This window comes from Petromyzon marinus, chromosome 62, assembly GCF_048934315.1.
Source record: "Petromyzon marinus isolate PM22_M1 ecotype Great Lakes invasive population chromosome 62, UKy_Petmar_22M1.pri1.0, whole genome shotgun sequence".
In the NCBI taxonomy this organism is placed as follows: Eukaryota; Metazoa; Chordata; class Hyperoartia; order Petromyzontiformes; family Petromyzontidae; genus Petromyzon; species Petromyzon marinus.
In genome coordinates, this window is record NC_133728.1 from 843,851 (window position 1) to 1,132,208 (window position 288,358).

Here is a 288,358-nt window from a genome sequence, read left to right on the forward strand (position 1 = left end):
GAACAGGGAACGACTCGCAGGAGGAGCAGGTGGAGGAAATGGTAGAGAGAGGGAGGGAAGAGCAGAGGCACAACGCCAAAGACAAAGGTCCCCCGTGTAGCCTTGCGCAGGCTGTCAGGGCAAGCGCAGAAGCACCTCGGAAGGCCGGCACCGAGGCACACGACGGTGTTGGGGGTTGTCAGCACCAACGACCCGCCCGGCCGCCTTTGTATCCCCAGTGCCGATGTTTACCGCAGGGGGAACTCTTTTGAGGCCGAGTCGACCTAGGGGAGGCTCGGGTGGCGGAGCGGTGCGATCACTGCTCCGCACGACCGCACCCCAACTCCACCGCTACCACCACCACCGCAGCCGACAACCACAACAACCGGAGCAACAACTCAAGTCGTTCGTTTGTGCCAGGCTAGGTGCACCTCGAGCAGCTTGCCACCGCCGCTATCACAAAAGCCAGCACCGCCAAACCGACAGGGGCCGAACGCGGGGTCACCGCTGTCAGCAGGATCACCGGGGTCAATGGGGTCACCGGGGTCAATGGGGTCACCGGGGTCACCGGGGTTCACAGCGCAGCGCCAACCACTGCGCCACCGCTCCCCACGTGGGTTCACGCAGAGGTGGTGACACGCAGGTAACACGTGTGTCACAACATGTACACCAGTGTAACAAACACGCACCACGCATGTAACACACGTGTCACAAATATAACACACATCTACCACACATGTAACGTACAAGTAACACATGTACCACACGTGTGTTACACGGGGCATTGTGGCATTGGCCATCAGTTGACCAGGGCTCAGTCCAAGTCTCTCTCTAGCCAGTCCAAGTCTCTCTAGCCAGTCCACGTCTCTCTAGCCAGTCCACGTCTCTCTAGCCAGTCCACGTCTCTCTCTAGCCAGGCCAAGTCTCTCTAGCCAGTCCACGTCTCTCTAGCCAGTCCACGTCTCTCTAGCCAGTCCAAGTCTCTCTAGCCAGTCCACGTCTCTTTAGCCAGTCCAAGTCTCTCTCTAGCCAGTCCAAGTCTCTCTAGCCAGTCCACGTCTCTCTAGCCAGTCCACGTCTCTCTAGCCAGTCCAAGTCTCTCTAGCCAGTCCAAGTCTCTTTAGCCAGTCCAAGTCTCTCTCTAGCCAGTCCAAGTCTCTCTAGCCAGTCCACGTCTCTTTAGCCAGTCCACGTCTCTCTAGCCAGTCCACGTCTCTCTAGCCAGTCCACGTCTCTCCAGCCAGTCCAAGTCTCTCTAGCCAGTCCACGTCTCTCTAGCCAGTCCACGTCTCTCTAGTCAGTCCAAGTCTCTCTAGACAGTCCACGTCTCTCTCTAGCCAGTCCACGTCTCTCTAGCCAGTCCACGTCTCTCTAGTCAGTCCAAGTCTCTCTAGCCAGTCCACGTCTCTCTAGCCAGTCCAAGTCTCTCTAGCCAGTCCAAGTCTCTCTAGCCAGTCCAAGTCTCTCTAGCCAGTCCAAGTCTCTCTAGCCAGTCCAAGTCTCTCTAGCTAGTCCACGTCTCTCTCCAGCCAGTCCACGTCTCTCTAGCCAGTCCACATCTCTCTAGCCTGTCCAAGTCTCTCTCTAGCCAGTCCACGTCTCTCTAGCCAGTCCACGTCTCTCTAGCCAGTCCAAGTCTCTCTAGCCAGTCCACGTCTCTCTAGCCAGTCCAAGTCTCTCTAGCCAGTCCACGTCTCTCTAGCCAGTCCAAGTCTCTCTAGCCAGTCCACGTCTCTCTCCAGCCAGTCCACGTCTCTCTAGCCAGTCCACATCTCTCTAGCCTGTCCAAGTCTCTCTCTAGCCAGTCCACGTCTCTCTAGCCAGTCCACGTCTCTCTAGCCAGTCCAAGTCTCTCTAGCCAGTCCACGTCTCTCTAGCCAGTCCACGTCTCTCTAGCCAGTCCAAGTCTCTCTAGCCAGTCCACGTCTCTCTAGCCAGTCCAAGTCTCTCTCTAGCCAGTCCACGTCTTTCTCTAGCCAGTCCACGTCTCTCTAACCAGTCCACGTCTCTCTCCAGCCAGTCCACGTCTCTCTAGCCAGTCCACGTCTCTCTCCAGCCAGTCCACGTCTCTCTAGCCAGTCCACGTCTCTCTAGCCAGTCCACGTCTCTCTCTAGCCAGTCCATGTCTCTCTAGCCAGTCCACGTCTCTCTCTAGCCAGTCCACGTCTCTCTAGCCAGTCCACGTCTCTCTAGCCAGTCCAGGTCTCTCTCTAGCCAGTCCACGTCTCTCTAGCCAGTCCACGTCTCTCTCTAGCCAGTCCACGTCTCTCTAGCCAGTCCACGTCTCTCTCTAGCCAGTCCAAGTCTCTCTAGCCAGTCCACGTCTCTCTCTAGCCAGTCCACGTCTCTCTAGCCAGTCCACGTCTCTCTCCAGCCAGTCCACGTCTCTCTAGCCAGTCCACGTCTCTCTAGCCAGTCCACGTCTCTCTAGCCAGTCCACGTCTCTCTAGCCAGTCCAGGTCTCTCTCTAGCCAGTCCACGTCTCTCTAGCCAGTTCACGTCTCTCTCTAGCCAGTCCACGTCTCTCTAGCCAGTCCACGTCTCTCTAGCCAGTCCACGTCTCTCTAGCCAGTCCAAGTCTCTCTAGCCAATCCAAGTCTCTCTAGCCAGTCCAAGTCTCTCTCTAGCCAATCCACGTCTCTCTAGCCAGTCCACGTCTATCTAGCCAGTCCACGTCTCTCTCTAGCCAGTCCACGTCTCTCTCTAGCCAGTCCACGTCTCTCTCCAGCCAGTCCACGTCTTTCTAGCCAGTCCACGTCTCTCTAGCCAGTCCAAGTCTCTCTAGCCAGTCCACGTCTTTCTAGCCAGTCCACGTCTCTCTCTAGCCAGTCCAAGTCTCTCTAGCCAGTCCACGTCTCTCTAGCCTGTCCAAGTCTCTCTCTAGCCAGTCCACGTCTCTCTAGCCAGTCCACGTCTCTCTCCAACCAGTCCACGTCTCTCTAGCCAGTCCACGTCTCTCTAGCCAGTCCACGTCTCTCTCCAGCCAGTCCACGTCTCTCTCTAGCCAGTCCACGTCTCTCTAGCCAGTCCACGTCTCTCTAACCAGTCCAAGTCTCTCTAGCCAGTCCACGTCTCTCTAGCCAGTCCACGTCTTTCTAGCCAGTCCACGTCTCTCTAGCCAGTCCACGTCTCTCTCTAGCCAGTCCACGTCTCTCTAGCCAGTCCAAGTCTCTCTCTAGCCAGTCCAAGTCTTTCTAGCCAGTCCACGTCTCTCTCTAGCCAGTCCACGTCTCTCTAGCCAGTCCACGTCTCTCTAGCCAGTCCAAGTCTTTCTAGCCAGTCCACGTCTCTCTAGCCAGTCCACGTCTCTCTAGCCAGTCCACGTCTCTCTCTAGCCAGTCCACGTCTCTCTAGCCAGTCCACGTCTCTCTAGCCAGTCCACGTCTCTCTCTAGCCAGTCCACGTCTCTCTAGCCAGCCCACGTCTCTCTCCAGCCAGTCCACGTCTCTCTAGCCAGTCCACATCTCTCTAGCCAGTCCACGTCTCTCTAGCCAGTCCACGTCTCTCTCCGGCCAGTCCACGTCTCTCTAGCCAGTCCACGTCTCTCTAGCCAGTCCACGTCTCTCTCTAGCCAGTCCACGTCTCTCTAGCCAGTCCACGTCTCTCTCCAGCCAGTCTACGTCTCTCTAGCCAGTCCACGTCTCTCTAGCCAGTCCACGTCTCTCTAGCCAGTCCACGTCTCTCTAGCCAGTCCAGGTCTCTCTCTAGCCAGTCCATGTCTCTCTAGCCAGTTCACGTCTCTCTCTAGCCAGTCCACGTCTCTCTAGCCAGTCCACGTCTCTCTAGCCAGTCCACGTCTCTCTAGCCAGTCCAAGTCTCTCTAGCCAGTCCAAGTCTCTCTCTAGCCAGTCCACGTCTCTCTAGCCAGTCCACGTCTATCTAGCCAGTCCACGTCTCTCTCTAGCCAGTCCACGTCTCTCTAGCCAATCCACGTCTCTCTAGCCAGTCCACGTCTCTCTCTAGCCAGTCCACGTCTCTCTCCAGCCAGTCCACGTCTTTCTAGCCAGTCCACGTCTCTCTAACCAGTCCAAGTCTCTCTAGCCAGTCCACGTCTTTCTAGCCAGTCCACGTCTCTCTCTAGCCAGTCCACGTCTCTCTCTAGCCAGTCCAAGTCTCTCTAGCCAGTCCACGTCTCTCTAGCCTGTCCAAGTCTCTCTCTAGCCAGTCCACGTCTCTCTAGCCAGTCCACGTCTCTCTCCAGCCAGTCCACGTCTCTCTAGCCAGTCCACGTCTCTCTAGCCAGTCCACGTCTCTCTCCAGCCAGTCCACGTCTCTCTCTAGCCAGTCCACGTCTCTCTAGCCAGTCCACGTCTCTCTAGCCAGTCCAAGTCTCTCTAGCCAGTCCACGTCTCTCTAGCCAGTCCACGTCTTTCTAGCCAGTCCACGTCTCTCTAGCCAGTCCACGTCTCTCTCTAGCCAGTCCACGTCTCTCTAGCCAGTCCAAGTCTCTCTCTAGCCAGTCCAAGTCTTTCTAGCCAGTCCACGTCTCTCTCTAGCCAGCCCACGTCTCTCTAGCCAGTCCACGTCTCTCTAGCCAGTCCAAGTCTTTCTAGCCAGTCCACTTCTCTCTAGCCAGTCCACGTCTCTCTAGCCAGTCCACGTCTCTCTCTAGCCAGTCCACGTCTCTCTAGCCAGTCCACGTCTCTCTAGCCAGTCCACGTCTCTCTCTAGCCAGTCCACGTCTCTCTAGCCAGCCCACGTCTCTCTCCAGCCAGTCCACGTCTCTCTAGCCAGTCCACATCTCTCTAGCCAGTCCACGTCTCTCTAGCCAGTCCACGTCTCTCTCCAGCCAGTCCACGTCTCTCTAGCCAGTCCACGTCTCTCTAGCCAGTCCACGTCTCTCTCTAGCCAGTCCACGTCTCTCTAGCCAGTCCACGTCTCTCTCCAGCCAGTCCACGTCTCTCTAGCCAGTCCACGTCTCTCTCTAGCCAATCCACGTCTCTCTAGCCAGTCCAAGTCTCTCTCTAGCCAGTCCACGTCTCTCTAGCCAGTCCACGTCTCTCTCCAGCCAGTCCACGTCTCTCTAGCCAGTCCACGTCTCTCTCTAGCCAGTCCACGTCTCTCTAGCCAGTCCACGTCTCTCTAGCCAGTCCACGTCTCTCTCTAGCCAGTCCACGTCTCTCCAGCCAGTCCACGTCTCTCCAGCCAGTCCATGTCTCTCTCTAGCCAGTCCAAGTCTCTCTAGCCAGTCCACGTCTCTCTCTAGCCAGTCCACGTCTCTCTCCAGCCAGTCCACGTCTCTCTAGCCAGTCCACGTCTCTCTCCAGCCAGTCCACGTCTCTCTAGCCAGTCCACGTCTCTCTCTAGCCAGTCCACGTCTCTCTAGCCAGTCCACGTCTCTCTCTAGCCAGCCCACGTCTCTCTAGCCAGTCCACGTCTCTCTCCAGCCAGTCCACGTCTCTCTAGCCAGTCCACGTCTCTCTCTAGCCAGTCCACGTCTCTCTCCAGCCAGTCCACGTCTCTCTAGCCAGTCCAAGTCTCTCTCTAGCCAGTCCACGTCTCTCTAGCCAGTCCAAGTCTCTCTCTAGCCAGTCCACGTCTCTCTAGCCAGTCCACGTCTCTCTCTAGCCAGTCCACGTCTCTCTAGCCAGTCCACGTCTCTCTAGCCAGTCCACGTCTCTCTAGCCAGTCCAAGTCTCTCTCTAGCCAGTCCACGTCTCTCTAGCCAGTCCACGTCTCTCTCTAGCCAGTCCACGTCTCTCTAGCCAGTCCACGTCTCTCTAGCCAGTCCACGTCTCTCTAGCCAGTCCATGTCTCTCTCTAGCCAGTCCACGTCTCTCCAGCCAGTCCACGTCTTTCTAGCCAGTCCAAGTCTTCTTGGTTCTTTCGGTAAAGTCACGTAGAATGTAAATAAAATAATAAAAATAAAACATAACAAAACAAGATTCTCACGACGTTTCGGCCACAACACAAGTAGCCTTCTTCAGGTGAATAAACAGGACTGTCCAGAAGACAGCGCTTGAGTGAACATTGCTCCTACAGACTCTCCACTCCTATAGACTCTCCACTCCTACAGACTCCTACAGACTCTCCACTCCTACAGACTCTCCGCTCCTACAGACTCCTACAGACTCTCCACTCCTACAGACTCCTACAGACTCTCCACTCCTACAAACTCTCCACTCCGTACTACAGACTCTCCACTCCTACAGACTCTCCACTCCTACAGACTCTCCACTCCTACACACTCTCCACTCATACAGACTCTCCACTCCTACAGACTCTCCACTCCTACAGACTCTCCACTACTACAGACTCATACAGACTCTCCACTCCTATAGACTCTCCACTCCTACAGACTCTCCACTCCTGCAGACTCTCCACTCCTATAGACTCTCCACTCCTACAGACTCTCCACTCCTTCAGACTCTCCACTCCTACAGACTCTCCACTCCTACAGACTCTCCACTCCTACAGACTCCTACAGACTCTCCACTCCTATAGACTCTCCACTCCTACAGACTCTCCACTCCTGCAGACTCTCCACTCCTACAGACTCTCCACTCCTACAGACTCTCCACTCCTAGACTCTCCACTCCTACAGACTCCTACAGACTATCCACTCCTACAGACTCTCCACTCCTACAGACTCTCCACTCCTACAGACTCTCCACTCCTACAGACTCCTACAGACTCTCCACTCCCACAGACTCTCCACTCCTACAGACTCTCCACTCCTATAGACACTCCACTCCTACAGACTCTCCACTCCTATAAACTCTCCACTCCTACAGACTCTCCACTCCCACAGACTCTCCACTCCTACAGACTCTCCACTCCTACAGACTCTCCACACCTACAGACTCCTACAGACTCTCCACTCCTACAGACTCTCCGCTCCTACAGACTCCTACAGACTCTCCACTCCTACAGACTCCTACAGACTCTCCACTCCTACAAACTCTCCACTCCGTACTACAGACTCTCCACTCCTACAGACTCTCCACTCCTACACACTCTCCACTCATACAGACTCTCCACTCCTACAGACTCTCCACTCCTACAGACTCTCCACTACTACAGACTCCTACAGACTCTCCACTCCTATAGACTCTCCACTCCTACAGACTCTCCACTCCTGCAGACTCTCCACTCCTATAGACTCTCCACTCCTACAGACTCTCCACTCCTTCAGACTCTCCACTCCTACAGACTCTCCACTCCTACAGTGGAGAGTCTCCACTCCTACAGACTCTCCACTTCTACAGACTCCTACAGACTCTCCACTCCTACAGACTCTCCACTCCTGCAGACTCTCCACTCCTATAGACTCTCCACTCCTACAGACTCTCCACTCCTACAGACTCTCCACTCCTACAGACTCCTACAGACTCTCCACTCATACAGACTCTCCACTCTTACAGACTCTCCACTCCTACAGACTCCTACAGACTGTCCACTCCTACAGACTCTCTGCTCCTACAGACTTCTACAGACTCTCCACTCCTACAGACTCTCCACTCCTACAAACTCTCCACTCCTACAGACTCTCCACTCCTATAGACTCTCGACTCCTACAGACTCTCCACTCCTACAGACTGTCCACTCCTACAGACTGTCCACTCCTACACACTCTCCACTCCTACAGACTCTGCACTCCTACAGACTCCTACAGACTCTCCACTCCTATAGAATCTCCACTCCTACAGACTCTCCACTCCTGCAGACTCTCCACTCCTACAGACTCTCCACTCCTACAGACTCTCCACTCCCACAGGCTCTCCACTCCCACAGACTCTCCACTCCTACAGACTCTCCACTCCTACAGACTCCTACAGACTCTCCACTCCTATAGACTCTCCACTCCTACAGACTCTCCACTCCTGCAGACTCTCCACTCCTACAGACTCTCCACTCCTACAGACTCTCCACTCCTACAGACTCTCCACTCCTAGACTCTCCACTCCTACAGACTCCTACAGACTATCCACTCCTACAGACCCTCCACTCCTACAGACTCTCCACTCCTACAGACTCTCCACTCTTACAGACTCCTACAGACTCTCCACTCCCACAGACTCTCCACTCCTACAGACTCTCCACTCCTATAGACACTCCACTCCTACAGACTCTCCACTCCTATAAACTCTCCACTCCTACAGACTCTCCACTCCCACAGACTCTCCACTCCTACAGACTCTCCACTCCTACAGACTCTCCACACCTACAGACTCCTACAGACTCTCCACTCCTACAGACTCTCCAATCCTACAGACTCCTACAGACTCTCCACTCCCACAGACTCTCCACTCATACAGACTCTCCACTCCTACAGACTCTCCACTCCTACAGACTCCTACAGACTCTTAACTCCTACAGACTCTCCACTCCTACAGACTCTCCACTCCTACAGACTCCTACAGACTCTCCACTCCTACAGACTCTCCACACCTACAGACTCTCCACCCTTATAGACTCTCCACTCCTATAGACTCTCCACTCCTATAGACTCTCCACTCCTACAGACTCTCCACTCCTACAGACTCTCCACTCCCACAGACTCTCCACTCCTACAGACTCTCCACTCCTACAGACTCCTACAGACTCTCCACTCCTACAGACTCTCCACACCTACAGCCTCTCCACTCCTATAGACTCCTACAGACTCTCCACTCCTATAGACTCTCCACTCCTATAGACTCTCCACTCCTATAGACTCTCCACTCCTACAGACTCTCCACTCCTACAGACTCTCCACTCATACAAACTCTCCACTCCTACAGACTCTCCACTCCTACAGACTCTCCACACCTACAGACTCTCCACTCCTATAGACTCCTACAGACTCTCCACTCCTATAGACTCTCCACTCCTATAGACTCTCCACTCCTACAGACTCTCCACTCATACAGACTCTCCACTCCTACAGACTCTTCACTCCTACAGTCTCTCCACTCCTACAGACTCTCCACTCCCATAGACTCTCCACTCCCACAGACTCTCCACTCCCACAGACTCTCCACTCCTACAGACTCTCCACTCCTACAGACTCTCCACTCCTACAGAATCTCCACTCCTACAGACTCTCCACTCCCACAGACTCTCCACTCCCACAGACTCTCCACTCCTACAGACTCTCCACTCCCACAGACTCTCCACTCCCACAGACTCTCCACTCCTAGACTCTCCACTCCTACAGACTCCTATAGACTCTCCACTCCTATAGACTCTCCACTCCTACAGACTCCTACAGACTCTCCACTCCTACAGACTCTCCACTCCTACAGCCTCTCCACTCCCAGAGACTCTCCACTCCTACAGACTCTCCACTCCTACAGATTACTACAGACTCTCCACTCCTATAGACTCTCCACTCCTACAGACTCTCCACTCCTACAGACTCTCCACTCCTACAGACTCCTACAGACTCTCCACTCCTACAGACTCTCCACTCCTATAGACTCTCCACTCCTATAGACTCTCCACTCCTATAGACTCTCCACTCCTATAGACTCTCCACTCCTATAGACTCTTCACTCCTATAGACTCTCCACTCCTATAGACTCTCCACTCCTATAGACTCTCCACTCCTGCAGACTCTCCACTCCTGCAGACTCTCCACTCCTGCAGACTCTCCACTCCTACAGACTCCTACAGACTCTCCACTCCTACAGACTCTCCACTCCTACAGACTCTCCACTCATACAGACTCTCCATTCCTATAGACTCTTCACTCCTACAGACTCCTACAGACTCTCCACTCCTACAGACTCTCCACTCTTACAGACTCTCCACTCCTACAGACTCTCCACTCCTACAGACTCTCCACTCCTATAGACTCTCCACTCCTATAGACTCTCCACTCCTACAGACTCTCCACTCCTACAGACTCTACACTCCTATAGACTCTCCACTCCTATAGACTCTCCACTCCTATAGACTCTCCACTCCTGCAGACTCTCCACTCCTGCAGACTCTCCACTCCTATAGACTCTCCACTCCTACAGACTCTCCACTCCTACAGACTCTCCACTCCTATAGACTCCTACAGACTCTCCACTCCTACAGACTCTCCACTCCTACAGACTCTCCACTCCTACAGACTCTCCACTCCTATAGACTCTTCACTCCTACAGACTCCTACAGACTCTCCACTCCTACAGACTCTCCACTCCTACAGACTCTCCACTCCTACAGACTCTCCACTCCTATAGACTCTCCACTCCTGCAGACTCTCCACTCCTACAGACTCTCCACTCCTACAGACTCTCCACTCCTACAGACTCCTACAGACTCTCCACTCCTACAGACTCTCCACTCCTACAGACTCTCCACGCCTATAGACTCTCCACTCCTACAGACTCCTACAGACTCTCCACTCCTACAGACTCTCCACTCCTATAGACTCTCCACTCCTACAGACTCCTACAGACTCTCCACTCCTACAGACTCTCCACTCCTACAGACTCTCCACTCCTACAGACTCTCCACTCCTATAGACTCTCCACTCCTATAGACTCTTCACTCCTACAGACTCTCCACTCCTACAGGCTCTACACTCCTATAGACTCTCCACTCCTATAGACTCTCCACTCCTATAGACTCTCCACTCCTATAGACTCTCCACTCCTGCAGACTCTCCACTCCTACAGACTCTCCACTCCTATAGACTCTCCACTCCTACAGACTCTCCACTCCTACAGACTCTCCACTCCTACAGACTCCTATAGACTCTCCACTCCTATAGACTCTCCACTCCTACAGACTCTCCACTCCTATAGACTCCTATAGACTCTCCACTCCTACAGACTCTCCACTCCTACAGACTCTCCACTCCTACAGACTCTCCACTCATACAGACTCTCCACTCCTATAGACTCTTCACTCCTATAGACTCCTACAGACTCTCCACTCCTACAGACTCTCCACTCCTACAGACTCTCCACTCCTACAGACTCTCCACTCCTATAGACTCTTCACTCCTACAGACTCTCCACTCCTACAGACTCTACACTCCTATAGACTCTACACTCCTATAGACTCTCCACTCCTATAGACTCTCCACTCCTGCAGACTCTCCACTCCTACAGACTCTCCACTCCTACAGACTCTCCACTCCTACAGACTCTCCACTCCTATAGACTCTCCACTCCTACAGACTCCTATAGACTCTCCACTCCTACAGACTCTCCACTCCTACAGACTCTCCACTCTAATAGACTCTCCACTCCTACAGACTCCTACAGACTCTCCACTCCTACAGACTCTCCACTCCTATAGACTCTCCACTCCTACAGACTCCTACAGACTCTCCACTCCTACAGACTCTCCACTCCTACAGACTCTCCACTCCTACAGACTCTCCACTCCTATAGACTCTCCACTCCTACAGACTCCTATAGACTCTCCACTCCTACAGACTCTCCACTCCTACAGACTCTCCACTCCTATAGACTCTCCACTCCTACAGACTCCTACAGACTCTCCACTCCTACAGACTCTCCACTCCTACAGACTCTCCACTCCTATAGACTCTCCACTCCTACAGACTCCTACAGACTCTCCACTCCTACAGACTCTCCACTCCTATAGACTCTCCACTCCTACAGACTCCTACAGACTCTCCAATCCTACAGACTCTCCACTCCTATAAACTCTCCACTCCTACAGACTCTCCACTCCTACAGACTCTCCACTCTTACAGACTCTCCACTCCTACAGACTCTCCACTCCTACAGACTCTCCACTCCTACAGACTCTCCACCCCTACAGACTCTCCACTCCTACAGACTCTCCACTCCTACAGACTCTCCACTCCTACGGACTCTCCACTCCTACAGACTCTCCACTCACCACTCCACTGCAGCAGTCCCCCCGTCTCTCGCAGAGCAGCGCCGCGTCCCTCTCTCGGTTCCTCGTTCTGTCTCGCTACGCGTGTCGACTACTTTGTCTGTCTGTGTCTGTCTGTGTCTGTGTGTGTGTCTCTGTGTGTCTGTGTGTCTGTATGTCTGTGTGTGTCTCTGTGTGTGTGTCTGTGTGTCTGTCTGTGTGTGTGTCTGTCTGTGTGTCTGTGTGTGTGTCTGTGTGTCTGTGTGTGTGTCTGTGTGTCTGTCTGTGTGTCTGTGTGTGTGTCTGTCTGTGTCTGTCTCTGTCTGTGTGTGTGTCTGTCTGTGTGTGTCTGTGTGTGTGACTACTATGTCTAAGTGTGTGTGTGTCTAAGTGTGTGTCTGTGTGTCTAAGTGTGTGTCTGTGTGTCTAAGTGTGTGTCTGTGTGTCTAAGTGTGTGTCTAAGTGTGTGTCTGTGTGTCTAAGTGTGTGTCTAAGTGTGTGTCTGTGCACGTCTTATCTGTCTCACTCACACAGGGAACCAGGCTCGCACGCATTCCAATAGGCGGGGTCGCGCATGCGCACTGAGCCACCTGGGGGTGCGGGGGAAGGGTGCAGGGGGAGGGGCCGACACGTTGGTGGGCGTGGTCACAGCGCAGTGGGCGGGGTAACAACCGAGTGGGCGTGGTCCTAGACGGGTGGGCGTGAGGGACAATGGAAGGGAGCGGTGGTGCAGCGGTTAGCGCGCCTCCGCCAACCCCCCCCCCCCGCCAGCACCTCCGCAACCCCTGGCATCCCCTAGATCGACTCAGCCTCGAATGAGTACACAGCGCGATGACTCAACTCCAGGGAGACAAAGGCGGCCGGGCGTGGTTGCTGGCCACCACCCCCTCCGGCCTTCGAAGAGGTGGTTCAGGTTCATTTCATTTCAGTTTCATTTATTTTGTAATGCCCTGTGAGCCAATCATAGTTCATAGTTAGTTCATAGTTCATTTATTTGGTATAGCCCTGTGAGCCAATCGGCTCTTGAATCGGGTGCAACTGCAACAAACTAAAACATGAACAAGAAAAACATCTTAAAGTGACTGTGCAAACAGACAAATCCAGGAAAAAAACATCAAAATATTCCTGAAAAAAGCACCGTACACCAACGCTGTGTGCAAAAAATCCCAGTGGGATGCAAGTCAAACAACAACAACAACAAGAAAACTTAGATTAAGGCCATCAGTCTAACTCCGTACTACAACAAAACAAACACGTCCAAACCAAAAAAAACGTTTTCGAAATCACCAAAAAATAAAGCCATAATTGCAACGTAACAGTGGTCATAGGGACTGTGACCGAATTTTTACAATAAACTACATAAATAACATGTAACACCAAACCCTAGAGCCATAGCTGGCTGCATGAGTTACTCCACAACAACAGAAGCATCAGTCGGAGTATCAAATTTTTCAATGCACCTTTAAGATTAGCACGCTAAATCTGAATACAGATAATACTTTGCAGCGTCATCCGGGGCGAAACATTTTATTTTATTTTACGCCAATGAATAGCAGTGGCAGCTTGGGGTTTACAACTCCTCTAGAGCAGTTTTGAGAGAAGATCTCATTGGTAGTGATTCAAGTTGCAGTTTATTGGCAATTGCATTCCAGACCCTGGGGGCATCAATAGCAAAGGCCCTTCCTCCAGTTTTTGTACGGCAATAGGGAATGTGAAGCTGGTAAATGAGCGAAGGCCTGAGGTCAAATTTGTTCTTTGAAACAGAGAGGAGATCCAGCAGGTAGTCTGCGGATTTTTTTGTAAGTACATCGTGAATAAATAAGATCTGGTGCACAAGCCGTCGAACATAAAGAGATGTTAAGTTTGAACCAATGTAGAGATCACAGTGGTGAGTCCTATATGGGCAGTTCAATGTAAATCTTAAGGCCGAGTGATAGATGGAATCAAGCTTCTTCAGTACAGTACTTGGGGCTGATTTATACACGATATCACAGTAGTCAAGTAGAGGCGGTATGGTAGCTTTTATCAATTCCAAACGGAACAGTAGGGGGTAGCAGTGCTTGTGTCGATACAGAAAACCAATTTTAATTTTTGTCTTTTTAGCAATATAATCAATGTCATCTTCAAAATTCAGTTTTGAATGCAGGATGACCCCAAGACACTTATAGATCTTGACTTGCACTATTTGATAATTATTTAACGGAATGCAATTGAGGAAAAATAACTTCCTGCTTTAGTCCTGGTGAGAAGCATAGCACCTTGGTTTTGGAGGTATTCAGGACTAGTTTAAGAGCAACCAGCTGATGTTGTAGTTTGTTCAAATCACCCTGGAGCTTAGCAATCACGTCATCCGGAGAGCGGCCAGCAGTAATCAGTATCGTGTCATCTGCAAAAATATTTACCCTGGAATGATCCAGGTCAGTGCCCAAGTCATTGACGTGAAAAGAGAGAACAAGAGGGGGCCGAGGATGGAACCCTGTGGAAGCCATTTTGGTATCTTAACACTGTTTGACCTCCAACCATCTGTGAGTACAGTTTGGGTGCGAGAAAAGAGGTGATTTGTTTTTCTCTCCTGCGTGTTTGTAGAAACCGAGGCAACTTAGTTTACTAAGCAGGGTGTTGTGGTTGCCACTCGCCAAGCGCTCTTGCCCCACTGTCTGCCAAGGGCAACACGGGGGATCTTTGTCTAAATGAAAAAAGGCCGAGTATGGGCGTGGTCACCGACGAGCGGGCGTGGCCACTGATGAGGGGGCGTGGTCACTGGCTAGGGGGCGTGGTTAGGCTAGGCGGGGCTTTGGGCGTGGTCATCGAAGCTCATTAACATATTTGTAGGACGCTTGAATTCACGTGGTTGGGTAACGGATTCTCGCGGTCGATTCTAGTTTACACGCTAAGGGGATCGATTCACCTAAGGAAACGGTTCCAATATAATCGATCTAAAATATCGATCGAATGATACCTTCGGAGAATCAATTGAACACTGATAACCGTTGTCATGAAATGGTTTTAAAATATAAATAACAATATAGGGAATGGTATTCTTGGTTCTTTCGGTAAAGTCACCACGTAGAAGGGAAACAATAACATAATAAAAATATAAAACAATAAAATTATCACGACGTTTCGACTGCAACACAAGCAATCATCATCATGTGTGAAAACCACAGCAAGAAAATTTGAAATAAATTATTAAACATAATAAAATATTAAACATCATAAAATTATTTTTATTAGTGTTAACCCTTCACGAATTCGATTACGAAATCGATTCAAGCCATTTGACAACCAACTTAAGGAATCGGTTTTTTAAGCAATGATTACAAATAAAATCGATTCACTTCTATTGGTTCGCTACTGAACGTCAAGAAGAATCGTTTGTCCGCGACGCTGAGAATCGCTCTCGTCCATTGGTTCGCTACTGAGCGTCAAGAGGAATCGTTTTGTTAGCGAATCCGAGAATCGATTTCTCTCAATGGTTCGCTAGGGAACGTCAAGAGGAATCGTTTTGTTAGCGAATCCGAGAATCGCTTTCTCTCAATGGTTCGCTAGGGAACGTCAAGAGGAATCGTTTTGTTCGCGACTCCGAGAATCGCTCTCGCCCATTGGTAAATGTGGCGAGGAGTCGCGCGGTATCGATTCCATTCGCGTGGATCGATCCGGCGGGCCTAGGTGCCTTGTTGTACGAGGCGATTAGACGGAGTTCAAGTTTTAAAGTTTCATGTATTAGGTACAGCCCTGTGAGCCATGCGGCTCTTAAGTCGGGTGCCACCGCAACAAACACAATTTGAACACACAGAAACATCCTAAAGCGACAACGCGTAAACAGAAACATCCTGGAATAAGCCAGCAAATATTCCACGCAAAAAAAACTTGTTAAAACGCTTTGTGTTAAAATCAATGTGGTGCAAGCCAACAACAACAACAACCATAAGACAATTTGGATTAACCATGTGTTTTCGAATCACCAAAATAAAGCTAAGAAAACAATGTAACAACAGTAATCATAGGAACTGTGAATTTAAATGTAACAATAAACGATATACATAACACGTACGACAAAACACTGCAGCCATAGCTGTCAGCACGACACTCCCAGTGTGTGATGTGTGAGTGAGTCAGTGTATGATGTGTGAGTGAGTCAGTGTATGATGTGTGAGTGAGTCAGCGTATGATGTGTGAGTGAATCAGTGTGTGATGTGTGAGTGAATCAGTGTATGATGTGTGAGTGAGTCAGTGTATGATGTGTGAGTGAGTGTATGATGTGTGAGTGAGTCAGTGTATGATGTGTGAGTGAGTCAGTGTATGATGTGTGAGTGAGTCAGTGTATGATGTGTGAGTGAGTGTATGATGTGTGAGTGAGTCAGTGTATGATGTGTGAGTGAGTCAGTGTATGATGTGTGAGTGAGTCAGTGTATGATGTGTGAGTGAGTCAGTGTATGATGTGTGAGTGAGTCAGTGCATAATGTGTGAGTGCGTCAGTGCATGGTGTGAGTGAGTCAGTGTATGATGTGTGAGTGAGTCAGTGTATGATGTGTGAGTGAGTCAGTGTATGATGTGTGAGTGAGTCAGTGCATAATGTGTGAGTGCGTCAGTGCATGGTGTGAGTGAGTCAGTGTATGATGTGTGAGTGAGTCAGTGTATGATGTGTGAGTGAGTCAGTGTATGATGTGTGAGTGAGTCAGTGTATGATGTGTGAGTGAGTCAGTGTATGATGTGTGAGTGAGTCAGTGTATGATGTGTGAGTGAGTCAGTGTATGATGTGTGAGTGAGTCAGCGCATGATGTGTGAGTGAGTCAGCGTATGATGTGTGAATGAGTCAGTGCATGGTGTGAGTGAGTCAGTGTATGGTGTGTGAGTGAGTCAGTGCATGGTGTGTGAGTGAGTCAGTGTATGGTGTGTGAGTGAGTCAGTGTATGATGTGTGAGTGAGTCAGCGTATGATGTGTGAGTGAGTCAGTGCATGGTGTGAGTGAGTCAGTGTATGGTGTGTGAGTGAGTCAGTGTATGATGTGTGAGTGAGTCAGCGTATGATGTGTGAGTGAGTCAGTGTATGATGTGTGAGTGAGTCAGTGTATGATGTGTGAGTGAGTCAGTGTATGATGTGTGAGTGAGTCAGTGTATGATGTGTGAGTGAGTCAGTGTATGATGTGTGAGTGAGTCAGCGCATGATGTGTGAGTGAGTCAGCGTATGATGTGTGAGTGAGTCAGTGCATGGTGTGAGTGAGTCAGTGTATGGTGTGTGAGTGAGTCAGTGTATGGTGTGTGAGTGAGTCAGTGCATGGTGTGTGAGTGAGTCAGTGTATGATGTGTGAGTGAGTCAGTGTATGATGTGTGAGTGAGTCAGTGTATGATGAGTGAGTGAGTCAGTGTATGATGTGTGAGTGAGTCAGTGTATGATGTGTGAGTGAGTCAGTGTATGATGTGTGAGTGAGTCAGTGTATGATGTGTGAGTGAGTCAGTGTATGATGTGTGAGTGAGTCAGTGCATGGTGTGTGAGTGAGTCAGTGTATGGTGTGTGATTGAGTCAGTGCATGGTGTGAGTGAGTCAGTGTATGGTGTGTGAGTGAGTCAGTGTATGATGTGTGAGTGAGTCAGTGCATGGTGTGTGAGTGAGTCAGTGTATGATGTGTGAGTGAGTCAGTGTATGATGTGTGAGTGAGTCAGTGTATGATGTGTGAGTGAGTCAGTGTATGATGTGTGAGTGAGTCAGTGTATGATGTGTGAGTGAGTCAGCGCATGATGTGTGAGTGAGTCAGCGTATGATGTGTGAATGAGTCAGTGCATGGTGTGAGTGAGTCAGTGTATGGTGTGTGAGTGAGTCAGTGCATGGTGTGTGAGTGAGTCAGTGTATGGTGTGTGAGTGAGTCAGTGTATGATGTGTGAGTGAGTCAGCGTATGATGTGTGAGTGAGTCAGTGCATGGTGTGAGTGAGTCAGTGTATGGTGTGTGAGTGAGTCAGTGTATGATGTGTGAGTGAGTCAGCGTATGATGTGTGAGTGAGTCAGTGTATGATGTGTGAGTGAGTCAGTGTATGATGTGTGAGTGAGTCAGTGTATGATGTGTGAGTGAGTCAGTGTATGATGTGTGAGTGAGTCAGTGTATGATGTGTGAGTGAGTCAGTGCATGATGTGTGAGTGAGTCAGCGTATGATGTGTGAGTGAGTCAGTGCATGGTGTGAGTGAGTCAGTGTATGGTGTGTGAGTGAGTCAGTGTATGGTGTGTGAGTGAGTCAGTGCATGGTGTGTGAGTGAGTCAGTGTATGATGTGTGAGTGAGTCAGTGTATGATGTGTGAGTGAGTCAGTGTATGATGAGTGAGTGAGTCAGTGTATGATGTGTGAGTGAGTCAGTGTATGATGTGTGAGTGAGTCAGTGTATGATGTGTGAGTGAGTCAGTGTATGATGTGTGAGTGAGTCAGTGTATGATGTGTGAGTGAGTCAGTGCATGGTGTGTGAGTGAGTCAGTGTATGGTGTGTGATTGAGTCAGTGCATGGTGTGAGTGAGTCAGTGTATGGTGTGTGAGTGAGTCAGTGTATGATGTGTGAGTGAGTCAGTGCATGGTGTGTGAGTGAGTCAGTGTATGATGTGTGAGTGAGTCAGTGTATGATGTGTGAGTGAGTCAGTGTATGATGAGTGAGTGAGTCAGTGTATGATGTGTGAGTGAGTCAGTGTATGATGTGTGAGTGAGTCAGTGTATGATGTGTGAGTGAGTCAGTGTATGATGTGTGAGTGACTCAGCGTATGATGTGTGAGTGAGTCAGTGTATGATGTGTGAGTGAGTCAGTGTATGGTGTGTGAGTGAGTCAGTGCATGGTGTGAGTGAATCAGTGTTTGATGTGTGAGTTAGTCAGCGTATGATGTGTGAGTGAGTCAGTGCATGGTGTGAGTGAGTCAGTGTATGGTGTGTGAGTGAGTCAGTGCATGGTGTGTGAGTGAGTCAGTGCATGGTGTGTGAGTGAGTCAGTGTATGGTGTGTGAGTGAGTCAGTGTATGATGTGTGAGTGAGTAAGCGTATGATGTGTGAGTGAGTCAGTGCATGGTGTGAGTGAGTCAGTGTATGGTGTGTGAGTGAGTCAGTGTATGATGTGTGAGTGGGTCAGCGTATGATGTGTGAGTGAGTCAGTGTATGATGTGTGAGTGAGTCAGTGTATGATGTGTGAGTGAGTCAGTGCATGGTGTGAGTGAGTCAGTGTATGGTGTGTGAGTGAGTCAGTGTATGATGTGTGAGTGAGTCAGCGTATGATGTGTGAGTGAGTCAGTGTATGATGTGTGAGTGAGTCAGTGTATGATGTGTGAGTGAGTCAGTGTATGATGTGTGAGTGAGTCAGCGCATGATGTGTGAGTGAGTCAGCGTATGATGTGTGAGTGAGTCAGTGCATGGTGTGAGTGAGTCAGTGTATGGTGTGTGAGTGAGTCAGCGCATGATGTGTGAGTGAGTCAGCGTATGATGTGTGAGTGAGTCAGTGCATGGTGTGAGTGAGTCAGTGTATGGTGTGTGAGTGAGTCAGTGTATGGTGTGTGAGTGAGTCAGTGCATGGTGTGTGAGTGAGTCAGTGTATGATGTGTGAGTGAGTCAGTGTATGATGTGTGAGTGAGTCAGTGTATGATGAGTGAGTGAGTCAGTGTATGATGTGTGAGTGAGTCAGTGTATGATGTGTGAGTGAGTCAGTGTATGATGTGTGAGTGAGTCAGTGTATGATGTGTGAGTGAGTCAGTGTATGATGTGTGAGTGAGTCAGTGCATGGTGTGTGAGTGAGTCAGTGTATGGTGTGTGATTGAGTCAGTGCATGGTGTGAGTGAGTCAGTGTATGGTGTGTGAGTGAGTCAGTGTATGATGTGTGAGTGAGTCAGTGCATGGTGTGTGAGTGAGTCAGTGTATGATGTGTGAGTGAGTCAGTGTATGATGTGTGAGTGAGTCAGTGTATGATGAGTGAGTGAGTCAGTGTATGATGTGTGAGTGAGTCAGTGTATGATGTGTGAGTGAGTCAGTGTATGATGTGTGAGTGAGTCAGTGTATGATGTGTGAGTGACTCAGCGTATGATGTGTGAGTGAGTCAGTGTATGATGTGTGAGTGAGTCAGTGTATGGTGTGTGAGTGAGTCAGTGCATGGTGTGAGTGAATCAGTGTTTGATGTGTGAGTTAGTCAGCGTATGATGTGTGAGTGAGTCAGTGCATGGTGTGAGTGAGTCAGTGTATGGTGTGTGAGTGAGTCAGTGTATGGTGTGTGAGTGAGTCAGTGCATGGTGTGTGAGTGAGTCAGTGTATGGTGTGTGAGTGAGTCAGTGTATGATGTGTGAGTGAGTAAGCGTATGATGTGTGAGTGAGTCAGTGCATGGTGTGAGTGAGTCAGTGTATGGTGTGTGAGTGAGTCAGTGTATGATGTGTGAGTGGGTCAGCGTATGATGTGTGAGTGAGTCAGTGTATGATGTGTGAGTGAGTCAGTGTATGATGTGTGAGTGAGTCAGTGCATGGTGTGAGTGAGTCAGTGTATGGTGTGTGAGTGAGTCAGTGTATGATGTGTGAGTGAGTCAGCGTATGATGTGTGAGTGAGTCAGTGTATGATGTGTGAGTGAGTCAGTGTATGATGTGTGAGTGAGTCAGTGTATGATGTGTGAGTGAGTCAGCGCATGATGTGTGAGTGAGTCAGCGTATGATGTGTGAGTGAGTCAGTGCATGGTGTGAGTGAGTCAGTGTATGGTGTGTGAGTGAGTCAGTGTATGGTGTGTGAGTGAGTCAGTGCATGGTGTGTGAGTGAGTCAGTGTATGATGTGTGAGTGAGTCAGTGTATGATGTGTGAGTGAGTCAGTGTATGATGAGTGAGTGAGTCAGTGTATGATGTGTGAGTGAGTCAGTGTATGATGTGTGAGTGAGTCAGTGTATGATGTGTGAGTGAGTCAGTGTATGATGTGTGAGTGAGTCAGTGTATGATGTGTGAGTGAGTCAGTGCATGGTGTGTGAGTGAGTCAGTGTATGGTGTGTGATTGAGTCAGTGCATGGTGTGAGTGAGTCAGTGTATGGTGTGTGAGTGAGTCAGTGTATGATGTGTGAGTGAGTCAGTGCATGGTGTGTGAGTGAGTCAGTGTATGATGTGTGAGTGAGTCAGTGTATGATGTGTGAGTGAGTCAGTGTATGATGAGTGAGTGAGTCAGTGTATGATGTGTGAGTGAGTCAGTGTATGATGTGTGAGTGAGTCAGTGTATGATGTGTGAGTGAGTCAGTGTATGATGTGTGAGTGACTCAGCGTATGATGTGTGAGTGAGTCAGTGTATGATGTGTGAGTGAGTCAGTGTATGGTGTGTGAGTGAGTCAGTGCATGGTGTGAGTGAGTCAGTGTTTGATGTGTGAGTTAGTCAGCGTATGATGTGTGAGTGAGTCAGTGCATGGTGTGAGTGAGTCAGTGTATGGTGTGTGAGTGAGTCAGTGTATGATGTGTGAGTGAGTCAGTGCATGGTGTGTGAGTGAGTCAGTGTATGATGTGTGAGTGAGTCAGTGTATGATGTGTGAGTGAATCAGTGTGTGAGTGTGAGTGAATCAGTGTATGATGTGTGAGTGAGTCAGTGTATGATGTGTGAGTGAGTGTATGATGTGTGAGTGAGTCAGTGTATGATGTGTGAGTGAGTCAGTGTATGATGTGTGAGTGAGTCAGTGTATGATGTGTGAGTGAGTCAGTGTATGATGTGTGAGTGAGTCAGTGCATGATGTGTGAGTGAGTCAGTGCATAATGTGTGAGTGCGTCAGTGCATGGTGTGAGTGAGTCAGTGTATGATGTGTGAGTGAGTCAGTGCATAATGTGTGAGTGCGTCAGTGCATGGTGTGAGTGAGTCAGTGTATGATGTGTGAGTGAGTCAGTGTATGATGTGTGAGTGAGTCAGTGTATGATGTGTGAGTGAGTCAGTGTATGATGTGTGAGTGAGTCAGTGTATGATGTGTGAGTGAGTCAGTGTATGATGTGTGAGTGAGTCAGTGTATGATGTGTGAGTGAGTCAGCGCATGATGTGTGAGTGAGTCAGCGTATGATGTGTGAGTGAGTCAGTGCATGGTGTGAGTGAGTCAGTGTATGGTGTGTGAGTGAGTCAGTGTATGGTGTGTGAGTGAGTCAGTGCATGGTGTGTGAGTGAGTCAGTGTATGGTGTGTGAGTGAGTCAGTGTATGATGTGTGAGTGAGTCAGCGTATGATGTGTGAGTGAGTCAGTGCATGGTGTGAGTGAGTCAGTGTATGGTGTGTGAGTGAGTCAGTGTATGATGTGTGAGTGAGTCAGTGTATGATGTGTGAGTGAGTCAGTGTATGATGTGTGAGTGAGTCAGTGTATGATGTGTGAGTGAGTCAGTGTATGGTGTGTGAGTGAGTCAGTGTATGATGTGTGAGTGAGTCAGCGCATGATATGTGAGTGAGTCAGCGTATGATGTGTGAGTGAGTCAGTGCATGGTGTGAGTGAGTCAGTGTATGGTGTGTGAGTGAGTCAGTGTATGGTGTGTGAGTGAGTCAGTGCATGGTGTGTGAGTGAGTCAGTGTATGATGTGTGAGTGAGTCAGTGTATGATGTGTGAGTGAGTCAGTGTATGATGAGTGAGTGAGTGAGTCAGTGTATGATGTGTGAGTGAGTCAGTGTATGATGTGTGAGTGAGTCAGTGTATGATGTGTGAGTGAGTCAGTGTATGATGTGTGAGTGAGTCAGTGTATGATGTGTGAGTGAGTCAGTGCATGGTGTGTGAGTGAGTCAGTGTATGGTGTGTGATTGAGTCAGTGCATGGTGTGAGTGAGTCAGTGTATGGTGTGTGAGTGAGTCAGTGTATGATGTGTGAGTGAGTCAGTGCATGGTGTGAGTGAGTCAGTGTATGATGTGTGAGTGAGTCAGTGTATGATGTGTGAGTGAGTCAGTGTATGATGTGTGAGTGAGTCAGTGTATGATGTGTGAGTGAGTCAGTGTATGATGTGTGAGTGACTCAGCGTATGATGTGTGAGTGAGTCAGTGTATGATGTGTGAGTGAGTCAGTGTATGGTGTGTGAGTGAGTCAGTGCATGGTGTGAGTGAGTCAGTGTTTGATGTGTGAGTTAGTCAGCGTATGATGTGTGAGTGAGTCAGTGCATGGTGTGAGTGAGTCAGTGTATGGTGTGTGAGTGAGTCAGTGTATGATGTGTGAGTGAGTCAGTGCATGGTGTGTGAGTGAGTCAGTGTATGATGTGTGAGTGAGTCAGTGTATGATGTGTGAGTGAATCAGTGTGTGATGTGTGAGTGAATCAGTGTATGATGTGTGAGTGAGTCAGTGTATGATGTGTGAGTGAGTGTATGATGTGTGAGTGAGTCAGTGTATGATGTGTGAGTGAGTCAGTGTATGATGTGTGAGTGAGTCAGTGTATGATGTGTGAGTGAGTCAGTGTATGATGTGTGAGTGAGTCAGTGCATGATGTGTGAGTGCGTCAGTGCATGGTGTGAGTGCGTCAGTGCATGGTGTGAGTGAGTCAGTGTATAATGTGTGAGTGAGTCAGTGTATGATGTGTGAGTGAGTCAGTGTATGATGTGTGAGTGAGTCAGTGTATGATGTGTGAGTGAGTTAGTGTATGATGTGTGAGTGAGTCAGTGTATGATGTGTGAGTGAGTCAGTGTATGATGTGTGAGTGAGTCAGCGCATGATGTGTGAGTGAGTCAGCGTATGATGTGTGAGTGAGTCAGTGCATGGTGTGAGTGAGTCAGTGTATGGTGTGTGAGTGAGTCAGTGTATGGTGTGTGAGTGAGTCAGTGTATGATGTGTGAGTGAGTCAGCGTATGATGTGTGAGTGAGTCAGTGCATGGTGTGAGTGAGACAGTGTATGGTGTGTGAGTGAGTCAGTGTATGATGTGTGAGTGAGTCAGCATATGATGTGTGAGTGAGTCAGTGTATGATGTGTGAGTGAGTCAGTGTATGATGTGTGAGTGAGTCAGTGTATGATGTGTGAGTGAGTCAGCGCATGATGTGTGAGTGAGTCAGCGTATGATGTGTGAGTGAGTCAGTGCATGGTGTGAGTGAGTCAGTGTATGGTGTGTGAGTGAGTCAGTGTATGGTGTGTGAGTGAGTCAGTGCATGGTGTGTGAGTGAGTCAGTGTATGATGTGTGAGTGAGTCAGTGTATGATGTGTGAGTGAGTCAGTGTATGATGAGTGAGTGAGTGTATGATGTGTGAGTGAGTCAGTGTATGATGTGTGAGTGAGTCAGTGTATGATGTGTGAGTGAGTCAGTGCATGATGTGTGAGTGAGTCAGTGTATGATGTGTGAGTGAGTCAGTGCATGATGTGTGAGTGCGTCAGTGCATGGTGTGAGTGAGTCAGTGTATGATGTGTGAGTGAGTCAGTGTATGATGTGTGAGTGAGTCAGTGTATGATGTGTGAGTGAGTCAGTGCATAATGTGTGAGTGCGTCAGTGCATGGTGTGAGTGAGTCAGTGTATGATGTGTGAGTGAGTCAGTGTATGATGTGTGAGTGAGTCAGTGTATGATGTGTGAGTGAGTCAGTGTATGATGTGTGAGTGAGTCAGTGTATGATGTGTGAGTGAGTCAGTGTATGATGTGTGAGTGAGTCAGTGTATGATGTGTGAGTGAGTCAGTGCATAATGTGTGAGTGCGTCAGTGCATGGTGTGAGTGAGTCAGTGTATGATGTGTGAGTGAGTCAGTGTATGATGTGTGAGTGAGTCAGTGTATGATGTGTGAGTGAGTCAGTGTATGATGTGTGAGTGAGTCAGTGTATGATGTGTGAGTGAGTCAGTGTATGATGTGTGAGTGAGTCAGTGTATGATGTGTGAGTGAGTCAGCGCATGATGTGTGAGTGAGTCAGCGTATGATGTGTGAGTGAGTCAGTGCATGGTGTGAGTGAGTCAGTGTATGGTGTGTGAGTGAGTCAGTGTATGGTGTGTGAGTGAGTCAGTGTATGATGTGTGAGTGAGTCAGCGTATGATGTGTGAGTGAGTCAGTGCATGGTGTGAGTGAGACAGTGTATGGTGTGTGAGTGAGTCAGTGTATGGTGTGTGAGTGAGTCAGCGTATGATGTGTGAGTGAGTCAGTGTATGATGTGTGAGTGAGTCAGCGTATGATGTGTGAGTGAGTCAGTGCATGGTGTGAGTGAGTCAGTGTATGGTGTGTGAGTGAGTCAGTGTATGGTGTGTGAGTGAGTCAGTGCATGGTGTGTGAGTGAGTCAGTGTATGATGTGTGAGTGAGTCAGTGCATAATGTGTGAGTGCGTCAGTGCATGGTGTGAGTGAGTCAGTGTATGATGTGTGAGTGAGTCAGTGTATGATGTGTGAGTGAGTCAGTGTATGATGTGTGAGTGAGTCAGTGTATGATGTGTGAGTGAGTCAGTGTATGATGTGTGAGTGAGTCAGTGTATGATGTGTGAGTGAGTCAGTGTATGATGTGTGAGTGAGTCAGTGCATAATGTGTGAGTGCGTCAGTGCATGGTGTGAGTGAGTCAGTGTATGATGTGTGAGTGAGTCAGTGTATGATGTGTGAGTGAGTCAGTGTATGATGTGTGAGTGAGTCAGTGTATGATGTGTGAGTGAGTCAGTGTATGATGTGTGAGTGAGTCAGTGTATGATGTGTGAGTGAGTCAGTGTATGATGTGTGAGTGAGTCAGCGCATGATGTGTGAGTGAGTCAGCGTATGATGTGTGAGTGAGTCAGTGCATGGTGTGAGTGAGTCAGTGTATGGTGTGTGAGTGAGTCAGTGTATGGTGTGTGAGTGAGTCAGTGTATGATGTGTGAGTGAGTCAGCGTATGATGTGTGAGTGAGTCAGTGCATGGTGTGAGTGAGACAGTGTATGGTGTGTGAGTGAGTCAGTGTATGGTGTGTGAGTGAGTCAGCGTATGATGTGTGAGTGAGTCAGTGTATGATGTGTGAGTGAGTCAGCGTATGATGTGTGAGTGAGTCAGTGCATGGTGTGAGTGAGTCAGTGTATGGTGTGTGAGTGAGTCAGTGTATGGTGTGTGAGTGAGTCAGTGCATGGTGTGTGAGTGAGTCAGTGTATGATGTGTGAGTGAGTCAGTGTATGATGTGTGAGTGAGTCAGTGTATGATGAGTGAGTGAGTCAGTGTATGATGTGTGAGTGAGTCAGTGTATGATGTGTGAGTGAGTCAGTGTATGATGTGTGAGTGAGTCAGTGTATGATGTGTGAGTGAGTCAGTGTATGATGTGTGAGTGAGTCAGTGCATGGTGTGTGATTGAGTCAGTGTATGGTGTGTGAGTGAGTCAGTGCATGGTGTGAATGAGTCAGTGTATGGTGTGTGAGTGAGTCAGTGTATGATGTGTGAGTGAGTCAGTGCATGGTGTGTGAGTGAGTCAGTGTATGATGTGTGAGTGAGTCAGTGTATGATGTGTGAGTGAGTCAGTGTATGATGAGTGAGTGAGTCAGTGTATGATGTGTGAGTGAGTCAGTGTATGATGTGTGAGTGAGTCAGTGTATGATGTGTGAGTGAGTCAGTGTATGATGTGTGAGTGACTCAGCGTATGATGTGTGAGTGAGTCAGTGTATGATGTGTGAGTGAGTCAGTGTATGGTGTGTGAGTGAGTCAGTGCATGGTGTGAGTGAGTCAGTGTTTGATGTGTGAGTGAGTCAGCGTATGATGTGTGAGTGTGTCAGTGCATGGTGTGAGTGAGTCAGTGTATGGTGTGTGAGTGAGTCAGTGTATGATGTGTGAGTGAGTCAGTGCATGGTGTGTGAGTGAGTCAGTGTATGATGTGTGAGTGAGTCAGTGTATGATGTGTGAGTGAGTCAGTGTATGATGAGTGAGTGAGTCAGTGTATGATGTGTGAGTGAGTCAGTGTATGATGTGTGAGTGAGTCAGTGTATGATGTGTGAGTGAGTCAGTGTATGATGTGTGAGTGACTCAGCGTATGCTGTGTGAGTGAGTCAGTGTATGACGTGTGAGTGAGTCAGTGTATGGTGTGTGAGTGAGTCAGTGCATGGTGTGAGTGAGTCAGTGTATGGTGTGTGAGTGAGTCAGTGTATGATGTGTGAGTGAGTCAGTGTATGATGTGTGAGTGAGTCAGTGTATGATGTGTGAGTTCTTGCTCTTGCTTGCTTGCTAGAGCAAGAACATCTGCTGGACTACATAGTGACGGACCAGCGAATGCGAGCCCATGTCCTTGACACCAGGACCTACCGTGGAGCTGATCTGCCCTCTGACCATCGACTAGTCATCTGTAAGATGCGCCTGCCATTCTTCCACTCCGGTGGTGGGTGTACACCCAGGACCCCATTCCAATCTAAAGTGGCCTGGTCTCAGTTATCTGATGAAAATTGCAAGCGAGAATTTCATCATCGCTTGCGGCTGGGATTGGCATCGTCCCCGACTCCTCCTGATGTCGAGGGTAAATGGGCGAGGTTTAGGACTGTGACTCATGCAGCTGCAATGGCTGCTTTGGGTACGCGGTCCAGACCTCCCCAGACACCCTGGATGACAGAGGAGTTGTTCAGGATGGTTGAGAAAAAGCGACAGGCCCACTGTCATTGGCTACAGAATCCCACGTCAGAGAATGAGGAGGCTTACCGCAGCCTTCGCTCGGAGGTTTGGAGAGCCATGAGGCGCTGCAAGGATGGGTGGTGGTCGCGGGTTGCTGAGGAGATGGAGTCTGCCTCAGTGGCCCGTGATCACAAATCTCTATTTAACTCCATCAAAAAAGTAACCTGCAGCGCCACACCTATTACCATCATTAGGGGAAAAAACGGCGATCCAATTTCCGACCCCCAGGAACAAGTTCGCAGATTTGCTGAGCATTGCTGTGAGGTCCTGGGGGAGGGAAAATCCCTCAGCCAGGAAAACATCGTGGCACAAAGTGAGGATGACCCTGCTGAGGCTGCGGTGCCTCAAATATTGGATGAAGTCACCCCCTGTGAGTGGCTGGCTGAGGTGCCATCTGCTGAGGAAGTATTGAAGGCGATCCGGAGTCTGAGACCAGGAAAGGCAGCGGGCAGAGATGATCTCCCAAGCGAAATGCTGAGGGAGGGTGGCGTTTGTGCACAGACTGCCCTATATGACATCATAACAACAGTCTGGACCACTGGACGGGTTCCGCAGGATTGGAAGGATGCCCTGGTGGTGCCCCTTTTTAAGAAGGGGGACCGCACAGACTGTAACAACTACAGGGGCATCTCACTCCTCAGTGTGCCGGGAAAGGTCCTGGCAAGGATTATTCAGCATCGCCTTGCCAGGCACGCTGAGGAGAGGCTTGCGGAGCCCCAATGCGGTTTGAGGAAAGGGCAGTCCTGCACAGATGCCATATTTTCTGTCCGTCTGCTACAGCAGAGGTGTAGGGAATTCCAACAAGACCTACATCTCTGCTTTATTGACCTGGTCAAGGCCTATGATACCATCAGTAGGCCTGGGCTCTGGGTCGTTCTTCGTGCTTTTGGAGTACCTGACCCTCTGCTCACGATCATTAAGGACCTTCATGATGGTGAGCGGGCCCGGGTAAAACTACGTGGCCGGGAGTCAGAGTCATTCCCTGTACACCTTGGGGTGCGACAGGGATGTCCTCTGGCTCCCACATTATTTAACATCTATTTTGACCACGTAGTTCGTGAAGCCTTCAATAGCTGTACCGGGGGAATCTCCATATGGTACAGATATAATGGGAGGCTAATCGATGCCCGGGTGCGGTCAAGGGATGGCTCCCTATTGCTCAACCATGTTATGTCTGCTGATGATTTGGTAATAGCTGCTCAGTCAGAGGAGGAGTTGGAGACGCTGCTGCTGAGACTGGAGCGTGCCACTAAGAGGTGGGGCCTTACCATCAGCCCCACCAAAACTAAGCACCTGCCTGGGTATTTTGTACCATCGGACACTCCACCCCCACAACTCCCAATCGGTGATGGGGCAGTTGTGGAGAGAGTGGAGAGTTTCCCATACCCGGGCAGTGTGCGTATGACTGGCTCCAGTTTAACAGCAGAGGTCTCACTCCGAATCAGTCGAGCGGCAATATCTTTTCATTGGTTGCGTAACGCTGTGTGGAAGCTACCTGGTCTGTCGCTCCGCACTAAGCTTCAGGTCTTCTCGGCCACGGTCATTCCCTCCCTTCTCTACGCTTGCGAAACGTGGACCCCCCTAATGGAACATCTTCGCCGGTTAGAAACATTTAGGCTGGCCTGCCTACGATCCATCCTGGGTTTAACCAGACTGGATTGTGTGAGGAGCTCACAAATTCTTGAAAGATCTGGGCAAGGTCCCATCGGTGAGCTCCTCCGGCAGGCAAGGCTGCGATGGCTGGGTCATGTAGCCCGCATGCCCAGCCACCGCATGCCGAAACAGCTTTTGTTTGGCCGGATTGAGGGGGCTAAGCGGGCGCGGCACGGGCTAGAGAAGAGATGGAGTGATGTGGTACAGGAGGACGTGGAGCTGAGTGGACTTGCCGATGACTGGTACCAGCGGTGTCAAGATCGGCCTCTGTGGAGGAGGCTCGTGAAGGATGCTACTGGGCAGTTGGAGGCAGTCGCCCTCCAACAACAACGGAGGGCGGAGGAGCGACGCTCACAACAGCGAGCGGAGCGCCGGGTGGCTAAAGCACAGCAGGTTGGCACAGTAGGGGGCACAGGTGGTGCATCAGCCAGTCATCTCAGTCAGTCGACCCGTGGCACCTGGGTCTGCCCCGTGACCTCCTGCCAGCGGGCGTTCGACACTTCACGTGGCCTCAGGGTGCACATAGCCTGGCACAAGCGTCGTGGTGACGTCACCGTCACTTAGTGGCGAATGGCGGTTGTTGTTGATGTGTGAGTGAGTCAGTGTATGATGTGTGAGTGAGTCAGTGTATGATGTGTGAGTGACTCAGCGTATGATGTGTGAGTGAGTCAGTGTATGATGTGTGAGTGAGTCAGTGTATGGTGTGTGAGTGAGTCAGTGCATGGTGTGAATGAGTCAGTGTATGGAGTGTGAGTGAGTCAGTGTATGATGTGTGAGTGAGTCAGTGCATGGTGTGTGAGTGAGTCAGTGTATGATGAGTGAGTTAGTCAGTGTATGATGTGTGAGTGAGTCAGTGTATGATGTGTGAGTGAGTCAGTGTATGATGTGTGAGTGAGTCAGTGTATGATGTGTGAGTGACTCAGCGTATGATGTGTGAGTGAGTCAGTGTATGATGTGTGAGTGAGTCAGTGTATGGTGTGTGAGTGAGTCAGTGTATGATGTGTGAGTGAGTCAGTGCATGGTGTGATTGAGTCAGTGTATGATGTGTGAGTCAATGTATGATGTGTGAGTGAGTCAGTGTATGATGTGTGAGTGAGTCAGTGTATGATGTGTGAGTGAGTCAGTGTATGATGTGTGAGTGAGTCAGTGTATGATGTGTGAGTGAGTCAGTGTATGATGTGTGAGTGAGTCAGTGTATGATGTGTGAGTGAGTCAGTGCATGGTGTGTGAGTGAGTCAGTGTATGATGTGTGAGTCAGTGTATGATGTGTGAGTGAGTCAGTGTATGATGTGTGAGTAAGTCAGTGTATGATGTGTGAGTGAGTCAGTGTATGGTGTGTGAGTTAGTCAGTGTATGGTGTGTGAGTGAGTCAGTGTATGATGTGTGAGTGAGTCAGTGTATGATGTGTGAGTGAGTCAGTGTATGATGTGTGAGTGAGTCAGTGTATGATGTGCGAGTGAGGCAGTGTATGATGTGTGAGTGAGTCAGTGTATGATGTGTGAGTGAGTCAGTGTATGATGTGTGAGTGAGTCAGTGTATGATGTGCGAGTGAATCAGTGTATGATGTGTGAGTGAGTCAGTTTATGATGTGCGAGTGAGGCAGTGTATGATGTGTGAGTGAGTCAGTGTATGATGTGTGAGTGAGTCAGTGTATGATGTGTGAGTGAGTCAGTGCATCGTGTGTGAGTGAGTCAGTATATGATGTGTGAGTCAGTGTATGATGTGTGAGTGAGTCAGTGTATGATGTGTGAGTGAGTCAGTGTATGATGTGCGAGTGAGTCAGTGTATGATGTGCGAGTGAGTCAGTGTATGATGTGTGAGTGAGTCAGTGTATGATGTGCGAGTGAGGCAGTGTATGATGTGTGAGTGAGTCAGTGTATGATGTGTGAGTGAGTCAGTGTATGATGTGTGAGTGAGTCAGTGCATGGTGTGTGAGTGAGTCAGTGTATGATGTGTTAGTCAGTGTATGATGTGTGAGTGAGTCAGTGTATGATGTGTGAGTGAGTCAGTGTATGGTGTGTGAGTGAGTCAGTGTATGGTGTGTGAGTGAGTCAGTGTATGATGTGTGAGTGAGTCAGTGTATGGTGTGTGAGTGAGTCAGTGTATGGTGTGTGAGTGAGTCAGTGTATGATGTGTGAGTGAGTCAGTGTATGATGTGTGAGTGAGTCAGTGTATGATCTGCGAGTGAGTCAGTGTATGATGTGCGAGTGAGTCAGTGTATGATGTGCGAGTGAGTCAGTGTATGATGTGTGAGTGAGTCAGTGTATGATGTGTGAGTGAGTCAGTGCATGGTGTGAGTGAGTCAGTGTATGATGTGTGAGTGAGTCAGTGTATGATGTGTGAGTGAGTCAGTGTATGATGTGTGAGTGAGTCAGTGCATGGTGTGTAAGTGAGTAAGCGCATGATGTGTGAGTGAGTAAGCGCATGATGAGTGAGTCAGTGTATGATGTGTGAGTGAGTCAGTGTATGATGTGTGAGTGAGTCAGTGTATGATGTGCGAGTGAGTCAGTGTATGATGTGCGAGTGAGTCAGTGTACGATGTGTGAGTGAGCCAGTGTATGATGTGTGAGTGAGTCAGTGTATGATGTGTGAGTGAGTCAGTGCATGGTGTGAGTGAGTCAGTGTATGATGTGTGAGTGAGTCAGTGTATGATGTGTGAGTGAGTCAGTGCATGGTGTGATTGAGTCAGTGTATGATGTGTGAGTCAGTGTATGATGTGTGAGTGAGTCAGTGTATGATGTGTGAGTGAGTCAGTGTATGATGTGTGAGTGAGTCAGTGCATGGTGTGAGTGAGTCAGTGTATGATGTGTGAGTGAGCCAGTGTATGATGTGTGAGTCAGTGTATGATGTGTGAGTGAGTCAGTGTATGATGTGTGAGTAGGCCTGGGCTCTGGGTCGTTCTTCGTGCTTTTGGAGTACCTGACCCTCTGCTTACGATCATTAAGGACCTTCATGATGGTGAGCGGGCCCGGGTAAAACTACGTGGCCGGGAGTCAGAGCCATTCCCTGTACACCTTGGGGTGCGACAGGGATGTCCTCTGGCTCCCACATTATTTAACATCTATTTTGACCACGTAGTTCGTGAAGCCTTCAATAGCTGTACCGGGGGAATCTCCATATGGTACAGATATAATGGGAGGCTAATCGATGCCCGGGTGCGGTCAAGGGATGGCTCCCTATTGCTCAACCACGTTATGTATGCTGATGATTTGGTAATAGCTGCTCAGTCAGAGGAGGAGTTGGAGACGCTGCTGCTGAGACTGGAGCGTGCCACTAAGAGGTGGGGCCTTACCATCAGCCCCACCAAAACTATGCACCTGCCTGGGTATTTTGTACCATCGGACACTCCACCCCCACAACTCCCAATCAGTGATGGGGCAGTTGTGGAGAGAGTGGAGAGTTTCCCATACCTGGGCAGTGTGCTTATGACTGGCTCCAGTTTAACAGCAGAGGTCTCACTCCGAATCAGTCGAGCGGCAATATCTTTTCATCGGTTGCGTAACGCTGTGTGGAAGCTACCTGGTCTGTCGCTCCGCACTAAGCTTCAGGTCTTCTCGGCCACGGTCATTCCCTCCCTTCTCTACGCTTGCGAAACGTGGACCCCCCTAATGGAACATCTTCGCCGGTTAGAAACATTTAGGCTGACCTGCCTACGATCCATCCTGGGTTTAACCAGACTGGATTGTGTGAGGAGCTCACAAATCCTTGAAAGATCTGGGCAAGGTCCCATCGGTGAGCTCCTCCGGCAGGCAAGGCTGCGATGGCTGGGTCATGTAGCCCGCATGCCCAGCCACCGCATGCCGAAACAGCTTTTGTTTGGCCGGATTGAGGGGGCTAAGCGGGCGCGGCACGGGCTAGAGAAGAGATGGAGTGATGTGGTACAGGAGGACGTGGAGCTGAGTGGACTTGCCGATGACTGGTACCAGCGGTGTCAAGATCGGCCTCTGTGGCGGAGGCTCGTGAAGGATGCTACTGGGCAGTTGGAGGCAGTCGCCCTCCAACAACAACGGAGGGCGGAGGAGCGACGCTCACAACAGCGAGCGGAGCGCCGGGTGGCTAAAGCACAGCAGGTTGGCACAGTAGGGGACACAGGTGGTGCATCAGCCAGTCATCTCAGTCAGTCGACCCGTGGCACCTGGGTCTGCCCCGTGACCTCCTGCCAGCGGGCGTTCGACACTTCACGTGGCCTCAGGGTGCACATAGCCTGGCACAAGCGTCGTGGTGACGTCACCGCCACTTAGTGGCGAATGGCGGTTGTTGTTGTTGTTGATGTGTGAGTGAGTCAGTGTATGATGTGTGAGTGAGTCAGTGTATGATGTGTGAGTCAGTGCATGGTGTGAGTGAGTCAGTGTATGATGTGTGAGTGAGTCAGTGTATGATGTGTGAGTGAGTCAGTGCATGATGTGTGAGTGAGTCAGTGTATGATGTGTGAGTGAGTCAGTGTATGATGTGTGAGTGAGTCAGTGCATGGCGTGAGTGAGTCAGTGTATGATGTGTGAGTTGTGATGTTGTTGTGATGTTGTTGTGTTGTGATGTTGTTGTGATGTTGTTGTGTTGGTTGTTGTGATGTTGTTGTGTTGTTGTTGTTGTGTTGTTATTGTGGTGTTGTTGTGTTGTGATGTTCTTGTGATGTTGTGATGGTGTTGTGATGTTGTTGTGTTGTTGTTGTGATGTTGTTGTGTTGTTGTGATGTTGTTGTGATGTTGTTGTGATGTTGTTGCGATGTTGTGATGGTGTTGTGATGGTTGTTGTGATGTTGTGTTGTTGTTGTGATCGTTGTTGTGGTGTTGTGATGTTGTGATGTTTGTGATGTTGTGATGTTGTGATGTGATGTTGTTTTTATGTTGTTGTGATGTTGTTGTTGTGATGTTATTGTGATGTTGTTGTGATGTTGTGATGTTGCGTTGGTTGTTGTGTTGTTGTTGTGATGTTGTTGTGATGTGATGTTGTGATGGTTGTTGTGGTGTTGTGATGGTTGCTGTGGTGTTGTGATGTTTGTTGTGGTGGTGTGATGGTTGTTGTGATGATGTTGTAAAGTGATGTTGTGATGGTTGTTGAGATGTGATGGTTGTGATGGTTGTTGTGATGTTGTGATGGGTGCTGTGGTGTTGTTGTGATGGTTGCTGTGATGGTTGTTGTGATGTGATGGTTGTTGTGATGGTTGTTGTGATGGTTGTTGTGATGGTTGTTGTGGTGTTGTGATGGATGCTGTGGTGTTGTTGTGATGGTTGTTGTGATGGTTGTTGTGATGGTTGCTGTGATGGTTGTTGTGATGGTTGTTGTGATGGTTGTTGTGATGGTTGCTGTGATGGTTGTTGTGATGGTTGTTGTGATGGTTGTTGTGATGTGGTTGTTGTGATGTGATGGTTGTTGTGATGTTGTTGTGGTGTTGTGATGGTTGTTGTGATGTTGTTGTGGTGTTGTGATGGTTGTTGTGATGGTTGTTGTTGTGATGGTTGTTGTGATGTTGTGGTGTTGTGATGGTTGTTGTGATGTTGTTGTGGTGTTGTGATGGTTGTTGTGATGGTTGTTGTGATGGTTGTTGTGATGGTTGTTGTTGTGATGGTTGTTGTGATGTTGTGATGGTTGTTGTGATGGTTGTTGTTGTGATGGTTGTTGTGATGTTGTTGTGGTGTTGTGATGGTTGTTGTGATGTTGTTGTGGGCGAGAAACGCCCACGCCATGGCACTCGGAGTGAGACTCAGTACTCACTCACTCAGTACTCACTCACTCACGTACTCACTCAGTGCTCACTCACTGGCGTACTCACTCACTCACGTACTCACTCACGTACTCGCTCACGTACTCGCTCACTAGCGTACTCACTCACGTACTCATTCACGTACTCACTAGCGTACTCACGTACTCACTCACGTACTCACTCACCTACTCACTCACGTACTCACTCACCTACTCACTCACCTACTCACTCACGTACTCACTCACTAGCGTGCTCACGTACTCACGTACTCACTCACGTACTCGCTCACTAGCGTACTCACTCACGTACTCACTAGCGTACTCACGTACTCACTCATGTAGTCACGTACTCACGTACTCACTCACTAGCGTACTCATTCACTCATGTACTCACTCACGCGTGCGTGTACACGCTCGCATGTACACGCTCGCATGTGCACGCACACACGGGCACAAATTATTATTTATCTTTTGCTTATCCTGCTTCTGATGATGATGTTGCAGCTGGGCGCTGGCTGGCTATGATGATGCTGATGATGGTGCTTGCTGATGATCATGATGCTGATGTTGATGATGTTGCAGCTGGGTGCTGGCTGGCTGTGGAGGTGCCGGATTTGGTGCAGAAGGGAGCGGTGGTTTACAAGGAGAAGCAGCCGGCACACACACGGCGCACACACACACGGCGCACACACACACGGCACACACACACACGGCACACACACACACGGCACACACACACACGGCACACACAGTACACACACAGTCAGTACACACAGCACACACACAGTCAGCACACACAGTACACACAGCACACACACAGCCAGTACACACAGCCAGTACACACAGCCAGTACACACAGCACACACAGCACGTACACATAGCCAGTACACACAGCACACGCGGCGCACACACAGCCAGTACACACAGCACACGCGGCGCACACACGCGGCGCACACACAGTCAGTACACACACAGTCAGTACACACACAGTCAGTACACACACAGTCAGTACACACAGTACACACACACAGCACACACACAGTACACACAGCACACACAGTACACACAGCACACACAGCACACACGCAGCACACACACAGCACACACAGCGTACACACAGCACACACGCAGCACACACACAGTATACACACACAGCACACACACAGCACACACACAGCCAGTCAATGGGGGCTAACAAGCCCTAATCGCCACGGATGGTCAAACACCCCAACCCGGTCGCTCCGTACTTGGCTCTTCGGGGAGAAATGTTTTACCGGAATCGTAATATTTATTTAATTAGTTATCCCCACGAGCCGTGGAGGCATTTTCGAGGTTCCACCCTTGCCTGGGAACAAAACCGCGAGTTGAGGTGCCCCAACAGCCACGTCGGAACCACTCGCGAGGGACGAAGCTCGCTCCGGTAGTGTGCGATGCGTCGCCTTTGACGCCAGGGACGGCAGCCTTCTCTCGGGCCCGGCCTCAACCGGTGTCGGACCGAACGCGCGAAGGCGGACAGCGCAAGGACAAGGCGCGCGGGAGGAGCAGCTCCACCAGGAGATATGTTCACCCATGTCAAGTAGGGGAGGCACGCGCTCCGACGAGTTACAAACAACAACAACAACGGCGCCATTTTCTATGGTTCTTTCGGTAAAGTCACGTAGAATGAGAATAAAATAATAAATTGATAAAATAAAATAACACAATAATATTCTCACGACGTTTCGGACAGCGCTCTCCTACCAGACAGTCTCGTCCCTTCACCTGATGAAGGCCGCTTGTGTTGTGGCCGAAACGTCGTGAGAATATTATTGTGTTATTTTATTTTATCAATTTAGAATTATATTCTCATTCTACGTGACTTTACCGAAAGAACCAAAGAAGATGAATCATTGCAGTCACGAAAGCTTTAAATCGAAATTTAACGGCGCCATTCATTGGCTGCGTCGCGCTAAGGGGAGGCAGAAGCCGGCCTCGTGCTGCCTCTGTGACGTCACGCACCGGCTCAGCCAATGAGCACGCGCGAGAGTTGGTGGGGGGGGCTCCGATTGGCTGGATTGTAAGACTCGCACGCCCCCCCCCCCAAAACCAGCAGGTCACGTGCTCGCTGCCAACCACTCGCGGTCGAGCACAGCACCCACCCCCTCCCCCGTTGGTAAACTCAGCCTAGCCACGAGGGGGCGCTGTGGTCACGTGACTTGTGCAGACAGCAGGCAGCAGCTCGCCATCGCTGGGTCAACAAAGCCTGACCCTGCTGATGAGACACTGAATGTCGAATCCGGCCCTTGTGTAGAAGCATCAGGCAGCTCATCACTGGGGTCAACAAAGCCTGACCCCTGCTGATGAGACACTGAATGTCGAAACCGGCCCACCTCTGCTGTTGTCGCGGTGTGTGTAGTAAACATCGCCACTGGGGAAGACAAAGGCGGCCGGGCGCGGTTGCTGGCCACCCCGCACGCCTTCGTGTGCCACCGTAGCGGCCTCCCCATCGGCGCTGCAGGGAGTGGTGGGGTGGTGGAATCCTCGTGTGAACGTTCGGAGCTTCCGCGGATTTCGATGAAAGTCGGAGCTTCCGCGGATTTCGATGAAAGTCGGAGCTTCCGCGGATTTCCATGAAGTCGGAGCTTCCGCGGATTTCGATGAAAGTCGGAGCTTCCGCGGATTTCCATGAAGTCGGAGCTTTCGCGGATTTCCATGAAGTCGGAGCTTCCGCGGATTTCGATGAAAGTCGGAGCTTCCGCGGATTTCGATGAAAGTCGGAGCTTCCGTGGATTTCCATAAAGTTGGAGCTTCCGCGGATTTCGATGAAAGTCGGAGCTTCCGCGGATTTCCATGAAGTCGGAGCTTTCGCGGATTTCGATGAAGTCGAGCTTCCGCGGATTTCTCAAATCTCTTGTCAGGAAGTCCTAATTGAGGCACGTGACGGGCCGCGCCACCTGTGACCCAACTTATTAATAACACGTGGTGGGGGTAGTGGGGAGCGGTGGTGCAGTGGTTAGCGCGCTGAGTGTGAGTGGGGAGCGGTGGTGCAGTGGTTAGCGCGCTGTGTGTGAGTGGGGAGCGGTGGTGCAGTGGTTAGCGCGCTGTGTATGAGTGGAGAGCGGTGGTGCAGTGGTTAGCGCTGTGTGTGAGTGGGGAGCGGTGGTGCAGTGGTTAGCGCGCTGAGTGTGAGTGGGGAGCGGTGGTCCAGTGGTTAACGCGCTGAGTGTGAGTGGGGAGCGGTGGTGCAGTGGTTAGCGCGCTGAGTGTGAGTGGGGGGGAGCAGTGGCGCAGTGGTTAGCGCGCTGTGTGTGTGGGGAGCGGTGGCGCAGTGGTTAGCGCGCTGTGTGTGTGTGGGGAGCGGTGGTGCAGTGGTTAGCGCGCTGTGTGAGTGGGGAGCGGTGGTGCAGTGGTTAGCGCGCTGTGTGAGTGGGGAGCGGTGATGCAGTGGTTAGCGCGCTGTGTGTGAGTGGGGAGCGGTGGTGCAGTGGTTAGCGCGCCGCGCGTGAGTGGGGAGCGGTGGTGCAGTGGTTAGCGCGCTGTGTATGAGTGGGGAGCGGTGGTGCAGTGGTTAGCGCTGTGTGTGAGTGGGGAGCGGTGGTGCAGTGGTTAGCGCGCTGAGTGTGAGTGGGGAGCGGTGGTCCAGTGGTTAGCGCGCTGAGTGTGAGTGGGGAGCGGTGGTGCAGTGGTTAGCGCGCTGAGTGTGAGTGGGGGGGAGCAGTGGCGCAGTGGTTAGCGCGCTGTGTGTGTGGGGAGCGGTGGTGCAGTGGTTAGCGCGCTGTGTATGAGTGGGGAGCGGTGGTGCAGTGGTTAGCGCTGTGTGTGAGTGGGGAGCGGTGGTGCAGTGGTTAGCGCGCTGAGTGTGAGTGGGGAGCGGTGGTGCAGTGGTTAGCGCGCTGTGTGAGTGGGGAGCGGTGGTGCAGTGGTTAGCGCGCTGTGTGAGTGGGGAGCGGTTGTGCAGTGGTTAGCGCGTGAGTGGGGAGCGGTGGTGCAGTGGTTAGCGCGCCGCGCGTGAGTGGGGAGCGGTGGTGCAGTGGGTAGCGCGCGTGGGGAGCGGTGGCGCAGTGGTTAGCGCGCTGAGTGTGAGTGGGGAGCGGTGACGTAGTGGTTAGCGCTGTGTGTGAGTGGGGAGCGGTGGTGCAGTGGTTAGCGCGCTGAGTGTGAGTGGGGAGCGGTGGTGCAGTGGTTAGCGCGCTGAGTGTGAGTGGGGAGCGGTGGTGCAGTGGTTAGCGCTGAGTGTGAGTGGAGGAGCGGTGGTGCAGTGGTTAGTGCGCTGTGTGAATGGGGGAGCGGTGGTGCAGTGGTTAGCGCGTTGCGTGTGAGTGGGGAGCGGTGGTGCAGTGGTTAGCGCGCTGTGTGAGAGTGGGGAGCGGTGATGCAGTGGTTAGCGCGCTGTGTGTGAGTGGGGAGCGGTGGTGCAGTGGTTAGCGCGCCGCGCTACGAACCCGGCCGACTCGGCCTTCAATGAGGTCTGCACCTGCTGCGGCGCTGAGATAATCACTGGGGATACAAAGGCGGCCGGGCGGAGGAGGGGGTAGTGGAGTGGGTCCTGAATCACACCCTTAATAGGTGCTCGCTGACAGCGTGTGGGCCACCTGGGACACCTTTGCCCGTGCGAGAGCGCGCGCGCGCGCGCGACTGCCAGGGCAGTTAGCGGCAATTATGCAAATGAGAGAGCTTGTTATCAGGATTAGCCCCGCCTTGATTAATTACGGCGATAATTGACTCACGTGACCCGGCCTCTGTGTGCGTGCATTAGCGTACGAGTGTGTGATTGTGTGTGTCTGTGTGCGTGTGTCTGTGTGCGTGTGTGTCTGTGTGTCTGTATGTATGTGTCTGTGTGTCTGTATGAATGTCCGTGTGAGTGTGTGAGGGTCTGTGTGCGCACGAGTGTGTGATTGTGTGTGTCTGTGTCTGTGTGCGTGTCTGCGTGTGTCTGTATGAATGTCCGTGTGTGTGTGTGAGTGTCTGTGTGTCTGTAACAACTACAGGGGCATCTCACTCCTCAGTGTGCCGGGAAAGGTCCTGGCAAGGATTATTCAACATCGCCTTGCCAGGCACACTGAGGAGAGGCTTGCGGAGCCCCAATGCGGTTTCAGGAAAGGGCGATCCTGCACAGATGCCATATATTCTGTCCGTCTGCTACAGCAGAGGTGTAGGAAATTCCAACAAGACCTACATCTCTGCTTTATTGACCTGGTCAAGGCCTATGATACCATCAGTAGGCCTGGGCTCTGGGTTGTTCTTCGTGCTTTTGGAGTCCCTGACCCTCTGCTCACGATCATTAAGGACCTTCATGATGGTGAACGGGCCCGGGTAAAACTACGTGGCCGGGAGTCACAGCCATTCCCTGTACACCTTGGGGTGCGACAGGGATGTCCTCTGGCTCCCACATTATTTAACATCTATTTTGACCACGTAGTTCGTGATGCCTTCAATAGATGTACCAGGGGAATCTCCATATGGTACAGATATAATGGGAGGCTGATCGATGCCCGGGTGCGGTCAAGGGATGGCTCCCTATGTATGCCGATGATTTGGTAATAGCTGCTCATTCAGAGGAGGAGTTGGAGACGCTGCTGCTGAACCTGGAGCGTGCCACTAAGAGATGGGGCCTTACCATCAACCCCACCAAAACTAAGCACCTGCCTGGGTATTTTGTACCATCGGACACTCCACCCCCACAACTCCCAATCGGTGATGGGGCAGTTGTGGAGATAGTGGAGGGTTTCCCATACCTGGGACGTGTGCTCATGACCGGCTCTGGTTTGACAGCAGAGGTCTCACTCCGAATCAGTTGAGCAGCAATATTTTTCATCGGTTGAGTAACGCTGTGTGGAAACTACCTGGTCTGTCGCTCCGCACGAAACTTCAGGTCTTCTCGGCCACGGTCATTCCCTCCCTTCTCTACGCTTGTGAAACGTGGACCCCCCTAATGGAACATCTTCGCCGGTTAGGAACATTTTGGCTGGCCTGCCTACGATCCATCGTGGGTTTAACCAGGCTGGATTGTGAGGAGCTCACATGCCTAAACAGCTTTTGTTCGGCCGGATCGAGGGGGCTAAACGGGCGCGGCACGGGCTAGAGAAAAGATGGAGTGATGTGGTACAGGAGGACGTGGAGCTGAGTGGACTTGCCGATGACTGGTACCAGCGGTGTCAAGATCGGCCTCTGTAGAGGAGACTCGTGAAGGACGCTGCTACTGGGCAGTTGGAGGCAGTCGCCCTCCAGTAACAACGGAGGGCAGAGGAGCGACGCTCAAAACAACGAGCGGAGCGCCGGGTGGATAAAGCACAGCAGGTTGGCACAGTAGGGGGCACAGGTGGTGCATCAGCCAGTCATCTCAGACTCGCCGGCCACCGTGGTGGCTCCTCCCCCCACCCCGTGGTGGCTCCACCCCCCCCCCCCCGTGGTGGCTCCTCCCCCCCCACGCCGTCGCTGAACCGCCACGCACGCTCCGCCCTCGCGTGGCTAGGAGATGTTGACTCCCTCGCCTGGTGTGCAGGAGGTCGTGGGCTAGGAGATGTTGACTCCCTCGCCTGGTGTGCAGGAGGTCGTGGACTCGATCCTGACCATCACAATGCCTGCTGCTGTATATTTGTTTGTGGCTAGGAGATGTTGACTCCCTCGCCTGGTGTGCAGGAGGTCGTGGACTCGATCCTGACCATCACAATGCCTGCTGCTGTATATTTGTTTGTGGCTAGGAGATGTTGACTACCTCGCCTGGTGTGCAGGAGGTCGTGGACTCAATCCTGACCATCACAATGCCTGCTGCTGTATATTTGTTTGTGGCTAGGAGATGTTGACTACTTCGCCTGGTGTGCAGGAGGTCGTGGGTTCGATCCTGACGACGCCTGCTGGATAATAACAAGTAAAACGAAACTATTCTACCAGGTGTAAAAGGCCCCAACTGAGCTTTTTTATTATTATTATTTACACGCTTGTATTTAACTCACTGTCTGTTATCCTCAAATCTTGTAACTCAATGTTAACCCACTTCCCAATGTGGTATCGACTGGAAACTTGGTATACTTATGTCATACTGATGACAATACTATATTCTATCATTAAAAAAATATATTTATTTTTAAACAATCTTTTGTATAAGTTATGTTTCGGCTTGGCTCTAATTGTCCACGCTCAACTGACGTTGGCTGTAATTGCCCACGGTCCCCTTACATCGTGGCAAGCTTCGGGGCCACTTCCTGAAGTCGTGGAGTTCTTACATTACTAGCACGGTACATTTCATTAAAGCGTGCTTTAAAAAATAAAATGTTTTATATCACTTATTCAGAAGCTATCACAAATGAAAGCTCAACGAAGTTGCCTCACAAGCATCACAATCGTATTCTTGGCTCTTTCGGTAAAGTCACCACGTAGAAGGGAAACAATAAAATAATAAAAACACAAAACAATAAAATTCTCACGACGTTTCGACTGCAGCACAAGCAATCATCATCAGGTGTGATGGAATTCGCGTCTGTCCTCTCTCGCGCGCGGACGATGATCAGCCGCCACTTTCGTTGAGCTGCCGTTTGTGATCGCCACGGTCGATTCTGAAGATAAGCTACAACATAGAAGCAGTCCCAGAATTACGTATGACGAACACCCACAGTTACCAACACCCACACTAACGAACACTTACGAACACCCACACTTACGAACACAACAACAACCGCCATTCGCCACTAAGTCGCGGTGACGTCACCACGACACTTGTGCCAGGCCATGTACACCTTGAGGCCACGTGAAGTGTCGAACGCCCGCAGGCAGGAGGTCACGGGGCAGACCCAGGTGCCACGGGTCGACTGACTGAGATGACCGAGATGACTGGCCGATGCACCACCTGTGCCCCCTACTGTGCCAACCTGCTGTGCTTTAGCCACCCGGCGCTCCGCTCGTTGTTCTGAGCGTCGCTCCTCCGCCCTCCGTTGTTGTTGGAGGGCGACTGCCTCCAACTGCCCAGTAGCATCCTTCACGAGCCTCCTCCACAGAGGCCGATCTTGACACCGCTGGTACCAGTCATCGGCAAGTCCACTCAGCTCCACGTCCTCCTGTACCACATCACTCCATCTCTTCTCTAGCCCGTGCCGCGCCCGTTAAGCCCCCTCGATCCGGCCGAACAAAAGCTGTTTCGGCATGCGGTGGCTGGGCATGCGGGCTACATGACCCAGCCAACGCAGCCTTGCCTGCCGGAGGAGCTCACCGATGGGACCTTGCCCAGATCTTTCAAAGATGTGTGAGCTCCTCACACAATCCAGCCGGTTAAACCCAGGATGGATCGTAGGCAGGCCAACCTAAATGTTTCTAACCGGCGAAGATGTTCCATTAGGGGGGTCCACATTTCGCAAGCGTAGAGAAGGGAGGGAATGACCGTGGCCGAGAAGACCTGAAGCTTAGTGCGGAGCGACAGACCAGGTAGCTTCCACACAGCGTTACGAAACCGATGAAAAGATATTGCCGCTCGACTGATTCGGAGTGAGACCTCTGCTGTTAAACTGGAGCCGGTCATAAGCACACTGTCCAGGTATGGGAAACTCTCCACTCTCTCCACAACTGCCCCATCCTCGGAATGAGCAGCTATGGCCAAATCATCGGCATACATAACGTGGTTGAGCAATAGGGAGCCATCCCTTGACCGCACGCGGGCATCGATCAGCCTCCCATTATATCTGTACCATATGGAGATTCCCCCGGTATAGCTATTGCAGGCTTCACGAACTACGTGGACCCCAAGGTGTACAGGGAATGGCTCTCACTCCCGGCCACGTAGTTTTACCCGGGCCCGCTCACCATCATGAAGGTCCTTAATGATCGTGAGCAGAGTGTCAGGTACTCCAAAAGCACGAAGAACAACCCAGAGCCCAGGCCTACTGATGGTATCATAGGCCTTGACCAGGTCAATAAAGCAGAGATGTAGGTCTTGCTGGAGTTCCCTACATCTCTGCTGTAGCAGACGGACAGAAAATATGGCATCTGTGCAGGACCGCTCTTTCCTGAAGCCGCATTGGGGCTCCGCAAGCCTCTCCTCAGCGTGCCTGGCAAGGCGATTTTGAATAATCCTTGCCAGGACCTTTCCCGGCACACTGAGGAGTGAGATGCCCCTGTAGTTGTTACAGTGTGTGCGGTCCCCCTTCTTAAGATGGAGACAACTAGGGGATCCTTCCAATCCTGAGGAACCCGTCCAGTGGTCCAGACTGTGCACAAACGCCACCCTCCCTCAGCATTTTGCGTGGGAGATCATCTCTGCCCGCTACTCTTCCTGGTCTCAGACTCCGGATCGCCTTCAGTACTTCCTGAACAGATGGCACCTCAGCCAGCCACTCAAAGGGGGTGACTTCTTCCAATATTTGAGGCACCGCAGCCTCAGTAGGTTTCATCCCCACTTTGTGCCACGATGTTTTCCTTGCTGAGGGATTTCCCCTCCCACAGGACCTCACAGAAATGCTCAGCAAATCTGCAGACCTGTTCCTGGGGGTCGGAGATTGGATCACCGTTTTTTCCCCAAATGATGGTAATAGGTGTGGCGCTGCAGGTTACTTTTTTGATGGAGTTAAATTTTGATGAAGGTACAAACACACGCACTTACCAACACCCACAGTTACCAACACCCACAGTTACGAACACTCGCACTTACGAACACTCGCACTTACGAACACTCTCACTTACGAACACTCTCACTTACGAACGCTCTCACTTACGAACACCCACACTTACAAACACCCACACTTACGAACACACGCACTTACGAACACTCGCACTTACGAACACTCTCACTTACGAACGCTCTCACTTACGAACACCCACACTTACAAACACCCACACTTACGAACACACGCACTTACGAACACTCGCACTTACGAACACTCTCACTTACGAACGCTCTCACTTACGAACACCCACACTTACAAACACCCACACTTACGAACACACGCACTTACGAACACTCTCACTTACGAACGCTCTCACTTACGAACACCCACACTTACGAACACCCACACTAACGAACACTCTCACTTATGAACACTCACACTTACGAACACCCGCACTTACGAACACTCTCACTTACGAACACTCTCACTTACGAACACTCTCACTTACGAACGCTCTCACTTACGAACACCCACACTTACGAACACCCACACTAACGAACACTCTCACTTATGAACACTCACACTTACGAACACCCGCACTTACGAACACTCTCACTTACGAACACTCTCACTTACGAACACTCTCACTTACGAACACCCACACTAACGAACACTCTCACTTACGAACACTCTCACTTACGAACACCCACACTTACGAACACCCACACTTACGAACACCCACACTAACGAACACTCTCACTTATGAACACCCGCACTTACGAACACACGCACTTACGAACACTCACACTTACGAACACCCACACTTACGAACACCCACACTTACGAACACCCACACTTACCAAAACCCCCACCTACCAACATGCACTCCTACAAACCTCCACACGATTATTAAACACTCCCACACGATTATGGAGTTGAGGGTGGAGTTGAGGGTGAAGTTGAGGGTGGAGTTGAGGTGGAGTTGAGGTGAAGTTGAGGTGGAGTTGAGGGTGGAGTTGAGGTGGAGTTGAGGTGGAGTTGAGGGTGGAGTTGAGGGTGGAGTTGAGGTGGAGTTGAGATGGAGTTGAGGTAGAGATGAGGGTGGAGTTGAGGGTTTAGTTGGGGTGGAGTTGAGGTGGAGTTGAGGGTGGCGTTGAGGTGGAGTTGAGGTGGAGTTGGGGTTGAGTTGAGGTGGAGTTGAGGGTGAGGTTGAGGTTGAGGTGGAGTTGAGGGTGGAGTTGAGGTGGAGTTGAGGTGGAATTGAGGTGGAGTTGGGGTTGAGTTGAGGTGGAGTTGAGGGTGAAGTTGAGGTGGAGTTGAGGTGGAGTTGAGGTGGAGTTGAGGGTGGAGTTGAGGTGGAGTTGAGGGTGAAGTTGAGGTGGCGTTGAGGGTGGAGTTGAGGTGGAGTTGAGGTGGAGTTGAGGTGGAGTTGGGGTTGAGTTGAGGTGGAGTTGAGGGTGAAGTTGAGGTGGAGTTGAGGGTGGAGTTGAGGGTGGAGTTGAGGTGGAGTTGGGGTTGAGTTGAGGTGGAGTTGAGGTGGAGTTGAGGGTGGAGTTGAGGTGGAGTTGAGGTGGAGTTGAGGTTGAGTTGAGGTGGAGTTGGGGTGGAGTTGAGGGTGAAGTTGAGGTGGAGTTGAGGGTGGAGTTGAGTTGAGGTGGAGTTGAGTTGAGGTGGAGTTGATGGTGGAGTTGAGTTGAGGTGGAGTTGGGGTGGAGTTGAGGTGGAGTTGAGGTGGAGTTGAGGGTGGAGTTGAGGTGGAGTTGGGGTTGAGTTGAGGTGGAGTTGAGGGTGAAGTTGAGGTGGAGTTGAGGGTGGAGTTGAGGGTGGAGTTGAGGTGGAGTTGGGGTTGAGTTGAGGTGGAGTTGAGGTGGAGTTGAGGGTGGAGTTGAGGTGGAGTTGAGGTGGAGTTGAGGGTGAAGTTGAGGTGGAGTTGAGGGTGGAGTTGAGTTGAGGTGGAGTTGAGTTGAGGTGGAGTTGATGGTGGAGTTGAGTTGAGGTGGAGTTGAGGTGGAGTTGAGAGTGGAGTTGGGGTGGAGTTGAGGTGGAGTTGAGGTGGAGTTGAGGGTGGAGTTGAGGTGGAGTTGGGGTCGAGTTGAGGGTAGAGTTGAGGTGGAGTTGAGGGTGGAGTTGAGGTGGAGTTGAGGGTGGAGTTGAGGTGGAGTTGAGGATGGAGTTGAGGTGGAGTTGAGGGTGGAGTCGACAATGAGATGCCGCTGTTTCCTCTTCTCCGTGATCTGGGGCGAGGTTTTTGTAACTTGGCGTGCTGCGTCTTATAATCCGGATTGAACCCCGCGTGGGCGACTGGCAAGACCCGGCCTGGCACAAAAGCAGATCCACGGTTTTCTGGATTCGGATCGGCACGTAGCCGTAGCTTTCAGCCTGGCAGTGGGGAGTCGGCGCCCTCCACTCCGTGCCGCACGACGACGCCGAGTCCCAGGCCCGTGAAGGACGCCGCAGTTGCTCCTCGCGGGACATCAGAAGCGGAGTTTCGTTTCGAGCGCCGTCAACGGCGACGGGAGCCCGCTCCGCTCCAGTGTCACCCGGCGCCGGGCTGCAGATCCGGCCCGGGTTTCGCGAACGACGCGGGAGCCTTTTGTGTGGAATGAGGCAGCGAGGGTGGGGGGAGCCCCTCCCCCGCGTGGGGGAGCCCCTCCCCCTCGTGGGAGAGCCCCTCCCCCGCGTGGGGGAGCCCCTCCCCCTCGTGAGGGAGCCCCTCCCCCTCGTGGGGGAGGGGCGCTGGGGGACGTGGAGCCACGCAGAGATATTTATACACAGGGAGATAATCTCACATAGAGAGTTAATCTCACATAGAGAGATAATCTCACATAGAGAGATAATCTCACATAGAGAGATAATCTCACATAGAGAGATAATCTCACATAGAGAGATAATCTCACATAGAGAGATAATCTCACATAGAGAGATAATCTCACATAGAGAGAAAATCTCACAGAGAGATTAATCTCACATAGAGAGATAATCTCACAGAGAGAGATAATCTCACATAGAGAGATAATCTCACAGAGAGAGATAATCGCACATAGAGAGATAATCTCACAGAGAGCGATAATCTCACATAGAGAGATAATCTCACAGAGAGATAATCTCACAGAGAGATAATCTCACATAGAGAGATAATCTCACAGAGAGAGATAATCGCACATAGAGAGATAATCTCACAGAGAGCGATAATCTCACATAGAGAGATAATCTCACAGAGAGATAATCTCACAGAGAGATAATCTCACGGAGAGATAATCTCACAGAGATAGATAATCTCACAGAGAGAGATAACTCGCAGAGATAATCTCACAAAGAGAGATAATCTCACAGAGAGATAATCTCACAGAGATAATCTTACAGAGAGATAATCTAACAAAGAGATAATCTCACATAGAGAGATAATCTCACAGAGAGAGATAATCTCACTTAGAGATAATCTCACAGAGAGAGATAATCTCACAGAGAGAGATAATCTTACATAGAGATAATCTCACAGAGAGATAATCTAACAGAGAGAGATAATCTCACAGAGAGATAATCTCACAGAGAGAGATCATCTCACATAGAGAGATCATCTCACACATAGAGATAATCTCACAGAGGGAGATAATCTCACAGAGGGAGATAATCTCATAGAAAGATAATCTAACAGAGAGATAATCTCACGTAGAGAGATAATCTCACAGAGAGAGATAATCTCATAGAGAGAGATAATCTCACAGAGATAATCTCACAGAGAGATAATCTCAAAGAGAGAGATAATCTCACTACACTATACACTACACTACTATACACTACACTACTATATACTACACTACTATGCACTACACTATACACTACACTACTATACAATACACTACTATACACTACACTATACACTACACTACTATACACTATTATACACTACACTAGTATACACTACACTATTATACACTACACTACTATACACTACACTACTATACACTCTAATTGTAAAAGTGTGGAGTGGGTTTACTCTCCAAACCATTACGAGTTGGCTGTGTCGGGTGGTGGCGGGTGTAACGACACATTAATAGTTACGCGAGCTCACCCTCTGTGATGGATATTTGCCGCTAAAGTCGACTACGACTCCTACGTGTTCAACTGTTCTCAAGAATTAGCTTTCAATTTAGATTTTAAAGTGCATACATTTTGATGATAGCTCATGATCGCCACAATGGATGATTGCATCATCACCACCACCATCATCACCACCACCATCATCATCACCATCATCATCACCACCATCATCACCACCACCATCATCATCATCACCACCATCATCATCATCACCACCATCATCATCATCACCATCATTACCACCACCACCACCATCATCACCACCATCATCATCACTATCATCATCATCATCATCACTATCATCATCACTATCATCATCAACACCATCATCATCACCACCATCATCATTACCACAACCACCACCATCATCACCACCACCATCACCACAACCACCATCATCACCATCACCGCCACCATCACCACCATCATCACCACCATCATCACCATCACCGCCACCATCACCATCATCACCGCCACCATCACCATCATCACCACCACCATCACCACCACCATCACCACCATCATCACCATCACCGCCACCATCACCACCACCACCACCATCACCACCATCATCACCACCACCACCATCACCACCATCATCATCACCACCACCATCACCACCACCACCACCATCATCACCATCACCGCCACCATCACCACCACCATCATCACCACCACCACCATCACCACCACCACCACCATCACCACCACCATCACCACCATCATCACCACCACCACCATCACCACCACCATCACCACCACCACCATCACCACCATCACCACCATCATCACCACCATCACCACCATCACCACCATCATCATCACCACCACCATCACCACCACCACCATCACCACCACCATCACCACCACCGCTGTGTGTGAATGCAGAGCGGCAGCGAAGTCGCCCTGGGCGCGTGTCGATGTCGATTCCTGGATGTGGAAGGGATGAAACCCCGCAGGGCCCGCAGAGAGAGAGACCCAACGCAGTGACCACGTGGGAGAGAGACGCAGCAGCAGCAGGCGTCGTCAGGGTCGGGATCGAACCCACGACCTCCTGCACACCACGCGAGATAGTCAACATCTCCTATCCACGGTGACTCACACACTCACTAACACACTCTGCAGAACATGGGGAGATTAGGAGACTGATAAATAATCTCTCACTCAAAAGACAAAGATCCCCCGTGTAGCCTTAACAGGCTGTAGGGGCAAGTGCTGTTAGCGAGCACCTATTAAAGCCGGAACGGCGCACGAGGGGGTGGGTGGCCAGCACCACGCCCGACCACCTTTGTCTCCCCAGTGGCGATGTTTACAAACCGCACCAGGTACTCATTTGAGGCCGAGTCGACCTAGGGGAGGCCCAGGACCGGTTCAGATAATAGTCACTGGTCTTGGCCATGAGCGGGAATCGAACTCGGGTCGCCAGGTTCGTAGCGCAGCGCTGACCACTACACTACCGCTCCCCACAAGGTGACACAACAACAACCGCCATTCGCCACTAAGTGGCGGTGACGTCACCACGACGCTTGTGCCAGGCCATGTGCACCTTGAAGCCACGTAAAGTGTCGAACGCCCGCTGACAGGAGGTCACGGGGCAGACCCAGGTGCCACGGGTCGACTGACTGAGATGACTGGCTGATGCACCATCTGTGCCCCCTACTGTGCCAACCTGCTGTGCTTTAGCCACTCGGCGCTCCGCTCGTTGTTGTGAGCGTCGCTCCTCCGCCCTCCGTTGTTGTTGGAGGGCGACTGCCTCCAACTGCCCAGTAGCATCCTTCACGAGCCTCCTCCACAGAGGCCGATCTTGACACCGCTGGTACCAGTCATCGGCAAGTCCACTCAGCTCCACGTCCTCCTGTACCACATCACTCCATCTCTTCTCTAGCCCGTGCCGCGCCCGTTTAGCTCTCTCGATCCGGCCGAACAAAAGCTGTTTCGGCATGCGGTGGCTGGGCATGTGGGCTACATGACCCAGCCAACGCAGCCTTGCCTGCCGGAGGAGCTCACCGATGGGTCCTTGCCCAGATATTTCAAGGATTGGTGAGCTCCTCACACAATCCAGCCTGGTTAAACCCAGGATGGATCATAGGCAGGCTAGCCTAAATGTTTCTAACCGGCGAAAATGTTCCATTAGGGGGGTCCACGTGTCGCAAGCGTAGAGAAGGGAGGGAATGACCGTGGCCGAGAAGACCTGAAGCTTAGTGCTGAGCGACAGACTAGGTAGCTTCCACACAGCGTTACGCAACCGATGAAAAGATATTGCCGCTCGACTGATACGGAGTGAGACCTCTGCTGTTAAACTGGAGCCGGTCATAAGCACACTGCCCAGGTATGGGAAACTCTCCACTCGCTCCACAACTGCCCCATCACCGATTGGGAGTTGTTGGGGGTGGAGTGTCCGATGGTACAAAATACCCAGGCAGGTGCTTAGTTTTGGTGGGGCTGATGGTAAGGCCCCATCTCTTAGTGGCACGCTCCAGTCTCAGCAGCGTCTCCAAATCCTCCTCTGAATGGGCAGCTATTACCAAATCATCAGCATGCATAACGTGGTTGAGCAATAGGGAGCCATCCCTTGACCGCACGCGGGCATCGATCAGCCTCCCATTACATCTGTACCATATGGAGATTCCCCCGGTATAGCTATTGAAGGCTTCACGAACTACGTGGACCCCAAGGTGTACAGGGAATGGCACTGACTCCCGGCCACGTAGTTTTACCCGGGCCCGCTCACCATCATGAAGGTCCTTAATGATCGTGAGCAGAGTGTCAGGTACTCCAAAAGCACGAAGAACAACCCAGAGCCCAGGCCTACTGATGGTATCATAGGCCTTCACCAGGTCAATAAAGCAGAGATGTAGGTCTTGCTGGAATTCCCTACATCTCTGCTGTAGCAGACGGACAGAAAATATGGCATCTGTGCAGGACCACCCTTTCCTGAAACCGCATTGGGGCTCCGCAAGCCTCTCCTCAGCGTGCCTGGCAAGGCGATTTTGAATAATCCTTGCCAGGACCTTTCCCGGCACACTGAGGAGTGAGATGTCCCTGTAGTTGTTACAGTGTGTGCGGTCCCCCTTCTTAAGATGGAGACAACTAGGGAATCCTTCCAATCCTGAGGAACCCGTCCAGTGGTCCAGACTGTGCACAAACGCCACCCTCCCTCAGCAATTTGCGTGGGAGATCATCTCTGCCCGCTACTCTTCCTGGTCTCAGTCTCCGGATCGCCTTCAGTACTTCCTGAACAGATGGCACCTCAGCCAGCCACTCATAGGGGGTGACTTCTTCCAATATTTGAGGCACCGCAGCATCAGTAGGGTCATCCCCACTTTGTGCCACGATGTTTTCCTTGCTGAGGGATTTTCCCTCCCTTAGGACCTCACAGAAATGCTCAGCAAATCTGCAAACCTGTTCCCGGGGGTCGGAGATTGGATCACCGTTTTTTTCCCCTAATGATGGTAATAGGTGTGGCGCTGCAGGTTACCTTTTTGATGGAGTTAAATAGAGAATTGTGATCGCGGGCCACTAAGGCAGACTCCATCTCCTCAGCAACCCGCGACCACCACCCATCCTTGCAGCGCCTCACGGCTCTCCGAACCTCCGAGCGAAGGCTGCGGTAAGCCTCCTCATTCTCTGACGTGGGATTCTGTAGCCGATGACAGTGGGCCCGTCGCTTTTTCTCAACTATCCTGAACACCTCCTCTGTCAGCCAGGGTCTCTGGAGAGGTCTGGACCGCCTACCCAAAGCAGCCATTGCAGCTACATGAGTCACAGTCCTAAACCTCACCCATTTACCCTCGACATCAGGAGTGGGGGACGATGCCAACCCCAGCCGCAACCGATGATGAAATTCTCGCTTGCAACTTTGATCAGATAACTGAGACCAGGCCACTTTAGGTTGGAATGGGGTCCTGGGTGTACACCCACCACCGGAGTGGAAGAATGGCACGCGCATCTTACAGATGACTAGTCGATGGTCAGAGGGCAGATCAGCTCCACGGTAGGTCCTGGTGTCAAGGACATGGGCTCGCATCCGCTGGTCCGTCACTATGTAGTCCAGCAGATGTTCTTGCTTGGACCCGGCATGCATCCATGATGTTGTGTGGATGCGCCGATGCCGGAACAGCGTGTTGGTAATTACAAGCCCATGGGCTGCACAAAAATCTAGCAGCCTCCTACCGTTGTTATTGAGCTAATTTGGCCCATGCCCTCCAATCACTCCAGACCAGGTGCCAGCATCATGACCAACTCGAGTCACTTTAGCCAGCACCTGTGACAGGAGGTCATAGATCCCTCCCCCGATGTTCGTCTTCGGTGGTGGCATAAGTAACCACGACCACCACTTCGCCTCAGGTTGATGGGAGTACACTATCGCTCCTCACAACAGACACACACACAGACAAACACAGACACACACAAACAGACACACACAGTCTGCTTGTTTGGCAGTCTGCTGCCCCGAGTAGAGGACTGTCCACCCCTCATGGTGGCAGGAGCCAGAACCGGTCCACCAGACCTCTTGAATGCCACAGAGATCCAGGTGGTACCGGTCCAGCTCCCGACAGAGGAGTGGCAGCCTCTCCTCCGCAGTGAGCGTTCGAACATTCCACGTGGCCATCCGTAGTGGCTTTTCGTTGTTTCTGGAGGAGCCCCGAGGGTAGAGATTCAACCTCCTGGTGCCTCCGGCACACGCTTGTGCCAGGCTATGTGCACCCTGAGACACACACACGCACAGACACAGACACGCACAGACACAGACACGCACAGACACAGACACAGACACGCACAGACACAGACACACGCACAGACACACGCACAGACAGACGCACAGACAGACGCACAGACAGACAAAGATAAAGATCCCCGTATAGCCTTAACAGACTGTAGGGGCAAGTGCTGTTAGCGAGCACCTATGAAGGCCGGAACGGTACACGAGGGGGTGGGTGGCCAGCACCACGCCCGACCGCCTTTGTCTCCCTAGTGGCAATTTTTACACACCGCACCAGGTACTCATTTGAGGCTGAGTCGACCTAGGGGAGGCCCGGGACCGGTTCAGATAATTGTCACTGGTGTTGGCCGTGAGCGGGAATCGAACCCGTGTCGCCGGGTTCATAGCTCAGCGAGCTAACCGCTACACTATCGCTCTCCACAACACACAGACAGACACACACACAGACACACACAGACAGAGACACACACACACATACGTCTACGACACTGACACCCTCATCACACAGATCCCTCTCCTCCTCCATCCCCTCCCCCCACGTCGCCCCCCCCCACCCCCCGGCAACTCCACCGCCGCCCCTCCCCCGCCACAGGCCCCGCCCTGCGCGTGGCCCCGCGCATGCGCAGTGCGAAGTCGCGCGCGCGCGTCTCGCGCCCCGCATTGTGGCTGAGCGCAGCGCGGGGAGACGACGACGACGAGGAGGAGGAGGAGGTCGTGAGGAGGTGGTGAGGAGGTGGTGAGGAGGTGAGGAAGAGGTGGTGAGGAGGTGAGGTGGGAGTGGTGAGGTGGGAGTGGTGAGGAAGAGACCGCGAGGTGGAGGAGAGGAGGAGGTGGTGAGGAGACGACGAGGAGGAAGAGACGAGGAGGTGGTGAGGAGGTGAGGAAGAGGTGGTGGTGAGGAAGAGACGAGGAGGTGGTGAGAAGGCGAGGCGGTGACAAGACAAGGAGACGAGGAGGTGAGGAGACGAGGTGGGGACGACGAGGTGTGTACAGTGAGACAGACGAGGTGTGTGTACAGTGAGAGGCGAGGTGTGTACAGTGAGGCAGACGAGGTGTGTGTACAGTGAGACAGACGAGGTGTGTGTACAGTGAGACAGACGAGGTGTGTGTACAGTGAGACAGACGAGGTGTGTACAGTGAGACAGACGAGGTGTGTACAGTGAGACAGACGAGGTGTGTACAGTGAGACAGACGAGGTGTGTGTACAGTGCGGCAGACGAGGTGTGTGTACAGTGATACAGACGAGGTGTGTGTACAGTGAGACAGACGAGGTGTGTGTACAGTGAGACAGACGAGGTGTGTACAGTGAGACAGACGAGGTGTGTGTACAGTGCGGCAGACGAGGTGTGTACAGTGAGACAGACGAGGTGTGTACAGTGAGACAGACGAGGTGTGTACAGTGAGACGGACGATGTGTGTGTACAGTGAGACAGACGAGGTGTGTGTACAGTGAGGCAGACGAGGTGTGTACAGTGAGACGGACGAGGTGTGTGTACAGTGAGACAGACGAGGTTTGTGTACAGTGAGACAGACGAGGTGTGTGTACAGTGAGAGGCGAGGTGTGTACAGTGAGACGGACGAGGTGTGTGTACAGTGAGACAGACGAGGTGTGTACAGTGAGACGGACGAGGTGTGTGTACAGTGAGGCAGACAGACGAGGTGTGTACAGTGAGACAGACGAGGTGTGTGTACAGTGAGGCAGACAGACGAGGTGTGTACAGTGAGATGGACGAGGTGTGTGTACAGTGAGGCAGACGAGGAGTGTACAGTGAGACGGACGAGGTGTGTGTACAGTGAGACAGACGAGGTGTGCGTACAGTGAGACGGACGAGGTGTGTACAGTGAGACAGACGAGGTGTGTGTACAGTGAGACAGACGAGGTGTGTGTACAGTGAGACAGACGAGGTGTGTACAGTGAGACAGACGAGGTGTGTACAGTGAGACAGAGGTGTGTACAGTGAGACAGACGAGGTGTGTGTACAGTGAGGCAGACGAGGTGTGTACAGTGAGGCAGACGAGGTGTGTACAGTGAGGCAGACGAGGTGTGTACAGTGAGACAGACGAGGTGTGTACAGTGAGACAGACGAGGTGTGTACAGTGAGACAGACGAGGTGTGTGTACAGTGAGACAGACGAGGTGTGTACAGTGAGACAGACGAGGTGTGTACAGTGAGACAGACGAGGTGTGTACAGTGAGACAGACGAGGTGTGTGTACAGTGAGACAGACGAGGTTTGTGTACAGTGAGAGGCGAGGTGTGTGTACAGTGAGACAGACGAGGTGTGTACAGTGAGACGGACGAGGTGTGTACAGTGAGACAGACGAGGTGTGTGTACAGTGAGACAGACGAGGTGTGTACAGTGAGAGGCGAGGTGTGTGTACAGTGAGACAGACGAGGTGTGTACAGTGAGACGGACGAGGTGTGTACAGTGAGAGGCGAGGTGTGTACAGTGAGACAGACGAGGTATGTGTACAGTGAGACAGAGGAGGTGTGTACAGTGAGACAGACGAGGTGTGTACAGTGAGACAGACGAGGTGTGTACAGTGAGACAGACGAGGTGTGTACAGTGAGACAGACGAGGTGTGTACAGTGAGACAGACGAGGTGTGTACAGTGAGACGGACGAGGTGTGTACAGTGAGACGGACGAGGTGTGTACAGTGAGAGGCGAGGTGTGTACAGTGAGACAGACGAGGTGTGTGTACAGTGAGACAGACGAGGTGTGTGTACAGTGAGACAGACACATACAGTAGGCATACACACAGATGTAGAGGTACACATCACAGACACAGAGACACACAGAGACACATAGAGATACACATAGAGACACAGATACACAGAGACACAGAGATACACAGAGACACACAGATATACACAGAAATACACATAGAGATACACAGAGACACACAGAGACACACAGAGACACAGAGATACACAGAGACACATAGAGACACACATAGATACACAGAGACACACAGAGATACATAGAGATACATAGAGATACACAGAGATAGACAGAGACACAGAGATAGACAGAGACACAGAGACACATAGAGATAGACAGAGACACACAGAGATACATAGAGATACATAGAGATACACAGAGATAGATAGAGATACACAGAGATACACAGAGACACACAGAGACACAGAGATAGACAGAGACACACAGAGATACATAGAGATACATAGAGATAGACAGAGATACACAGAGATAGACAGAGACACACAGCGACACATAGAGATAGACAGAGACGCACAGAGACACAGAGATACATAGAGATAGACAGAGACACACAGAGACACATAGAGATACATAGAGATAGACAGAGATACACAGAGATAGACAGAGACACACAGAGACACATAGAGATAGACAGAGACACACAGAGACACATAGAGATACATAGAGATAGACAGAGACACACAGAGACACACAGGGACACACAGGGACACACAGAGACACATAGAGACACACAGGGACACATAGAGACACACAGGGACACACAGGGACACACAGAGACACAGGGACACACAGGGACACACAGAGACACATAGAGACACACAGAGACACACAGAGACACATAGAGACACACAGGGACACACAGGGACACACAGAGACACATAGAGACACACAGGGACACACAGGGACACATAGGGACACACAGGGACACACAGAGACACATAGAGACACATAGAGATACACAGAGACACACAGAGACACATAGGGACACATAGAAATACACAGAGACACACAGGGACATACTGAGACACATAGAGACACACAGGGACACACAGAGACACACAGGGACACACAGGGACACACAGGGACACACAGAGACACATAGAGACACACAGGGACACACAGAGACACATAGAGACACATAGAGATACACAGAGACACACAGAGACACATAGGGACACATAGAAATACACTGAGACACACAGGGACACACAGAGACACATAGAGACACACAGGGACACACAGGGACACACAGAGATACATAGAGATACACAGATATACAGAGACACGTAGAAATACACAGAGACACATAGAGATACACAGAGACACAGAGACACATAGAGATACACAGATATACAGAGACACTTAGAAATACACAGAGACACATAGAGATACACAGAGACACATAGAGATACACAGAGACACATAGAGATACACAGAGACACATAGATGCACAGAGACACATAGATACACAGAGACACATAGACACACAGGGACACATAGGGACACATAGGGACACATAGAGACACACAGAGACACGTAGAGATACACAGAGACACATAGATACACAGAGACACATAGATACACAGAGACACATAGATACACAGAGACACAGAGACACATAGAGATACACAGATATACATAGAGACACGTAGAATTACACAGAGACACATAGAGATACACAGAGACACATAGAGATACACATAGATACATAGAGATACACAGAGACACATAGAGATACACAGAGACACATAGAGACACCTAGAGATACATAGAGATACACAGATATACATAGAGACACGTAGAAATACACAGAGACACATAGATATACATAGAGACACAGAGACACATAGAGATACACAGAGACACAGAGATACACAGAGACACATAGATACACCTAGAGATACATAGAGATACATAATGATACACAGAGACACATAGAGATACACAGATATACATAGAGACACGTAGAAATACACAGACACACATAGAGATACACAGAGACACAGAGACACATAGAGATACACAAAGAGATACAGCGAAATAAACAGAGATTCCTACACAGGAAGATGCCCCAAGATACACAAACATGAAGACGCATGTCGAGATGTCGACATTGAGACACATGGTACACACAAAAAGAGACAAAGGTCCCCCGTGTAGCCTTAACAGGCTGTTGGGGCAAGTGCTGTTAGCGAGCAGCAGCCCCCGTGAATGTAGGAACGGTACACGAGATGGTGTAGCGATGTCTACTACACACAGAGTAGTGATGTCTACTACACACCGTGTAGCGATGTCTACTACACACAGAGTAGCGATGTTTACTACACACAGTGTAGCGATGTCTACTACACACCGTGTAGCAATGTCTACTACACACAGTGTAGTGATGTCTACTACATACCGTGTAGCGATGTTTACTACACACAGTGTAGCGATGTTTACTACACACAGAGTAGCGATGTCTACTACACACAGTGTAGCGATGTCTACTACACACAGAGTAGCGATGTTTACTACACACAGAGTAGCGATGTTTACTACACACAGTGTAGCGATGTCTACTACACACAGTGTAGCGATGTCTACTACACACCGTGTAGCGATGTCTACTACACACAGAGTAGCGATGTCTACTACACACAGAGTAGCGATGTCTACTACACACAGAGTAGCGATGTTTACTACACACAGTGTAGTGATGTCTACTACACACAGTGTAGCGATGTCTACTACACACAGAGTAGCGATGTTTACTACACACAGAGTAGCGATGTTTACTACACACAGAGTAGCGATGTCTACTACACACAGAGTAGCGATATCTACTACACACCGTGTAGCGATGTTTACTACACACAGAGTAGCGATGTCTACTACACACAGAGTAGCGATGTCTACTACACACAGAGTAGCGATGTCTACTACACACAGAGTAGCGATGTCTACTACACACCGTGTAGCGATGTTTACTACACACAGAGTAGCGATGTCTACTACACACAGTGTAGCGATGTCTACTACACACCGTGTAGCGATGTCTACTACACACAGAGTAGCGATCTTTACTACACACAGTGTAGTGATGTCTACTACACACAGAGTAGCGATGTTTACTACACACAGTGTAGCGATGTTTACTACACACAGAGTAGCGATGTTTACTACACACAGAGTAGCGATGTTTACTACACACAGAGTAGCGATGTTTACTACACACAGAGTAGCGATGTCTACTACACACAGTGTAGCGATGTCTACTACACACAGAGTAGCGATGTTTACTACACACCGTGTAGCGATGTTTACTACACACAGAGTAGCGATGTTTACTACACACCGTGTAGCGGTGTTTACTACACACAGAGTAGCGATGTTTACTACACACAGAGTAGCGATGTCTACTACACACAGAGTAGCGATGTTTACTACACACAGAGTAGCGATGTCTACTACACACAGTGTAGCGATGTCTACTACACACAGAGTAGCGATGTTTACTACACACCGTGTAGCGATGTTTACTACACACAGAGTAGCGATGTCTACTACACACAGTGTAGCGATGTTTACTACACACAGTGTAGTGATGTCTACTACACACCATGTAGCGGTGTTTACTACACACCATGTAGCGGTGTTTACTACACACCGTGTAGCGATGTTTACTACACACAGTGTAGCGATGTCTACTACACACAGAGTAGCGGTGTTTACTACACACAGTGTAGCGATGTCTACTACACACAGAGTAGCGATGTTTACTACACACCGTGTAGCGATGTTTACTACACACAGAGTAGCGGTGTTTACTACACACCGTGTAGCGATGTTTACTACACACAGAGTAGCGATGTCTACTACACACAGAGTAGTGATGTTTACTACACACAGTGTAGCGATGTCTACTACACACAGAGTAGCGGTGTTTACTACACACAGAGTAGCGATGTCTACTACACACAGTGTAGCGATGTCTACTACACACAGAGTAGCGATGTTTACTACACACCGTGTAGCGATGTTTACTACACACAGAGTAGCGATGTTTACTACACACAGTGTAGCGATGTCTACTACACACAGAGTAGCGATGTTTACTACACACAGAGTAGCGATGTCTACTACACACAGTGTAGCGATGTCTACTACACAGAGTAGCGGTGTTTACTACACACAGAGTAGCGATGTCTACTACACACAGAGTAGCGATGTTTACTACACAGAGTAGCGATGTCTACTACACACCGTGTAGCGATGTCTACTACACACAGAGTAGCGATGTTTACTACACACAGTGTAGCGATGTTTACTACACACAGTGTAGCGATGTACTACACACAGTGTAGCGATGTTTACTACACACCGTGTAGCGATGTCTACTACACACAGAGTAGCGATGTTTACTACACACAGTGTAGCGATGTTTACTACACACAGAGTAGCGATGTTTACTACACACAGTGTAGCGATGTTTACTACACACCGTGTAGCGATGTTTACTACACACAGTGTAGCGATGTCTACTACACACCGTGTAGCGATGTCTACTACACACAGAGTAGCGATGTTTACTACACACAGAGTAGCGATGTCTACTACACACAGAGTAGCGATGTCTATTACACACAGTGTAGCGATGTTTACTACACACAGAGTAGCGATGTTTACTACACACCGTGTAGCAATGTCTACTACACACAGTGTAGCGATGTTTACTACACACAGAGTAGCGATGTTTACTACACACCGTGTAGCGATGTTTACTACACACCGTGTAGCGATGTTTACTACACACAGAGTAGCGATGTCTACTACACACAGTGTAGCGATGTTTACCACACACAGTGTAGCGATGTCTACTACATACAGAGTAGCGATGTTTACTACACACAGAGTAGTGATGTTTACTACACACAGAGTAGCGATGTTTACTACACACAGTGTAGCGATGTCTACTACACACAGAGTAGCGATGTTTACTACACACAGTGTAGCGATGTTTACTACACACAGTGTAGCGATGTCTACTACACACCGTGTAGCGATGTCTACTACACACAGAGTAGCGATGTTTACTACACACCGTGTAGCGATGTCTACTACACACCGTGTAGCGATGTTTACTACACACCGTGTAGCGATGTTTACTACACACCATGTAGCGATGTTTACTACACACCATGTAGCGATGTCTACTACACACAGAGTAGCGATGTTTACTACACACCGTGTAGCGATGTTTACTACACACAGAGTAGCGATGTTTACTACACACAGAGTAGCGATGTCTACTACACACAGAGTAGCGATGTTTACTACACACAGAGTAGCGATGTCTACTACACACAGAGTAGCGATGTTTACTACACACAGAGTAGCGATGTCTACTACACACAGTGTAGCGATGTCTACTACACACCGTGTAGCGATGTCTACTACACATCGTGTAGCGATGTTTACTACACACAGTGTAGCGATGTTCACTACACACAGAGTAGCGATGTTCACTACACACAGAGTAGCGATGTTCACTACACACAGAGTAGCGATGTCTACTACACACAGAGTAGCGATGTTTACTACACACAGTGTAGCGATGTTCACTACACACAGAGTAGCGATGTCTACTACACACAGAGTAGCGATGTCTACTACACACCGTGTAGCGATGTTTACTACACACAGAGTAGCGATGTTTACTACACACCGTGTAGCGGTGTTTACTACACACAGAGTAGCGATGTTTACTACACACCATGTAGCGGTGTTTACTACACACCATGTAGCGGTGTTTACTACACACAGAGTAGCGATGTCTACTACACACAGAGTAGCGATGTCTACTACACACCATGTAGCGATGTCTACTACACACCGTGTAGCGATGTCTACTACACACCATGTAGCGATGTTTACTACACACAGAGTAGCGATGTTTACTACACACAGAGTAGCGATGTCTACTACACACAGTGTAGCGATGTCTACTACACACAGAGTAGCGGTGTTTACTACACACCATGTAGCGGTGTTTACTACACACAGAGTAGCGATGTTTACTACACACAGAGTAGCGATGTTTACTACACACAGAGTAGCGATGTCTACTACACACAGTGTAGTGATGTTTACTACATACCGTGTAGCGATGTTTACTACACACCATGTAGCGGTGTTTACTACACACCATGTAGCGATGTTTACTACACACCATGTAGCGGTGTTTACTACACACCATGTAGCGATGTTTACTACACACCATGTAGCGATGTTTACTACACACAGAGTAGTGATGTCTACTACACACAGTGTAGTGATGTTTACTACACACCATGTAGCGGTGTTTACTACACACCATGTAGCGATGTTTACTACACACAGTGTAGCGATGTCTACTACACACCGTGTAGCGATGTCTACTACACACAGAGTAGCGATGTTTACTACACACCGTGTAGCGATGTCTACTACACACCGTGTAGCGATGTTTACTACACACCGTGTAGCGATGTTTACTACACACCATGTAGCGATGTTTACTACACACCATGTAGCGATGTCTACTACACACAGAGTAGCGATGTTTACTACACACCGTGTAGCGATGTTTACTACACACAGAGTAGCGATGTTTACTACACACAGAGTAGCGATGTCTACTACACACAGAGTAGCGATGTTTACTACACACAGAGTAGCGATGTCTACTACACACAGAGTAGCGATGTTTACTACACACAGAGTAGCGATGTCTACTACACACAGTGTAGCGATGTCTACTACACACCGTGTAGCGATGTCTACTACACATCGTGTAGCGATGTTTACTACACACAGTGTAGCGATGTTCACTACACACAGAGTAGCGATGTTCACTACACACAGAGTAGCGATGTTCACTACACACAGAGTAGCGATGTCTACTACACACAGAGTAGCGATGTTTACTACACACAGTGTAGCGATGTTCACTACACACAGAGTAGCGATGTCTACTACACACAGAGTAGCGATGTCTACTACACACCGTGTAGCGATGTTTACTACACACAGAGTAGCGATGTTTACTACACACCGTGTAGCGGTGTTTACTACACACAGAGTAGCGATGTTTACTACACACCATGTAGCGGTGTTTACTACACACCATGTAGCGGTGTTTACTACACACAGAGTAGCGATGTCTACTACACACAGAGTAGCGATGTCTACTACACACCATGTAGCGATGTCTACTACACACCGTGTAGCGATGTCTACTACACACCATGTAGCGATGTTTACTACACACAGAGTAGCGATGTTTACTACACACAGAGTAGCGATGTCTACTACACACAGTGTAGCGATGTCTACTACACACAGAGTAGCGGTGTTTACTACACACCATGTAGCGGTGTTTACTACACACAGAGTAGCGATGTTTACTACACACAGAGTAGCGATGTTTACTACACACAGAGTAGCGATGTCTACTACACACAGTGTAGTGATGTTTACTACATACCGTGTAGCGATGTTTACTACACACCATGTAGCGGTGTTTACTACACACCATGTAGCGATGTTTACTACACACCATGTAGCGATGTTTACTACACACAGAGTAGCGATGTTTACTACACACAGAGTAGCGATGTCTACTACACACAGAGTAGCGATGTCTACTACACACCGTGTAGCGATGTTTACTACACACCATGTAGCGATGTCTACTACACACCGTGTAGCGATGTTTACTACACACAGTGTAGCGATGTTTACTACACACAGAGTAGCGATGTCTACTACACACCGTGTAGCGGTGTTTACTACACACCGTGTAGCGATGTTTACTACACACCATGTAGCGATGTTTACTACACACCATGTAGCGATGTTTACTACACACCGTGTAGCGATGTCTACTACACACAGAGTAGCGATGTCTACTACACACCGTGTAGCGGTGTTTACTACACACCATGTAGCGGTGTTTACTACACACCATGTAGCGATGTCTACTACACACAGAGTAGCGATGTCTACTACACACAGAGTAGCGATGTCTACTACACACCGTGTAGCGATGTTTACACACCGCCGCACCAGGTACCCATATGAGGCCGAGTCGACGAGCGGGGAGGAGGCCCAGGAACCGGTTCAGATAATCGTCGCTTGAAGTTGGCAGTGAGCGGGAATCGAACTCGGGTTGCCGAATTTAAGCGCAGCGTGCTAACCCTTGCTCTGCCGGCTCACCACAGATACACAAAAAGCGTGCGCGTACACACGGACGTACAATCTGAGAGAGCCCACAACAACGGAAGTTGCCATTTGGCGGTGACATCACCCCAGCACTTGTGCCAAGCGGGGTGCACTTTGAGGCCATGTGAAGTTTGGAAGGTTGGTTGCTGGCAGGAGATGAGACAGACCCACCCGGGTGTCATTGGTTGACTCACTGAGATGACTGGCAGATGCACCAACTGTGTTCTTCCCCATAGTGCCAACTTGCTGCGTTTTAGCCGCCCGGCGCTTCGCTCGTTGTTGTGAGCGTCGCTGCTCTGCCCTCGGTTGTTGCTGGAGGGCGACTGCCTCCAACTGCCCAGTAGCAGCAGCAGCAGCGTCCTTCACGAGCCTCCTCCACAGAGGCCGATCTTGACACTGCTGGTACCGGTCATCGGCAAGTCCACTCAGCTCCACATCCTCTACCACATTAGTCCATCTCTTCTCTAGCCCATTCCGTGCCTGTCTAGCCCCCTCTATGTGGCCAAATAGGATCCTCTTGGGCATGCGGTGGCTGGGCATGCGGGCTACATGACCCAGCCAACGCAGCCTCGCCTGCCAGAGGAGTTCACTGATGGGACTGTGTCCAGGTCTTTCAAGTGTCTGTGAGCTCCTCACACAATCCAGCCTGGTTAAGCCTCCTCCACAGAGGCCGATCTTGACAATGCTGGTACCGGTCATCGGCAAGTCCACTCAGCTCCACATCCTCTACCACATTAGTCCATCTCTTCTCTAGCCCATTCCGTGCCTGTCTAGCCCCCTCTATGTGGCCAAATAGGATCTTCTTGGGCATGCGGTGGCTGGGCATGCGGGCTACATGACCCAGCCAACGCAGCCTCGCCTGCCAGAGGAGTTCACTGATGGGACTGTGTCCAGGTCTTTCAAGTGTCTGTGAGCTCCTCACACAATCCAGCCTGGTTAAACTCAGGATGGATGGTAGGAAGGCCACACAGATGTGTGTCCACGTTCCGCAAGAATCGAGAAGAGAGGGCATCACTGGCCGAATACACCCGAAGCTTTGCATGGAGCGACAGGCCAGGTAGCTTCCACACAGCGTTACGCAGCTGATGAAAAACATAATGCCGCTCGACTGACTCGAAGCGAGACCTCTGCTGCCAAACCGTTGGGCACGGTTGGCTACATACGGTGTGAAAGAAATTCAACATACGTACCGTACATGCGCACACTGTCCACGAACAGGAACCCCTCCAATCTCTCCACAACTGCCCCATGACGCATGGGGAGTCGGGGGGAGGGGGTGTATATTTTGATGGCCATAAACTTCCAAGTTCAGGTCCTTTGTCTTGTTGGGGATGATGTCAAGGCCCTCTCGCTTAGTGGCACGCTCCAGGTTCAGCAGAACAGCCTCCAGCTGCTCAGAGGGAGCAGCAATTGCCAGATCGGCAGCACACGTAACATCAGAATTAGAAGCATCAGAAAATGTATTAATACTGGGGGAATCCGTTGAGCCATAAAGCTTTTTTCACAGATGTCCAGTAGGGGCGGGTAAGAATGTTACAACAACAGACGATACAGCAACATGATAGGAGTGCAACGTTTGAGAAAGGTAAGCAAATCCCCCCAAAAATACAAATTAAAGTAAACAATTTTTTTTATTTTACCAGGTCAAGCCCCCTGAGCTATTAGATTTTTTTCAGAAGCGACCTGGCCACAAACGATCGCTCAGCGAATCTCCTTATCATGTGGACATTTATAGCAGCCAAATAATTTGAATAATCAAAACATGGTTCGCCAATAGGGAGCCATCCCTTTACCGTACCCGGCCATCGATCAGCCTCCCACTGTATCTGCTGTACCAGACGGAAGTGCCTCTCCGGCACAGCCATTAAAAATCTTCTCAAAATACGTGGTGAAAAAATATGTTGAGTAGTGTCGGGGTCAGTGGAAGTCCCCGTCGCACCGCAGAGTGAAACAGGAAATACAACTAAACCAAACTTCCAGGTAAGGCCCACTGAGCTGTGTAGCTCGTTTGCAGAAGCGATCTGGCCATCGCAAGTGATAGCTCAACGAAGTTGCTCATCATGTGGAAACGTATAGCAGCAGCCGAATCACTCTAAACGTGTATTTCTAAATGTGGAGGGAATATCCGGAGGACCCGGAGAAAAATCCATGCAACCACAGGGAGGGAGAGAGACCGCAAACTCCAAATATACAGGTGCCGGGGTCAGGATTGAACCCCCCACGACCTCTTGCATACCGGGCGAGGTAGCAAACATTTGTCCACCGCAGCGCCCAAAATGGCTCTGGCCTCCAGGCCACGGATCTTTCCCCGGGGCCTGCTCACCATTGCAAAGGTCCTGAACGATGGTGAGAAGAAACTACAAAGTAAAACAAAAACCACCCTAAGCTCTGGCCTATTGATAGTATCATCAAAGTCCTTGACCAGGTCAGTGATGCAGAGATGTGGGGCCTTTTCAAATTCGATTCACCTCTGCGGAAACCGGCGTTCCTGGCGAGGCGCTGTCGAGTAGCCATTGCCGGGACTTTTCTTAGCACACCGAGGAGGAAGATGCCCCGGTAAGTTGTGGCAATCATTGCGGTTTCCTTTTTTTACAAAACGGGGGACCGCCAGGGCATCCTTCCAATGCCGCAGAACCTGTCCTGTGGTCCAAGTGGTCGTCATGATGTCAAATAGGGTGTCCTGCACACAAACGCCACCTCTTCCTCAGCACTTGCGTGTGGCGTTTTGTTTGGCTTTGGGGTCTGGATCGCCCTTCGCACTTCCTCAGGAGAGGGCTCATCACCCTGCCACTCACGGGTGATGGCCACTTCCGCCAATATTTGAGGTTCTGCAGCCCTCGCGGGGTCAACCCCACCTTGTGCCGTGATGTTATCTGGGTCTGAGGATTTCCCCTCCCCCAAGACCTCGCAGAAATGCTCAGCAAACCTGAAAACCTGTTCCTGAGGGTCACAGTTCAATAAGGATGGTCATCGGTGTGGTGCTGCAAGTCACTTTCGTGATGGAGTTGAAGAGCGATTTGTGATCGCGAGAGAGGTGGCGGGCGGGGGCTGCTATCGATGATCAAACTCTCAATCACAACTTTCAACAGTTGGCTGAAACCAGGCTACTGTGGGTTTGTGAGTGGGGGTCCAAAGTGGTCACCCACCACCACCGCAGCGGAGACATTACTTTCGCAGCTTACAGATGACAAGACAATGATGATTGGGAAGATCATCTCCGTGATAGGCTTCGGTGTCAAGGACAAGGACGTGCATTCGCTGTTCTGTCACTGCATAGACCAGCCAATGTTCCTGCTCGGATCCGGCGTGCATCCTAGATGTTGTGTGGATGCGCCGATGCGGAGAAACAGCGTGTTGGTGATTACAGGTTCATGGGCTTCACAGAAGTCTAGCAGTCTCCTCGCGTTGTTATTGAGCTCATCTGGCCCATGCCTTCCAATCGCTCCAGCCTAGATGCCTGCATCATGACCCACTTGAGCATCAAAGTCACCCAACAGGATGACTATCACCAGAGCCCACTTTAACCAGCGCTTGGGGCAGGTCATAGAAGTCATCTGCCTCATCAGCCTTGCCTGTATCCCTGCACTGATGTTCATCTTTAATGGAGGCATAAGCCACCACCGCCATTGATCGGCTGACGTTGATGGGGAGGCGAGCCTACGGTAACCAGGGCTTCACGGTGTCTCAGACCTCGCTCCCCGCACACTCACGCCCCCCTTTCATAATCCTTATATTTAGGATAAGAGCCACTATCCTCTCTGATGTTATTCTTCCCCGAGTCGAGGACTGTCCGCATCTGGTGGCGACTGGAACCGGAATAAGTCCACTGTGCCCCTTGTCTTTCCACAAAGTGTCCATGTGGTGACGGGTCCAGCTCCCGACAGAGGAATGGCAGCCTCTCCTCCCCTCTCCTTTCTTCAGCAGCTTCAATTCGGACAATCCACGTGGCCGGACTCTTGAGATTGCCCATTGTTTCTGGAGGAACTCCGAGGCAGGCCGTGTTCAGCCCGTCCCTTGAGGGCCTCTCCGGCACACGCGCTGTTATTTTCTTTCCGCGGTCCCTTGCTAATGAGGTTTTATGGTTTGAGGGGTAACCAGCTCCCTGCACCCGCTCAGCCAGCCACTGCTGAGGGTGTGAGCGCAGACTGTGAGGGTGGGCATCCAGCCTGTGGTATTGCTCACAACATACCACAAAGACGCCCCGTGTAGCCTTAGCAGACTGTAGGGGCAAGCGCTGTTAGCGAGCAGCACCTATGAAGGCCGGAAACGGTACACGAGGGGGTGGGTGGCCAGCACCCTGCTTGACCGCCTTTGTCTCCCCCAATACCGAGGTTAACGCACCGTATTTGGTACTTATTTGAGGCCGAGCCGACCTGGGGTAGGTCCAGGACAGGATCGGAATTTTCGTCACCGATATTGGCCTTGATCGGGAGTCGAACTCGGGTGACTGGGTATGCAGCGGGGCGCGCTAACCGTTGCGCCACCGCTCCCAACACGCGTACATCCGCACACCCTCACTCGTACACTCTCACATACGCACACTCGCCACGCAACGTGTATTGGCATTAATGTACACACGGAGATTCTGCATATACACACAATATTGCACACGTGTGTACAACACTTCTCGATAACATCGTGGACATACTTGACCCCCTGTCATAAGAATGTGGAATTTTTTTCCACCAGTTCAGAAGCTATTTATTTATTTATTTGAGTACCGCATACGCCTACATGGACTGTGACTATACAAACCAATCGTCGAGTATGCAGCGTACAGTATTTGCAAACGTGTGTCCGTGCACCTAGCCTGGCACAAGTCCTGTGGTGACGTCACCGTCACTAAGTGTCCAATGGCGGCGTGCGTGTGTGGCGGGGAGGTGGGGGAGCGGTGGCGCAGCGGTTAGCCCGCTTGCAACGACGGAGTCGGCCATCCGAGTTCGATTCCCGGTCACGGCCAGCAGCGGTGGGGCGAGAGCGATGGACAAAAAAAACCGGAGCTGGTTCTGGGCTTCCTCTAGGTCAACTCGGCCGTGAATGCGTACTCGCTGGAGTGTGAACAAAAAAAAAACAACAGCAGCAACAACAATGATCAGATCTGGGGAGACAAAGGTGGGTGTCAGACATGGTGCTGGCCACAAAGACAAAGACTCCCCTCCCCCCGTGTAGCCTTAACAGACTGTTGGGGCAAGTGCTGTTCGTGAGCAGCACCTATGAAGGCTACCGGCACTGTGGCACGCGAGGGGGTGGGTGGCCAGCACCACGCCCGGCCGCCTTTGTCTCCCCGGTGGCGATGTTTACACACAGCACCGGGTACTCATTTGAGGCCGAGTCGACCTAGGTGGAGGCCCAGCACCGGGTTCAGATAATCGTCGCTGGCGAGCGGGAATCGAACTTGGGTCGCCGAGTTCGTAGCGCAGCGTAGCGCTAACCGCTCCGCCACCGCTCCCCATTACAGGGATAGACACAGAGATAGTCACAGAGACACAGGAATAGATGTCACACAGACCTGGGATAGACACAGAGATAGTCACAGAGACGCAGGAATAGACGTCACACAGACCTGGGATAGTCACAGAGACACAGGAATAGACGTCACACAGACCTGGGATAGACACAGAGATAGTCACAGAGACGCAGGAATAGACGTCACACAGACCTGGGATAGACACAGAGATAGTCACAGAGACGCAGGAATAGACGTCACACAGACCTGGGATAGTCACAGAGACACAGGAATAGACGTCACACAGACCTGGGATAGACACAGAGACACAGGAATAGACGTCACACAGACCTGGGATAGACACAGAGACACAGGAATAGACGTCACACAGACCTGGGATAGTCACAGAGACACAGGAATAGACGTCACACAGACCTGGGATAGACACAGAGACACAGGAATAGATGCCACACAGACCTGGGATAGACACAGAGACACAGGAATAGATGTCACACAGACCTGGGATAGACACAGAGACACAGGAATAGACGCCACACAGACCTGGGATAGTCACAGAGACACAGGAATAGATGTCACACAGACCTGGGATAGACACAGAGACACAGGAATAGATGTCACACAGACCTGGGATAGACACAGAGATAGTCACAGAGACGCAGGAATAGACGTCACACAGACCTGGGATAGTCACAGAGACACAGGAATAGACGTCACACAGACCTGGGATAGACACAGAGATAGTCACAGAGACGCAGGAATAGACGTCACACAGACCTGGGATAGACACAGAGATAGTCACAGAGACGCAGGAATAGACGTCACACAGACCTGGGATAGTCACAGAGACACAGGAATAGACGTCACACAGACCTGGGATAGACACAGAGACACAGGAATAGACGTCACACAGACCTGGGATAGACACAGAGACACAGGAATAGACGTCACACAGACCTGGGATAGTCACAGAGACACAGGAATAGACGTCACACAGACCTGGGATAGACACAGAGACACAGGAATAGATGTCACACAGACCTGGGATAGTCACAGAGACACAGGAATAGATGTCACACAGACCTGGGATAGTCACAGAGACACAGGAATAGACGTCATACAGACCTGGGATAGTCACAGAGACACAGGAATAGACGTCACACAGACCTGGGATAGTCACAGAGACACAGGAATAGATGTCACACAGACCTGGATAGTCACAGAGACACAGGAATAGACGTCACACAGACCTGGGATAGACACAGAGACACAGGAATAGACGTCACACAGACCTGGGATAGTCACAGAGACAGGAATAGACGTCACACAGACCTGGGATAGTCACAGAGACACAGGAATAGATGTCACACAGACCTGGGATAGTCACAGAGACACAGGAATAGACGTCGCACAGACCTGGGATAGTCACAGAGACACAGGAATAGACGTCACACAGACCTGGGATAGACACAGAGATAGTCACAGAGACGCAGGAATAGACGTCACACAGACCTGGGATAGTCACAGAGACACAGGAATAGACGTCACACAGACCTGGGATAGACACAGAGATAGTCACAGAGACGCAGGAATAGACGTCACACAGACCTGGGATAGACACAGAGATAGTCACAGAGACGCAGGAATAGACGTCACACAGACCTGGGATAGTCACAGAGACACAGGAATAGACGTCACACAGACCTGGGATAGACACAGAGACACAGGAATAGACGTCACACAGACCTGGGATAGACACAGAGACACAGGAATAGACGTCACACAGACCTGGGATAGTCACAGAGACACAGGAATAGACGTCACACAGACCTGGGATAGACACAGAGACACAGGAATAGATGCCACACAGACCTGGGATAGACACAGAGACACAGGAATAGATGTCACACAGACCTGGGATAGACACAGAGACACAGGAATAGACGCCACACAGACCTGGGATAGTCACAGAGACACAGGAATAGATGTCACACAGACCTGGGATAGACACAGAGACACAGGAATAGATGTCACACAGACCTGGGATAGACACAGAGATAGTCACAGAGACGCAGGAATAGACGTCACACAGACCTGGGATAGTCACAGAGACACAGGAATAGACGTCACACAGACCTGGGATAGACACAGAGATAGTCACAGAGACGCAGGAATAGACGTCACACAGACCTGGGATAGACACAGAGATAGTCACAGAGACGCAGGAATAGACGTCACACAGACCTGGGATAGTCACAGAGACACAGGAATAGACGTCACACAGACCTGGGATAGACACAGAGACACAGGAATAGACGTCACACAGACCTGGGATAGACACAGAGACACAGGAATAGACGTCACACAGACCTGGGATAGTCACAGAGACACAGGAATAGACGTCACACAGACCTGGGATAGACACAGAGACACAGGAATAGATGTCACACAGACCTGGGATAGTCACAGAGACACAGGAATAGATGTCACACAGACCTGGGATAGTCACAGAGACACAGGAATAGACGTCACACAGACCTGGGATAGTCACAGAGACACAGGAATAGACGTCACACAGACCTGGGATAGTCACAGAGACACAGGAATAGATGTCACACAGACCTGGATAGTCACAGAGACACAGGAATAGACGTCACACAGACCTGGGATAGACACAGAGACACAGGAATAGACGTCACACAGACCTGGGATAGTCACAGAGACAGGAATAGACGTCACACAGACCTGGGATAGTCACAGAGACACAGGAATAGATGTCACACAGACCTGGGATAGTCACAGAGACACAGGAATAGACGTCGCACAGACCTGGGATAGTCACAGAGACACAGGAATAGACGTCACACAGACCTGGGATAGACACAGAGACACAGGAATAGATGTCACACAGACCTGGGATAGTCACAGAGACACAGGAATAGATGTCACACAGACCTGGGATAGACACAGAGACGCAGGAATAGATGTCACACAGACCTGGGATAGACACAGAGACACAGGAATAGATGTCACACAGACCTGGGATAGTCACAGAGACACAGGAATAGATGCCACACAGACCTGGGATAGTCACGGAGACACAGGAATAGACGTCACACAGACCTGGGATAGTCACAGAGACACAGGAATAGATGCCACACAGACCTGGGATAGTCACAGAGACACAGGAATAGACGTCACACAGACCTGGGATAGACACAGAGACACAGGAATAGACGTCACACAGACCTGGGATAGACACAGGAATAGATGTCACACAGACCTGGGATAGACACAGAGACACAGGAATATATGTCACACAGACCTGGGATAGACACAGAGACAGGAATAGACGTCACACAGACCTGGGATAGACACAGAGACACAGGAATAGACGCCACACAGACCTGGGATAGTCACAGAGACACAGGAATAGATGTCACACAGACCTGGGATAGTCACAGAGACACAGGAATAGACGTCACACAGACCTGGGATAGACACAGAGACAGGAATAGACGTCACACAGACCTGGGATAGTCACAGAGACACAGGAATAGATGTCACACAGACCTGGGATAGTCACAGAGACACAGGAATAGATGTCACACAGACCTGGGATAGACACAGGAATAGACGTCACACAGACCTGGGATAGACACAGAGACACAGGAATAGATGTCACACAGACCTGGGATAGTCACAGAGACACAGGAATAGACGCCACACAGACCTGGGATAGTCACAGAGACACAGGAATAGACGCCACACAGACCTGGGATAGTCACAGAGACACAGGAATAGACGCCACACAGACCTGGGATAGTCACAGAGACACAGGAATAGACGTCACACAGACCTGGGATAGACACAGAGACACAGGAATAGATGCCACACAGACCTGGGATAGTCACAGAGACACAGGAATAGACGTCACACAGACCTGGGATAGACACAGAGACACAGGAATAGATGCCGCACAGACCTGGGATAGTCACAGAGACACAGGAATAGATGTCACACAGACCTGGGATAGTCACAGAGACACAGGAATAGACGTCGCACAGACCTGGGATAGTCACAGAGACACAGGAATAGATGCCACACAGACCGGGGATAGTCACAGAGACACAGGAATAGACGCCACACAGACCTGGGATAGACGCAGAGACACAGGAATAGATGCCACACAGACCTGGGATAGACACAGAGACACAGGAATAGACGTCGCACAGACCTGGGATAGACACAGAGACACAGGAATAGACGCCACACAGACCTGGGATAGACACAGAGACACAGGAATAGACGTCGCACAGACCTGGGATAGACACAGAGACACAGGAATAGACGTCGCACAGACCTGGGATAGACACAGAGACACAGGAATAGACGTCGCACAGACCTGGGATAGACACAGAGACACAGGAATAGACGTCACACAGACCTGGGATAGTCACAGAGACACAGGAATAGACGTCGCACAGACCTGGGATAGACACAGAGACAGGAATAGATGCCACACAGACCTGGGATAGACACAGAGACACAGGAATAGACGCCACACAGACCTGGGATAGACACAGAGACACAGGAATAGACGTCACACAGACCTGGGATAGACACAGAGACACAGGAATAGACGCCACACAGACCTGGGATAGACACAGAGACACAGGAATAGACGTCACACAGACCTGGGATAGACACAGGAATAGACGCCACACAGACCTGGGATAGACACAGAGACCTGGGATAGACGCCGCACAGACCTGGGATAGATACAGAGACACAGGAATAGACGCCACACAGACCTGGGATAGTCACAGAGACAGGAATAGACGCCACACAGACCTGGGATAGACACAGAGACACAGGAATAGACGCCACACAGACCTGGGATAGTCACAGAGACACAGGAATAGATGTCACACAGACCTGGGATAGACACAGAGACAGGAATAGACGTCACACAGACCTGGGATAGTCACAGAGACACAGGAATAGACGTCACACAGACCTGGGATAGACACAGAGACACAGGAATAGACGTCACACAGACCTGGGATAGACACAGAGACACAGGAATAGACGCCACACAGACCTGGGATAGACACAGAGACACAGGAATAGACGTCACAGAGACCTGGGATAGTCACAGAGACACAGGAATAGATGTCACACAGACCTGGGATAGACACAGAGACAGGAATAGACGTCACACAGACCTGGGATAGTCACAGAGACACAGGAATAGACGTCACACAGACCTGGGATAGACACAGAGACACAGGAATAGACGTCACACAGACCTGGGATAGACACAGAGACACAGGAATAGACGCCACACAGACCTGGGATAGACACAGAGACACAGGAATAGACGTCACACAGACCTGGGATAGACACAGAGACCTGGGATAGACACAGAGACACAGGAATAGACGTCGCACAGACAGACACACACGCACCACCGCCAACATGCTTGCCTGTTTGCCCGTCCTCGGACGGAAGCTGTAATATTTGCGAAAAAATTGTATCTGTTGTCAATTTAATGGCAGTGAATCTTGCACGAAATTTTGCCTGCATGTCACTGTAGCACTGTATATAACCGACCTTCAATTTGTTCAAATTCACTGCTCCGATACTTTATTCTCTTCGGCTTTCGGTCGCTGGGGTCGAAATAAATTGGAATTCGATACAATATCTGGAAAATCACCGAGAAATGTCTATTTTACCATAATGTAGCAGCGTAAATTAGACTGACCTTTCGTCTCAAGCGCTGAAGAAATAAATAAAGACACCAAATCCACTTTGTAGCTGCGTAGATTTATGAGATTCACTTTCAATAAAGAAACGTCAAACTTGAAGAGAATTTGTGAAACAAATTTCCGCTCAACCCTAATTCTGCGCGAGTGTAAAAATCCACCCGCTCATGAATATTAATGACGGGGTGGGGGGGGTGTGGCATGTGGCGTGACGTCACGCACGGGACACACGGACATTCTTGGCTAATTATAGTCGTGACGATTGCTACGAAGTGAGGATTCGACTTGCGGGGATAGCGCCGGTCCGTTAAGGGAGCCTCGGCATGCACAGGCACGAGTATCGGAGTGTTCGGCTCGAGCGATTCGTGCTCCAGGGGAGCCGAATTCCATTCCCGGTGGCGGCTGCTGCTGTGAGTGATGTCTGACCAGCATGGTGAAGTATGGTTAAACCACCCCCCGCCCCCCTCCCCACACGGCGTGGGGAAAGAAGTACGTTGACTGTACAGAAATAGTTGTACCGTACATGCGCATCCTGCGGATATAAAGCACCCGTGTTTATCTTGTGAAGAGAGGCAGTCGGCGATAGGCCTCTGTGTGAGAAGCTTGAACTCCGTGTGGGAGTCTGTGGGTCTCTATGCAAGTCTGTAGGTCACTGCGAGTCTGTGGGTCTCTATGCGAGTCTGTGGGTCTCTATGTGAGTCTGTGGGTCTCTGTGTGAGTCTGTGGGTCTCTATGTGAGTCTGTGGGTCTCTATGTGAGTCTGTGGGTCTCTATGTGAGTCTATGAGTCTCTGTGTGAGTCTGTGGGTCTCTATGCGAGTCTGTAGGTCACTGCGAGTCTGTGGGTCTCTATGCGAGTCTGTGGGTCTCTATGTGAGTCTGTGGGCCTCTGTGTGAGTCTGTGGGTCTCTATGTGAGTCTGTGGGTTTCTATGTGAGTCTGTGGGTCTCTATGTGAGTCTATGAGTCTCTATGTGAGTCTATGGGTCTCTATGTGAGTCTGTGAGTCTCTGTGTGAGTCTGTGGGTCTCTATGCGAGTCTGTGAGTCTCTGTGTGAGTCTGTGGGTCTCTATGGGAGTCTGTGGGTCTCTGTGTGAGTCTATGGGTCTCTGTGTGAGTCTGTGGGTCTCTGTGTGAGTCTGTAGGTCACTGCGAGTCTGTGGGTCTCTGTGAGTCGGTGGGTCTGTATGTGAGTCTCTGGGTCTGTATGTGAGTCTCTGGGTCTCTGTGTGAGTCTGTGGGTCTCTATGTGAGTCTCTGGGTCTCTATGTGAGTCTGTGGGTCTCTATGCGAGTCTCTGGGTCTCTATGTGAGTCCGTGGGTCTCTATGTGAGTCTGTGGGTCTCTATGTGAGTCTGTGGGTCTCTATGTGAGTCTGTGGGTCTCTATGTGAGTCTGTGGGTCTCTATGTGAGTCTGTGGGTCGCTATGTGAGTCTGTGGGTCTCTATGTGAGTCTCTGGGTCTCTATGCGAGTCTCTGGGTCTCTATGCGAGTCCGTGGGTCTCTATGTGAGTCTGTGGGTCTCTATGTGAGTCTGTGGCTCTCTATGTGAGTCTGTGGCTCTCTATGTGAGTCTGTGGCTCTCTATGTGAGTCTGTGGGGCTCTATGTGAGTCTGTGGGTCTCTGTGAGTCTGTGGGTCGCTGTGAGTCTGTGGGTCTCAATGTGAGTCTGTGGGTCTCTATGTGAGTCTGTGGGTTTCTATGTGAGTCTGTGGGTCTCTATGTGAGTCTGTGGGTCTCTATGTGAGTCTGTGGGTCTCTATGTGAGTCTGTGGGTCTCTATGTGAGTCTGTGGGTCTCTTTGTGAGTCTGTGGGTCTCTATGTGAGTCTGTGGGTCTCTATGTGAGTCTGTGGGTTTCTATGTGAGTCTGTGGGTCTCTATGTGAGTCTGTGGGTCTCTATGTGAGTCTGTGGGTCTCTTTGTGAGTCTGTGGGTTTCTATGTGAGTCTGTGGGTCTCTATGTGAGTCTGTGGGTCTCTATGTGAGTCTCTGGGTCTCTATGTGAGTCTGTGGGTCTCTATGTGAGTCTCTGGGTCTCTATGCAAGGGGGTGATATTTGGTCCACTCTTCCACGGTGGCCGGACGGCTGGAGTACCAACACTTTACTCCACCAGCACCACCAACAGACAATCACCGCCATTCGCCATTAAGTGGCGATGACGTCACCACGGCGCTTGTGCCAGGCCATGTGCACCTTGAGGCTTCGCGAAGTGTCGAACGCCCGCTGGCAGGAGGTCACGGGACAGACCCAGGTGCCACGGGTCGACTGACTGAGATGACTGAGATGACTGGCTGATGCACCACCACCACGCGCGACTGCAGAGTGTGGGTGTGCCGTGGTGAACTCGGCACCCTGTGGTGAACTCGGCACGCCGTGGTGAACTCGGCACCGCACCCTGTGGTGAACGTGGTGAACTCGGCACGCCATGGTGAACGTAGTGAACTCGGCACGCCATGGTGAACCCGGCACGCCGTGGTGAACTCGGCACGCCGTGGTGAACGTAGTGAACTCGGCACGCCATGGTGAACCCGGCACCCTGTGGTGAACCCGGCACGCCGTGGTGAACCCGGCACCCTGTGGTGAACTCGGCACGCCGTGGTGAACTCGGCACGCCGTGGTGAACCCGGCACCCTGTGGTGAACCCGGCACGCCGTGGTGAACCCGGCACCCTGTGGTGAACTCGGCACCCTGTGGTGAACCCGGCACGCCGTGGTGAACGTGGTGAACTCGGCACGCCGTGGTGAACCCGGCACGCTGTTGGATGGACAGATCACTCTCGGAGACGCAGTCCCCCATTGCTTGGACTCCATTTCCAGTTTGCTCACCGTCGCAGCCTGGCAGTCCATTTCTGGCCGAGTAAACCTAGGGGTAGGTCCTAGCCTCATCTACAAAACGTCACTGGGCAACACGCGGGCGCTGGCTTAGGGCAAGTGGAAATTGTGCTGGTTACAAATTATCGTTCTTATTATTAATAATTATTATTCTGTGGGTCTTTCGGTAAAGTCACGTAGATAGGCTCAAAAATAATAAAATAAACGAAAAAACTACGCCAGTAATGAGCATTCTTATGATTGATAATCAATCCTGTAATAATGTTATAGCCCTCTTGTTAATCCACTGCTGGGTGGTGATGAGTGATGATTTTGATGGTGGTGGTGGTAATGATGGTGGTGGTGGAAGTGGTGGTGATGATGCAGATAATAATTTTATTTGGTGATACTGGTGGTGGTGGTGCTGTTGATAGTGATTGTGGTGATGACAATGATAGTGATTGTGGTGATGATGATGATCGTGGTGATTGATGCTGATGACAGTGATAATGATGGTGGTGGTGATGATCATTGGTAAATCTTGTGATGGTGCTGTCACTGATGAAGGTGGTGGTGGTGGCGACTGTTGATGAACTGATGTTGGTTATGATCGTGTTTAGTGGTAAGGTTCGTGCTGATTCTGCTGCCGGTAGTGGTGGTGATGATGATGATGGCCATAGCGGGCAGTGATGTCTGTGGTGAGGTCGATGACGCTCCACTCTCGCCATCGTGGTCGGGAGGGGTTATCTGACCATACTTCACCACACTGGTCAGTGCAGCTTCGCCGAAGGTAACGTTGAGGTTGCCTCTCCGCCGATGTTTGCCGTGAGCGGGATCCGAACCCGTGCCGCCGGGCTGTCGTAGCGCAGGCTTCTACGAGTGATTGTTACTACTGCCGTGACGATGATGATCATCATCATCATCGTCATCATTGTTATTGTTAAGTGAGAATTATGCAACAAGCCGAAACACCGGGCCATTAAGGGAGTCTTAATGGACATACAGGGGCGGTGGGCAGGAGTGGTGGGTCCAGCGGTTAGCACGCTGTGGGTTCGTGGGAGCATGGGGCGGGGGTGGAGGAGGGGTGGGGGTGGAGGAGGGGGTGGAGGTGGTGGAGGGGGAGGGGTGGGGGAGGGGTGGGGGAGGGGGTGGGGAGGGGGAGGGGAGGGGGAGGGGGTGGGGAGGGGTGGGGTGGGGGACACCACAGGACCGGTTCAGCCACTGATGTTCGCCGTGGCCTGGAATTGAACTCGGGCCGCCCGCCAATTTTGCCTCGCGGTGGGCTAACCACTGCGCCACCGCTCACTACGCCGCTTCAAGAGGATTGCATTGATTAAGGTGTAGGGTCGTTACAATGGGTTGTGTTACTGTGTGACTGTGTTACTGTGTGGTTGTGTTACTGTGTGGTTGTGTTGCCGTGTGACTGTGTTACTGTGTGGTTGTGTTGCTGTGTGACTGTGTTGCTGTGTGACTGTGTTGCCGTGTGACTGTGTTACTGTGTGACTGTGTTGCTGTGTGGTTGTGTTGCTGTGTTGCTGTGTGACTGTGTTGCTGTGTGGTTGTGTTACTGTGTGGTTGTGTTGCTGTGTGACTGTGTTGCTGTGTGGTTGTGTTACTGTGTGGTTGTGTTGCTGTGTGACTGTGTTGCTGTGTGGTTGTGTTGCTGTGTGGTTGTGTTACTGTGTGGTTGTGTTGCTGTGTGACTGTGTTGCTGTGTGGTTGTGTTACTGTGTGGTTGTGTTGCTGTGTGACTGTGTTGCTGTGTGGTTGTGTTGCCGTGTGACTGTGTTACTGTGTTGCTGTGTTACTGTGTGGTTGTGTTGCTGTGTGACTGTGTTACTGTGTTGCTGTGTGACTGTGTTGCTGTGTGGTTGTGTTGCTGTGTGACTGTGTTGCTGTGTGACTGTGTTGCTGTGTGGCTGTGTTGCTGTGTGGTTGTGTGGTTGTGTGACTGTGTTGCTGTGTGACTGTGTTGCTGTGTGACTGTGTTGCTGTGTGACTGTGTTACTGTGTGGTTGTGTTGCTGTGTGGTTGTGTTGCTGTGTGACTGTGTTGCTGTGTGACTGTGTTACTGTGTGGCTGTGTTGCTGTGTGACTGTGTTGCTGTGTGGTTGTGTTACTGTGTGGTTGTGTTACTGTGTGACTGTGTTGCTGTGTGGTTGTGTTGCTGTGTGACTGTGTTACTGTGTGGTTGTGTTGCCGTGTGACTGTGTTGCTGTGTGGTTGTGTTGCTGTGTGGCTGTGTTGACATGTGACTGTGTTGCTGTGTGACTGTGTTGCTGTGTGGTTGTGTTGCTGTGTGACTGTTGCTGTGTTGCTGTGTGACTGTGTTGCTGTGTGGCTGTGTTGACGTGTGACTGTGTTGCTGTGTGGCTGTGTTGACGTGTGGCTGTGTTGCTGTGTGACTGTGTTGCTGTGTGGTTGTGTTGCTGTGTGACTGTGTTGCTGTGTGGTTGTGTTACTGTGTGGCTGTGTTGCTGTGTGACTGTGTTACTGTGTGACTGTGTTGCTGTGTGACTGTGTGACTGTGTTGCTGTGTGACTGTGTTGTTGTGTTGCTGTGTGACTGTGTTGTTGTGTTGCTGTGTGGTTGTGTTACTGTGTGGTTGTGTTGCTGTGTGACTGTGTTGCTGTGTGACTGTGTTGTTGTGTTGCTGTGTGACTGTGTTGCTGTGTGGCTGTGCTGTGTGGTTGTGTTGCTGTGTGGTTGTGTTGCTGTGTGACTGTGTTGCTGTGTGACTAGGTTGTGTGACTGTTTCTGTGTGGTTGTGTTGCTGTGTGACTGTGTTGCTGTGTGGTTGTGTTGCTGTGTGACTGTGTTGCTGTGTTACTGTGTTGCTGTGTGACTGTGTTGCTGTGTGGTTGTGTTGCTGTGTGACTGTGTTGCTGTGTGACTGTGTTACTGTGTGACTGTGTTACTGTGTGGTTGTGTTGCTGTGTGACTGTGTTGCTGTGTGACTGTGTTGCTGTGTGACTGTGTTACTGTGTGACTGTGTTGCTGTGTGGTTGTGTTACTGTGTGACTGTGTTGCTGTGTGGTTGTGTTACTGTGTGACTGTGTTACTGTGTGACTGTGTTGCTGTGTGACTGTGTTACTGTGTGGCTGTGTTGCTGTGTGGTTGTGTTGCTGTGTGACTGTGTGACTGTGTTGCTGTGTGGTTGTGTTACTGTGTGGCTGTGTTGCTGTGTGACTGTGTTGCTGTGTGACTGTGTTACTGTGTGGTTGTGTTGCTGTGTGACTGTTGCTGTGTGGTTGTGTTGCTGTGTGACTGTGTTGCTGTGTGACTGTGTTGCTGTGTGACTGTGTTGCTGTGTGGTTGTGTTGCTGTGTGACTGTGTTGCTGTGTGACTGTTTCTGTGTGGTTGTGTTGCTGTGTGACTGTGTTGTTGTGTTGCTGTGTGACTGTGTTGTTGTGTTACTGTGTGACTGTGTTGCTGTGTGGTTGTGTTGCTGTGTGGTTGTGTTGCTGTGTGGCTGTGTGACTGTGTGGTTGTGTTGCTGTGTGGCTGTGTGACTGTGTTGCTGTGTTGCTGTGTGGCTGTGTGACTGTGTTGCTGTGTGGTTGTGTTGCTGTGTGACTGTGTGGCTGTGTGACTGTGTTGCTGTGTGGCTGTGTGGTTGTGTTGCTGTGTGACTGTGTTGCTGTGTGACTGTTTCTGTGTGGTTGTGTTGCTGTGTGACTGTGTTGTTGTGTGGTTGTGTTGCTGTGTGACTGTTTCTGTGTGGTTGTGTTGCTGTGTGACTAGGTTGTTGTGTGACTGTGTTGCTGTGTGGTTGTGTTGCTGTGTGACTGTGTTGCTGTGTTCTGGTGCTGTGTGGCTGTGTGACTGTGTTGCTGTGTTGTGTTGCTGTGTGGCTGTGTGACTGTGTTGCTGTGTGACTGTGTGGCTGTGTTGCTGTGTGTTAATACCGATTTGTGCCAATACAAGAACACAATGATCCCCCCGTGTCGCCTTCACAGACTGTCGGCGTAAGTGCTGTTTGGGAGCAGCAGCAGCAGCAGCTTCAGTAGCTACAGTAGCTACCACAGTGGTGGTGGTGGTGCAGCTTCAGTAGCTACCACAGTGGTGGTGGTGGTGCAGCTTTAGTAGCTACCACAGTGGTGGTGGTGCAGTAGCTTCAGTAGCTACCACAGTGGTGGTGCAGCTTCAGTAGCTACCACAGTGGTGGTGCAGCTTCAGTAGCTACCACAGTGGTGGTGGTGCAGCAGCTACAGTAACTACAGTAGCTACAGTAACTACCACAGTGGTGGTGGTGCAGCAGCTACAGTAACTACAGTAGCTACCACAGTGGTGGTGGTGCAGCAGCTACAGTAGCTACCACAGTGGTGGTGGTGCAGCTACAGTAACTACAGTAGCTACAGTAGCTACAGTAACTACCACAGTGGTTCCTGGTAGCTGCTTAGGGGCGCTCACCAAGACAGCAATCTGCAAGGGGTCGGGGGGGGGGGGTGTTGGTGGTTGGGTGTTGGGGGTGGTGTTGGTGGGGGGGTGTTGGTGGGTGGGTGTTGGGAGTGGGTGTTGGTGGTGGGGTGTTGGTGGGGGGGTGTTGGGAGTGGGTGTTGGTGGTGGGGTGTTGGTGGGGGGGTGTTGGGAGTGGGTGTTGGTGGGGTGTTGGTGGGGGGGTGTTGGGAGTGGGTGTTGGTGGGGGGGTGTTGCGAGTGGGTGTTGGTGGTTGGGTGTTGGTGGGGGGGTGTTGGTGGGGGGGTGTTGGGAGTGGGTGTTGGTGGTGGGGTGTTGGTGGGGGGGTGTTGGGAGTGGGTGTTGGTGGGGTGTTGGTGGGTGGGTGTTGGGAGTGGGTGTTGGTGGTGGGGTGTTGGTGGGTGGGTGTTGGGAGTGGGTGTTGGTGGTGGGGTGTTGGTGGGGGGGTGTTGGGAGTGGGTGTTGGTGGGGTGTTGGTGGGGGGGTGTTGGGAGTGGGTGTTGGTGGGGGGGTGTTGGGAGTGGGTGTTGGTGGTTGGGTGTTGGTGGGGGGGTGTTGGGGGGGGGTGTTGGTGGTGGGGTGTTGGGGGGGAGGGTGTTGGGAGTGGGTGTTGGTGGTTGGGTGTTGGGGGTGGTGTTGGTGGGGGGGTGTTGGGAGTGGGTGTTGGTGGTGGGGTGTTGGTGGGGGGGTGTTTTGAGTGGGTGTTGGTGGGGGGGTGTTGGGAGTGGGTGTTGGTGGTGGGGTGTTGGTGGTGGGGTGTTGGGGGTGGTGTTGGTGGGGGGGTGTTGGGAGTGGGTGTTGGTGGGGGGGTGTTGGTGGGGGGGTGTTGGGAGTGGGTGTTGGTGGGGGGGTGTTGGGAGTGGGTGTTGGTGGGGGGGTGTTGGGAGTGGGTGTTGGTGGTGGGGTGTTGGTGGTGGGGTGTTGGTGGTTGGGTGTTAGTGGGGGGGTGTTAGTGGGGGGGTGTTAGTGGGGGGGTGTTGGGAGTGGGTGTTGGTGGTGGGGTGTTGGGGGTGGGGTGTTGGTGGTGGGGTGTTGGTGATTGGGTGTTGGGGGTGGTGTTGGTGGGGGGTGTTGGGGGTGGTGTTGGTGGGGGGTGTTGGGGGTGGTGTTGGTGGGGGGGTGTTGGGAGTGGGTGTTAGTGGGGGGGTGTTGGGAGTGGGTGTTGGTGGTGGGGTGTTGGTGGGGGGGTGTTGGGGTGGGTGTTGGTGGGGGGGTGTTGGGAGTGGGTGTTGGTGGTGGGGTGTTGGTGGTGGGGTGTTGGTGGTTGCGTGTTAGTGGGGGGGTGTTGGGAGTGGGTGTTGGTGGGGGGGTGTTGGGAGTGGGTGTTGGTGGTGGGGTGTTGGTGGTGGGGTGTTGGTGGTGGGGTGTTGGTGGGGGGGTGTTGGTGGTGGGGTGTTGGTGGTGGAGTGTTGGGAGTGGGTGTTGGTGGTGGGGTGTTGGTGGTGGGGTGTTGGTGGGGGGGGGTGTTGGGAGTGGGTGTTGGTGGTGGGGTGTTGGTGGGGGGGTGTTGGGAGTGGGTGTTGGTGGTGGGGTGTTGGTGGGGGAGTGTTGGGAGTGGGTGTTGGTGGTGGGTTTGTTGGGAGGGGGTGTTGGTGGGGGGGGGGTTTTGGTGATTGGGTGTTGGGGGTGTGTAGGGGGGGGGGGTTGTGTAGAGGGGGTTGTGTAGAGGGGGTTGTGTAGAGGGGGTTGTGTAGAGGGGGTTGTGTAGAGGGGGGTGCACGTTGCTTCTGTGCCTCTGAGCAGCGAGCGAGGGCGATTGACCGACCGCCCCGCCACTTGCGTGCGCCCCACGCCGTTTGTCTTCCCGCGCGTGCCAACCCGCTCCTCGCGACCTCCCCGCCGGAACTCGGGCCCCCTGCGAACCGGTAACCGGTTCCCATAACGGTTATCGGTTTAAACCGCTTCACGCAACACCCAGCACGGAAGAGTCAAAAGTGGGGAGAGCTTCCCCAGGGATTTATAAGTTCCCCCTGCCCCTCCCCCCTGGCCCTCCCCCCTGCCCCTGCCCCCTGCCCCTCCCCCCTGCCCCCTGCCCCTCCCCCCTGCCCACTCTCCTCTCCCCCCTCTCCCTTGCCCCTCCCCCTGCCCCTCCCCCTGTGCCCCCCCCCTCCTCGTCCTCCTCCCCCCACCACATGCGGGGTATTTTTCCTCAAAAGATTTGAGAGAGAATTTGGAGCTGTTTCAAAATAAGAGTCCCCAGCCTTCTCACTGTTGTTGGAGTGGTAGTGGTGGTGTGGTGGTGGTGTGTGGTAGTGTGTGGTGGTGGTGGTAGTGTGGTGGTGTGGTGTATGGTGGTGGTGTGGTGGTGGTGTGTGGTGGTAGTGTGGTGGTAGTGTGGTGGTGTGGTGGTAGTGGTGGTGGTGTGGTGGTGGTGTGTGGTGGTGGTGGTGTGTGGTGGTGTGTGGTGGTGGTGTGTGGTGGTGGTGTATAGTGGTGGTGGTGTGTCGTGTGTAGTGGTGTGTATGGTATGTACGTGAGTGTGTGAGTGTGGGAGCGATAGTGTAGCGGTTAGCGCGCTGCGCTATGAACCCGGCGATCTGGTTTCGATTCCCGCTCACGGCCAACACTAGCGACGATTATCTGAACCGGTCCTGGGCCTCCCCTAGGTCGACTCAGTCTCAAATTAGTACCTGGTGCGGTGTGTAAACATCGCCACTGGGGAGACAAAGGCGGTCGGGCGTGGTGCTGGCCACCCACCCCCTCGTGTACCGTTACCGGCCTTCATAGGTGCTCGCTAACAGCACTTGCCCCTACAGTCTGTCAAGGTTATACGGGGAATCTTTGTGTTGATCTTTGTATGTGAGTGCGTGTGTGCGTGTGTATGTGAGAGTGCGTATGTATGTGTATGTGAGCGCTGTGTATTCTGTATGCGTGTATGTGAGTGTGCGTGTGAGTGTGCGTATGTGCGTATGCGAGGGTGTGTTAGCGTGTGTGTGCGTGTATGTGAGTGCGTGTGTGAGTGTGCGTGTATGTGAGTGTGTGTGAGCGCTGTGCACTCTTTGTGTGTGTGTGTGGTGAGTGGGGAGCGGTAGTGTGGTGGTTAGCGCCCTATGAACCTGGCGACCTGCGTTCAATTCCCACTCGTGGCCAACATCAGTGAAGGTTATCCGAACCGGTCCTGGGCCTCCCCTAGGTCGACTGAACCTTAAATGATAGTGGTGGTGATGTCAATGATGGTTTTCATAGTATTGGCAGTGATGATAGTCGTGATCGTAATGGTGGTGATGCTGATGACGGTGATCGTGGTTATGTTAGTAATAGTAGTGATGTTTGTAGTGATGACGATAGTGGTGGTGATGATAGTGGTTGTGGTGGTGATGTTAGTATTGGTGGTGGTGTTAGTATTGGTGGTGATGTTAGTATTGGTGGTGGTGTTAGTATTGGTGGTGATGTTAGTATTGGTGGTGATGTTAGTATTGGTGGTGATGTTAGTATTGGTGGTGGTGTTAGTATTAGTGGTGGTGTTAGTATTGGTGGTGATGTTAGTATTAGCGGTGGTGTTAGTATTGGTGGTGATGTTAGTATTGGTGGTGATGTTAGTATTGGTGGTGGTGTTAGTATTGGTGGTGGTGTTAGTATTGGTGGTGATGTTAGTATTAGTGGTGGTGTTAGTATTAGTGGTGGTGTTAGTATTGGTGGTGATGTTAGGATTGGTGGTGGTGTTAGTATTGGTGGTGATGTTAGTATTGGTGGTGATGTTATTATTGGTGGTGGTGTTAGTATTGGTGGTGATGTTAGTATTAGTGGTGGTGTCAGTATTGGTGGTGGTGTTAGTATTGGTGGTGATGTTAGTATTGGTGGTGATGTTAGTATTGGTGGTGGTGTTAGTATTAGTGGTGGTGTTAGTATTAGTGGTGGTGTTAGTATTAGTGGTGGTGATCTGAGTATTGGTGGTGATGTTCGTATTGGTGGTAGTGATGTTAGTACTGGTGGTGATGATGTTAGGATTGCTGGTGATGGTGTTAGTATTGGTGGTGTTAGTACTGGTGGTGATGTTAGTATTGGTGGTGGTGTTAGTATTAGTGGTGATGTTAGTATTAGTGGTGGTGTTATTATTGGTGGTGGTCATGTTAGTATTGGTGGTGGTCATGTTAGTATTGGTGGTGGTGATGTTAGTATTGGTGGTGGTGATGTTAGTATTGGTGGTGATGATGTTAGTATTGGTGATGATGGTGTTAGTATTGGTGGTGATGGTGTTAGTATTGGTGGTGGTGTTAGTATTGGTGGTGGTGTTAGTGTTGATGGTGATGTTAGTATTGGTGATGATGTTAGTATTAGTGGTGATGTTAGTATTGGTGGTGGTGTTAGTATTGGTGGTGATGTTAGTATTGGTGGTGGTGTTAGTATTGGTGGTGATGTTAGTATTGGTGGTGATGTTAGTATTGGTGGTGATGATGTTAGTATTGGTGGAGATGTTAGTATTGGTGGTGGTGTTAGTATTGGTGGTGGTGTTAGTATTGGTAGTGATGTCAGTATTGGTGGTGGTGTTAGTATTGGCGGTGGTGTTAGTATTAGTGGTGGTGTTAGTATTGGTGGTGGTGTTAGTGTTGGTGGTGATGTTAGTATTGGTGGTGGTGGTGTTAGTATTGGTGGTGGTGTTAGTATTGGTGGTGATGATGTTAGTATTGGTGGTGATGTTAGTATTGGTGGTGGTGATGTTAGTATTGGTGGAGATGTTAGTGTTGGTGGTCATGTTAGTATTGGTGGTGGTGTTAGTATTGGTGGTGGTGTTAGTATTGGTGGTGGTGTTAGTATTGGTGGTGGTGTTAGTATTGGTGGTGATGTTAGTATTGGTGCTGGTGTTAGTATTGGTGGTGATGTTAGTATTGGTGGTGATGTTAGTATTGGTGGTGATGTTAGTATTAGTGGTGATGTTAGTATTGGTGGTGATGTTAGTATTGGTGGTTGTGTTAGTATTGGTGGTGATGTTAGTATTGGTGGTGATGTTAGTATTGGTGGTGGTGTTAGTATTGGTGGTGGTGTTAGTATTGGTGGTGATGTTAGTATTGGTGGTGGTGTTAGTATTGGTGGTGATGCCAGTATTGGTGGTGGTGTTAGTATTGGTGGTGGTGTTAGTATTGGTGGTGGTGATGTTAGTATTGGTGGTGATGCCAGTATTGGTGATGATGTTAGTATTGGTGGTGGTGTTAGTATTGGTAGTGGTGTTAGTATTGGTGGTGGTGTTAGTATTAGTGGTGGTGTTAGTATTAGTGGTGATGTTAGTATTGGTGGTGGTGTTAGTATTGGTGGTGGTGATGTTAGTATTGGTGGTGATGTTAGTATTAGTGGTGGTGTTAGTATTGGTGGTGGTGATGTTAGTATTGGTGGTGATGCCAGTATTGGTGATGATGTTAGTATTGGTGCTGGTGTTAGTATTAGTGGTGGTGTTAGTATTGGTGCTGGTGTTAGTATTAGTGGTGGTGTTAGTATTGGTGGTGATGTTAGTATTGGTGGTGGTGTTAGTATTGGTGGTGATGTTAGTATTGGTGCTGGTGGCGGCGATGATCCCGGCACAGCGGAACTCCGCCAGTCCGCGCCCATAGTGGACGACCGTAACGCCGGCGGAAGTTCGTTTCGGTGATTGTCAAAGGGAAACGTTTCCCCCTCTCTCTGCGCGATGCCGCGAGGCACCAGCCGGGCCCTTGCGGGAAGAGTCGAGCGTGTGGAGGATTCCAGGGGGAAATGCCAACTCCACCCCTGTAGCTCCACCCCTGCAGCTCCACCCCTGCAGCTCCACCCCTGCAGCTCCACCCCTGCAGCTCCACCCCTGCAGCTCCACCCCTGCAGCTCCACCCCTGCAGCTCCACCCCTGTAGCTCCACCCCTGTAGCTCCACCACCCCGTGCCTGCGACACAAATTCGCGGCTTCCACTCGGCCGCGTTCCGCAGCGGATGCCGGGAAGTGGGTGGCTCGCCGCCCGTGATCCACGCCGCCGCGGGGACCACGGGCGGTCATTTTTATACTCCTGCGGTCGCTCGTGGTGGTGGTGGCGGTGGCGGTGGTGGCGGTGGTGGTGCGGAGGTGGTGTGGTGGTGGTGTGGTGGTGGTGTGGTGGTGGTGTGGTGGTGGTGTGGTGGTGGCGGCGATGTGATGGTGGTGTGGAGGTGGTGGCGGTGGTGGATGTGGTGGCGGTGGTGGTGGTGTGGAGGTGGTGGCGGTGGTGGTGTGGTGGTGGTGTGATGGTGGCGGTGGTGGTGTGGTGGTGGTGTGGTGGTGGTGTGGTGGTGGCGGCGGTGGTGGTGTGGTGGTGGTGGCGGTGTGGTGGTGGTGGTGGTGTGGTGGTGGTGGCGGTGTGGTGGTGGTGGCGGTGTGGTGGTGGTAGCGGTGTGGTGGTGGTGGCGGTGTGGTGGTGGTGGCGGTGTGGTGGTGGTGTGGTGGTGGCGATATCCGTGACGGTCGCTGTGAAGAGGGAGGATGGATCGCACCCATGACATTGACTGCGGCTCAGCTTGGCAGTGGCTGATGATAGTCGTGGTCTTGATGATGGTAGTGATGCTGATGTTGATGGTAGTGATAGTGATGTTGTATGTGATGGTAGTAATGGTGATGATGGTAGTGATGGTGATCCTGTAGGTGATGGTAGTGATGGTGATGATGGTAGTGATGGTGATGCTGTAGGTGATGGTAGTGATGATGATGATGGTAGTGATGGTGATGCTGTAGGTGATGGTAGTAATGATGATGATGGTAGTGATAGTGATGTTGTAGGTGATAGTAGTAGTGATGATGATGGTAGTGATGATGATTTTGGTCGTGATGGTGATGATGGTAGTGATGGTGATGCTGTACAGTGAGGGAGAAAAGTATTTGATCCCCTGCTGATTTTGTATGTTTGCCCACTGACAAAGAAATTATCAGTCTATAATTTTAATGGTAGGTTTATTTGAACAGTGAGAGACAGAATAACAACAAAATCCAGAAAACCGCATGTCAAAAATTGTATACATTTATTTGCTTTTTAATGAGGGAAATAAGTATTTGACCCCTCTACAAAACTTGACTTAGTACTTGGTGGCAAAACCCTTGTTGGCAATCACAGAGGTCAGACGTTTCTTGTAGTTTGCCACCAGGTTTGCACACATCTCAGGAGGGATTTTGTCCCACTCCTCTTTGCAGATCTTCTCCAAGTCATTAAGGTTTCGAGCTGACGTTTGGCAACTCGAACCTTCAGCTCCCTCCACAGACTTTCTATGGGATTAAGGTCTGGAGACTGGCTAGGCCACTCCAGGACCTTAATGTGCTTCTTCTTGAGCCACTCCTTTGTTGCCTTGGCCGTGTGTTTTGGGTCATTGTCATGCTGGAATACCCATCCACGACCCATTTTCAATGCCCTGGCTGAGGGAAGGAGGTTCTCACCCAAGATTTGACGGTACATGGCCCCGTCCATCGTCCCTTTGATACGGTGAAGTTGTCCTGTCCCCTTAGCAGAAAAACACCCCCAAAGCATAATGTTTCCAACTCCATGTTTGACGGTGGGGATGGTGTTCTTGGGGTCATAGGCAGCATTCCTCCTCCTCCAAACATGGCGAGTTGAGTTGATGCCAAAGAGCTCCATTTTGGTCTCATCTGACCACAACACTTTCACCCAGTTTTCCTCTGAATCATTCAGATGTTCATTGGCAAACTTTAGACGGGCATGTATATGTGCTTTCTTGAGCAGGGAGACCTTGTGGCGCTGCAGGATTTCAGTCCTTCACGGCGTAGTGTGTTACCAATTGTTTTCTTGGTGACTATGGTCCCAGCTGCCTTGAGATCATTGACAAGATCCTCCCGTGTACTTCTGGGCTGATTCCTCACCGTTCTCATGATCATTGCAACTCCACGAGGTGAGATCTTGCATGGAGCCCCAGGCTGAGGGAGATTGACAGTTCTTTTGTGTTTCTTCCATTTGCGAATAATCGCACCAACTGTTGTCACCTTCTCACCAAGCTGCTTGGCAATGGTCCTGTAGCCTATTCGAGCCTTGTGTAGGTCTACAATCTTGTCCCTGACATCCTTGGAGAGCTCTTTGGTCTTGGCCATGGTGGAGAGTTTGGAATCTGATTGATTGATTGCTTCTGTGGACAGGTGTCTTTTATACAGGTAACAAGCTGAGATTAGGAGCACTCCCTTGAAGAGTGTGCTCCTAATCTCAGCTCGTTACCTGTATAAAGGACACCTGGGAGCCAGAAATCTTTCTTATTGAGAGGGGGTCAAATACTTATTTCCCTCATTAAAATGCAAATCAATTTATAACGTTTTTGACATGCGTTTTTCTGGATTTCGTTGTTGTTATTCTGTCTCTCACTGTTCAAATAAACCTACCATTAAAATTATAGACTGATCATTTCTTTGTCAGTGGGCAAACGTACAAAATAAGCAGGGGATCAATTACTTTTTTCCCTCACTGTAGGTGATGGTAGTAATGATGATGATGGTAGTGATGGTGATGCTGTAGGTGATGGTAGTAATGATGATGGTAGTAATGATGATGGTAGTGATGGTGATGCTGTAGGTGATGGTAGTAGTGATGATGATGGTAGTGATGGTGATGCTGTAGGTGATGGTAGTAATGATGATGATGGTAGTGATGATGATGATGGTAGTGATAGTGATGTTGTAGGTGATGGTAGTAGTGATGATGATGGTAGTGATAGTGATGCTGTATGTGATGGTAGTAATGATGATGATGGTAGTAATGATGATGATGGTAGTGATGATGATGATGGTAGCGATAGTGATGCTGTAGGTGATGGTAGTAATGATGATGATGGTAGTGATAGTGATGCTGTAGGTGATGGTAGTAATGATGATGATGGTAGTGATGATGGTAGTTATAGTGATGTTGTAGGTGATGGTAGTAGTGATGATGATGGTAGTGATAGTGATGCTGTAGGTGATGGTAGTAATGACGATGATGGTAGTGATGATGGTAGTAATGATGATGATGGTAGTGATAGTGATGCTGTAGGTGATGGTAGTAATGATGATGATGGTAGTGATAGTGATGCTGTAGGTGATGGTAGTAATGATGATGATGGTAGTGATGATGTTGGTAGTGATAGTGATGTTGTAGGTGATGGTAGTAGTGATGATGATGGTAGTGATGATGATGGTAGTGATGATGATGATGGTAGTGATAGATATGCTGTAGGTGATGGTAGTAATGATGATGATGGTAGTGATGATGTTGGTAGTGATAGTGATGTTGTAGGTGATGGTAGTAGTGATGATGATGGTAGTGATGATGATGATGGTAGTGATAGATATGCTGTAGGTGATGGTAGTAATGATGATGATGGTAGTGATGGTGATGCTGTAGGTGATGGTATTAATGATGATGATGATGGTAGTGATGGTGATGGTAGTAATGATGATGATGGTAGTGATGGTGATGCTGTAGGTGATGGTAGTAATGATGATGATGGTAGTGATGGTGATGCTGTAGGTAATGGTAGTGATGCAGAGGCTCGCGGTTTGAATCTGGCGGGTCGCCCTGGTGAACACCGCGGTGGCTTTGCCCGTTAGCCGTACAACCACCAATCAGTACCACCGCAGCTACGCTCACCGCCTTCCGCCTCGCGCACGGCTGGACGGTTACAGTTTTGCCAAATTCGAAAGATTGCACCGCGAAATTACTCAATGGGGATCGCGCAGCAGGGGTGGCATCAGCGGTGGTATCAGCCGTAGTATCAGCAGTAGTATCAGCAGTAGCAGCAGCATCAGTAACAGCAGCAGTATCAACAGCAGCAGTAGCAGCATCAGTTGCAGCGGTAGCAGCAGTATCAGTAGCCGCAGTAGCAGCAGCAGTAGTAGCAGTAGTATCAGTAGCAGCAGTAGTATCAGTAGCAGCAGTATCATCAGCAGTAGTAGCAGCAGTATCATCAGCAGTAGTAGCAGCAGTATCATCAGCAGCAGCAGTAGTAGCAGCAGTATCATCATCATCATCAGCAGTAGTAGCAGCAGTATCATCATCAGTAGTAGTAGCAGTATCATCATCAGCAGTAGTAGCAGCAGCATCATCAGCAGTAGTAGCAGCAGCATCATCATCAGCAGTAGTAGCAGCAGCATCATCATCAGCAGTAGTAGCAGCAGCATCATCATCAGCAGTAGTAGTAGCAGTATCATCATCAGCAGTAGTAGCAGTAGTATCATAATCAGCAGTAGTAGCAGCAGTATCATCAGCAGTAGTAGCAGCAGTATCATCATCAGCAGTAGTAGCAGCAGTAGTAGCAGGAGTATTATCGGCAGTAGTAGCAGCAGCAGCAGTATCATCATCAGCAGTAGTAGCAGCAGTATCATCATCATCAGCAGTAGTAGTAGCAGCAGTATCATCAGCAGTAGTAGCAGCAGCAGTATCATCATCAGCAGTCGTAGCAGCAGCAGTATCATCATCAGCAGGAGGAGCAGCAGTATCATCATCAGCAGTAGTAGCAGCAGTATCATCAGCAGTAGTAGCAGCGGTATCATCATCAGCAGTAGTAGCAGTATCATCATCAGCAGTAGTAGCAGCAGTATCATCAGCAGTAGTAGCAGTATCATCATCATCAGTAGTAGTAGCAGTATCATCAGCAGTAGTAGCAGTATCATCATCATCAGCAGTTGTAGTAGCAGCAGCTCCGCGTGAGCAGGGAGCTGCTACTGCTGCTTCTGCTGCTACTGATACTACTGCTGCTACTACTACTGATACTCCTACTGCTGCTACTACTACTGCTGCTACTGATACTACTACTGATACTACTACTACTGCTGCTACTACTGATACTACTGCTGCTACTGATACTACTGCTGCTGCTACTACTGATACTACTGCTACTATTTCTGCTGCTACTACTACTGATACTGCTGCTACTACTGCTGCTACTACTGCTACTGCTGCTACTACTGCTGCTACTACTACTACTGATTCTACTGCTGCTACTACTACTGCTGCTACTACTACTGCTGCTACTGCTGCTACTACTACTACTGATTCTGCTACTACTGCTACTACTGCTACTGCTGCTACTACTGCTACTGCTGCTACTACTACAACTGCTACTACTGCTACTACTACTGCTGCTACTGCTGCTACTGCTACTACTGCTGCTACTACTGCTGCTACTACTACTGATACTACTGCTGCTACTACTGCTACTACTACTACTGATACTACTGCTACTACTACTACTGATACTACTGCTGCTGCTGCCTGTGTGAGGGGCACAACAGCGGTGGCGCCTTCCTTCTTCTTGACGACCGGGGGGGTTGCCCCGGCCCACACGGCCCCAGCGCCACGCGTGCCACATCAGCGTCGTGATTGTTGTTGTCGTCGTCATCACTGCCGCCACTGTGCGGAACGGCATGGACACGCGTCCGCACGTCCGTGGATGCGCGCGTGCAGTGTTAGCGGGCGGAACCGGTCCTGGGCCTCCCCTAGGTGGACTCGGCCTCAAATGTGTACCCGGTGTGGCGGTGTGCAGTAAACATCGCCACTAGGGAGACAAAGGCGGCCGGGCGTGGTGCTGGCCACCCGCCCCCTCGCGTGCCGTGCCGGCCTTCGTAGGCGCTGCTCGCTAGCAGCACTTGCCCCTACAGTCTGTTGAGGCTACGCGGGGGGGTGGGCTCTTTGTCTTTGTTTGTATTGTTCACGAGCGAGAGAGAGAGACACCCAGACCCAGGACTTGAACACAGTACAAGTATCTCAGCGTTGCTGGCACAAAGTCACTGACACGGCCATGATGAACCCCCTGAGAGTGACACGCACACACACACACACACGTGTGAGTGTGTGTGTAAGGACGTGCGCCTGCATGTGTGTATGATGGCAGAGGGTGTGTGTGTGCATGTAAACGGGTGAGAGTGTGTGCAGCATGCCTGCACATTCTGGCCGTGGGCGTGCGTGCGTGCTTGTGTGAGCGTGCGTGTTGTGCATTATTGTGTGTGCATGCGTGAGTGTGCATGTGAGTGTGCTTGTGCATGCTTGCGCGTGCATTCTCGTGCATGCGAGCGTGCGTGCGTAAGCGTGCAGGAGCGTGCGTGCTTCTGCGAGCGCGTGCGTGCGTGTTGATGCTGGCAGAGCGTGTGTCTCGTGCGTCACTGCCCTCACCCCCCAAGCCTCCTCATCCCCGGGTCTCGTTTCAGCGCTCGCTGCCGCTGCGTATGGCCCGGTTATGAATACTCTTGGCTGCGATTTCACCTCTGACGGTGTGGGGCCTGTGTCAGGCTCCGAGCCAGCGACGTCGACGGGCCTGGGTTCGATCCCCGGTTTCGGGGATCGAACCCAGGGCCGAGTGGGGTTCACGATGGCGGTGTGGAGTTCACGATGGCCGTGTAGGGTTCACGATGGCCTTGTGGGGTTCACGATGGTGGTGTAGGGTTCACGATGGCCGTGTGGAGTTCACGATGGCCGTGCGGGGTTCACGATGGCCGTGTAGGGTTCACGATGGCCTTGTGGGGTTCACGATGGCCGTGCGGGGTTCACGATGGCCGTGTAGGGTTCACGATGGCCTTGTGGGGTTCACGATGGACGTGTCAGGTTCACGATGGTGGTGTGGAGTTCACGATGACCGTGTCAGGTTCACGATGGCCGTGTAGGGTTCACGATGGCCGTGTGGGGTTCACGATGGCCGTGTGGGGTTCACGATGACCGTGTAGGGTTCACGATGGCCGTGTGGGGTTCACGATGGCCGTGTCAGGTTCACGATGGCCGTGTGGGGTTCACGATGGCCGTGTGGGGTTCACGATGGCCGTGTGGGGTTCACGATGGCCGTGTCGTACGCAACGGAGGTACAGTCTGAATTCAGTCCCTGGCTCTGGGCTGCCTCTATCTCAGGGGGATTCGGCTGTTAATCCCAGTGCTTATGTGCTGGTGAGACAAAGGTGGCCTGGGCCACACCACCCCCGCGTCGTGCGCCGTGCCTACCTTAATTGGCGCTCGCTGACAGCAATAGACCTGACTGGCATGTGACAGAGGGGGACGAAGTGGCGGGGGGGGGGGTCTTAGTGTTCTTGTGTCCAACGCCTTACCCCCCTTGTCATACACCCCCCCTAGTACACGAGGGTGGAGGCGGCATGCTGAGGAAGAGTTAATCTCAGTGGCATCTCGAGAGACCACGAATCTCAATGTCCTCTCGCGTGGCTGTATCAAGGACTTTGGTCATGAGAGAGAGAGAGATGGGGAGAGACGGCGAATCTCAGTGCGGGTGCAGGGTGGTGGTGGTGGGGGCGGTGGTTGTGTAGCGCTGCATCGAGCTCCCAACCCGGTGACCCCGGTTCGATGCCCGCTCACGAACAAATAAGCGGTCCTGAGCCTCCCCTAGGTCGACTCAACCTTAAACGAGCATCTCGTGTGGTGCGGTGTACAAACAAAAACAACGTCAGCACTGGGGAGACAAAGGCGGCCGGCCGGGCGAAGTTGCTGGGCACCCATCCCCTTCGCGTGCCGTGCCGGCCTTCATAGGTGCAACTCGCTTGCAGCACTTGCCCCAACAGCTTGCGTAGGCTACACGGGGGGACCTTTGTCTTTGTGTGTGTGTGCGTATTTATGTGTGCACACGAATGTGCATGTGTGTGTGTGCACGCTAATGTGTGTGTACACACTAATGTGTGTATGTGTGTGTACACATTAATGTGTGTCTGTGTGTGTACACACTCATGTGTGTCTGTGTGTTTGTGTACACACTAATGTGTCTGTGTGTGTGTACACACTCATGTGTGTCTGTGTGTTTGTGTACACACTAATGTGTCTGTGTGTGTGTACACACTAATGTGTCTGTGTGTGTGTACACACTCATGTGTGTGTGTACACACTAATGTGTGTCTGTGTGTGTACACACTAATATGTGTCTGTGTGTGTGTACACACTAATGTGTGTGTACACACTAATGTGTGTGTACACACTAATGTGTGTCTGTGTGTGTACACACTAATATGTGTGTGTACACACTAATGTGTGTCTGTGTGTGTGTACACACTAATATGTGTGTCTACACACTAATGTGTGTCTGTGTGTGTGTACACACTAATGTGTGTCTGTGTGTGTGTGTACACACTAATGTGTGTCTATGTGTGTGTACACACTAATGTGTGTCTGTGTGTGTACACACTAATGTGTGTCTGTGTGTGTACACACTAATATGTGTGTGTACACACTAATGTGTGTCTGTGTGTGTGTACACACCAATGTGTGTGTGTACACACTAATGTGTGTCTATGTGTGTGTACACACTAATGTGTGTCTCTGTGTGTGTTGCTTTTGTGTTTCCTACAAAGGCCGAGCTCATCTGGGATCGGCTCGTCAAGTCTGAATCCATCTCCTGGTAAGAGATCCATGAACTCGTGCTCGGCTAATCTCCCTGGCAGGGGGGGTATTGAGTTGGTGATTTGGTGGGTGGGTGAGTGGGTGGGTTAGAGGATGGGTGGGTGGGTTAGAGGATGGGTGGGTGGGTGAGTGGGTGGGTTAGAGGATGGGTGGGTGGGTGAGTGAGCGGGTGAGTCGATGGGTGATTTTGGTGAAGAGGTGGGCGATTGTGAGTCATTGGGTGAGTGAGTAGGTGAGTGAATGGGGAGATTGCACGATTGGGTGAGTGGATGGTTGAATGGGTGGGTGAGTGATTAGGTGAGTGGATGGTTGAATGGGTGGGTGAGTGAGTGCATGAGTGAGTGGGTGACTGTGAATTTGGGAGTGGGTGTGTGGCTGATTTCATGGGTGAATGTGAGTGAGCGAGTGGGTAAGTGAGTGAGCAACTAAATATGTGAGTGCATGGGTGAGTGTCTGTTAGTGAGTGAGTGGATTACACAGTGAGTGAGTGGATCACACAGTGAGTGAGTGAGTGGATCACACAGTGAGTGAGTGAGTGGATCACACAGTGAGTGAGTGAGTGGATCACACAGTGAGTGAGTGAGTGGATCACACAGTGAGTGGATCACACAGTGAGTGAGTGGATCACACAGTGAGTGAGTGGCTCACACAGTGAGTGAGTGGCTCACACAGTGAGTGAGTGGATCACACAGTGAGTGAGTGGATCACACAGTGAGTGAGTGGCTCACGCAGTGAGCGAGTGGCTCACGCAGTGAGTGAGTGAATCACTGTGAGTGGATCACTGTAAGTGGATCACAAAGTGAGTGAGTGGATCACAGAGTGGGTGAGTGGATCATAGAGTGAGTGAGTGGATCACACAGTGAGCAAGTGGCTCACACAGTGAGTGAGTGGATCACAGAGTGGGTGAGTGGATCATAGAGTGAGTGAGTGAATCACAGAGTGAGTGAGTGGATCACAGAGTGGGTGAGTGGATCATAGAGTGAGTGAGTGGATCACATAGTCAGCGAGTGGCTCACACAGTGAGCGAGTGACTCACGCAGTGAGTGAGTGAATCACAGAGTGAGTGAGTGGCTCACACAGTGAGTGAGTGGCTCACACAGTGAGTGAGTGGATCACTGTGAGTAAGTGGATCACAGAGTGAGTGAGTGGATCACAGAGTGAGTGAGTGGATCACAGAGTGGGTGAGTGGATCGTAGAGTGAGTGAGTGGATCACACAGTGAGTGAGTGGATCACACAGTGAGTGGCTCACACAGTGAGTGAGTGGATCACACAGTGAGTGAGTGGATCACAGAGTGAGTGGATCACAGAGTGAGTGAGTGGCTCACACAGTGAGTAAGTGGATCACAGAGTGAGTGAGTGGATCACAGAGTGAGTGAGTGGATCACAGAGTGAGTGAGTGGATCACAGAGTGGGTGAGTGGATCATAGAGTGAGTGAGTGGATCACACAGTGAGTGAGTGGCTCACACAGTGAGTGAGTGGATCACACAGTGAGTGAGTGGATCACACAGTGAGTGAGTGGATCACACAGTGAGTGAGTGGATCACACAGTGAGTGAGTGGCTCACGGAGTGAGTGAGTGGATCACTGAGTGAGTGAGTGGATCACACAGTGAGTGAGTGGATCACACAGTGAGTGAGTGGATCACACAGTGAGTGAGTGGCTCACACAGTGAGTGAGTGGATCACAGAGTGAGTGGCTCACAGAGTGAGTGGATCACTGAGTGAGTGGATCACTGAGTGAGTGAGTGGATCACACAGTGAGTGAGTGGATCACACAGTGAGTGAGTGGATCACACAGTGAGCGAGTGGATCACACAGTGAGCGAGTGGATCACAGAGTGAGTGAGTGGATCACAGAGTGAGTGAGTGGCTCACGCAGTGAGTGAGTGGATCACACGGTGAGTGAGTGGATCACACAGTGAGTGAGTGGCTCACACAGTGAGTGAGTGGCTCACACAGTGAGTGAGTGGCTCACACAGTGAGTGAGTGGCTCACACAGTGAGTGAGTGATTGGCTCACACAGTGAGTGAGTGGCTCACACAGTGAGTGAGTGGATCACACAGTGAGTGAGTGGCTCACACAGTGAGTGAGTGGCTCACACAGTGAGTGAGTGGCTCACACAGTGAGTGAGTGGATCACAGAGTGGGTGAGTGGATCACAGAGTGAGTGAGTGGCTCACACAGTGAGTGAGTGGCTCACACAGTGAGTGAGTGGATCACACAGTGAGTGAGTGGATCACACAGTGAGTGAGTGGATCACACAGTGAGTGAGTGGCTCACACAGTGAGTGAGTGGATCACACAGTGAGTTGATCACACAGTGAGTGAGTGGCTCACACAGTGGGTGAGTGGATCACAGAGTGAGTGAGTGGCTCACACAGTGAGTGAGTGGCTCACAGAGTGAGTGAGTGGGTCACACAGTGAGTGAGTGGCTCACACAGTGAGTGAGTGGATCACACAGTGAGTGAGTGGATCACACAGTGAGTGAGTGGATCACACAGTGAGTGAGTGGATCACACAGTGAGTGAGTGGCTCACACAGTGAGTGAGTGGATCACAGAGTGAGTGAGTGGCTCACACAGTGGGTGAGTGGATCACAGAGTGAGTGAGTGGATCACACAGTGAGTGAGTGGCTCACACAGTGAGTGAATGGCTCACAGAGTGAGTGAGTGGGTCACACAGTGAGTGAGTGGCTCACACAGTGAGTGAGTGGCTCACACAGTGAGTGAGTGGCTCACACAGTGAGTGAGGGGATCACACAGTGAGTGAGGGGATCACACAGTGAGTGAGGAGAGAAAGCAAGTCCTCTCTGCGAGTGTGGGGGAGGGGAGTGAGTGGCGAGACCACGTGGGGGGAGGGGAGTGAGTGGTGAGACCACGTGGGGGAGGGGGGGGGACTCTTATGGTGAAGCTGAGGTCCTGGCCGGGCCAGTGAGGCGAGTTCCTTCTGCAATGGCGGCTCTGCCCATCCCCCTAATGAGGCAGAGAGGGCTGGGTGGTGGTGGTGGTGGTGATGTACCCATACATAGTACTACTACACCTATTATATACTATACACCTATTATATACTATACTACACCTATTATATACATATACTATACACCTATTGTATACATATACTTTACACCTATTATATACATATACTATACACCTATTATATACTATACTACACCTATTATATACATATACTATACACCTATTATATACACATACTGTACTGCACCTATTATATACATAGTACTACTACACCTATTATATACTATACACCTATTATATACTATACACCTATTATATACATATACTATACTGCACCTATTATATACATATACTATACACCTATTATACACTATACACCTATTATACACTATACACCTATTATATACATATACTATACACCTATTATACACTATACACCTATTATATACTATACACCTATTATATACATACTATACACCTATTATATACATAGTACTATACACCTATTATATACATACTATACTGCACCTATTATATACATACAAATACGTCTACACGTATCTATACATGCATGTGCCTGTACATGTACGTATACATACATGTACATATACAGGTACCTATACATACGGCTACATATACACGTACCTATAAACACACACACGTGCCTCAACATGTGCGTGTAGATAGATGCACGTGCCTATACATACACACACGTGTGCACACACACACACGTACACACAGGAGTGTGTACGTGTGTGTGTGTGAGAGCGTGTTCCATTTCACACGCACACACACACAGGGCATTGACAAAGATCTCCCAGGTAGCCTTCGGCAGGTCGCTGGGGCAAGTGCCATTCGCGAGCTCCGATTGAAGGGCGCACGTCCAACACCGGTGACGATTATCTGAACCTGGTGCTGGGCCTCCTCCCCTAGGTAGACTCGGCATCAAATGTTTACCCGGCGTAGTGGTGTCTCGTGAACGTCGACACTGGGAAGACAAAGGCGGCCGGGCGTGGTGCTGGCCACCCATCCCGTACGGCGTGCCACCGTGCCGACAGCACTTGCCCCAACAGTTTGTTTAGGCTACACGGGGGACCTTTGTCTACGTCTGTGGGGAGGGGGGGGGGTTGTGTGTTTGGTCTTAAACCGCGTGTAAGCACTGCAAGAATCACTGTAAGAAGCACTGTAAGAATCACTGTAAGAAGCACTGTAAGAATCACTGTAATAAAGCAGTAAGAATCACTGTAATAAACACTGAGCACTGTAATAAACACTGCAGTGAGCACTGTAATAAACCAGTAAGAATCACTGTAATAAATACTGAGCACTGTAAGAATCACTGTAATAAACACTGATCACTGTAAGACTTACTGCAGTGATCACTGTAAGAATCACTGCAAGAAGCACTGTAATAAAGCAGTAAGCACTGTATTATATACACCAAGCACTGTAAGAATCACTGCAGTGTGAACTGTAAGAATCACTGTACACACCAAGCACTGTAAGAATCACTGCAGTGAGCACTGTAAAACGCACTGTAATAAACAACAAGCACTGTAAGAAACACTGCAGTGAGCACTGTAAAACGCACTGTAATAAACACCAAGCACTCTAAGAATCACTGCAGTGAGCACTAAGAATCACTGCAGTGAGCACTGTAAAACGCACTGTAATAAACAACAAGCACTGTAAGAAACACTGCAGTGAGCACTGTAAAACGCACTGTAATAAACAACAAGCACTGTAAGAAACACTGCAGTGAGCACTGTAAAACGCACTGTAATAAACACCAAGCACTGTAAGAATCACTGCAGTGAGCACTGTAAGAATCACTGCAGTGAGCACTGTAAAACGCACTGTAATAAACAACAAGCACTGTAAGAAACACTGCAGAGAGCACTGTAAGACGCACTGTAATAAACCCCAAGCACTGTAAGAAACACTGCAGTGAGCACTGTAAAACGCACTGTAATAAACACCAAGCACTGTAAGAATCACTGCAGTGAGCACTGTAAGAATCACTGCAGTGAGCACTGTAAAACGCACTGTAATAAACACCAAGCATTGTAAGAAACACTGCAGTGAGCACTGTAAAACGCACTAATACACACCAAGCACTGTAAGAATCACTGCAGTGAGCACTGTAAAACGCACTGTAATAAACACCAAGCACTGTAAGAATCACTGCAGTGAGCACTGTAAAACGCACTGTAATAAACACCAAGCACTGTAAGAATCACTGCAGTGAGCACTGTAAGAATCACTGCAGTGAGCACTGTAAAACGCACTGTAATAAACAAGCACTGTAAGAATCACTGCAGTGAGCACTGTAAAACGCACTGTAATAAACAAGCACTGTAAGAATCACTGCAGTGAGCACTGTAAAACGCACTGTAATAAACACCAAGCACTGTAAGAAACACCGCAAGCCGCGTGCAATAAAACGCCCCACTGTACTTACAGTGCCTGGCCGTGGGCATGTTACAGTGCAGTACGCGGGGAGGCCTCCATCCAGCAGTGGATAGAGACCGGGTCGTGTGGAACTGTGGCTCGTCTGAGCTCAGGGTGCATCTCACGTAGATTGTTTTCCCTCCACGTTAAGAATTAAAATGACGCGTTCAGAGGCTGCGATACATTTCCGCACGAGAAGCCGGATCGCTTCTGAAAGAAGCGATGCATGGCTCGGTGAGCCACGCTTGGTAAATTAAAAATAGTTTAGTTTATAGTTTATGGGTCAATGTTAGTCTAAAGGTCTCTGCTTGAGTGTGTGGGTCTCGATGTAGGTATGTGCATCTTTGTGTGAGTCTACGGGTCTCTGTATGAGTCTTGTGTCTACGTAAGTCTGTTGGTTTCTGTGTGTGTGGGTCTCTGTGTGAGTCAAAGGGTCTCTATCGACTTTAAGGGTTTCTGTGTAAGCCTGTGGGTCTCTATGTGAGTATGGGTATCTGTGTGAGTCTAGGGGTCTCTGTATGAGTCTATGGGGTGCTACGTGAGTCTATGGATCTCTATGCAAGTCGATGGGTTTTTATGAGTCTATGGGTCTCTTTGTGAGTCTATGGGTCTCTGTACGAGTCTGGGTCTCAGTATGAGTCTGTGGGTCTCTGTCAGTCTATGGGTCACTATGTGAGTCTCTTGGTTTCTGTATGAGTCTATGGGTCACTATGCTAGTCTATGGGTCTCTGTATGAGTCTTTGAGTTTCTGCATGAGTTTATGGGTCTCAGTATGAGTCTGTGGGTCTCTGTGTGAGTCTGTGGGTCTCTGTGTGAGTCTGTGGGTCTCTGTGTGAGTCTATGGGTCTCTGTGTGAGTCTGTGGGTCTCTGTGTGAGTCTGTGGGTCTCTGTGTGAGTGTACGAGTCTCTGTGCGAGTTTGTATGTCTCTGTGTGAGTCTGTGGGTCTCTGTGTGAGTCTATGGGTCTCTTTGTGAGTCTGTGGGTCTCTGTGTGAGTCTGTGAGTCTCTGTGTGAGTCTGTCAGCGTTTGACTGTCACGTGTCGAACGCTCCTCTCGTACGGCACGGCGGGTGGGATCGCGTACCGCTCCCCGACTCTGTGAGTGGCCCAGAGATCGCGCAGATGAGGCATCTCAGAAGTAGCTCTGTGATGTCCGCTTCCGTGGGTTCCGTTCTGAGTGGACCAGAGCGTCACTTGAAGGAGAAGGGATCTCAGCAGTAGCTCTGTGATGTCCACTTCCATGGGTTCCGTTCTGAGTGGACCAGAGCGTCACTTGAAGGAGAAGGGGTCTCAGCAGTAGCTCTGTGATGTCCACTTCCATGGGTTCCGTTCTGAGTGGACCAGAGCGTCACTTGAAGGAGAAGGGGTCTCAGCAGTAGCTCTGTGATGTCCACTTCCGTGGGTTCCGTTCTGAGTGGACCAGGGAGTCACTTGAAGGAGAAGGGGTCTCAGCAGTAGCTCTGTGATGTCCACTTCCGTGGGTTCCGTTCTGTGTGGACCAGGGAGTCACTTGAAGGAGAAGGGGTCTCAGCAGTAGCTCTGTGATGTCCACTTCCGTGGGTTCTGTTCTGTGTGGACCAGGGAGTCACTTGAAGGAGAAGGGGTCTCAGCAGTAGCTCTGTGATGTCCACTTCCGTGGGTTCCGTTCTGTGTGGACCAGGGAGTCACTTGAAGGAGAAGGGGTCTCAGCAGTAGCTCTGTGATGTCCACTTCCGCGGGCCGTCCTCTCAGCAGCGCTCTGCGAGATCTCCCCATGGATCCCACGTCCTAGTGATGGCGGCTTCGCTCTTGCTCAACGAAGCTTCACACGCAGAGCAGTCCTGACCCGGACACTTGTTCTAGAGGCCACTCGCTGCTGATGAGACTCTGAGAGGTGAAACCGGCCTCCGGGGTTGTGTTGTTGCCCGTGACAAACACATTGAGGGTGAACTGTCATGTGGTGCGTGAACGTTTGACTACGCACCAAGTGTCATTGGTTCAGATGAACTCGCCCCACTCGCCCGCTCGCTCACTCAAACCACTCGCCTACCCCCACTCATGTAACCCACCCACTCGCACACCCACTCACCTACTCATCCACTCACTCACCTACTCATCCACTCACCCACCCACTCACTCACCCACTGACACACCCACTCACCTGCTCATCCACTCACCTACTCATCCACTCACTCACCCACTTAGACACCCACTCACCTACTCATCCACTCACCTACTCATCCACTCACCTACTCATCAACTCACCCACTCACTCACCCACTTACACACCCACTCACCCACTTACACACCCACTCACCCACTTACACACCCACTCACCTACTCATCCACTCACCTACTCATCCACTCACCTACTCATCCACTCACTCACCCACCCACCCACTTACACACCCACTCACCTACTCATCCACTCACTCACCCACTCACCTACTCACTCACCCACTTACACACCCACTCACCTACTCATCCACTCACCCACCTACTCATCCACTCACCCCACTCACTCATCCCCCCACTCACCCACTTACACACCTACTCACCTACCTACTCATCCACTCATCCCACCCACTAACCTACTCATCCACTCACCCCACTCACCTACTTACACACCCACTCACCTACTTACACACCCACTCACCCACTTACACACCCACTCACTCCACTTACACACCCACTCACCCCACCCACCCACTCACCCCACCCACCCACTCACCCCACCCACCCACTCACCCCACCCACCCACTCACCCCACCCACCCACTCACCCCACCCACCCACTCACCCCACCCACCCACTCACCCCACCCACTCAATCACCCACTCTTAAATAGGTGTCATCACAGAAACGACCAATCCATTTCAAGCTAGAAATGAACTTCTTTGGTTCTTTCGGTAAAGTCACGTAGAATGAGAATAAAATAATAAAATAATAAAATAAAATAACACAATTAAATTCTCACGACGTTTCGGCCACAACACAAGTGGCCTTCTTCAGGTGAAAGGAACAGACCTGTCGGGACGACAGAGCTTCAATTAGTTGCAAATAAATGTGTTTTCAACCCTGATGTTGATGATGATGTAGAAGTGGCGTGGTGCTCCGTTGGCTTCCGAATCGAGCGGCAGGGAGAGCGTCCCAGCCCAGACGGCCGCAGGAGCGCGTCTGGAAAGCGCCGCTCGGTGGTGATGGTGGTGGTGGTGATGGTGGTGGTGATGGTGGTGGTGATGGTGGTGATGATGATAGTGATGATGGTGGTGATGGTGGTGATGATTGTGGTGGTGGTGATGGTGGTGGTGATGATGATAGTGATGATGGTGGTGATGGTGGTGATGATGGTGGTGGTGGTGATGGTGGTGGTGATGGTGATGATGGTGGTGATGGTGGTGGTGGTGATGGTGATGGTGGTGATGATGGTGATGGTGGTGATGATGGTGATGGTGGTGGTGGTGGTGATGGTGATGATGGTGGTGATGATGGTGGTGGTGGTGGTGATGATGATAGTGATGATGGTGGTGATGGTGGTGATGATGGTGGTGGTGGTGATGGTGGTGGTGATGATGGTGGTGATGATAATGGTGGTGATGATGGTGGTGATGATGATAGTGATGATGGTGATGATGATGATAGTGATGATGGTGATGTGGGGTCCACCGTCTTGGTTCGATGGTCAGCGGCCACAAGCCACCGCAGGCATGACGAGCGGAGCTTGCGTGTGGTGACGCTTTGTGCGCCTTGCGAAAGCAGTGACACGTACGTACGGCGCACCCAATTCCTGCGGTGCCGGACGAGGGCCTCGCTGAGTGCGGTGTGGGGTAAAGTGTGGGTACCCCGTCGTGCCTCTCACAAGCCGTCTGGCCAGTGTGGGCGTGTAGCAGTGGAGTGAGCAGGCAGGGCCCCGACGTCCAAGCGGGGAGTGCCCCCCGTCGGCGACTCCGATGATCGCTGTGTACGGTGGTGCGAAGGAAGTCCAGCATGCAGGGCACCTGGGTTAGAACCAGCGGCGGCGTTTGTTTTTTTGCGAACCCACGCTCTGCTGGTGATGCCCTGAACGTTGACACCGCTGTTACGGTGCTGCTCGTTGGGACAAATTGCTGCTGCGCAGGTCAGAGTGAGTCTGCCTGTCGAGGCGCGAGGCACACCACCTTTAGAGTTGTTTGGCTGCTGCCAGGAACCCCCACGCGGTGGTGATGCCCGACGACGAGAAGCCGTCGCTCGTGATGGCCAGGTCGTTTGCTGGCAGAGGGCTCCACAGCAGCGCAGTGGCGGGAACCTTTTACCTGGTGGGAATAAAAACTCAACATGGGCAATGTCGTGGATAGCCCGAGTCTGCGTGTGGCTTCCTGGACTGCGATTCTGTGTCTCCCTGGAGCTCGTTCCTCGTGACGCTTCTTGGCGCCGTTTCAAGTCGGACGACGTCGCGCCTCTTGATTGCTCGCTAAGTTTAGTTGTTGAAAAATATGTTGTTCTTTGGTAGCTCACTCGCCTGCTCGCTCACGTACTCACCCACCCATCCACTCACCACGCTGCAGGCCACAACACACCCATCAACTCACCCACCCATCCACTCACCCTCCCATCCATCCACCCACTCACCCACACATCCATCCACCCACCCTCCCATCCACTCACCCACTCACCCTCCCATCCACTCACTCACCCATCCACCCATCCACCCACTCACCCACCCATCAACCCACCCACTCACCCATCCACTCACCCACTCACCCTCCCATCCACCCACCCTCCCATCCACCCCCCCATCCACCCACCCCCCCATCCACCCACTCACCCATCCACTCACCCACCCATCCACTCACCCTCCCATCCATCCACCCACCCTCCCATCCACTCACCCACTCACCCTCCCATCCACTCACCCATCCACCCACTCACCCACCCATCAACCCACCCACTCACCCATCCACTCACCCACCCATCCACTCACCCACTCACCCTCCCATCCACCCACCCTCCCATCCACCCCCCCATCCACCCACCCCCCATCCACCCACCCCCCCATCCACCCACCCACCCATCCACTCACTCACCCATTCACCCATCCACCCACTCACCCACCCACCCATCAACCCACCCACTCACCCATCCACTCACCCACCCATCCACTCACCCACTCACCCTCCCATCCACCCACCCTCCCATCCACCCCCCCATCCACCCACCCCCCCATCCACCCACCCACCCACTCACCCACCCACTCACCCACCCATCCACCCACCCACCCATCCACTCACCCTCCCATCCATCCACCCACCCTCCCATCCACTCACCCACTCACCCTCCCATCCATCCACCCACCCTCCCATCCACTCACCCACTCACCCTCCCATCCACTCACCCATCCACCCACTCACCCACCCATCAACCCACCCACTCACCCATCCACTCACCCACCCATCCACTCACCCACTCACCCTCCCATCCACCCACCCTCCCATCCACCCCCCCATCCACCCACCCCCCCATCCACCCACCCCCCCATCCACCCACCCACCCATCCACTCACTCACCCATTCACCCATCCACCCACTCACCCACCCACCCATCAACCCACCCACTCACCCATCCACTCACCCACCCATCCACTCACCCACTCACCCTCCCATCCACCCACCCTCCCATCCACCCCCCCATCCACCCACCCCCCCATCCACCCACCCACCCACTCACCCACCCACTCACCCACCCATCCACCCACCCACCCATCCACTCACCCATCCACCCACCCACCTATCCACCCACCCACCCACTCACCCACCTATCCATCCACCCACCCACTCACCCACCTATCCATCCACCCACCCACTCACCCACTCACCCACCCACTCACCCACCCACTCGCCCACCCATCCGCCCACCCATCCGCCCACCCATCCATCCATCCACCTACTCACTCACCCACCCACCCATCCACCCAACCACCCACCCACTCACCCACTCACCCACCCACCCATCCACCCATCCACCCACCCATCCACCCACCCACCCACTCACCCACTCACCCACCCACCCATCCACCCATCCACCCACCCACCCATCCACCCACTCACCCACCTACTCACTCACCCACCCTACCCACCCACTCAGCACACTGCAGGTCACCTCACTTCTCTCTCTTCTTCTTACCTGGCACTGCTCCACTCTGGAATTAATTCCCTCATTCAATCATCACCACCACCACCATCGTTATCACCACCACCACCATCATCGCCACCACCACCACCATCATCACCACCACCACCATCATCACCACCACCACCATCGTCATCACCACCATCACCACCATCATCACCACCACCACCACCATCGTCGTCACCACCACCACCATCGTCATCACCACCACCATCACCACCACCACCATCGTCTCCCCACCCCCCGGCTCTCGTAATAAAAACACCAAATAACGTCGCTCGACTCAGGGAACGCGTCGCAGCAGCAGCAGCAGGCCAGCCTCAAACGGCGCCGTTTGTTGCTGGCCTGCTCGGCGTTTTTTGGGCTCTTTGGAGGCTTTGTGCTCGGCAACCGCGTCACCGACAAACAAACAAATAAGCAAGTAAACAAGTAAACAAACAAGTAAACAAGCAAGTTAACAAGCAAGTAACCAAACAAGTAAACAAGTCTCGTCCTGACATGGCCACGGTGAAGCCACAGGGCCCACTCGGACACGTCTGCCGAGTCCCCCAGAGTCACCACCACCACCACCAGGAGGGAGGAGGTTCACTCTCGCTGCCCCCAGTCACCACCACCAGGAGGGAGGTTCACTCTCGCTGCCCCCTGAGTCACCACCAGGAGGGAGGTTCACTCTCGCTGCCCCCAGTCACCACCACCAGGAGGGAGGTTCACTCTCGCTGCCCCCAGAGTCACCATCACCAGGGGGGAGGTTCACTCTCGCTGCCCCCAGTGTCACCACCAGGAGGGAGGTTCACTCTCGCTGCCCCCAGTCACCACCACCACCAGGAGGGAGGCTCCCTCACGCTGCCCCGTTGCCCAGCTTGCTGCTGCATTCTCTGTGCACAAGGCGAGGGATCTGTGGACTGAACCAACTGGGCTGAGAAGCGCGGGGGGGGGAGTTGCTGCTCGCGTGTTGTCGTGTGTCGGTGTGTGTGTCTGTGTGTGTGTGTGTCTCTGTTTGTGTCTCTGTGTGTGTGTCTGTGTGTGTGTCTGTGTGTGTGTGTCTGTGGGTGTGTGTCTCTGTCTGTGTGTGTCTGTGTGTGTGTCTGTGTGTGTGTGTCTCTGTGTGTGTGTCTGTGTGTGTCTCTGTCTGTGTGTGTGTCTGTGTGTCTCTGTGTGTCTGTGTGTGTGTGTGTCTCTGTGTGTGTGTCTCTGTGTGTGTGTCTCTGTGTGTGTGTCTGCGTGTGTGTCTGTGTGTGTCTGTCTGTGTGTGTGTGTGTCTGTGTGTGTGTGTCTGTCTGTGTGTGTGTCTGTGTGTGTGTGTCTGTGTGTGTCTCTGTGTCTGTGTGTCTCTGTCAGTGTGTCTCTGTGTCTGTATGTGTGTGTCTGTGTTTGTCTCTGTGTGTCTGTGTGTGTCTCTGTGTGTCTGTGTGTGTCTCTGTGTGTGTCTGTGTGGGTGGGTGTGTGTTGTTATAAACCTGGCGACCCGGGTTCGATTCCCGCTCACGGCCAACACCGGTGGTGACGATTATCTGAACCGGTACCGGGCCTCCCCTAGGTCAACTCAGCCTCAAATGAGTGCCTGGTGCGGTTGTGTAGTAGACATCGCCACCGGGGAGACAAAGGCGGTCGGGCGTGATGCTGCCCACCCACCCCCTCGTGTGCCGTGTCGGCCTTCATAGGTGCTACTCGCTAGCAGCACTTGTCCCTACAGTTCGTCAAGGCTACGCGGGGGGTCTTCGTCTTTTGCATGTGTGTGTACGTGGTGATGTTCCAGTGTGTGTGTGTAAGTGCGTATACGGCACAGTGTGAGACTGGGGGAGCGGTGGCGCAGTGGTCAGCGCACTGCGCGACGGACCCGGGGAGGTCCTCTTGCTGTGCAGGGTCGATGTCTCCTCCGCACTGTGCGTTGCCTCTGGCTTCTCCACTCTCCTCCCATAGCTCAACACGCACAAAGACAAAGATCCCCCGTATAGCCTTAACAGACTGTAGGGGCAAGTGCTGTGAGCGAGCACCTATGAAGGCCGGAACGGTACACGAGGGGGTGGGTGGCCAGCACCACGCCCGACCGCCTTTGTCTTCCCTGTTCCGATGTTTAAACACCGCACCAGGTACTCATTTGAGGCTGAGTCGACCTAGGGGAGGCCCAGGGCCGGTTCAGATAATCGTCACTGGTGTTGGCCGTGAGCGCGAATCGAACCCGGATCGCCAGGTTCATAGCGCAGCGTAGCGCTAACCGCTACACTATCGCTCCCCACTACAACAACAACCGCCATTCGCTACTAAGTGGCGGTGACGTCACCACGACACTTGTGCCAGGCTATGTGCACCTTGAGGCCACGTGAAATGTCGAACGCCCGCTGGCAGGAGGTCACGGGGCAGACCCAGGTGCCACGGGTCGACTGACTGATATGACTGGCTGATGCACCACCTGTGCCCCCTACTGTTTCAACCTGCTGTGCTTTAGCCACCCGGCGCTCCGCTCGTTGTTGTGAGCGTCGCTCCTCTGCCCTCCGTTGTTGCTGGAGAGCGACTGCCTCCAACTGGCCAGTAGCGTCCTTCACGAGCCTCCTCCACAGAGGCCGATCTTGACACCGCTGGTACCAGTCATCGGCAAGTCCACTCAGCTCCACGTCCTCCTGTACCACATCACTCCATCTCTTCTCTAGCCCGTGCCGCGCCCGCTTAGCCTCCTCAATCCGGCCGAACAAAAGCTGTTTCGGCATGCTTTGGCTGGGCATGCGGGCTACATGACCCAGCCATCGCAGCCTTGCCCGCCGGAGTAGCTCACCGATGGGACCTTGCCCAGATCTTTCAAGGATTTGTGAGCTCCTCACACAATCCAGTCTGGTTAAACCCAGGATGGATCGTAGGCAGGCCAGCCTAAATGTTTCTAACCGGCAAAGATGTCCATTAGGGGGGTCCACGTTTCGCAAGCGTAGAGAAGGGAGGGAATGACCGTGGCCGAGGAGACCTGAAGCTTAGTGCCGAGCGACAGACCAGGTAGCTTCCACACAGCGTTACGCAACCGATGAAAAGATATTGCCGCTCGACTGATTCGGAGTGAGACCTCTGCTGTTAAACTGGAGCCAGTCATAAGCACACTACCCAGGTATGAGAAACTCTCCACTCTCTCCACAACTACCCCATCACCGATTCGGAGTTGTGGGGGTGGAGTGTCCGATGGTACAAAATACCCAGGCAGGTGCTTAGTTTTGGTGGGGCTGATGGTAAGGCCCCACCTCTTAGTGGCACGCTCCAGTCTCAACAGCAGCGTCTCCAACTCCTCCTCTGACTGAGCAGCTATTACCAAATCATCAGCATACATAACGTGGTTGACCAATAGGGAGCCATCCCTTGACCGCACCCGGGCATCGATCAGCCTCCCATTATATCTGTACCATATGGAGATTCCCCCGGTACAGCTATTGAAGGCTTCACGAACTACGTGGTCAAAATAGATGTTAAATAATGTGGGAGCCAGAGGACATCCCTGTCGCACCCCAAGGTGTACAGGGAATGGCTCTGACTCCCGGCCACGTAGTTTTACCCGGGCCCGCTCACCATCATGAAGGTCCTTAATGATCGTGAGCAGAGGGTCAGGTACTCCAAAAGCACGAAGAACGACCCAGAGCCCAGGCCTACTGATGGTATCATAGGCCTTGACCAGGTCAATAAAGCAGAGATGTAGGTCTTGTTGGAATTCCCTACACCTCTGCTGTAGCAGACGGACAGAAAATATGGCATCTGTGCAGGACCGCCCTTTCCTGAAACCGCATTGGGGCTCCGCAAGCCTCTCCTCAGCGTGCCTGGCAAGGCGATGCTGAATAATCCTTGCCAGGACCTTTCCCGGCACACTGAGGAGTGAGATGCCCCTGTAGTTGTTACAGTCTGTGCGGTCCCCCTTCTTAAAGAGGGGGACCACCAGGGCATCCTTCCAATCCTGCGGAACCCGTCCAGCGGCCCAGACCGTTGTTATGATGTCATATAGGGCAGTATGTGCACAAACGCCACCCTCCTTCAGCATTTCGCTTGGGAGATCATCTCTGCCCGCTGCCTTTCCTGGTCTCAGACACCGGATCGCCTTCAGTACTTCCTCAACAGATGGCACCTCAGCCAGCCACTCACAGGGGGTGACTTCCTCCAATATTTGAGGCACCGCAGCCTCAGCAGGGTCATCCTCACTTTGTGCCACGATGTTTTCCTGGCTGAGGGATTTTCCCTCCCCCAGGACCTCACAGAAATGCTCAGCAAATCTGCAAACCTGTACCTGGGGGTCGGAGATTGGATCACCGTTTTTTCCCCTAATGATGGTAATAGGTGTGGCGCTGCAGGTTACTTTTTTGATGGAGTTAAATAGAGATTTGTGATCACGGGCCACTGAGGCTGACTCCATCTCCTCAGCAACCCGCGACCACCACCCATCCTTGCAGCGCCTCACGGCTCTCCGAACCTCCGAGCGAAGGTTGCGGTAAGCATCCTCATTCTCTGACGTGGGATTCTGTAGCCGATGACAGTGGGCCTGTCGCTTTTTTTCAACCATCCTGAACACCTCCTCTGTCAGCCAGGGTCTCTGGGGAGGTCTGGACCGCCTACCCAAAGCAGCCATTGCAGCTGCATGAGTCACAGTCCTAAACCTCGCCCATTTACCCTCGGCATCAGGAGGAGTCGGGGACGATGCCAATCCCAGCCGCAAGCGATGATGAAATTCTCGCTTGCAACTTTCATCAGGTAACTGAGACCAGGCCACTTTAGGTCGGAATGGGGTCCTGGGTGTACACCCACCACCGGAGTGGAAGAATGGCAGGCGCATCTTACAGATGACTAGTCGATGGTCAGAGGGCAGATCTGCTCCACGGTAGGTCCTGGTGTCAAGGACATAGGCTCGCATCCGCTGGTCCGTCACTATGTAGTCCAGCAGATGTTCTTGCTTGGACCCGGCATGCATCCATGATGTTGTGTGGATGCGCCGATGCCGGAACAGCGTGTTGGTAATTACAAGCCCATGGGCTGCACAAAAATCTAGCAGCCTCCTACCGTTGTTATTGAGCTGATCTGGCCCATGGCCTCCAATCACTCCAGACCAGGTGCCAGTATCATGACCAACTCGGGCATTAAAGTCACCCAACATGATGACTCTATCCCGAGGGGCCACTTTAGCCAGCACCTGTGACAGGAGGTCATAGAAGGCATCTGACTCATCGGCTTTGCCTGCATCCCTCCACGGATGTTCATCTTCGGTGGGGGCATAAGTAACCACGACCACCATTCCTCGCCTCCGGTTGATGGGAAGGCGAGCCCAAAGTAGCCTGGGGCTTACAGCTTCCCACACCTCACCGCCACGCTCCCACGCCCCCTTCATTCTTTTGTTCAAAAGAAGAGCCACACCCTGTTGTTTGGCAGTCTGCTGCCCCGAGTAGAGGACTGTCCACCCCTCATGGTGGCAGGAGCCAGAGCCGGTCCACCGGACCTCCTGAATGCCGCATAGATCCAGGCGGTACCGGTCCAGCTCCCGACAGAGGAGTGGCAGCCTCTCCTCCGCAGTGAGCGTTCGAACATTCCACGTGGCCATCCGTAGTGGCTTTTCGTTGTTTCTGGAGGAGCCCCGAGGGTGGATATTCAATCTCCTGGCTCCGCCAATTGGGGTTTGGCCAGGAGACGTCATAGACGCCTGGCCCCCCGGGGCCTCCGGCACAAGCTTATTAGTTACATATTTCAGTTTAACTCGTGGTTTCGTGGTAATTAATTGAAGGTGGAGGGGTTACCAGCCCCTCGCACCCGTCCAGAGCCCCCGTTTATCCCCTGTGGTGGACACATATGCCATGAGGGGAGGAGCCAATCAAAATTGGATCTCCCCCCACAGGACTGTCCACGACAGAGTTGCCCGTCCGGCACCGCGAGGAGGTAGGGGGTTGTTTTGCCGGACCACACACGCACACACACGCGCACAAGCACAGACGCACACACAGAAGCACACAATGTTACTTGAATTGTTCAGACGCGGCAGGCAATAGGCCAAGTCGACTGGTTCCAGATTTTTGCCACTGATGTTGGACGTGAAGTGGGAATCGAACTGTGGTTCACCTGGGTTCTTCGTCATGCGGTGTGCACTCACCACTACCCCACCGCTCGCATCGCAATGCTGAACAACTACAATTTCATACATTTGGATCACACTAAACTATAAAAACAATGTTTTTATCTTACCAGGTTGGGCCCGCTGAGCGATGTAGCAGCTCTTGTTCAGAAGCGACCTGGCCATCACAAATGATGGATCAACAATGGCGTGGCTTATCACGTGGACATTTATAGCAGCCAAAAACACTCCAAATGCGTGGTCATGTTTCTACAATTCCGGAGTGCCCGGAGAAAAATCCACGCTACCACGGGGAAAGGGACACCGCAAACTCCAACTATACAGCGACCTCCCATATACCAGGCGAGTTAGTTAACATCTCACAGCCACAACAAACCCCAAAATATACAACAGCAGGCATCAGTCAGGGTCAGAATCGAACCCACGACCTCCTGTATACCAGGCGAGGCAGTTGACGTCTCCTAGCCACCGTGATGATGATGGGAGAGAGAGACACGCAAACTCCAAATATACAGCAGCAGCAGGCGTCAGGGCCGGGATCGAACTCACGACCTCCTGTATACCAGGCGAGGTAGTTAACATCTCTTAGCCACCGTGACGATGATGATGATGAGAGAGAGAGACACGCAAACTCCAAATATACAGCAGCAGCAGGCGTCAGGGCCGGGATCGAACTCACGACCTCCTGTATACCAGGCGAGGTAGTTAACATCTCCTAGCCACCGTGACGATGATGAGAGAGAGACACACGCAAACTCCAAATATACAGCAGCAGCAGGCGCCAGGGTTGGGATCGAACCCACGCCCTCCTGACGTTACCTGCTCATGATTATTAATGAGGGGTGCTGGGTGACGTGCAGTCACGTCACGAGCGTTAAGGACATTCCCGGGTGATTATAGTATGGTCTCCATGTGAGTCTATAGGTCTCTGTGAGCATATAGGTCTACATCTGAGTCTATGGGGTCTGTGCGAGTCTATAGGTTTCTATGTGAGTCGAAAGGTCTATTTGTAAGTATGGGTCTCTTTGCGAGTCTGCGAATCTCTGTATGAGTATTTAAGTCTATATGTGAGTCTACGGGTCTCTGTGAGTCACTCTCTGTGTGAGTCTATAGGTCTCCATCCGAGTCTATAGGTCCCTGTGGGTATATAGGTCTCTGTGTGAGCCTACAGGTCTCTGTGCGAGTCTACAGGTCTCTATGTGAGTCTATAGGTCTCTGTGTGAGTCTACGGGTCTCTGTGTGAATCTATTGGTCTCTGTGAGTATATAGGTGTCTGTGAGTCTACGGTTCTCTGTGTGAGTCTACGGGTCTCTGTGTGAGTCTACGGGTCTCTGTGTGAGTCTACAGGTCTCTGTGTGAGTCTATAGGCCTCTGTGAGTACATAGGTCTCTGTGTGAGTCTACGGGTCTCTGTGTGAGTCTACGGGTCTCTGTGTGAGTCTACGGGTCTCTGTGTGAGTCTACGGGTCTCTGTGTGAGTCTACGGGTCTCTGTGTGAGTCTGCGGGTCTCTGTGTGAGTCTGCGGGTCTCTGTGTGAGTCTACGGGTCTCTGTGTGAGTCTACGGGTCTCTGTGTGAGTCTACGGGTCTTTGTGTGAGTCTGCGGGTCTCTGCGTGAGTCTGCGGGTCTCTGCGTGAGTCTACGGGTCTCTGTGTGAGTCTATGGGTCTCTGTGTGAGTCTACGGGTCTCCGAGTCGGTGAGACCTTGGTGGTGTGGGTTGGAGCTGAAATCCTGGATAAGGAGCCCCAGGCTTTGAGCGGCGCTGGCCCGGCCCAGGATGTGTCTCTCCCCTCGGTGCTAACCCACTCTACCATGAGACCATATCGAATTGGGAGACTCATATACAACAACAACACCACCACCACCACACAGGGCCCTAGATGCATTGAAAACCATCTGGCAGTTCCTCAGCAGTGGTTCAAGCGAGCCCTGGGCACTGCTGATGAGAGCAACGGACGTCAAAACCCCTCAAGGGGCCCGTAAGTGAACCAAACGCCGTCGCGAATTCCTCTTGCAGTCGCAGATTTGAGGCAGTGATTGTTGGTGGCTCATGGGTTCAAATATCTACCGCTGGTGATCTTCTTTCGCGGTTGAGAGAGAGATGGGGGTGGACATTGTGAAGGAGGCGGCATGCGATCGCCTGCTTGTCCATTGTAGATCGATTTGTGCTCGAGTCATCGTGCGCCGATGTGTTGCTGTGAAAAATCAAGGCACGGGTTGGCAACGTTCAACCAAAGATGCCTCCTTCGGTTGAATGTTGCATATCATTATCATCTCTGTGTGTGTCTGTGTGTGTCTCTCTGTGTGTCTGTCTCTGTGTCTGTCTGTGACTCTGTATCTATCTCTGTGTGTCTGTCTCTCTGTGTGTCTCTCTGTGTGTGTCTCTCTCTGTGTGTCTGTCTCTGTGTCTGTGTGTGTGTCTCTCTCTGTGTCTGTCTCTGTGTGTGTGTCTCTGTGTGTGTCTCTCTCTGTATCTCAATCTCTCTCTGTGTGTCTCTCTCTGTCTCTCTGTATCTCTCTGTGTGTGTCTGTCTCTCTGTGTGTCTCTGTGTGTGTCTCTCTGTGTGTGTCTCTCTCTCTATGTCTGTGTGTGTGTCTCTCTGTGTGTGTCTCTCTGTGTGTCTCTCTGTGTGTGTCTCTCTCTATGTCTGTGTGTGTCTCTCTGTGTGTCTCTGTGTGTGTCTCTCTGTGTGTGTCTCTCTCTCTGTGTCTGTGTGTGTCTCTGTGTGTGTCTCTGTGTGTGTCTCTCTGTGTGTCTCTGTGTGTGTCTCTCTCTATGTCTGTGTCTCTGTGTGTGTCTCTCTGTGTGTCTGTGTGTGTCTCTCTGTGTGTCTCTGTGTGTGTCTCTCTCTATGTCTGTGTCTCTGTGTGTGTCTCTCTCTATGTCTGTGTGTGTCTCTCTGTGTGTGTCTCTCTCTATGTCTGTGTCTCTGTGTGTGTCTCTCTGTGTGTCTGTGTGTGTCTCTGTGTGTGTCTCTCTGTGTGTGTCTCTCTCTATGTCTGTGTGTGTCTCTCTGTGTGTCTCTCTGTGTGTGTCTCTATGTCTGTGTGTGTGTCTCTGTGTGTGTCTCTCTGTGTGTCTCTGTGTGTGTCTCTGTGTGTGTCTCTCTGTGTGTGTCTCTCTCTATGTCTGTGTGTGTGTCTGTGTGTGTGTCTCTCTGTGTGTGTCTCTATGTCTGTGTGTGTGTCTCTGTCTGCGTCTCTCTCTCTCTCTGCGTGTCTCTCCGTCTCTAGCCCTGGCAGAGAGCACCGCGGTGAAGGCTCTGACACGGAGAGGGAGCAGTGTCGATCATCATCATCATCAGTATGTATGACGAGTAAGCAGCACACGTGCAGCATAGCCCACTGTAACGCCACGCGCTGCACGGCCACGCTGCATCAAGCGCGCTGTAGTGCCAATGACAAAGGCCACCCGTGTAGTCCACTCGGCCTCTCAGGGGCAAGTGCTGTTGACTGGTAAGCATCACTTGGTGGTGGTTGGGCAATTGCCGCCGGCCGCCTTTGTCTCCACCGATGGCGATGTTTACGCACCGCACCAGGTACTCATTTGAGGCCGAGTCGACCTAGGGGAGGCCCCAGGAACGGGTCAGATAATAATCGCCGCTGGTGTTAGCCCTGAGCGGGAATCGAACTCGGGTGGCCGGGTTCGTAGCGCAGCGTATCGCTAACCGCTGCACCACCGCTCTGTAGCAGAGTCCACAAATCTACACACACACACTTACACACACACTTACACACACACTTACACACACACACATCTACACACACACATCTACACACACACACATCTACACACACACACTTACACACACACTTACATACACTTCTACACACACACATCTACACACACACACTTATACACACACACATCTACACACACACACATCTACACACACATCTACACACACACACATCTACAAACACACATCTACACACACACATCTACACACACACACATCTACACACACACATCTACACACACATCTACACACACACACATCTACAAACACACATCTACACACACACACATCTACACACACACACATCTACACACACACACTTATACACACACACATCTACACACACACACTTACACACACACTTACACACACACACTCACAAATCTACACACACTCACTATACTTACACCCACAAATCTACACACACACTCACAAATCTACACATACACTCACAAATCTACACACACACTCACAAATCTACACACACACTCACAAATCTACACACACGCTCACAAATCTACACACACACTCACAAATCTACACACACACTATACACACACTCACAAATCTACACACACACACTACACACACACACTTAGATGCAGCATCCGCTCACACACACAAAGACATCCACACTCACACACACGCAAAGGCAAAGATCCCCATATAGCCTGTACACTACTCTTGGGACAAGCGCTATTAGCGAGCGCCTATGAAAGTGTCCAACGCCCGCTGGCAGGAGGTCACGGGGCAGACCCAGGTGCCACGGGTCGACTGACTGAGATGACTGGCTGATGCACCACCTGTGCCCCCTACTGTGCCAACCTGCTGTGCTTTAGCCACCCAGCGCTCCGCTCGTTGTTCTGAGCGTCGCTCCTCCGCCCTCCGTTGTTGTTGGAGGGCGACTGCCTCCAACTGCCCAGTAGCGTCCTTCACGAGCCTCCTCCACAGAGGCCGATCTTGACACCGCTGGTATCAGTCATCGAAAAGTCCACTCAGCTCCACGTCCTCCTGTACCACATCACTCCATCTCTTCTCTAGCCCGTGCCGCGCCCGTTTAGCCCCCTCGATCCGGCCGAACAAAAGCTGTTTTGGCATGCGGTGGCTGGGCATGCGGGCTACATGACCCAGCCAACGCAGCCTTGCCTGCCGGAGGAGCTCACCGATGGGACTTTGCCCAGATCTTTCAAGGATTTGTGAGCTCCTCACACATTCCAGCCTGGTTAAACCCAGGATGGATCGTAGGCAGGCCAGCCTAAATGTTTCTAACCGGCGAAGATGTTCCATTAGGGGGGTCCACATTTTGCAAGCGTAGAGAAGGGAGGGAATGACCGTGGCCGAGAAGACCTGAAGCTTAGTGCGGAGCGACAGACCAGGTAGCTTCCACACAGCGTTATGCAACCGATGAAAAGATATTGCCGCTTGACTGATTCGGAGTGAGACCTCTGCTGTTAAACTGGAGCCGGTCATAAGCACACTGCCCAGGTATGGGAAACTCCCCACTCTCTCCACAACTGCCCCATCACCGATTGGGAGTTGTGGGGGTGGAGTGTCCGATGGTACAAAATACCCAGGCAGGTGCTTAGTTTTGGTGGGGCTGATGGTAAGGCCCCATCTCTTAGTGGCACGCTCCAGTCTCAGCAGCAGCGTCTCCAACTCCTCCTCTGAATGAGCAGCTATTACCAAATCATCAGCATACATAACGTGGTTGAGCAATAGGGAGCTATCCCTTGACCGTACCCGGGCATCGATCAGCCTCCAATTATATCTGTACCAAATGGAGATTCCCCCGGTACAGCTATTGAAGGCTTCACGAACTACGTGGTCAAAATAGATGTTAAATAATGTGGGAGCCAGAGGACATCCCTGTCGCTCCCCAAGGTGTACAGGGAATGGCTCTGACTCCCGGCCACATAGTTTTACCCGGGCCCGTTCACCATCATGAAGGTCCTTAATGATCGTGAGCAGAGGCTCAGGAACTCCGAAAGCACGAAGAACAACCCAGAGCCCAGGCCTACTGATGGTATCATAGGCCGTGACCAGGTCAATAAAGCAGAGATGTAGGTCTTGTTGGAATTCCCTACACCTCTGCTGTAGCAGACGGACAGAAAATATGGCATCTGTGCAGGACCGCCCTTTCCTGAAACCACATTGGGGCTCCGCAAGCCTCTCCTCAGCGTGCCTGGCAAGGCGATGTTGAATAATCCTTGCCAGGACCTTTCCCGGCACACTGAGGAGTGAGATGCCCCTGTAGTTGTTACAGTCTGTGCGGTCCCCCTTCTTAAAGAGGGGGACCAGCAGGGCATCCTTCCAATCCTACGGAACCCGTCCAGTGGTCCAGACTGTTATGAAGTCATATAGGGGTGTCTGTGCACAAACGCCACCCTCCCTCAGTATTTCGCTTGGGAGATCGTCTCTACCCGGTGCCTTTCCTGGTCTTAGACTCCGGATCGCCTTCACTACTTCCTCAACAGATGGCACCTCAGCCAGCCACTCACAGGGGGTGACTTCCAATATTTGAGGCACCGCAGCCTCAGCAGGGTCATCCCCACTTTGTGCCACGATGTTTTCCTGGCTGAGGGATTTCCCCTCCCCCAGGATCTCACAGAAATGCTCAGCAAATCTGCAAACCTGTTCCTGGGGGTCGGAGATTGGATCACCGTTTTTCCCCCTAATGATGGTAATAGGTGTGGCGCTGCAGGTTACTGTTTTGATAGAGTTAAATAGAGATTTGTGATCACGGGCCACTGAGGCAGACTCCATCTCCTCAGCAACCCGCGACCATCTACACAACAACAACCGCCATTCGCCACTAAGTGGCGGTGATGTCACCACGACGCTTGTGCCAGGCTATGTGCACCCTGAGGCCACGTGAAGTGTCGAACGCCCGCTGGCAGGAGGTCACAGGGCAGACCCAGGTTCCACGGGTCGACTGACCGAGATGACCGAGATGACTGGCTGATGCACCACCTGTGCCCCCTACTGTGCCAACCTGCTGTGCTTTAGCCACCCGGCGCTCTGCTCGTTGTTCTGAGCGTCGCTCCTCTGCCCTCCATTGTTGTTGGAGAGCGACTGCCTCCAACTGCCCAATAGCGTCCTTCACGAGCCTCCTCCACAGAGGCCGATCTTGACACCGCTGGTACCAGTCATCGGCAAGTCCACTCAGCTCCACGTCCTCCTGTACCACATCACTCCATCTCTTCTCTAGCCCGTGCCGCGCCCGTTTAGCCCCCTCAATCCGGCCGAACAAAAGCTGTTTCGGCATGCGGTGGCTGGGCATGCGGGCTACATGACCCAGCATCGCAGCCTTGCCCGCCGGAGGAGCTCACCGATGGGACCTTGCCCAGATCTTTGAAGGATGGATCGTAGGCAGGCTAGCCTAAATGTTTCTAACCGGCGAAGATGTATTAAGGGGGTCCACATCTACACACATCTACACACACACATCTACACACACATCTACACACACACACGTCTGCACACACACACACATCTACACACACACATCTTCACACACATCTACACACACACACCTACACACATACACATCTACACACACACACTTACACATCTACACACACACACATACACACACATCTACACACATCAACACACACACACATACACACACGTCTACACACACACATCTGCACGCAAACACACATCTACACACACACACACTTACACACACATCTACACACACACACTTACACACACATCTACACACACACACTTACACACACATCTACACACACACACTTACACACACATCTACACACACACACATCTTCACACACATCTACACACACACACCTACACACATACACACACATCTACACACACACACATACACACACATCTACACACACACACATACACACACATCTACACACACACATACACACACATCTACACACATCAACACATCTACACACACACCTACACACACACATCTACACACACACACATCTACACACACACACCTACACACACCTACACACACACATCTACACACACATCTACACACACACCTACACACACACCTACACACACACACCTACACACACAATTACACACACACATCAACACGCACACCTACACACACACCTACACACGCATCTACACACACGAGTGAAGCATTCCTTTGCTGCCCGTATCTCCTCCGTAGCAGAGCCCCGCACCGGCAGCCCCCACAGTGAAGCCCCCCCCCCCCCCGCGCTTATCGGCGAGTTGGTCTCGCCCGGCACGCAGGGAAATTCTTGCATTTTAAACTCCTGGGCTGGACGCAAATCCAGGCCCAGATCCACCGCGCGCACGCGGGGCGCACTGGATCCGGATCGCATTGTGTTCGTTATCATTGCTCGTCTTCTTCATCATCATCATCGTCGTCGTGGCGATGTTGTTTTGTGTGTTGGCGGATGTTGATGTTGTCTCACGACTCCGCCGCTGCCATAGTTGGGCGGTCCACGTCCGGGTGAACGTTTCTCGGATGGGGTGGCCACGGTGTAGACCGTGAGTGAGTGTGAGTGTGTCAGTATTAGTGTGTGTGTGTTAGTATGTGTGTGTCAGTATTAGTGTGCGAGTGTGTGTGTGTCAGCATTAGTGTGCGAGTGTGTGTGTGTGTGTCAGTATTAGTGTGATTGTGTGTGTGTCAGTATTAGTGTGTGTGTATTTGAGTGAGTGTGTGTGTGAGTATTGGTGAGTGTGTGTGTGAGTATTGGTGATTGTGTGTGTGAGTATTGGTGTGTGTGTGTGAGTATTGGTGTGTCTGAGTGTGTGTAAGTATTGGTGTGATTGTGTGTGTGTCAGTATTAGTGTGTGTGAGTGTGTGTGTTTGAGTGAGTGTGTGAGTGCGTGTGAGTATTGGTGAGTGTGTGTGAGTATTGGTGTGTGTGTGTGAGTATTGGTGAGTGTGTGTGTCAGTATTAGTGTGTATGAGTGTGTGTCAGTATTAGTGTGTGTGAGTGTGTGCCAGAATTTGTGTGTGTGAGTGTGTGAGAGTGTGTGTCAGTATTGGTGTGTGTGTGTCAGTATTGGTGTGTGAGAGTGAGTGAATATTGGCGTGAGTATTGGTGTGGGTGTGTGTCTGAATATTGGTGTGAGTGAGTGTGTGTGTGACTGTATGTGTGTGTATGTGAGTGTGTGAGTGTGACACGGGGTAAAATCCCGCTCGCACAGCCACCATCACTGACTGGCTAGTTGGTGTCTGTGTTTCACACAGACACCAGCACTGACTGGCTAGCTGGTGTCTGTGTGTTTCACACAGACACCAACACTGACTGGCTAGTTGGTGTCTGTGTGTTTCACACAGACACCAACACTGACTGGCTAGTTGGTGTCTGTGTGTTTCACACAGACACCAACACTGGCTGGCTAGTTGGTGTCTGTGTGTTTCATACAGACACCAACACTGACTGGCTAGTTGGTGTCTGTGTGTTTCACACAGACACCAACACTGGCTGGCTAGTTGGTGTCTGTGTGTTTCATACAGACACCAACACTGACTGGCTAGTTGGTGTCTGTGTGTTTCACACAGACACCAACACTGGCTGGCTAGTTGGTGTCTGTGTGTTTCACACAGACACCAACACTGGCTGGCTAGTTGGTGTCTGTGTGTTTCATACAGACAGCAACACTGACTGGCTAGTTGGTGTCTGTGTTTCACACAGACACCAACACTGGCTGGCTAGTTGGTGTCTGTGTGTTTCATACAGACACCAACACTGGCTGGCTAGTTGGTGTCTGTGTGTTTCACACAAACACCAGCACTGGCTGTGTTTCACACAGACACCAACACTGGCTGGCTAGTTGGTGTCTGTGTGTTTCGTACAGACACCAACACTGACTGGCTAGTTGGTGTCTGTGTTTCACACAGACACCAACACTGGCTGGCTAGTTGGTGTCTGTGTGTTTCATACAGACACCAACACTGACTGGCTAGCTGGTGTCTGTGTTTCATACAGACACCAACACTGACTGGCTAGTTGGTGTCTGTGTGTTTCATACAGACACCAACACTGGCTGGCTAGATGGTGTCTGTGTGTTTCATACAGACACCAACACTGGCTGTGTTTCACACAGACACTAACACTGACTGGCTAGTTGGTGTCTGTGTGTTTCATACAGACACCAACACTGACTGGCTAGTTGGTGTCTGTGTGTTTCATACAGACACCAGCACTGGCTGTGTTTCACACAGACACTAACACTGACTGGTTAGTTGGTGTCTGTGTGTTTCATACAGACACCAACACTGGCTGGCTAGTTGGTGTCTGTGTGTTTCATACAGACACCAACACTGACTGGCTAGTTGGTGTCTGTGTGTTTCATACAGACACCAGCACTGGCTGTGTTTCATACAGCCACCAGTACTGGCTGGCTAGTTGGTGTCTGTGTTTCATACAGACACCAGCACTGACTGGCTAGTTGGTGTCTGTGTGTTTCATACAGACACCAGCACTGGCTGTGTTTCATACAGCCACCAGTACTGGCTGGCTAGTTGGTGTCTGTGTTTCATACAGACATCAACACTGACTGGCTAGCTGGTGTCTGTGTGTTTCATACAGACACCAACACTGGCTGGCTAGTTGGTGTCTGTGTTTCATACAGACACCAACACTGACTGGCTAGTTGGTGTCTGTGTGTTTCATACAGACACCAACACTGATTGGCTAGATGGTGTCTGTGTGTTTCATACAGACACCAACACTGGCTGTGTTTCACACAGACACCAACACTGACTGGCTAGTTGGTGTCTGTGTGTTTCATACAGACACCAACATGACTGGCTAGTTGGTGTCTGTGTGTTTCATACAGACACCAACACTGACTGGCTAGTTGGTGTCTGTGTGTTTCACACAGACACCAGCACTGGCTGGCTAGTTGGTGTCTGTGTTCCATACAGATGCTCTCGGTATGAATGTCCGCGTCTGTGTAGGTGTGATTATTATTATTATTTTTTATCCGCGCCGTTCATCGCCTCTTGGCGGCATTTCGCGACGATGATCCCCACTCCCACCTTGTCAGGATGTGTTTTTTAACCGGAGGAATCCGATGAGCTATGAAGCTCTTTTTCCCGCATGTCCAGTCGGTGGCACGGGGTCAGAGCGGGCACAAGAACAACAACAACAACCACAACAACAACGCACAAACACGGCAGGAGTGCACAGTACAAGAAAGGCAAACGAATCACCCAGACACAAACACAACACTCAACCACCATCCCATCTCGGCCTGCTCCTTGTTCACAAAATGGAATTTAAAATCCGCTGCTCCCCCCCTAACCCATTACCCCGCTCCCCCTCCTCCTCCTCCTCTCCCCCGATTCGGCCGGGTAGCTGCCCGCTCAGCGATAGAGCGAGCAGGGGGGGGCGGGGGGAGCAGGAGCGGGGGGGGGGGGAGCGGTCCCAGGGTGCAGTTCAAACCCCTGGCTGGCGGCTTTGCGGTTGGTGGGTTGGCTACGTATGGTGCGACAGAAGTTCAGCGTCGCGGTGTGGTGCGGTGTGGGTCCGGTGGGCTCGGCACCATCGCCTCTCCGCCATCCGCTGCGTGTTGCCGTCCGTGTTGGGCCTGGGCTGAGTAGTTGTCGTTGTTGTTGTTGTTAAACACGAGTCCAATATACGTCTACGGGTCTCTATGAGTATAGTGGTCTCCTTGTGAGTCTTTGGGTCTCTAAAGTCTACGGGTCTCTATGAGTCTAGTGGGCTCCGTGTGAGTCTATGGGTCTCTCAAGTCTACGGGTCTCTATGAGTATAGTGGTCTCTTTGTGAGTCTATGGGTCTCCGTTTGAGGCTACGGGTCTCTTTGAGTCTAGTGGGCTCCGTGTGAGTCTATGGGTCTCCGTGTGAGTCTACGGGTCTCTATGAGTCTAGTGGTCTCCTTGTGAGTCTATGGGTCTCTAAAGTCTACGGGTCTTTATGAGTCTAATGGGCTCCGTGTGAGTCTATGGGTCTCCGTGTGAGTCTACGGGTCTCTATGAGTCTAGTGGTCTCCTTGTGAGTCTATGGGTCTCTAAAGTCTACGGGTCTCTATGAGTCTAGTGGGCTCCGTGTGAGTCCTATGGGTCTCTAAAGTCTACGGGTCTCTATGAGTATAGTGGGCTCCGTGTGAGTCTATGGATCTTCGTGTGAGTCTATGGGTCTATGTGTAAGTCTATGGGTCTCTAAAGTCTACGGGTCTCTATGAGTCTAGTGGCCTCCTTGTGAGTCTATGGGTCTCTAAAGTCTACGGGTCTCTATGAGTCTAGTGGGCTCCGTGTGAGTCCTATGGGTCTCTAAAGTCTACGGGTCTCTATGAGTATAGTGGGCTCCGTGTGAGTCTATGGGTCTCCGTGTGAGTCTATGGGTCTCCGTGTGAGTCTGTGGGTCTCCGTGTGAGTCTGTGGGTCTCCGTGTGAGTCTATGGGTCTCCATGTGAGTCTATGGGTCTCCATGTGAGTCTATGGGGCTCCGTGTGAGTTTATGGGTCTCTATGAGAGTCTGGGTCTCCATGTGAGTCTGTGGGTCTCCGTGTGAGTTTATGGGTCTCTATGAGAGTCTATGGGTCTCCATGTGAGTCCATGGGTCTCTAAAGTCTGCGGGTCTCTATGAGTCTAATGGTCTCTGTGTGATTCTGGGTCTCTAATGTCTATGGTTCTCTATGAGTTTAATAATCTCCATGTGGGTTTCTATGAGTCTGTGTGTCTCGGTGTGAAGTCCGTGGCTCCATGTAAGCCCAAGGGAACTCTGCGAGTCTATGTGCAGCTGTCAAACGCTTGTGGGGCCTCTGTAAAGTCTCTGCGTCTTTGGGTCTCTATGGGTCTCGTTGTGTCTCTTTATGTCAGGCAGGCATGTGTCTGATTCTGTGGGTGGCCAGCACCACGCCTCCCGTGTGGCGATGTTTCTACATGTTTCTACATCGCCACAGATGCTCATTTAAGGCTGAGTCGACCTAAATGGGGGCCCATGCCCGGTTCAAATATCCACCGCTGTTATTGGCCACGAGCGGGAGTTGAACTCAGGTCGCCGGGTTCGTTGAGCAGTGTGCTCACTACAGCGCCATCGCTCCCATCATGTGATTATACACACGTGTACACATACCAAGAAAAGACAAAGGTCCCCCGTGCAGCCTTAACAGACTGTAGGGGCAAGTGCTGCTAGCGAGTAGCACCTATGGAGGCCGGCACAGCACACTGCACCTTGTACTCGTTTGAGGCTGAGTCGACCTAGGGGAGGTCCAGGACCGGTTCAGATTATTATAATCGTCTAAAACATTGTAGACCGGTGGTATAATCGTCACTGCTGTTGGCCGTGAGCGGGAATCGAACTCGGGTCGCCAGGTTCGTAGCGCTACCCGCTACACTACCGCTCCCCAACACACAGTCACACACACACAGACGTATACAGTTACAGACTGTATATCCACATATACCCTCACACACACACACACCGACACATCACACGTGAAAGACAAACATTGAGACCGTACATCGCACACACGCACATACACACAGCCCATATGAACAACAGATACACACAGACACACACACAGACACACACACGGGGTCCACTACACCCACTGACACGCAAGCCACGAGCAGGGCACACATCCACACCTTGCGCACACACGCACAGGCTTAAAATACACCCACGCACACTGTCACGCCACTCACACACACATTAACCTGCTCGTTGACACACACACTCACACACACACATTAACCTGCTCGTTGACACACTCACACACACACATTAACCTGCTCGTTGACACACACACTCACACACACACATTAACCTGCTCGTTGACACACACACACATTAACCTGCTCGTTGACACACACACACTCACACACACACATTAACCTGCTCGTTGACACACACACACTCACACACACATTAACCTGCTCGTTGACACACTCACACTCACACACATTAACCTGTTCGTTGACACACTCACACACACACATTAACCTGCTCGTTGACACACTCACACACACACATTAACCTGCTCGTTGACACACACACACACTCACACACATTAACCTGCTCGTTGATACACTCACACACTCACACACACATTAACCTGCTCGTTGACACACACACTCACACACACATTAACCTGCTCGTTGACACACTCACACACACACACATTAACCTGCTCGTTGACACACTCACACACACACATTAACCTGCTCGTTGACACACACACACTCACACACATTAACCTGCTCGTTGATACACTCACACACTCACACACACATTAACCTGCTCGTTGACACACACACTCACACACACATTAACCTGCTCGTTGACACACTCACACACACATTAACCTGCTCGTTGACACACTCACACACACACACATTAACCTGCTCGTTGACACACTCACACACTCACACACATTAACCTGCTCGTTGACACACTCACACACACTCACACACACTCACACACACATTAACCTGCTCGTTGACACACACACTCACACACACATTAACCTGCTCGTTGACACACTCACACACACACATTAACCTGCTCGTTGACACACACACTTACACATACCATTGCTCACTTGCACACACTCAGACAAAAGACAGAGATCCCCCGTATAGCCTTAACAGACTGTAGGGGCAAGTGCTGTTAGCGAGCAGCGCCTATGAAGGCCGGCACTGTGGCACACGAGGGGGTGGGTGGGTGGCCAGCACCACGCCCGGCCGCCTTTTGTCTCCCCAGTGGCGATTTTCACTACACACCGCACCAGGTTCTCATTTGAGGCTGAATCGACCGAGGGGAGGCCCAGGACCGGTTCAGATGATCATCTCTGGCGTTGGCAGTCAGTGGGAATCGAACTCGGGTCGCCGGGTTTGTAATGCGAGTGAGCTAACCGCTGCACCACCACTCCCCCACCCATCGTCACGCACACAGACACACACCCATCGTCACGCACACAGACACACACTCACCGTCACGCACACAGTAGGTGCACACACTCATCGTCACGCACACAGACACACACCCATCGTCACACACACAGACACAGACCCATCGTCACGCACACAGACACACACCCATCGTCACGCACACAGACACACACCCATCGTCACGCACACAGACACACACCCATCGTCACGCACACAGACATACACCCATCGTCACGCACACAGACACACACCCATCGTCACGCACACAGACACACACTCACCGTCACGCACACAGACATACACCCATCGTCACGCACACAGACACACCCATCGTCACGCACACAGACACACACCCATCGTCACGCACACAGACACACACTCACCGTCACGCACACAGACACACACCCATCGTCACGCACACAGACACACACCCATCGTCACGCACACAGACACACACCCATCGTCACGCACACAGACACACACTCACCGTCACGCACACAGACACACACTCACCGTCACGCACACAGACACACACCCATCGTCACGCACACAGACACACACTCACCGTCACGCACACAGACACACACCCATCGTCACGCACACAGACACACACCCATCGTCACGCACACAGACACACACTCACCGTCACGCACACAGTAGGTACACACACCCATCGTCACGCACACAGACATACACCCATCGTCACACATACAGTAGGTGCACACACCCATCGTCACGCACACAGTAGGTGCACACACCCGTCGTCACGCACACAGACATACACTCACCGTCACGCACACAGACACACACCCATCGTCACGCACACAGACACACACTCGTCGTCACGCACACAGACACACACTCATCGTCACGCACACAGACACACACCCATCGTCACGCACACAGTAGGTGCACACACCCAATCATTAAGTCCCCGTCACAGTCGCCCTTGTGCGTGTCTCCGCGTGTCTCCGCGTGTCCCCGCGTGTCTCTGTATGTCTCTGCGTGTCTCTGCGTGTCTCTGTATGTCTCCGTCTGTCTCTGTATGTCTCCGTGTCTCTTGAAAATCAAGTTTGACCTCGTGGTCTGGCCTGAGCTGTCCTTTGTTCAAGAGAAATGTAAACACGGAGCGATGCAGTGGACAGAGCCACAGAGGGGAGTGAGAGAGTGAATAAGCGAGTCGTCGGGTGAGTGAGTGAGTGAGTTGGTGTGTACGTAGGTGAGTCTGTGGGTGAGTGAGTGATTGGTAAAAGGAGTGAGAGAAAGAGTGGGTGAGTTAGAGCGTGAGCGGGTGAGAGGAAGAGTGAGTGATGGGTCAAGAGAGTGAGTGGGTCAGTGCGTAGGTGAGCGAGCAAGTGGGTGAGTGAGCGGATGATTGCTCGGCTGAGAGAGTGGGTGAGTGAGCGATTGGTCAAGGGAGTTAAGTGCAAGAGCGAGTTGGTGAGTGAGTGAGCAAGTTGGTGAGTGAGCGAGTTGGCGGGTGAGCGAGTTGGCGAGTGAGCGTGTTGGTGAGCGGGTGAGCGAGTTGGTGAGCGAGATGGTGAGCGGGTGAGCGAGTTGGCGAGTGAGCGTGTTGGTGAGCGGGTGAGCGAGTTGGTGAGCGAGATGGTGAGCGGGTGAGCGAGTTGGCGGGTGAGCGAGTTGGCGGGTGAGCGAGTTGGCGAGTGAGCGAGTTGGCAGGTGAGCGAGTTGGCGGGTGAGCGAATTTGCGGGTGAGCGAGATGGTGAGCGGGTGAGCGAGTTGGCGGGTGAGCGAGTTGGTGAGCGAGTTGGCGGGTGAGCGAGTTGGTGAGTGAGCGAGTTGGCAGGTGAGCGAGTTGGCAGGTGAGCGAGTTGGCGGGTGAGCGAATTTGCGGGTGAGCGAGTGGGTGGGTGAGCGAGTTGGTGGGTGAGCGAGTTGGTGGGTGAGCGAGTTGGCGGGTGGGCGAGTTGGTGGGTGAGCGAGTTGGCGGGTGGGCGAGTTGGTGGGTGAGCGAGTTGGTGAGTGAGCGATTTGGCGGGTGGGCGAGTTGGTGGGTGAGCGAGTTGGTGATTGTGCGAGTTGGCGGGTGGGCGAGTTGGCGGGTGGGCGAGTTGGCGGGTGAGCGAGTTGGCGGGTGAGCGAGTTGGTGGGTGAGCGAGTTGGTGGGTGAGCGAGTTGGCGGGTGAGCGAGTTGGTGGGTGATTTAGTTGGTGAGTGAGCGATTTGGCGGGTGAGCGAGTGGGTGGGTGAGCGAGTTGGCGGGTGGGCGAGTTGGTGGGTGAGCGTGTTGGTGAGTGAGCGAGTGGGTGTGTGTGCGGATAGGTGCCTTGTTGAGAGAGAGAGACAGAGTTGGTGGGTGAGTGATTCAGGGGGTTTGTTTGTGGGTGAATGGCTGAGTCGGTGAGTCAATAGGTGAGCGTGAATAGGGTTCGTGTCTGTATATTATTGTATTATTACGTGGGTAGCGGTAGTGCAGCGGTAAGCGCTGCACTGCAGTCTGTTAAGGCTATACGGGGTATCTTTGTCGTTGTCTTTTGTATTATTTATGAACATTACATCTCTGCTCACCCACCACCGTTCACACGCCAAAACAAAGACAAAGGTGCCCGTGTAGCCCCTAGCAGACTTCGGGGGCTGTTAGCGAGCAGCACCGATGAAGACCGGCAGTGCGCATGAGAGAGTGGGGTGGCCGTGACGATTCCACACCACATTTGTGTCCCCACTTCTCCACAGCACAAGCAAAACGTCTCTGGGTCTGTGTGTGAGTCTCTGTGTGAGTCTCTGGGTCTCTGTGTGAGTCTCTGGGTCTGTGTGTGAGTCTCTGGGTCTCTGTGTGAGTCTCTGGGTCTCTGTGTGAGTCTCTGGGTCTCTGTGTGAGTCTCTGGGTCTGTGTGTGAGTCTCTGGGTCTCCGTGTGTGAGTCTCTGGGTCTTTGTGAGTCTCTGGGTCTCTGTGTGAGTCTCTGTGTGAGTCTCTGGGTCTCTGTGTGTGAGTCTCTGGGTCTCTGTGTCTGAGTGTCTGGGTCTCTGTGTGTGAGTCTCTGGGTCACTGTGTGAGTCTCTGGGTCTGTGTGTGAGTCTCTGGGTCTCTGTGTGTGAGTCTCTGGGTCTCTGTGTGAGTCTCTGTGTGAGTCTCTGTGTGAGTCTCTGTGTGAGTCTCTGGGTCTCTGTGTGAGTCTCTGGGTCTGTGTGTGAGTCTCTGGGTCTCTGTGTGAGTCTCTGTGTGAGTCTCTGGGTCTCTGTGTGTGAGTCTCTGGGTCTCTGTGTGAGTCTCTGTGTGAGTCTCTGGGTCTCTGTGTGTGAGTCTCTGGGTCTCTGTGTGAGTCTCTGGGTCTGTGTGTGAGTCTCTGGGTCTCTGTGTGTGAGTATCTGGGTCTCTGTGTGAGTCTCTGTGTGAGTCTCTGGGTCTCTGTGTGTGAGTCTCTGGGTCTCTGTGTGAGTCTCTGGGTCTCTGTGTGAGTCTCTGGGACTCTGTGTGAGTCTCTGGGTCTGTGTGTGAGTCTCTGTGTGAGTCTCTGTGTGAGTCTCTGGGTCTCTGTGTGTGAGTCTCTGGGTCTCTGTGTGAGTCCCTGGGTCTCTGTATGAGTCTCTGAGTCTTTGTGTGAGTCTCTGTGTGAGTCTCTGGGTCTCTGTGTGTGAGTCTCTGGGTCTCTGTGTGTGAATCTCTGTGTGAGTCTCTGGGTCTCTATGTGTGAGTCTCTGGGTCTCTGTGTGAGTCTCTGGGACTCTGTGTGAGTCTCTGTGTGAGTATCTAGGTCTCTGTGTGTGAGTCTGGTTCTCTGTGTGAGTCTATGGGTCTGTGTGTGTCTCTGGTTCTCTGTGTGAGTCTATAGGTCTGTGTGTGAGTCTGGGTCTCTGTGTAAGTCTGTGGGACTCTGTGGGTCTCTGTGTGAGTCTCTGTGAGTCTATGGGTCTCTGTGTGAGTCTGTGGGTCTCTGTGTGAGTCTGTGGGTCTCTGTGTGAGTCTGTGGGACTCTGGGTTTCTGTGCGAGTGTGTGGTTCCTTGTATTGTGTGTGGTATTGTCTTGAATTCAAACGATTTGTTGCGTTGTCTCTTTGCTGTGTTCGCAGATTTTGTGTCGAGCGGCTACAGAAGTGAAATCACGAAGACCGCCCCTCACACACACAAGCACACACACAATTATACACACACACAAGCACACACACACACAAGCACACACACACACAGAAGCACACACACACACAGAAGCACACACGCGGCGTTGGTGACGCAACGGGCATCAACGCGCGCCAATTCTGGCTCGTTTAAAAATGACGATGTGCCTGACACACAAAGGCCCGGCACGCTGAGGCCACGCGCACAGCTCCGCGTGTGCGTCACGCACGCACACGCGCACGCACGCACGAACGCACGCACGTACACACCGACTTCGCTCGTGACGGGAGGAGGAAGAGAAGGCCTAATGACCGGGATTTGCGGCTAACAATGGGGCCCTTGCAGGTACGGTCTGCTGCTCCTGCTGCTGCTGCTTCTGCTGCTCTGCTGCTGCTGCTGCTGCTGTGCGTGCCCCATTCCCCGTAGCGCTGGGGGGGTGTGGGTGCGGCGGGGTACGTCACGAGCGGTGGCGCCGCGGTCGGCGCTTCGAGCCCGGCGAGACCTGAGGTCGGCTCCCAGCGACGCCGGCCCACGCCGGCGACGACCTCCAACGACGACCCCCAGTGACGACCCCCGGCGACGATCCCTAGCGACGACCTCCAGTGACGACCCCCGGCGACAACCCCCAGCGACGACCTCCAACGATGACCCCCGGCGACGACCCCCGGCGACGACCCCCAGCGACGACCCCCGGCGACGACCCCCAGCGACGACCCCCGGCAACGATCCCTAGCGACGACCCCTAGCGACGACCTCCAGTGACGACCCCCGGCGACGACCCCCGGCGACGACCCCCGGCGACGACCCCCAGCGACGACCTCCAGCGACGACCCCCAGCGACGATCCCTAGCGAAGACCTCCAACGACAACCCCTAGCGACGACCCCCAGCGAACGACCCCCGGTGACGACCCCCGGTGACGACCCCCGGCGACGATCCCTAGCGACGATCCCTAGCGACGACCTCCAGTGACGACCCCCGGCGACGACCCCCAGCGACGACCTCCAACGACGACCCCCGGCGACGACCCCCGGCGACGACCCCCGGCGACGACCCCTAGCGACGACCTCTAACGACGACCCCTAGCGACGATCCCTAGCGACGACCTCCAGTGACGACCCCCGGCGACGACCCCCAGCGACGACCTCCAACGACGACCCCCGGCGACGATCCCTAGCGACGACCTCCAACGACGACCCCTAGCGACGACCTCTAACGACGACCCCTAGCGACGATCCCTAGCCACGACCTCCAGTGACGACCCCCGGCGACGACCCCCAGCGACGACCTCCAACGACGACCCCCGGCGACGATCCCTAGCGACGACCTCCAACGACGACCCCTAGCGACGACCTCTAACGACGACCCCTAGCGACGATCCCTAGCGACGACCTCCAGTGACGACCCCCGGCGAACGACCCCCGGTGACGACCCCCGGCGACGATCCCTAGCGACGATCCCTAGCGACGACCCCTAGCGACGACCTCCAACGACGACCCCCAGCGAACGACCCCCGGTGACGACCCCCGGCGACGATCCCTAGCGACGATCCCTAGCGACGACCTCCAGTGACGACCCCCGGCGACGATCCCTAGCGATGACCTCCAACGACGACCCCTAGCGACGACCCCCGGCGACGACCCCCGGCAACGATCCCCGGCGACGACTCCCGGAGACGATCCCTAGCGACGACCCCCAGCGACGATCCCCAGCGACGACCCCTAGCGACGATCCCTAGCGACGATCCTCGGCGACGACCCCCGGCGACGACCCCTAGCGACGATCCCTAGCGACGATCTCCAATGACGACCCCTAGCGACGACCCCCAGCGACGACCCCCAGCGACGACATCCAGTGACGATCCCTAGCGACGACCTCCAACGACGACTCCTAGCGACGACCCCCGGCGACGACCCCTAGCGACGACCCCCGGCGACGACCCCCGGCGACGACCCCCGGCGACGACCCCTAGCGACGATCCCCGGCGACGACTCCCGGAGACGATCCCTAGCGACGACCCCCAGCGACGATCCCTAGCGACGATCCCTAGCGACGATCCCCGGCGACGACCCCCGGCGACGACCCCCAGCGACGATCCCTAGCGACGATCTCCAATGACGACCCCGGCGACAACCCCCAGCGACGACCCCTAGCGACGACCCCCGGAGACGATCCCTAGCGACGACCGCTAGCGACGACCCCTAGCGACGACCTCCAGCGACGATCCCTAGCGACGACCCCTAGCGACGATCCCTAGCGACGACCCCTAGCGACGACCCCTAGCGACGACCTCCAACGACGATCCCTAGCGACGATCCCTAGCGACGACCCCTAGCGACGACCCTCAGCGACGATCCCTAGCGACGACCCCCGCCGCGACCCCAGCCGCGACCCCCGCCGCACGCTGTTGCGACACTCCCAATGCCTTCCATTCGTTTAACATCAACGTCGTGCTTGTGGACCGTCGCGAACAGGAGACTGCGTGTGTTATAATTGTTAACAATAATTCTTATTGTCATTGTTAACAGCCTGTTGTGGCTACACGGGGGAGCTTTGTGTTTATATGTGCTTCCGTGTGTGTGTCCGTGTGTGCGTGTCACCGTGTGTGCGTGCGCGTTTGCGTGTGTGCGTGTGTGTGCGCGTGTGCGTGTGTGCGCGTGTGTGCGTGTGTGCGCGTGTGTGTGTGTGTGCGCGTGTGTGTGCGTGTGTGCGTGTGTGCGTGTGTGTGCGCGTGTGCGTGTGTGCGCGTGTGTGTGCGTGTGTGCGCGTGTGTGCGCGTGTGCGCGCGTGTGCGTGTGTGTGTGTGCGCGCGTGTGCGTGTGTGTGTGTGCGCGTGTGTGTGCGTGCGTGTGTGCGAGTGTGTGTGTGCGCGTGTGTACGTGTGTGCGCGTGTGTGTTCCAGCCCGGCCAGGTTTTGGATTACCTGTGCAATCAAACGTTGGGGAGCAGCGGCGGCCAGCTGGCTAAGGGTGGGCAGGTAAGCTGCTGCTGCTGCTGCGAGTTTCAAGAGAAGGGAGAGAGCATCTACAGCTGTGGTTGACTCAGAGTCTGCGTGCGTGCGTGCGTGACCGCGCATCTGTGCGCTATGAACCCGGTGACCCGGGTTCGATTCCCCCTCGCAGCCAACACCGGTGACGATTATCTGAACCGGTCCTGGGCCTCCCCTAGGTCGACTTTGCCTCAAATGAGTACCTGGTGCGTTGTGTAGTCGTCGCCACCGGGGAGACAAAGACGGCCGGACGTGGTGCTGGACACCCACCCCCTCGTGTGCCACAGTGCCGGCCTTCATAGGTGCTGCTGCTCGCTAACAGCACTTGCCCCAACAGTCTGTTAAGGCTACACGGGGGATCTTTGTCTTTTTGTGTCACTTAGCTGTGTGTGTGTGTCTATATGTCTGTGCGTGTCACCTAGCTGTGTGTGTGTGAGTCTATGGGTATTCATGTCTGTGTGTGTGCGTCTATGGGAATCTGTGTGTGTGTGAGTCTATGTGTGCGCGTGTGTCTGTGTGTGTGTGAGTCCGTGGGTATCCGTGTCTATGTGTGTGCGTCTATGGGGATCTGTGTGTGTGTGAGTCTATGTGAAGCCTTCAATAGCTGTACCGGGGAATCTCCATTTGGTACAGATATAATGGGAGGCTGATTGATGCCCGGGTGCGGTCAAGGGATGGCTCCCTATTGCTCAACCACGTTATGTATGCCGATGATTTGGTAATAGCTGCTCATTCAGAGGAGTTGGAGACGCTGCTGCTGAGACTGGAGCGTGCCACTAAGAGATGGGGCCTTACCATCAGCCCCACCAAAACTAAGCACCTGCCTGGGTATTTTGTACCATCGGACACTCCACTCCCACAACTCCCAATCGGTGATGGGGCAGTTGTGGAGAGAGTGGAGAGTTTCCCATACCTGGGCAGTGTGCTTATGACCGGCTCCAGTTTAACAGCAGAGGTCTCACTCCGAATCAGTCGAGCGGCAATATCTTTTCATCGGTTGCGTAACGCTGTGTGGAAGCTACCTGGTCTGTCGCTCCGCACTAAGCTTCAGGTCTTCTCGGCCACGGTCATTCCCTCCCTTCTCTACGCTTGCGAAACGTGGACCCCCCTAATGGAACATCTTCGCCGGTTGGAAACATTTAGGCTGGCCTGCCTACGATCCATCCTGGGTTTAGCCAGGCTGGATTGTGTGAGGAGCTCATAAATCCTTGAAAGATCGGGGCAAAGTCCCATCGGTGAGCTCCTCCGGCGGGCAAGGCTGCGTTGGCTGGGTCATGTAGCCCACATGCCCAGCCACCGCATGCCGAAACAGCTTTTGTTCGGCCGGATCGAGGGGGCTAGACGGGCGCGGCACGGGCTAGAGAAGAGATGGAGTGATGTGGTACAGGAGGACGTGGAGCTGAGTGGACTTGCCGATGACCGGTACCAGCGGTTTCAAGATCGGCCTCTGTGGAGGAGGCTCGTGAAGGACGCTACTGGGCAGTTGGAGGCAGTCGCTCTCCAAAAACAATGGAGGGCAGAGGAGCGACGCTCAAAACAACGAGCGGAGCGCCGGGTGGCTAAAGCACAGCAGGTTGGCACAGTAGGGGGCACAGGTGGTGCATCAGCCAGTCATCTTAGTCAGTCGACCCGTGGCACTTGGGTCTGCCCCGTGACCTCCTGCCCGCGGGCGTTCGACACTTCACGTGGCCTCAGGGTGCACATAGCCTGGCACAAGCGTCGTGGTGACGTCACCGCCACTTAGTGGCAAATGGCGGTTGTTGTTGTGTGTGAGTCTATGTGTGTGCGTGAGTCTATGTGTGTGCGTGAGTCTATGTGTGTGCGTGTGTGAGTCTATGTGTGTGCCTGTGTGAGTCTATGTGTGTGCGTGTGTGAGTCAATGTGTGTGTGAGTCTATTTGTGTGTGTGTGTGAGAGTCTATGTGTGTGTGTGTGAGTATATGTGTGTGTGTGAGTCTATGTGCGTGCGTGAGTCTGTGTGTGTGTGAGTCTATGTGTGTGTGTGTGTGAGTCTATGTGTGTGCGTGTGTGAGTCTGTGTGTGTGTGTGTGAGTCTATGTGTGTGCGTGTGTGAGTCTATGTGTGTGTGTGAGTGTGTGAGTCTATGTGTGTGCGTGTGTGAGTCTATGTGTGTGTGTGTGTGAGTGTCTATGTGTGTGTGCGTGTGTGAGTGTGAGTGTGTGAGTCTATGTGTGTGAGTGTGAGTCTGTGTGTGTGAGTGTGAGTCTATGTGTGTGAGTGTGTGTGTGAGTCTATGTGTGCGTGTGTGAGTGTGTGAGTCTATGTGTGTGTGTGAGTGTGTGAGTCTATGTGTGTGAGTGTGTGAGTCTATGTGTGTGTGAGTGTGTCTCTATGTGTGTGAGTGTGAGTCTATGTGTGTGAGTGTGTGAGTGAGTCTATGTGTGCGTGTGTGAGTCTGTGTGTGAGTGAGTCTATGTGTGTGTGTGTGAGTCTGTGTGCGTGTGTGAGTCTATGTGTGTGAGTGAGTCTGTGTGTGTGCGTGTGTGAGTCTATGTGTGTGAGTGTGTGAGTGAGTCTATGTGTGTGTGCGTGAGTCTATGTGTGTGCATGAGTGAGTCTATGTGTGCATGTGTGTGTGAGTCTATGTGTGTGTGAGTGTGTGAGTGAGTCTATGTGTGTGAGTGTGTGTGTGTCTCTATGTGTGTGCGTGAGTCTATGTGTGTGTGTGAGTCTATGTGTGTGTGAGTGAGTCTATGTGTGTGAGTGTGAGTCTACGTGTGTGTGAGTCTATGTGTGTGTGTGTGTGAGTCTATGTGTGTGTGTGTGAGTGAGTCTATGTGTGTGAGTGTGAGTCTATGTGTGTATGTGTGAGTCTATGTGTGTGTGAGTCTATGTGAGTGTGTGTGTGAGTCTATGTGTGTGAGTGTGTGAGTCTATGTGTGTGTGTGTGTGCGTCTATCTCCGTGCGTGACCCTTCCCAGCGCATGCTGGAGATGAGGGACGTGGAGCAGGCGAGCGTGGGCGGGCGCGAGAAGCGCGGCCGTGCCGAGCGCCGCGGAGCCAAGGCCGGCCTGGGTTCAACTCCCTTCCCGGGTCACGCGGGGCGAGGAGGCGGAGGAGGAGGAGGAGGAGGAGGAGGCGGAGGAGGAGGAGGGGGGAGTGGCAGCGGAACGCAGGGCAGCCATCACCCACGCAAAGCTGCGTTCAGCCCCGCTCGGCAGCAGCAGCAGAAGCAGCAGCAGCAGCAGCACGCCGCCGCCGCCGCCGCAGCAGCAGCGGCGGCCGCGGCGGCCGCGGCGGCGGCGGCGGCAACGGCGGCCGCTGTGACGGGAAGCTTGCAGCAGCAGCAGCAGCAGCAGGGAGCGGCGTCTGGGGCGTTGGGACCGGGCACCCCGGGCTCGGTGTCCATGGGGACTCCGAGCCCGAGGTGTAGAGGCTCACCGGCCTCGAACTCACACAGGTGAGCGGCGAGAGTGGGCAGGTGGGTGGGTGGTTGGGTGGGTGGTTGGGTGGGTGGTTGGGTGGGTGGTTGGGTGGTTGGGTGGGTGGTTGGGTAGGTGGGTGGTTGGGTGGGTGGTTGGGTGGTTAGGTGGGTGGTTGGGTGGATGGGTGGGTGGTTGGGTGGGTGGTTGGGTAGGTGGGTGGTTGGGTGGTTGGTTGGGTGGTTGGGTGGTTGGGTGGGTGGTTGGGTGGGTGGGTGGTTGGGTGGGTGGTTGGGTGGGTGGTTGGGTAGGTGGGTGGTTGGGTGGGTGGTTGGGTGGGTGGTTGGGTGGGTGGGTCGTTGGGTGGGTGGTAGGGTGGTTGGGTGGTTGGGTAGGTGGGTGGTTGGGTGGGTAGGTGGGTGGGTGGTTGGGTGGGTAGGTGAGTGGGTGGGTGGTTGGGTGGGTGGGTGGTTGGCTGGGTGGTTGGCTGGGTGGGTGGTTGGGTGGGTGGTTGGGTGGGTGGGTGGGTGGTTGGGTGGGTGGGTCGTTGGGTGGGTGTGTGGTTGGGTGGTTGGGTGGTTGGGTGGGTAGGTGAGTGGGTGGTTGGGTGGTTGGGTGGGTAGGTGAGTGGGTGGTTGGGTGGTTGGGTGGTTGGGTGGGTGCCCTCGGTGAGTATGTTAGTGAGTGGCTGAGTGATAAATAAAGTTAATGATTTGTCTTTTCTTCTGCATCCTCTCTTTCTCCTGCCCCCCGCTTCTCTCCATGCCCCCCCCCCCCCCCCCGGGAAGCAGCCCCAAGCTGAAGGGGGATCAGTGCGGCCGCTCCCCGTCCGCTTCCCCCTCCGTTCCGCTTCTCTCGGAGCTGCGTGGGGGCCCGGGGGGAGGCCCCGGGGGGGTTGGCGGCGGAGGGGGGGGGCCCGCGGGGGGAGGGGTCGGCGGGGGGGGTGGTGCCCCCCCCGCCATGGCAGCGCTCGCGGGGCCCAAGGCCCTGGGGAGGACCCCCGGGAGCGCGAAGCTCAAGGGGAGCAACGGGAAGCGCGAGAGGAGCCCCTCGTACGACGGCCTCGCCGGACCCCGCGGTCAGTGGCGGAGCTTCACCTCGTCGCTTCACCTCGTCGCTTCCCCTCGTCGCTTCACCTCGTCGCTTCACCTCGTCACTTCACCTCCACGCTTCACCTCGTCGCTTCACCTCGTCACTTCACCTCCACGCTTCACCTCCACGCTTCACCTCGTCACTTCACCTCGTCGCTTCCCCTCGTCGCTTCACCTCGTCGCTTCACCTCGTCGCTTCACCTCCACGCTTCACCTCGTCGCTTCACCTCGTCGCTTCACCTCGTCGCTTCACCTCGTCGCTTCACCTCCACGCTTCACCTCCACGCTTCACCTCGTCGCTTCACCTCAGTGCTCAGTTCCCTTCCATAATTATGGACGGGCCCCCCCAGCTACCCTCTAGCCCCTCCCCCCCACCAAAACCCTGCCCCCCCCCAGCCCCCCCCCCAGCCACCCTCTAGCCCCCCCCCCATAACCCTCAACCCCACCGCCCCTCCCCCTGGGTGCTTCCGTATTTAATTTGGAAAGAAAACATTAAAAACACTCATCACCATCATCACCATCACCATCATCACCACCATCACCACGACCACGACCACCATCACCACCATCTCCACCATCATCACCGTCTCCACCATCATCACCATCTCCACCACCATCACCATCTCCACCATCATCACCATCTCCACCATCACCATCATCACCACCATCACCACGACCACCATCACCACCATCTCCACCATCATCACCGTCTCCACCATCATCACCATCTCCACCACCATCACCATCTCCACCATCATCACCATCTCCACCATCACCATCATCACCACCATCACCACCACCACCATCACCACCATCACCACCATCACCATCATCACCATCTCCACCATCACCATCATCACCACCATCACCATCATCACCACCATCACCACCACCACCATCACCACCATCACCACCACCACCATCACCACCACCATCACCACCACCACCATCACCACCATCACCATCATCACCACCATCACCACCACCACCATCATCACCACCATCACCACCACCATCATCACCACCATCACCATCACCACCACCATCACCACCACCATCACCACCACCACCATCACCACCACCATCACCACCACCACCATCACCACCACCATCACCACCACCATCATCACCACCACCATCACCACCACCATCACCACCACCACCATCACCACCACCACCATCACCACCACCATCACCACCACCACCATCATCACCACCATCACCACCACCATCACCACCATCACCATCACCACCATCACCACCATCATCACCACCATCATCACCACCATCACCATCACCACCATCACCACCACCATCACCACCATCACCACCACCATCACCACCATCACCACCACCATCACCACCACCACCATCACCACCATCACCATCACCACCATCACCACCACCATCACCACCATCACCACCACCACCATCACCACCATCATCACCACCACCATCACCACCATCACCACCACCACCACCATCACCACCACCATCACCACCACCACCATCACCACCACCATCACCACCACCACCATCACCACCACCACCATCACCACCACCACCATCACCACCATCACCACCACCACCATCATCACCATCATCACCACCACCACCATCACCACCACCATCACCACCACCATCACCACCATCACCACCATCACCACCACCATCACCACCATCACCACCACCACCACCACCACCATCACCACCACCACCATCACCACCATCACCACCATCACCACCACCATCATCACCATCACCACCACCACCATCACCACCACCACCACCATCACCACCACCACCATCACCACCACCATCACCACCATCACCACCACCATCACCACCATCACCACCATCACCACCACCACCACCATCACCACCATCACCACCACCATCACCACCACCATCACCACCATCACCACCACCATCACCACACCACCACCACCACCATCACCACCACCATCACCACCATCACCACCACCACCACCATCACCACCACCATCACCATCACCACCATCACCACCACCATCACCACCATCACCACCATCACCATCACCACCATCACCACCACCACCACCATTACCACCATCACCACCACCACCACCATCACCACCACCACCATCACCACCATCATCACCATCACCACCATCACCACCACCACCATCACCACCACCACCACCATCACCACCATCATCACCATCATCACCATCACCACCACCACCATCACCACCACCATCACCATCACCACCATCACCATCACCACCATCACCACCATCACCACCACCATCACCACCACCATCACCACCACCATCACCACCATCACCACCACCATCACCACCATCACCACCACCATCACCACCATCACCACCACCATCACCACCATCACCACCACCACCATCACCACCATCACCACCACCATCACCACCATCACCACCACCATCACCACCACCACCATCACCACCACCACCACCATCACCACCACCACCATCACCACCACCACCACCATCACCACCACCATCACCACCACCACCACCATCACCACCACCACCACCATCACCACCACCATCATCACCACCACCACCACCATCACCATCACCATCATCACCACCACCACCACCATCACCACCATCACCACCACCATCACCACCATCACCACCACCACCACCATCACCACCATCACCATCATCACCATCACCACCACCACCATCACCACCACCACCACCATCACCACCATCACCACCACCACCACCACCATCACCACCACCACCATCACCACCACCACCACCATCACCACCATCACCACCACCATCACCACCACCATCACCATCACCACCACCACCATCACCACCATCACCACCACCACCACCACCACCATCACCACCACCACCATCACCACCACCATCATCACCATCACCACCACCATCACCACCATCACCACCATCACCATCACCACCACCACCACCACCATCACCACCATCACCACCATCACCATCACCACCACCACCACCATCACCACCACCACCACCATCACCACCATCACCACCACCACCATCACCACCATCACCACCACCATCACCACCACCACCACCATCACCACCATCACCACCACCACCATCACCACCACCACCATCACCACCACCACCATCACCACCACCACCATCACCACCACCACCACCATCACCACCACCACCATCACCACCACCATCACCACCATCACCACCATCATCATCACCATCACCACCATCACCACCATCACCACCACCACCATCACCACCATCACCACCACCATCACCACCACCACCACCATCACCACCACCACCATCACCACCATCACCACCACCATCACCACCATCACCACCACCACCATCACCACCACCACCACCACCATCTGTATGAATGTTTCTGATTGCTCCCCCCCGTGTGGCAGGTGGGGGCCGTGGGAAGAGAAGGGGGGGGGCCACCCAGCGCCGGGCGGCCTTCACGGCGGCCCCCGAGTGGGGGTCTGGAGGCGAGAGTGAGGACGACCGCCCCCTCCTCTCCTCCCCACGTGAGCCCCCCCCCCCACTCTCACACAGCCCCCCACTCTCTCACACAGCCCCACTCTCTCACACCCCCCCACTCTCTCACACCCCCCCACTCTCACACAGCCCCCCACTCTCACACAGCCCCCCACTCTCACACAGCCCCCCACTCTCACCCCCCCCCACTCTCACACAGCCCCCCACTCTCACACCCCCCCACTCTCTCACACAGCCCCCCCCCACTCTCTCACCCCCCCCCCCACTCTCTCACACCCCCCCACTCTCACACCCCCCCACTCTCTCACACCTCCCCCCACTCTCTCACCCCCCCAATCTCACACACCCCCCCACTCTCACACACCCACCCACTCTCTCTCACCCCCCACTCTCACACCCCCCCCACTCTATCTCACACACCCCCCCACTCTCACACCCCCCCCCCACTCTCACACCCCCCACTCTCTCACACACCCCCCACTCTCACACACACCCCCCACTCTCTCACACCCCCCACTCTCACACACCCCCACTCTCTCACACACCCCCCACTCTCTCACACCCCCCACTCTCTCACCCCCCACTCTCTCACACCCCCTCCCACTCTCACGCCACGCCATGGACGGTCCACGTTGCCACGTGGTTTGGCAACGCGGCCATTCGCCAACGCTAGGGAGTGGAAACTGACAAGTCCACGGAGAAGCGTGGAGAGGCGCACACAGAGAGCGGCCACGTGGACTAGAGAACGCACCCGTGGGGTTAGACACAACACATTGGTCTTCATCCAACAGTGCATTGACCAGTGTCATCACCTCTCTCCCAGCATGTCCTGGGGCAGGAGTGGGTGGACCCCCTACGGCCACCCTGCTCGGGGTGACCTCTGACCTCTCGGAGGCCCCCCAGGCTCCCCCCAAGCCCCCCCTCTCTGCCCTGGTGTGCGTCTTCTCAACCCAGCTTCTGAACAAGTGAGGGGATGCCACACTCACCCAGTCACTCACCCAGCCACTCACCCAGTCACTCACCCAGCCACTCACCCAGTCACTCACCCAGCCACTCACCCAGCCACTCACCCAGTCACTCACCCAGCCACTCACCCAGTCACTCACCCAGCCACTCACCCAGCCACTCATCCAGTCACTCACCCGGCCACTTACCCAGTCACTCACCCAGCCACTCACCCAGCCACTCACCCAGTCACTCACCCAGCCACTCACCCAGCCACTCACCCAGTCACTCACCCAGTCACTCACCCAGTCACTCACCCAGTCACTCACCCAGCCACTTACCCAGCCACTCACCCAGCCACTCACCCAGCCACTCACCCAGTCACTCACCCAGCAACTCACCCAGCCACTCACCCAGTCACTCACCCAGCCAGCCACTCACCCAGTCACTCACCCAGTCACTCACCCAGCCACTCACCCAGTCACTCACCCAGCCACTTACCCAGTCACTCACCCAGCCACTCACCCAGTCACTCACCCAGTCACTCACCCAGCCACTCACCCAGTCACTCACCCAGTCACTCACCCAGCCACTCACCCAGCCACTCACCCAGCCACTCACCCAGCCACTCACCCAGTCACTCACCCAGTCACTCACCCAGCCACTCACCCAGTCACTCACCCAGTCACTCACCCAGCCACTCACACAGTCACTCACCCAGTCACTCACCCAGTCACTCACCCAGCCACTCACCCAGCCACTCACCCAGCCACTCACCCAGCCACTCACCCAGCCACTCACCCAGTCACTCACCCAGCCAGCCACTCACCCAGCCACTCACCCAGTCACTCACCCGGCCACTCATCCAGTCACTCATCCAGTCACTCACCCAGCCAGCCACTCACCCAGTCACTCACCCAGCCACTCACCCAGCCACTCACCCAGCCACTCACCCAGTCACTCACCCAGCCAGCCACTCACCCAGCCACTCACCCAGTCACTCACCCGGCCACTCATCCAGTCACTCACCCAGTCACTCACCCAGCCAGCCACTCACCCAGTCACTCACCCACCAAGCCACTCACCCACCCAGCCACTCACCCAGCCACTCACCCACCCAGCCACTCACCCAGCCACTTACCCAGCCACTCACCCAGTCACTCACCCAGCCACTTACCCAGTCACTCACCCAGCCAGCCACTCACCCAGGCACTCACCCAGCCACTCTCCCAGTCACTCACCCACCCAGCCACTCACCCACCTACTCACTCACACACCCTTCCAGCCACTCACCCACCCACTCACCCATCCTGTGTGGCTGTGTGTGTGTGTCTGTGTGTGTGTCTGTATCTCTGCGTGTGTCTCTGTGTGTGTGTTTCTATGTCTGCGTGTGTGTATGTTTGTGTGTGTGTATGTTTGTGTGTGTGTTTCTGCGTGTGTCTGTGTGTGTGTGTATATCTGTGTGTGTGTGTCCGTGTGTGTGTGTGGCATACAGGGCGGCGGAGGCTGTGAACCAGGGCCGTGTAGACTCAATTCTCGCCTTCCACCAGCAGAACGCGTCCAACTGCAAGACGCAGGCTGTGCGGGTGAGTTGGCGAGCGGCCGCTTTGAAACCCAGCACCACCACCGCACCTCCCATTAGCACGCTTGGCTACGTACGGTGTGAAAGAAGTTCAACACACACACATACGTACACAACAACAACAACCGCCATTCTCCACTCAGTGGCGGTGACGTCACCACGACGCCTGTGCCAGGCTAAGTGCGCCTTGAGGCTATCACGTGAAGTGTCGAACGCCTGCTGGCAGGAGGTCACGGGGCAGACTCAGGTGCCGTGGGTCGGCTGACTGAGATGACTGGCTGATGCACCACCAGCTGTACCCCCCACTGCGCCAACTTTGCTGTATTTTAGTCGCCCGGCGCTCCGCCCGTTGTTGTGAAGCTGCTTGGGCATGCGGTGGCTGGGCATGCGGGCTACATGACCCAGCCAACGCAGCCTTGCCTGGCGGAGGAGCTCACCGATGGGACTTTGCCCAGATCTTTCAAGGATTTGTGAGCTCCTCACACAATCCAGCCTGGTAAACCCAGGATGGATTGTAGGCAGGCCAGCCTAAATGTTTCTAACCGCAAGCGTAGAGAAGAAAGGGCATGACCGAGAAGACCCGAAGCTTTGTGCGGAGCGACAGACCAGGTAGCTTCCACACAGCGTTACACAACCGATAAAAAGATAATGCCGCTCGACTGATTCAGAGTGAGACCTCTGCTGTTAAACTGGAGCCGGTCATAAGCACACTGCCCAGGTATGGGAAACTCTCCACTCTCTCCACAGTTGCCCCTCACCGATTGGGAGTTGTGGGGTGGAGTGTCCGTTGGTACAAAATACCCAGGCAGGTGCTTAGTTTAGGTGGGCCTGATGGTAAGGCCCCACACATAAACAAACACACAGACACAAAGAAAAAACATCCCCCTTAACAAAATGTTTGGGCAAGTGCTGTTAGCGAGTAGCACCTATGAAGGCCGGCACGGCACACGAGGGGGTGGGTGGCCAACACCACGCCCAGCCGCCTTTGTCTTCCCAGTGGCGATGTTTGCACACTGCACCGGGTATTAATTTGAGGCCGAGCTTACCTAGAGGAGGCCCAAGACCGATTCAGATAATCGTCACCGGCATTGGTGGCCGTGAGCGGGAATCGAACTTGGGTCACCGGGTTTGTAGCGCAGTGCGGGGCTAACTGCTGCACTGACACTCCACCATACCCAGGACCCACACCCACCCACTCACACCCACACAAACCCACACACACCCACACACACCCACACACACACACACACCCACCCACACCCACCTACCCACACACACCCACCCACACCCACCTACCCACACCCACTTGCCCACACCCACCCGCCCACCCACACCCAACCACCCACACCCAACCACCCACAACCACCTACCCACACCCACCTGCCCACACCCAACCACCCACACACACCCACCCACACCCACCTACCCACACCCACCTACCCACACCCACTTGCCCACACCCAACCACCACACACACCCACACCCACCCACACCCACCCACACCCAACCACCCACACACACCCACCCACACCCAACCACCCACACACACCCACCTACCCACCCACACACACCCACCCACACCCAACCACCCACACACACCCACCTACACACCCACCCACACCCAACCACTCACACACAACAACAACAACCGCCATTCGCCACTAAGTGGCGGTGACGTCACCACGACACTTGTGCCAGGCTATGTGCACCGTGAGGCCACGTGAAGTGTCGAACGCCCGCTGGCAGGAGGTCACTGGGCAGACCCAGGTGCCACGGGTCGACTGACTGAGATGACTGGCTGATGCACCACCTGTGCCCCCTACTGTGCCAACCTGCTGTGCTTTGGCCACCCGGCGCTCCGCTCGTTGTTGTGAGCGTCGCTCCTCCGCCCTCCGTTGTTGTTGGAGGGCGACTACCTCCAACTGCCCAGTAGCATCCTTCACGAGCCTCCTCCACAGAGGCCGATCTTGACACCGCTGGTACCAGTCATCGGCAAGTCCACTCAGCTCCACGTCCTCCTGTACCACATCACTCCATCTCTTCTCTAGCCCGTGCCGCGCCCGCTTAGCCCCCTCAATCCGGCCAAACAAAAGCTGTTTCGGCATGCGGTGGCTGGGCATGCGGGCTACATGACCCAGCCATCGCAGCCTTGCCTGCCGGAGGAGCTCACCGATGGGACCCTGCCCAGATCTTTCAAGGATTTGTGAGCTCCTCACACAATCCAGTCTGGTTAAACCCAGGATGGATCGTAGGCAGGCCAGCCTAAATGTTTCTAACCGGCGAAGATGTTCCATTAGGGGGGTCCACGTTTCGCAAGCGTAGAGAAGGGAGGGAATGACCGTGGCCGAGAAGACCTGAAGCTTAGTGCGGAGCGACAGACCAGGTAGCTTCCACACAGCGTTACGCAACCGATGAAAAGATATTGCCGCTCGACTGATTCGGAGTGAGACCTCTGCTGTTAAACTGGAGCCAGTCATAAGCACACTGCCCAGGTATGGGAAACTCTCCACTCTCTCCACAACTGCCCCATCACCGATTGGGAGTTGTGGGGGTGGAGTGTCCGATGGTACAAAATACCCAGGCAGGTGCTTAGTTTTGGTGGGGGGCTGATGGTAAGGCCCCACCTCTTAGTGGCACGCTCCAGTCTCAGCAGCAGCGTCTCCAACTCCTCCTCTGACTGAGCAGCTATTACCAAATCATCAGCATACATAACGTGGTTGAGCAATAGGGAGCCATCCCTTGACCGCACCCGGGCATCGATCAGCCTCCCATTATATCTGTACCATATGGAGATTCCCCCGGTACAGCTATTGAAGGCTTCACGAACTACGTGGTCAAAATAGATGTTAAATAATGTGGGAGCCAGAGGACATCCCTGTCGCACCCCAAGGTGTACAGGGAATGGCTCTGACTCCCGGCCACGTAGTTTTACCCGGGCCCGCTCACCATCATGAAGGTCCTTAATGATCGTGAGCAGAGGGTCAGGTACTCCAAAAGCACGAAGAACGACCCAGAGCCCAGGCCTACTGATGGTATCATAGGCCTTGACCAGGTCAATAAAGCAGAGATGTAGGTCTTGTTGGAATTCCCTACACCTCTGCTGTAGCAGACGGACAGAAAATATGGCATCTGTGCAGGACCGCCCTTTCCTGAAACCGCATTGGGGCTCCGCAAGCCTCTCCTCAGCGTGCCTGGCAAGGCGATGCTGAATAATCCTTGCCAGGACCTTTCCCGGCACACTGAGGAGTGAGATTCCCCTGTAGTTGTTACAGTCTGTGCGGTCCCCCTTCTTAAAAAGGGGGACCACCAGGGCATCCTTCCAATCCTGCGGAACCCGTCCAGTGGTCCAGACTGTTGTTATGATGTCATATAGGGCAGTCTGTGCACAAACGCCACCCTCCCTCAGCATTTCGCTTGGGAGATCATCTCTGCCCGCTGCCTTTCCTGGTCTCAGACTCCGGATCGCCTTCAATTCTTCCTCAGCAGATGGCACCTCAGCCAGCCACTCACAGGGGGTGACTTCTTCCAATATTTGAGGCACCGCAGCCTCAGCAGGGTCATCCTCACTTTGTGCCACGATGTTTTCCTGGCTGAGGGATTTTCCCTCCCCCAGGACCTCACAGAATGCTCAGCAAATCTGCGAACCTGTTCCTGGGGGTCGGAGATTGGATCACCGTTTTTTCCCCTAATGATGGTAATAGGTGTGGCGCTGCAGGTTACTTTTTTGATGGAGTTATATAGAGATTTGTGATCACGGGCCACTGAGGCAGACTCCATCTCCTCAGCAACCCGCGACCACCACCCATCCTTGCAGCGCCTCACGGCTCTCCGAACCTCCGAGCGAAGGCTGCGGTAAGCCTCCTCATTCTCTGACGTGGGATTCTGTAGCCGGTGACAGTGGGCCTGTCGCTTTTTCTCAACCATCCTGAACACCTCCTCTGTCAGCCAGGGTCTCTGGGGAGGTCTGGACCGCGTACCCAAAGCAGCCATTGCAGCTGCATGAGTCACAGTCCTAAACCTCGCCCATTTACCCTCGACATCAGGAGGAGTCGGGGACGATGCCAATCCCAGCCGCAAGCGATGATGAAATTCTCGCTTGCAACTTTCATCAGATAACTGAGACCAGGCCACTTTATGTTGGAATGGGGTCCTGGGTGTACACCCACCACCGGAGTGGAAGAATGGCAGGCGCATCTTACAGATGACTAGTCGATGGTCAGAGGGCAGATCAGCTCCACGGTAGGTCCTGGTGTCAAGGACATGGGCTCGCATTCGCTGGTCCGTCACTATGTAGTCCAGCAGATGTTCTTGCTTGGACCCGGCATGCATCCATGATGTTGTGTGGATGCGCCGATGCCGGAACAGCGTGTTGGTAATTACAAAGCCCATGGTCTGCACAAAAATCTAGCAGCCTCCTACCGTTGTTATTGAGCTGATCTGGCCCATGCCCTCCAATCACTCCAGACCAGGTGCCAGTATCATGACCAACTCGGGCATTGAAGTCACCCAACATGATGACTCTATCCCGAGGGGCCACTTTAGCCAGCACCTGTGACAGGAGGTCATAGAAGGCATCTGACTCATCGGCTTTGCCTGCATCCCTCCACGGATGTTCATCTTCGGTGGGGGCATAAGTAACCACGACCACCATTCCTCGCCTCCGGTTGATGGGAAGGCGAGCCCAAAGTAGCCTGGGGCTTACAGCTTCCCACACCTCACCGCCACGCTCCCACGCCCCCTTCATTCTTTTGTTCAAAAGAAGACCCACACCCTGTTGTTTGGCAGTCTGCTGCCCCGAGTAGAGGACTGTCCACCCCTCATGGTGGCAGGAGCCAGAGCCGGTCCACCGGACCTCCTGAATGCCGCATAGATCCAAGCGGTACCGGTCCAGCTCCCGACAGAGGAGTGGCAGCCTCTCCTCTGCAGTGAGCGTTCGAACATTCCACGTGGCCACCCGTAGTGGCTTTTCGTTGTTTCTGGAGTAGCTCCTGGCTCCGCCAATTGGGGTTTGGCCAGGAGACGTCATAGACGCCTGGCCCCCCGGGGCCTCCGGCACAAGCTTATTAGTTACATATTTCAGTTTAATTTGTGGTTTCGTGGTAATTAATTGAAGGTGGAGGGGTTACCAGCCCCTCGCACCCGTCTAGAGCCCCCGTTTAGCCCCTGTGGTGGACACATATGCCATGAGGGGAGGAGCCAATCAAAATTGGATCTCCCCCCACAGCACTGTCCACGACAGAGTTGCCCGTCCGGCACCGCGAGGAGGTAGGGGGTTGTTTTGCCGGACTACCCACCTACCCACACCCACTTGCCCACACCCACCCGCCCACCCACACCCAACCACACACACCCGTCCGTCTATGCTGCTGGTTGGGACCGCTCCATTCACCTCCCCCCCCCCCCCCCAGTGTTCATGTGCAACCCGTTACGTGAGCGTCACGCACTGCAGCGACACCTGCCAGACACGCTGCCGCTGTGGTTGTTGTGTGTGTGTGTGTGTTGTCGTTTGTGTGTGTGTGTTGTCGTTGTGTGTGTGTGTGTGTTGTCGTTGTGCGTGTGTGTTGTCGTTGTGTGTGTGTGTTGTCGTTGTGCGTGTCGTTATTCTCGCACCGCAAGAAGAGCCACCTGCTGCTGCAGCAGCAGCAGCAGCAGCACCAGCCGGCACGACAGTGGCGCTCGCCCAAGCAGCTCGGCGCCTTCTCCCCCGCGCCGCCGCCGCCGCCGCCGCCGCCGGCCTGCACCTCCAACCCCTCCCGCACGCCTCCCTCCCTCCTCCTCGCCGACGGAGACGTCGTGGCCGGCTCCGCTTCCCCTGCCAGCGCCGCCGCCGTCGTCGGCGCGGCCTCCGCCCCAACCGCCGGCGCCGTCGCCGCGTCCGCCGGCGCCGACGGCAAAGCTTCGCCGGACCCGGATGCGGAAGGAGCGGTCGGGGACGGCGGCGGCGGCGGCGCCGAAACCGTTTCCGCCGCCGCGGCTGCCGGCAATGGCGACGACGGCCTTTCCGGTTGCGCCGGCCCCGTCTCGTCCGCCGCTTCTCTTCTGCTGCTTCCCTCGGCTTCCCCGGAGCCGGCAACGGTGAAAACCGGAAGCGCCGGAACCTGGGGTGGAGGTGCCGGCTGAAGACGCGACAGCAGACCAGCAGCAGCAGCAGCAGCAAGAGGGCGACGGCCAGGGCGGTGGATGCGCGGCGACGGCCGCGGCGGCGCCGGAACTTGCCGGGAATCCGTCTGCCGAGGTGAAGGTGGAGCGATTGATGGACTCTGAGGGCGGCGTTGCTGGCGGTGCCTCTGCCGGCACCGCCTCCGCTTCCGACGAAGAGCAGCAGCAGCAGCAGATGCTGGGCGCCGACATTGCGGGCGACGCCGTCGCGGCGGCGGCCGGCGACAGAGCGGCCGCCGCCGCGGCCGCTGCCGCGGTGGCGGCCGCGGTGAAGCTGGAGGCGCCGTGCGGCGACTCCCTCGGCGGCTCGCCCGGCGTCGGCTCCGCCGCCGGCGCGGCCGAGGTCGCCATGGCGATCGACCAGCACCACCAGCAGCAGCAGCAGCAGCAGCAGCAGGACAACCCCGAGGGGCTCTCCCAGGAGCAGCTGGAGCACCGCGAGCGCTCGCTGCAGACGCTGCGCGACATCCACAAGCTGCTCTTCCCCGACGAGAAGGACGACTTCCTCACCAAGGGCGCCGCCGCCGCGGCCGCCGCGGCCGCCCTCTCCTCGGTGGCGGCCGCCGGGAGGGCCGGCGACAAGAAGCTGGAGGGCCCCCTGCAGGCGATGATGTCGCAGGCGCAGAGCGTGGGGCAGCTGGGCGAGCAGGGCCCCTCGGCGTTCCGGGGCGGCGGCGGCGTTGGGCCCGAACAGTCGATGATGATGATGATGGGCGTCGGCGGCGTCGGCGCGATGGGTCCTCAGCACCACGGTGCGGTGATGATGCCGGGTTTGTCTTCCTCCCCACAGCACCACCACCAGCAGCAGCAGCAGCAGCAGCAGGAGCAGCAGCAGCAGCAGCTGTTTGCGCTGGAGAGTCACTTGATGGGCGGCGGGGGCAGCCGCGAGCCCCTGAGCCCCGAGCAGGTGGCGTGGCTCAAGCTGCAGCAGGACTTCTACGAGGATAAGAGGCGGCGGCAGGAAGGGGTGGGCCACATGGGGGGAGGCGACCTCGCGCCCCCCGAGGGCGCGGGGCGCCCGCCGCCGCCGCCCTACATGAAGAACCTTCCCGACGGGATGATCCCTGAGCTCGTGGCGCGGTTCTCGGACGGCCCCGGCGGCCCCGGCGGCCCCGGCGGCCCCGGCGGCCCCGGCGGAGGGATTCCCCCGGGGGGCGTGATGTTTTCCGAGCAGGCGCCGCCCCCCCAGCCGCCGCAAGGCGCGATGGGAAGGCACGCCGCGGATGGGATGCAGCCCCCGCAGGGAGAGGGCGGGCAGTTCTCGGGCGGGATCCCTCCGGGGATGCCCGGCCGGGTGCTCGAGAGGATTCCGCCCGGGATGGGCGGCGGTGGCGGAGCCGGAGGGGTGGCGGCGCAGTTTGGCGACGCGATGAGCCCGGAGATGGGCGGCGGTGGCGGCGGGCGCTTTCCCATGGGAATGGGAATCCCGGGGCAGATGGGAGACGCGGCACAGCAGCAGCAGCAGCAGCAGCAGCTTCACCCCCACCACCACCCACACCACCACCCGCACGGCCACCCCGCCCATCACCACCCGCACCACCACCCGCACCACCACCCGCACCACCCCGGCCACCACCACCCTCACCACCACCCCGCCCATCACCACCCGCACCACCAACACCCGCACAACCCTCACCTGCCTCACCACCTGCACCCCGATGTCGGGAAGCAGTTTCCGCCGGGAATGGTCGCTCGCTTCCCGGACGGAATTCCCGTGGGAATGGAGGCCCCCATGACGCCCCAGCAGCAGCAGCAGCAGCATTTCCCGCACGGAATGCCGGCCGCGATGGGCGCCAGATTCCCGGATCCCAACGGATTCCCCCAGCCGCCGCGCGGCCAATCCATGATGCGATTCCCAGCGCACCGCTTCCCAGGGAACATCATGATGCAGCAGCAGCAGCAGCAGCGGATGATGATGCCTAGCGCGGCAATGGACGGCGCAAACGCCAAAGCGATACTGCAGCTGCAGCAGCAGCAGCAGCAGGGGTTGAGAGCCGGCGCCCGTGGCTCCGTGGGTCCCTTGTCCGAGATGGAGGAGCTGGTGATGATGGGACGACCCCTGGGCAGCCCGAGCAACATCCAGGAGGCGCTGATGCACCAGCACCAGCTGCAGGAGCGCCGGCGGATGGAGGCGGCGGCGGCGGCCGCCGCGGCCGCCGCCGCGAGCCAGCAGCAGGGCCTGGAGCCGTCAGCGCTTGACCTGGAGCAGGTGTTCCGCTCGCAGAAGCACCTCGACCCCGTCAACTGCGGGGGGCTGAACGGGAAAAACCCCTCTCCCAGTCTCATGTCGGACGTCGCGGAAGCAGCGGCCGTCTTGCAGCAGCAGCAGCAGCAGCAGCTATCGATGGAGCTGCAGCAGCAGCAGCAGCAAAGCAGCATGGGAATTAACATGGCAGCCTTGTCGGGGAAGTCGGGCGACAGGGAGCTGATGAGGGCCCACCAGGAGGAGGTCCTGCGCTCGGGCGGCGTTCTGCATCATCAGCACGGCTCGGCCGCTGCCGTCACTTCGGCCGCGGCCTCCGGAGGAGGAGGGAAACCCGGGATGATGCAGCAGGCGGGAGGACCGTACGGAGTGGTGTCTCGATCGCCCGGACTCACTCCTGGACCGCCAACCCTGCAGCAGCAGCAGCAGCAGCAGCAGGAGGCCATGCAGCAGCAGCAGCAGCGGTTCATGGGCAACGACCCGAAGATGGTGGGTGGGATCGCAGCTCAGCGGTTGAGCCACATCCCTCCGCTACCCGAGGGAGCGCAGCTGTTGCAGCAGCAGCAGCAGCAGCAGCAGCCGCCTGCGTCGCAACCTCCGCCGCAGAGGGGGCGTGGGCGGCGGCCGGCGGACGTGACGATCCCCAAGGGCGGCGGAGCCGGCGGCGGGCAGTTGGCGTCCCCCGGCCTGCACTCGCTCAAGTCTCCGACGATGAATCGCGGCGCGTCGCCCGTCTTCAGCCCTCCGTCCGCGCCCATGAAGTCGCCCCTCAACCCCATCGCAGCGGGGGGGGCGGCAGGGGCCTCCTCCTCCTCCTCCGCTGCCGCCTCGCAGCAGCAGCAGCAGCAGCAGACGGTGTCCATCAAGTCGCCCGTCATGAACGCCCGCTCGCCCCGCGCCTCGCCCGGAGGCAATCTCAAGTCGCCCTCGGTGGGCGTTCCATCGCCGGCTTGGGAAGCGGGCGGCGGCGGCGGCGGCGGCGGAGGAGGAGGAGGATCCGCCGGTCCGGCAGGCGGCGGCGGCGGTGGCAACGCCGGCCCCAAGGCGACGGGGACGCAGGCCAAGGGGAAGAGGGGGAAGGCCGCCGCGGCCGCTGCTGCCGCGGCGGCGGCCGCGGCGGCCGCGGCGGCCGCTGCGGCCGCTTCAAACTTCTCACCGAACGAACCAAGTGAGTTACCGGTGGCGGTGCGAGGGCCGACACGGCGCGGGGCCGGCGGTGCGTGCTGTCCATGGTGGCCGTGTGGTGTGACCGGCTGTAGCGGTTGGGTGGGCGTGTGGTGTGACCGGCTGTAGCGGTTGGGTGGGCGTGTGGTGTGACCGGCTGTAGCGGTTGGGTGGGCGTGTGGTGTGACCGGCTGTAGCGGTTGGGTGGGCGTGTGGTGTGACCGGCTGTAGCGGTTGGGTGGGCGTGTGGTGTGACCGGCTGTAGCGGTTGGGTGGGCGTGTGGTGTGACCGGCTGTAGCGGTTGGGTGGGCGTGTGGTGTCACCGGCTGTAGCGGTTGGGTGGGCGTGTGGTGTGACCGGCTGTAGTGGTTGGGTGGGCGTGTGGTGTGACCGGCTGTAGTGGTTGTGGCCTCTCTGCAAGGAGACCCTGGGTTCGACTCGTGACTCTGGGCGCCTCTCTCTCGCTCTGTGTGTGCAGTCTGTGCGGTCCCCTCTCCCTGCCGTGCGAGTCTTTGAGTCTTAGAGAGGCCTTCCTGGGCAAACACTCACAACGTGGTCATAATAATTATAACAAATTAAAGTAAATAATACATTCCAGTACGGCCTGTGGAGTAAAACTTGAATTTAGAGAGACATAGAGAATGGGGGAGGGTTTATGGGAAACCGGACTCGTTGAGTCAACCTGCAGGTATCCGCGGGCAGAATTACGATGGATCGTCGGCCCCGGTGTGAAATTAAATCCAATTGAAAGTAACGAAAATAAACTCGCTTGCAAATGGGTCGCTGTTCACGATGGACAATCGGCGTTTGCCGTTTGGGGTGGGACTGCGGTGGCATAGTCTCTCTCTGTCTCTCTCTCACTCTCTCTCTCACTCTGTCTCTCTGTCTCTCTCTCTGTCTGTCTCTCTCTATGTCTCTCTCTGTCTCGCTCTCTCTGTCCCTCTCTGTCTCTTGCTCTCTATCTCTCTGTCTCTCTATCTCTCTATCGCTCACTCTCTCTGTCGCTCGCTCTCTCTGTCTCTCTATCGCTCGCTCTCTCTGTCTCTCTGTCACACGCTCACTCTCTCTGTCTCTCTGTCGCTCGCTGTCTCTATCGCTCACTCTCTCTGTCTCGCTCTCTCTGTCTCGCTAACTCTCTCTGTCTCGCTCTCTCTGTCTCGCTCTCTCTGTCTCGCTCTCTGTCTCGCTCTCTCTGTCTCGCTAACTCTCTCTGTCTCGCTCTCTCTGTCTCGCTCTCTCTGTCTCGCTAACTCTCTCTGTCTCGCTAACTCTCTCTGTCTCGCTCTCTCTGTCTCGCTCTCTCTGTCTCGCTCTCTCTGTCTCGCTAACTCTCTCTGTCTCGCTCTCTCTGTCTCGCTCTCTCTGTCTCGCTCTCTCTGTCTCGCTCTCTCTGTCTCGCTCTCTCTGTCTCGCTCTCTCTGTCTCGCTCTCTCTGTCTCGCTAACTCTCTCTGTCTCGCTCTCTCTGTCTCGCTCTCTCTGTCTCGCTCTCTCTGTCTCGCTCTCTCTGTCTCGCTCTCTCTGTCTCGCTCTCTCTGTCTCGCTCTCTCTGTCTCGCTCTCTCTGTCTCGCTCTCTCTGTCTCGCTAACTCTCTCTGTCTCTATCGCTCGCTCTCTCTGTCTCTCTGTCACACGCTCACTCTCTCTGTCTCTCTGTCGCTCGCTGTCTCTATCGCTCACTCTCTCTGTCTCGCTCTCTCTGTCTCGCTAACTCTCTCTGTCTCGCTCTCTCTGTCTCGCTCTCTCTGTCTCTCTCTCTCTGTCTCGCTCTCTCTGTCTCGCTAACTCTCTCTGTCTCGCTCTCTCTGTCTCGCTCTCTCTGTCTCGCTCTCTCTGTCTCGCTCTCTCTGTCTCGCTCTCTCTGTCTCGCTCTCTCTGTCTCGCTAACTCTCTCTGTCTCGCTAACTCTCCCTGTCTCGCTCTCTCTGTCTCGCTCTCTCTGTCTCGCTAACTCTCCCTGTCTCGCTCTCTCTGTCTCGCTAACTCTCTCTGTCTCGCTCTCTCTGTCTCGCTCTCTCTGTCTCGCTAACTCTCTCTGTCTCGCTCTCTCTGTCTCGCTCTCTCTGTCTCGCTCTCTCTGTCTCGCTCTCTCTGTCTCGCTAACTCTCCCTGTCTCGCTCTCTCTGTCTCGCTCTCTCTGTCTCGCTCTCTCTGTCTCGCTCTCTCTGTCTCGCTCTCTCTGTCTCGCTCTCTCTGTCTCGCTCTCTCTGTCTCGCTAACTCTCTCTGTCTCGCTCTCTCTGTCTCGCTCTCTCTGTCTCGCTCTCTCTGTCTCGCTCTCTCTGTCTCGCTAACTCTCTCTGTCTCGCTCTCTCTGTCTCGCTCTCTCTGTCTCGCTCTCTCTGTCTCGCTCTCTCTGTCTCGCTCTCTCTGTCTCGCTCTCTCTGTCTCGCTCTCTCTGTCTCGCTAACTCTCTCTGTCTCGCTCTCTCTGTCTCGCTCTCTCTGTCTCGCTCTCTCTGTCTCGCTCTCTCTGTCTCGCTCTCTCTGTCTCGCTCTCTCTGTCTCGCTCTCTCTGTCTCGCTCTCTCTGTCTCGCTAACTCTCTCTGTCTCGCTCTCTCTGTCTCGCTCTCTCTGTCTCGCTCTCTCTGTCTCGCTCTCTCTGTCTCGCTAACTCTCTCTGTCTCGCTCTCTCTGTCTCGCTCTCTCTGTCTCGCTCTCTCTGTCTCGCTCTCTCTGTCTCGCTAACTCTCCCTGTCTCGCTCTCTCTGTCTCGCTCTCTCTGTCTCGCTCTCTCTGTCTCGCTCTCTCTGTCTCGCTCTCTCTGTCTCGCTCTCTCTGTCTCGCTCTCTCTGTCTCGCGCACTCTCTCTGTCTCGCGCACTCTCCCTGTCTCGCGCGCTCTCTCTGTCTCGCGCACTCTCTCTGTCTCGCGCACTCTCCCTGTCTCGCTCTCTCTGTCTCGCTCTCTCTGTCTCGCGCACTCTCTCTGTCTCGCGCGCTCTCTCTGTCTCCCTGTCTCGCTCTCTCTGTCTCGCTCTCTCTGTCTCGCGCACTCTCTCTGTCTCGCGCGCTCTCTCTGTCTCGCGCACTCTCTCTGTCTCGCGCACTCTCCCTGTCTCGCTCTCTCTGTCTCGCTCTCTCTGTCTCGCTCTCTCTGTCTCGCTAACTCTCTCTGTCTCGCTCTCTCTGTCTCGCTCTCTCTGTCTCGCTCTCTCTGTCTCGCTAACTCTCCCTGTCTCGCTCTCTCTGTCTCGCTAACTCTCTCTGTCTCTGTCGCTCGCTCTCTCTGTCTCGCTCTCTCTGTCTCGCTCTCTCTGTCTCTCTCTATCTCTCTATCGCTCACTCTCTCTGTCTCTCTGTCGCTCGCTCTCTCTGTCTCTCTATCGCTCGCTCTCTCTGTCTCTCTCACTCTCTCTGTCGCTCACTCTCTCTGTCGCTCACTCTCTCTGTCTCTCTATCTCTCTATCGCTCTCTCTCTCTGTCTCTCTCTATCTCTCTATCGCTCGCTCTCTCTGTCTCGCTTGGTCTCTCTCTCACTCTCTCTGTCTCTCTGTCGCTCTCTCGCCGTCTCCCGCGTGGACGGCCGCCTGTCATGGCGGTGCCCCTCCACCAGCTGGGCCACAAACTTCCCACGTGGAGTCTGGAATAGTCGGACGTGGCGCCTCGCGGCTTGCTCAGTTCGCTCCGCCGGTAACTGCGTGCGGCATTGCTCATGTGTGCGTGTACGTGTGTGTGTGTGTGTACGTGTGTGTACGTCTGTGTACGTGTGTGTGTGTGTACATGTACGTGTGTGTGTGTGTACGTGTGTGTGTGTACGTGTGTGTGTGTGTGTACGTGTGTGCGTGTGTGTGTGTGTGTACGTGTGTGTGTGTGTGTACGTGTGTGTGTGTACGTGTGTGTACGTGTGTGTACGTGTGTGTGTGTGTGTGTCTGCGTGCGTCGCTCTGTGCGGTGTCCCTTAGACCCCTACCAACAGGGGGAGGGCCCCAGCAGCAACAACAACAACAACAGCAGCAACAACAACAACACATGGTGGTGGTGGGGGGGGCAAACGTGGGAGGGCCGCCCCCCCCTCTCCCCTCGGACGCCTACCTCGTCTCAGCGGCCGCGCAGCAACAACAGCAGCAGCAACAGCAACAACAACAGCAGCAACAACAACAGCAACAACAACAACAGCAGCAACAACAACAACAACAGCAGCACCAGCACCACGCGGACCTCGTGGGCCGAGAGAACCCCATCACGCTGATGATGTCACGCATGTCCCAGTTCCCCATGCCCAGCGCCGTGCCGCTCTACCACGACGCCATCCAGACGCTCTCCAGCTCCGACGAGGACCCCATGGGCGACCGCTCCCCGGACGGTGGGGCCGGCGGGGGGGCCGTGCCGCCCGGGATGGGGGTCTCCGAGAGGTCGCCCGGCCCCAACCCCCGGGGGGGGCTGCCTCCGGGTGAGTCCCGCCGGCACCGCGGGGGGAGGGGGGCGGGGTGGGGGGTGGCGGGACGGACGAGCAGAGTGTTGAGGCCGGGTCTCAGGGTCGGAGTGTTGAGGCCGGGTCTCAAGGTCGGAGTGTTGATGTCGGGTCACAGTGTTGGAGTGTTGAGGCCGGGTCTCAGTGTCGGAGTGTTGAGGCCGGGTCTCAGGGTCGGAGTGTTTAGGCCGGATCTCAGTGTCTGAGTTTTGAGGCCGGGTCTCAAGGTCCGAGTGTTGAGGCCGGGTCTCAGTGTCTTAGTGTTGAGGCCGGGTCTCAGGGTCGGAGTGTTGAGGCCGGGTCTCAGGGTCGGAGTGTTGAGGCCGGGTCTGAGGGTCAGAGTGTTTAGGCCGGGTCTCAGTGTCTGAGTTTTGAGGCCGGGTCTCAGTGTCTTAGTGTTGAGGCCGGGTCTCAGGGTCGGAGTGTTGAGGCCGGGCCTCAGGGTCGGAGTGTTGAGGCCAGGTCTGAGGGTCGGAGTGTTTAGGCCAGGTCTCAGTGTCTTAGTGTTGAGGCCGGGTCTCAGTGTTGGAGTGTTGAGGCCGATTCTGAGGGCTGGAGTGTTGAGGCCGGGTCTCAGGGTCGGAGTGTTTGAGGCCGGGTCTCAGGGTCGGAGTGTTGAGGCCGGGTCTGAGGGTCAGAGTGTTTAGGCCGGGTCTCAGTGTCTGAGTATTGAGGCCGCGTCTTTGAGTCGGAGTGTTGAAGCCGGGTCTCAGTGTCTTAGTGTTGAGGCCGGGTCTCAGTGTTGGAGTGTTGAGGCCGATTCTGAGGGTTGGAGTGTTGAGGCCGAGTCTCAGTGTCGGAGTGTTGAGGCCGGGTCTCAAGGTCGGAGTGTTGAGGCCGGGTCTCAGGGTCGGAGTTTTGAGGCCGGGTCTCAGGGTCGGAGTGTTGAGGCCGGGTCTCTGAGTCGGAGTGTTGAGGCCGGGTCTCTGAGTCGGAGTGTTGAGGCCGGGTCTCAGGGTCGGAGTGTTGATGCCGGGTCTCAAGGTCGGAGTATTGAGGCCGGGTCTTTGAGTCGGAGTGTTGAGGCCGGATCTCAGTGTCTTAGTGTTGAGGCCGGGTCTCAGTGTTGGAGTGTTGAGGCCGATTCTGAGGGTTGGAGTGTTGAGGCTGGGTCTCAGTTTTGGAGTGTTGAGGCCGGGTCTGAGGGTCGGAGTGTTGAGGCCGGGTCTCTGAGTCGGAGTGTTTAGGCCGGGTCTCAGTGTCTGAGTTTTGAGGCCGGGTCTCAGGGTCGGAGTGTTGAGGCCGGATCTCAGGGTCGGAGTGTTGATGCCGGGTCTCAGGGTCGGAGTGTTGAGGCCGGGTCTCAAGGTCGGAGTGTTGAGGCAGGGTCTCAAGGTCGGAGTGTTGAGGCTGAGTCTCACCGGATTTCCCCCCCCCCCCCCCCCCCCCCCGTGCTCTAGGCCTGAGCCGCGTCCGTGGTGTGGGTCCCGTGCCCGGCCTGCACGACCCCCTGGGCCTCCACGTGCCCGGCCTGCCGCCCTCCCACGGCGGGCCCCAGCGGCCCCCCGACGCCGGCCTCATGATGTCGCCCAGCGCCATGATGTCACCGCGCCCGCCGCCCTCCATGATGTACCCGCCGGGAGGCAACCCCATGATGCAGCAGCAGCAGCAGCAGGGCGGGGGCCCGCCCCACCACGAGGCCATGCTGCAGCCCATGATGGGGGGTGCCCCCCAAGCTCAGATGCTTCGCTTGGGGGGCGGCGGAGGCCCCATGATGGGAGGGCAGCAGCAGCAGCAGCAGCAGGCCCCCATGCCGCCCTCCTCCCATCACGCCTTGCAGCAGATGGGCGGCAGGGCCTTCGGCGGGAGCCTGCAGCAGCAGCAGCAGCAGCAGGGGGGGACCCCTACGGGGCTGGGCGCGGAGGGGCCGGCGGCGCCGGGGGGCCGCCCCCCCCGCCGGGTGCCATGGGGGGCCCCGGGGACCCGTTCGGAGGGGGGGGCCCCGGCGGGGGCGGCCCCCCTCCCCCGGACGTGTTCGTGGACGTGGAGCTGCAGGACGTGATGAGGACGGGCGTGGGGGGCATCCCCGAGTTCGACCTCTCCAGGATCATCCCCTCGGAGAAGCCCAGCCAGACGCTGCAGTACTTCCCCCAGGTGAGGGGGGGGGGCTGGCGGCAGGCTGGGGGGGGGGGGGGGTGCTCTCTAAGTCACGCCTCTTGTTGGGTTAGTCGAGGGGCCGGCGCTCTATCGCTCTCTCTCTATCGCTCTCTCTGCCTCTCTGTCGCTCACCGGAGCCCCCCCCCCCTCCGCTCGTCACCAAGGCTCCACCCACGCCCCCTCGTGCTCACAGCGCCTCGCTTGAAACCTTGAGGGGCTTTGTTCCTTTTGACCAAATCCGTGGGTCGACGTGCACCCCACCACCGGAGGTCGCCAGAGGCCTCTGGTGGATGAGTCGTGCACCCCCACGACTCCCCCACGACTCCCCCACCACTCTCTGTGTCGGCTCTCGCGTGGTGAACCCACGCGGACCGGGGCGGCGGAGGCGGCCGGGTGTCGCGGCGACCGAAGAGACGCGAAGCGTCGCCGTCACTCGGCACTCTGCCGCTACCTGTGATTGATCCGTCCCCGTCTCTCCTCCTCCTCCTCCTCCCGCCCTCCGCAGGTCTCTCCCCGCTCCGTGCCGCACCACCGCCAGCCGCCGCCGCCCACGCAGTTCCACGCTGGCGGCGCTCGCGCCATGATGGGCCTGCGCTCTCCCTACGCCGCCCAGGCCCTGAGTCGCGCTCAGCAGCAGCAGCAACAACAACAACACATGCACATGCACATGCACGACCCGGCGGGCACGGGGCCTCACTCGCACGGCCGCCCGGGCCTGGCCATGGGCCCTCCTCCCACGCCGCACCCGGGGGCGGCCGCGGCCTCCGGCGGGCCCTGCCTGCCCTCCATGCAGCAGCAGCAGCAGCACCCGCTGGGCCACCAGCACCACCAGCAGCACGTGGACATGATGATGCCCTCGCACATGCAGCAGCAGCAGCAGCAGCAGGGCTCGTCGCCAAGCGGTCAGGTGGTGCAATCACCGCAGCAGCAGCAGCAGCAGCAGCAGCCTCTGATGCACCACCACGGCATGCTGAGTTCTGCCAAGCAGCGCGGCGGCGGCGGCGGCGGCGGCGGCGGCGCGGGAGGAGGCGGCGGCGGCGGCGGTGGAGGGGCCGCGCTGTCGATGGAGCAGCTCGGTCACCACCACATGGTGGGAGGGCCCGGTGGGCCCGTCATGATGATGCCCGAGCAGCAGCAGCAGCAGCAGCAGCAAGAGCTGCTGAATCTGCAGCAGCAACAGCAGCAGCAACAGCAGCAGCAGCACAAGGCTATGAGGCAGCGGGGAGCTATGCCCGCCATGGACATCGGCTATGGGCCAGGCCACCCGGGCAGCTTGCCCTTCTGAGGCGAGCGGAGGGAGGGAGGGAGGGAGGGAGTCTCCCCTGCGCCCCGGGTTCAGTGAATTGCAAAGTTGCTGTGGGGGGGGGGGGTAGGGGGTGGTGGAGAGGGGGGCGGGGTCAGCGTGAGGACCGGACGGTGCCACGGCTGAGGCTGTGGCCGCCCGTGTCCCCACCGACGATGTCTTTTACCTCTTTTCTCTCGCTTTGTTTCGTTTCCCGCCACCGCCGCCGCCGCCGAAGCGAGCGAGCGAGCGAGCGAGCGAGCGGTGGCCGTGCCCGAGGCAACGCGGCTCGTCGAGGCTCCGCGAGGGAGAGGACGGTGGAGGGGGAGCCGTGCCGACGCTCGCGTGCGGCGGACGTGTCGGTAGTGCCCCTCCCCCCCCCCCCGTCCCCTGGCCCCGCTTGGCCCCCGAGCCGGATGCGGAGACGTCCACCCCTCGCCGCGGGGCCCGACGGCGTGGCCCGGTTTGGTTTCCGCCTCGGCTCGGCAAAGAGCCGGCGGGGGGGGGAACCTTCCGCACCGTTCCGCCGGAGACGGGGGGAGTCGGTCCCCACAGCCGAGCGTTGGGCGCCGGCGGTTTGGTCCCCCCGCCGTCGCCGGCGGCGAGGAGTTGACGGTCAGCGACTCCGAGGCCCGTCGGCCTCCGCCTCCTGCCGCCCCGCGTTTGGCCGGCCCGGGAGCTCCGAGTTCGTGCGCCGTGCCGGGCGTCCCGCAGCGGCTGGCGATTTTGCGACGGCGACGGCGGCCGACGGCGATTGCGGTGAAGGTTACGGTGGTGACGGTGGCGATGCTGGCGGTTGTGAAGTGAGTGGGCCGAGTCGAGCCCCGGCTGGGATTTGACCTCGCGACCTTCGAACTGTTGAGGCCGGTCGGGCGGCCGCCGCGAGGCGGAGCCTCACGGCGCTGGACCCTGCCTGCTGGTGAACCCCCGCCCCCTCGCCCCACCCCTCCACCCTCCTCCATAATGTTCACCCGTTGGTATTTGAACTCGGCTCGTCGTAGCAACCCCCATGGTCGCCATCGTCATCCCCGTCTCCGTCGCATCGCCATCGGCACGGTTGGCCACGCACGGCGCGAAAGAAGTTCAACGTCAATACATCGCCACCGTGACCATCATCTGTAGCACGTACCACCACCCTCACCGACATCACCATCGCTACCGTGAGCTTCAGCGTTCCGGGGCGGGTAAACTGCGTGTCGTCGATGCGCCACGGGAATTTGACCGTGGTTGTGTTTTTACAAAGAGACCGACCCCCCCCCCCTCTCCCCGTCAAAGGAATGTGGAATTTCCACCACTGGCTCAGAGAGAGCGAGGAAGAGGATCGGTGCTGCCCCCTGCGTGTGCCTCCGCGAACTCCCCCCCCCCCCCCCCGTGCTGCGGTGGCCTCAGACGTTGAGAGGCGGCGCTCCTCATCAGCAGCCCCGTGGCAGAGAGAGAGAGAGAGCAGCACCCCACAAACACTCTGCAAGTCTCTGCGAGTCTCTGGATCTCTACACAAGTATCTGGGTCTCTGTGCGAGTTTCTCGGTCTCTCTGTGAGTCTATTGGTCTCTGTGAGAGTCTGTGGGTCTCTGTGTGAGTCGCTGGGTCTCTTGTGTGAGGCTCTGGGTCTCTCTGTGAGTCTGTGGGTCTCTGTGAGTCTATGGGTCTCTGTGAGAGTCTCTGGGTCTCTGTAAGTCGCTGGGTCTCTGTGAGAGTCTCTGGGTCTCTCTATGAGTCTCGGAGTCTCTCTGTGAGACTCTGGGTCTCTCTGTGAGTCTATTGGTCTCTGTGTGAGTCTATTGGTCTATCTGTGAGTCTCTGGATCTCTACACAAGTCTCTGAGTCTATGTGAGAGCCTATGGGTCTCTGCGTGAGTCTCTGGATCTCTGTGAGAGTCTATGGATCTCTCTATGAGTCTGGGTCTCTCTGTGAGTTTCTGGATCTCTGTGAGAGTCTGTGGGTCTCTGCGTGAGTCTCTGTGTTTTTCTGTGAGCCTCTGGGTCTTTGTGAGAGTCTATGGGTCTCTGTGAGTCTATGGGTCTATGGCGGTCACTGGGGTGAAATTTAAAGGCTATGTACTCCAGTGTACATACACACGTGTGTGTGTGTGTGTGCGTACGTGGGCTGTTAAACATTTTTTCCACCGAACCACTCCTTTATAACATCGACACCTCCTCCACCTCCTCGTGTAAATGCATCGCCATTACGGTTATAATCTCCCTCTTCTCCGTTAGTACCCCGACCACAATACAACGTCACTTGTCCGTTCCCGCCCCGGGACAGTCGGAATATTGGTGGAGCTGTGAAATGGTCGCATAATCGTGTTGGCCGGATGGGGCGGCCTGGGTTCGATTCCCGACTAGGGCTACTGCCTTGCCGGGTGTGTGGGCGTGCAGGTGTGTGGGTGTGCGGGTGTGTGGGTGTGTGTCTCCCCCTCTGCTGGATAGGCTGTTTTCTCCACGAATCCTTCTCCCATAGCTAGCCGTCACACGAGGGGTGAGTGGCCAGCATCACGCCCGGACCGATTTTGTCTCTCCAGTGGCGATGTTTTTTTAACACACCGCACCAGGTACTCATTTGAGGCTGAGTCGACATAGCGGGGAGGCCCGGGACCGGTTCAGATAATCGTCGGTGTTGGTGTTGGTGGCCGTGAGCGGCGATCGGAACTCGGGTCGTAGCGCGGCGTAGCACCGACCGCTAACCACCACGCTACCGCTCCCCGCACATACGCAGCGCGTCACTGGCATCCGCCAAACATCCCCAACGCCGAATAATCACTCGGTGATGCTTCTTTTCACCGGGCGAACGAGCAGAATGGATGCGGAGCGGTCACGTGGACGGTCTGCGTAGAGCGAGAGCCGCGGTTGATGCCCGGGATGACGGTGGGGGGTGCTGCCACCTGTACCGGGGTGGTTCTTTTTTTCCCCCTTCTCGTGTCCGTTGCCCTCGCGTTGCCGAGCGAAGGGCCGGCGACTGGAGGCCACCGCGCTGGGGACGTGCCGAGCTCTTTGCCCGGAGTAACGAGGCTGCCGTCGCCGCAGTCACTCGATTTACGACCACTGCAACTCGAGGCAGAATTCGTTCTTCACATTGCAATTCCCCGCACCCCCCCCTCCTCGGCCACTGTCGTTTAGAAATCACCTCCCCTCTGCCAATGTTCCATCCCGGTTGTTCTGCGCCCCGCAGAGGTGACAACCTGCCCCCCCCCCCCCCCCCGTACTCCCGGTTCACTTTTCCACGCGCGCCAAGGGGAGTTACCCGCGCGTTAGAACCCACCACGTGCCGCCTGCCACTCGACCTTATCTGTGGTGATCGCACCCGTTCAACACCGCTGGGAGGTCAGAGGCGGTTGGGGGAAGGGGAGGGAAGGGGAGGGAGGGAGGAGAGAGGGGCAGCTTTGACAATAGAAACCTCGTCTCCCATTGTTTTGACCGACGTGCCCATGGGGAGCCGGGAGTCGAACCGGCACGCTCCGTGTTGCGGGTCCGGTGGAGCCGCTCACACGGCTACCCCCAACTTGTTGGTGGAGTGAATTCTAAAATGGGGAGGGTTGGCGCAACGGTGGCATCTTTTTTTTAACAGCCTCGAAGCCAGTGGTTGAAATTCCACATTCCTATGGCCGGGGTTTCGAGTGTTCAAAAGGTCAACCAACCGCTGTTGGTTTCCCACGGGGAAAAAAAAAAATCTATGGTTCTCATTTTAGCCGGTGCCAGAAGTGGTGGCGTAACCTCGTTGGCACGGCGCTCCGGTACGCAGCGTGAAGTGTGGGGAGGGGGTCCTTCCACATGGCATCGTCGCCTCGCCCCTTACGTATCCTGCTGCAGTTGCACCGCCTGCACACTTTACAGTAATGCCACTGACTACCCATACCCCAACGCGCGCACACACACACGGGCGCACACGTTTACACACACCTCCCAAACACACACCTCCCAAAAATACATAAACACACGACAATAACAGCCGCCATTCACCACAAAGTGCCGGTGGCATCACCACGGCACCTGTGCCAGGCTAGGTGCACCTTGATGCCACGTGAAGTGTCGAAGGGCCTGCTGGCAGGAGGTTACAGGACTGACCCAGGTGGTGCCATGGGTCGACTGACTGAGATGACTGGCAGAAGCACCATCTGTAGCCCCTACTATGCCTGTACACCCTCAAGCACACTGCTACACGAAACTAAACAATTTTTTATTTTACCAGGTAAGGCCCACGAAGCTGTACTGTGTTGCTCTTTATCAGAAGTGACCTGGCTATCACAAATAATAACACAAACAAGTGGCTCATCATGTGGAAATATATTGTCGCCAAACACACGTTGATTCTAAATGTGTAGGGGAAAACCGGAGAACCTGAAGAGAATTCCACGCGAGCATGGGGAGAGCGACACGCAAACTCCAAATATACAGCAGCAGCAGCAGGCGTCAGGATCGAACCCAGAACCTCCTGTAGACCAGGCGAGGCAGTCAACCTCTCCTAGCCACCGTGGCGCCCACGTCCACACACGCACACCACATCCCAACACCGGCACACGCACGCGTCCCAACAGAGATGTACGCATGCATACGCGCACGCACGCACCGGTAGTGCACTGTGGTTGGCATGAGCCCCAGGGGTGCTCAAAGAATGAAGGCAAAGAATGAATTCCTTGCACCCCCCCCCCCCAGCCTGCTCACCGCTCCCCTCCATAGTCTGTTGATGGTCTTGCATTTGGGAGGTGCTGAGGTGGAAGGGGGAGCGGCTGTCATTGCTAATGAGTGCCCACACACAGACTTGGACAGGCGTGGATATTTTTTTGCTAAATGGGCAAAGTGATTTCGTACTCCCCCCGTTGTTATAATGCAGTATACGTATGTACCTTTCGTTTGTATGATTGAACCGCTGTGGTTGAACGTTACTAGAACCGTTATATTTTTTATTCGCTACGGCTATTAATTGTGTCCGGCGTTACGTGGCTAGCGAGAAGGAATTCGGCGTTTCCGCTCCAGCCAAGCCTCTCGCCTTCTAACGTGTTTAAGCGAAATCTGTTGAGCGTGAAACTCGATGGCGGCGATTCCGTTTAAAAAAACAAACGATAATGCGTCCGTCGATTGCTTTGACGCTCGCCCCATGTCTCGATGAGAAATGAAGTAATCACGGAGAAGATGTATACGGAAAAACAAAAGCACAACGGTCTTTTTTTGTAGGGATTGTACGCCCCATCAACGTTACCTGTCCTTAGAAGCGTCGTCTTGTTAACTCTCCCGATTAACTTCCACGGATAACCGTCGTCACGAACGTATTTTCTGTTAACGTTCATCACATCTTGTTTTTGTGTTTTTTTGTTGCTGTACGTTCTATGTTGTACAAAGAACCACCACACACACACGGGGGGGGGGGGGGGGGGGGGGGCTCTGTGTGGGTTGCGGAGGCTGCAGGTTGTTGTACAGCGCGTGGCGAAGCAACGTTAGGATGCGGAATCAAGTCGTTTATTACACCTTAGGTAGCGCTGTTTGTTGCTGGCCGCTTGGCTGTTTTTGGAGCCCCGTGCTCAGCAAATGTGATGGGGGGGGGGGGATTAATGCAAATAAAAATGGGTGGTATATAGGGGAAAATACAACACAACGTATCTGTCTGCTTTCAAACTATCATTTTAGTTTTGCTTTAATGTTAAGAAAACATTTTTTTAAACACAAAAAATGGAAAAAACTTTCAATGGTCACCTAATGGCAGGCAATGGAGAGCAGCGACTGGCGGAGACGAGAGCCCTCGCGCGCCACGCCGCTCGGGTCACTGCTCGTGGTCTAGAGCGGCCGTCACACGCAGCAGCACCACCACTCACAGCGTTACAAAACAAGCTCCTTCATTGGGATTTAACCTAACAATCTTAGGTTTTTGTTGTTGTTGTTGTGTGTCTGCAACCCGTGATTAAATCTGGACGAGAGTTGGAACACGAGACAAGCGGAACGCCGCCACCTCACGTGTGTACGCTCCCGGACGAGCCCCCAGTAGTTGTGCCCCGGGCGTCTTGATCCTTCTCGGTGGTGGTCGTCGTCGTCATTGTTGCTAGGGTAATGGAAAAGCGGACGAAGATTTGTGTGTGCGACGTTTTGTTGTTAGGCCGTGCTTTACGAGTGGGGTGGGGGGATATAATGTTGGTGGATGTTTTAGACAAACCTTGGGGTGCGTAGGTGAGTGAGGGTTGGGGTTGAGTCTGTGCGCTCATCGAGAGTTATTGTAAAAGTGACGTTTATACCGAGGTTATTTTTTCGCGTAAATAACTTAATATTTCGTTGCAAAACTTATCGCGAACGGCGGAGGACACGGTGGGGGTGGGGGGGATATACAGACTGTGCGATGGACACAATGACAACAACAATAAGTGAATGCTCTTTAATTTTAGCGGGCAGCAGAAATGACCGTGCGGTCGTACTGTCGCTTCCATCGTCGTCACCGCCGTGTGTTTCTGTAAACTCTTCACCCCCCTCCATCTCTTTAAAAATTAATATTTTATAGAAAATAAGACTTTTTTTTTATTTCAAGCTGTAAAATCGTACGCCTGTTGTTGCATGAAGTTTAAACGACAAAAACGAAAAACTTTTTTTTTTCAAATGAAAAGTACAAAAAATAAAACAAAAAAAACCGCACCGACGTGGATAGCCACCGCGTACACGGAGTGCCCGTTCACCCCGAGACGAGAGCGAGAGAGAGAGAGAAGATGTATTAGCAAAGCCAAAATGTTACCTTGTAGCGAGTGAGTGAGCGAGCGCCTTCAAGCCAAAATAAAAAAAAGTATTGGGGGGAGGCGACAACGTAAAGACGGAAGAGTTGGGAGACTCGCCTCGACAACCATCGCTCCCATCCACCATTCCCCTTCCGACCTTTTCTCTGAAAGCAATGGCAAAAATATAACTGGTTAACGTGTTTCAGTGGTTGTTTTGATGCCGATGATGATTATGATGATGATAATGTCTTACTGTAATAATGATGATGATGATTATGTTGATGACGGTAGTTGGCTGGACTTTTAGTGGCGTCCGATAAAAAAAAAATTTAGACACTTGCCAGTGTCACAGAAACTGATTTATCCGGTTCAGATGCAACACCGTCGCGTAATTTGGGGTGGGATGATGCGCACGTGCCGATAGTGCGTGCGCGTGTCCGTGTGTCCGTGTGTGTGTGTGTCCCTGTGTCTTGTTGGGCAGCACCGTTATTTTTGTACATTAACTCTATTTTTTGACACTTTTGACTCCGCGTAGCTACGAGAGGTGGGGGGGGGGGGAGTAACTATCCCACCTTAGCCGGAAGTCAAATCTGCTCGGAACGTCAACGATGAACACGTGATATTTTTGTTTTTTTTTAAGTTTTTCCATTCGTCTCATTCTCTTCACTTGTTCATATTTCTAAAAAAAATGTTTTTGGAAGAAAATATTAAAAATGAATAAATAACTAAAATGGTCTGGTGCTGATGTCATGCCGGTGTTTGGATAAGCCATGCGATGATTTTAATGGGGCGCTACTGTGGCTAGGAGATGTTAACTCCCTCGCCTGGTATGCAGGAGGTCGTCGGTTCAATCCCGACCCTGATGCCTGCTGCTGCTGTATATTTGGAGTTTGCGTGTCTCCTCGTGGTCGCGTGGATTTTTCTCTTCACTCACTCACACTGTAGAACAGGGGTTCGTGAGTGAAGTTTCTATGATCACCCCCTGTTCCACAGTGTGATTGAGTGAGTGGAGTTTGTATGTCCTCTTATACAGAGTGAGATTGAGTGAGTCGAGTGTATGTTGTGTCAAGTGCACGTTAAGGCCATGTGAAGTATCGACTGCCCGCAGGCAGGAGGTCACGGGACAGACCCAGGTGCCAACATGCTGTGCTTTAGCCGCCCGGCGCTCCGCTGGTTGTTGCGAGCGTCGCTCCGCCCTCCGTTGTTTGAGGGCGACTGCCTCCAACTGCCCAGTAGCGTCCTTCACGAGCCTCCTCCACAGAGGCCGATCTTGATACTGCTGGTACCAGTCATCGGCAAGTCCACTCAGCTCCATGTCCTCCTATAGCACGTCACTCCATCTCTTCTCTAGCCTGTACCGCGCCCGTTTAGCCCCTTCAATCCGGCCAAACAAAAGCTCTTTAGGCATCCGGTGGCTGGGCATGCGGGCTGCATGACCCAGCCAATGCAGCCTTGCCTGCCGGAGCTCACCGATGGGACTTTGTCCAGATCTTTCAAGGATTTGTGAGCTCCTCACACAATCCAGCCTGGTTAAATCCAGGATGGATCGTAGGCAGGCCAGCCTAAATGTTTCTCACCGGCGAAGATGTTCCATTTGGGGGGGGGGGGGGGGTCCTGACCGTGGCCAAGAAGACCCAAAGCTTCGTGTGGAGCGAAAGACCAGGTATCTTCCACACAGCGTTACGTAGCCAATGAAAAGATTATGCCGCTCGATTGATTCGGAGTGAGACCTCTGCTGCCATTCCGGAGCCGGTCATGAGCATACTGCCCAGATATGGGAAACTCTCCACTCTCTCCACAACTGTTCCATGAGCAATGGGGAGGTAAGGAGGTGGAGTGTTTGATGGCACAATGCCCAGGCAGGTGCTTCGTTTTGGTGGTGCTGATGGTAAGGCCCCACCTCTTAGTGGCACGCTCCAGGTTCAGCAGCCGTGCCTCCAATTCCTCCTCTAAGTGAGCAGCAATCACCAATTCATCAATAGGGAGCCATCCCTTGACTGCACCCGGGCATCGATCAGTCTCCCGTTATGTGTACCAGATGGAGATTCCTCCGGTACAGCCATCGAAGGCTTCACAAACTAAGTGGTCAAAAAAGATGTTCAATAATGTGGGAGCCAGAGGACATCCCTGTCGCACCCCAAGGTGAACAGGGAATGGCTCCGACTCCCAGCCACATAGTTTTACCCGGGCCTGCTCATCATCAAGATGGTCCTTAATGTTTGTAAGCAGAGAGTCAGGGACTCCAAAAACACGACGAACAACCCAGAGCCCAGGCCTATAGATGATATCATAGGCCTTAACCAGGTCAATAAAGCAGAGAGATGTAGGGAATTCCTGTGGGAGTTCCCTACCTCTGCTGTAGCAGACGAACAATATGGCATCTGTGCAGGACCACCCTTTCCTGAAACCGCATTGGGGCTCCGCAAGCCTCTCCTCAGTGTGCCTGGCAAGGCGATGCTGAATAATCCTTGCCAGGACCTTTCCCGGCACACTGAGGAGTGAGGTGCCCCTGTAGTTGTTACAATATGGGCATCCTTCTAATCCTGCAGAACCCATCCTGTGGTCCAGACAGCTGTGATATGTCATGTCGTGAAGTCAGCATACAAACGCCACCCTCCCTCAGCATTTCACTTGGGAGATCATCTCTGCCCGCCGCTTTTCCTGGTCTCAGACTCCGGATCGCCTTCCATACTTCCTCAACAGATGGCACCTTAGCCCGCCACTCACAGGGAGTGACTTCTTCCAATATTTGAGGCACCGCAGCCTCAGCAGGGCCGTCCTCACTTTGCCCCACGATGTTTTCCAGGCTGAGAGATTTCCCCTCCCCTAAGACCTCAGAAATGCTCAGCAAATCTGCAAACCTGTTCCTGGGGGTCGGAGATCGGATTACCTTCATTTCCCTAATGATGGTGATAGGTGTGGCACCGCAGGTAACTTTTTTGAAGGAGTTAAATAGTAATTTGTGATTGTGGCCTACTGAGGCAGACTCCATCTCCTCAGCAACGTGCGACCACCACCCATCCTTGCAGCGCCGCACGGCTCTCCAAATCTCTGAGCGAAAGCTGCGGTAAGCCTCCTCATTCTATAATAGTTTTTTTTAGGTTAGATCGCATCAAAATATAAAAAAATGTCGTTAAACCCGCTACCACCCGACACAGCCAACTAGTAAGGGTTGTCACATAAACAGAACGTGGCCAATTCGTCACTAATACAGCACTAACCGGTGTGTTGGAGAGCCAAGCCACAACATTTACAATCTGAGTACGATGTTTCGCCAGTAATTACGACTAGCTTCATCAGGCGACAGACAGATTTTTGGAGAAGTCCACCCGTCCAGAGCCCCCATTTGGCGGCTGCGGTGGCGACAAGCGCCATGAGGGGTAGAGGCGATCGGAATTGGCCTTCCCCCCACAGCACTGTCCACGACAGAGTTGCCCGTCCTTCCCTCCGTGGCTTCGCTCGCATCCACCACAGCGTTACCGTCCCACGCCACCGAGAAAGTAGGGGGTTGTTTTGCAGAAAAAACACACAAACACAACAACCGCCATTCGCCACTAAGTGGCAGTGACGTCACCACGACGCTTGTGCCAGGCCATGTGCACCTTGAGTCCACGTGAAGTGTCGAACGCCCGCTGGCAGGAGGTCACGGGGCAGACCCAGGTGCCACGGGTCGACTGACTGAGATGACTGGCTGATGCACCACCTGTGCCCCCTACTGTGCCAACCCGCTGTGCTTTAGGCACCCGGCACTCCGCTCGTTGTTGTGAGCATCGCTCCTCCGCCCTCCGTTGTTGTTGGAGGGCGATTGCCTCCAACTGCCCAGTAGCGTCCTTCACGAGCCTCCTCCACAGAGGCCGATCTTGACACTGCTGGTACCAGTCATCGGCAAGTCCACTCAGCTCCACGTCCTCCTGTACCACATCACTCCATCTCTTCTCTAGCCCGTGCCGCGCCAGTTTAGCCCCCTCGATCCGGCCGAACAAAAGCTGTTTCGGCATGCGGTGGCTGGGCATGCGGGCTACATGACCCAGCCAACGCAGCCTTGCCTGCCGGAGGAGCTCACCGATGGGACCTTGCTCAGATCTTTCAAGGTATTGTGAGCTCCTCACACAATCCAGCCTGGTTAAACCCAGGATGGATCGTAGGCAGGCTAGCATAAATGTTTCATACCGGCAAAGATGTTCCATTAGAGGGGTCCACGTTTCGCAAGCGTAGAGAAGGGAGGGAATGACCGTGGCCGAGAAGACCCGAAGCTTAGTGCGGAGCGACAGACCAGGTAGCTTCCACACAGCGTTACGCAACCGATGAAAAGATTTTGCCGCTCGACTGATTCGGAGTGAGACCTCTGCTGTTAAACTGGAGCCGGTCATAAGCACACTGCCCAGGTATGGGAAACTCTCCACTCTCTCCACAACTGCCCCATCACCGATTGGGAGTTGTGGGAGTGGAGTGTCCGATGGTACAAAATACCCAGGCAGGTGCTTAGTTTTGGTGGGGCTGATGGTAAGGCCCCATCTCTTAGCGGCACACTCCAGTCTCAGCAGCATCGTCTCCAACTCCTCCTCTGAATGAGCAGCTATTACCAAATCATCGGCATACATAACGTGGTTGAGCAATAGGAAGCCATCCCTTGACCGCACCCGGGCATTTATCAGCCTCTCATTATATCTGTACCAAATGGAGATTCCCCCGGTACAGCTATTGAAGGCTTCACGAGCTACGTGGTCAAAATATATGTTAAATAATGTGGGAGCCAGAGGACATCCCTGTCGCACCCCAAGGTGTACAGGGAATGGCTCTGACTCCCGGCCACGTAGTTTTACCCGGGCCCGCTCACCATCATGAAGGTCCTTAATGATTGTGAGCAGAGGGTCAGGGACTCCAAAAGCACGAATAACAACCCAGAGCCCAGGCCTATTGATGGTATCATAGGCCTTGACCAGGTCAATAAAGCAGAGATGTAGGTCTTGTTGGAATTCCCTACACCTCTTCTGTAGCAGACGGACAGAAAATATGGCATCTGTGCAGGACCACCCTTTCCTGAAACCGCATTGGGGCTCCGGAAGCCTCTCCTCAGCGTGCCTGACAAGGCAATGTTGAATAATCATTGCCAGGACCTTTCCCGGCACACTGAGGAGTGAGATGCCCCTGTAGTTGTTACAGTCTGTGCGGTCCCCCTGCTTAAAGAGGGGGACCACCAGGGCATCCTTCCAATCCTGCTGAACCCGTCCAGTGGTCCAGACTGTTGTTATGATGTCATATAGGGCAGTCTGTGCACAAACGCCACCCTCTCTCAGCATTTCGCTTGGGAGATCATCTCTGCCCGGTGCCTTTCCTGGTCTCAGACTCCGGATCGCCCTCAGTACTTCCTCAACAGATGGCACCTCAGCCCGCCACTCACAGGGGGTGACTTCTTCCAATATTTGAGGCACTGCAGCCTCAGCAGTGTCATCCCCACTTTGTGCCACGATGTTTTCCTGGCTGAGGGATTTGCCCTCCCCCAGGACCTAACAGAAATGCTCAGCAAATCTGCAAACCTGTCCCTGGGGGTCGGAGTGTTGGATCACCGTTTTTCCCCTAATTATGGTAATAGGTGTGGCGCTGCCACACCTATTACCTAATAGAGATTTGTGATCGCGGGCCACTGAGGCAGACTCCATCTCCTCAGCAACCCGCGACCACCACCCATCCTTGCAGCGCCTCACGGCTCTCCGAACCTCCGAGCGAAGGCTGCGGTAAGCTTCCTCATTCTCTGACGTGGGATTCTGTAGCCGATGGCAGTGGGCCTGTCGCTTTTTCTCAACCATCCTGAACACCTCCTCTGTCAATCAGGGTCTCTGGGGAGGTCTGGACCGTGTACCCAAAGCAGCCATTGCAGCTGCATGAGTCACAGTCCTAAACCTCGCCCATTTACCCTCGACATCAGGAGGAGTCGGGGACGATGCCAATCCCAGCCGCAAGCGATGATGAAATTCTCGCTTGCAACTTTCATCAGATAACTGAGACCAGGCCACTTTAGGTCGGAATGGGGTCCTGGGTGTACACCCACCACCGGAGTGGAAGAATGGCAGGTGCATCTTACAGATGACTAGTCGATGGTCAGAGGGCAGATCAGCTCCACGGTAGGTCCTGGTGTCAAGGACATGGGCTTGCATCCGCTGTTCCGTCACTATGTAGTCCAGCAGATGTTATTGCTTGGACCCGGCATGCATCCATGATGTTGTGTGGATGCGCCGATGCCGGAACAGCGTGTTGGTAATTACAAGCCCATGGGCTGCACAAAAATCTAGCAGCCTCCTATCGTTGTTATTGAGCTGATCTGGCCCATGCCCTCCAATCACTCCAGACCAGGTGCCAGTATCATGACCAACTCGGGCATTGAAGTCACCCAACATAATGACTCTATCCCGAGGTGCCACTTTAGCCAGCACCTGTGACAGGAGGTCATAGAAGGCATCTGACTCATCGGCTTTGCCTGTATCCCTCCACGGATGTTCATCTTCGGTGGGGGCATAAGTAACCACGACCACCATTCCTCGCCTCCGGTTGATGGGAAGGCGAGCCCAAAGTAGCCTGGGGCTTACAGCTTCCCACACCTCACCGCCACGCTCCCACGCCCCCTTCATTCTTTTGTTCAAAAGACGAGCCACACCCTGTTGTTTGGCAGTCTGCTGCCCCGAGTAGAGGACTGTCCACCCCTCATGGTGGCAGGAGCCAGAGCCAGTCCACCGGACCTCCTGAATGCCGCATAGATCCAGGCGGTACCGGTCCAGCTCCCGACAGAAGAGTGGCAGCCTCTCCTCCGCAGTGAGCGTTCGAACATTCCACGTGGCCACCCGTAGTGGCTTTTCGTTGTTTCTGGAGTAGCCCCGAGGGTAGGTATTCAATCTCCTGGCTCCGCCAATTGGGGTTTGGCCAGGAGACGTCATAGACGCCTGGCCCCCCGGGGCCTCCAGCACAAGCTTATTAGTTACATATTTCAATTTAACTCGTGGTTTCGTGGTAATTAATTGAAGGTGGAGGGGTTACCAGCCCCTCGCACCCGTCCAGAGCCCCCGTTTAGCCCCTGTGGTGGACACATTTGCCATGAGGGGAGGAGCCAATCAAAATTGGATCTCCAGCCACAGCACTGTCCACGACAGAGTTGCCCGTCCGGCACCGCGAGGAGGTAGGGGGTTGTTTTGCCGGACACACACACACACATAAACACAAACACACACAAATAAACACACACATACACATAAACACACCCACAAACACACACACATAAACACACACACAAACACACAAACACAACAACCGCCATTTGCCACTAAGTGGCGGTGACGTCACCACGACGCTTGTGCCAGGCTATGTGCACCCTGAGGCCACGTGAAGTGTCAAACGCCCGCTGGCAGGAGGTCACGGGGCATACCCAGGTGCCACGGGTCGACTGACTGAGATGACTGGCTGATGCACCACCTGTGCCCGCTACTGTGCCAACCTGCTGTGCTTTAGCCACCCGGCGATCCGCTCGTTGTTCTGAGCGTCGCTCCTCCGCCCTCCGTTGTTGTTGGAGGGCGACTACCTCCAACTGCCCAGTAGCATCCTTCAGCTCCACGTCCTCCTGTACCACATCACTCCATCTCTTCTCTAGCCCGTGCCGCGCCCGCTTAGCCCCCTCAATCCGGCTGAACAAAAGCTGTTTCGGCATGCGTTGGCTGGGCATGCGGGCTACATGACCCAGCCATCGCAGCCTTGCCCGCCGGAGGAGCTCACCGATGGGACCCTGCCCAGATCTTTCAAGGATTTGTGAGCTCCTCACACAATCCAGTCTGGTTAAACCCAGGATGGATCGTAGGCAGGCCAGCCTAAATGTTTCTAACCGGCGAAGATGTTCCATTAGGGGGGTCCACGTTTCGCAAGCGTAGAGAAGGGAGGGAATGACCGTGGCCGAGAAGACCTGAAGCTTAGTGCGGAGCGACAGACCAGGTAGCTTCCACACAGCGTTACGCAACCGATGAAAAGATGTTGCCGCTCGACTGATTCGGAGACCTCTGCTGTTCAACATAAACACACACACATAAACACACACACATAAACACACACACATAAACACACACACATAAACACACACACAAACACACACACAAACACACACATAAACACACACACATAAACACACACACACATTCGCGCGCCTTCACAATGTCACCGGGCTTGGCTCTCAACGTCCCCGGCGCATGACGGAGGTCGGTGGGGATCGTGGTGCCCTCTGGTGGATGCGCGCGGCACCGCACACACAAATACAGGTAGTCCCCGACTTACGATACAGGGTAGTCCCCGACTTACGATGGAGATGCGTTACCACGACCCCATCGCAAGTCGAAAATATCGTAAGTCGAAAATGGCCTAGCCTACCCAGGAGTCTTAAAGAATGGTGATAATTTAGCAAAACAGAGCAATTTACAGTACCGTACTGTATAAACGATATACTGTATGTATTTATTAATTACAATACGGTATTGCACAGTAAAATGTAAAGTAAAAAAACAAGGTCAATTCTTAGCCTACCTATATGAACTGCAATTTCATAGAAAGTTTTTTAAGGAAACAATCCTATCTGCTATAAAAAAAAAACTTTTAACATGCATTGAACGTATGTATCGTATCGTGGCAACCCTAAAATGAAATCGCTAAAGCTCTGTATCATACATGCATTGAACGTATCGTAACGTATCATATTCTACTGTACTCACCAAGATTCTGGCCATCGTCTGCATACTTGAACGATGTTAGGTTGTTGATGGCTACATTAACTTAGTTGTCGGAAGAGGAGGATGGCGATGATAAAGTTACAGTATCGTATCTCGTAGTACGCTGCTGCGTTTGCCTGCCGCGCGAAATAAAAAATATTTTACAATTTTGTCATATCACTATCGCCGGTCGTAACATCGAAATATCGTAAGTCGGGGACCATCTTAAGTCGGGGGCCATCGTAAGTCGGGGACTACCTCGATAAAGGTCGCCCGTGTCGCCTCTCGCAAGGCTTAACACGCGTAAATATATAAATGTGTCGCTAAACCCGCCACCACCCGACAGCCGATTACTAAGGTTTGTCACGTAAACAGAACATGCCAATTCGTTACTCGTACAGCACTCACCGCTTATGCGTTGGAGAGGAAAAATCTGGCTGTGGCCTGATGAAGCTGGTTGTAATTATTGGCGAAACGTCGTACTCAGATTGTAAACGTTGTGGCTTGGCTCTCCAACACACAAGCGGTTGGTGCTGTACTAGTATACTACACTATACACTATACTACGCAATATAGTACTATACACTACACTATACACTACACTATACACTACTATACACTACACTATACACTACTATACACTACACTATACACTACTATACACTACACTATACACTACTATACACTACACTATACACTACTATACACTACACTATACACTACTATACACTACACTATACACTACACTACTATACACTACACTATACACTACTATACACTACACTATACACTACTATACACTACACTATACACTACTATACACTACACTATACACTACACTACTATACACTACACTATACACTACTATACACTACACTATACACTACTATACACTACACTATACACTACACTATACACTACACTATACACTACACTACACACTAGTGCTGTACTAGTATACTACACTATACACTACTATACACTACACTATACACTAGACTACTATACACTACACTATACACTACTATACACTACACTATACACTACACTACTATACACTACTATACACTACACACTAGTGCTTTACAAGTATACTACACTATACACTACACTACACACTAGTGCTGTACTAGTATACTACACTCTACACTACACTACTATACACTACACTACATACTACACTACACACTACTATACACTACACTATACACTACTATACACTACACTATACACTACACTACTATACACTACTATACACTACTATACACCACACTACACACTAGTGCTGTACTAGTATACTACACTATACATTACACTATACACTACTATACACTACACTATACACTACACTACTATACACTACACTATACACTACTATACACTACACTTTACACTACCATACACTACACTACACACTAGTGCTTTACAAGTATACTACACTATACACTACACTACACACTAGTGCTGTACTAGCATACTACACTATACACTACACTACTATGCACTACACTACATACTACACTACACACTACTATATACTACACTATACACTACAATACACTACACTATACACTACACTATACACTACACTACTATATACTACACTACATACTACTATACACTACACTATACACTACTATACACTACACTATACACTACACTATACACTACACTACTATACACTACACTACTATACACTACACTATACACTACTATACACTACACTACACACTACTATACACAACACTACTATACACTACACTATACACTAGACTACTATACACTACACTATACACTACTATACACTACACTATACACTACACTACTATACACTACACTATACACTACTATATACTACACTATACACTACTATACACTACACTACACACTAGTGTTGTACAAGTATACTACACTATACACTACACTACACACTAGTGCTGTACTAGTATACTACACTATACACTACACTACTATACACTACATACTACACTACACACTCCTATACACTACACTATACACTACTATATACTACACTATACACTACACTATACACTACACTATATACTACACTACACACTACTATACACTACACTATACACTACTATACACTACACTGTACACTACACTATATACTACACTGCACACTACTATACACTACACTATACACTATTATACACTACACTATACACTACACTATTATACACTACACTATACACTACTATACACTACACTGCACACTACTATACACTACACTGTACACTACTATACACTACACTATACACTACACTATACACTACACTATACACTACTATACACTACTATACACTACACTACACACTACACTATACACTACACTACACACTACTATACACTACACTATACACTACACTATACACTACACTACACTATACACTACACTGTACACTATACACTACTATACACTACACTATACACTACATTATACACTACACTATACACTACTATACACTACACTATACACTACTATACACTACACTATACACTACACTGTACACTACACCATACACTACACTACACACTAGTGCTGTACTAGTATACTACACTATACACTACACTATACACTACACTATACACTACTGTACACTAGTGTATAGCAGTAGAATTGTCACGGTCTGTTTACGTAACAAACCCCTCACTGTTGGCTGTGTCGGGTGGTGACGGGGTTCATGACACATTGCTTTATTTACACGATCTAATCCAAAAAAACCCCCTATATTATGTATTTCACAAGGCTGTTGGGGCAAGCGCTATTACCACACCCACCCATTGACCCACACTCATGAAATACAGCCACCTACTCACTCAACATTCACCCATTCACCAACTCAGGGACAAGCGATGGAGGGTCGGTGGGGCACCCGCGAGTGGAGGCGGTGCCGGCCCCGCCGGGCGGCCCGGCAGTGACCCCGAGGTTCAGGGCCGAGCCGTCACCGCCGTCGATCTGCGGCCGGCACAGCCACATCGCGCGGCGGTGCGGGAGACGACAACGAGGGCGTCCCGCCTGTCGACCGGCGGCCGCGGCACGAGAACGCCAGGAGGGTCTCGACACGACCCAGACGCTCCGCCTCGTACCACCTGGGGACTCTTCGCCGCTCGCCGCGTCCGTCACCGTGTCGTGGCTCACCCGGTGCACCTCAAAGAGGATTACAACGGCATCAAGACCTTGCTGGACGCCTTGAAGTATGACGAGTACGGCTGGGAGGTCATCGGAGACTTCAAAATGGTGGCATTCCTGATGGGTCTCCAAGGCGGTTTCACCAAGTTTCCCTGATATCTTTGCCTTTGGGACAGCAGGGACACCAAGGCGCACTACCACAGTGCGGGACTGGCCACAGCGGACCGAGTTCTCTGTGGGGAGGAACAACGTCAAGTGGGAGCCACTGGTGGACCCCCGGAAGGTGCTGATGCCACCACTGCACATCGAATTGGGCCTTATGAAACAATTTGTCAGAGCTGTAGATAAGGAGTCAGCAGCCTTCAAGTATCTGCAAGACTTCTTCCCTAAGCTGTCTGAGGCAAAGGTCAAAGCCGGTGTCTTTGTCGGACCACAGATAAAGAAGATCCTGGAGTGCAATGAATTCCCCAAGAAGCTCACTCGTACGGAGAAAGCGGCTTGGAACAGCTTTGTCGCAGTGGTTCGTGGCTTCCTGGGCAATCACAAAGTCGAAAACTACGTGGAGCTGGTTGAGAATCTGGTGAAGAACTATGGCACAATGGGCTGTAGGATGTCCCCCAAAGTCTATATCCTTGATGCTCATCTTGAAAAATTCTAGGAGAAAATGGGAACGTACTCGGAGGAGCAAGGCGACTGGACTTTGACTTTGAATGCCGCTACCAAGGATGGGAGACTGCATTTGGGGGCTGATTCGTGAAAGTGATTTACAGTATAATCGTAATTCTCGAAAAACTACTCACTTCTAAATCTTTTGTAGTAATTTTTTTATATTACTTTAGTATAAATACATGTTAATTTTGATTGATATGTTATTTTTTTCTGACTTTACGTGAACGAAAAGACACAAATTCGCCCGTTTTCTCATTGAAATATCACTGTCCTGGTCACAAAAGCAAAGTTTGTGGGGAATAATAGTAATTTTCTATACTTTCTAGGCATAAGCAATTTCGAAATAACACTTACTACCCAGGAACAAAAATTGTGTGACATAGTGTTATCGACGTTTCGTCCCGCATGTTGCCACAATCGTGAAGCCCCTGCACGCGTTAACAGCATGCAGGGGGATAGAAGAAGAAACAGCCTTTGTAACGCTGCGCGACCGGTTCACGGATGCTCCTCCCTTAGCCTACTAAGACTTCTCCGTGCCTTTCATCTTGGACACGGACGCCAGTGATCTGGGTATAGGGGCTGCCCTCGCTCAGCTGAAGGACGGGGTTCAAGTGGCGATTGCGTATGGCAGTCGCGTTCTATCACCGGCGGAGCAGCGTTACTCGAAGAGAATTTCGTCCAGCTATACAGACCCTACCGATATGGCAGGAAATTTCCAGTCCACACCGATCACGCTGCTCTACAGTACTCCCTGCGTATATAGACCAGCCGTCGGGCCAGCTGGCATGCTGGCTAGAAAAATTCCAGGAGTACTCGTACACAATTGCACATCGAGAGGGCCTAAAACAGGGAAATGCCGATGCATTGTCGAGGCTGCCTCAAGGGGACCCGTGTGTGTGTACATCGTGTGCGGGCCCATGCAAGCCAACCGTCCCGGAAACCCCGCCGATGATAACAGCCCGCAGAGCCACCGTCAAGCCAACCGTGCAGGGACTACGCGTTGGGTCTGACCCACACGGAATGGGGACAGCTCCAGGGTTAAGACGCTAGCCTGCTACCCTCGCGCCGCCGAGTAAATGCGAAACTGCCCGCGTCAAACGCCCAAAAATGATCTCACTTGCTGTCGCGTGACGGATTGTTGATGTGGTGGGATGCGATCGCTCAACGACGATGTCTGCTGGTACCCACATCCGTGCGAGGCAGGTTGACGCGGGAGGTCCACGTAAATAAGTTGCTGCATCTGGGGGTTTCGCAGAACACTCTTGGCCCTAAAGCAGGATTATTATTATTATTGGCCGTGCAAGTCTGCAGATGTTAACGACTTATCCGCGGGGTGCACAGGGTGCGTGTCGGAAATCACCGGCGCACAGGTCACAGCCTCCCTTACAACCGATCATTGTCTCCAGAGTCAACGAGTTGGTCACGCTCGATACTCTGGCACCTTTTCCATGCTTATCAAAGGACAATTCATTTCTCCTGTTGAGCGTAGAATACCTAACGAGGTGGCCGATGGCATGGCCGCAGCCTGACCAAACGGCAGCAACAATTACTCATGCGTTCCTTCATGAATATGTGATGGACAAAGGCCCTCCTGAACAGCTCCTCACTGATCATCTAAATTCCTAAAGGAAGTATGTGAGGCACTGGGTACAAAGAAAGTGCGTACTTACCCATACGACTCTCAATCGGATGGTATGGTCGAACGGCTGAACAGGACCCTGATAGCAATGCTCATCCAAGTCGTTAATGAGACGCAAGCCAACTGGGATCTTTACATTCCGGGGGTCTTGGCAGCATATAGACTGCTGCCACATGCCTCCACGGGGTTTTCCCTCTTTCACATCATGTACGCCAGGGAGCATGAACCTCCCATAGAGATACAGCTGGGAACACTCCCAAAGGCATGTCAGGTCAGCCAGTGTCCTTGCAGGTCACGCTGGACCGACCACATGAAGCGCAGACAGCGGCAATGGCAAACACCTCGTATGCCCAGGCCACAAATGAACGACACAAAACACCACGGAATCTCACACTTCTATTGTGATTTGGTGATAAGGCGTGGCCGCATTATCCACAGGTCCTGCCGGATACCGCACCGAAATTGCATCAACCATGGCAGGGCCCTGTAGAAATAATTTAAGTAGAGCGGCCGTAATGCGCACGTGTGCAATCGTCGCCACTGGCACGTTCACCCGTCGCGCCTAAAACCGTGTTCCCGTCGTCACCCGAGCACCTCATCCCCGTGCCCTGTTTCGCCGGAGTCTGGGGTGTCCGACGGGCCGCCACGGCCGCCGGCCGCACCTGGATCACGAGCGCACGACCCTGTGCCGCCCACAGAGATGAGTGTGACCCTCGGATGCTTCAGAGCGAGGACCCTGCAGCGGATGCCGGTCCGGCGACAAGAACCCACGCAAAATGCACCGATGCCGCTGACAATGGACTGGTCGGCGCGCCAGACCCGTTGCACCCCTTGTCCCCACGATCCTCTTGTCTTTGTTGTTCCCAATTGTGGGAGGTGCAATGTCTGCGCTGCTGAACATTATCCGCACCACACGTGGTTATGGACACTTTGTTTATTGCCACACTGTCCACACAGAAATGTTGTATACGGTATCACCGCGTTCTGGGTTGGAATCTGCCATGGGTCCCCGTGCTCTGTAGGTCAGTCGTTCTTCCTGTAAGTTAGCCGGGACGGCTCGTTTTATTTCAAAGGGGGGTGGGGGGGGGGTGATGTATTGACCGAAAATGACCCCAAGCCAATGTGCGGCCTAACGGTTACTCAACGATAGATAAAGGTGTCTGATTGGCGGAAAGAGGCCTCCACAGGGATTGGTCGGGAGGCAGTGGCTTTTGATGTGATTGGAGGAAAGGGGTTTGAACGAGAATGGGCGGGAAACAGAGCGGAGCTCAGAGGCGACGGTTGGGATCCGTTGGAGGGCAACGGCAGCGATTGGCAAAGGGAAGTACAGTGGAGGGAACGTTCGAGAAAGGAGATTGGAAATATATCAAAGGGCAAAGCCCATGGGCAGGTGACGTTCGAGGGAAAGTTCAGCTTCACGAAGCCCAGACCTACGTAGATTGTTCATAAAGTGGCTCCTAATACTTCGCCGTCGGAGTCATTACATCCGTCGATTATTTTTATTATTTGTATTATTTGTGTCTGTTTATTTTTTGTGTCTATGTATTATGAGTGTCCTCGTGTCTGTGTGTTTGTGAATCTGTGTGCGTGTGTTCTTGTCCGTGTGTGTTTATAAATAGCGTGGTGTACCGGAGCGTGGAGGGTACTGTAGCTGTGTGCGTGGTTCAGGCTGAGTGTGTAGTGGTGCAGGCGATGTGTGTGTGTGCGGGCCATGATGGTGTGTGTGTGCGGGCCATGATGGCGTGAGTGGGGGGTGTGTATGGAGAATGGTCGGTACGTGCGAGGGGCGGAGCCACAGGGTGGGGCTCCCCCTGAAATTTTGGGAAAGTCGGTAATCGGGATAACCGGATATCCGGCTGCTGCAAAATGCTGCAGGCTGCCACCTTGTGCTGCCCTGCAGGCTGCCACCTCGTGCTGCCCTGCAGGCTGCCACCTTGTGTGCTGCCCTGCAGGCTGCCACCTTGTGCTGCCCTGCAGGCTGCTACCTTGTGCGCTGCCCTGCAGGCTGCCACCTTGTGTGCTGCCCTGCAGGCTGCCACCTTGTGCTGCCCTGCAGGCTGCCACCTTGTGCTGCCCTGCAGGCTGCCACCTTGTGCTGCCCTGCAGGCTGCTTGAGCGGCAGCCTTTCGAACTTATCGAACTTATTAGCCATATCAGCGGCTCCGACCTATTAATAAACTCCGCGTTCAAATCCAATAAAATGTGTTTTATACATTTGTGGCGCCCATTGTAAAACATAAACACACTGGGTATCTCAGAATATTGAAGTCAGCCCCCCCAAAGTCATAATCCTGGCTCGGTCCCTGCTGGTAACACCCTCCATCTGGCACTTTTCTCTACCAAGCACCAGGGTGGAAACACCAAAATAAGTAATATTTAAAAAAATACTTTTTTTAACACGCTTTAATGAAATGTACCGTGCTAGTAACTCCACGACTCCAGGAAGTGCGCCCGAAGCTTGCCACGACGTAAGGGGACAGTGACCAATTACAGCCAACGTCGGTTGAGCGTGGACAATTAGAGCCAAGCCGAAACATAACTTATACAAAAGATTGTTTAAATGTTTTTAATGATAGAATATATTATTGTCATCAGTATGACATAAGTACACCAAGTTTTCAGTCGATACCACATTGGGAAGTGGGTCAAAATTGAGTTGCAAGATTTGAGGATAAAACAACAACAACAGACAGAGTGAGTTAAATAAAAGCGTGTAATAAGTTCGTGCTTGAGACCGGGGGACAGGCGTCCACACTCCATCTGACAGAGCCAGGAACAGCAGAGCACTGAGATTGGCCACGTGGAACGTTCGGTCTCTCGGCTGGCTGAGAGAAAGCGACAGGCCCACTCCCGTCATCTACGATTGGGGAGGCTTACCGCAGTCTTCGCTTGGAGATTCAGAGAGCCGTGCGGCGCTGCAAGGATGGGTGGTGGTCGCGGGTTGCTCAGGAGATGGAATCTGCCTCAGTAGCCCACAATCACAATTCACTCTAACTTCATCGTAAAGTAACTTTGCAGCGCCTCACCTATCACCACCCAAAGGGGAAAGAACGGTCACCCGAGATCTCCGACCCCCAGGAACTGGTCTGCAGGTTTGCAGAACATTTCTGTGAGGTCTTAGGGGACGGGGATTTCCTCAGCCCAGACAACATCGTGGGGCGAGGTGGGAACGACCCTGTTGAGGCTGCGGTGCCTCAAATATTGGCAGAAGTCGCCACCCCCTGTGAGTGGCTGGCTGAGGTGCCATCTGTTGAGGAAGTACTGAAGGCGATCCGGAGTCTGAGACCAGGAAAGGCATCGGGCAAAGATGATCTCCCAAGCGAAATGCTGGGGGAGGGTGGCGTCTGTGTGCAGACTGCCCTACGTGACATCATCACAACTGTCTGGACCACAGGACGGGTTCCACAGGACTGGAAGGATGCCCTGGAAGGATGCCCTCTGAAAGAGGGGGGACTGCACAGATCAGGGAATCTCTCTTCTTAGTGTGACGGTAAACGTCCTGGCCCAAGTATGGTTTCAGACCAGGGCAGTCCTACACAGAAGCCATATTTTATGTCCGTCTGCTACAGCAGAGGTGTAGAGAATTCCAAACAAGACCTACATCTCTGCTTTATTGACCTGGTCAAGGCCTATGATACCATCAATAGGTCTGGGCTCTGGATTGTTCGTTGTGCATTCGGAGTCCCTGACTCACTGCTCACGATCATTAAGGACCTTCATGATGGTGAGCAGGCCCAGGTAAAATTACGTGGCCGGGAGTAGGAGCCATTCCCTACTCACCTTGGGGTGCGGTAGGGATGTCCTTTGGCTCCCACATTATTTAACATCGATTTTGACCACGTAGTCCGTGAAGCCGTCGATGACTGTACCAGAGGAGTCTCCATCTGGTACAGATATAATGGGAGGCTGATCGATGCCGACTCCTGACCACAGCTGTGATGATGGAGTGATGGGTCAGTGGGTGAGTCGGTGGGTGAGTGGGTGGGTGAGTTCCAAGGGCTAGACAAGAGATGGAGTGATGGGTAAGTGGGTGAGTGAGTGAGTGGGTGAGTGGGTGAGTGAGTGGGTGAGTGAGTGAGTGAATGCCAGGGGCTAGACAAGAGATGGAGTGATGGGTAAGTGGGTGAGTGAGTGAGTGGGTGAGTGAATGCCAGGGGCTGGACAAGAGATGGAGTGATGGGTAAGTGGGTGAGTGAGTGGGTGAGTGAGTGAGTGGGTGGGTGAGTGTGTGGGTGAGTGAGTGGGTGAGTGGGTGGGCGAGTGCCACGGGCTGGACAAGAGATGGAGTGATGGGTGTGTTGGTGAGTGAGTGAGTGGGTGAGTGAGTGGGTGAGTGAGTGAGTGAGTGGGTGAGTGAGTGGGTGAGTGAGTGAGTCAGTGGGTGATGAGTGAGTGGGTGAGTGAGTGGGTGAGTGAGTGAGTGGGTGATGAGTGAGTGGGTGAGTGAGTGGGTGAGTGAGTGGTTGAGTGAGTGGGTGGATAGGTGGGTGAGTGAGTGAGTGGGTGAGTGGCTGAGTTGGTGGGTGAGTGAGTGAGTGGGTGAGTGAGTGGGTGGGTAGGTGGGTGGGTGATTGGGTGGGTGAGTGAGTGAGTGAGTGGGTGAGTGAGTGGGTGAGTGGGTGGGTGGGTGAATGAGTGGGTGAGTGGCTGAGTGAGTGTGTGGGTGAGTGAGTTGGTGAGTGAGTGAGTTGGTGAGTGGGTGGGTGAGTGCCAGGGGCTGGACAAGAGATGGAGTGATGGGTGGGTGAGTGAGTGGGTGAGTGGGTGAGTGAGTGAGTAAGTGAGTGGGTGAGTGGGTGGGTGAATGGGTGCAAGGGGCTGGACAAGAGATGGAGTGATGGGTGTGTTGGTGAGTGAGTGAGTGGGTGGGTGAGTGAGTGAGTGGGTGAGTGAGTGAGTGAGTGGGTGAGTGGGTGAGTGAGTGGGTGAGTGAGTGAGTGGGTGGGTGAGTGAGTGGGTGAGTGAGTGAGTGGGTGAGTGAGTGAGTGGGTGAGTGCCAGGGGCTGGACAAGAGATGGAGTGATGGGTGTGTTGGTGAGTGGGTGAGTGAGTGGGTGAGTGCCAGGGGCTGGACAAGAGATCAAGTGATGGGAGTGTTGGTGAGTGATTGGGTGGGTGAGTGAGTGGGTGAGTGGGTGAGTGGGTGAGTGAGTGGGTGAGTGGGTGAGTAAGTGAGTGGGTGGGTGGGCGGGTGGGTGATTGGGCGGGTAGGTGATTGGGCGGGTGAGGAGTGGGTGAGTGAGTGGGTGAGTGAGTGGGTGAGTGGGTGAGTTAGTGATTGAGTGGTTGAGTGAGTGTGTGGGTGGGCGGGTGGATGAGTGAGTGACTGGGTCAGTGGCTGAGTGGGTGGGTGAGTGAGTGTGTGGGTGAGTGAGTGGGTGAGTGAGTGTGTGGGTGGGTGAGTGAGTGAGTAGGTGAGTGGGTGGGTGAGTGAATGTGTGGGTGAGTGAGTGAGTGAGTGGGTGAGTGAGTGGGTGGGTGGGTGAGTGAGTGAGTGGGTGGATGAGTGAGTGAGTGAGTGGGTGAGTGAGTGAGTGGGTGGGTGGGTGAGTGAGTGAGTGGGTGAGTGACAGGGGCTGGACAAGAGATGGAGTGATGGGTTTGTTGGTGAGTGAGTGAGTGGGTGAGTGAGTGAGTGAGTGGGTGAGTGAGTGAGTGGGTGAGTGAGTGAGTGGGTGAGTGACAGGGGTGGACAAGAGATGGAGTGATGGGTGTGCTGGTGAGTGAGTGGGTGAGTGAGTTAATGGGTGAGTGACAGGGGTGGACAAGAGATGGAGTGATGGGTGTGTTGGTGAGTGAGTGGGTGAGTGAGTGGGTGAGTGAGTGAGTGAGTGGGTGAGTGACAGGGGTGGACAAGAGATGGAGTGATGGGTGTTTTGGTGAGTGAGTGGGTGAGTGAGTGAGTGGGTGAGTGAGTGAGTGGGTGAGTGAGTGAGTGGGTGAGTGAGTGAGTGAGTGGGTGAATGACAGGGGTGGACAAAAGATGGAGTGATGGGTGTGCTGGTGAGTGGGTGAGTGAGTGAGTGAGTGGGTGAGTGAGTGGGTGGGTGGGTGATTGGGTGGGTGAGTGAGTGAGTGAGTGGGTGAGTGAGTGGGTGAGTGCGTGGGTGGGTGAATGAGTGGGTGAGTGGCTGGGTGAGTGAGTGGGTGAGTGAGTGAGTGAGTGTGTGGGTGAGTGGGTGAGTGAGTGAGTGAGTGGGTGGGTGATTGGGTGGGTGAGTGAGTGGGTGAGTAGGTGAGTGAGTGCCAGGGGCTGGACAAGAGATGGAGTGATGGGTGGGTGAGTGACTGGGTGAGTGAGTGAGTAAGTGAGTGGGTGAGTGAGTGGGTGGGTGAAGGGGTGCAAGGGGCTGGACAAGAGATGGAGTGATGGGAGTGTTGGTGAGTGATTGGGTGAGTGGGTGAGTGGGTGAGTGGGTGAGTGAGTGGGTGAGTGGGTGAGTGGGTGGGTGAGTAAGTGAGTGGGTGGGTGGGCGGGTGGGTGATTGGGCGGGTGAGTGAGTGGGTGAGTGAGTGGCTGAGTGGGTGAGTGAGTGGGTGAGTGAGTGGGTGAGTGAGTGTGTGGGTGAGTGAGTGGGTTAGTGGGTGAGTGAATGATTGAGTGGTTGAGTGAGTGTGTGGGTGGGCGGGTGGGTGAGTGAGTGGGTCAGTGGCTGAGTGGGTGGGTGAGTGAGTGAGTGGGTGAGTGAGTGGGTGAGTGAGTGGGTGGGTGGGTGGGTGAGTGAGTGGGTGGGTGAGTGAGTGAGTGGGTGAGTGAGTGTGTGGGTGGGTGAGTGAGTGAGTAGGTGAGTGGGTGGGTGAGTGAGTGTGTGGGTGAGTGAGTGGGTGAATGAGTGGGTGGGTGGGTGAGTGAGTGAGTGGGTGGGTGAGTGAGTGAGTGAGTGGGTGAGTGAGTGAGTGGGTGGGTGAGTGAGTGAGTGAGTGGGTGAGTGACAGGGGCTAGACAAGAGATGGAGTGATGGGTGTGTTGGTGAGTGAGTGAGTGAGTGGGTGAGTGAGTGGGTGAGTGAGTGGGTGAGTGAGTGAGTGGGTGAGTGAGTGGGTGAGTGACAGGGGTGGACAAGAGATGGAGTGATGGGTGTGCTGGTGAGTGGGTGAGTGAGTGGGTGAGTGACAGGGGTGGACGAGAGATGGAGTGATGGGTGTGCTGGTGAGTGGGTGAGTTAGTGGGTGAGTGACAGGGGTGGACAAGAGATGGAGTGATGGGTGTGTTGGTGAGTGACTGGGTGAGTAAGTGGGTGAGTGAGTGAGTGAGTGGGTGAATGAGTGAGTGGGTGAGTGAGTGAGTGGGTGAGTGACAGGGGTGACCAAGAGATGGAGTGATGGGTGTGCTGGTGAGTGAGTGGGTGAGTGAGTGAGTGAGTGACAGGGGTGGACAAGAGATGGAGTGATGGGTGTGTTGGTGAGTGAGTGGGTGAGTGAGTGGGTGAGTGAGTGAGTGAGTGGGTGAGTGAGTGAGTGGGTGAGTGACAGGGGTGGACAAGAGATGGAGTGATGGGTTTGCTGGTGAGTGAGTGGGTGAGTGACAGGGGTGGACAAGAGATGGAGTGATGGGTGTGCTGATGAGTGGGTGAGTGAGTGAGTGGGTGAGTGACAGGGGTGAACAAAAGATGGAGTGATGGGTGTATTTGTGAGTGAGTGAGTGGGTGAGTGGGTGAGTGAGCGGGTGAGTGACAGGGGTGGACAAGAGATGGAGTGATGGGTGTGCTGGTGAGTGAGTGAGTGGGTGAGTGGGTGAGTGGGTGAGTGAATGGGTGAGTGGGTGAGTGAGCGGGTGAGTGACAGGGGTGGACAAGAGATGGAGTGATGGGTGTCCTGGTGAGTGAGTGAGTGGGTGAGTGGTTGAGTGAGTGGGTGAGTGAGTGGGTGAGTGACAGGGGTGGACAAGAGATGGAGTGATGCGGTCCATCCAGCACGGGCCTCGAGAGACCTTCAGGAGCCCTGCCACAATTTGAGATTGCGACGTTTTATACGTAGCCGGTTCCAGCCCTGGAACGTTACAGGAGGATCCGGATCCCATTCATTTCAACGCAGCGCGAATAACAAGAAACGGGAAACCGCGTCACGGGGGCGGGGCGGCGGGGCGGGGCTGGGGGAGGGGCGGGATCAGTATCCGGATCCTCCATTCACTATATGGATCCGGATCCCCGTCTCCCATGTTAAGCTATGGGGGGGGTCCCCTTCAAATTGCATTGAGTTCGGGATCCGGTTCCGTGGTTATGCTGAGCTATGGCGGCGGTAGGAGGGGGCAGAGCGAGACGGGCGTGGCCAGGAATATGGATGGGGCGTGCCTACGATTGAAGGGGGGAGTGGCGAGGAAGAGGTGGGCGTGGTTACAAGTGAAAGGGGGAGTGGCTATGTAGGGGTGGGCTTGGCGACGAGTGAGGGGGGGAGTGGCTAGGGAGAGGTGGGCTTAGCCACGAGTCAGGGGGAGGGGCGATGCAGAGGTGGGCGTGGCTACGAGCGTGTGTGTGGCGGGAGGGGTGAGGATCCGGTTCCACTATAAAGGCGCCGCGCGTCGCCCACAGCACGGACCGGAGTCGAGTCGCGCACTCCCGCGGGGCCTCCTCCACTGCCTCCGCCGCCGTCTCCGCCGCCGCCGTCTCCGCCGCAATCCGTCGTCGCCGCCGCCGCAATCCGTCGCAATCCGCGGTGAAATGTGACCGCCATCGTCTGGAGAGGGCGACCAACTCGTAGCGGGGACCCCCGCGCGTCTCGCCGCCGGGAGGCCCCAGCCGCTAGAAGCTCCTCGCGAGCAGCCGCCGCAGCCGCCGCGGGAAGACGACGACGAAGACGAAGAAGAAGACGACGACGACTTTGGGATTTTTTTCCTCTCCTCACCACCACCGCCGCCTCCTCCGCCGCCCTCCCTCGTCACCCCCCGCGCCCCGCCCCTCACCACCCCCCCCCCTCCCCCCTGGTAAAATGGCGGCCATGCAGAAGGCAGCTTCGCCAATTCACCACCAACAACAACAACAGCACCACAACAACAACAACGGCCAACACCACCACCACCCTCCTCCGCCTCCTCCGCCGCCGCCTCCTCTATCCCCTCCGCCGACATCGTCACCATCGTCGACGGCGACTTCCCCTCACCATCACCTCCATCACCACCACCACCATCACCACAGTCAGCCCCAGCCGCAGCAGCAGCCACAGCAACAACAGCCACAGCAGCCGCAGCTGTTGCAGGGCAGAACGGCGCCGGTACGGATCGGCTACTACGAGATCGAGAGAACCATCGGCAAGGGGAACTTCGCCGTGGTGAAGCTCGCGACACACATCATCACCAGGGCCAAGGTAGCCAGCTCCAGCCGCGGCCCATTAAACGGTGGTGGTGGTTGTGGTGATGGTTGTGGTGGTGGTGATGGTTGTGGTGGTGGTTGTGGTGGTGGTGGTGGTGGTTGTGGTGGTGATGGTTGTGGTGGTGGTGATGGTTGTGGTGGTGATGATGGTTGTGGTGGTGGTGATGGTTGTGGTGGTGGTGATGGTTGTGGTGGTGATGATGGTTGTGGTGGTGATCATCACCAGGGCCAAGGTAGTCAGCTCCAGCCGCGGCCCATTAAACTGTGGTGATGGTTGTGGTGGTGATGGTTGTGGTGGTGATGGTTGTGGTGGTGGTGATGGTTGTGGTGGTGATGGTTGTGGTGATGGTGGTGATCATCACCAGGGCCAAGGTAGTCGGCTCCAGCCGCGGCCCATTAAACTGTGGTGGTGGTGGTTGTGGTGGTGATGGTTGTGGTGATGGTGGTGAGCATCACCAGGGCCAAGGTAGTCAGCTCCAGCCGCGGCCCATTAAACTGGTGGTGGTGATGGTTGTGGTGGTGGTTGTGGTGGTTGTGGTGGTGATGGTGATCATCACCAGGGCCAAGGTAGCCAGCTCCAGCCGTGGCCCATTAAACGGTGGTGGTTGTGGTGGTGATGATGGTTGTGGTGGTGGTGATGGTTGTGGTGGTTATGATGGTGATCATCACCAGGGCCAAGGTAGTCAGCTCCAGCCGCCGCCCATTAAACTGTGGTGGTGATGGTTGTGGTGGTGATGGTTGTGGTGGTTATGATGGTGATCATCACCAGGGCCAAGGTAGTCAGCTCCAGCCGCGGCCCATTAAACGGTGGTGGTGGTTGTGGTGATGGTTGTGGTGGTGATGGTGATCATCACCAGGGCCAAGGTAGTCAGCTCCAGTCGCGGGCCATTAAACGGTGGTGGTGGTTGTGGTGGTGATGGTGGTGGTTGTTGTGGTGATGGTTGTGGTTTGGTGGTGGTGATGGTGATCATCACCAGGGCCAAGGTAGTCAGCTCCAGCCGCGGCCCATTAAACTGTGATGGTTGTGGTGGTGATGGTTGTGGTGGTGATGGTTGTGGTGGTGATGGTTGTGGTGGTGATGGTGGTGGTTTGGTGGTGGTGATGATGGTGATCATCACCAGGGCCAAGGTAGCCAGCTCCAGCCGCGGCCCATTAAACGACGGTGATGGTTGTGGTGGTGATGGTTTTGGTGGTGGTGATTGTTGTTGTGGAGGTGGTGGTGATTGTTATTGTGGAGGTGGTGATGATGCTCGTCGTGGTGGTGGTGGTCGTGGTTATGACGGTTAGACTGGTTTGGTGGTGGTGATGATGGTTAGATTGGTGTGGTGATGGTTAGACTGGTGTGGTGGTGATGATGATGGTGATGGTTAGACTGGTGTGGTGGTGATGATGATGGTGATGGTTAGACTGGTGTGGTGGTGGTGATGATGGTGGTGGTTAGACTGGTGTGGTGGTGATGATGATGATGGTGGTTAGACTGGTGTGGTGATGGTTAGACTGGTGTGGTGGTGATGGTTAGACTGGTGTGGTGGTGATGATGATGGTGATGGTTAGACTGGTGTGGTGGTGGTGGTGATGATGGTGATGGTTAGACTGGTGTGGTGATGATGATGGTGATGGTTAGACTGGTGTGGTGGTGGTGGTGATGATGGTGATGGTTAGACTGGTGTGGTGGTGATGATGATGGTGATGGTTAGACTGGTGTGGTGGTGGTGATGATGGTGATGGTTACACTGGTGTGGTGGTGGTGATGATGGTGATGGTTACACTGGTATGGTGATGGTTAGACTGGTGTGGTGGTGATGGTGATGATGGTGATGGTTAGACTGGTGTGGTGGTGATGATGATGGTGATGGTTAGACTGGTGTGGTGGTGGTGATGGTTAGACTGTGGTGTCTGTGACGAGTCAACAAGTCCACGTCTAACAAGAGCTGTCAACGCCCCACCTCAACCTCCGCTTAACGAGAGCGAGAGATACCCAATCCGTACGCCGGTGGGCAGCAAGGAGCTTTGTAGCTCATCGGATTCCTCCCCGCAATAACAAAATGAAAACGCTCCGATTCTCTGCGTGTTTAAGTGACTCCACCACCCCCTCCCGGCAGAGTGGGGCAGCACTGCACTGACGTCAGTGGAGTGGATTCGGCCTCGTCGTGAGAGAGGAGCGGCGACTCTCACCTGGGAGCCAGCGGTCGTCTGTCCGCGGTGAAGCCCGCGGGGGTTAGCGGGTCGTGCCCGCTGCGCTACGAACCCCGGCCACCCGAGTGCGATTCCGCCGCTGGGGAGACAAAGGCGGCCGGGCGCGGTGTTGGCCACCCAAACCCTCGTGTGCCGTGCTAACAGCACTTGCCCCTGAAGTCTGAGGCTATACGGGGGGGGGGGGGTTCTTGATTTCGCCGGGTGGCTAAACTGCAGCAAGTTGAGACAGCTGGTGGTGCATCTCTCGGTCATCTCAGTCGGCCAAACCCATGGCACTTGCTGGGTGTCCCGAGACCTGCACCTAGCCTGGCACAGTAGGGGGGGTACAGCTGGTGTGCATCTCTCGGTCATCTCAGTCGGCCAAACCCATGGCACCTGAGTCTGCCCCGAGACCTCCCGTCAGCATTGAGCCGTCGACACTTCACGTGATGGCCTCAAAGTGCACCTGGCCTGGCACAGGCGCCGTGGTGACGTCACCGTCACTTGGTGGCGAATGGCGGGGTAGCAGAATTGGTCGCCTGACGAGACTGCAACCCCAACATCACTCCCGGGGGTGGGGGGGGGTAGAGTGGTAGGGTGACTTCCTCGCCGAAGCGTGCCGGCGACGAAGGAGGTGGAGGATTGGTGGCCTCGCCGTTTGAGATGGAGTGAGTAGTGATGGGGGCGGGGGTGTTGTTACTTATTTTACTGTGGCTCTTCACTCCAGTGACGTCACTGCGGCGTAGTTGTGGTGGTGGTGAGTGTTGTAACTCGCACAGGAAGAGCGGCCAAATGTAGCCCGGTTGTCACCACCACCCCGCCGATCTATTGTGTGCGCGAGAAGCTCGGTCACGTTATTCACGTCGCCTCGGTGGAGTGAGAGGGTGACACTCGAACCGACGGTCTTCCGTCGGTGCCACGCGCACAAGGGGGGGGACGCCTGTGTCAGGCCGCCCGCCATCTATTTGGCACATCGGCGGGGCCCGTGGCGGGGCCCCGTGGCGGGGCCCCGTGGCGGGGCCCCGTGGCGGGGCCCCGTGGCGGGGCCCCGTGGCGGGGCCCCGTGGCGGGGCCCCGTGGCGGGGCCCCGTGGCGGGGCCCCGTGGCGGGGCCCCGTGGCGGGGCCCGTGGCGGGAATGCAGCCCAGGGTGACGGAACGTTGGCACGGCGGGGGGGGTGGAGGTGAGCGTGTGCGCTCCCGACCCCGGCGGATTTTCGTCCCCCGCGGAGATGGAGCGGTCGGGCGGAATCGGCGACGGTGGGGAAAGGGGGAAGGGGCTCGTGGGGGGCCTTCATCCAGCAGTGGACGGAGCATGCCTCGCGGCACCGACGGCAGGGACGCGGCGTGGTTTATCCCCGGTCCTTTGTCGGCATCGCCACCGGCGTCGTCGGCGCCCTCGGAATCGTGGGTGGCATCGTTAATGGCGCGATCGGATTCGTCTCCGCCGTAATCGTCGCGATCGGAATCATCGCGGTGATCTTTATCAGCGGCTTGGTCATCGGTGCCTCGGTGGCAAGTCTTGTACGGTAGTTTTCTTGTGGAGACGCTTGTCCCCCGTCATAGGCATGTGGAATTTCCACCGCTGGCTTGGGGTCCCGCACACACCGCAATGGGTAGACGAGCGCCGGCCCTCGGTCCCTCACTCCGGCGTTGATGGCGTGGCCCAGCTGTGGCCCAGCTGCGGCCCAGGCATGGCCCAGCAGGCATGGCCCAGCTGTGGCCCAGCCGTCCGTTCTGGTTCACAAACTAAACTCTTTGTTATTTTGCCAGGTAAAGGCCCCACTGAGCTGCCATGCAGCTCTCTTTCAGAAGCGCCCCGGCCATCTGAAATGATAGCTCAACAAAGTGGCCGATCATCATCGCCACGTGGAACTTCATAGCAGGCAAACGGCTCTAAACGCGTGGTGACGTCAGTTCTAAAACTGTGGAGGGGAACAAAGCCGGAGGACCCCGGAGAAAAATCCACGCGACCACCGGGGAAAGAGAGAGCGGGAGAGACGCACCGCAAACTCCAAATATGCAGCAGGCGTGTGGGTCGGGATCGAACCCGCAACCTCCTGTGTACCGACCGAGGGAGTTAACATCTCACGAGCGAGGCGGTGCCCGCGCTCGCGAGCGGATGTCGGGGATCCCGCAACTCGACCACCAACCCCCCCCCCACTGTGAGACTCCAGACGCCTTTTCCCGCGTGCGATGATCGCTCTGCACCCCCTTAGGAACGGTAGCGTCAGCGCCACGGCCGCTTCGTTTTTATTTACTCATCCTTACGACGCATTGGGCGAAGGCCTCTCGCGGCTGTGAGAAACATGGGTTCACGTCCAGATCGGGGTCAAACGGCCACCCCTTTTGGCTGTCGACACCATAAACTCATCGCTACCGCCGCCACCTTCCTCGCCGTCGTAAATCAACGCCGTCGGCGTCGTTTGCATCATCGCCGTTAAAATAAACACGGTCGTAATCGTCGTCATTATCATTATCATGACCGTGATCGTCACCATCACCATGATCGTCACCGTCATCATTGCCACCATCATTGCCACTATCATTATTATCATTATTACCACCAACATCACCATGATTGTCATCATGATCATCAGCATTATTGTCATCATGATCATCGTCACCGTTGTCACCTTCATGTTTAACACTGGCACCGCAACATTGCCGTCTCCATCCTGATCATCACCATCATTGTCCTCTTCACCATTTTCATCGCCACCATCTTCATGGTCATCATAATCAACTCACCCCAAGCGTCATCATCATCGCCATCATCACCACCACCACCATCGGCGTCATCATAATGATTATCTCTCATCGCTGTCAGACCTGGGGTTAATTATTTGTAATTGCGCAAGCATTGTTAGCTGTCTAAATGACCATTGCAATCAATGTGATTGTGATTACTGTAATTACCAATTGTAGAGTTAAAATTATAATTGACGACAGGCCAGATGATCACCACCATCATCATCTTCACCACGGTGTAGTTGAGATGGCGGTGATGGAGGCGATGACGATGATGACAGTCGGAAGAGCGTGGGTTCCAATTCCAAGCAGCAGCAGTGACGTCGTTCATCTGCAGCAGCAGGATGAGCAGCAGTAGCATCAGCAGTGCTCTCATCAGCAGCATCATTAGGACCAGATTATTATCATCACTGGCCTAAATGAAACGGCAACAGCAGTGCCATCGGAGCAGTAAAAACGGATCATCGTCATCGGTATAGCATGAAGAGTAGCGATAGTATGTATCGTCATCAATCGTCAACATCGTCATCACCACGGGCAGCAGCGTGGTGGTGGTGGCCAAGTGGTAGCGCTTGCGCCTCGCAGCAAGGAGTACCTGGGTTCGACTCCCAACTCGGGCCGCCTCTGTGTGGAGTTTGTGTGTTCGCTCTCCCGCTGTTCTACAGAGTGAGCGAGTGCGTGGAGTTGGGGGGGGAGTGGTGGCGCAGCAGCTTTGGCGCGCTGCGCTACGAACCCGGTGACCCCAGTAATGTATAGTGTAGTATACAGTAGTGTATAGTGTAGTGTATAGTAGTGTATAGTGTACTAGTACAGCCACGCAACGGTTGTGTTGTGGCTGTACTAGTAAATCCACGACAACATTCACAATCTCATTAACGTGACGTGTCGCCAGTAATTACGGCGTATGTACCTATGTTGATTTGAAGGTTTCGTGACTGCAGGAATCCATGCTCTTTGGTTCTTTCGGTAAAGTCGCGTAGATAAAAAATTTAAACTTTAATTTTTTTATCCAGATCTTTAAAATTAATAGATCAGTAAAGAGTGTGGTGTACCTATGTTGAACTTCTTTAGCGCCGTACGTAGCTCGCCGTGCTCGTCGGAGTGTGTGGGGGGCAAGGACAACACCAACACTAAACACAACAACACTAAACACAACAACACTAAACACAACAACAAAAGGCAGTCCAAAATTAAATTGTAGTTTCCAATTGAGATGTAAAAGTCAGCCGATGTTCGCGATCACAAAGTGATCTCTCTCGTTCTGAGAGCGATCACAAATATATCTCGTCCTGAGAGTGATCACAAAGTGATCTCTCTCTCGTCCGGAGAGTGATCACAAAGTGATCTCTCTCTCGTCCTGAGAGTGATCACAAAGTGATCTCTCTCTCTCTCGTCCTGAGAGTGATCACAAAGTGATCTCTCTCTTTCTCGTCCTGAGAGTGATCACAAAGTGATCTCTCTCGTCCTGAGAGCGATCACAGAGTGATCTCTCTCTCTCTCGTCCTGAGAGTGATCACAAAGTGATCTCTCTCTCGTCCTGAGAGTGAGCACAGAGTGATCTCTCTCTCTCGTCCTGAGAGTGATCTCTCTCTCTCGTCCTGAGAGCGATCACAAAGTGATCTCTCTCTCTCGTCATGAGAGTGATCACAAAGTGATCTCTCTCTCTAGTCGTGTGACGTAAACATCGCCACTGGGAAGACAAAGGCGGACGGGCATGGGGCTGGCCGCCACCCCCTCGTGCCGTGGTCTGTCTATGTGAGGCGGGTCTGTGCTGCTGTTCACGAACAGCACTTGCCCCAACAACATTCTCTTAAGGCTACACGGGGGACATTTGTCTCTGCGCCGGCGGATAATTTACAGCGCTGTCAAACGTACGCGTGAATGTGTGTGTGTGGGATGACTTTTAATTAAATTAATTTACCGTGTCCCTTTCATTTTGATTTGCTAATTTTGCGGTGCGAGTTCCCGCACGGAATGTTTAGCCTCATTATTAATTTACTTTAGAGCAGAGTTGCCCATCGGCCAAATACAAAAAGCGTCAGACGGCCAACAACTACCAGCACTAGTAACATTTGTAATGCAGTCGATGAGGTTTAAACCCGTTTTCTTGCATGCGGCAAGTTTATTGTTATGAGAGCTTAAAGTTATCTAAAGCTATAAACTATTTTTTTTATTTTACCAGGTAAGGCCCCAATGAGCTGCTGGGTAGCTCTTTGTCAGAAGCGACTTTTCCACAATAAATGATAGCTCAGCGAAGTTGCTCGTCATCAACGTGTGGAAGTTTATAGCTGCAGCCAAATACCCTAAACGCGTGGTGGTGATGTTGATTCTAAACGTGGAGGGGAAAAATCGGAGGATCCGGAGAAAAATCCACGCGACCACGGGGAGAGCGACACGCAGACTCCAAATATACAGCAGCAGGCATCGTCAGGGTCTGGATCGAACCCACGACCTCCTGTATACCAGGTGAGGTAGTTAACATCTCCTAGCCACTGTGATGATGATTAGAGAGAGAGAGAGAGACAGGCAAACTCCAAATATACAGCAGCAGCAGGCATCGTCATGGTCTGGATCGAACCCACGACCTCCTGTACACCAGGCGAGGTAGTTAACATCTCCTAGCCACTGTGATGATGATTACAGAGAGAGAGAGAGACAGGCAAACTCCAAATATACAGCAGCAGGCATCGTCAGGGTCTGGATCGAACCCATGACCTCCTGTAGACTAGGCGAGGTAGTTAACATCTCCTAGCCACCGTGATGATGATGAGAGAGACAGGCAAACTCCAAATATACAGCAGCAGGCATCGTCAGGGTCGGGATCGAACTTACCACCTCCTGTATACCAGGCGAGGTATTTAACATCTCCTAGCCACCGTGATGATGATGAGAGAGAGAGACACGACCTCCTGTACACCAGGCGACGTAGTTAACATCTCCTAGCCACCGTGATGATGATGAGAGAGAGAGACACGACCTCCTGTATACCAGGCGAGGTAGTTAACATCTCCTAGCCACCGTGATGATGATGATGAGAGAGAGAGAGACACGACCTCCTGTATACCAGGCGAGGTAGTTAACATCTCCTAGACACCGTGATGATGATGAGAGAGAGAGACACGACCTCCTGTATACCAGGCGAGGTAGTTAACATCTCCTAGCCACCGTGGTATAGGCACACACTGAGTGTGCTCGCAGTTGACGCGGCAGGATTGGGTAAGCATTTGCGGGTTGGGGAATAGCAGCAGCAGGAGCAGCAGCAGGAGGTAGTGATCAGTGGGACACCTGTGCAGGGTGGAGGAGGAGGAGTGCTCTGGTTACTGAGACCAGCATTGGAGTGGCACCCAGGGGTTGGTGCCCCAAGGGAAGACAGCACCTCGAGCTGGAGGCGGTGGTGGCCGCCTGCGTCTCCGTTTGCGGCGCATGATCTCTCACTTGTGTGGTTCGTCTCGCCCATCTTTAACGCCGGTTTTGCTATTGGCGTCTTGGGCAGCAGGAAGGTGGTGGTGGTGGTGGTTGTCGTGCCCTGGTGGCTTCTGCCAGTCATCTCAGTCGGTCAACACATGGCACCTGGGTCTGTCCCGTGACCTCCTGCCAGCGGGCACCGTGGTGACGTCGCCGCCAATGATGGTGGTTGTGAGCAGCGGGTCGTGCAGCGCTTAGCGCTACGCTGCGCTACGAACCCGGCGACCCGAGTTCGATTGCCGCTCACGGCCAACAGCGGTGACGATTATCTGAATCGGCCCTGGGCCTCCTCTAGGTCGGCTCTGCCTCATATGAGTACCTGGTGCGGTGTGTAAAACATCGCCACCGGGGAGACAAAGGCGGCCCCTCGTGCTGCTGGCCGCCCACCCCCTCGTGTGCCGTGCCGGCCTTCGTAGACGCTGCCCCTCGCTAACGGCGCTTGCCCCAGCGGTCTGTCACAGGCTACGCGGGGGATCTTTGTCTTTGTTTATTTGTGGAGACTCGCAACGTCCTCGCACAAGAGCTGCTTAGCTCAACGGGCCTTAGCAGCTGAAATAATACATTCTGAGTGCTAGTGTCTACGTAATTCTCTGGCTCTCTGTCACTACGGAGCTCTGTGTAAGTCTGTGGATATCTGCAACTCAGGATTTATATAACTGCGTGTATCTCCTATCTATCTCGATGGATGTCTACGTAACTGTTTGGGTCTCTGTGGATGTCTGCGACTGTGGATCTCTATGCCACTGCCACCACTGCCAAAGGTGGTGGGGCCGTGGTCATCCCGGGAGCGGCCGCCCGGCTCCACGGGGCCTTCCCGGCTGAACGAATAAAGCGCCAGTCCCTGCTGCTGCTGTTGATGGTCGTAGTCACCCCCGGTCTCCAGACACACCCACGGCCCCGTCACGGCAACGTGGACAGCACAACGTGCGCGCCCTCCACAGTGCCCACATGTGACCCCACCCCCCCCCCCCATCTCCTCGTGTGCTCGCGAGTCCTCGGCTCTTCTATGCGACTCTGAGTCTTTGCGAGTCTACGAGGTTCTACAGTACAGCGCAATGTGGGTTTAGATTGCGTGTAAATGTAACCGCATAATGTGTCCGGGAGTCTGTGAGCCTCTGAGCGAGTCTGTGGGTCTCTGCGTGATGAGGCTCTGGGTCTCTGCGTGATGAGGCTCTGGGTCTCTGCTAATCGGAGGTATCTGCGTGAATCCATGGGTCTGTGTAACTTTGTGTCTGTACATGATTACATGGGTCGCGATATGACTCGACGGGTCTCCGAGTATCCGTGTTTCTATGAGTCTACAGCACAATGTTGGTTTATAGGGCATGTGCATGAGACCGCATCTCACCGCCTTACAGGACAATGGGCATATTTAGTTTCCCGAGAGGAAGTCATAGGGCGCTATGTACATCTTTGGGTCTCTGAGTGTCCATCATGGGTCTCGGTGTGAGTACACAGAGACCCATGTGCTGACACTGATGCCAATGAGAGACTCGCGCGTGTCTCCGTGTGAGTCTATTGGCGACTCTGAGTCTATGTGCCACTGTAAGCTTGTGGGTCTCTGTGCGAGTCTATGGCTCGCTGCAAGTACGTAGCTCTCTGTGCAGGTCTATGGCTCTCGGTGGTGCCGGCTCCACCTCTCCCGCCCCCTTGAGCCACCGCCCGACCACCGACACGGCCGCCCGTCGTCGATGATTCTTGATGCGATTGCGGATTGTCCCGTCTCGGGGGATGGGAGCAGCGCTAAGTAGCTTAGGCTCGGTGTGAATTGGGGCGAGAAGCCGTGCGTCACCGAGCGCACTCTGACGGAGCGTCGCGCAACGCTCGCCTTTACACAACTTCCCCCCCCCCCACCCCTCCAGAGTCACGTGACGCCGGGCTTCACGGTCGGTCCGATTCTTGGAGCTTCCGCGTCAAAAAGAGACTTTCAGAGCAGTCTCGGTTTGACTGGGAGTGCTCCAGTGCAGCGGCTTGCGTGGCTCAAACTTTAAAAGTCTTTTTATTTTTAACCCTTTCCCGTGTTCCGAGACGTCTGCAGGTTTGCATGGTGGTGGGTGTCCCGAATCTCTCGAACACGCGAAGCCGCCCGGCGTTCATTCTATTCGGAGAGGCGTCGTTAGATTTTAAAGACGACGTTACTCACCGCAGAGAAGCGTAGCGACACGACCAGCGGCACCAAAACTGTCCCACACGCACGACCTCTCGCGTGGCCTTCCTTGTGCGGGCCTCGGGTTACGTCTTCCGGTTTTAAGTTGTTTCATTGAGGTTTTTAATTCCAATTTCCGTTCCGACGACGTACGCACACACGTACGTCATCGTGACGGAATCTCTGATGAAAACTGATGACGTACACACACTAACGTACGTCATCGTGACGGGAAGGGTTCATCAAGGATCAGTGTCTCATTAAATAACCGGTCTCTGGATCGGAGTCATCATTGAGACTCGTGGGGGGGGGGGGCGGTTCCCATGATTGGAGTGCCAGTTGAGAGTTTTTGTTTGCTGCTATAAATTCCCACGTGATGATGATGATGATGATAAGCCGTCACTTGAGCTGTCATTTGCGATTGCCAAGGGTCTCTTCTGGAAAGGAGCTCCACAGCAGCTTGTTGGTGCCTTGCCTGGCAACATTACAATACTTGAGTTTAAACACAAATTAGTTGGGCGTGCTTCGGACCGGTTCTCCACGATTGGGAGTACCGTTCATGCCTCTAATCCTGAAACCCGGCAGCGACGACAACCACTCGTTGTGGTTCTAACCCGGCGTGCCGCCCCGGTTAGCGCCGCGGCCGTGGTCTGCGCGTGGACCGTGTGGAGTGCCGTGCTACTTTTTACTTTGTATTTTATTTTACCAGGTAAGGCCCCAATTGGCTGTGTAGCTCTTTTTCAGGAGTGGCCTGTCCGTCACATATGGCAGCTCAACAAAGTGGCTTATCATCATCATCATCGACACGTGGAAATTGATCGCAGCCAAACGCTCTGAACGTGTGATGCACGTTTCCACATGTGGAGGGGAAAACCCGGAGGACCCGGAGGAAAAATCCACGCGACCACAGAGAGAGAGACACAAAGACTCCAAATATACAGCAGCGGCAGGCGTCGTCGAGGTCGGGATCAAATCGACGACCTCCTGTATACCGGGCGAGGTAGTCGACATCTCCTAGCCACCGTGATGATGATGAGAGAGACACGCAAACTACAAATATACAGCAGCAGCAGCAGGCGTCAGGGTCTGGATCGAACCCACGACCTCCTGTATACCGGGCGAGGTAGTCGACATCTCCTAGCCACCGTGATGATGATGAGAGAGACACGCAAACTCCCAATATACAGCAGCAGCAGCAGGCGTCGGGGTCTGGATCGAACCCACGACCTCCTGTATACCGGGCGAGGTAGTCGACATCTCCTAGCCACCGTGATGATGATGAGAGAGACACGCAAACTCCCAATATACAGCAGCAGCAGCAGGCGTCAGGGTCTGGATCGAACCCACGACCTCCTGTATACCGGGCGAGGTAGTCGACATCTCCTAGCCACCGTGATGATGATGAGAGAGACACGCAAACTCCCAATATACAGCAGCAGCAGCAGGCGTCGGGGTCTGGATCGAACCCACGACCTCCTGTATACCGGGCGAGGTAGTCGACATCTCCTAGCCACCGTGATGATGATGAGAGAGACACGCAAACTCCCAATATACAGCAGCAGCAGCAGGCGTCAGGGTCTGGATCGAACCCACGACCGCCTGTATACCGGGCGAGGTAGTCGACATCTCCTCGCCACACACGGCAGCAATCGCCACTCCCTCCCGTACTGGCAGCAGACCGATGGCCGCACGCCGGCCGGGTGCCCCCAGCCTCCTCGTTCCACGCAGGGGCAGCTGCCGCTGGGGGTGCCCTGTCAGTTGCGTGCAGCTGAGATGCAATTCGCTTGCCTCGTGCGTCGTCATCGTCGTCATCATCTTTATCGTCTTCATTGTCGTCGCCGTCAGTGGTGGAGTCGACATGATGACAACGATGATGGTGCTGCTGCTGCCGCTGCTGCTGCTGACTCTTCGTGCCGCGGCTGCTGGTTACCGTGTTGGTGACGCTGATGTCGTTATTGATTGATGGTAATTTGAGTGATTGTGGTTATAATGCTGCTGCTGCTGATGATATTATAGATATACTCAAGATGCTGCTGATGCAGATAAACTTAACATTTGCTGCTAATAACGCTATTGATCTTGTCTCTTATGATATTGATGATATCTTTTATGGATATACGTGGATCTTTGTCTTTGGTGTTTGCGGTGGTTGTGGTGGTTCTGAGTTGCTTTCTTTCACGCGCGGCTCCCTGCACGGCTTCGCTGCCGGTAGCGGAGAGAGGAGCGCGTGGAGGAGGGTAACGGAGCGAGAGATGGAGAGAAAGGTGGATGGTGATGAGGCGGCGGTGGTGGATGGTGATGAGGAGGAGGAAGATGGTGGGGGAGGGGAGGGCTAGAGTGTTATGTAATCAGTGCCACAGGGATGTGGCTAGTGTGTGAGAGTGGGACAGAGTTGTGAGAGAGTGTTATGGTGCACGCGAGAGAGTGTGTGGGAGAGAGCGAGAGAGCGATGGGTTGTGTGTGTGTGACAGGGTTTGTCTGCGAGCGTGGGGGAGCCACGACTAGAGCGTGTGCTCTAGTCGAGTTCAATTCCCGCTCACGGCCACCAACACCGGTGACGATTACCTGAACCGGTGCCGGGCCTCCACGTTAGGTCGACTCGGCTTCAAATGAGTACCTGGAGCGGTGTGTGAAGATCGCCACCGGGGAGACGAAGGCGGCCGGGCGTGGTGTTGGCCACCCGCCCCCTCGCGTGCCACGGCGCTCGGCCTTCATGGGTGCCGTCGCTCGCTAACGGCGCTCGCCCCGACATTCTGTTGACCCGGCGCGGAGGGGTGGTGGACGTTGCGGTTGGCGCCGTGACGAAGCCGGCGACCCAAGTTTCGTTTCTGGCTGGGCCGCACGCAAGCTCCGGGGGTTTTTGCGGCGTGCGTAACCGCCGCTCGCCGGTGAGTGAGGCGGGAGGCGGCCCGGTCCGTGGCGCCTTCCCATCGCCCACCGCCCCACCTCGTGTGCCTCGCCGGCCTAACGTGGGCGCTCCTCCTCGCTCGGCAGCACTTTGCCCCGTCGCTGTGCCAAGGCTACGCGGGGGATCTTTGTCTCGTGCACGGAAGTGTGTGCGCGTTTGTGAGTGTGGGCTCGGGAGAGCGATGCAGAACGTTCCGTGCGTGTGTGTGTGAAAGCGAGTGTGTGTGTGGGGGGGGGGAGCGGTGGTGTAGCGGTTAGCGCGCCGCACTTAGAACCCGGCGACCCGAGTTCGATTGCCGCTCACGGCCACCAACACCGTTGGCGATTGTCTGAACCGGTGCTGGGCCTCCCCTAGGTCGACTCGGCCTCAAATGAGTACCTGGTTTGGTGGGGTAAACATCGTCACTGGGGAGACAAAGGCGGCCGAGCGTGGTGTTGGCCAGCCCCCTCTTGTACCATGCTCTAACAGCACTTGCCCCAACAGTCTGTTACAGGCTACACGGGGGATCTTTGTCTGTGTGTGAGATTGCGAGTGTTCGACCGTGTGATAGTTTTGCTGTGTGTGTGTTTTATTCCTAGTGTGTTTATGGCTCTCTAGGCCTTCGTAGGCGCTGCTACTTGCCAACAGCACGTTCGCAGTCCGTTAACGCCGTACGGGTGAGGGGGTCTTTGTCTTTGTAGCTATACGCGGGAAAGAGGAACGCACGTGATAGACAATCAGAATGTATTTTCCCACTGGAGGAATCCGATGAGCTATAAAGCTGCTTTTTTTTTTACTTTACACAGATGCCCAGCAGAGAATCCAACTTGACTCGGAGGCATCTCACTGTGGCCGTCGAGTCAAAATCGGCGCACTGTGCGCGCGTGCGTGCGTGTGTGTGTCCGTGCGTGCGTGTGTGTGTGTCCGTGCGTGCGTGTGTGTGTGCGTGCGTGTGTGTGTGCGTGTGTACTTTGAACTTCTCTCGCACCGTACGGAGCCAACGGTGCTAATTGGGAGGTGCGGGCGGGGGAAGGGCTGTGACGCGGGACGCTGCTCCGAGGCCGGCCACGGAATGGGATGGGGGCGAGGCTGGCGATGGAGTGGCAGCCAAAGGAGGGAACGCCGGCCACCGTGGCGACGCTGGAGCGCGATGGGGTTGTGTTCGCGTGCAGGAGTCGACGTGGGTTGTGACGTGGAACAGCAGGGGGGGGATAGACCGGTGCTGATGAGTGCGACTGTGTGACCGAGTAGCTCGGATTGTTAATGTTGTGGCTTGGCTCTCCAACACACCGGTGTTGCTGCATTGGTTAACGAATTGGCACGTTCTGTTTACGTGACCAACCCTGGTGGCAGGTTTTAACGACACCACATTTATATATTTATGCCCAAAAAAAAATCTGCTTTGGATGATATTTATCGCGAAAGCCTTGGTGTTAAAGTGCCTGTGTGACTGTGTGTGTGTGAGTGAGACTGTGACTGTGCGACTGTGTGCGAGACTGCGTGCACAGCTGTCGATCGTCTCAGTCGGTGAACCCACAACCCCCGGGGTCTCGTGGAGTGGTGGCGCAGCGGTTGGCGTGGTGCGCCGAACGCCCACAACCCAGTTTGATTCTCGGCCACGGCCAACAGCAGTGATTATCTGAACCGGTCCTGGGTCGCCCCTAGGTGGACTCGGCCTCAAAACTAGTACCTGGTGCGGTGTGTAAACACCGCCACTTGCCCCAACAGTCTGTTGAGGCTGAACGGTGGGGTGGGGGGGATTTTTGTCGGTGTGTCCCCTCGGTCGGCTGACATTTGATTAAATATGTGAGCAGTGAGGCTTCTTAATGAGCTACTGCTGCTCCTGTGGTCTCTCTCTCGCTCTCTCTCACACACACCATCTCCCCCCTTCCCTCTGTCGTTCCGCAAAATCGTCAGCATCGTCGGCAGCCGCATGAGTGGCAGCAGCAGCAGCATCAAAAACCGCAGAAGTAAATCATCAGAAAGTGTTAACTGCAGCAGCATCAGCAGTAGCGCATCCATTTGCAGCTTTAGCAGCAGCACTGTTCACTGCAAGAGCAGCATGAGCAGCAGTGGGGCTAACACAAGCAGCAGCAGCAGCTGCAGCATCAGAAACATAATCAGAACCAGCAGCAGCATCCGTAGCAGCAGTATTATTAGCAGCAACGGCAAAAGCAAGCATCAGCAGTAAGACTGGTATCATCAGTGTAAAGAGCAATGTCGTTACCAGCAGAATCATCAGCAGAAGTAGCAGCATCAGCATTAAGACCGGCATCATCAGTGTAAAGAGCAATGTCGTTACCAGCAGCATCATCAGCAGAAGTAGCAGCATCATCAGCATTAAGACCGGCATCACCAGTGTAAAGAGCAATGTCGTTACCAGCAGAATCATCAGCAGAAGTAGCAGCATCATCAGCATTAAGACCGGCATCATCAGTGTAAAGAGCAATGTCGTTGCCAGCAGAATCATCAGCAGAAGTAGCAGCATCATCAGCATTAAGACCGGCATCATCAGTAAAGAGCAATGTCGTTACCAGCAGAATCATCAGCAGAAGTAGCAGCATCAGCATTACGACCGGCATCATCAGTGTAAAGGGCAATGTCGTTACCAGCAGCATCATCAGCAGAAGTAGCAGCATCATCAGCATTAAGACCGGCATCATCGGTGTAAAGAGCAATGTCGTTACCAGCAGAATCATCAGCAGAAGTAGCAGCATCATCAGCATTAAGACCGGCATCACCAGTGTAAAGAGCAATGTCGTTACCAGCAGAATCATCAGCAGAAGTAGCAGCATCATCAGCAGTAAGACCAGCATCATCAGTGTAAAGAGCAAAGTCGTTAACAGCAGCATCATCAGCAGAAGTAGCAGCATCATCAGCATTAAGACCGGCATCACCAGTGTAAAGGGCAATGTCGTTACCAGCAGAATCATCAGCAGAAGTAGCAGCATCATCAGCAGTAAGACCGGCATCATCAGTGTAAAGAGCAATGTCGTTACCAGCAGCATCGTCAGCAGAAGTAGCAGCATCATCAGCAGTAAGACCGGCATTATCAGTGTAAAGAGCAATGTCGTTACCAGCAGAATCATCAGCAGAAGTAGCAGCATCATCAGCATTAAGACCGGCATCACCAGTGTAAAGAGCAAGGTCGTTACCAGCAGCATCATCAGCAGAAGTAGCAGCATCATCAGCATTAAGACCGGCATCACCAGTGTAAAGAGCAAGGTCGTTACCAGCAGAATCATCAGCAGAAGTAGCAGCATCATCAGCATTAAGACCAGCATCACCAGTGTAAAGCGCAATGTCGTTACCAGCAGAATCATCAGCAGAAGTAGCAGCATCATCAGCATTAAGACCGGCATCACCAGTGTAAAGAGCAAGGTCGTTACCAGCAGCATCATCAGCATTAAGACCGGCATCACCAGTGTAAAGAGCAATGTCTTTACCAGCAGCAGCATTCTCACGAGTTGGGGCTGCAGTTGTGGATCAGAGTTCGGGTCAGGGCTGGTTGGGGTGAAGGCTGGGTGGTGTTGGGGTTGGGATCAGCTGGGTAGTTTTGGGGTCAGCTGGGTAGTTTTGGGATCAGCTGGGTAGTTTTGGGGTCAGCTGGTTGGTGTTGGGGTCAGCTGGTTGGTGTTGGGGTCTGGGCCGCGTGGTGTTGGGGTTGGGGTCTGGGCCGCGTGGTGTTGGGGTCTAGGCCATGTGGTGTTGGTGTTGGGGTCTGGGCCGTGTGGTGTTGGTGTTGGGGTCTGGGCCGTGTGGTGTTGGGGTCTGGGCCGTGTGGTGTTGGGGTCTGGGCCGTGTGGTGTTGGGGTCTGGGCCGTGTGGTGTTGGGGTCTGGGCCGTGTGGTGTTGGGGTCTGGGCCGTGTGGTGTTGGGGTCTGGGCCGTGTGGTGTTGGGGTCTGGGCCGTGTGGTGTTGGGGTCTGGGCCTGGGCCGTGTGGTGTTGGGGTCTGGGCCTGGGCCGTGTGGTGTTGGGGTCTGGGCCTGGGCCGTGTGGTGTTGGGGTCTGGGCCTGGGCCGTGTGGTGTTGGGGTCTGGGCCTGGGCCGTGTGGTGTTGGGGTCTGGGCCGTGTGGTGTTGGGGTCTGGGCCGCTTGGTGTTGAGGTCTGGGCCGCGTGGTGTTTGGGTTGGGGCCGTGTGGTGTTTGGGTTGGGGTCTTGGCCGTGTGGTGTTGGGGTTGGGGCCGTGTGGTGTTGGGGTTGGGGTCTGGGCCGTGTGGTGTTTGGGTTGGGGCCGTGTGGTGTTGGGGTTGGGGTCTGGGCCGTGTGGTGTTGGGGTTGGGGCCGTGTGGTGTTGGGGTTGGGGTCTGGGCCGCGTGGTGTTGAGGTCTGGGCCGCGTGGTGTTTGGGTTGGGGTCGACATCACCGATCATCGTCCCCTAATGGCAGACTGATGCACAGGGACAGCTGCCGCCGGGGTGTGCCCCCTTTTAAAATGTGAGATGAGAGGGGAGTGGCTCATCGCGTGTGAAGCACAGAGCAGGGTGGTCTCGTGCTGAACGCAGTTCCTTACTCACGCGAGATTGTGGTTTAGGCCTACGGGTGTTCATTAAAACGTGAAATTTATTTTATACCCGCACATATTTTAAAATCCTGATTTGCATCGCTTTTATCCTAGAGAATGTGTCGCGGAAAGTAGACACCGCAGAACTACGTCCTGAGATAATTTCTCTTCCTTCAAGTGACCGCCCTGGTCCACGATCGGTCGAGGGTAGCGACTCTCCCCCTCGTCGCGTGGATATTCCTCCGCGTCCTCCGGTTTTTCCTTCCCACGTTTTAGAATCGAGTCCAGTCGACTCTGGATAATTATTCCGCGCTCGTGACGGGGAGGACGGCCGCAGGATAAATCGAAATCGACGATAATCCAAAAATATTAAACCATTTTCCACGGATCTCCGTGTCAAAAACCGAAGTTAAAATGACGACGCGACGCTTCCGTTTCTCCGCCGTCGCACAGTTTATCAAAAATTAAAACCTCGCAAACGATGGGATACTTGGTTCTAAATGAAACACAGCCGACGGTTTTGATTGTTGCTCTTTCGATTTTAGAACGAATAGTGAGCGATCGACCCCCCCCCCCCCCCCCCCCCCCCGATGGATCGGTGATGTGCGTGCTCGGCAATGGTCACTTTCCTGGCCCCTGCCCACCAGAAGACCTCGGCCAACTGGGTGGATGGCGGCAGAGCCACAGCCAATCAACATCAATCAAACTCCGCCACCCACTTTTGTAATGATATTGCAACTACTGTACTGTGGAGGCGATTGCGTGCATTTCGGATTAACCGGAGAAACGTATTTTTTCGGTTTAAGGACACATGTCCTTGTAATAAATATTTCCAAGAATGACGATGCATTGCTGCGTGTAGATGATTAATTTGGGCCCCGAGGGAAAATCCACGCGTTATGAATTTGTCAATCTCAGGTGCGCAGTAAATCCGCAAATCGGATAAACCGCACGGGGGGCAATCGAGAGTCGACTGCATTTGGTTGCTGTTAAAAATAATCCACATGATGACGATGAGCCACTTTGTTGTTGAGCTTTCATTTTGGGGTAGCCAGGTCGCTTCTGATAAAGAGCTACACGGTAGCTCGGGGGGGGAGCCTTACCTGGTAAAATAAAATACTTTTTTTTTTACCATGCCCTTACCCCTTGCCGTGACCGCTCCGCCATTTATCTGGGTGGTGGTTTGTGGCCTGTAAGTCAGCACTGTGTCGGCCAGGATTGGTGGATCATGTGCAGATGGGCTGTGAAGCTCTGTCAAGGAGGAGCCGTAACCCCTGCCTCGCCAGTAGAAGGCGGTACAGCAGGTGGGGTAATCTCCATCCATTTCCATCCGTACGGGAATAGAACGTTGCACCCTCGCGCGCGGCTGTTCTAGGGGTGGTCTGGTTTCCTCCCCGTGTGAATAGTGAACGAGGCCCGTCATTTAACAGGGGCTGGAGGCCCTCGTTCATCTGGGGAGTCGCACCATGATTGCCGTCAGCATCCATACCATCATAACGACCACCACGCCAATCAACACCACCACTGCTACCACGACCACCAACATCGCCTCCATTGTCACAGCTACCACAGTCATCCCACTAATCATCACCACCATTCCACTAATCATCACCACCACCCCACTAATCATCAGCAGCAGCACCACCACCACCTCCTTTACAACCCCCACCCCCGGCACCACGGCTGGCGCTCGCTCTCCGCACAGTGGAGCGGTCCAGCGTGCCTTGAGGAGTGGCGGGCGGGCGGGAGTGAGGGAGTGGGCGCCATGGCGACGGTTGCCGTGGCAGCATTGATCTCAGTGACGCACTTTCCTCCTCATGCCAGGTCTGGGAGGGGGAGGGGAGATGGTGTGGAGGAGAGAGACAAAGGCTGCCGTGTAGTTACAGTTTAGGGCTAATAACGTGGTGGACATAGTCCCTGTGTCCGAGTGAGTGTGTGAGTCTGACTGCGAGTGTCTTTTTGTGTAAGTGTCTGTGTATTTTTTTCTGTGCATCGGTGGGTTGTTTCAACCTAAAATAATTACTTGTCTATGGGTCACTATGTGAGTCTGTGGATCTTTGAGTTTGTGGTCGCAATGCCAGTCTGTGGGCCGCTATGTGATTGTGGTCTCTGCGAGTCTGCGGGGTCTCTGTGAGAGTCCGCGGGTCTCTGTGAGAGTCTGGGGTCTCTGTGAGAGTCAGCGGGGTCTCTGTGAGAGTCAGCGGGGTCTCAGAGTCTGTGGGGTCTGTGAGAGTCTACGGGCCTCTGTGCGAGTTTGCGGGGCCTCTGTGCGAGTCCGCGGGCCTCTGTGCGAGTTTCACGGGGCCTCTGTGCGAGTCTGTGGGGTCTCTGTGCGAGTCTGCGGGCCTCTGTGCGAGTTTGCGGGGCCTCTGTGCGAGTCTGTGGGGTCTCTGTGCGAGTCTGCGGGTCTCTGTGCGAGTCTGCGGGCCTCTGTGCAAGTCTGCGGGCCTCTGTGCGAGTCTGTGGGGTCTCTGTGTGGGGTCTCTGAGAGTCTGGGGCCTCTGTGAGAGTCTGTGGGGTCTCTGTGAAAGTCTGTGGGGTCTCTGTGCGTGTTTGCGGGGCCTCTGCGAGTCTGCGGGGTCTCTGTGAGAGTCCGCGGGGTCTCTGTGAGAGTCCGCGGGGTCTCTGTGCGAGTCTGCGGGGTCTTTGTGCGAGTCTGCGGGGTCTCTGTGAGAGTCTGTGGGGTCTCTGTGAGATTCAGCGGGGTCTCTGAGAGTCTGTGGGGTCTGTGAGTGTCTGCGGGCCTCTGTGCGAGTTTGCGGGGCCTCTGTGCGAGTCCGCGGGCCTCTGTGCGATTCTGTGGGGTCTCTGTGCGACTCTGTGGGGTCTCTGAGAGTCTGCAGGGTCTCTGTGAGAGTCTGTGGGGTCTCTGTGAGAGTCTGCGGGGTCTCTGTGAGAGTCTGCGGGGTCTCTGTGAGAGTCTGCGGGGTCTCTGAGAGTCTGCGGGGTCTCTGTGAGAGTCTGCGGGGTCTCTGTGTGGGGTCTTTGAGAGTCCGCGGGGTCTCTGTGAGAGTCTGTGGGGTCTCTGTGCGAGTCTGTGGGGTCTCTGTGAAAGTCTGTGGGGTCTCTGTGCGTGTTTGCAGGGCCTCTGTGCGAGTCTGCGGGGTCTCTGTGAGAGTCTGTGGGGTCTCTGTAAGTGTCTGTGGGGTCTCTGTGAGAGTCCGCGGGGTCTCTGTGAGAGTCCGCGGGGTCTCTGTGAGAGTCTGCGGGGTCTCTGTGCGAGTCCGCGGGGTCTCTGTGAGAGTCCGCGGGGTCTCTGTGAGAGTCCGCGGGGTCTCTGTGAGAGTCCGCGGGGTCTCTGTGCGAGTCCGCGGGGTCTCTGTGAGAGTCTGCGGGGCCTCTGTGAGAGTCTGCGGGGTCTGTGAGTGCGGGGTCTCTGTGAGAGTCTGTGGGGTCTCTGAGAGTCTGCGGGGTCTCTGTAAGAGTCTGCGGGGCCTCTGTGAGAGGCTGCGGGGTCTCTGTGCGAGTTTGCGGGGCCTCTGTGCGAGTCTGTGGGGTCTCTGTGAGAGTCCGCGCGGTCTCTGTGAGAGTCCGCGGGGTCTCTGTGCGAGTCTGCGGGGTCTTTGTGCGAGTCTGCGGGGTCTCTGTGAGAGTCTGTGGGGTCTCTGTGAGATTCAGCGGGGTCTCTGAGAGTCTGTGGGGTCTGTGAGTGTCTGCGGGCCTCTGTGCGAGTTTGCGGGGCCTCTGTGCGAGTCCGCGGGCCTCTGTGCGATTCTGTGGGGTCTCTGTGCGACTCTGTGGGGTCTCTGAGAGTCTGCGGGGTCTCTGTGAGAGTCTGCGGGGTCTCTGTGAGAGTCTGCGGGGTCTCTGTGAGAGTCTGCGGGGTCTCTGTGAGAGTCTGCGGGGTCTCTGTGAGAGTCTGCGGGGTCTCTGTGAGAGTCTGCGGGGTCTCTGTGTGGGGTCTTTGAGAGTCCGCGGGGTCTCTGTGAGAGTCTGTGGGGTCTCTGTGCGAGTCTGTGGGGTCTCTGTGAAAGTCTGTGGGGTCTCTGTGCGTGTTTGCAGGGCCTCTGTGCGAGTCTGCGGGGTCTCTGTGAGAGTCTGTGGGGTCTCTGTAAGAGTCTGTGGGGTCTCTGTGAGAGTCCGCGGGGTCTCTGTGAGAGTCCGCGGGGTTTCTGTGAGAGTCTGCGGGGTCTCTGTGCGAGTCCGCGGGGTCTCTGTGAGAGTCCGCGGGGTCTCTGTGCGAGTCCGCGGGGTCTCTGTGAGAGTCTGCGCGGCCTCTGTGAGAGTCTGCGGGGTCTGTGAGTGCGGGGTCTCTGTGAGAGTCTGTGGGGTCTCTGTGAGAGTCTGCGGGGTCTCTGTGAGAGTCTGCGGGGCCTCTGTGAGAGGCTGCGGGGTCTCTGTGCGAGTCTGTGGGGTCTCTGTGCGAGTCTGCGGGGTCTCTGTGCGAGTCCGCGGGGTCTCTGTGAGAGTCCGCGGGGTCTCTGTGCGAGTCCGCGGGGTCTCTGTGCGAGGCTGCGGGGTCTCTGTGAGAGTCTGTGGGGTCTCTGTGAGGGTCAGCGGGGTCTCTGAGAGTCTGTGGGGTCTGTGAGTGTCTGCGGGCCTCTGTGCGGGTTTGCGGGGCCTCTGTGCGAGTCCGCGGGCCTCTGTGCGATTCTGTGGGGTCTCTGTGCGACTCTGTGGGGTCTCTGAGGGTCTGCGGGGTCTCTGTGAGAGTCTGCGGGGTCTCTGAGAGTCTGCGGGGTCTCTGAGAGTCTGCGGGGTCTCTGTATGGGGTCTTTGAGAGTCCGCGGGGTCTCTGTGAGAGTCTGTGGGGTCTCTGTGCGAGTCTGTGGGGTCTCTGTGAAAGTCTGTGGGGTCTCTGTGCGTGTTTGCAGGGCCTCTGTGCGAGTCTGCGGGGTCTCTGTGAGAGTCTGTGGGGTCTCTGTAAGAGTCTGTGGGGTCTCTGTGAGAGTCCGCGGGGTCTCTGTGAGAGTCTGTGGGGCCTCTGTGAGAGTCTGCGGGGTCTCTGTGCGAGTCTGCGGGGTCTCTGTGCGAGTCCGCGGGGTCTCTGTGAGAGTCTGCGGGATCTCTGTGAGAGTCCGCGGGGTCTCTGTGCGAGTCTGCGGGGCCTCTGTGAGAGTCTGCGGGGTCTGTGAGTGTCCACGGGGTCTCTGTGAGAGTCTGTGGGGTCTCTGAGAGTCTGCGGGGTCTGTGAGTGCTGGGTCTCTGTGAGAGTCTGTGGGGTCTCTGTGAGAGTCTGTGGGGTCTCTGTGAGAGTCTGTGGGGTCTCTGTGAGAGTCCGCAGGGTCTCTGTGGGTCTCTGTGCGAGTCTGCGGGGCCTCTGTGAGAGTCTGCGGGGCCTCTGTGAGAGTCTGCGGGGCCTCTGTGAGAGTCTGCGGGGTCTCTGTGCGAGTCTGCGGGGTCTCTGTGCGAGTCTGCGGGGTCTCTGTGAGAGTCTGCGGGGTCTCTGTGAGAGTCTGCGGGGCCTCTGTGAGAGTCCGCGGGGTCTCTGTGCGAGTCCGCGGGGTCTCTGTGAGAGTCTGCGGGGCCTCTGTCAGAGTCTCGTCCCTTCACCTGATGAAGGCCGCTTGTGTTGTGGCCGAAACGTCGTGAGAATATTATTGTGGTATTTTATTTTGTCAATTTATTATTTTATTCTCATTCTACGTGACTTTACCGAAAGAACCAAAGAAGATGAATCCTTGCAGTCACGAAAGCTTTAAATCGAAGCTTTTTTTAATTTTTAATCCTTTCCCGTGTTCCGTGCCGTCTGCAGGTTGCAGGGTGGTGGGTCTCCCAAATCTCTCGAACACGCAAAGCCGCTCGGCGTTCATTCTCTTGAGAGAGGCACCGTTGATTTTAAAGACATTGTTACCGCAGAGAAGCGTAGCGACACGACCGCCGGCATTCGACGTTAGCCAGGCGCCAAATCTGTCCCACACGCACCTCCTCTCGCGTGGCCTTGTGTGAGCCTCGGGTGGTTACGTCTTCCGGCCTGAAAATGCCCTGATGTTAAGTTGTTTTACTTCGGTTTTTCTTCGGATTTCCGTTCCGATGACATACGCGCACACGCGTACGTCATCGTGACGGTACCGGAAGAGAAACTGATGACGTACACGCACACGTCATCGGAATGGGAAATGGTTGATGGGCTGTTGTCGCACAGTCGTGTTCGCCGATACGGTGTCGGATGTCTGCGAAGCGATCATCGCCATACCACTGCTGGTTCCCCCCCCCCCCCCCCCCCCCCGAGCATCTCCGTGAGAGTCCCTGCCCTCCCACGAGCCTTCCCCGTCGCTGCCGCTACCGCCGTCTGTATCTGTGAGTGGGCGTGGTTCTGACCACCCACCCCCTCAACGTGCCGTGCCGGCCTTCACAGGTGCGACTCGCTAAAAGCACTTGCCACCAACGGTCTGTTGAGGTCTTTGTACGTCTGCAATTCTTTCGCACCGTACGTAGCCCACCGTGCTAATCGGAGGTGCGGGGGAAGGACAACAAACTTAAAGGCAACAACAAAAAGCAGCTACGAAAGGAACGAGTTTGTCGATTTAGATGATGATTTAAAAGCCCACAGCTCCAGTGGCTTCCTAGTGTCACAAAGGAGGAGGAGCGTTCCCCACGGCCGCCGAAGCGCATCTGAAGAACGTCTTAACGCTTGCTGTGCGCTCCACGCTGGGAGAAAATAACGGTGAATAATTTATCACACGTGGCTCTGGCGCTCGCGTTCCTACGGCCTGCGGCTGCTGCTGCTGCGGCTGCTGCTGCTGCTGCGGCTGCTGCTACTGCTGCGGCTGCTGCTGCGGCTGCTGCGGCTGCTGCGGCTGCTGCGGCTGCTGCTGCGGCTGCTGCAGCTGCTGCGGCTGCTGCGGCTGCTGCTGCTGCTACGTACGACCCCAATTGAGTAATTTGCAGTGTTGAGGTTTTGAAATTGGGAGCTGATCCCCCGCCGGTGGCACGCGGCGGCTCCGCTCTTGCCCAACGATGTCACGGGAATCTGTAACGCCAGCTGGGAGCACAGCAGACGGATTGTAGTAGTAGTAGTGGTGGTGGTCAAAGTAGTAGTAGTGGTCATAGTTGTAGTCGTAATAGTAGTGGTGGTCATAGTACTGGTGGTCATAGTAGTAGCAGTGGTAGTAGTGGTCATAGTAGTAGTAGTAGTGGTCATAGTAGTCGTAGTGGTCGTGGTAGTGGTGGTCGTAGTTGTGGTTATACTCTCCATAGTCATAGTGGTATTAGTAGTAGTACTAGTCATAGTACTAGCCATAGTCATAGTACTAGCCATAGTCGTAGTACTAGCCGTACTAGTCGTAGTACTAGCCATAGTCGTAGTAGTACTAGTAGTAGTACAAGTCGTAGTACTAGCCATAGTCGTAGTAGTACTAGTAGTAGTACTAGCCATAGTCGTAGTAGTACTAGTCGTAGTACTAGCCATAGTCGTAGTAGTACTAGTCGTAGTAGTACTAGTTATAGTCGTAGTAGTACTAGTCATAGTACTAGTCATAGTCGTTATAGTCGTAGTAGTACTAGTCATAGTACTAGTCATAGTCGTAGTAGTACTAGTAGTAGTACTAGTAGTAGTACTAGTCATAGTCGTAGTACTAGTTATAGTCGTAGTAGTACTAGCCGTAGTCGTAGTACTAGTTATAGTCGTAGTGATACTAGTTATAGTCGTAGTAGTACTAGTTATAGTAGTGGTCGTAATGGTAGTCTGAGTAGTTGACGTATTTGACGGTCAACACTCGGACAGCGTGGTAATAACCGGGGCGGCCTGCCGGATAACGACCACGAACCTCCGCTACTGCTGGGCCGCGTCACCGCTTTCACCGTGTCCATGCCAAAATCGAATGCTCTGAAGAAGGGTCATTGCCCGAAACGCCGCCTATTTGTTCCCTTTTAAGAACGCGAATCTTTATTTAGATCTTAGGAGGAATCCGATGAGCTATGAAGCTCTTTACGCACAGATGTCCAGTCGTGGGCACGGGGTCACAGCAAAGTTACAACAGCACAACACAATGCTAACAACAGCACGATAGGAGTACAGCATAGAGAAGATGGTGAGATAGTCGATACATAATACATGCTTAATACATAATAGATTCTTAGTTGGGTTAGATCACGTAAATATATAAATGTGTCGTTAAAACCCACCACCATCCGACACAGCCAACTAGTAATGGCTGTCGCGTAAACAGAACGTGGCCAAATTCGTCACTAGTGTACAACACACCTCCGTGTCGGAGAGCCAAGCCACAACATTTACAATCTGAGTACGACGTTTCGCCAGTAATTAGAACCAGCTTCATCAGGCGACAGCCAAAACGAAAACCTGTTTTTATGGATGCCATTGGTCGCCAAAGCTTTCTACGTGTCAAACTCGCATTTACACAGTGCGTCTGCCGCATCCAGCACCAATCTCCTGCTTACCCGGTCTGTTGTTTGAGGCCCGGTGAAAACGCTGTTCTAGTAGATACGCGAGCATGTGGAGTTGGTGGTTGTTGTGGTGGTGGTTGTGGTGGTTGTCAGTGCTGATGAGACCGCAGGGACTGCATCGGTAGGGGGCGGCGAGTGACCTTCCACTGCGGCCTTCTCTCTCTGTCTCTCCGCGTGCAGGTGGCCATTAAGATCGTGGACAAGACGCAGCTGGACGAGGAAAACCTCAAGAAAATTTTTCGCGAGGTCCAAATCATGAAGATGCTGAAGCACCCACACATAGTGCGCCTATACCAGGTATGCCGTCTCCCTCCCTGCCTCACCGCTCCCCTCCCCCTTCCCCACCTTGCGCCCCGAGTTGCAACGTGCGAGCGAGCCGTGCGTTGAACCCGTGTGTGTGCGGTGCCCCCCTCCCGCAGGTGATGGAGACGGAGAGGATGATCTACCTGGTGACTGAGTACGCCAGTGGCGGAGAGATCTTCGGTGAGGGCCGAGCCGGCGCCGGCACCGCGGTCCACCGGGGTTCAATCCCAGAGCCCCCTGGGCTCGCGCTCGCTGTGCGCACGCAACACGTGGGAGTGTCGCCTCTGCACCCACACTCGCTGAAGACGTTGCACCTCTCCGCCCCTCCCCGTGTCTCTCATTTACTCCCCTCGACTCCCCTCGACTCCCCTCTCCTCCGCCGTCCCACCGTCTCGTCCCGCCCGCCCGCCCTCCCCAGACCACCTGGTGGCGCACGGGAGGATGGCGGAGAAGGACGCGCGTCGCAAGTTCAAGCAGATTGTGGCGGCGGTGAACTTCTGCCACTCGCGCCGCGTGGTGCACCGTGACCTCAAGGCCGAGAACCTGCTGCTGGACCACAACCTGAACATCAAAGATCGCCGGTCGGCCTCGCTCGCTCGCTCGCTCACTCCCACACTCATTCGTACGCTCAATCACTCCCACACTCATTCGTACTCTCGCTCACTCCCACACTCATTCGTACGCTCGCTCACTCAATCACTCGCACACTCACAGCCTTGCTCGCTCACTCACTCCCACACTCATTCGTACGCTCACTCACTCCCACACTCATTCGTATGCTCACTCACTCCCACACTCATTCGTACGCTCGCTCACTCCCACACTCATTCGTACGCTCGCTCACTCCCACACTCATTCGTACGCTCACTCACTCAATCACTCGTACACTCACAGCCTTGCTTGCTCGCTCAATCACTCCCACACTCATTCATATGCTTGCTCCCTCCCACACTCATTCATACGCTCGCTCACTCCCACACTCATTCGTACGCTCGCTCACTCCTACACTCATTCATACGCTCACTCCCACACTCATTCGTACACTCGCTCACTCAATCACTCGCACACTCATTCATACGCTCGCTCAGTCCCACACTCATTCGTACGCTTGCTCACTCCCACACTCATTCGTAACGCTCGCTCACTCCCACACTCATTCGTACGCTCGCTCACTCCCACACTCATTCGTACGCTCACTCACTCCCACACTCATTCGTACGCTCACTCACTCCCACACTCATTCGTACGCTCGCTCACTCCCACACTCATTCGTACGCTCGCTCACTCCCACACTCATTCATACGCTCGCTCATTCCCACACTCATTCGTACGCTCACTCACTCCCACACTCATTCGTACGCTCACTCACTCCTACACTCATTCGTACGCTCGCTCACTCAACCACTCGCAAACTCACAGCATTGCTTGCTCGCTCACTCACTCCCACACTCATTCATACGCTCAGTCACTCCCACACTCATTCGTACGCTCAATCACTCCCACACTCATTCGTACGCTCAATCACTCCCACACTCATTCGTATGCTCAATCACTCCCACACTCATTCGTACGCTCGCTCACTCCCACGCTCATTCGCTCGCACGCTCACTCACTCCCACGCTCATTCGCACGCTCGCTCACTCGCTCGCTCACTCCCACGCTCATTAACATGCTCACTCGCTCAATCACTCGCTCCCACACTTATTCACTCGGTCACTCGTTCGGTCACTCGCTCGATCACTCGCTCGGTCACTCGCTCGGTCACTCCCACGCTAATTCACATGCTCGCTCACTCCCACCTCCCACGCTCATACGCTCGCTCAATCGCTAACTCACACGCTCATTTGCTCACTCGCACGCTCATTCACACGTTCACTCACTCGTGCTCTCGCTCACTCGGACACTCGCTCGCGCGCGTCAACAGACGCAAAGATCCTCCGGCGTAGCCTTTAGCAGACTGCCGGGGCAAGTTCTGTCCTCGAGCACCGACGGAGGGTCGGCACGGCGCACGACGGGGTTGTGTGAACCGCGTTGCCGCGGCATTGTGTGGCGGCCGTGCCGTCTCCGGCGTCCCGCGGGATGCGCCGGGGGCCACGCGGCGGCGGCAGGAAGGGCGGAGCGCGGCGCAGACAAAGCTCCCCCGTGTAGCCTCGCGGGACCGCTGGGGGCAAGTGCCGTTGGCGAGCGGCGCCTGCGAAGGCCGGCGCGGCCGCTGCCTCGAGCAGGGCTGGATTCCCGGCAACCTCGCCCCACGGGGCCGTCTTTGTCTCCCCGACGCCGATGTAAGGCCGAGTCTCGCCCTAGGCGAGGCCCGGGCCCCGGGTTTCGATGGTCGGCACGAATGTTGGCCGTGAGCGGGAATCGGAACCCGGGTTTGCGAGGTTCGTAGCGCGATGCGCTACCCGCTGCACGGGCCCACGCGCTCGCGCTGACGTTCCGATTCGCCTACACGCCAACACACGCCAACACACGCCAACACACGCCAACACACGCCAACACACGCAACCATCGATTCAATTACTCGCTTGCACGCTCGCTCGCCGACTTGCCGAATCGCTCACTCGTTCCCTTTCCTACTCGGACAGAATCACTGGTTTCTCACTTGTTCAGTCTTCTCATTCGCTGACAAGACTACCCAGGCCCTCGCCACCACAGACACTGAACTCTACACACTGACACACACCGTCACACACTGAACCATACACACACCACCACGTCGCACAACCCCACATCCACAGTGACGCACGCACGCTGAAACCTACACGCCACACCCCTGTACACCCCTGTACACACATTCACATCCCCACACACGCACACACGCACACACACATCCCGCACGCACGCACACACACAGCCCCGCACGCACGCACACACACATCCCCGCACGCACACACACGCACACATCCTCGCACGCACACACACGCACACACACGCACACACGCACGCACACACACGCACACACACGCACACACGCACACACACGCACACACACACACACACACGTGTGCACATCCTGTCTCTCCCGGGCGACGGGCGCGAGGGCGACGTGAGCAGCATTGTCAGCAGCTTCCTGTGCCTCCTCCCCATCCTCCTCCTCACCATCTCGCTCCTCTCCCTCACCATCTCGCTCCCTCTCCCTCACCATCTCGCTCCTCTCCCTCACCATCTCACTCCACTCCCTCACCATCTCACTCTCCTCCCTCACCATCTCACTCCCCTCTCTCACCATCTCACTCCCCTCCCTCACCATCTCGCTCCCTCCTCACCTTTCTCACTCTCTCCCCTCACCATCTCACTCCTCCTCCCTCACCATCTCACTCCCTCTCTCACCATCTCACTCCCCTCTCTCACCATCTCACTCCTCTCCCTCACCATCCTCGCTCCCCTCCCTCACCATCTCGCTCCCCTCCCTCACCATCTCACTCCTCCCTCCCTCACCATCTCACTCCCCTCCCTCACCTTCTCACTCCTCTCCCTCACCATCTCGCTCCCCTCCCTCACCATCTCGCTCCCCTCCCTCACCATCTCACTCCTCTCCCTCACCATCTCGCTCCCCTCCCCTCACCATCTCACTCCTCCTCCCTCACATCTCACTCCCCTCTCTCACCATCTCCTCCCCTCCCTCAACCATCTCACTCCCCTCCCTCACCATCTCACTCCTCTCCCCTCACCATCTCACTCCTCCTCCCTCACCATCTCACTCCTCCTCCTCTCACCATCTCACTCCCCTCCCTCACCATCTCACTCCTCTCTCTCACCATCTCACTCCTCTCCCTCACCATCTCACTCCACTCCCTCACCATCTCACTCCTCCTCCCTCACCATCTCACTCCCCTCTCTCACCATCTCACTCCTCTCCCTCACCATCTCGCTCCCCTCCCTCACCATCTCACTCCTCTCCCTCACCATCTCACTCCCCTCTCTCACCATCTCACTCCCCTCTCTCACCATCTCACTCCTCTCCCTCACCATCTCGCTCCCCTCCCTCACCATCTCGCTCCCCTCCCTCACCATCTCACTCCTCTCCCTCACCATCTCGCTCCCCTCCCTCACCATCTCACTCCCCTCCCTCACCTTCTCACTCCTCTCCCTCACCATCTCGCTCCCCTCCCTCACCATCTCGCTCCCCTCCCTCACCTTCTCACTCCTCTCTCTCACCATCTCGCTCCCCTCCCTCACCATCTCGCTCCCCTCCCCCTCGCTCCCCTCCCTCACCATCTCACTCCCCTCCCCTCACCATCTCACTCCCCTCCCTCACCATCTCACTCCCCCTCCCTCACCATCTCACTCCCCTCACTCACCATCTTCGCTCCCCTCCCTCACCATCTCACTCCCCTCCCTCACCTTCTCACTCCTCTCCCTCACCATCTCGCTCCCCTCCCTCACCATCTCACTCCCCTCCCTCACCATCTCACTCCTCTCCCTCACCATCTCGCTCCACTCCCTCACCATCTCGCTCCCCTCCCCCTCGCTCCCCTCCCTCACCATCTCGCTCCCCTCCCTCACCATCTCACTCCCCTCCCTCACCATCTCACTCCCCTCACTCACCATCTCACTCCCCTCCCTCACCATCTCACTCCCCTCCCTCACCATCTCACTCCCCCTCCCTCACCATCTCACTCCCCTCCCTCACCATCTCACTCCCCTCCCTCACCATCTCACTCCCCTCCCTCACCATCTCACTCCCCTCCCTCACCATCTCACTCCCCTCCCTCACCATCTCACTCCCCTCCCTCACCATCTCACTCCCCTCCCTCACCATCTCGCTCCCCTCCCTCACCATCTCACTCCCCTCCCTCACCATCTCTCTCCCCTCCCTCACCATCTCACTCCCCTCCCTCACCATCTCACTCCCCTCCCTCACCATCTCACTCCCCTCCCTCACCATCTCACTCCCCTCCCTCACCATCTCACTCCCCTCCCTCACCATCTCACTCCCCTCCCTCACCATCTCACTCCCCTCCCTCACCATCTCACTCCCCTCCCTCACCATCTCACTCCCCTCCCTCACCATCTCACTCCCCTCCCTCACCATCTCACTCCCCTCCCTCACCATCTCACTCCCCTCCCTCACCATCTCACTCCCCTCCCTCACCATCTCACTCCCCTCCCTCACCATCTCACTCCCCTCCCTCACCATCTCACTCCCCTCCCTCACCATCTCACTCCCCTCCCTCACCATCTCACTCCCCTCCCTCACCATCTCACTCCCCTCACTCACCATCTCGCTCCCCTCCCTCACCATCTCACTTCTCTCCCTCACCATCTCGCTCCCCTCCCTCACCATCTCGCTCCCCTCCCCCTCGCTCCCCTCCCTCACCATCTCACTCCCCTCCCTCACCATCTCACTCCCCCCCTCACCATCTCACTCCCTCCCTCACCATCTCACTCCCCTCCCTCACCATCTCACTCCCCTCCCTCACCATCTCACTCCCCTCCCTCACCATCTCACTCCCCTCCCTCACCATCTCACTCCCCTCACTCACCATCTCGCTCCCCTCCCTCACCATCTCACTCCCCTCCCTCACCATCTCACTCCCCTCACTCACCATCTCACTCCCCTCCCTCACCATCTCACTCCCCTCCCTCACCATCTCACTCCCCTCCCTCACCATCTCACTCCCCTCCCTCACCATCTCGCTCCCCTCCCTCACCATCTCACTCCCCTCCCTCACCATCTCACTCCCCTCCCTCACCATCTCACTCCCCTCCCTCACCATCTCACTCCCCTCCCTCACCATCTCGCTCCCCTCACTCACCATCTCGCTCCCCTCCCTCACCATCTCGCTCCCCTCCCTCACCATCTCGCTCCCCTCCCTCACCATCTCACTCCCCTCCCTCACCATCTCACTCCCCTCCCTCACCATCTCACTCCCCTCCCTCACCATCTCACTCCCCTCCCTCACCATCTCACTCCCCTCCCTCACCATCTCACTCCCCTCCCTCACCATCTCACTCCCCTCCCTCACCATCTCACTCCCCTCCCTCACCATCTCACTCCCCTCCCTCACCATCTCACTCCCCTCCCTCACCATCTCACTCCCCTCCCTCACCATCTCACTCCCCTCCCTCACCATCTCACTCCCCTCCCTCACCATCTCACTCCCCTCCCTCACCATCTCGCTCCCCTCCCTCACCATCTCACTCCCCTCCCTCACCTTCTCGCTCCTCTCCCTCACCATCTCGCTCCCCTCTCTCACCATCTCACTCCCCTCACTCACCATCTCGCTCCCCTCACTCACCATCTCGCTCCCCTCCCTCACCATCTCACTCCCCTCCCTCACCATCTCACTCCCCTCACTCACCATCTCGCTCCCCTCCCTCACCATCTCACTCCCCTCCCTCACATTCTCACTCCTCTCCCTCACCATCTCGCTCCCCTCTCTCACCATCTCACTCCTCTTCCCTCACCATCTCACTCCCCTCCCTCACCATCTCGCTCCCCTCCCTCACCATCTCACTCCCCTCCCTCACCATCTCACTCCCCTCACTCACCATCTCGCTCCCCTCACTCACCATCTCACTCCCCTCCCTCACCATCTCGCTCCCCTCCCTCACCATCTCACTCCCCTCCCTCACCATCTCACTCCCCTCCCTCACCTTCTCACTCCTCTCCCTCACCATCTCGCTCCCCTCACTCACCATCTCGCTCCCCTCCCTCACCATCTCACTCCCCTCCCTCACCTTCTCACTCCTCTCCCTCACCATCTCGCTCCCCTCACTCACCATCTCACTCCCCTCCCTCACCATCTCACTCCCCTCCCTCACATTCTCACTCCTCTCCCTCACCATCTCACTCCTCTCCCTCACCATCTCGCTCCCCTCACTCACCATCTCACTCCCCTCCCTCACCATCTCACTCCCCTCCCTCACATTCTCACTCCTCTCCCTCACCATCTCACTCCTCTTCCCTCACCATCTCACTCCCCTCCCTCACCTTCTCGCTCCTCTCCCTCACCATCTCGCTCCCCTCCCTCACCATCTCGCTCCCCTCTCTCACCATCTCGCTCCCCTCCCTCACCATCTCGCTCCCCTCCCTCACCATCTCGCTCCCCTCCCTCACCATCTCGCTCCCCTCCCTCACCATCTCGCTCCCCTCCCTCACCATCTCGCTCCCCTCCCTCACCATCTCACTCCCCTCCCTCACCATCTCACTCCCCTCCCTCACCATCTCACTCCCCTCCCTCACCATCTCACTCCCCTCCCTCACCATCTCACTCCCCTCCCTCACCATCTCACTCCCCTCCCTCACCATCTCACTCCCCTCCCTCACCATCTCACTCCCCTCCCTCACCATCTCACTCCCCTCCCTCACCATCTCACTCCCCTCCCTCACCATCTCACTCCCCTCCCTCACCATCTCACTCCCCTCCCTCACCATCTCACTCCCCTCCCTCACCATCTCACTCCCCTCCCTCACCATCTCGCTCCCCTCCCTCACCATCTCACTCCCCTCCCTCACCTTCTCGCTCCTCTCCCTCACCATCTCGCTCCCCTCTCTCACCATCTCACTCCCCTCACTCACCATCTCGCTCCCCTCACTCACCATCTCGCTCCCCTCCCTCACCATCTCACTCCCCTCCCTCACCATCTCACTCCCCTCACTCACCATCTCGCTCCCCTCCCTCACCATCTCACTCCCCTCCCTCACATTCTCACTCCTCTCCCTCACCATCTCGCTCCCCTCTCTCACCATCTCACTCCTCTTCCCTCACCATCTCACTCCCCTCCCTCACCATCTCGCTCCCCTCCCTCACCATCTCACTCCCCTCCCTCACCATCTCACTCCCCTCCCTCACCATCTCACTCCCCTCCCTCACCATCTCACTCCCCTCCCTCACCATCTCACTCCCCTCACTCACCATCTCGCTCCCCTCCCTCACCATCTCACTCCTCTCCCTCACCATCTCACTCCCCTCCCTCACCATCTCACTCCCCTCACTCACCATCTCGCTCCCCTCACTCACCATCTCACTCCCCTCCCTCACCATCTCGCTCCCCTCCCTCACCATCTCACTCCCCTCCCTCACCATCTCACTCCCCTCCCTCACCTTCTCACTCCTCTCCCTCACCATCTCGCTCCCCTCACTCACCATCTCGCTCCCCTCCCTCACCATCTCACTCCCCTCCCTCACCTTCTCACTCCTCTCCCTCACCATCTCGCTCCCCTCACTCACCATCTCACTCCCCTCCCTCACCATCTCACTCCCCTCCCTCACATTCTCACTCCCCTCCCTCACCATCTCACTCCTCTCCCTCACCATCTCGCTCCCCTCACTCACCATCTCACTCCCCTCCCTCACCATCTCACTCCCCTCCCTCACATTCTCACTCCTCTCCCTCACCATCTCACTCCTCTTCCCTCACCATCTCACTCCCCTCCCTCACCTTCTCGCTCCTCTCCCTCACCATCTCGCTCCCCTCCCTCACCATCTCACTCCCCTCCCTCACCTTCTCACTCCCCTCCCCCCCCTCCTCGCTCCCCTCCCCCCCCCTCGCTCCCCTCCCCTCGCTCCTCCCCTTCTCGCTCCCCCCCCTCGACCCCCCTGCTCCCCCCCTTCTCGCTCCCCCCCCTCGACCCCCCTGCTCCCCCCCCTTCTCGCTCCCCCCCCTCGCTCCCCCCCCCCCCCCCTCGCTCCCCCCTTGCGGGTGACACGGGAGTTCCACACCAACAGCCCCTCGTACTTGCCCTGTACTGCCCTTGCCTGTGCACTAGAGGGCAATGCCCCCTTGTTCACGGCACGCTAACGAGGTGCTGTGAAGAAGGGCCCTTGCCCGAAACGTCGCCCATGGGTGCTGTGTCATCGCCGTGCGGCGATACGCGTGCATGAGCTCGGTACTGGTGAGCACGCGGTGCGGAATGTGAACATCATCAACAAGTGTGGCAGACAAAGGCGGCCGGTTTTGGTGTCCGGCCACACCCCCTCCACCTCGTGTGCCGTGCCGACCTCCGTCGGTGACGCTACTCTTTACATACACTTGCCCCCAGCAGCCTGGCGAAGGCTGCACGGGCGACGTGTTGTGGGAGTGTGTGTGGGAGTGTGTGAGTGTTGTGTGTGTGTGTGTGAGTGTTTGTGGGTGTGTTTGTGTGAGTGGGAGTGTGTGTGAGTGTGGGAGTGTTTGTGTGTGTGTGTGAGTGGGTGTGTGTGAGTGGTGTGTGTGTGGTGTGTGTTGGAGTGTTTGTGTGTGGTGGAGTGTTTGTGTGTGGTGTGTGTTGGAGTGTTTGTGTGTGGGAGTGTTTGTGTGGGAGTGTTTGTGTGTGAGTGTGTGAGTGGTGTGTGTGTGGTGTGTGTGGGAGTGTTTGTGTGTGAGTGTGGGAGTGTTTGTGTGGGAGTGTTTGTGTGTGAGTGTGGGAGTGTTTGTGTGTGGTGTGTGTGTGAGTGGTGTGTGTGAGTGAGTGGTGTGTGTTGGAGTGTTTGTGTGCGAGTGTGGGAGTGTTTGAGTGTTTGTGTGCGAGTGTTTGTGTGTGAGTGGTGTGTGTTGAAGTGTTTGTGTGCGAGTGTGGGGAGCGGTGGTGCAGCGGTTAGCGCGCCACCCAGCGACTTCGCTCGCGGCCAACACCGGTGCAGATTATCTCTACCGGGCCTCCTCTAGGTCGACTCGAACGAGTAACCGGCGCGTTGGGTAAACATCGCCACCGGGGAGACAAAGGCGGCCGTGCGTGGCGCCGGCCACCCCACCCCCTCGTGCGCCGCGGCGCCGGTAGCCTCGGTAGGTGCCACGACTCCACGGCGGCACTTGCCCCGGCAGCGTTGCGAAGGCTACACGGGGGACCTGCGTCTGGTGTGCGCGAGCAGATTTTGGATTCAGTAACCGCTTCACGCCGGGGCAGCTGCTCAAGACGTGGTGCGGCAGCCCCCCGTACGCGGCGCCGGAACTCTTCGAGGGCAAGGAGTACGAGGGACCCAAGGTGGACATCTGGGTGAGTGTTGGTGGGTGGTGGAGGGGTGGTGGAGGGGTGGGTTAGTGGGTGGTGGAGGGGTGGGTGGTGGAGGGGTGGGTGAGTGTTGGTGGGTGGTGGAGGGGTGGGTTGGTGGGTGGTGGAGGGGTGGTTGGTGGGTGGTGGAGGGGTGGGTTGGTGGGTGGTGGAGGGGTGGGTTGGTGGGTGGTGGAGGGGTGGGTTGGTGGGTGGTGGAGGGGTGGGTTGGTGGGTGGTGGAGGGGTGGGTTGGTGGGTGGTGGAGGGGTGGGTTGGTGGGTGGTGGAGGGGTGGGTTGGTGGGTGGTGGAGGGGTGGGTTGGTGGGTGGTGGAGGGGTGGGTTGGTGGGTGGTGGAGGGGTGGGTTGGTGGGTGGTGGAGGGGTGGGTTGGTGGGTGGTGGAGGGGTGGGTGGTGGAGGGGTGGGTTGGTGGGTGGTGGAGGGGTGGGTTGGTGGGTGGTGGAGGGGTGGGTTGGTGGGTGGTGGAGGGGTGGGTTGGTGGGTGGTGGAGGGGTGGGTTGGTGGGTGGTGGAGGGGTGGGTTGGTGGGTGGTGGAGGGGTGGGTTGGTGGGTGGTGGAGGGGTGGGTTGGTGGGTGGTGGAGGGGTGGGTTGGTGGGTGGTGGAGGGGTGGGTTGGTGGGTGGTGGAGGGGTGGGTGGGTGAGTGGTGGAGGGGTGGGTGGGTGAGTGGGTGGTGGAGGGGTGGGTGGTGGAGGGGTGGGTGGGTTGGTGGGTGGTGGAGGGGTGGGTGGGTTGGTGGGTGGTGGAGGGGTGGGTTGGTGGGTGGTGGGTGGGTGAGTGGGTGGTGGAGGGGTGGGTGGTGGAGGGGTGGGTGGGTTGGTGGGTGGTGGAGGGGTGGGTGGGTTGGTGGGTGGTGGAGGGGTGGGTGGGTGAGTGGGTGGTGGGTGGGTGAGTGGGTGGTGGAGGGGTGGGTGGGTGAGTGGGTGGTGGAGGGGTGGGTGAGTGTGGGGTGTGTCGACCCATGGCACTTGTATCTGACCCCGTGACCTGCCAGTGGACGTTCGACACTTTAGGTGCCCTCAAAGTGCACCACAGCCTGGCACAACCGCCGTGGTGATGTCACCGCCACGTAGTGGCGAATGGCGGCTGTTGTGGGCTTTTGGGAGTGCAGCGGTTAGCGCTACGCTGCGCTACGAACCTGGCGACCCGGGTTTGATTCCCGTTCACGGCCAACACCGGTGACGATTATCTGAACCGGTCCTGGGCATCCCTTAGGTCGACTCAGCCTCAAATGAGTACCTGGTGCGGTGTGTAAACATCGCCACTAGGGAGACAAAGGCGGTCAGGCGTGGTGCTGGCCACTCACCCCCTCATGTACCGTTCCGGCCTTCATAGGTGCTACTCGCTAACAGCACTTGCCCCTACAGTCTGTTACAGGCTATATGGGGGATCTTTATCTTTGTATGAATGTGTGAACGTGTGTCTGAGTGAGCATGTGTATGAATGTGTGAACGTGTGTCTGAGTGAGCGTGTGTGAATATATGAGCGTGCGTCAGTGAGTGTTTGTATGAATGTATGAACGTGTGTCTGAGTGAGCGTGTGTATGAATGTATGAGCGTGCGTCTGAGTGAGCGTGTGTATGAATGTATGAACGTGCGTCTGAGTGAGCGTGCGTCTGAGTGAGCGTGTGTGTGAATGTATGAACGTGCGTCTGAGTAAGCGTGTGTATGAATGTATGAACGTGCGTCTGAGTGAGTGTGTGTATGAATGTATGAACGTGCGTCTGAGTGAGCGTGTGTATGAATGCATGAACGTGCGTCTGAGTGAGCGTGCGTCTGAGTGAGCGTGTGTGTGAATGTATGAACGTGTGTCTGAGTGAGCGTGTGTATGAATGTGTGAACGTGTGTCTGAGTGAGCATGTGTATGAATGTGTGAACGTGTGTCTGAGTGAGCGTGTGTATGAATGTATGAGCGTGTGTCTGAGTGAGCGTGTGTATGAATGTATGAACGTGAGTCTGAGTGAGCGTGTGTATGAATGTATGAACGTGCGTCTGAGTGAGCGTGTGTATGAATGCATGAACCTGCGTCTGAGTGAGCGTGCGTCTGAGTGAGCGTGTGTATGAATGTATGAACGTGTGTCTGAGTGAGCGTGTGTCTGAGTGAGCGTGTGTATGAATGTGTGAACGTGTGTCTGAGTGAGCGTGTGTATGAATGTGTGAATGTGTGTCTGAGTGAGCGTGTGTATGAATGTATGAGCGTGTGTCTGAGTGAGCGTGTGTATGAATGTATGAACGTGAGTCTGAGTGAGCGTGTGTATGAATGTATGAGAGTGTGTATGAATGTATGAGAGTGTCTGAGTGAGCGTGTGTATGAATGTATGAACGTGCGTCTGAGTGAGCGTGTGTATGAATGTATGAGCGTGTGTATGAATGTATGAGCGTGTGTCTGAGTGAGCGTGTGTATGAATGTATGAGCGTGTGTCTGAGTGAGCGTGTGTATGAATGTATGAACGTGCGTCTGAGTGAGCGTGTGTATGAATGTATGAGCGTGTGTCTGAGTGAGCGTGTGTATGAATGTATGAACGTGAGTCTGAGTGAGCGTGTGTATGAGTGAGCGTGTGTATGAATGTATGAGCGTGTGTCTGAGTGAGCGTGTGTATGAATGTATGAACGTGAGTCTGAGTGAGCGTGTGTATGAGTGAGCGTGTGTATGAATGTATGAGCGTGTGTCTGAGTGAGCGTGTGTATGAATGTATGAACGTGTGTCTGAGTGAGCGTGTGTATGAATGTATGAGCGTGTGTCTGAGTGAGCGTGTGTATGAATGTATGAGCGTGTGTATGAATTTATGAGTGTGCGTCTGAGTGTGTGTGTGTGTGGACACGGTCTCTGGGCGTGGTGCCGTGCGTGCCCGTGAGTGTTCGCGTGCTGCTGAGGGAGCGGTGGCGCAGCGGTCGGCGCGCTGCGCTCACAGCCCTTGCCCCAAGCAGTCTGTCGAGGCTACACGGGTGATCTTTGTGCGTGCGTAGTCTCTGGGCGTGGTGCTGTACGTGCTGGTGTGCGGAGCGCTGCCGTTTGACGGGAGCACGCTGCAGAACCTACGCGCTCGTGTACTCAGCGGGAAGTTCCGCATACCCTTCTTCATGTCCACAGGTACGCACGCGGCTACGCACGCAGTACGCACACGGTACACACGCACGCAGCCACATGCACAGCCACTTACGCACGGCCACGCACGCAGCTACACGCACGCACGCAGCTACATGCACAGCCACTCACGCAGCTGCACGCACGGCCACGTACGCACGACCACGTACGCAGCTACACGCACGCACGGCCACGCACGCACCTACACGTACACACGGCCACGCACGCACGACCGCGTACACACGGCCACGTACACAGCTACACGCACACACGGCCACGTACACAGCTACACGCACACACGGCCACGCACGAGCTCCGCTGACGTTGCTTGCCGCCCCGCATCCTTGTGCGTGCCACCGTGCTGGTGGTGGTGGTGGTGGGGAACTTTTGTCCGCGTGGCAGAATGCGAGCACCTCATCCGCCACATGCTGGTGCTGGAGCCCAGCAAGAGGCTCAGCATGGAGCAGGCCTGCAGACACAAGTGGATGAAGTCTGGAGACCCCGACCCGGAGTTCGATCGGGTACGTGGACGCTCGCGCGGTGCGCGTGCCCAAAGATAAAGATCCCCCGCGTAGCCTTAACAGGCTGTCGGGGCAAGTGCTGTCGGCGAGCAGCGGCGGCAGCAGCTCCCGTCGAAGGCCGGCACTGTGGCACGCGAGGGGGGGTCGGTGGCCAACGCCGCGCCCGGCCGCCTTTGTCTCCCCGGTGGAGATGTTTACACACCGCACCAGGTGCTCACAAAAGGCTAAGTCGACCTAGGGGAGACCCGTAATAGGCTCGGATAATCGTCACCCGGTGTTGGCCGTGAGCGGGAATTGAACTCGGGTTGCCGGGTTTGTAGGCGAGCGCGCTAACGGCGGTACTGCCGCTCCCCTCGCGCTCGTTAACGCACTCGCATACATACGCAAAGGCATACTCATTCATGCATGTAGACCAATGCTATTACCCGCCATTCGCCACCAAGTGACGGTGACGTCACCACGGCGCCTGTGCCTGGCTAGGTGCGCTTTGAGGCCGTCGCGTGAAGTGTCGAAGGCTCAATGCTGACGGGAGGTCACGGGGCAGACTCAGGTGCCGCGAGTCGGCTGACTGAGATGACTGGCTGATGCACCACCAGCTGTACCCCCCACTGTGTCGACTTTGCTGTATTTTAGTCGCCCGGCGCTCCGCCCGTTGTTGTGAAGCTGCTTGGGCATGCGGTGGCTGGGCATGCGGGCTACATGACCCAGCCAACGCAGCCTTGCCTGGCGGAGGAGCTCACCGATGGGACTTTGCCCAGATCTTTCAAGGATTTGTGAGCTCCTCACACAATCCAGCCTGCAGGTTAAACCCAGGATAGATCGTGTAGGCAGGCCAGCCTGAATGTGTTTAACCGGCGAAGATGTTCCATTAGAGAGGTCCACGTTTCACAACCGTAGAGAAGGGAGGGCATGACTGGTCGAGAAGACCTGAAGCTTCGTGCGGAGCGACAGACCAGGTAGCTTCCACACAGCGTTACGCAACCGATGAAAAGATATTGCCGCTCGACTGATTCGGAGTGAGACCTCTGCTGTTAAACCGGAGCCGGTCATAAGCACACTGCCCAGGTATGGGAAACTCTCCACTCTCTCCACAACTGCCCCATCACCGATTGGGAGTTGTGGGGGTGGAGTGTCCGATGGTACAAAATAGCCAGGCAGGTGCTTAGTTTTGGTGGGGCTGATGGTAAGGCCCCACCTCTTAGTGGCACGCTCCAGGTTCATCACCTCCAACTCTTCCTTTGAGGCGAGCAGCAATCATGTGCACAGATTGTACACACCCACACACGCGCGCTCTCTCTCGCACACACGCGCGCGCATGTTCACCTATACGCACTCACCGGCTCACAGGCACACACTGTGGTGCATTCAGGCAGTGAGTCGCTCGCTCGCTCGCTCCCACGATCTCCACTCCGCACCTCTCCGTGCGCGCTCGCCGTTCGCGGCCTCCCCGGCTCTCCGCTCGCTTCCCCGCTCATCCCCCCCCTCCTCCTCTCGTGCCCGCGTGCGGTCCCCTCTCCCAGCTCATCGTGGAGTGCCAGCAGGCGCAGACGGAGCTGGACGCCGAGGAGGTGAACGAGCAGGTGCTCGCACAGATGGCCTCCATGCACATCGACCGGGAGCGCACAGTGCAGGTGGGACTCCTCCCGCTCCTCGCAAGCAGGGTGCCGCACCACCCTGCTGCACGGTGCTTGTCTGTGTGTGTGGGAACTTGTCTCTGTGTGTGTGGGAACTTGTCTCTGTGTGTGTGTGTGGTGGAACTTGTCTGTGTGTGTGTGGGAACTTGTCTGTGTGTGTGTGGGAACTTATCTGTCTGTGTGTGTGTGGGAACTTATCTGTGTGTGTGTGTGTGTGGGAACTTGTCTCTGTGTGTGTGGGAACTTGTCTCTGTGTGTGTGGGAACTTGTCTCTGTGTGTGTGGGAACTTGTCTGTGTCTGTGTGTGTGGGAACTTGTCTCTGTGTGGGGGAACTTGTATGTGTGTGTGGGAACTTGTCTGTGTGTGTGGGAACTTGTCTGTGTGTGTGGGAACTTGTCTGTGTGTGTGGGAACTTGTCTGTGTGTGGGAACTTGTCTGTGTGTGGGAACTTGTCTGTGTGTGTGGGAACTTGTCTGTGTGTGTGGAACTTGTCTGTCTGTGTGTGTGGGAACTTGTCTGTCTGTGTGTGTGGGAACTTGTCTGTCTGTGTGTGTGGGAACTTGTCTCTGTGTGTGTGGGAACTTGTCTGTGTGTGTGTGGGAACTTGTCTGTGTGTGTGGGAACTTGCCTGTGTGTGGAAACTTGTCTGTGTGTGTGGGAACTTGTCTGTATGTGTGGAAACTTGCCTGTGTGTGGAAACTTGTCTGTGTGTGTGGGAACTTGTCTGTGTGTGTGTGGGAACTTGTCTGTGTGTGTGGGAACTTGTCGTGTCTGTGTGTGGGAACTTGTCTGTGTGTGGGAACTTGTCTGTGTGTGTGTGGGAACTTGTCTGTGTGTGTGGGAACTTGTCTGTGTGTGTGTGGGACTTGTCTGTGTGTGTGGGGACTTGTCTGTGTGTGTGGGAACTTGTGTGTGTCTGTGTGTGTGGGAACTTGTCTGTGTGTGTGTGTGTGGGACTTGTCTCTGTGTGGGGGAACTTGTCTGTGTGTGTGTGGGAACTTGTCTGTGTGTGTGTGGGAACTTGTCTGTGTGTGTGGGGACTTGTCTGTGTGTGTGTGGGAACTTGTGTGTGTGTGTGTGGGAACTTGTTTGTGTGTGTGTGGGAACTTGTCTGTGTGTGTGGGAACTTGTCTGTGTGTGTGGGAACTTGCCTGTGTGTGGAAACTTGTCTGTGTGTGTGGGAACTTGTCTGTGTGTGTGTGGAAACTTGTCTGTGTGTGTGTGGGAACTTGTCTGTGTGTGTGTGGGAACTTGTCTGTGTGTGTGTGGGAACTTGTCTGTGTGTGTGTGGGAACTTGTCTGTGTGTGTGTGGGAACTTGTCTGTGTGTGTGGGAACTTGTCTGTGTGTGTGTGGGAACTTGTCTGTGTGTGTGGGAACTTGTCTGTGTGTGTGTGGGAACTTGTCTGTGGTGTGTGTGGGAACTTGTGTGTGTGGGGACTTGTCTGTGTGTGTGGGAACTTGTGTGTGTCTGTGTGTGTGGGAACTTGTCTGTGTGTGTGTGTGTGTGGGAACTTGTCTGTGTGTGTGGGGGAACTTGTCTGTGTGTGTGTGGGAACTTGTCTGTGTGTGTGTGGGAACTTGTCTGTGTGTGTGGGGACTTGTCTGTGTGTGTGTGGGAACTTGTCTGTGTGTGTGGGAACTTGTCTGTGTGTGTGTTGGGACTTGTCTGTGTGCGTGTGGGAACTTGTCTGTGTGTGTGTGTGAACTTGTCTGTGTGTGTGTGAGAACTTGTCTGTGTGTGTGTGTGTGTGGGAACTTGTCTGTGTGTGTGTGTGTGTGTGGGAACTTGTCTGTGTGTGTGAGAACTTGTCTCTGTGTGTGTGGAACTTGTCTCTGTGTGTGTGGGAACTTGTCTGTGTGTGTGGGAACTTGTCTGTGTGTGTGTGGGAACTTGTCTGTGTGTGTGGGAACTTGTCTGTGTGTGTGTGGGAACTTGTCTGTGTGTGTGTGGAGAACTTGTCTGTGTGTGTGTGGGAACTTGTCTGTGTGTGTGTGGGAACTTGTCTGTGTGTGTGGGAACTTGTCTGTGTGTGTGTTGGGACTTGTCTGTGTGCGTGTGGGAACTTGTCTGTGTGTGTGTGTGAACTTGTCTGTGTGTGTGTGTGTGTGGGAACTTGTCTGTGTGTGTGTGTGTGTGTGGGAACTTGTCTGTGTGTGTGAGAACTTGTCTCTGTGTGTGTGGGAACTTGTCTCTGTGTGTGTGGGAACTTGTCTGTGTGTGTGGGAACTTGTCTGTGTGTGTGTGGGAACTTGTCTGTGTGTGTGGGAACTTGTCTGTGTGTGTGTGGGAACTTGTCTGTGTGTGTGGGAACTTGTCTGTGTGTGTGTGGGAACTTGTCTGTGTGTGTGTGGGAACTTGTCTGTGTGTGTGTGGGAACTTGTCTGTGTGTGTGTGGGAACTTGTCTGTGTGTGGGAACTTGTCTGTGTGTGGGAACTTGTTGTGTGTGTGTGGGAACTTGTCTGTGTGTGTGTGTGGGAACTTGTCTGTGTGTGTGTGGGAACTTGTCTGTGTGTGTGTGCGAACTTGTCTGTGTGTGTGGGAACTTGTCTGTGTGTGTGGGAACTTGTCTGTGTGTGTGGGGGAACTTGTCTGTGTGTGTGTGTGGGAACTTGTCTGTGTGTGTGTGGGAACTTGTCTGTGTGTGTGTGAACTTGTCTGTGTGTGTGGGAACTTGTCTGTGTGTGTGGGAACTTGTCTGTGTGTGTGGGAACTTGTCTGTGTGTGTGTGAACTTGTCTGTGTGTGTGGGAACTTGTGTCTGTGTGTGTGGAACTTGTCTGTGCGTGTGGGAAATTGTCTGTGCGTGTGGGAACTTGTCTGTGCGTGTGGGAACTTGTCTGTGCGTGTGGGAACTTGTCTGTGCGTGTGGGAACTTGTGTCTGTGCGTGTGGGAACTTGTGTCTGTGCGTGTGGGAACTTGTGTCTGTGTGTGTGGGAAATTGTCTGTGTGTGTGGGAACTTGTCTGTGTGTGTGGGAACTTGTCTCTGTGTGTGTGGGAACTTGTCTCTGTGTGTGTGGGAACTTGTCTCTTGTGTGTGGGAACTTGTGTGTGTCTGTGTGTGTGGGAACTTGTCTGTGTGTGTGGGAACTTGTCTGTGTGTGTGGGAACTTGTCTGTGTGTGTGTGGGAACTTGTGTGTGTGTGTGTGGGAACTTGTCTGTGCGTGGGGGAACTTGTCTGTGTGTGTGGGAACTTGTCTGTGTGTGTGGGAACTTGTCTCTGTGTGTGTGGGAACTTGTGTGTGTGTGTGTGGGAACTTGTCTGTGTGTGTGTGGGAACTTGTCTGTGTGTGTGTGGGAGCTTGTCTGTGTGTGTGTGTGAGCTTGTCTGTGTGTGTGGGACTTGTCTGTGTGTGTGTGTGTGAGCTTGTCTGTGTGTGTGGGAACTTGTCTGTGTGTGTGTGGGAACTTGTCTGTGTGTGTGTGGGAACTTGTCTGTGTGTGTGTGGGAACTTGTCTGTGTGTGTGTGGGAACTTGTCTCTGTGTGTGTGTGTGGGAACTTGTCTGTGTGTGTGTGGGAACTTGTCTGTGTGTGTGTGGGAACTTGTCTGTGTGTGAGCTTGTCTGTGTGTGTGGGAACTTGTCTGTGTGTGGAACTTGTCTGTGTGTGTGTGTGGGAACTTGTCTGTGTGTGTGTGTGGGAACTTGTCTGTGTGTGTGTGGGAACTTGTCTGTGTGTGTGGGAACTTGTCTGTGTGTGTGGGAACTTGTCTGTGTGTGTGTGGGAACTTGTTTGTGTGTGTGTGGGAACTTGTCTGTGTGTGTGTGTGAACTTGTCTGTGTGTGTGTGTGTGAACTTGTCTGTGTGTGTGTGGGAACTTGTCTGTGGGAACTTGTCTGTGTGTGTGTGGGAACTTGTCTGTGTGTGTGTGGGAACTTGTCTCTGTGTGTGTGGGAACTTGTCTGTGTGTGTGTGGGAACTTGTCTGTGTGTGTGTGGGAACTTGTCTGTGTGTGTATGGGAACTTGTCTCTGTGTGTGTGGGAACTTGTCTGTGTGTGTGTGTGTGTGGGAACTGGTGTGTGTCTGTGTGTGTGGGAACTGGTGTGTGTGTGTGTGGGAACTTGTCTGTGTGTGGGAACTTGTCTGTGTGTGTGTGGGAACTTGTCTGTGTGTGTGTGGGAACTTGTCTGTGTGTGTGTGGGAACTTGTCTGTGTGTGTGTGTGGGAACTTGTCTGTGTGTGTGTGGGAACTTGTCTGTGTGTGTGGGAACTTGTCTGTGTGTGTGGGAACTTGTCTGTGTGTGTGGGAACTTGTCTGTGTGTGTGTGAACTTGTCTGTGTGTGTGGGAACTTGTGTCTGTGTGTGGGAACTTGTCTGTGTGTGTGGGAACTTGTCTGTGTGTGTGGGAACTTGTCTGTGCGTGTGGGAACTTGTCTGTGCGTGTGGGAACTTGTCTGTGCGTGTGGGAACTTGTGTCTGTGCGTGTGGGAACTTGTGTCTGTGCGTGTGGGAACTTGTGTCTGTGCGTGTGGGAACTTGTGTCTGTGTGTGTGGGAACTTGTCTTGTGTGTGTGGGAACTTGTCTGTGTGTGTGGGAACTTGTCTGTGTGTGTGTGTGGGAACTTGTCTGAGTGTGTGGGAACTTGTCTCTGTGTGTGTGGGAACTTGTCTCTGTGTGTGTGGGAACTTGTCTCTGTGTGTGTGGGAACTTGTCTCTGTGTGTGTGGGAACTTGTGTGTGTCTGTGTGTGTGGGAACTTGTCTGTGTGTGTGGGAACTTGTCTGTGTGTGTGGGAACTTGTCTGTGTGTGTGGGAACTTGTCTGTGTGTGTGGGAACTTGTCTGTGTGTGTGTGGGAACTTGTCTGTGTGTGTGTGGGAACTTGTCTGTGCGTGGGGGAACTTGTCTGTGTGTGTGGGAACTTGTCTGTGTGTGTGGGAACTTGTCTCTGTGTGTGTGGGAACTTGTGTCTGTCCGTGGGGGAACTTGTGTGTGTCTGTGTGTGTGGGAACTTGTGTGTGTGTGTGTGGGAACTTGTCTGTGTGTGTGTGGGAACTTGTCTGTGTGTGTGTGGGAGCTTGTCTGTGTGTGTGTGTGAGCTTGTCTGTGTGTGTGGGAACTTGTCTGTGTGTGTGTGGGAACTTGTCTGTGTGTGTGTGGGAACTTGTCTGTGTGTGTGTGGGAACTTGTCTCTGTGTGTGTGTGTGGGAACTTGTCTGTGTGTGTGTGGGAACTTGTCTGTGTGTGTGTGGGAACTTGTCTGTGTGTGAGCTTGTCTGTGTGTGTGGGAACTTGTCTGTGTGTGGGAACTTGTCTGTGTGTGTGTGTGGGAACTTGTCTGTGTGTGTGTGTGGGAACTTGTCTGTGTGTGTGTGGGAACTTGTCTGTGTGTGTGGGAACTTGTCTGTGTGTGTGTGGGAACTTGTTTGTGTGTGTGTGGGAACTTGTCTGTGTGTGTGTGTGAACTTGTCTGTGTGTGTGTGTGAACTTGTCTGTGTCTGTGTGTGTGTGGGAACTTGTCTGTGTGTGTGTGGGAACTTGTCTCTGTGTGTGTGGGAACTTGTCTGTGTGTGTGTGGGAACTTGTCTGTGTGTGTATGGGAACTTGTCTCTGTGTGTGTGGGAACTTGTCTGTGTGTGTGTGTGGGAACTGGTGTGTGTCTGTGTGTGTGGGAACTGGTGTGTGTGTGTGTGGGAACTTGTCTGTGTGTGTGGGGAACTTGTCTGTGTGTGTTTGTGGGGAACTTGTCTGTGTGTGTGGGAACTTGTCTGTGTGTGTGTGGGGAACTTGTCTGTGTGTGTGTGTGGGAACTTGTCTGTGCGTGTGCAGTCGCTACAGACGCAGTCCTACGACCACCACAGCGCCATCTACTACCTGCTGTGCGACAAGATGAAGCGCAGCGACAAGCTGAAGAGGGCTCAGCCCTGCCCAGGGCCCTACCAGCCTGCCGCACAGGTGCCGCAGCGGAGGGGCAGCGGAGGGGCAGCGGAGGGGCAGCGGAGGGGCAGCGGAGGGGCAGCGGAGGGGCAGCGGAGGGGCAGCGGAGGGGCAGCGGAGGGGCAGCGGAGGGGGGTACAGCGGGGGGAGGGGAGGGGTGTAGGGAGGTGAGGGGAGTGGTGGAGAGGGATAGTGAGGGTGAGAGTTGGGGGGAGGATAGGGGTTGGTGTGTGCCCGTGTACCTATTTCTATATCCCTGTGTGTGTGTACCTGTGTGTGCTCGCTAACAGGACTTGCCCCTACAGTCTGTTAAGGCTATAGGGGGATCTTTGTGTGTCTAGTGGGGAGCGATAGTGTAGCGGTTAGCGCGCTGCGCTATGAACCTGGCGACCGGGTTAGATTCCCGCTCAACACCAGTGACGATTATCTGAACCGGTCCCGGGCCTCCCATAGGTCGACTCAGCCTCAAATGAGTACCTGGTGCGGTGTGTAAACATTGCCACTAGGGAGACAAAGGCGGTCGGGCGTGGTGCTGGCCACCCACCCCCTTGTGTACCGTTCCGGCCTTCATCGGTGCTCGCTAACAGCACTTGCCCCTACAGTCTGTTAAGGCTATATGGGGGATCTTTGTGTGTACCTGTGTGTGTGTGTGTACCTGTGTGTGTGTGTACCTGTGTGTGTACCTAAACCTGTGTGCGTACGTACGTGTGTCTGCGTGTACGTGAGAAGCGATGGCGTAGCGTTTAGCGCTACGAACCCCGGCGACCCGAGTTCGATTCCCGCTCACGGCCAACACCGGTGACGGTTATCCGAGCCGGTGCTGTGCCCCCCTCCGGCCCGAGTACCCGGTGCGGCGTGTGTCGTCCACACCGCCGCTGGGGAGACAAAGGCCCTTCCGGCCTGCGAGGTGATGCTCGCCGACAGCACCTCGCCCCGACAGTCCGTCGAGGCCTCACGGGGATCTTCTGTCTTGGTGGGACACACGCAGGTCGCCGCTCCCATTCCCGGAGGCGCCCGCGCCCCGCGGCACCCCCCCGGGGCAGCAGCCGCCCCAGCCGTGCGTGGAGAGGGGGGGCAGCCCCCTCATGCTCACCGTGCCCCAGCTGCAGCTCATCAACCCCGACAACCAGATTGTCCAAGTGGGGCCGTGCAGGCCACCAACGGGGTAAGCGCTCTCACTCGCTCGCCCTCTCACTCGCCCTCTCACTCGCTCGCCTCTCACTCGCTCGCCCTCTCACTCGCTCACCCTCTCGCTCGCCCTCTCGCTCGCCCTCTCGCTCGCCCTCTCGCTCGCCCTCTCGCTCGCCCTCTCGCTCACACTCTCGCTCACACTTTCACCCACCAACCCCAGCACCCACCCACCAACCTACGCACGCACACACTCGCCTTCTCACTCACTCATTCATTCACCCACCCTCTCACCCACCCACCAACCTACGCACGCACACACTTGCCTTCTTACTCACACTCTCACCCACCCACCAACCGCACGCACGCACACACACGCACTCTCCCACCAACCTACGCACACACTCGCCTTCTCACTCACGCTCTCTCTCACCCACCCACCAACCGCACGCAAGCACTCACTCACCCACCTACCCACAACATTAAATCACCAATCCAAGCACCCTACCAACCCACTTGCCTACCCTCTAACTCGCCCACCCGATACGTCGGCCAGTTGTGTGCGTGGTGCGCGTCGGTGTGACGCGTCTCTGTGACGTTGCCGGTGTTTGTGACGTCGCCGGTGTTTGTGACGTCGCCGGTGTTTGTGACGTCGCCGGTGTTTGTGACTTTGCCAGTGTTTGTGACTTTGCCGGTGTTTGTGACTTTGCCGGTGTTTGTGACGTTGCCGCGTCTCTGTGACGTTGCCAGTGTTTGTGACTTTGCCAGTGTTTGTGACTTTGCCGGTGTTTGTGACTTTGCCGGTGTTTGTGACTTTGCCGGTGTTTGTGACGTTGCCGCGTGTTTGACGTTGCCGCATGTTTGTGACTTTGCCGGTGTTTGTGACTTTGCCGGTGTTTGTGACTTTGCCGGTGTTTGTGACGTTGCCGGTGTTTGTGACTTTGCCGCGTGTTTGTGACTTTGCCGGTGTTTGTGACTTTGCCGGTGTTTGTGACTTTGCCGGTGTTTGTGATGTTGCCGGTGTTTGTGACGTTGCCGGTGTTTGTGACTTTGCCGCGTGTTTGTGACGTTGCCGCGTGTTTGTGACTTTGCCGGTGTTTGTGACTTTGCCGGTGTTTGTGACTTTGCCGCGTGTTTGTGACTTTGCCGGTGTTTGTGACTTTGCCGGTGTTTGTGACGTTGCCGGTGTTTGTGACGTTGCCGGTGTTTGTGACGTTGCCGGTGTTTGTGACTTTGCCGGTGTTTGTGACTTTGCCGGTGTTTGTGACGTTGCCGGTGTTTGTGACTTTGCCGGTGTTTGTGACGTTGCCGCGTGTTTGTGACTTTGCCGGTGTTTGTGACTTTGCCGGTGTTTGTGACGTTGCCGGTGTTTGTGACTTTGCCGCGTGTTTGTGATGTTGCCGCGTCTCTGTGACGTTGCCAGTGTTTGTGACTTTGCCAGTGTTTGTGACGTCGCCGGTGTTTGTGACGTTGCCGGTGTTTGTGCCGACGCAGATGGAGGGCGGTGTGAGCTTCGACAGCGACGAGGGCGACGAGCCGTCACCAGAGGCGCTCGCCAGATACCTCTCCATGCGGAGACACACGGTGGGGGTGGCCGAGCCCAGGTACGTGGACACGGTGGGTGGGGGGGACACGGTGGGTGGGGGGGACACGGTGGGTGGGGGGGACACGGTGGGTGGGGGGGACACGGTGGGTGGGGGGACACGGTGGGTGGGGGGGACACGGTGGGTGGGGGGGGACACGGTGGGTGGGGGGGACACGGTGGGTGGGACGTGGTGGTACAAGAGGAGCCACTGACAGTCATCTCCCCCCCCATGCAGGGCGGAGGGAGGGGGCGACGAGCTGCAGAAGCTGCACGGGGGTCCCGGGGGGGTCGGGGGGGGCGGCGTCGTGGGGGGGGCCTGGGCACCGGGGGGCGCACGCTGCAGCCCCCCCAGCCCTTCCTGGGCGTGGGGGGCGGGGAGGGAGCCGTGCTGCCCACGCTGCCCTCGCTGGCGCCACACAACACCCCACTCGAGTACAAGGTGAGCACACGGGCAGGGAGGGGCACGGGGTGTGGTGAGGGGGGAGTGAGGGTGGTGAGGGGGGAGTGAGGGTGGTGAGGGGGGGGTGAGGGTGGTGAGGGGGGAGTGAGGGTGGTGAGGGGGGTGGTGAGGGTGGTGAGGGGGGAGTGAGGGTGGTGAGTGTGGTGAGGGGGGAGTGAGGGTGGTGAGGGGGGGTGGTGAGTGTGGTGAGGGTGGTGAGGGGGGGTGGTGAGTGTGGTGACGGGGGGTGGTGAGGGTGGTGAGGGGCAGGGTGAGTGTGGTGAGGGGGGGGGTGGTGAGTGTGGTGAGGGGGGGTGAGTGTGGTGAGGGGGGGTGGTGAGTGTGGTGAGAGCGACAATCTCTGCTCACCACACTAACGCTCACCACCCCACCTCCTCCGTGCCCCCCAGGAGCAGTCCCTGCTGCAGCCCCCCGTGCTGCAGGCTCTGGACGGCGCCAGCCTGGGCCGGCGGGCGTCCGACGGCGGCGCCAACATCCACATGCAGGCGCAGCAGCTGCTGAAGCTGCGCCTGGTGGCCCAGAGCCAGGCCAACCCACGCGGGCCCTCTCCCTCCCCGCTGGTACGCGCCCAAAGCACGGAGGTGCCCCCCCCCGACCCCCCCCACTCCCCCCGGCGGTGACCCCCCCCCCCGACCCCCCCCACTCCCCCCGGCGGTGACGTTGACGCACGCCGAGTGCTCGCTTCAGGCCCCGTAGGCCCTGGCGGGGGAGAGGCCCAGCACCGGATTGGGATTGAGCCTCGCCCGGCGTCGTCGGGCGCGAGCGGGAATCCTTCTCGGTGGAGCCGGGATCCCCGGCGAGCCGGGCTGACCGGGGGCGAGCGCCGGGCTCTGTGCGAGCCGGGCTCTGGGCGGGCTCTTGGCGGGCTCTTGGCCAGCCGGGCTGACCGGGGGCGCGAGGTGTTTATGACGACGGCCGTGCCGCTCGTTACGTGCCTGGTGATGAATTCGGTGATGGGGAAATGAGTTTGCAATCTGATCGTCGCCATTGTCGTCAGGGCCCCGCGGTGTCGCCCGTCGCCCGCTCCGTCTCTCAGCCCCCCCCCGCTCCGTCTCTCAGCCCCCCCCCCCCCGCTCCGTCTCTCAGCCCCCCCCCCCCGCTCCGTCTCTCAGCCCCCCCCCGCTCCGTCTCTCAGCCCCCCCCCCGCTCCGTCTCTCAGCCCCCCCCCTCTCTCTCTGTCATCAACGAGGGCCGTTGCTCAAATCCGTTTCAGGCCACGGCGGTGTTGACGATCCTCTTGAGTTTGGCGTCGATGTTGACCTCTCGGCCTGTGAACTTTTATCCAACATGCGGTGACCCCCCCGTGACCCCCCCCCCCCGACCCGTGACCCCCAGTGCGGCGTGTCGGTGATCACGCCGGAGGAGGATGAGGAGACGTCTGACGAGGAGCCTGACCAGGAGGCCGCACAGAGGTGGGGGCGCATGGGGGGGGCACGCGGGGGGGGGCACGTGGGGGGGGGCACGCTGGGGGCACGTGAGGGGCGGGAGACAGTGAGACGAAGGGAGGCAAGGGGAGATGGTGTGTGTGTGTGTGGGTAGTGCTGTGTGTGTGTGTGTGGGTAGTGCTGTGTGTGTGTGTGTGGGTAGTGCTGTGTGTGTGTGGGTAGCGCTGTGTGTGTGTGTGGGTAGCGCTGTGTGTGTGTGTGGGTAGCGCTGTGTGTGTGTGTGGGTAGCGCTGTGTGTGTGTGGGTAGCGCTGTGTGTGTGTGGGTAGCGCTGTGTGTGTGTGCGTAGCGCTGTGTGTGTGTGTGGGTAGCGCTGTGTGTGTGTGTGGGTAGTGCTGTGTGTGTGTGTAGCGCTGTGTGTGTGTGGGTAGTGCTGTGTGTGTGTGTAGCGCTGTGTGTGTGTGTGGGTAGCGCTGTGTGTGTGTAGTGCTGTGTGTGTGTGTGTGGGTAGTGCTGTGTGTGTGGGTAGCGCTGTGTGTGTGTGTGGGTAGCGCTGTGTGTGTGTAGTGCTGTGTGTGTGTGTGTGGGTAGTGCTGTGTGTGTGTGTGTGGGTAGTGCTGTGTGTGTGTGGGTAGCGCTGTGTGTGTGTGTGGGTAGCGCTGTGTGTGTGTGTGGGTAGCGCTGTGTGTGTGTGTGGGTAGTGCTGTGTGCATGTGTGTAGCGCTGTGTGTGTGTGTGGGTAGCGCTGTGTGTGTGTGGGTAGCGCTGTGTGTGTGTGTGTGGGTAGTGCTGTGTGTGTGTGTGGGTAGTGCTGTGTGTGTGTGGGTAGTGCTGTGTGTGTGTGGGTAGTGCTGTGTGTGTGTGTGTGGGTAGTGCTGTGTGTGTGTGGGTAGTGCTGTGTGTGTGTGGGTAGTGCTGTGTGTGTGTGGGTAGCGCTGTGTGTGTGTGGGTAGCGCTGTGTGTGTGTGGGTAGTGCTGTGTGTGTGTGGGTAGTGCTGTGTGTGTGGGTAGCGCTGTGTGTGTGTGTGGGTAGTGCTGTGTGTGTGTGTGGGTAGTGCTGTGTGTGTGTGGGTAGTGCTGTGTGTGTGGGTAGCGCTGTGTGTGTGTGTGTGGGTAGCGCTGTGTGTGTGTGTGTGTGGGTAGCGCTGTGTGTGTGTGTGTGTGGGTAGCGCTGTGTGTGTGTGTGTGGGTAGCGCTGTGTGTGTGTGGGTAGCGCTGTGTGTGTGTGTGTGGGTAGTGCTGTGTGTGTGTGGGTAGTGCTGTGTGTGTGTGGGTAGTGCTGTGTGTGTGTGGGTAGCGCTGTGTGTGTGTGGGTAGCGCTGTGTGTGCGTGGGTAGCGCTGTGTGTGCGTGGGTAGCGCTGTGTGTGTGTGTAGCGCTGTGTGTGTGTGGGTAGCGCTGTGTGTGTGTGTGGGTAGCGCTGTGTGTGTGCGTGGGTAGCGCTGTGTGTGTGCGTGGGTAGCGCTGTGTGTGTGCGTGGGTAGCGCTGTGTGTGCGTGGGTAGCGCTGTGTGTGTGTGGGTAGCGCTGTGTGTGTGTGGGTAGTGCTGTGTGTGTGTGTGTAGCGCTGTGTGTGTGTGGGTAGTGCTGTGTGTGTGTGTAGCGCTGTGTGTGTGTGTGGGTAGCGCTGTGTGTGTGTGTGGGTAGCGCTGTGTGTGTGTAGTGCTGTGTGTGTGTGTGTGGGTAGTGCTGTGTGTGTGGGTAGCGCTGTGTGTGTGTGTGGGTAGCGCTGTGTGTGTGTAGTGCTGTGTGTGTGTGTGGGTAGTGCTGTGTGTGTGTGGGTAGTGCTGTGTGTGTGTGGGTAGCGCTGTGTGTGTGTGTGGGTAGCGCTGTGTGTGTGTGTGGGTAGCGCTGTGTGTGTGTGTGGGTAGTGCTGTGTGCATATGTGTAGCGCTGTGTGTGTGTGTGGGTAGCGCTGTGTGTGTGTGGGTAGCGCTGTGTGTGTGTGGGTAGCGCTGTGTGTGTGTGTGTGGGTAGTGCTGTGTGTGTGTGTGTGGGTAGTGCTGTGTGTGTGTGGGTAGTGCTGTGTGTGTGTGGGTAGTGCTGTGTGTGTGTGTGTGGGTAGTGCTGTGTGTGTGTGGGTAGTGCTGTGTGTGTGTGGGTAGTGCTGTGTGTGTGTGGGTAGTGCTGTGTGTGTGTGGGTAGCGCTGTGTGTGTGTGGGTAGCGCTGTGTGTGTGTGGGTAGTGCTGTATGTGTGTGGGTAGTGCTGTGTGTGTGGGTAGCGCTGTGTGTGTGTGTGGGTAGTGCTGTGTGTGTGTGTGGGTAGTGCTGTGTGTGTGTGTGGGTAGTGCTGTGTGTGTGTGGGTAGTGCTGTGTGTGTGGGTAGCGCTGTGTGTGTGTGTGGGTAGCGCTGTGTGTGTGTGTGTGGGTAGCGCTGTGTGTGTGTGTGTGGGTAGCGCTGTGTGTGTGTGTGTGGGTAGCGCTGTGTGTGTGTGGGTAGCGCTGTGTGTGTGTGTGTGGGTAGTGCTGTGTGTGTGTGGGTAGTGCTGTGTGTGTGTGGGTAGTGCTGTGTGTGTGTGGGTAGCGCTGTGTGTGTGTGGGTAGCGCTGTGTGTGCGTGGGTAGCGCTGTGTGTGTGTGTAGCGCTGTGTGTGTGTGGGTAGCGCTGTGTGTGTGTGTGTGGGTAGCGCTGTGTGTGTGTGTGGGTAGCGCTGTGTGTGTGCGTGGGTAGCGCTGTGTGTGTGCGTGGGTAGCGCTGTGTGTGCGTGGGTAGCGCTGTGTGTGCGTGGGTAGCGCTGTGTGTGTGTGGGTAGCGCTGTGTGTGTGTGTGTAGCGCTGTGTGTGTGTGTGTAGCGCTGTGTGTGTGTGGGTAGCGCTGTGTGTGTGCGTGGGTAGCGCTGTGTGTGTGCGTGGGTAGCGCTGTGTGTGTGCGTGGGTAGCGCTGTGTGTGTGTGGGTAGCGCTGTGTGTGTGCGTGGGTAGCGCTGTGTGTGTGCGTGGGTAGCGCTGTGTGTGTGCGTGGGTAGCGCTGTGTGTGTGCGTGGGTAGCGCTGTGTGTGTGCGTGGGTAGCGCTGTGTGTGTGTGGGTAGCGCTGTGTGTGTGTGGGTAGCGCTGTGTGTGTGTGTGTGTGGGTAGCGCTGTGTGTGTGTGTGGGTAGCGCTGTGTGTGTGTGGGTAGTGCTGTGTGTGTGTGGGTAGTGCTGTGTGTGTGTGGGTAGCGCTGTGTGTGTGTGTGGGTAGCGCTGTGTGTGTGTGTGTGTAGCGCTGTGTGTGTGTGTGTGGGTAGCGCTGTGTGTGTGTGTGTGGGTAGCGCTGTGTGTGTGTGTGGGTAGCGCTGTGTGTGTGTGTGTGTGGGTAGCGCTGTGTGTGTGTGTGTGCGTAGTGCTGTGTGTGTGTGTGGGTAGCGCTGTGTGTGTGTGGGTAGCGCTGTGTGTGTGTGTGGGTAGCGCTGTGTGTGTGTGGGTAGCGCTGTGTGTGTGTGGGTAGCGCTGTGTGTGTGTGGGTAGCGCTGTGTGTGTGTGGGTAGCGCTGTGTGTGTGTGTGTGGGTGTGTGTAGCGCTGTGTGTGTGTGTGTGGGTAGCGCTGTGTGTGTGTGTGTGGGTAGCGCTGTGTGTGTGTGTGGGTAGCGCTGTGTGTGTGTGTGTGTGGGTAGCGCTGTGTGTGTGTGTGTGCGTAGTGCTGTGTGTGTGTGTGGGTAGCGCTGTGTGTGTGTGTGGGTAGCGCTGTGTGTGTGTGTGTGCGTAGTGCTGTGTGTGTGTGTGTGCGTAGTGCTGTGTGTGTGTGCGTAGTGCTGTGTGTGTGTGGGTAGTGCTGTGTGTGTGTGTGTGGGTAGCGCTGTGTGTGTGTGTGTGGGTAGCGCTGTGTGTGTGTGTGCGTAGCGCTGTGTGTGTGTGTGGGTAGCGCTGTGTGTGTGTGTGGGTAGCGCTGTGTGTGTGTGGGTAGCGCTGTGTGTGTGTGTAGCGCTGTGTGTGTGTGGGTAGTGCTGTGTGTGTGTGTAGCGCTGTGTGTGTGGGTAGCGCTGTGTGTGTGTAGTGCTGTGTGTGTGTGTGTGGGTAGTGCTGTGTGTGTGTGTAGCGCTGTGTGTGTGTGGTGCTGTGTGTGTGTGTAGCGCTGTGTGTGTGTGTGGGTAGCGCTGTGTGTGTGTAGTGCTGTGTGTGTGTGTGTGGGTAGTGCTGTGTGTGTGGGTAGCGCTGTGTGTGTGTGTGGGTAGCGCTGTGTGTGTGTAGTGCTGTGTGTGTGTGTGTGGGTAGTGCTGTGTGTGTGTGTGTGGGTAGTGCTGTGTGTGGGTAGCGCTGTGTGTGTGTGTGGGTAGCGCTGTGTGTGTGTGTGGGTAGCGCTGTGTGTGTGCGTGGGTAGCGCTGTGTGTGTGCGTGGGTAGCGCTGTGTGTGCGTGGGTAGCGCTGTGTGTGCGTGGGTAGCGCTGTGTGTGCGTGGGTAGCGCTGTGTGTGCGTGTGTAGCGCTGTGTGTGTGTGTGTAGCGCTGTGTGTGTGTGGGTAGCGCTGTGTGTGTGCGTGGGTAGCGCTGTGTGTGTGCGTGGGTAGCGCTGTGTGTGTGCGTGGGTAGCGCTGTGTGTGTGTGGGTAGCGCTGTGTGTGTGTGGGTAGCGCTGTGTGTGTGCGTGGGTAGCGCTGTGTGTGTGCGTGGGTAGCGCTGTGTGTGTGCGTGGGTAGCGCTGTGTGTGTGCGTGGGTAGCGCTGTGTGTGTGTGGGTAGCGCTGTGTGTGTGTGTGGGTAGCGCTGTGTGTGTGTGTGGGTAGCGCTGTGTGTGTGTGTGGGTAGCGCTGTGTGTGTGTGTGGGTAGCGCTGTGTGTGTGTGTGTGGGTAGCGCTGTGTGTGTGTGTGTGGGTAGCGCTGTGTGTGTGTGTGTGTGTAGCGCTGTGTGTGTGTGGGTAGCGCTGTGTGTGTGTGGGTAGCGCTGTGTGTGTGTGGGTAGCGCTGTGTGTGTGTGGGTAGCGCTGTGTGTGTGTGGGTAGCGCTGTGTGTGTGTGGGTAGCGCTGTGTGTGTGTGGGTAGCGCTGTGTGTGTGTGTGTGGGTAGCGCTGTGTGTGTGTGTGTGGGTAGCGCTGTGTGTGTGTGTGTGTGTAGCGCTGTGTGTGTGTGTGTGGGTAGCGCTGTGTGTGTGTGTGTGTGGGTAGCGCTGTGTGTGTGTGTGTGTGGGTAGCGCTGTGTGTGTGTGTGTGCGTAGTGCTGTGTGTGTGTGCGTAGTGCTGTGTGTGTGTGGGTAGTGCTGTGTGTGTGTGTGTGGGTAGCGCTGTGTGTGTGTGTGGGTAGCGCTGTGTGTGTGTGTGTGGGTAGCGCTGTGTGTGTGTGTGGGTAGCGCTGTGTGTGTGTGTGGGTAGCGCTGTGTGTGTGTGTGGGTAGCGCTGTGTGTGTGTGTGGGTAGCGCTGTGTGTGTGTGTGGGTAGCGCTGTGTGTGTGCGTACACCTATCGAGTGCGTGCGAGTGCCCCAAAAGTCTATTGGGTGTATACGAGGTGAGGCTATCTCTTTGTGTTGGCACGAGCGCGTGCTTCAAAGTGCACCTTGCCTGGCACGATACCCGTCCGTGGTGCCGCCGCCGCCGCCGTGGTGAGCGGCGGTTGCCGGTAGCCGGCGTGGCGCGAGTGAATGCGGAGCCGCGGTCGCGTGGCGGCTTGGCGCACCGTGCCCGTGGACTCGTCGCCTGCTGCGTGGGCAACTTGCCCCCCACCCCCCCCCCCCCCCGTTCCTTGGCAGGGCGCCGCGCTCGCCCGGCCAGAGGGGGCCGTGCGGTGGCAGCGCCCCAGCTGAGTCGCTTCAAACGCACGCCGCTGTTTGAGGACAGCCGATTGCAATAACAGCGGCAAATATTGGGCAAGCCTCCCACCCACGACCCAGACTCCGACCCAGACCCCCACCCAGACCCCCCCCCCCATCACCCACGACCCAGACCCTCACCCAGACCCCCACCCAGACCCCCCCCCCCATTACCCACGACCCAGACCCCCACCCAGACCCCCACCCAGACCCCCCCCCCCCATCACCCACGACCCAGACCCTCACCCAGACCCCCCCCCAGATCCCCCCCCCTCCATCACCCACGACCCAGACCCCCACCCAGACCCCTCCCCCCCCATCACCCACGACCCAGACCCCCACCCAGACCCCCACCCAGACCCCTCCCCCCCCATCACCCATGACCCAGACCCCCACCCCATCACCCACGACTCAGACCCCCACCCAAACCCCCACCCAGACCCCCCCCCAGACCCCCCCCCATCACCCACGACCCAGACCCTCACCCAGACCCCCACCCAGACCCCTCCCCCCCTATCACCCACGACCCAGACCCCCCCCCCCCCACTCACCCCCACTGGGTTGTGAGCGTCAGGGGCGACGTGTTGGAAGCCAGTGCATCGTGGGTAGCGCACCCACGATGCACTGCAGGTCAAACGTAACGGGAGTGTCCGTGCCTGCCTTCATAGCTGCTCCTCGCTAACAGCACTTGCCCCAACAGTCTGTTAAGTCTAGACGGGCGTGCTTTGTCTTTGTGCGTGTTTCTAAACGCAGTTGGTGAGCACAGGGGCCCGGCGGGCCCAAAAGCTAGCGGGCAGCAACAAACAGTACTGCGGCCAAGGTTGTCATGCAGAGAGTGTAGTGCATGTTAGTTGAGAGCAAGGTGACTATTGTAAGACTTTGGGGGAGAAGAAGCTGGTGGTGGTGGTGGTTATAATGGTGGTGGTGGTGATGGTAGTAATGGTGGTGGGAGAGGGAGTTTCAGCGTGGAGCAGTGTGAGGGAAGAAGCGGAGACAGAGAGAAGTGAGGTGACCTGCAGTGTTGTTGGGTGCGTGGCTGTGTCGTTGTGCGAGTGTGGTTGTGTGTGTGGTTGAGTGGCTGAGCGAGTGGTTGGGTGAGTGGCTGTGTGGTTGGGCGAGTGTGGTAATGTGTGTGGGTGAGTGGCTGTGTGGTTGTGTGAGTGTGGTTATGTGTGTGGGTGAGTGGCTGTGTGGTTGTGTGAGTGTGGTTATGTGTGTGGTTGAGTGGCTGTGTGGTTAGGCGAGTGGCTGTGTGGTTGGGTGAGTGTGGTTGAGTGGCTGAGCGAGTGGTTGTGTGAGTGGCTGTGTGGTTGGGTGAGTGTTGTTTGGTACATGGTTGTGAGTGTGTGAGTGTGGTTGTGTGAGTGTGGTTGAGTGGCTGGGCGAGTGGCTGTGTGGTTGTGTGAGTGGCCGTGTGGTTGTGTGAGTGTGGTAATGTGTGTGGGTGAGTGGCTGTGTGGCTGTGTGGTTGTGTGAGTGTGATAATGTGTGGGTGAGTGGCTGTGTGTTTGTGTGATAATGTGTGTGGGTGAGTGGCTGTGTGGTTGTGTGAGTGTGGTAATATGTGTGGTTGTGAGTGCCTGTGTGGTTGTGTGAGTGTGGTTGTGTGGCTGAGCGAGTGGTTGGGTGAGTGGCTGTGTGGTTGTGTGAGTGTGGTAATGTGTCTGGGTGAGTGCCTGTGTGGTTGTGTGAGTGTGGTAATGTGTGTGGGTGAGTGGCTGTGTGGTTGTGTGAGTGTGGTAATGTGGTAATGTGTGTGGGTGAGTGGCTGTGTGGTTGTGTGGTTGTGTGAGTGTGGTAATGTGTGTGGGTGAGTGGCTGTGTGGTTGTGTGAGTGTGGTAATGTGTGTGGGTGAGTGGCTGTGTGGTTGTGTGAGTGTGGTAATGTGTGTGGTTGTGAGTGCCTGTGTGGTTGTGTGAGTGTGGTTGTGTGGCTGAGCGAGTGGTTGGGTGAGTGGCTGTGTGGTTGTGTGAGTGTGGTAATGTGTCTGGGTGAGTGCCTGTGTGGTTGTGTGAGTGTGGTAATGTGTGTGGGTGAGTGGCTGTGTGGTTGTGTGAGTGTGGTAATGTGGTAATGTGTGTGGGTGAGTGGCTGTGTGGTTGTGTGGTTGTGTGAGTGTGGTAATGTGTGTGGGTGAGTGGCTGTGTGGTTGTGTGAGTGTGGTAATGTGTGTGGGTGAGTGGCTGTGTGGCTGTGTGGTTGTGTGTGGGTGAGTGGCTGTGTGTTTGTGTGAGTGTGGTAATGTGTGTGGGTGAGTGGCTGTGTGGTTGTGTGAGTGTGGTAATGTGTGTGGTTGTGAGTGCCTGTGTGGTTGTGTGAGTGTGGTTGTGTGGCTGAGCGAGTGGTTGGGTGAGTGGCTGTGTGGTTGTGTGAGTGTGGTAATGTGTCTGGGTGAGTGCCTGTGTGGTTGTGTGAGTGTGGAAATGTGTGTGGGTGAGTGGCTGTGTGGTTGTGTGAGTGTGGTAATGTGGTAATGTGTGTGGGTGAGTGGCTGTGGTTGTGTGGTTGTGTGAGTCTGGTAATGTGTGTGGTTGAGTGGCTGTGTGGTTAGGCGAGTGGCTGTGTGGTTGTGTGAGTGTGGTTGAGTGGCTGAGCGAGTGGTTGGGCGAGTGGCTGTGTGGTTGTGTGAGTGTGGTAATGTGTGTGGGTGAGTGGCTGTGTGGTTGTGTGAGTGTGGTAATGTGTGTGGGTGAGTGGCTGTGTGGTTGTGTGAGTGTGGTAATGTGTGTGGTTGAGTGGCTGTGTGGTTGTGTGAGTGGCTGTGTGGTTGTGTGAGTGTGGTAATGTGTGTGGTTGAGTGGCTGAGCGAGTGGTTGGGCGAGTGGCTGTGTGGTTGTGTGAGTGTGGTAATGTGTGTGGTTGAGTGGCTGAGCGAGTGGCTGTGTGGTTGGGTAAGCAAGCAAGAATGAGTGTCGTGCCCTGCAGTGTGTAGTGGTGGTAGTCGCCGCGGCTCGGTGGGCGTGCCCAAGTTTGCCCGGCTTTGGGCGCGCGCCCCCCTGCCGCGCGTGACGCTCTCCCGCCGGCTCTCCCGCCCAGGTACCTGGCGGCACGCGGCAGCAACAAGCGGCACACGCTGGCGCTCGCCAACCCCGCTGCCGAGGTCTCCGCCGACCTGCAGCGGCAGCTGGCGCAGCAGCCCATCAAGGGCGGGCGGCGCAGCTCCCAGCTGCTGTCCCCCGAGCAGCAGCTGCAGCAGCAGCAGCACTCGCGGTGAGCGGAGGAGGAGGGGGGAGCCACGTTCTTGAAAGTTTCATCGCCTAGGGAAGCCTCTCGGAGTCCACTCTCTTGCAGGAAGTTCCCAAGCTTGGGAATTGTTGTTGTACTTAAGGGGCACGCTGCGGTGGCTAGGAGATGTTAACTACCTCACCTGGTATGCAGGAGGTCGATGCCTGCTGTGTATTTGGAGTTTGCGGTGTTTCTCTCTTCTCGTGGTCGTGTGGGATTTTTTTCCGGGTCCTCCGCGTTTAGCATCGACATCGCCACACGTTTAGAGTGTTGGGCTGCTGCTGTCTGTTTCCGCGTGGTGATGATGATGGTGGTGATGATGATGGTGATGATGATGGTGATGATGATGATGGTGATGATGATGGTGATGATGATGGTGATGATGATGGTGATGATGATGGTGATGATGATGGTGATGATGATGGTGATGATGATGATGGTGATGATGAGCCACTTCATTGAGCTATCGTTTGTGGATAGCCAGGCCGCTATACGGCTCAGTGGGCCTTACCTTGGTGCAGAATTTTCTATAAAAAATAGTGTTTATTTGTACATTTATTTTCGTGATTTGCTTACCTTCCCTCTACTTTGCACAGCTATTGTATTTTTGTATTGTGGTTGATGTTATTGACGATAACGATGGTGATGGTGATGATGTTGATGGTGGTGATGTCGTCACCCCAGGTACAATGATACCAACACGCTGTGCATCCTGTCCGAGTACTACTCTGACGTCATGTTATTGATGATGGTGATGATGATGGTGGTGATGATGATGTTGATGTTGATGATGTTGATGGTGGTGATGTCGTCACCCCAGGTACAATGAGACCAACACGCTGTGCATCCTGTCCGAGCGCTACTCTGACGTCATGTTATTGATGTTGATGATGATGGTGATGATGTTATTGATGATGATGTTATTGATGTTGATGATGATGGTGGTGATGTCGTCACCCCAGTTACAAGGAGACCAACACGCTGTGCATTCCGTCCGAGCGCTACTCTGACGTCATGTTATTGGTGACGGTGATGATGGTGTTGATGTTATTGATGTTGATGATGTTGATGGTGATGTTGTTGATGTCACCCCAGCTACAAGGAGACCAACACGCTGTGCATCCTGTCCTAGCGCTACTCTGACGTCATGTTATTGATGATGTTGATGATGATGTCACCCCAGCTACAAGGAGACCAACACGCTGTGCATCCCGTCCGAGCGCTACTCTGACGTCATGTTATTGATGTTGATGATGTCATCACCCCAGCTACAAGGAGACCAACATGCTGTGCATCCCGTCCGAGCGCTACTCTGACGTCATGTTATTGATGTTGATGATGATGATGTCACCCCAGCTACAAGGAGACCAACACGCTGTGCATCCCGTCCGAGCGCTACTCTGACGTCATGTTATTGATGTTGTTGATGATGATGATGTCATCACCCCAGCTACAAGGAGACCAACACGCTGTGCATCCCGTCCGAGCGCTACTCTGACGTCATGTTATTGATGATGATGATGTCACCCCAGCTACAAGGAGACCAACACGCTGTGCATCCCGTCCGAGCGCTACTCTGACGTCATGTTATTGATGTTGATGATGATGGTGATGTTGATGTCGTCACCCCAGCTACAAGGAGACCAACACACTGTGCATCCCGTCCGAGCGCTACTCTGACGTCATGTTATTGATGTTGTTGATGATGATGTCATCACCCCAGCTACAAGGAGACCAACACCCTGTGCATCCCGTCCGAGCGCTACTCTGACGTCATGTTATTGATGTTGTTGATGATGATGTCGTCACCCCAGCTACAAGGAGACCAACACGCTGTGCATCCCGTCCGAGCGCTACTCTGACGTCATGTTATTGATGATGATGATGTCATTACCCCAGCTACAAGGAGACCAACACGCTGTGCATCCCGTCCGAGCGCTACTCTGACGTCATGTTATTGATGTTGTTGATGATGATGTCATCACCCCAGCTACAAGGAGACCAACACCCTGTGCATCCCGTCCGAGCGCTACTCTGACGTCATGTTATTGATGATGATGATGATGTCACCCCAGCTACAAGGAGACCAACACGCTGTGCATCCCGTCCGAGCGCTACTCTGACGTCATGTTATTGATGTTGTTGATGATGATGATGTCATCACCCCAGCTACAAGGAGACCAACACGCTGTGCATCCCGTCCGAGCGCTACTCCCCCGTGCGCCGCCTCTCCGACGGCGCCGCCAGCCTGCAGGCCTTCCGCTCCCAGATGCAGCACTCGTGCGGTTCCACGCTCAACAGCAGCATCAAGCAGCTGCAGCAGGTGGGGGGCCGGTTGGGTCATTGCGCAGCCGGGTGGACGAGTGGCCCTGGTATTTGGCGAGCGTGGGCGAGGGCGGGGGCGTGGGCGGGGGCGAGGGCGGGCGGGCGGGGGCGTCGTCGGGGGGGCGGGCCCCGCGGCGGCGGCTCGCCGACGACTCTCGCCCCAGCGGCCTTTAAAAAGTCTACGCGGGCGACCTTTGCCCCCTTTATCTCCGTAGGAGTGCCACCAGCTGCAGCAGAGGTACTGCACCACGCCCATGGACGAGCGGAGCCTCGTGGAGGCTCAGCACCAGCACAAGCTGTTCCACCACCTGCAGGTGACGCGGTGGGGACACGCTGGGGCGCTGGCGCCGCGCGGCACCCTCGACATTTAGCGCCGTGACGTCGCCGATGAGGGCGTTGTCAACTTGCCGTCGCCCCGGTGTCCAGCGGCCGGGCGAACGTTTTCTTGTTTAGCTGTTTGGTTTTATTCGCAATGGAGGCCTTGTTTGGTGTTGTGGCGTCATTAAAGCCGCCACCACCGCTACCCAACGATCAGTAAGGTTTGTCACGTGAACAGAACGTGCACATTAATTACTAGTTACTAGTAGTACACCGGTCTGTTGGAGAGTAAGCCCACGACAACATTTATTATTAGTTTTTTTTTTTCTCTCCGCCACCACCACCCCCCCCGTTGTAAATGTGTTGTTGGTGCCCGTGTTGTTTTTGACCGCGCCATCATCGTCCAGCGCTTTCCTGAAGGACCCCCCCCCACTCGCACGCCGGAGTGAAGTCATCAGTCGCCTTTCAGAGGCCCGTATCTGCTCTAGATGGGGGGTTGTTTTTGTGTTGTTTTTTCTGGGCGGGATAGATCGTGGAAAAACGTGTCCGGCGGCGGTGGCGGGTTTCACGACACCTTTTATATTTTAGGCGCTCTCTGACGGAGCGAAAGCCTCTTGTAGATGCCGCTACGAGCTCGGACGACTAAAACGCAACGGTGCTGTGTGACCTCGTGGCACTGTCTCTCTCCCCATGTCTCTCTCTCTCTCTCCCCACGTTCCAGTGTCTCTGAATCTACACGCCTCCCCTGACCCCATCTCCATAACCCCGCGTCGCCGTGTCTCATGCCCACGTCCCCGTGTCTCATTGTCTCACGGTCCCCGTGTCTCATGGTCCCCGTGTCTCATTGTCTCACGATCCCCATGTCACATGGTCCCCGTGTCTCCGTGTCTCATTGTCTCACGATCCCCGTGTCTCACGGTCCCCGTGTCTCATTGTCTCACGGTCGCCGTGTCTCATTGTCTCACGGTCCCCGTGTCTCATTGTCTCACGGTCCCCGTGTCTCACGGTCCCCGTGTCTCATTGTCTCACGGTCCCCGTGTCCCCGTGTCCCCGTGTCTCACGGTCCCCGTGTCTCACGGTCCCCGTGTCTCCGTGTCTCATGGTCCCCGTGTCCCCTGGTCCCCGTGTCTCACGGTCCCCGTGTCTCATGGTCCCCGTGTCCCCGTGTCTCACGGTCTCCCCGTGTCTCATGGTCCCCGTGTCTCATGGTCCCCGTGTCTCCGTGTCTCACGGTCGCCGTGTCTCATGGTCCCCGTGTCTCATGGTCCCCGTGTCTCATGGTCCCCGTGTCTCCGTGTCTCATGGTCCCCGTGTCTTACGGTCTCCTCGTGTCTCATGGTCCCCATGTCTCCGTGTCTCATGGTCCCCGTGTCTTACGGTCTCCTCGTGTCTCACGGTCCCTGTGTCTCATTGTCTCACGGTCCCCGTGTCTCATGGTCCCCGTGTCCCCGTGTCTCACGGTCCCCGTGTCTCACGGTCCCCGTGTCTCACGGTCCCCGTGTCTCATGGTCCCCGTGTCTCCGTGTCTCATGGTCCCCGTGTCCCCTGGTCCCCGTGTCTCACGGTCCCCGTGTCTCATGGTCCCCGTGTCTCATGGGCCCCGTGTCTCCGTGTCTCACGGTCCCCGTGTCTCATGGTCCCCGTGTCTCATGGTCCCCGTGTCTCATGGTCCCCGTGTCTCATGGTCCCCGTGTCTCATGGTCCCCGTGTCTCCGTGTCTCATGGTCCCCGTGTCTCATGGGCCCCGTGTCTCCGTGTCTCACGGTCCCCGTGTCTCATGGTCCCCGTGTCTCATGGTCCCCGTGTCTCATGGTCCCCGTGTCTCATGGTCCCCGTGTCTCATGGTCCCCGTGTCTCCGTGTCTCATGGTCCCCGTGTCTCACGGTCTCCGTGTCTCACGGTCCCCGTGTCTCATGGTCCCCGTTACCCCGTGTCTCCGTGTCTCATGGTCCCCGTGTCCCCGTGTCTCATGGTCCCCGTGTCTCCGTGTCTCACGGTCCCCGTGTCTCATGGTCTCCGTGTCCCCGTGTCTCACGGTCCCCGTGTCTCATGGTCCCCGTGTCTCCGTGTCTCATGGTCCCCGTGTCTCATGGTCCCCGTGTCTCACGGTCCCCGTGTCTCATGGTCTCCGTGTCCCCGTGTCTCACGGTCCCCGTGTCTCATGGTCCCCGTGTCTCATGGTCCCCGTGTCTCACGGTCCCCGTGTCTCACGGTCCCCGTGTCCCCGTGTCTCATGTCCCCGTGTCTCATGGTCCCCGTGTCTCCGTGTCTCATGGTCCCCGTGTCTCACGGTCCCCGTGTCTCATGGTCCCCGTGTCTCATGGTCCCCGTGTCTCCGTGTCTCATGGTCCCCGTGTCTCATGGTCCCCGTGTCTCACGGTCCCCGTGTCTCACGGTCCCCGTGTCTCACGGTCCCCGTGTCTCACGGTCCCCGTGTCTCATGGTCCCCGTGTCTCCGTGTCTCATGGTCCCCGTGTCTCATGGTCCCCGTGTCTCACGGTCCCCGTGTCTCCGTGTCTCATGGTCCCCGTGTCTCACGGTCCCCGTGTCTCATGGTCCCCGTGTCCCCGTGTCTCCGTGTCTCACGGTCCCCGTGTCTCATGGTCCCCGTGTCTCCGTGTCTCATGGTCCTCGTGTCTCATGGTCCCCGTGTCTCACGGTCCCCGTGTCTCATGGTCCCCGTGTCTCCGTGTCTCATGGTCCCCGTGTCTCATGGTCCCCGTGTCTCACGGTCCCCGTGTCTCCGTGTCTCATGGTCCCCGTGTCTCACGGTCCCCGTGTCTCATGGTCCCCGTGTCTCCGTGTCTCATGGTCCCCGTGTCTCATGGTCCCCGTGTCTCACGGTCCCCGTGTCTCCGTGTCTCATGGTCCCCGTGTCTCATGGTCCCCGTGTCTCATGGTCCCCGTGTCTCATGGTCCCCGTGTCTCCGTGTCTCATGGTCCCCGTGTCTCACGGTCTCCGTGTCTCACGGTCCCCGTGTCTCATGGTCCCCGTTACCCCGTGTCTCCGTGTCTCATGGTCCCCGTGTCCCCGTGTCTCATGGTCCCCGTGTCTCCGTGTCTCACGGTCCCCGTGTCTCATGGTCTCCGTGTCCCCGTGTCTCACGGTCCCCGTGTCTCATGGTCCCCGTGTCTCCGTGTCTCATGGTCCCCGTGTCTCATGGTCCCCGTGTCTCACGGTCCCCGTGTCTCATGGTCTCCGTGTCCCCGTGTCTCACGGTCCCCGTGTCTCATGGTCCCCGTGTCTCATGGTCCCCGTGTCTCACGGTCCCCGTGTCTCACGGTCCCCGTGTCCCCGTGTCTCATGTCCCCGTGTCTCATGGTCCCCGTGTCTCCGTGTCTCATGGTCCCCGTGTCTCACGGTCCCCGTGTCTCATGGTCCCCGTGTCTCATGGTCCCCGTGTCTCCGTGTCTCATGGTCCCCGTGTCTCATGGTCCCCGTGTCTCACGGTCCCCGTGTCTCACGGTCCCCGTGTCTCACGGTCCCCGTGTCTCACGGTCCCCGTGTCTCATGGTCCCCGTGTCTCCGTGTCTCATGGTCCCCGTGTCTCATGGTCCCCGTGTCTCACGGTCCCCGTGTCTCCGTGTCTCATGGTCCCCGTGTCTCACGGTCCCCGTGTCTCATGGTCCCCGTGTCCCCGTGTCTCCGTGTCTCACGGTCCCCGTGTCTCATGGTCCCCGTGTCTCCGTGTCTCATGGTCCTCGTGTCTCATGGTCCCCGTGTCTCACGGTCCCCGTGTCTCCGTGTCTCACGGTCCCCGTGTCTCATGGTCCCCGTGTCCCCGTGTCTCCGTGTCTCACGGTCCCCGTGTCTCATGGTCCCCGTGTCCCCGTGTCTCATGGTCCCCGTGTCTCCGTGTCTCATGGTCCTCGTGTCTCATGGTCCCCGTGTCTCACGGTCCCCGTGTCCCCTGGCAGGAGTATTGTGGATCCCCCCAGGCGAGTCCCCCGCCGGCCCCTCCCCCCCCGATCACCGTGTCTCCCGCCGGGGGAGGGGCTCTGGGCCCAGAGGTTCCCGCGGTCCTCTCTCACCAGCTGCAGAGGTACTCGGCTCGGGGGAGACGCACGGGGACAGAGGGGGGGAGACACACGGGGAGACGGGGGGAGACAGATGGGGGGAGACACACGGGGAGAGAGGGAGACGGACGGGGGGAGACACACGGGAGAGGGGGAGACAGATGGGGGGAGACACACGGAGAGATGGGGGGAGACAGATGGGGGGAGACACACGGGGAGAGGGGGAGACGGACGGGGGGAGACACACGGAGAGACGGGGGGAGACAGATGGGGGGAGACACACGGGGAGACGGGGGGAGACAGATGGGGGGAGACACACGGAGAGACGGGGGGAGACAGAGGGGGGGAGACACACGGGGAGAGGGGTGGGAGACACGGAGAGACGGGGGGAGACACGGAGAGACGGGGGGAGACAGATGGGGGGAGACACACGGGGAGACGGGGGGAGACAGATGGGGGGAGACACACGGAGAGACGGGGGGAGACAGAGGGGGGGAGACACACGGGGAGAGGGGGGGGAGACACGGAGAGACGGGGGGAGACACGGAGAGACGGGGGGAGACAGATGGGGGGAGACACACGGAGAGAGGGAGAGACGGACGGGGGGAGACACACGGAGAGACGGGGGGAGACACGTGGGGGAGAGGGGGGAGACGAAGGGGGAGACACGGGGAGAGGGGGGGGGGTAGACACGGGAGTGGAGACGGGAGACACTGGGGAGACAAAGGCGGCCGGGCGTGGTGCTGGCCACCCACCCACCCCCTCGTGTGCCGTGCCGGCCTTCATAGGTGCCACTTGCTAACAGCACTTGCCCCAACAGTTTGTTGCAGGCTATATGGGGAATGTGTGTGTGTGTGCGTGCGTGTGTGCAGTGTGTACACGTGTGCACGCATGCGTTTGTGTGTGCACCTGTGTGTGTGTGTGTGCGCACCTCTGTGTGCGTGTGTGTGCGCACCTGTGTGTGCGTGTGTGTGTGCACCTGTGTGCGTGTGTGTGTGCGCACCTCTGTGTGTGTGTGTGTGTGCACCTGTGTGTGTGTGTGCGCACCTTTACACTGTGTGTGTGTGTGTGCGGTGTGATCAGATTGAAGCTGCACACGGCTCAGCCCTCGAGCCCCCCACCCTTCACGTCGGGCAGCGCGGGGGGTAGCCCCCCGTCGGCGCACGTCCCGCTCATGCAGCCGCAGAGTAAGTGTGGGCGGGGGGGGGGGGCGGTGGCTCGCCGGCACGGCCCCCGGGGTTGTTTTTCCACCGCGGGAGCCGTGCCGTGCCGCCGCCGACGGCGGCGCCCGGTTTGGTTCCGGCTCGGCTCGCCAAAGAGCCGGCGGGGAACCGCCCGGACCGTGCCGGGACCCACGGCCGGGCTCGCCCACACGAGGGCCGCGGGAGGGCCGCGGGAGGGCCGCGGGAGGGCCGCGGGAGGGCCGCGGGAGGGCCGCGTCGTCACGCTCCGTCATCACGCTCCATCGTCACGCTCCGTCATCACGCTCCGGTGTCACGCTCCGTCATCTCGCTCCGTCATCACGCTCCGGTGTCACGCTCCGTCGTCACACTCCGTCGTCACGCTCCGGTGTCACACTCCGTCGTCACGCTCCGTCATCACGCTCCGTCGTCACGCTCCGTCGTCACGCTCCGTCGTCTCGCTCCATCGTCACGCTCCGTCGTCACGCTCCGGTGTCACGCTCCGGTGTCACGCTCCGTCATCTCGCTCCATCGTCACGCTCCGTCATCTCGCTCCATCGTCACGCTCCGTCGTCACGCTCCGTCATCACGCTCCGGTGTCACGCTCCGTCGTCACACTCCGTCGTCACGCTCCGTCGTCTCGCTCCGGTGTCACGCTCCGTCATCACACTCCGTCATCACACTCCGTCATCTCGCTCCGTCGTCACGCTCCGGTGTCACGCTCCGTCATCACACTCCGTCATCACGCTCCGTCGTCTCGCTCCGTCGTCACGCTCCGTCATCACACTCCGTCATCACACTCCGTCATCTCGCTCCGTCGTCACGCTCCGTCGTCACGCTCCGTCGTCACGCTCCGTCGTCACGCTCCGGTGTCACGCTCCGTCATCTCGCTCCGTCATCTCGCTCCGTCGTCACGCTCCGTCGTCACGCTCCGTCATCACGCTCCGGTGTCACGCTCCGGTGTCACGCTCCGTCATCACGCTCCGGTGTCACGCACCGTCATCTCGCTCCGTCATCTCGCTCCGTCGTCTCGCTCCGTCGTCACGCTCCGTCGTCACGCTCCGTCGTCACGCTCCGTCGTCACGCTCCGTCGTCACGCTCCGTCGTCACACTCCGGCGTCACACTCCGGCGTCACACTCCGGCGTCTCGCTCCGGTGACTTCACTTCCGAGTGCCTCTGATTGGCCGTGTGGCCGTTCGCCCTGAAGGTTACAGGACCGGTCGCCATTCTCGGTCGCCGCAGGCATTTGCGGGGCTCCCTTGAACCACTTGTCGCCCCCCCCACCCCCCACACCTTGTTCGTTTTTCCCAGCATACCCTGGGCCACCGCAGCAGGTGACATCCGTCCCGGCCGCAACTGTGGCGTCGCTACAGCTGCCACAGCAACAACAACAACAACAGCAGCAGCAGCAACAGCAGCAGCAGCAGCACAAGCCGCTGTTGAAGCAGCTGAGTGCGGACAGTGCAGAGGCACGCAGGTGAGACGGCCGTACGCTCGGCTTCATCGTGGCCCTGTCCGATGCAGCGAGCCCAGCGCTGCTGAGATGCCCGGGGCCTCGGTGGTGGTGACCGTGGTGATTGGTGGCGGCGGTGGCGGTGGCGGCAGTGGCGGCTACACCGTCGCTGCTGCACATGGCAGCTGTGACCCAGCGCTGTAGATTCTCGCCCTGGGTTTGGGTGTCTCCCTCCCTCATCACAGTAGCTTCACAATGGTCGTGTCGGACACGTGCACACACACGCTGGGTCTGAGCTGTGTCTATTCGGTAACGTCTCAATAACACACGCGGGTGTCTGTGTGTCTTTCTGTCTGTGTGTGTCTTTCTGTCTGTGTGTCCCTCAGTCGCCCAATCCAAAGGTTTTCTCCCTTGAGTTACGATCAGACTCACCTCCACCCTCACCTCTACAGCTTCCCTCCCAGCCCTCCGACCACCTCGCGAGCCGCTCAACAACAACAGCAGCAACAGCAACAACAGCAGCAGGCTGTCCCCCCTGTCCCGCAGCCGTCCGCCTTCGCTCAGTCGTTCGCTCTCCAGAAAGAGGTTCTCCTTCAGAACCATCAACTGATGCTGCAGCAGCAGCAGCAACAGCAGCAGCAGCAACAGCTGCTTCAACAACAACAGCAGCAGCAGCACCTGCTGCAGCAGCAACAGCAGCAGCAGCATCTGTTGCAGCAGCAGCAACAGGCGCAGCACCTGCTGCAGCAGCAGCAGCAGCAGCTGCTTCAGCAGCAGCAGCACCAGCAGCACCTGTTGCAGCAGCAGCAGCAGCAGCACCTGCAGAGCCTGCACGAGCAGCAGCAGCAGCAGCAGCAGCAGCAGCCGTACGCGCTGAGCGCCCCCTCGCAGCTGCAGCAGGCGCTGCTGTCTCCGATCGCCACCGAGTTTGGCCGCTCGCACCCCTACCACCACCACCACCACCAGCAGCAGCAGCAGCACCACCACCAGCAGCAGCAGCAGCAGCAGTACAACAGCATGCTGGTGCAGAGCCTGGTGTCGCCGCGACACACGTTCGGGGCGCACGCGCAGCCGATCCGCCTGCAGCCGCCCCCCGCGGGGGGCTCGGGCGGAGGGCGGCGGCCGGCGGGCGCGGGGGGGCGGCTGCCGGGTCGCGGGGGCTCGGGCCCGCTGCCGGGGGCGTGCGCCGGGGCGGACGCCGCGGTCGGGCCGAGCCAGCAGCAGCTGCAGCAGCAGCAGCAGCAGCAGCTGCAGCAGCAGCAGCAGCAGCAGCTGCAGCAGCAGCAGCAGCAGCAGCAGCAGGCCGCGTCGCCGGCCCTGACGTCGGGCCAGAGGTCGCGGGCGTCGGCCGTCGGGGCGGTGCAGCAGCAGCAGCCGCCGCCACCCCCCGTGAACTTTCACCTCCTGCAGCCGATGGGGCGGGGCGCGGGGGGCGGAGCGGAGGGGGAGGGGGTCGGGGTTGGCGGGGGCGTGGGGGGGTGCCCCCCACCCCCGGGCATTGTCGGGCTCCTCCACTCGGAGAGGATGGAGGAGGACGAGGGAGCGGCGCTGGTGGAGGCGGCGTGCGAGGTGAGCTGGTGGTGGTGGTGGTGGTGAAGGTGAAGGTGGACGTTTGCGAGTGAGACAGTGGTGGTGCTGGTGGTTGTGGTTGTGGTGGTGGTGGTAAAGGTGGATGTTTACGAGTGAGACAGTGGTGGTGGTGAATGAAGGTGGATGTTTGCGAGTGAGACAGTGGTGGTGGTGAAGGTGGACGTTTGCGAGCGAGACAGTGGTGGTTGTGGTGCTGGTGGTTGTGGTGGTGGTGGTGAAAGTTAAACTGAAATATGTAACTAATAAGCTTGTGCCGGAGGCCCCGGGGGGCCAGGCGTCTATGACGTCTCCTGGCCAAACCCCAATTGGCGGAGCCAGGAGATTGAATATCTACCCTCGGGGCTCCTCCAGAAACAACGAAAAGCCACTACGGGTGGCCACGTGGAATGTTCGAACGCTCACTGCGGAGGAGAGGCTGCCACTCCTCTGTCGGGAGCTGGACCGGTACCGCCTGGATCTCTGGCATTCAGGAGGTCCGGTGGACCGGCTCTGGCTCCTGCCACCATGAGGGGTGGACAGTCCTCTACTCGGGGCAGCAGACTGCCAAACAACAGGGTGTGGCTCTTCTTTTGAACAAAAGAATGAAGGGGGTGTGGGAGCGTGGCGGTGAGGTGTGGGAAGCTGTAAGCCCCAGGCTACTTTGGGCTCACCTTCCCATCAACCGAAGATGAACATCCGTGGAGGGATGCAGGCAAAGCCGATGAGTCAGATGCATTCTATGACCTCCTGTCACAGATGCTGGCTAAAGTGGCCCCTCGGGATAGAGTCATCATGTTGGGTGACTTCAATGCCCGAGTTGGTCATGATACTGGCACCTGGTCTGGAGTGATTGGAGGGCATGGGCCAGATAAGCTCAATAACAACGGTAGGAGGCTGCTAGATTTTTGTGCAGCCCATGGGCTTGTAATTACCAACACGCTGTTCCGGCATCGGCGCGTCCACACAACATCATGGATGCATGCCGGGTCCAAGCAAGAACATCTGCTGGACTACATAGTGACGGACCAGCGGATGCGAGCCCATGTCCTTGACACCAGGACCTACCGTGGAGCTGATCTGCCCTCTGACCATCGACTAGTCATTTGTAAGATGCGCCTGCCATTCTTCCACTCCGGTGGTGGGTGTACACCCAGGACCCCATTCCAGCCTAAAGTGGCCTGGTCTCAGTTATCTGATGAAAGTTGCAAGCGAGAATTTCATCATCGCTTGCGGCTGGGATTGGCATCGTCCCCGACTCCTCCTGATGTCAATGGTAAATGGGCGAGGTTTAGGACTGTGACTCATGCAGCTGCAATGGCTGCTTTGGGTACGCGGTCCAGACCTCCCCAGAGACCCTGGCTGACAGAGGAGGTGTTTAGGATGGTTGAGAAAAAGCGACAGGCCCACTGTCATCGGCTACAGAATCCCACGTCAGAGAATGAGGAGGCTTACCGCAGCCTTCGCTCGGAGGTTCGGAGAGCCGTGAGGCGCTGCAAGGGTGGGTGGTGGTTGCGGGTTGCTGAGGAGATGGAGTCTGCCTCAGTGGCCCGTGATCACAAATCTCTATTTAACTCCATCAAAAAAGTAACCTGCAGCGCCACACCGATTACCATCATTGGGGGAAAAAACGGTGATCCAATCTCCCACCCCCAGGAACAGGTTTGCAGATTTGCTGAGCATTTCTGAGAGGTCCTGGGGGAGGGAAAATCCCTCAGCCAGGAAAACATCGTGGCACAAAGTGAGGATGACCCTGCTGTGGCTGCGGTGCCTCAAATATTGGAAGAAGTCACCCCCTGTGAGTGGCTGGCTGAGGTGCCATCTGTTGAGGAAGTACTGAAGGCGATCCGGAGTCTGAGACCAGGAAAGGCAGCGGGCAGAGATGATCTCCCAAGCGAAATGCTGAGGGAGGGTGGCGTTTGTGCACAGACTGCCCTATATGACATCATAACAACGGTCTGGACCACTGGACGGGTTCCGCAGGATTGGAAGGATGCCCTGGTGGTCCCCCTTTTTAAGAAGGGGGACCGCACAGACTGTAACAACTACAGGGGCATCTCACTCTTCAGTGTGCCGGGAAAGGTCCTGGCAAGGATTATTCAGCATCGCCTTGCCAGGCACGCTGAGGAGAGGCTTGCGGAGCCCCAATGCGGTTTCAGGAAAGGGCGGTCCTGCACAGATGCTATATTTTCTGTCCGTCTGCTGCAGCAGAGGTGTAGGGAATTCCAAGAAGACCTACATCTCTGCTTTATTGACCTGGTCAAGGCCTATGATACCATCAGTAGGCCTGGGCTCTGGGTTGTTCTTCGTGCTTTTGGAGTACCTGACCCTCTGCTCACGATCATTAAGGACCTTCATGATGGTGAGCGGGCCCGGGTAAAACTACGTGGCCGGGAGTCAGAGCCATTCCCTGTACACCTTGGGGTGCAACAGGGATGTCCTCTGGCTCCCACATTATTTAACATCTATTTTGACCACGTAGTTCGTGAAGCCTTCAATAGCTGTACCGGGGGAATCTCCATATGGTACAGATATAATGGGAGGCTGATCGATGCCCGGGTGCGGTCAAGGGATGGCTCCCTATTGCTCAACCACGTTATGTATGCTGATGATTTGGTAATAGCTGCTCAGTCAGAGGAGGAGTTGGAGACGTTGCTGCTGAGACTGGAGCATGCCACTAAGAGGTGGGGCCTTACCATCAGCCCCACCAAAACTAAGCACCTGCCTGGGTATTTTGTACCATCGGACACTCCACCCGCACAACTCCCAATCGGTGATGCGGCAGTTGTGGAGAGAGTGGAGAGTTTCCCATACCTGGGCAGTATGCTTATGACTGGCTCCAGTTTAACAGCAGAGGTCTCACTCCGAATCAGTCGAGCGGCAATATCTTTTCATCGGTTGCGTAACGCTGTGTGGAAGCTACCTGGTCTGTCGCTCCGCACTAAGCTTCAGGTCTTCTCGGCCACGGTCATTCCCTCCCTTCTCTACGCTTGCGAAACGTGGACCCCCCTAATGGAACATCTTCGCCAGTTAGAAACATTTAGGCTGGCCTGCCTATGATCCATCCTGGGTTTAACCAGACTGGATTGTGTGAGGCGCTCACAAATCCTTGAAAGATCTGGGCAAGGTCCCATCGGTGAGCTCCGGCGGGCAAGGCTGCGATGGCTGGGTCATGTAGCCCGCATGCCCAGCCACCGCATGCCGAAACAGCTTTTGTTCGGCCGGATCGAGGGGGCTAAGCGGGCGCGGCACGGGCTAGAGAAGAGATGGAGTGATGTGGTACAGGAGGACGTGGAGCTCAGTGGACTTGCCGATGACTGGTACCAGCGGTGTCAAGATCGGCCTCTGTGGAGGAGGCTCGTGAAGGATGCTACTGGGCAGTTGGAGGCAGTCGCCCTCCAACAACAATGGAGGGCGGAGGAGCGACGCTCAGAACAACGAGCGGAGCGCCGGGTGGCTAAAGCACAGCAGGTTGGCACAGTAGGGGGCACAGGTGGTGCATCAGCCAGTCATCTCAGTCAGTCGACCCGTGGCACCTGGGTCTGCCCCGTGACCTCCTGCCAGCGGGCGTTCGACACTTCACGTGGCCTCAGGGTGCACATAGCCTGGCACAAGCGTCGTGGTGACGTCACTGCCACTTAGTGGCGAATGGCGGTTGTTGGTGGTGAAGGTGGATGTTTGCGAGTGAGACAGTGATGGTGGTGGATGTTTGCGAGTGAGACGGTGGTTGTGGTGGTGGTGGTGGTGGTAGTTGTGGTGGTGGTGGTGAAGGTGGATGTTTACGAGTGAGATCGTGGTGGTGGTGGAGGTGGGTGTTTGCGAGTGAGACGGTGGTTGTGGTGGTGGTGGTGGAGGTGGATGATTGCGAGTGAGACAGTGGTGGTGGTTGTGGTGGTGGTGGTGGATGTTTGCAAGTGAGATGATGGTGGGCGTCCGTGCCCGCCCCCTCCACTGCTCAGCCGCCACGTCGGGGGAGCGGTGGTGCAACGGTTAGCGCCGCCCCACGAACCCGGCGCCCCGAGTTACATTCCCGCTCACGGCCAACGCCCGTGACGATTATCTCAACCGGTCAGGGGCCCCTCCCCTAGGTCGACCCGGCCTCAAATGAGCTCCCCGGTGCGGTGCGTGAACATCGCACCGGGGAGACGAAGGCCGCCGGGCGCGGTGCTGGCCACCCACCCCCTTGGCGTGCCGTTTGCGGCCCTGCGTGGGCACCGCTCGCCAACGTCGCGGGCAGCGCGGGGGCCATCGTCCTGCGTCTGCCGTCTGTGCGCGTGGACAGGCGTCGCCGAGCGAGCTGCCGGTGCCTCACGGCCGAGTCCCCTTCCCCACCACGCAGAGTGACGCCGCCGCCTCGTGCCGGGGCCCCGCTGCATTCCCGCCTCACGGCCTGCTCCTGCAGGCCTTCCCCTCCACCACCACCACCACCATCGCTCTCGGTGAGGACACCCACGCTGCTGCTGCTACTGCTGCTACTGCTGCTGCTACTGCTGCTGCTGCTACTGCTGCTGCTACTGCTGCTGCTCCTGCAGGCCTTCCCCTCCACCACCACCACCATCGCTCTCGGTGAGGACACCCACGCTGCTGCTGCTGCTGCTACTGCTGCTGCTACTACTGCTGCTGCTACTGCTGCTGCTACTGCTGCTGCTCCTGCAGGCCTTCCCCTCCACCACCACCACCATCGCTCTCGGTGAGGACACCCACGCTGCTGCTGCTGCTACTGCTGCTGCTGCTACTACTGCTGCTACTACTGCTGCTGCTACTGCTGCTGCTTCTACTGCTGCTACTACTGCTGCTGCTACTGCTGCTGCTACTGCAGGCCTTCCCCTCCACCACCACCACCATCGCTCTCTGTGAGGACACCCACGCTGCTGCTACTGCTGCTACTGCTGCCTCCTGCTGCCTCCCCCTGCTTCTACAGCTGCTGCCTCTTCCTGCTACTGCCTCCTCCTGCTACTGCTGCTGCCTCTTCCTGCTGCTGCTGCTACCTCCTCCTGCTGCTGCAGGCGTTCCCCTCCACCACCACCGCTCTCGGTGAGGACACCCACGCTGCTGCTGCCTTCTGCTTCTGCTGCCTCTTCCTGCTGCTGCGTCTTCCTGCTGCTGCCTTTTGCTACTGCTGCCTCCTCTTGCTTCTACTGCTGCTGCCTCCTCTTCCTCCTGCTGCTTCTACTGCTGCCTGCTGCTTCTACTGCTGCTGCCTCTTCCTGCTGCTGCCTCTTCCTCCTGCTTCTACTGCTGCTGCCTGCTGCTTCTACTGCTGCTGCCTCTTCCTGCTGCTGCCTCTTCCTCCTGCTTCTACTGCTGCTGCCTGCTGCTTCTACTGCTGCTGCCTCTTCCTGCTGCTGCCTCTTCCTCCTGCTGCTTCTACTGCTGCTGCCTCTTCCTGCTGCTGCCTCTTCCTCCTGCTTCTACTGCTGCTGCCTCTTCCTCCTGCTGCTTCTACTGCTGCCTCCTGCTGTTGCCTGAGCCCCGGTTAATGCCCCCCCCCCCCGTAGACCTGCACGTGGAGGCGAGTCAGAAGGCCGCTCTGCAGGCGGCCGTGGCGATGGAGCGCTCCTCGCCCGGGGAGCAGCGCAAGCGCGGATTCCTGCAGCGCGGCTACACCGTGCAGGACTCGCAGGACGCCTCGGTAGGGAGACGCCGGCGGCCGGGCCTGGTGCTGGCCACCCGCCCCGCCCCCGCCTGGCGTGCCGGGCCTGGTGCTGGCCACCCGCCCCCGCCCCCGCCTCACGTGCCGGGCCTGGTGCTGGCCACCCGCCCCCGCCCCCGCCTCGCGCGCCGGGCCTGGTGCTGGCCACCCGCCCCCGCCTCGCGTGCCGGGCCTGGTGCTGGCCACCCGCCCCCGCCCCCGCCTGGCGTGCCGGGCCGGCCTTCGTAGGCGCCGCTCGCTAGCGGCGCCCGCCCCTCTGCGGTCTGTTGAGGCTACACGGGGGAACTTTGTCTTTGTGCGAGTGGGGGTGGTGCGTGAGTGAGTGGATGAGTTGGTGATGGGGTGATAATGGTGCCCGTGTGATGGAGTGGTGGACTGTTGTCTCCAATGAGTACCCGAGTGTGCGGTGTGCATACATCGCCATTGGGGATACAAAGGCGGCCGGGCGAGCGTGGTGCTGCCCCCCCCCCCCGTGTGATGATGGGTGGGGGTGGCTGCAGGCAGCACTTGACCCAACGGTCTGTTGTGGCTACACGAGGGACCTTTGTCTTGTGTGTGCGTGCAGGTTCACGTGCAGTCGTTTGGAGGGATGAGTCTCATGGCTGGGCAGTCCCTTTCCTCGTCGCTGCTGAGCGGTGACGCTCTGAGCCCCCACTCGAGCCAGGAGATCACGGCCATCCGGCCCACAGACACGGAGGGTGCGTGGGACTCGTGTGTGCACGCACTCGCACGCACGCACACTCACTCGCACACACACTCACTCACACACACACTCATTCACACACGCACTCACTCGCTCGCACGCACGCACACACACTCACACGCACACTCACACGCACACTCACACGCACACTCACTCGCACTCACTCACTCGCACGCACACTCACTCCCTCACTCGCACGCACACACTCACTCGCACGCACACTCACTCGCACGCACACAGGCACACACACTCACTCGCACACAGGCACACAAACTCGCACACAGGCACGCACACTCGCACACAGGCACACACACTCGCACACACGCACACACTCGCACGCAGGCACACACACTCGCACACAGGCACGCACACTCACTCACTCGCACACAGGCACACACACTCACTCGCACACAGGCACACACACTCGCACACAGGCACACACACACACTCGCACACAGGCACACACACTCGCACACAGGCACACACACTCACTCGCACACAGGCACACACACACACTCGCACACAGGCACACACACACACTCGCACACAGGCACACACACTCACTCGCACACAGGCACACACACACACTCGCACACAGGCACACACACTCACTCGCACACAGGCACACACACTCGCACACAGGCACACACACTCACTCGCGCACAGGCACACACACACACTCGCACACAGGCACACACACACACTCGCACACAGGCACACACACACACTCGCACACAGGCACACACACTCACTCGCACACAGGCACACACACTCGCACACAGGCACACACACTCGCACACAGGCACACACACTCGCACACAGGCACACACTCACTCGCACACAGGCACACATACTCGCACACAGGCACACACACTCGCACGCACACAAGCTCGTGCGCACGATCACTCGCACGCGCACCCAAACACTCGCACGCGTGGGAGAACAAACTCCACAGTAAGGTGTGGTGATGCACCAGCCAGGAATTGAACCCTAACAACTCCTATTGTCGGGTCGAATCCTCATTTGTTTAACGAGTTGACGCTAAACTTGTTACATCACCACCACGTGGTGCCACCTAACCTCCCTCCGCCCTCCGCTCCCTGCAGGCATGACCGTCTGCTGACTCGGCACGCGCCGACTCCCCGCTCGTAACCGCGTGGGCGAGGCGCCCGGCGTTGAGCGGCCGAGCAGGAGCCAAGGCCTGTGCCCTCCTTCCTCACTCCCCCAGTGCCGGCGCTCCCCGGCGCTCTCCACGCCCCCTGACCGCGTCCGCCCGCACGCCGTCGCTCTCCCGCGTGTAACCCTCGCACCTCCACCCGGGTCTCCACTCCCCGGAGTCTCCCGCAGGTCCCACGCCTACCCCCGTCTCTCTCATCTCTCCCATCGTCCCTTTCTCGTGACCCAGACAGTCGCCCCCACCCCCCGCACACCAATCCTCTTCCCCCACCCCCCCCCCCCCCCCCCAGTCGTGATGGTGTCGTGCGTTAGCGGCTGTGCAACGGGTGCGGGCCGATTTCTAAAACTCGCGACGACGCTCACAAGGGCGACGACGCGGTAACGGAGCTGGGAGAGAGTTAGAGGAGGAGCGTGCCGCTTCGGAGTCGTCCGTCGAGGACTCCCCCAAGTTCTCTGTCCCCCCGTGGCGTCTCTGTCCCTCAGTGGCGTCTCTGTCCCTCAGTGGCGTCTCTGTCCCTCAGTGGCGTCTCTGTCCCTCAGTGGCGTCTCTGTCCCTCAGTGGCGTCTCTGTCCCTCAGTGGCGTCTCTGTCCCTCCGCCCGTCTCTGTCCCTCCGCCCGTCTCTGTCCCTCCTTGGCGTCTCCGGGCGAACCCTCAGCGGAACAGTTGAAGGCGCTTCGCTGTAACCGGCGCGGCCTGTAGCCGTCACGTGGCGACGGTCGGAGGCTGCGGGGTGGTGGTGGTGGTGGGGTGGTGGTGGTGGTGTGGTGGTGATGGTGGTGGTGTGGTGGTGGTAGGGGGGAGACCGCGGTGAGAATTGGATCGCGGCGAGGATTGATGCTGAAGCGACGTTCATAGATGCCCCACCACTCCCCCCCGCCCGCCCGCCTCAAATCCTCGCGAGAGGTGGGCAGTGGGGGGTGAATTTCTAATCTCGGATCGCCCCGTTTCCAATTCCCACCACGGCCGTGCACCGCGATCCCCGGCGCGGCGGTGGAGACGGCGCCGCCATGGTAAACCCCCCCCCCCTCCTCCCAGCGTGTGGTGGTGGGGTGAGCTGTGGGTCCACCGGGGGGGCGCACGCCACCCACTCGGACCGCAGGGGGTGCCGGATCGCGCGGTTTCACCTTTCCAGGATTTTATTTTTCTCTTCTTAAATTATTTACCGTGAGAAGCCCTCAATGTGAGTGGGGTTGGGGGGAAGGGGGGTGGGGGTTATCGTAGAATTTTACGCAAACTTTTAAATGAGCGAGCGAGCGAGCGAGCGATCGTGTGCGAGCGTGTTATGATGCGGTTGTGAATAACACGGGCGCTAAACCTGCGTGTGTGTGTGAGGGGCTGTACACAAACGGCGTTCGCTATTCTACAAGTGCGCACCGTACAGCGTGAGCGACCTGCCTTGCATCACCAGGGGCACAATAGGACTCTCAAATAAACACCTTGGTTAGACAACCACGTGGTCTAACAACTACGCGCACGTCACACGCGTGAACACAAAGGCAAAGACCCCCCCCCCCCCCTTGTAGCCTTAACAGGACTGTTAGGGGGCAAGTGCTGTTAGCGAGCAGCAGCAGCAGCAGCACCTGTGAAGGTCTGACATGGGCACGTGGCCACATGGGCACGTGGCCACATGGCCACATGGCCAGCAACCACGCTCGGCCGCCCTTAGTACGCACCGCGTGCTCGTTGGAGGCCGCGCGGACCGCACGCCACACCACACACCATACCATACCACACACCACACCATGCCACACACCACACCATACCACACCATACCGCATGCCACACCACGCCACACACCACACCATACCACATGCCACGCCACACCACACACCACGCCACACCATACCTCATGCCACGCCACACCACACACCACGCCATGCCACACACCACACCATACCACATACCACACGCCACGCCTCACACCACGCCATGCCTCACACCGCTCGCTGTGACCCCCCCCCCCGCGTGGTGAACAACCCCCACGGTGGCGGGGTTGCGTGTTGTGCGGCCACTCAACTACGCTTATAAAATAATGACAACGGCAGGCTGACGATTCGCGCAAGAGCGATGCCCGTGGAGCCCGCTGCTCATGCCTCCTGACGGTGGTGGTTACGGTGACGCCAGCTCGATGCAATATCACAGCGGGCGGAGGGGGGTAGCGGATCCCAGAGCTGAGGCACACGGGCAGGAGTCTAACCGAGACTTCGCACGTCCAGTGTCTCCGCTGGTGCTGTGCATGCTCTCGGCCAAGGACACGTGTGTGTGTGTGTGTGTGCGCGTACGTGTGCTCGTTGAACTTTTTACACACCGTACGCAGCCAACCGCGCTGATCGGAGGTGCGGGTTTGTTCATGTACATCCCTATGCCTGTGTGTGTGTGTGTCCGTGTGTGTGTCCGTGTGTGTGTGTCGTTACCTAGGGAGTGGTAGTGTTTCGGTTAGCGGGGAATGTAGCGCTACAAACCCAGCGATCAGAGTTCGATTCCTGCTCATGGCCAAGAGCAGTGATGGCGATTATTGTAACAAATCCTGGGCCTCCCCTAGGTGGACTCGGCCTCAATTGAATACCTGGTGCGGTGTGTCAACATCGCCACTGGGGAGACAAAGGCGGTCGGGCGTGGTGCTGGTCACCCACCCCCTCGTGTGCTGTGCCGGCCCTTCATAGGTGCTGCTCGCTAACAGCACTTGCCCCATCAGTCTCTAAAAGGCTATACGGGGGATCTTTGTCTTGTGTGTCTGCTTGTGTGTACGCGTCCACGTGTATTTGTGTGTGCGTGCGTGTGATTATGCCTGGGTGTGTGTGTCCATTACCTGCCTGTGCATGCTATTGGGAAGGAAGTCTAGAATTGTGGGTGCATGTGTGTGTGTACCCTGCCTCTGTGTCTATGCCTGTACATGTGTTGGTGCGTACGTGCATGTGTCTGTGTGTGTGTATACATGTTTGCACGTGCGTACACGCATTCGCAACCGGTGTGTACCCACGGGTGCGTGCGTGCACGTCTGCGTGCGCGTGTATTAATGCTCACCTTTGCACCTTCCTGTGCGTGCACGCGCGTGCGTGCGCGCGCTGTTACACACTTCCGCGTACCTTAGAGTTGCGCGTGTGTTTACCTGTCTCGTGCGTGCGTGTACACGTGTAGCCCTGCACTTATACGCGAGTGCGTACCCCCCCCCCCCCAAGCACGGAGCGCACACGTGTGCCCGTGTTACCCCCCCTGCCCGCCCCGGGCACACGCGTACGCACGCACGTACACGTTTGCGTGCGTGTCCGTGTGCGTGTGCGGGCCCCCATTGTGTTTCTGTGCAATATGGATATGTGTAATTTACACTGTACAAAGAGAGACGTCGCCTCTGACCCCGAGGCTGACAGCTAGAGGGGGGGGAGGGGGGGTGCCGTAGCCCCCCCCTCCCCCCCCGGTGTCACCGTGGGGGTCATTTCACCGTCGTCGCGTCCCAAACGGTTTCGCGAATTTTTCTTCATTGTAACCGGTCGTTTTTTATTTTGTCGTTTATTTTTTATTTTTAAGAATCCATCGTCGGCACGCGGTTCCATTTTTATATTCACAGTTGCAGCTTCCGCTCGCTGTTCCCGGTCTCCGCTAGGCCCCCCCCCTCCTCCTCCGTGTTAAGGTTTCGCGCTTCCTTGCCGTCACAGTCTCCGTCGCTCACACACATCAGGTATCTTTCTCTCTCCGGTTGCGACGACAGCAGATTTCCCGACCGTCGGCGTGGCGGTCACGGTGTGGTTGGGGGGGGGGGGGGGGTTAGGCGTGCGGCGCTCTCTCCCACGCCCCCCCTCCTTTGGCACGACGCTACCTGCGGTGGCGGTGGATTGGGTAACCCCCCCCCCCCCCATCGCTTGTGGAACGTTCTGCTGCTGCGGCAGAGTAGACCACAGACCAAATACGCTGAAGGAAAATCTGCGGTGCGCAATGTCGAGGTAGATAATTTATAAATTGGGCGGTGAGGGGGGGGGGGGGGTTATATGACCATACTTCACCACGCCGGTCCACGCGGGGTGAAGGCGGGAAGCGTGGACGGCGCCCGCCGCGTGAATCCTCGCCGCGCGAACGCCCCCCGGGAGAAACGTGTTTGTGGCCTGGCCCTGCCCCCCCAACCCTAGCCGGGTAACGTTGATGCCGGAGTGGACGTCGCGTTGAGGAAATCGCGATCGGCGTTTGTCAACGTCTTGGTGGTGTTGGTTGTGGTGGTGGTTGTGGTGGTGGTGGTGGCGCCAATTCGCCGCTCCAAGCGCACCGGCGTGCGTCCCGCGGACTTAACGGTGTACATAATCTAGTGTAAATATAGAGAGGGCCAGGGGCCTGGCGAGCCGCTCGCTCGCTCGCTCGCTGGCCACGAGCGTTCACGGCCGGTGAGCAAGCGAGGTGAGCTCGCTGCTCGCTCGGGCACGGGTGAGCTGCTCTCGCTCGGGCGTGGGTGAGCTGCTCGCCCAGGTGCGGGTGAGCTGCTCAGCTGGGCGTGGGTGAGCTGCTCGCCCGGGTGCGGGTGAGCTGCTCAGCTGGGCGTGGGTGAGCTGCTCGCCCGGGTGCGGGTGAGCAGCTCACCTGGGCACGGGTGAGCTGCTCGCCTGGGTGCGGGTGAGCTGCTCGCCCGGGTGAGCTGCTCACCTGGGCGCGGGTGAGCTGCTCACCTGGGTGAACTGCTCGCTCGGGTGCGGGTGAGCTGCTCACCTGGGCACGGTGAGCTGCTCGCCCAGGTGAGCTGCTCACCTGGGTGAGCTGCTCACCTGGGTGAGCTGCTCACCTGGGTGAGCTGCTCACCTGGGTGAGCTGCTCACCTGGGTGAGCTGCTCGCCCGGGCGAGGGGCGAGGGGCTCACGACACACACACAGAAGCAACGTTGTACAACTTTACCCGTCCTTCCAGTCTATAAATAATAATGACGATAACTACAAAAAATATATATAACTATATAATTACATGTATAATACAGCGTAGTTTTGCATTTCATTTCCAGTGTATTGTACCGAGTGACCGCTAGTTTTAAGATGTTATTGTCATAATTCTAATAACTGCTTCCATCCGAAGTAATCCCGAGTGCGAGAGAGAGAGAGAGACGCAACACTTAACGTCATTTGTATTTGAGAATCGTGGCTCTGGACTTCTCTGCTCCACGGTGTATTTTCTGTTCGTACGTCACACACACACTATATATATGTGTATAATTATTATCGTGGTTATCGCGAAAGCATTAACCGGACGTTTGATTTTTTTTGTCTGTCCTGTACGCGAAACGGGGCGAAAAAGTTCAAAATAATAATAATACATTCGTAACGATTAATATTCCTGTCGGCGCTGCCCCCCCCCCCCCCCCCCGCGCGCCTCCCTCGTCCCGCCGAATGTGCTCTAGATTGTGTGGATATCGTTTCAGTGGCTTCGGGTGTCTTTGTGATCATCGGCGCGCGCCGCTCCCCCCCCCCGCCCACTGCCCAGCGAGGCCGACCGCCTCGGTCTCGCTCGGCCAGAGACCGATCGCTTCTGCCCTTGCTACCGCTGCCGTATTCCAAGCCGGGTTTTTTTTCTGCCGCCCGACCACGAGATGATTAAAGCGGCGATCTTTCCTCCGGCTTTAAGGTGCCCTCAGCCTGGTCAACAGCGACTCTCGCACGGAGACCCGTAGACTCTCACACAGAGACCCGTAGACTCTCACAGAGACCCGTAGACTCTCACAGAGACCTGTAGACGCTCACACAGAGACCCGTAGACTCTCACACAGAGACCCGTAGACTCCTCACACGGAGACCCGTAGACTCTCGCGCGGAGACCCGTAGACTCTCACGGAGACCCGTAGACTCTCACGCAGAGACCCATAGACTCTCTCACAGAGACCCATAGACTCTCACACAGAGACCCGTAGACTCTCACACAGAGACCCGTAGACTCTCACACAGAGACCCGTAGACTCTCGCGCGGAGACCCGTAGACTCTCACACAGAGACCCCTAGACTCTCACACAGAGACCCGTAGACTCCTCACACGGAGACCCGTAGACTCTCACACAGAGACCCGTAGACTCACACAGAGACCCGTAGACTCCTCACACAGAGACCCCTAGACTCTCACACAGAGACCCGTAGACTCTCACACAGAGACCCGTAAACTCTCACACAGAGACCCCTAGACTCTCACACAGAGACCCGTAGACTCTCACACAGAGACCCGTAAACTCTCACACAGAGACCCGTAGACTCTCACACAGAGACCCGTAGACTCTCACACAGAGACCCGTAGACTCTCACACAGAGACCCGTAGACTCTCACACAGAAACCCATAGACTCCCACACAGAGACCCGTAGACTCTCTCACAGAGACCCGTAGACTCTCACACAAAGACCCGTAGACTCTCACACAGAGACCCGTAGACTCTCACACAGAGACCCGTAGACTCTCGCACAGAGACCCGTAGACTCTCGCGCGGAGACCCGTAGACTCACACAGAGACCCGTAGACTCAAACAGAGACCCGTAGACTCCTCACACGGAGACCCGTAAACTCTCACACAGACCCGTAGACTCTCACACAGAGACCCGTAGACTCCTCACACAGAGACCCGTAGACTCCTCACACAGAGACCCGTAGACTCCTCACACAGAGACCCGTAGACTCTCACACAGAGACCCATAGACTCTCTCACAGAGACCCGTAGACTCTCACACAGAGACCCGTAGACTCTCGCACAGAGACCCGTAGACTCTCGCGCGGAGACCCGTAGACTCACACAGAGACCCGTAGACTCAAACAGAGACCCGTAGACTCCTCACACGGAGACCCGTAAACTCTCACACAGAGACCCGTAGACTCTCACACAGAGACCCGTAGACTCCTCACACAGAGACCCGTAGACTCCTCACACAGAGACCCGTAGACTCCTCACACAGAGACCCGTAGACTCTCACACAGAGACCCATAGACTCTCTCACAGAGACCCGTAGACTCTCACACAGAGACCCGTAGACTCTCACACAGAGACCCGTAGACTCTCACACAGAGACCCGTAGACTCTCACACAGAGACCCATAGACTCTCTCACAGAGACCCATAGACTCTCACACAGAGACCGTAGACTCTCACAGAGACCCGTAAACTCTCACACAGAGACCCGTAGACTCTCGCACGGAGATCCGTAGACTCTCACACAGAGACCCGTAGACTCACAGAGATCCGTAGACTCTCACACAGAGACCCGTAGACTCTCACACAGAGACCCGTAGACTCTCACACAGAGACCCGTAGACTCCTCACACAGAGACCCGTAGACTCCTCACACAGAGACCCGTAGACTCCTCACACAGAGACCCGTAGACTCTGGCATAGAGACCCGTAGACTCCTCACAGAGAGACCCGTAGACTCTCGCACAGAGACCCGTAGACTCTCACACAGAGACCCGTAGACTCTCAGACGGAGACCCGTAGACTCTCACACAGAGACCCGTAGACTCTCACACAGAGACCCGTAGACTCTCGCACAGAGACCCGTAGACTCTCGCACAGAGACCCGTAGACTCTCGCACAGAGACCCGTAGACTCTCGCACAGAGACCCGTAGACTCTCACATAGAGACCCGTAGACTCTCACACAGAGACCCGTAAACTCTCACACAGAGACCCGTAGACTCCTCACACAGAGACCCGTAGACTCTCACACAGAGACCCGTAGACTCTCGCACAGAGGCCCGTAGACTCACACAGACCCGTAGACCCTCTCACGGGGTTGGGTGTCCACGCAGTCGCTGGTGACCGGCCTGAGCCCACCGCCAGCCTAGAGAACCCAGTTCAACCACAGAGGAGTCTCTATGGGTCCCTGTGTAACTAGATGGGTCTCTATGAGAGTCTATGGGTCTACGCGAGGCTCTGCGTCTCGATGGGTCTATGAGAGGCTCTGGGTATCTATGCGAGTTTGAGTCTCTATGCGAGTGTATGGGTCTCTATGAGAGGCTCTGGGTATCTATGCGAGTTTGAGTCCCTATGCGAGTTTATGCGAGTGTATGGGTCTCTATGGATCTCTGTGTAATTATTGTTGCCCGGGCTCAGCCCATCAATTGACCGCTAAGCTGGAGACCGCGGGGTAAAATCTCCACGGTTGGAGCTAAATCCCGGACCAGAATCCCAGCTCTATCTCTTCCATCTCCTCCTCCATCTCCTCTCTCCGTGCCGCGTGGTTGCCGGGGCCATGCTCGCGGTCCCCTCCCTTGGGGTTTTCTTCTTCCTCTCTCGAGATGCAGCCCTTGCGATCTTAGCGGATGGGGTAAATCATCCACAATGACAACAACAACAAAAACAGTAATATCCGGAGCCGTCGCTCGGATCGCTGGCAACCATCACGGTCGTCCGCGCCCCTCGGCAAGGGATTTCATTTTGATACGAAGACCCCCCCCCCACCCCCCGTGAAGCCTGTACACACCGTGGGGGCAAGTGCTGGTCACCTGTGAAGGCCGGCACTGGTGGCACACGAGGGGGTGGGTGGCCGGCACCACGCCCGGCCGCCGCCCTGGTGGCGATGTTTACTCTGCTAGACCGCTACACCACGAGACTTTCACTTGACGTTGAGTCGTCACTGCTGTTGTTGGTGGTGGCGGTGAGCCAGAGTTCGAAATCAGGTCGCCAGGGTTCGTAGGGCGGCAGCGCGCTAACCGCTGTGCCACCGCTCCCCGGTGCGCGGGATTTCATTTCACTCGCACGGAGACCCGTGGACTAACCTAGAGACCCGTGGACTCACCTAGAGACCCGTGGGCTCGTACCGAGACCCGTGGACTCACCTAGAGACCCGTGGACTCGTACCGAGACCTGTGGGCTCGTACCGAGACCCGTGGACTCGTACCGAGACCCGTGGACTCGCACCGAGACCCGTGGACTCACCTAGAGACCGGTGGACTCGCTTAGAGACCCGTGGACTCACTTAGAGACCCGTGGACTCGTACCGAGACCCGTGGACTCACCTAGAGACCCGTGGGCTCGTACGGAGACCCGTGGACTCGTACCGAGACCCGTGGACTCACCTAGAGACCCGTGGACTCGTACCGAGACCCGTGGACTCGTACCGAGACCCGTGGGCCCGTACCGAGACCCGTGGACTCGCACCGAGACCCGTGGACTCGCACCGAGACCCGTGGACTCGCACCGAGACCCGTGGACTCGCACCGAGACCCGTGGACTCGTACCGAGACCCGTGGACTCACCTAGAGACCCGTGGACTCACCTAGAGACCCGTGGACTCGCACCGAGTCCCGTGGACTGGTACCGAGACCCGTGGACTCACCTTGAGACCGGTGGACTTGTACCGAGACCCGTGGACTCACCTAGAGACCCGTGGACTCACTTAGAGACCCGTGGACTCACTTAGAGACCCGTGGACTCACCTAGAGACCCGTGGACTCACCTAGAGACCCGTAGTCTCTAGTGGAGCCAGCACCTTCCGCCAGCAGTGAGAGAGGAATTGCAGAGCTGCGCCTGAACCTCTCTATCCGAGCGAGGCCGAGCCGGGCAGCTCCGTGACCCGCCTGCTGCCCTGCCTCCAAGGTGATGTGTGAGGCGGAGCGATGTTGTCACCCCGAGTCACGGGACTGCAGTAACACTCTTTACTACGTCTCGGCTTCGACGATGCTCCATGGTGGTGTGGGGGTCTGGACCGGTGGTGGTGGTGGTGGTTGTTGTTGACCGGATTCTCTGGGTTGACGCTCCACAGCGTGGGTGCCCCATCTCAGAAGTAGCGCAGATCTGGACACGCGCACCCAGCCTGGCACCCACCCTGACACCCACCCTGACACCCAGCCTGACACCCAGCCTGACACCCACCCTGACACCCACCCTGGCACCCACCCTGGCACCCAGCCTGACACCCACCCTGACACCCACCCTGACACCCACCCTGGCACCCAGCCTGGCACCCACCCTGACACCCACCCTGACACCCAGCCTGGCACCCACCCTGGCACCCAGCCTGACACCCACCCTGACACCCACCCTGACACCCAGCCTGACACCCAGCCTGACACCCACCCTGACACCCACCCTGACACCCAGCCTGACACCCAGCCTGACACCCACCCTGACACCCACCCTGACACCCAGCCTGACACCCACCCTGGCACCCAGCCTGACACCCACCCTGACGCCCACGCGTGGTGCACGGGCCGGGTGCCCTGGGGATCGCCACGAACCATCCGTGACCAGGCTCCCGCTGTTGGCTGTACCACATCAGCACCGAGTCGCGATGGCTGCGGTGGTACTACAGTGAAGTATGTCGCGAGCTGTTGTAGCGTCTCGATGCAGGCGATCACCGGTCCCGCGAACGCGATGTTGGTGAAGAGCCGCAACGAGAGAGGAGAGAGAGACGGAGCGGAGTTGGCACGGAATAACAATAATACGAATCAAAACTCTGAACCTGTAAGATATTGAGACCTTCCTAAGTTATTCTGGGCAGTCGCGTCGGAGACTCGTGGCGAGAAACGGGTGCCTGCTGCTGCCACCAATTGCTTTGTGCTGCTGCTGCTATGATTATGATTACGGTGGTGTACACGTAAACTAAATGCTGATTTCATGTCTGTTGTGCGATTTTTATCTAACTGCTTTAACTTCTTTGCGATGGGAAGGGGGAGGGGGCTACCCTGTCCTGCCCTTCTCTTCCCTGTCCCTTCCCTGCCCTTCCCCAACTTGCCGCCAAAGGGAAGGGGCCCTCCCTCGCCCCCCTTTCCCCCTCCGGTGTGACTCTCTCGTCCCTTGTACAGAGCCCTGCTTCTGAAAGAGAAAAAAAGTAACGTGCCAAACCCCTGGGTAGTGAATAGTGAATGTGTCCTGCGCGTCAAGTCGATAATAAAAACAACAACAACAACCACCAAAACGTGAACCACGCGAGCCTCTCTGTGTGTTGGTGATGATGATGCTGGTGGTGTTCATGATGATGGTGGTGGTGGTGCTGATGATGATGCTGGTGGTGTTGATGATGATGCTGCTGCTGTTCATGATGATGATGCTGCTGCTGTTGATGCTGCTGTTGATGATGATGCTGCTGCTGCTGCTGTTGTTGATGATGCTGCTGTTGATGATGATGCTGCTGCTGTTGATGATGCTGCTGTTGATGATGCTGGTGTTGATGATGCTGTTGATGATGATGATGCTGCTGGTGGTGTTGATGATGATGCTGGTGTTGATGATGCTGGTGTTGATGATGATGCTGTTGATGATGATGCTGGTGTTGATGATGCTGGTGGTGTTGATGCTGCTGTTGATGATGATGCTGTTGATGATGATGATGCTGCTGCTGTTGATGATGATGCTGCTGTTGATTATGATGCTGCTGTTGATGATGATGCTGCTGTTGATTATGATGCTGCTGCTGTTGATGATGCTGCTGCTGTTGATGATGATGCTGCTGCTGTTGATGATGATGCTGCTGCTGTTGATGATGCTGCTGCTGTTGATGTTGATGCTGTTGTTTATGATGATGATGCTGCTGTTGATGATGCTGTTGATGATGCTGTTGATGCTGCTGTTGATGATGATGCTGCTGTTGATGATGATGCTGTTGATGCTGGTGTTGATGATGATGCTGTTGATGCTGGTGTTGATGATGCTGTTGTTGATGATGATGCTGCTGTTGATGATGATGATGATGCTGCTGCTGTTAATGATGATGCTGCTGCTGTTGATTATGATGCTGTTGATTATGATGCTGGTGTTGATGATGATGCTGGTGTTGATCATGATGCTGGTGTTGATGATGATGCTGGTGTTGATCATGATGCTGGTGTTGATGATGATGCTGGTGTTGATGATGATGCTGGTGTTGATGATTATGATGCTGGTGTTGATGATGATGATGATGCTGGTGTTGATGATGATGATGCTGGTGATGATGTTGATGATGCTGGTGTTGATGATGATGATGCTGGTGTTGATTATGATGATGCTGGTGATGATTATGATGATGCTGCTGGTGATAATGATGCTGGTGATGATGATGCTGGTGATGATTATGCTGGTGTTGATGATTATGTTGGTGATGATGCTGGTGTTGTTGATGATGCTGGTGTTGATGATGCTGGTGTTGATGATGATGCTGCTGCTGTTGATGATGCTGGTGGTGTTGATGATGCTGGTGTTGATGATGATACTGTTGTTGATGATGTTGATGATGATGCTGGTGTTGATGATGCTAGTGTTGTTGATGCTGGTGTTGATGATGATGATGCTGTTGATGATGATGATGATGCTGCTGTTGATGATGCTGCTGTTGATGATGATGCTGTTGATGATGATGCTGCTGTTGATGATGCTGCTGCTGTTGATGCTGCTGCTGTTGGTGCTGCTGTTGATGATGATGCTGCTGCTGTTAATGATGATGCTGCTGCTGTTAGTAATGATGATGCTGCTGTTGATGCTGCTGTTGATGATGATGCTGCTGTTGATGCTGGTGTTGATGATGATGCTGTTGCTGTTAATGATGATGATGCTGCTGCTGTTAATGATGATGATGCTGCTGCTGTTGATGCTGTTGATGATGATGCTGATGATGATGCTGCTGCTGTTGATGCTGGTGTTGATGATGATGCTGGTGTTGATGATGATGATGCTGGTGTTGTTGATGATGATGCTGGTGTTGTTGATGATGATGATGGTGTTGATGATGATGCTGGTGTTGATGAAGATGATGCTGGTGTTGATGAAGATGATGCTGGTGTTGATGAAGATGATGATGCTGGTGTTGATGATGCTGGTGCTGGTGTTGATGATGCTGGTGCTGGTGTTGATGCTGATGATGCTGGTGTTGGTGATGCTGGTGATGATGATGATGCTGGTGATGATGATGATGCTGGTGATGATGATGATGATGCTGGTGATGATGATGTTGATGCTGTTGATTATGATGATGGTGTTGATGCTGGTGTTAATGATGCTGGTGTTGATGATGCTGGTGTTGATGATGATGCTGGTGTTGATGATGATGCTGGTATTGATGATGAAGATGATGCTGGTGTTGATGATGATGCTGGTGATGATGATGAAGATGATGCTGGTGTTGATGATGATGATGCTGGTGATGATGATGATGCTGGTGATGATGATGATGATGCTGGTGATGATGATGGTGTTGGTGTTGGTGATGATGGTGATGGTGATGATGATGATGCTGGTGTTGATGATGATGCTGGTGTTGATGGTGATGATAATGATGATGCTGGTGATGATAATGATGATGCTGGTGATGATAATGATGCTGTTGATGATGATGATGCTGTTGATGATGATGATGCTGTTGATGATGATGCTGTTGATGATGCTGGTGATGATGATGCTGGTGTTGATGAAGATGATGCTGGTGTTGATTATGCTGGTGTTGATGATTATGTTGGAGATGATGATGCTGGTGTTGATGATGATGATGCTGGTGATGATGATGATGTTGGTGATGATGATGATGATGCTGGTGATGATGATGATGATGATGCTGGTGGTGATGATGATGATGATGCTGGTGTTGATGATGCTGGTGTTGATGATGCTGGTGTTGATGATGCTGGTGTTGATGATGCTGGTGTTGATGATGATGCTGGTGTTGATGATGATGCTGGTGTTGATGATGATGCTGGTGATGATGATGATGCTGGTGTTGATGAAGATGATGCTGGTGTTGATGAAGATGATGCTGGTGTTGATGATTATGTTGGTGATGATGATGATTATGTTGGTGATGATGATGCTGGTGATGATGATGATGCTGGTGATGATGATGATGCTGGTGATGATGATGTTGATGCTGGTGATGATGATGTTGATGCTGGTGATGATGATGTTGATGCTGGTGATGATGATGTTGATGCTGGTGATGATGATGTTGATGCTGGTGATGCTGGTGTTGATGATGATGATGGTGTTGATGATGATGATGATGCTGGTGTTGATGATGCTGGTGTTGATGATGATGATGCTGGTGTTGATGATGATGCTGGTGTTGATGAAGATTATGCTGGTGTTGATGATTATGCTGGTGTTGATGATGATGATGCTGGTGTTGGTGATGCTGGTGTTGATGATGATGATGCTGGTGATGATGGTATAGTAATAGTAGTGTAGTATAGTGTAGTCTAGTGTAATAGTAGTATAGTAGTAGTATAGTAATAGTAGTGTAGTATTATAGTGTAGTCTAGTGTAGTAGTATAGTAATAGTAGTGTAGTATTATAGTGTAGTCTATTGTAGCAGTATAGTAATTATAGTGTAGTCTAGTGTAGTAGTAGTGTAGTAGTATAGTAATAGTAGTGTAGTATTATAGTGTAGTCTAGTGTAATAGTATTATATTAGTATAGTGATAGTATTGTAGTATTATAGTGTAGTCTAGTGTAATAGTATTATAGTAGTATAGTAATAGTATTGTTATATTATAGTGTAGTCTAGTGTAATAGTAGTATAGTAGTATAGTAATAGTATTGTTATATTATAGTGTAGTCCAATGTAATAGTAGTATAGTAATAGTAGTGTAGTATTATAGTGTAGTCTAGTGTAATAGTAGTGTAGTTGTAGTATAGTAATAGTAGTGTACTATTATAGTGTAGTCTAGTGTAATAGTATTATAGTAGTATAGTAATAATATTGTAATATTATAGTGTTGTCTAGTATAATAGTAGTATAGTATTGTAATATTATAGTGTAGTCTAATGTAATAGTAGTATATTAGTATAGTAATAGTAGTGTAGTATTATAGTGTAGTCTAGTGTAGTAGTAGTATAGTAATAGTAGTGT

At 54.8% G+C, this 288,358-nt stretch overlaps 3 protein-coding genes across 6 annotated transcripts in view; 2 read left to right on the forward strand and 1 right to left on the reverse strand.

Moving 5' to 3' along the window:
- Nucleotides 1–12,371, reverse strand: part of LOC116955844 (rho guanine nucleotide exchange factor 11-like) — a 123,630-nt gene extending 111,259 nt beyond the window's left edge. For 2 of the 4 annotated variants that reach the window (XM_076053624.1, XM_076053623.1), the window contains exon 1: nucleotides 11,773–12,358. The gene's annotated coding sequence lies outside the window, so the exon portion shown is untranslated. Of the gene's footprint in view, nucleotides 1–11,772 lie in introns of all 4 variants that reach the window. The other 2 variants (XM_076053626.1, XM_076053625.1) reach the window with 2 other exon arrangements.
- A 41,218-nt stretch (nucleotides 12,372–53,589) lies between these two features.
- Nucleotides 53,590–171,316, forward strand: LOC116955845 (uncharacterized). Its single transcript, XM_076053794.1, is given in 17 exon segments — nucleotides 53,590–53,934; nucleotides 96,664–96,710; nucleotides 117,590–117,672; nucleotides 133,021–133,411; nucleotides 135,968–136,042; nucleotides 138,996–139,474; nucleotides 140,225–140,514; nucleotides 143,958–144,077; nucleotides 144,872–145,013; nucleotides 146,489–146,579; nucleotides 152,192–152,690; nucleotides 152,692–156,014; nucleotides 156,017–156,105; nucleotides 160,005–160,492; nucleotides 161,914–162,419; nucleotides 162,422–162,607; nucleotides 163,116–171,316. Coding segments are annotated over 14 exon segments (7,083 nt in total). The 5' UTR covers nucleotides 53,590–53,934; nucleotides 96,664–96,710; nucleotides 117,590–117,672; nucleotides 133,021–133,396; the 3' UTR covers nucleotides 163,896–171,316.
- Nucleotides 171,317–193,266: 21,950 nt separating this feature from the next.
- On the forward strand, nucleotides 193,267–284,461 carry LOC116955846 (serine/threonine-protein kinase SIK3-like). The gene is given in 28 exon segments (XM_076053747.1): nucleotides 193,267–194,073; nucleotides 220,536–220,652; nucleotides 220,775–220,838; nucleotides 221,077–221,235; nucleotides 230,453–230,580; nucleotides 233,562–233,685; nucleotides 234,082–234,200; nucleotides 235,721–235,831; nucleotides 241,611–241,736; nucleotides 242,707–242,721; nucleotides 242,723–242,857; nucleotides 244,341–244,450; nucleotides 244,667–244,718; nucleotides 244,721–244,870; nucleotides 245,281–245,451; nucleotides 246,227–246,303; nucleotides 255,023–255,196; nucleotides 256,395–256,523; nucleotides 257,381–257,534; nucleotides 257,752–257,850; nucleotides 261,773–261,897; nucleotides 262,955–263,058; nucleotides 264,365–264,530; nucleotides 264,893–266,075; nucleotides 270,355–270,511; nucleotides 271,571–271,704; nucleotides 272,291–272,423; nucleotides 273,535–284,461. Coding segments are annotated over 28 exon segments (4,608 nt in total). The 5' UTR covers nucleotides 193,267–193,698; the 3' UTR covers nucleotides 273,552–284,461.
- The last annotated feature ends 3,897 nt before the right edge of the window (nucleotides 284,462–288,358 follow it).